Below are 272314 nucleotides of genomic sequence, written 5' to 3'. Positions count from 1 at the left end.
GGCGTAGGGGCGGGGCTATGAGGTGGGCGGATGGCACAGGGCACGGGTAGTGAGTGGCCGAGTCCTCGCTGAGAGCAAAGGGGAGGAGCGGGCCGGGGGTAGGCAGGGAAGGCGGGGTGGGCGCGAGAAGGAGGCGGCGGCCTGGAGGAGGAGCCGGGTAAGGATGAAGCTGGCGCTGCGGTAAAGCCGCTCTGCGTGTCCCTATCTGCTCCAGGAGCTCAGTGTTCCGGAAAAATAATGCCCTCTCCCACACACCGGTCTGTGTTTATAAACGGGAGCAACCAGAATGGGCAGAATTCTTGGTGAGGCCAGTTTACCCAGAACCCCGGAAAATTCTGAAATGGACGAGCTTGCAGAACATTTAGAGGCGTGGTCTTCCTGCGTCGTTAAGCTGGGGACGTTGCTACCTCTGAGTTTGGGGCCTAACCTAGGATTAACCGAGCCCAGAGAGCCCAGGGACGGGCCTCCGTAGGTCCATTAAACTCAGAAGGTCGTGTGTACTGGTAGTGAGTGCATTTTTGGGGGGAAGAGTGCCCCTGATTAAAATGTTTCCACAGAAAGTCTGGCTGTATTTGGAGAGGGTACAGGGAGGAGCAGCCCATTTTAGGTAAAATGCAAATTGCTTGTAACATCCGCCTTCCTTTTAGGGGGACCTGTATCTTTAAGTGTGGTCTCATTTTCAGCAGTTTAAATTACCAGTACACAGTGTGACACTAACCCCAGTTCAGAAGCCCGCCTTACCCACTCTTTCCACAGCCTTTCTTTTTACACCTTTTCTGTGCCATCCTCTTCCACTTCGCTACATTTCTTCCCCGTCCCTAAGCAAAAAGAATACGAAGTCCCTTTTTGTTTGTTTATAATAGCCACATTACTCTTTACTCATTTGGGGGGTTTTTTGTTTGTTTTTGCGACGGAGTCTCGCTCTGTCGCCCAGGCTTGAGTGCAGTGGCGCGATCTCGGCTCACCGCAACCTCCCCCCGGGTTCAAGCGATTCTCCTGCCTCAGTCTCCTGAGTAACTGGGAGTACAGGCATGCGCCACCACTCCCGGCTAATTTTTGTATTTTTAGTAGAGATAGGGTTTCTGCATGTTGGCCAGGCTGGTCTCCAACTCCCGACCTCCAATGATCTGCCCGCCTCGGCCTCCCAAAGTGCTAGAATTACAGACTCGGCCTCCCGAAGTGCTGGGATTGCAGGCGTGAGCCACCGCGCCCGGCCTGCTCACACTTTTTCATACTTACTAGGTCCCCCGCCGGGCGTGGTGGCGGGCGCCTATAATCCCAGCTACTCAGGAGACTGAAGCAGGAGAATCACTTGAACCCCGGAGGTGGAGGTTGCGGTGGGCTGAGATCGCGCCATTGCACTCCAGACTGGGTAACAAGAGCGAAACTCTGTCTCAAAAAAAAAAAAAAAAAAATAGGTCCCCAAGTGGGTTTCTCCTCCAAGGTCCCCACCTTCAGTAACTGGCACCACTCTACCCAGTTGCTTACACCAGACACTTAAAGCGTACCACTCTTTCCTTTATTCCAGTCCATGTTGTTTCCAACTCTAAATGGTATCCTTAATCTCTCCACCTCCTACCATCTTTACGCCTCTTTCCTAGTTTAACCTGCCACCAGCTGTCACCTTGACTCCCGCAATAACCCTTCAAGCAGTCTCTCCTTTAGGCTCTCCTTACACCCCATCCACTGCCCACACAGCAACTAGAGGAAACTTCTTAAAATCTGTCAGACCTGCGCGATTCAACGACTTTTCTTCATTTTCACGAGGAAGTTCGAAGTCCTTAGCGTGGCAACGAGGCCTTGCAGGATCTGGCTACAGCCTGATCTTGAACCACTTTTGCCAACTGGGCTTTAGCCGCTCATGGGCCTTCTCCCTGTTCCTTGATCACAGGGAGCTCTTCTGTGCTTCAGGTCTTCTGATTGTGCTGTTGCCTTGGCCTCAATGGCTCTTTTCCAATTTCTCCCCCACTTCACCTGCCTGAATATTTGGTCTTCTTCCGGGAGACCTCTTAACCTATGCTAGCTTAGCTAACCTATGCTTAAATTTTAGTCCCACAGCATGGCTATAAACTCCGGGAGGGCAAGGGCCATGCCACCAAGAACAATACCTGTATCCAGAAATATTACTGCAGGAACAAAATGAATGTGTAAATACTGTATCCAGGACTTCCCTTCTATCAGCCAGCCACTCCTACTCCCCTACACCCCCTAGAGCTCTCAGTCTTCTCTTCCTTACTCTTCTCTCACTGCATTTATGGTTCGATATTTTCTCCTTTCAACTCTGGAGAGGGCCTCCATGTGGTCCCAGAACATATATGAGTTATCTTTTTTTTCTTTTTTTGAGATGGGGTCTCCCTCTGTTGCCCAGGCTGGAGCGCAGTGGTGCAATCTTGGCTCACTTCAACTTCCACCTTCTGGATTCAAGTGATTATCCTGCCTCATCCTCCTGAGTAGCTGGGATTATAGGCACCCGCCACCATGCCCAGCTAATTTTTTTGTATTTTTAGTAGAGACGGGGTTTCACCATGTTGGCCAGGCTGGTCTTGAACTCCTGACCTCAAGTGATCTGTTGGCCTCAGCCTCCCAAAGTGCTGGGACTACAGCTGTGAGCCAGCATGCCGGCCTATTAAGTATCTTTAAATAGTTGCTTTCTGGAGCAAAAAATAAAAAACGCTATTTTTTTCTCTTTTTTTTTTTTTCAGATGGAGTCTCGTCGCCCAGGCTGGAGTGCAGTGACGTGATCTTGGCTCACTGCAGCCTCTGTGTTGGCTCACAACCCTCTTGTGTTCAAGCGATTCTCCTGCCTTAGCCTTCCTAGTAGCTGGGATTACAGGCGTGCACCCCCATGCCCAGCTAATTTTTGTATTTTTAGTAGAGACAGGGTTTCACCATGTTGGCCAGGCTGGTGTCAGACTCCTGACCTCAAGTGATCCACCCGGCCTCAGCCTCCCAAAGTGCTGGGATTACAGGCATGAGTCACTGCGCCCAATCAAAAAAACTGTTTTCTACAGCAAAGGATAACTATAAGAGTAAAATTTTCAGGCGAAGTATGAAATAACAGTGCAACCATAGCAGGCTGCAGGGAAGGAGAACTATTTTTTATTTATTTAGAGATGGGATCTCCTTCTGTTACCCAGACTGGAGCGCAGGGGCGTGGTCCTAGCTCACTGTACCCTAAACTCGCGGATTCAAGCAATTCTCCTGCCTCAGTCTCCGGAACAGCTAGGGCTACAGGCACGTGCCACCATCCCCAGCTAATTTTTTTTTTTTTTTTTTAAAGACAGAGTTTTGCTCTGTCAGCCAGGCTACAGTGCAGTGGCACGATCTTGGCTCACTGCAACCTCCGCATCCTAAGTTCAAGCGATCCTCCTGTCTCAGCCTCCTGAGTAGCTGGGATTACAGGCACCCACCACCATGCCTGGCTAATTTTTGTATTTTAGTAGAGACAGGGTTTCACTATGTTCACCAGGCTGGTCTCAAACTTTTGACCTCAGGTGATCCACCTGCCTCGGCCTCCCAAAGTGCTGGGATTACAGGCATGAGCCACCGCACCCGACTTTTTTTTTTTTTTAGAGATGGGGTTCGCCATGTTGCCCAGGCAGTCCTCTTAACTCCTGATCTCAATCAATCCTCCCGCCTCGGCCTCTCAAAGCACTGGGTATAGGCAGAAGAGCTATTTTAAAGCAGTTAGGGGTTTATGGCAACAACTTACATTTTACTGTATAAGAAAGTCTTCTGCTTATAAGTTGAGCAAATACAAGGTCAGAATGGGTAAATGAATAACTTCCAGTATTTAGAAAGTGAAAAAAATGATCTTTTGCTCTGGTCTCTCTGTTTGCCATCCTGTTTGCATTTGGTATAGCTCTAACTTCTCTGAGGACAGACAATTAAAAGGAGGCTAAGTGCACAGCAGACAAAGAGTGTCACAGTCATGTGTCACTCTCTTGTGTTGTGCGTTGGCAAATACTTGTCATCTAATTTTACTTTGGAGATGATAAGGAATTATTAAACACAATGATGAAAGCATTTTGTAGATCGGTGAATATACAGATTTTGTGTCATGAGTGGGGTATGTGCAGCTATGAACATCTGGCTCTCTGCCAGCGTGCCCCCCGAGTGTTAGTCTCTGTAGCATCTGATGAGTAGATCCTCCCCACATCACAGAACCTAGCTTTTATGTGTTTGGGAACAGTATAAAGAAATAATTATTCATTTCTTTGGCTGAGTGTTTTGATCAACCAACATGTCTTCTAAGTATATTTTGTCTGTGAAGCCTGAAACATTCTAATCACCTAGTAAAGACAAAGCAACATAAGACCTTAATTTGGATCCATATACTCAGCTGATTAGCCTTTAAGCATAGCAGTCTGTTTATCACCTTTTTTCCTGCTGGTTATTGTCTAATTAAGGACCCAAAAAAATGACCTTCCCTAAAAGCAAATAGCCTGTACCCTCTGGGAATAATTACATAGCTGCCTTCCCCCACTCTCCCCGGCATATAGGCATTTCATAGCTGTAGATGTTGCAATGTTAGCAGTGTATTCAGGTGAGACTGAAAAGACCACTCCTGACAAGCAATTCTTTCCTCACCTTATTGAATATAGATTGCCTAGTAGTTTGTTGTTGTAAACAAGCAGTATAGTCTGTTATTATTAAACATATATAACTTTGCTCCTGACCTTCACCATTGTAAGACAGTAGCAATTTTTTTTTTTTTTTTTTTTTGAGAAGGAGTCTCGCTCTGTCGACCAGGCTGGAGTGCAGAGGCACGATCTTGCCTCACTGTAACCTCAGCCTCCTGGGTTCAAGCAATTCTCCTGCTTCAGCCTTTTCAGTAGGTGGGACTACAGGCGTGCGTCACCACACCTGGCTAATTTTTTGTATTTTAGTAGAGATGGGGTTTCGCCATGTTGCCCAGGCTGGTCTCGAACTCTTGAGCTCAGGCAATCCACCCGCCTCAGCCTCCCAAAGTGCTGGGATTACAGGCGTGAGCCACAGTGCCTGGCCAACAGTAGCAATTTTTAAACTTACCCCAGTTCAAGATCAGCCTGGCCAACATGGCAAAACCCTGTCTCTACTAAAAATACAGAAATTAGCCAGGTGTGGTGGTACACGCCTATAATCCCAGTTAATTGGGAGGCTGAGGCAGGAGAATCACTCGAACCTGGGAGGCAGTGGTTGCATGAGCCAAGATCACGCCACTGCACTCCAGCCTGGGCAACAGACTGAGACTCCATCTCAAAAAAATAAAAATAAAAATAATAAAAATATTTTTGAGACTCCATCTCAAAAAAATAAAATTAAAATAATAAAAAAATAAACACACCGGCCGGGCACCGTGGCTCATGCCTGTAATCCTAGCACTTTGGGAGGCCAAGGCAGGTGGGTCACAAGATCGGGAGTTCGAGACCAGCCTGACCAACATGGTGAAACCCCGTCTCTACTAAAAATACAAAAATTAGCCAGGCATGGTGGCATGCATCTGTAGTCCCAGCTACTCGGGAGGCTGAGGCAGGAGAATCGCTTGAACCTGGGAAGCAGAGGTTGCGGTGAGTCGAGATTGCGCCATTGCACTCCAGCCTGGGCAACAAGAGCAAGACCCCCCTCTCTAAATAAATAAATAAACTGACCCTAGACTATAAACTTTCCTGTTTATATATCTCGTTCATATGTTCATCTAGTTTTTTTTTCTTTTTTTTCTGAAATCCTTTGCTATTTGTAACACTGAGGTCTAGCTTGCTGCAGTGTGACAGACACTTAGATTTTGCATCCGGTCCAGCAGAGACTGCTCTATCTAAATGAACTTTGTGGCTCACTTCCACCTCACTTTCTTCATTACTGTTCTTTTGGGAAATTACTTCCTGTCCGTCAGCAGTATCTGCCCCAGCTGGTGAATCAGAGGGGGCTCTTTTTTATAGATAATAAACACTAAAGATTGAGGGCAGCAGATCCATCCCCTGGTGTCAGCTCATGAAGAGCCTCACATGAAAGCTTATGCAGAGGGGACAGGCATAGCGTTAATATCCTGGACTCCAAGATGACACACTCTTCCCTCACATGCTGCCGAACAGATAGTAATGATTATTAATTATTTAAGCAAAGAACATGAGAGCCAACACAGATGGCAAAAAGAAAGAAAGAAAGAGAGAGGGAGGGAGGGAGGGAGGGAAGAAAATAAAGCTGCACCCTAGGATCTTCTGTTGAAATCATTTTAATTAGTACAAGCTATGGAGCCAAGGGAAATAGACCAAGATACTTAATAGCAAAAGAATTTTTTTTTTTTTTTTTGATACGGAGTCTCACTCTGTCGCCCAGGCTGGAGTGCAGTGGTGTGATCTCGACTCACTGCAAGCTCTGCCTCCCAGGTTCACGCCATTCTCCTGTCTCAGCCTCCTGAGAAGCTGGGACTACAGGCGCCCCCCCACCACGCCCAGCTAGTATTTTGTACTATTTGGTAGAGACAGGGTTTCACCATATTGGCCAGGCTGGTCTTGAACTCCTGATCTCAAATGATCTGCCCGCCTCAGCCTCCCAAAGTGCTGGGATTTACAGGTGTGAGCCACTATGCCTAGCCAACACACTATTTTAAAAGTTACAACCCCAAAAAGGCATAGGTTTTGTTTTGTTTTTTGAGACAGGGTCTCACTCTGTAACCCAAGCTGGAGTGCAGTGGCAAGATCAGGGCTCACTGCAGCCTCCACCTCCCGGCCTCAAGTGATCCTCCCACCTCAGCCTCCCAAAGTGCTGGGATTACAGGTATGAACAACCACACCCAGCCAAAAGGCATAGTTTTGATCTAACTTTCAAATTCTAGCACTATGGTCCATTGGTCATTCTATCACAGTCCAACTTTTCCACATTGTCAACCTCCCTGCAGCTAATGACAGTTCCTTTTATTACCATAGTTTTAATTTTGAATTCAATAACATTTGGACATCTGACTCTCATTATTACTATAACTCACCTGGCTCTGTGACTAACAAAAGACTGTTTCCTTTGTGAGTATCTTTCTGACCTTGTTCCAATTCATACTACCTTACACTAAGCTCTTAATATTCCTTTCAATTGCACTGATTCATACCTTGTCCTGCCTTTTTTTTTTTTTTTTTTGAGACGGAGTCTCGCTCTGTCGCCTAGGCTGGAGTGCAGTGGCCAGATCTCAGCTCACTGCAAGCTCCGCCTCCCGGGTTCACGCCATTCTCCTGCCTCAGCCTCCCGAGTAGCTGGGACTACAGGTGCCCGCCACCATGCCCGGCTAGTTTTTTGTATTTTTTTTCGTAGAGACGGGGTTTCACCATGTTAGCCAGGATGGTCTCGATCTCCTGACCTCGTGATCCGCCCATCTCGGCCTCCCAAAGTGCTGGGATTACAGGCTTGAGCCACCGCGCCCGGCCCTTCTCCTGACTTTTGATCAAACATAGCCAGTCTCTTCCATCAATCACTCATTCAAGGAATATTTATTGAGTTCTTTCCAGGTGCATGGCAGTGTACTAGGCAGGGGATAAAGCAGCAAACCAGACATACATTGTCCTTGACCTCATAGTGAGTAAGAGACATCAATGAATTACATGATTGAATAATTCATTGCAACTGTAATTAAATGCTAAAAGCTGACATACAAGGGGCTGTGGGACCATACAACTGAGAATCTAACCTTGTAGTAACAGTCAAGGAGAGCTTCCTTGGGAAAGTAATATTTAAGCTTACACTCCAGGTATAAGTTGGAGTTAACTAATCAAAGAGTGGGGAGAAGAGCAAAGCCAACAGTGGGATCAGCCCATACAAAAAAGGTCGTGAGGAGGCAAGAGAACATGATGAGATCAAATAACTGAGAGAAGGCTGGGGGCTGGAGTGCAGTGATGGAGAGAGAGGCCAGACCCAAATCATACAGGCCTTTATAGGTCATGCTAAGCATTTGGTTTTTATTCCAAGAGTAATGAGAATGATTGCAGGGTTTAAATAAGAATATGACGTCATCAGAATTGTATTTAAATAGCTGACTATGGCTATAGCATGGAAGATGGGCTAAAATTGAACAAGAGGAGTATATTAGCCAGCTATTGCTGCAATAATGCTGTATAACAAACCACCTCAAAATATAGTGGGTTTTTTTTGCTCAGGGGTCTACAAATTGCCTGGCTTCAGGCTGTGAGTTGCCTATGACTCTGCTGAGTCAGGACGGGATCAGCAAAGTTTAGCCACAGACTGGGATTAAATCTGCCTCACGTTTCCTCCTCGGATTAGAGGCTAGCCAGGGCATATTCCTCTTATGAAGAATGGTAGAAGAACAAGAGCAGCAAGCCCAATTGTGGAAGCACTTTGGAAGGTCATTGGCCATCTCATCTTACGGCCTAGCCCCAAACAGTAGAGCAAGGAAGTATGTTTTACTCCAACAGAGAGAGGTATGAATAAAAGTTTTCTGATTCATACTCCAATGTATCAAAGCAGCTATGAGTGAGGAGGCATTTTCCTTTTTTTTTTTTTTTTTTTTTTTTGAGACAGAGTTCCTCTGTTGCCCAGCCTAGAGTGCAGTGGCACAATCTTGACTCACTGCAACCTCCGCCTCTCAGGTTTAAGTGATTCTCCTGCCTCAGCCTCCTAAGTAGCTGGGATTATAGGCACCTACTACCATGTCCAGCTAATTTTTTTTTTTTTTTTGAGATGGAGTCTTGCTCTGTCACCCAGACTGGAGTGCAGTGGCACGATCTCAGCTCACTGCAACCTCCGTCCCTCCAGGTTTAAGCAATTCTCTGCCTCAGCCTCCAAAGTAGCTGGGATTATGGGCACGTGCCACCAAACCTGGCTAATTTTTTAATATTTTTAGTAGAGACGGGGTTTCACCATCTTGGCCAGGCTGGTCTTGAACTCCTGACCTCGTGTTCTACCCGCCTTGGCCTCCCAAAGTGCTGGGAATACAGGCATGAGCCACCATGCCCAGCCTTTTTTTGTTTTGTGTTTTTTGAGACAAGGACTTGCTATGTTGCCCAGGCTGGTCTGGAACTCCTGGACTCAAGCAATCCTTCTGCCTCAGCCTCTCAAGTAGCTGGGATTACAGGGCCAAACCACTGTATTGGGTGTGGCATTTTCCATTCTAATGGAAACCAAGTAAGTGGTAGAGTCTACTGCTTTATTCATCCTAAACCACTTTGCTTTAGCCCCTAAAAAACCTGCTTTAATTTATTTGAGGCCTTTAACATATGTGGTATAAAACTGGTATATTATCAGCTTTGAGCATTTAAGGAACAGTTTAGTATCCATGAGCCCAATTTTCTCATTGAGTCCCCAGAGGCAGTATGCATATGATTTCTCGGTGACCAGAAGCACTTGCTGTAATAATAAATGTCACAAGGAGTTTCAGAAACGAATTGTTCCCTTTCTTGCAGTCTCACTTCTGTGTAAACACAAGATAAGGTTATTTCTGTCAGGGTTGGCTCTACCTGCCCCAAAATACTCATTCTTCTCTCTTTTTTTTGAAACCAGGTCTCACTTTGTCACCCAGGCTGGAGCACTGTGGCGTGATCTCAGCGGTCTGCAACCTCCGCCTCCCAGGCTCAAGTGAGCCTCCCACCTCAGCTTTGTGAGTAGCTGAGACTATAGGCGTGTGCCACCACACCCAGCTAATTTCTGTATTTTTTTTGTAGAGATGGGGACTTGCCCTGTTGCCCAGGCTGGTCTCAAACTTCCGAGCTCAAGCGATCCAGCCCCCTAGGCTTACCAAAGTGTTAGGATTATAGGCATGAGCCACTGTGCCCGGCCAAGAATGCTCTCTCTTCAGCCAATTACTCTGAGGCTACCGATTGTACAGTGGGTTCCAAATGAAAGAAGAGATAGTCATAGCTGGTCTCAAGTTTATGATGGATGGGTCTGGCATAGTGCTTTGTACTCTCATTAATTATGGGTTTTTGTTTGTTTGTTTGTTTTTTAGACAGAGTCTTGCTCTGTTGCCCAGGCTGGAGTGCAATGGCATGATCTTGGCTCACTGCAACCTCCGCCTCCCTGGTTCAACCAATTCTCCTGCCTCAGCCTCCTGAGTAGCTAGGACTATAGGCGTGCACAACCGTGCCCAGCTAATTTTTGTATTTTTAGTAGAGATGGGGTTTCACCATGTTGGCCAGGATGGTCTTGATCTCCTGACCTCATGATCCACCCGCCTCGGCCTTTCAAAGTGCTGGGATTTTTTTTGATTTTTTTTTTTTTTTTTTTTTTTTTTGAGATGGAATCTTGCTCTGTCGCCCAGGCTGGAGTGCAGTGGCCGGATCTCAGCTCACTGCAAGCTCTGCCTGCTGGGTTCACGCCATTCTCCTGCCTCCGCCTCCTGAGTAGCTGGGACTACAGGCGCCCGCCACCTCGCCCGGCTAGTATTTTTTTATTTTTTAGTAGAGACGGGGTTTCACCGTGTTAGCCAGGATGGTCTCAATCTCCTGACCTCGTGATCCGCCCGTCTCGGCCTCCCAAAGTGCTGGGATTACAGGCTTGAGCCACCACGCCCAGCGATTCTTTTTGTTTTTAATTTGAGATGGAGTCTCACTCTGTTGTCCAGGCTGGAGTGCAGTGGTGCTATCTCAGCTCACTGCAACCTCTGCATCCCGGGTTCACATGATTCTCCTGCCTCAGCCTCCCAAGTAGCTGGGATTACAGGCGTGTGCCACCATGCCCAGCTAATGTTTGTATTTTTAGTTGAGACGGGGCCAGGCTGGTCTCAAACTCCTGACCTCAGGTGATCCACCTGCCCCAGTCTCCCAAAGTGCTGGGATTACAGGCATGAGCCACCGCACCCGGCCTATATTCTCATTAATTTTTAAATGTAATTTATTATTTGAAGAGAAAAGAAAATCTCTGCCTTTTCCAAAAGTCCTGATTTCTTACATAATGTTCTTGTGCTTGGCTTTAACTTGGGTTCATCCTTTGCTTCCATTTTTGCAGTTATGCATGTATTCACAGCAGGCCCTGGATCTTTAACAGGAAGCTAGTCTTGCTGGGGACATCAGTATTTTTGCTGGGGTGTGAGTCTAAGGGGGAGTTCACGTAACTTGGGGGCAGTCCTGGGGAGCGAAAGTGAACTATTTTTAGCTGACTTCAAGTGGAGGCAATTCACTTAAAGAATTCAAAGGCTTTAGCAATATCTTACATTGACTTTAATGAGTAGCCCGAAATAGCTACAGGCTCCAGGGGGTAGACTGAACCTATTGAGGGCCTCTCCTAGGAGATGAAAAGGCCCTTACATAGCTGGCCTCATGAAGTACTGTCAGCTTCTTCCCTGTCCCTAGCACAGTGCTCAGCATGGGAGCATTTCTGCTCATCTTATTAATTGGTGGCTAACTATAGACAGAACAGAAAGAAGCACTTATTTCACTAATATGCAGAGCGTTCTTAGGAAAGAGAGGAAGGCAGGCTCACAGAGGAGGATGCAGGCAGTCCTCAAAGAAGCATCCAGGTGACACTTAGGACTTTTTAAAACGGCTTTGAGTAGGCAATTTCCATCTAATTTCTTTTCAGAGTAGGAAATATATAGAAGCAGCATGCTAAAGGGGCTGCAGGGTCTGAAAAGGATAAAGGACCTAGTTTTAATTTGCCTTCCATTTCTGCTGCTAATGACACCCTACTGAGACAGACTATACTGTTGACACATACATTCCCACCATCTCAATCACATTCTTTCATTAGGATGTCTTGGGCTATTATAAGATCTTTTTAGCACAACTTTTTTTTTTTTTTTGAGACGGAGTCTTGCTCTGTTGCCCAGGCTGGAGTGCAGTGGCCAGATCTCAGCTCACTGCAAGCTCCGCCTCCCGGGTTCACGCCATTCTCCTGCCTCCACCTCCCAAGTAGCTGGGACTACAGGCGCCCGCCACCTCGCCCGGCTAGGTTTTTTTTGTATTTTTTAGTAGAGACGGGGTTTCACCGTGTTCGCCAGGATGGTCTCGATCTCCTGACCTCGTGATCCGCCCGTCTCGGCCTCCCAAAGTGCTGGGATTACAGGCTTGAGCCACCGCGCCCGGCCTTAGCACAACTTTTATGAGTAGAAGGAAATATAACAGAAAAAGTAATTTATCTCACCTCCAGGAAAGGAAAAGACAGGAGTAACAGATTTGCAGGCTTTTTCCCACAGTAGGGACTCCCAGTTAATTTTATGATATTCATTTCCCATTATTTCAAATAGCAAGACCATGAATACACAGGCTTGCCTTGGTCAACCAAAATACAATGCCTCCATGTTAATTATTTTATTGTTTTTGAGATGGAGTCTTGCCCTGTCGCTGAGGTGTGATGCTGGCTCACTGCAACCTCCATCTCGTGGGATCAAGTGATTCTCCCTGCCTCAGCTTCCTGAGTAGCTGGGATTACAGGCACCTGCCACCACGCCCAGCTAATTTTTGTATTTTTAGTAGAGACAGGGTTTTGCCATGTTGGCCAGGCTGATCTCGAACTCCTGACCTCAGGTGATCAGCCTACATCAGTCTTCCAAAGTCCTGGGATTACAGGAGTGAGCCACTGCACCTGGCCCAATGCTTCCATTTTATTTAGTATTCGTTGTTTTTTGTTTGTTTGTTTTCAGAGATGGGGTCTCACTATGATGCCCAGGCTGGACTAGAACTCTAGGGCTCAAGCAGTCCTTCTACCTCAGCCTCCCTAGTATAGTACAGTATTTTTAAAATGCATCTTTTTTTTGGGGGGGGGACAGAGTCTTGCTCTGTTGCCCAGGCTGGAGTGCAAGGGGGAGATCCTAGCTCACTGCAAGCTCCGCCTCCCGGGTTCATGCTATTCTCCTGCCTCAGCCTCCCGAGTAGCTGGGACTACAGACGCCCACCACGACGCCCGGCTAATTTTTTTGTATCTTTAGTAGAGATGGGGTTTCACCGTATTAGCACTAATGGTCTCGATCTCATGACCTCGTGATCCGTCCGCCTCAGCCTCCCAAAGTACTGGGATTACAGGCATGAGCCACTGCGCCTGGCCTTAAAAATGCTATTTTGGCCGGGCGGTGGCTCAAGCCTGTAATCCCAGCACTTTGGGAGGCTGAGACGGGCGGATCACGAGGTCAGGAGATCGAGACCATTCTTGCTAATATGGTGAAACCCCATCTCTACTAAAGATACAAAAAAATTAGCAGGGCGAGGTGGCGGGCGACTGTAGTCCCAGCTACTCGGGAGGCTGAGACAAGAGAATGGCATGAACCCAGGAGGCGGAGCTTGCAGTGAGCTGAGATCCGGCTACTGCACTCTAGCCTGGGCGACAGAGTGAGATTCCATCACAAAAAAAAAAAAAAAAAAAAAAAAAAAAGCATATTTTAAGATGTTATGCTGGCCGGGCTGGAGGAAGTCGTGCGATCTTGGCTCACTGCAACCTCCCCTTCCTGGGTTCAAGCAATTCTCCTGCCTCAGACTCCTGAGAGGCTGGGATTACAGGCGCATGCCACCATGCACGGGTAATTTTTTTTTTCTTTTTCTTTTTTTTGATATGGAGTCTCACTCAGTCACCGAGGCTGGGGTGCAATGGCGCGATCTTGGCTCATTGCAACCTCTGCCTCCCGGGTTCAAGCGATTCTCCAGCCTCAGCCTTCCCAATAGCCGGGATTACAGGCATGAGCCACCACGCCCGGCTTTTATTTATTTATTTATTTATTTATTTATTTATTTATTTGAGATAGAGTCTCGCTCTATCGCCCAGGCTGGAGTGCAGTGGCGTAATCTCGGCTGGCTACAAGCTCCGCCTCCCGGGTTCACGCCATTCTCCATTCTCCTGCCTCAGCCTCCCAAGTAGCTGGGACTACAGGCACCCGCCTCCTGCTCGTCTAATTTTTTTGTACTTTTAGTAGAGACGTGGTTTCACCGTGTTAGCTAGGATGGTCTCGGATCTCCTGACCTCATGATCCGCCTGCCTTGGCCTCCCAAAGTGCTGGGATTACAGGCATGAGCCACCACGCCCGGCCTAATTTTTGTATTTTTTTAGAGATGGGGTGTCACCATGTTGGCCAGGCTGGTCTCGAACTCGTGACCTCAGGTGATCCACCCGCCTCAGCCTCCCAAAGTGCTGGGATTACAGGCACCTGCCACCATGCCCAGCTAATTTTTGGTATTTTTAGTAGACACAGGGTTTCCCCATCTTGGCCAGACTGGTCTTGAACTCCTGACCTCGTGATCCACCTACCTCGGCCTCCCCAAGCGCTGGGATTACAGGTGTGAGCCACCGTGCCCGGCAGATAGTTGTTTTTCATTGTTAGGTCAATTTAGAACACAACTTTCTCACTGTAAAACCTCAACAGTGATGCCGCTATATATCTAAATCTGTATTAATGATAATTGTCTTATTTGGGGGGAAAAGAAAGCTCTATCCAATATCCATTTTAGAAAATTTAACAAAAAAGAAACAATGTATCTGGCACATATCAGCACTTAGTAAATTTCTGATGAAAAATTAATAACCTCACAATAAGAGCGGGTAGCAGATAGAAACCTCCCCTACTCCTTCAAGGTAATTACTATAAAATTTTTCAGAAACGTATTTTCTTCTCTTCAATTTCAATACCTAATACCCACCAGGGAGATGCCTATTTTGAGTTTTTCAAATCTAAATGGCCTTAGTGTACACGATTTGTCCAGCACTTTAACAAATTAACCTGGCACAATTTATCTCCCACTCTGGCACAAGTAGTGCCATAGGAGTCAGATGTGCCTGGCTGGGTTAGAGGTGCCCCGGTGCTGTCAGACTTCCTGAAGAGAGGCCTGTAGGGGGCAGGCACACACTTGCAAAGGATGGTCACGTTGTCTTTCTGAGAATGAAAAGTGGATTTAGGTATGTCCATGCGTACTCTTTTTTTTTTTTTTTTTTTTTTTTTTTTTTTTTTTGAGTCTCACTCTGTCGCCCAGGCTGGAGTGCAATGGTGCGATCTCGGCTCACTGCAAGCTCCGCCTCCCAGGTTCACGCCATTCTCCTGCTTCGGTCTCCCGAGTAGCTGGGACTACAGGCACCTGCCACCACACCCGGCTAATTTTTTTTTTTTTTTTTTTTTTTTGAGACGGAGTCTTGCTCTGTAGCCTGGGCTGGAGTGCAGTGGCCGGATCTCAGCTCACTGCAAGCTCCGCCTCCCGGGTTTAAGCCATTCTCCTGCCTCAGCCTCCGGAGTAGCTGGGACTACAGGCGCCCGCCACCTCGCCCGGCTAGTTTTTTGTATTTTTAGTAGAGACGGGGTGTCACCGTGTTAGCCAGGATGGTCTCGATCTCCTGACCTCGTGATCCACCCGTCTCGGCCTCCCAAAGTGCTGGGATTACAGGCTTGAGCCACCGCGCCCGGCTTTTTTTTTTTTTAAGTAGAAACGGGGTTTCACCTAGCCAGGATGGTCTCCATCTCCTGACCTCGTGATCTGTCTGCCTTGGCCGCGTAAAGTGCTGGGATTACAGGCATGAGCCACCGCACCCGGCCACTTTTTTTTTTTTCGATGGAGTCTCGTTCTGTTGCCCAGGCTGGAGTGCAGTGGCACGATCTCAGCTCACTGCAACCTCCACCTCCCAGGTTCAAGTGATTCTCCTGCCTCAGTCTCCCGAGTAGCTGGGACTACAGGCGCATGCCACCACACATGGCTAATTTTTGTATTTTTAGTAGAGATGGGGTTTCACCATGTTGGCCAGGCTAGTCTCGACCTCAAGTGATCCACCTGCCTCAGCCTCCCAAAGTGCTGGGATTACAGGCATGAGCCACCGCGCCCAGCCCATGTGTACAGTCCTTTATATGAAGTCCTGTTCATGGTATTTTATGGCAGAGGAACAAACCACTCAAACTTCTGGGAGATGGTACGAAAAGAAATGCTGCAAGGCTGAGGCTAAGGGACTGAGTTTGCCCTGTTTGCTCCAAAAGTAGAGAAATGCTCTTTTTCTGAGTTAATATGAAACAGAATATTTAAATAAATGACTATAAACTCTGAGCACTATAAAACAAATCTAAGGTATAATTTGCCAAGACCTAGAATAAACTCGATGTAAAATTTGAGATGCTAACAGAATTACCCCTCACCTTTTTTTTTTTTTTTTCCCCTGAGATAGCGTCTCGCTCTGTTGCCAAGGCTGGAGTGCAGTGGCACATTCAAGGCTTGCTGAAGCTTCAACCTCCTGGGTTCAGGCAATCCTCCCACCTCAGCCTCCCAAATAGCTGGGACCACAAACACACACCACCATGCCCAGCTAATTTTTACATTTTTTTGTAGAGATGAGGTCTAGCTATTAATGTGTCGTGCAGGCTGGTCTCAAACTCCTGGGGTCAAGCAATACTTCTACCTCAGCCTCCCTAAGTGTTGAGATTATAGATGTAAGCCACCGTGCCCAGCCTAAAATTACCTTCTTTTAAAACAAGATAAAAATGGTAAATTACATTTTCTAAGATCATGGCCAAACCACAGTTATTATGATTAGTTAGTCTAATCCAGGCCAAATATTTGCTTTTACCTAAATTATCTGTCTCTCTGATGATCACTGAGGGTAACTACCTCAGTTTTTGCTTTTTGTTTTTCTTTGAGACAGGGTCTTATTCTGTTGCCTAAGCTGGAGTGCAGTGGAGAGATCACAGCTCACTGCTGCCTCAATCTCCTGGGCTCAACTGATCCTTCTGCCTCAGCCTCCTGAGTCACTGGGACTACAGGCATGCACTACCACGCCCAGCTGATTTTTGTTTTTTTTTTGAGACGGAGTCTCGCTCTGTCGCCTAGGCTAGAGTGCAATGGCATGATCTCGGCTCACTGCAACCTCCACCTCCTGGGTTCAAGCTATTCTCTTGCCTCAGCCTCCCGAGTAGCTGGGACTACAGGCGCGTGCTACCACACCCGGCTAATTTTTTGTATTTTTACTAGAGATGGGCTTTCATCGTGTTAGCCAGAATGGTCTCCATCTCCTGACCTCATGATCCACCCGCCTCAGCCTCCCGAAGTGCTGGGATTATAGGCGTGAGCCACCGTGCCCAGCCTAATTTTTGTATTATTTTGTAGAGATGGCGTTCTGCCACATTGCCCAGGCTGGCTCAGTTTTCAATTTGGCCTGGTTAATGAGTACTGAAGGAATAATGCTGGGGAAAAAACAACAACAACAAAAAAACAAAATTAAGCTCCTTTAGTAGTAAAGAATAGCCTCATGTAATATGACAATTTAGTGGTGACAAAAAAATAGTACCTGACCTGCTAAGATGTTTTACAGGAAATAGACAAGGTAGCAGAAACTGTCAAACCATGTATTTAAGTCGTAACTGTAACAGCTCAGCAGAGGGTTTTGCAGGGGGCTTCAAAAGTTCACAGTTATAGTTGCCAGAGACTGAGGCAGAGGATCCCTAGCTGATGTATAATCTTAGAAATAACCCTTACCACCGGGCGCAGTGGCTCACATCTGTAATCCCAGCACTTTGGGAGGCCGAGGCGGGCAGATCACTTGAGGTCAGGAGTCTGAGACCAGCCTGGCCAACGTGGAGAAACCTCAACTCTACTAAAAATACAAAAAAAAAAAAAAAAAATTAGCTGGACGTGGTTGTGCATGCCTGTAATCTCAGCTACTCGGGAGACTGAGGCAGGAGAATCGCTTGAACCCGGGAGGTGGAGGTTGTGGTGAGCCGAGATCGTGCCATTGCACTCCAGCCTGGGCAACAAGAATGAAACTCCGTCTCAAAAAAACACACAAAAAAAACCAAAACAAAACAAAAACAAACAAAAACCCTTACCAGCATTATCTTCATTCTAAAAAACAGAAAAACTTGATGGCTCTCCTTCTTTTATAATAAATGATATTTTTGCTGATTTATTTTTAATTGTATTCAACTGCCTGAGGCTGTAAGCAGTAAGCAGTGTGATCTCCTGGTAGAAAAATAACCAAGCATTTAGGAAGCTTCCAGTTGACAGCCTCAGACCTCTCCACTTTGCTGAAGCTCTGCAACAGTATCGACTTTCCATTGTGAATTCTTTTTTTTTTTTTTGAGACAGAGTCTCCTCTGTTGCCCAGGCTGGAGTGCAGTGGCAAGATCTCGGCTCATTACAACCTCTGCCTCCCAGGTTCAAGCGATTCTCCTGCCTCAGCCTCCTGAGTGGCTGAGATTACAGGCACACGCCACCACACCTGGATAACTTTTGTATTTTTAGTAGAGACGGGGTTTCACCACATTGGCCAGGCTGGTCTTGAACTCCTGACCTTGTGATCTGTCCGCCTTGGCCTACCAAAGTGCTGGGATTACAGGCGTGAGCCACCGCGCTCAGCCGACATTTTTAATATACATACTAATGCTGGAAAACATTTTGGGAGGCAAAGAAGAACATTCAGTGGTTCACTGGTCTTAGCAATAAATATAATAAAAAAGAAAAACATGGACAGGAAGGTGGTTGAAAGGCTCTAGGCAAAATGGTCTGGGTTTATTTTTTTCTGTGATAATTTCAAATTATCCATCATTCACTGTAATAAGATACCATTTCAGTGGTGGAGTTGCATAGTCTTTTATTTTTCTAAAGATGACCATTCCATGTTTAATGTCTTCAGAGAAGATCTAAAAATCAAAGTTAACAACCCATTTGTCCCAACTCCAACTCTTCCTGGGAACAATTCCTCATTCTGTTACTCGATTTCTTCCTTTACCACCCACATAAAATATGTCTTACTGCTCACAGGATCAAAAGAAAACAAAACAAAACACTGAAACATCAGAGTTGTTTAAAACACTAGATTTCATTCAATGGTCCAATTGGACACTTGCGCATCAGAACTTATTTCTGCTTCAGCTCTAGTTCTTTGAGAAATACAATAATTATTTTCACCAAAATATTAGCCTGACACAAGAATGTTGAAAAGTTAGCTGCCTTAGCATTATTGCTCCCTATAATCTCCAAAGATCTGAACACCTAGAAGATTAAATGTAGCAAGAAGTGGAAGAGAAACACAGTTTGTTAAGTCATTTAATAACTATAATTGCATAGAATTTACTCACTTTTCAAATACTTATTCTGAATGAATACCAAGTTTGTGAAACAAAATATATCCTGTCGTGCTTAGAATGGTTGTTACATAGTGAGTTAGCTTTCCCAGTAAACTTTATATGCATTAACAGAGGGGAACGCACAATAATCCTATGACATAGGCCCTATTATCCCCATTGAATAGAAGAGAAAAGGAGGCTCAAAAAGATTAACCCACAAAAGGTCACACAGCTACGACTATCAGTGTCCTGTTGGGCACTGCCAACTAGGCCACTTTTAAAGTAAGATAATTTTATTTTATTTTTTTTGAGACGGAGTCTCGCTCTGTCGCCCAGGCTGGAGTGCAGTGGCCAGATCTCAGCTCCCTGCAAGATCCGCCTCCCGGGTTCACGCCATTCTCCTGCCTCAGCCTCCCAAGTAGCTGGGACTACAGGTGCCAGCCACCTCGCCCGGCTTTTTGTATTTTTTAGTAGAAACGGGGTTTCACCGTGTTAGCCAGGATGGTCTCTATCTCCTGACCTCGTGGTCCGCCCGTCTCAGCCTCCCAAAGTGCTGGGATTACAGGCTTGAGCCACTGCGCCTGGCCTAAAGTAAGATAATTTTAAATTGAGTGCTGTTACTTACAAAATGAACACAATGTGATAATTGACAAAATATTTCACTGACACCGGACTTACAGAAAGTTTAAGGAAAACCAAGATTAAGGATTCCAGATTCAGATGTCTCTTTATCTTTTTTTTAGACAGGGGTTTCACTTTGTCACCCAGGTTGGAGTACAGTGGCGTGATCTCAGTTCACTGCAACCTCTGCCTCCCAGGTTCAGGTGATCCTCCCACCTCAGCCTCCTGAGTAGCTGGAACATCACAGGCGCATGCCATCATGTCTGGCTAATTTTTATATTTTTTTTAGAGACAGGGTTTCACCATGTTGGCCAGGCTGGTCTCAAATCCTGAGTTCAGGCGATCTGCCCACCTCTGCCTCCCAGAATTCTGGGATTACACGCGTGAGCCACTGTGCCAGGCCTTAGGTCCCTTTCAAATACATGATATTCCTAATTTTCCTGATCTACTATTGCAGGGGAGGGGAAGAATCGTCTTCCTTTTTTTTTTTTTTGAGACCGCATCTTGGTCTGTCGCCCAGACTGAAGTGCAGTGGCGCGATCTCAGCTCACCGAAACCTCTGCCTCCCAGGTTCAAGTGATTCTCCTGCCTCAGCCTCCCAAGTAGCTGAGACTACAGGAACCCGCCACTACGCCTGGCTAATTTTTGTATTTTTGTAGAGATGGAGGTTTCACTATGTTGGCCAGGCTGGTCTTGAGCTTGTGATCCGCCCACTTCGGCCTCTCAAAGTGCTGGGATTACAGGCGTGAGCCACCGTCCCCGGCTGGTGGTGAGAATCTTCTATGGCTTAAAAAACAAACGTAGGCTGGGTATGGTGGCTCAGGCCAGGCACAGTGGCTCACGCCTGTAATCATCCCAGCACTTTGGGAGGCTGAGGCAGGTGGATCACCTAAGGTCAGGAGTTTAAGACCAGCCTGACCAACATGGAGAAACCCCATTTCTACTAATACAAAATTAGCTGGGCGTGGTGGCGCATGCCTGTAATCCCAGCTACTTGGGAGGCTGAGGCAGGAGAATCGCTTGAACCTGGGAGGCAGAAGTTGTGGTGAGCTGAGATCACACCATTGCACTCCAGCCTGGGCAACAGAGTGAAACTCCATCTCAAAAAACAACAACACAACAATAGACGCAGCAATTCCATTCCTACGTATACACCCAAAAGAATTGAAAACAGGTATTCAAACAAATACTTGTACACAAATGTTCATTGGAGCATTATTCACAATAGCCAAAAGAAGGAAACAACCCAAATCATCAACAGATACTGGATAAACAAAATATGATATCCATACAACGGAATATAATTTAGCCATAAAAAGGAATAAAGTACTGATACATGCTATAATGTTGATTAACCTTGAAAATATGATGTCTGGGCGTGGTCACTCACACCTGTAATCCCAGCACTTTGGGAGGCTGAGGCGGGTGGAACACCTGAGGTCAGTTCAAGACCAGCCTGGCCAACATGGTGAAACCCTGTCTCTACTAAAAGTACAAAAATTAGCCAGGCATGGTGGTACACACCAGTAATCCCAACTACTTGGGAGGCTGAGGAAGGAGAATCTCTTGAACCTGGGAGGCAGAGGTTGAGATTGCACCATTGCACTCCAGCCTGGACAATAAGAGTGAAACTCTGTCTCAAAAAAACAAACCAAAAAAAAAAAAAGAGAGAAGAAAATATTATGCTAAGTGAAAGAAGCCAGATACATAAAAAGGTCATGTATCATATGCTTCCATTTATATAAAATATCCAGAATAGGTAAATCCATAGAGACAGGGGGCAGATTAGTGGCTATTGTTAGCAGTCAGAGAAGGGAATGGGGAGTAACTGCCTAATAGGTATAGGGCCTCCTTTGGGGGTGATAAGAATGTTCTGAAACTAGAGAGCAGTGATGGTTGCACACCACTGTAAATGTTCTGCCAGTGAATGGTATACTTTAAAATGGTGAATTTTATGATATATGAATTTCACCTCTTTTAAGTTCCAAATAAGGCATCATTATAGCAGAGATCCTCTAATCTGTCTGGTTGGCAAAGCACCTAGTATTTTACAGTACAGAAGAAGCTTTAAAAATGCTTTTAATTTGTATAAAGTGCAAAGAAAAAGAATTCTGAGAAGCACATGAAAGAATATAAAATGGCCAGAGCCTAAGAAATAAACTAATATACATGCATATGGACACATCTACATATTTGAGCATATGCAGAGACATGTAAATACTCAGGAGAGAAATTTGCTTTTCCTCATAACTTATTTTGTGTTTCTCCAAAACCTGAAGAGTAGATAACAGCTGACAGTTACCCGCCTCTGAGTGTGACAAGAGGTCACACACAGGGAGGGCCTCTAGCTGCCATTTCCTATTGCTTCCCTGGTGAAACAACGCAGGCGGCTGAGTCACTTTAGGAGACGCTCAACAGGGATCCCATTGTTCCAACCTCAAAATTCTGAGATACAACGGTCCCCATTCATACAGATAGCTTACAGGCTGGGGATGGTCCCTTAGTGTGCAGTCAACTTTTTATTGGGACACTGAATTTTCAAAAACACTGACCTGCACAAATAGTGTTAATTATTATTTTTAAAATGGTATAGAAATAAAATTCAACAGATACTAAACTGGGAGTCAGGACACCTGAGTCTTACCCTTAGCTCTCTGATGCAACTTTAAGCAAGTTGCGTGCTCTTTCTGGACCTCAGTTTCCTTGTTTGTAAAAACAAATGATTTCCTAAGATCACTCAGAACTCTAAAATTCTCTGAACACTTATGAAGTCTATTGAGCTTGCTTCACTGTTCACTCCAATGAGTGGGGGTAAGTTATAAGCAGAAAAATATCATTACTTCACATCTTTTCATTCACTATCAACACTTAAAAACGAACAGTCTTAATAAAAACCAAGTCCACTTTCTGTTTTCTCTCTTAAACAGACAAATCATAACAGAGTCCAGTGAGTTCCTCTGTTGCAAGAAGTTCAGGATCACTCAAGCAAGTAACCCCACACAACGCACAATGATAAAGAGCATAAACACAAGCCATAAGTATATTTTTATGTCGCTTTTTCTTAGATTATTGATGCATTTCCAAAATCTCTTCATTTCTTTGCAATAACTGAAAACCCCCAGAAGAAAGACACCATTTACAGTAAGAATGTGATCAATGTTATAAGCTTCTGCACCATGTCATTTTTTTGTTTTTTCAACCTCAAAACTTGCCAGAGCAAGGATTTTGTCTCCAGAGCCTAAGAAAAAAGACACATAATAAACAAAAAGATTATTTCAACTGCAGATACAATTCCTGGTAAAGTGGGGGAAAAAAAATCTATCATATAGATATTAAAACAAAATATAATTAGACTCCATTATCAGTGTATTAACCCCTACATGTTCCTTCCCTCTGCACAAACAATCCAGCTACAAAAGGGGACTTATTAGTTATAAATCCATATTCTAGCTGTGAAATATGTAAAATTTAGTTTATTTTTTATTTTTTGAGATGGAGTTTCACTCTTGTCACCCAGGCTGGAGTGCAGTGGTATGATCTTGGCTCACTGCAACCTCCACCTCCTAGGTTCAAGCAGTTATCCTTGCTACAGCCTCCCGAGTAGCTAGGATTACAGGTGCACGCCACCATGCCCAGCCCATTTTTGTATTTTCACCCTGCTGGCCAGGCTGGTCTCGAACTCCTGACCTCAGGTGATCCGCCCACCTCGGCCTCCCAAAGTGCTGGGATTACAGGCTTGAGCCACTATGCCTAGCTATACAATTTTATTTTAAAAAATTTTTGTGAAAAAAAAAAAGGAAAAACATTTTTCAGGGGGAGACAGGTCTTGCTCTGTCACCCAGGCTAGAGTGCAATGGCATGATCTTGGCTCACTGCAGCCTCAAACGTTTGGGCTCAAGTGATCCTACTGCCTCAGCTTCTCAAGTAGCTAGAACTCTAGGAACCCAGCTATTTTTTTTTCTTTTTATTTATTTATTTATTTTTTGGAAATGGTGTCTTGCTCTGCTGCCCAGGCTGGAGTGCAGTGGCACGATCTCAGCTCACTGTAACCTCCACCTCTCGGGTTCAAGCAATTCTCCTGCCTCAGCCTCCCAAGTAGCTGAGATTACAGGCGTGCACCACCATGCCCCGCTAATTTTTGTATTTTTAGTAGAGATGGGGTTTCACCATGTTGGTCAGACTGATCTTGAACTCCTGACCTCGTGATCCACCCACCTCGGCCTCCCAAAGTGCTGGGATTATAGGCGTGAGCCACCACACCTGGCCTTTTTTTAATTTTGAAGACAAAGGGACCTACCATGTTGCCCAGGCTGGTCTAGAACTCCTGGCCTCAAGCATATAATTTTAGTTTACTGTTATAGTTACATCTACCTGACAAGTATTTTAAAAACATTAGGCTGCATTAATTTATTTTTTAATACTGGGGAATAAAACCAATACAATGGATTTATAAAGAAAACAATTCTGGTTTCACTCTTAAACTCAAGAAAAGGTTATTATGTTATTTCAACCGCACTCTCCAACTGTATATATGTGACAGTAGTATATGACCAGCTTTCAGAAATATGAGGGCACTCACCAAGGTCTGTAGAGACTTTCTCAAACTGGCTGAGTATAGCACCTGCATTTGCTGACAAGAAGGCCTCATCATCTGCAGTCAGCTAAACAAAATGAAACAAAATCCAGTTGAGTGGGTAAACGTTACAGGTGGTTCTAGAAACCAGGTAAGAATGTCTTAGGAGGCTGGGCACAGGGGCTCATGCCTGTAATCCCTGCACTTTGGGAGGCAGAGGTGGGTGGACCACCTGAGGTCAGGAGTTCGAGATTAGCCTGGCTAACATGATGAAAACCCGTTTCTATTAAAAATACAAAAAATTAGCCAGGCATGGTGGCGCGTGCCTGTAATCCCAGCTACTCAGGAGGCTGAGGCAGTAGAATCACTTGAACCTGCGAGGCAGAGGTTGCAGTGAGCAGAGATTGAGCCACTGCACTCCAGCCTGGGCAACAAGAGCAAAACTCCGTCTCAAAAAAAAAAAAAAGTTGAGTGGGGGCTGGGTGCAGTGGCTCACACCTGCAGTCCCAGAACTTTGGGAGGCCGATGTAATCCCAGCATTTTGGGAGGCCGAGGCAGGTGGATCACCTGAGGTCAGGAGTTCAAGACCAGCCTGGCCAACATGGTGAAACGCTGTCTCTACTAAAAATACAAAAATTAGCCGGGTTTGATGGCAGGCACCTGTAATACAAGCTACTCAGGAGGCTGAGGCAGGAGAATTGCTTGAACCCGGGAGGTGGAGGTTGCAGTGAGCTGAGATTGCGCCACTGCACTCCAGCCTGGGCAACAAGAGCGAAACTCTTGTCTCAGAGAGTAGGAAAAAAAAAAAAAGAATGTCTTAGGACCACAAACTAGACCACAGATCAAGATGTTCTGTACCAAATACTTCATACTTTTTCTTTATACCTAATATATTAAATACTGGTACCTTCTCTCCAAGTTTCCTGAGAGCTGTTAGTATCTCCACTTTCTGTTGAGTGTACAGGTCTCTTTCCAGCTTTCCTACCATCAGATCTCTATCCATCTAAAACATATGAATGCAAGGCATATGTTACTTAAGTGAAAAACATTCCGTATACAATATATAGCTTTTCAGGCTGGGCGCCGTGGCTTACGCCTATAATCCCAGCACTTTGGGAGGCTGAGGCAGGCGGATCACGAGGTCAGGAGACTGAGACCATCCTGGCTAACACAGTGAAACCCCGTCTCTACTAAAAATACAAAAAAAATTAGCTGGGCATGGTGGCGGGCACCTGTAGTCCCAGGTACTGGGGAGGCTAAGGCAGCAGGAGAATGGTGTGAACTTAGGAGGCGGAGCTTGCAGTTAGCTGAGATCCCACCACTGCACTCTAGCCTGGGTGACAGAGCAAGACTCCACCTCAAGAAAAAATAAATAAATAAAATATATGTGTGTGTATATATATAGAGAGAGAGAGAGAGCGCGCGCGCGCGAGAAAGCTTTTCAGACGTACTTCTTAAAAAAAAAAAAAATTCGGCCGGGTGTGGTGGCTCAAGCCTGTAATCCCAGCACTTTGGGAGGCCGAGACGGGCGGATCACGAGGTCAGGAGATCGAGACCATGCTGGCTAACACAGTGAAACCCCGTCTCTACTAAAAAATGCAAAAAACTAGCTGGGCGAGGTGGCGGGCGCCTGTAGTCCCAGCTACTCGGGAGGCTGAGGCAGGAAAATGGCGTAAACCCGGGAGGCGGAGTTTGCAGTGAGCTGAGATCGTGCCATTGCACTCCAGCCTGGGCGGCAGAGCGAGACTCCGTCTCAAAAAAAAAAAAAAAAAAAGAAAAATACAAAAATTAGTGGGGGTGGTGGTGTGTGCCTATGGTCCCAGCTACATGAGGGGCTGTGATGGGAGACACTTGAGCCCAGGAGACAGAGGCTGCAGTAAGCCAAGACTGCACTACTAAACTGAGCCTGGGTGACAAAGTAAGACCCTGCCTTAAAAAAAAAGAAAAAAAAAAAAAGGCCTTAAACACACACACACACACACACACACACACACACACAAAAGACTAGGCACAGTGGCTCACATCTATAATTCCAACACTTTGAGAGGCTGAGGCGGGCAGATCACTTGAGGTCAGGAGTTCAAGACCAGCCTGGACAACATGTGAAACCCCATTTCTACTAAAAATACAAAAATTAGCTGGGCATGGTGGCACACGCCTGTAATCCCAGCTACTTGGGAGGTTGAGGCAGGAGACTCACTTGAACCTAGAGGCAGCGGTTGTACTGAACCGAGATTGCGCCACTGCACTCCAGCCTGGGCAATAGAACAAGACCCCATCTCAAGAAAAAACAACAACAACAAAAAAAACCATAAAAAACTTGTCACATACCTCAATAGTGAAGCAGGGATTCAAATCCAGCCAGTCTGACCAAAATCCATGCTCTGAATCACTATGCTACTGAATTGCCCATAGTTACAAAAAACCTGGTAACTTTTTTTTTTTTTTGAGATGGAATCTCTCTGTCGCCCAGGCTGGAGTGCAGTGGCGCAATCTCAGCTCACTGCAAGCTCCGCCTCCTCCCGGGTTCATGCCATTCTCCTGCCTCAGCCTCCCGAGTAGCTGGGACTACAGGCACCCGCCACCACGCCCGGCTAATTTTTTGTATTTTTAGTAGAGACGGGGTTTCACCATGTTAGCCAGGATGGTCTCGATCTCCTGACCTCGTGATCCGCCCGTCTCGGCCTCCCAAAGTGCTGGGATTATAGGCGTGAGCCACCGTGCCCGGCCACTTGGTAACTCTTAATTACATCCAAGCCTATAAAGAGACTTCTGGAAGTATCAGATTTACAAATATACTTGAAATTCTTAGATGAGATAGGCCACACATGCATAAAAGCAATGCTGCTAATTAATTCTCAACGTGATTTTAAGTTAGAGCTCCAGAAGTAAATGGTAAAACATTAAAGGTGGAGTCAAGGTAGAAGTGGTCAGTGGCAATTTAAACTGCCATATATTGTTTAAAGCTCTACACTCATTATCAACTGTAATTGCTCAAAGTACTAATTTTGTCAGAAAATTGTTAGTTGTGGCTCTAAAATCACCTGGCCAATTTTTAAGCCATAGGGTATCATAATGAATTGGCTTAGGAAATGAAAAACACACAGCAACCAAATCAATTTAAAGAAATTTTACCTCTGCTAACCTTGTCCGAAGCTGACCTGGTTGTTTCTTTGCAAACAATCTGATGACCTCTGGGGTTTTAAAGGCCTGGCTGATAGCTGCCTGAATAGCCTAGAAACAGAAGAAGGCAAAAACTAACCAAAACAGTCCAACAAATCAGATATTGCAATAACTAATTGATGGATCTTTAATCTTTATCAAGGTTTACTGGTTCCTGTCATAGAAGCAATTACATAACTAAATGAAGATCTGGAAGGATATGCTGTTTATGCATAAGCAGACACTCATCTACAAGTTACACACCTTGGGAGGCCAAGGCAGGAGGATTGCTTGAGCCCATGAGTTTGAGACCAGCCTTGGAAATGCAGCAAGACCCCATCTCTAAAAAAAAATTAAAGGCTGGGTGCAGTGGCACACACTCGTAATCCCAGCACTTTGGGAGCCCAGGACAGACGGATCACCTGAGGTTGGGAGTTCAAGACCAGCCTGACCAACATGGAGAAACTCCATCTCCACTAAAAATACAAAATCAGCTAGGCGTGGTGGCACATGCCTATAATCCCAGCTACTCAGGAGGCTGAGGAAGGAGAATCACTTGAACCAGGGAGGTGGAGGTTGTGGTGAGCCGAGATTGCACCATTGCACTCCAGCCTGGGGAACAAGAGTGAGACTCCATCTCAAAAAAAAAAAAAAAAAGAAAAAAAAAAAAATAGCCAGGTGTGGTTGTGCATGCCTGTGGTCCCAGCTACCTGGGAGTCTGAGGGGTGAATAGCACTCCTGCACTCCAGCCTGGGTGACCCTGTCTCTAAAAAAAAAAAAAAAAAGAAGTTATACCTAGAACATGCAAAACATAAAACATGGTATATTTTCTATCAGAAATATATTTACTTTAATTATTACTATTATTTTTTATTTAGAGATAGGGGTCTCACTATGTTGCCCAGGCTGGTCCTGAACTCCTGGGCTCAAAGCAGTCCTTTTGCATCATGCCTCAGCCTCTGGAGTACCTGGGATTATAAGCAGGCACCACCACACCCAACCTGAAATATATTTATAAAAAAGCTGGGTATGGTAGTTCATGCCCATAATCTTTGGGAGGCTGAGGCAGGAGGATTACTTGAGCCCTGAAGGATAAGGCTGTAGTGAGCCATGATGGTGTCACTGCACTCCAGCCTGGGTGACACAGAGAGACCCTCTCTCAAAAAAAAAAAAGAACCAGTAGGGCATGGTGGCTCATGCCTGTAATCCTAGCACTTTGGGAGGCCGAGGTAGGAGGATCACTTGAGGTCAGGAGTTCAAAAATCAGCCTGGCCAACATGGTGAAACCCCGTTTCTACTAAAAATACAAAAATTAGCTGGGTGTGGAGGCGGGTGCCTATAATCCCAGCTACTCTGGAGGCTGAGTGAGGAGAATCGCTTGAACCTGGGAGGTGGACGCTGCAGTGAGCTGAGACTGCCCCACTGTACTCCAGCCTGGGCGACAGAGAAAGAATGCATTTCCAACAAAAACAAAAACCAGAAAACAAAGTCCGTCCTCTGTCACCTATACGTTATACTTACCAGCTGCATTCCACTTAGTTCATCTACCAAGGTCATATTTCCAGACATAATTTTCTTCAGTGAATCATTAAATTCACTTAGTTGCTCCAGAGTTTCCTTTTTGGTTTCTTCATATTCATCTGTATCCAGTTCCTCTCTGAAGTAGGTGAATATCATGATATGGAAAAATACAGAGTTCCAAGTGAAAAATGCAATCTTAGTACTTGTACATTAGAGAAAGGCTGAAGGGAAATATCAAAATGCTAATGGTGAACGTGTTCACATAGCAGTAGTATGGGCATTTTCCTGCAATACGGTGACTTTGATAAACATTTTTCTTTTACCAAAATGAAGCATACTTAAGAAGCCACATATAAGGCCAGGTGCTAGCTCACACGTGTAATCCTAGCACTTTGGAAGGCTGAGGTGGGTGGATCACCTGAGGTCAGGAGTTCGAGGCCAGCCTGGCCAACATGGTGAAACCCCACCTCTACTAAAAATACAAAAATTAGCTGGTGGGGGGTGGCGGCGCATTCCTTTAATGCCAGCTACTCGGGAGGCTGAGGCAGGATAATCGCTTGAACCAGGAGGTGGAAGTTGCAGTGATCTGAGATCTTGCCACTGCACTCCAGCCTGGGCAACACAGCAAGACTCTGTCTCAAAAAAAAAAAGGCCGCAATGAACTGTTGTGGTCCTTTGTGCAGGTAAGGCTGAAACTACATGCCAGAAATTCATGTAGTACATGAATTTGGCCTGACAGCAGGCAGGACTGATTTAAATATTAAAGACAAAGTAGGTGTTATTTCTACTTCAAGGAGGTTAAGTATTTTGCTCAAGTTCACGTGCACTGAGTAGTTAACTGAATGACTGTCATTTCCCAGCCTTTATGACTCCAAAGCCTGCAATGAGTTTACTTCTCTAACAGACACTGTGAAGAACACTAGAGGGGAAATGCAGAATCACACATGGGCCGGCATCCATGGAGCTAGCTGCAGGAAAAAAGCCAGTTTCCAGCGTAACAACATACAATTAAACTCTTACCTGCATTCCTCTAGATCTTGTAATTGCTGCATGAGTCTATCCAACTGTTCTTCTAAATTCTGCTTTAATTTGCTTGTCTCTGTCTTTCCTCTGGAAGCCATTTTAATCTCTATGTGAAACAACAAACCCACATACCATATGAAATTAACATACCAGTGCAAGCTTTTTAAGTTTTATTTTTTGTAGAGACAGAGTCTGGCTATTTTGTCTAGGCTAGTCTCAAACTCCTGGCCTGAAGTGACCCTCCTATAAGTATATGCCACCACACCCAGTCGCCAGTGCAATTAAAAATAGGCAGCTGCAGCTGGGTGCTGGTGGCTCAGGCCTGTAATCCCAGCACTTTGGGAGGCCGAGGTGGGTGGATCATGAGGTCAGGAGATCGAGACCATCCTGGCTAACACGGTGAAAACCCATCTCTACTAAAAAAACAAAAAAGGCTGGATGCGGTGGCTCACGCCTGTAATCCTAGCACTTTTGGAGGCCAAGGCAGGTGGATCACCTGAGATCAGGACTTCAAGACCAGCCTGACTAACATGGTGAAACCCCATCCCTAAAGAAAAAAAAAAATTAGCTGGGCATGGTGGCATATGCCTGTAGTCCCAGCTGCTCGGGAGGCTGAGGCAGGAGAATCGTTTGAACCTGGGAGGCAGAGATTGCAGTGAGCAGAGATCATGCCACTACACTCCAGCCTGGGCGACAGAATGAGACTACATCTCAGGAAAAAAAAAAAAAAAAAGGCAGCTGGGTATAGTGGCTCATGCATGTCTGTAACCTCAGCACTTTGGGAGCCTGAGGTAGGAGTAGGAGGACTGCTTGAGCTCAGGAGTTCGTGACCAGCCTGGCCAATATAGTGAGACTTCATCTCTACAAAGAATAGAAAATCTTAGCTAGGCATGGTGGCGGATGCCTTTAGTCCCAGCTCCTCAGGAGGCTTAGGTCTTAGGTGGGAGGATTGCTTGAGCCCAGGAATTTGAGGTTGCAGTAAGCCATGATCTTACCACTGTACTCTGGCCTGATTGACAGAGCGAGACCCTGACTCAAAAAAAAAGAAAAAGAAAAAAAAAAAGAAAGGTTATACTCTTTTTTAGCTACAGGTGTATGAAAGAGAGTTATACAAAGAAAATCCTACTTTAGATATAAAAGTTTAAACTCATATAGTAATAACACCCCACAAAAATGCCTGAAAATCTTCTTTATGTGATTTGACACATTAATTCGAAGTCTTCATTACTGGTCTATCTTACTCTAAACAAATTTGATAAATGGAAATACAGATATATAAAGAAGTAGATCAAATGTGGCTTTGCTTTATAAAATGAATCACCATAGCCCAAAACACTCCTGATATTATCTTATTGGTCTTATGTATATTTACCTAATTACTTGTGAGCATGAACATCCTTTTTTTATTTTTAGTTTTTTTAAGATAGGCTCTCACTCTGTCGCCCAGGCTGGAGCACAGTGGCACAATCACAGCTCACTATAGCCTCGACCTCTCGAGCTCAAGCCATCTTCCCACCTTTGCCTCCTGAGTAGCTGGAACCACAGGTACACACCACCACACCTGGCTAATTTATTTTTTTTGTGGAGATGGGGTCTCCCTATGTTGCCCAAGCTGGTCTTGAACTGGACTCAAGGGATGCGCCCACCTCAGCCTCCCGAATGCTGGGATTAGAGGTGTAGGTCCCCAAGCCCAGCTGATGAACATCTTTTAATATGAATTTCTTCTTTGGAAATGTGACCATCTTTCTGCTGGGTTATCTTTCTCTTACTGATTTATAACATGGATACGAAGCCCGTGGCTTTTTTGAGACAGGGTCTTGCTCTGTCACCCAGGCTGGAGTGCAGTGGCATGATCACGGCTCACTGCAGCTTTGACCTCCTAAGATCAAGCAATGAAACCTTTGTAATTGCAAATATTATTTCGTCTCCTGACTAAATTTTATTTATTTTTTTTGTCATGGCAAATTATTATTTTTTAATAGACAAATCTATCTTCTCCTTTAAACCTTCTTTGTTTTGTGTCCCATGAAGGCAGGCCCTAACCATCTCATGATTTCTACATCTTTTTTTTTTTTTTTTTTTTGAGACGGAGTCTTGCTCTGTATCCCGGGCTGGACTGCAGTGGCCGGATCTCAGCTCACTGCAAGCTCCGCCTCCCGGGTTTACGCCATTCTCCTGCCTCAGCCTCCCGAGTAGCTGGGACTACAGGCGCCCGCCACCTCGCCCGGCTAGTTTTTTGTATTTTTAGTAGAGACGGGGTTTCACCGTGTTAGCCAGGATGGTCTTGATCTCCTGACCTCGTGATCCGCCCGTCTCGGCCTCCCAAAGTGCTGGGATTACAGGCTTGAGCCACCGCGCCCGGCCTTTTTTTTTTTTTTTTTTTTGAGACGGAGTCTCGCTCTGTCGCCCAGGCTGGAGTGCAGTGGCCCGATCTCAGCTCACTGCAAGCTCCGCCTCCCGGGTTCACGCCATTCTCCTGCCTCAGCCTCCCGAGTAGCTGGGACTACAGGCGCCCGCCACCGCGCCCGGCTAGTTTTTTGTATTTTTTAGTAGACACGGGGTTTCACCATGTTAGCCAGGATGGTCTCGATCTCCTGACCTCGTGATCCGCCCGTCTCGGCCTCCCAAAGTGCTGGGATTACAGGCTTGAGCCACCGCGCCCGGCCGATTTCTACATCTTTATGTTCAAGACTTTTACAAATTTTTTTCTAGCTGCAGAAAAAAGCCACCTGCAATTTTTTGTTACGCTTTGAAGTAGGAGTCTAACTTTCCTTTCAAAACACCCTTTACTAATCAGCCTTTTATTTATTGATCCAGGGCAATTTGGTCTACAATAAAGGTGGCATATTGATTAATAAATAAAAGACTGACAAGTAAAGGGTGTTAGGGCAATTGGATAATCATTGATAATTTTCTGTTCCTAAGAAATCACTTCATTTTTTTAGACTGAGTCTCACTCTGTTGCCCAGGCTGGAGTGTGGTGACACAATTTAGGCTCACTGCAACCTCCACCTCCTGGATTTAAGCAATTCTCCTGCCTCAGCCTCTCGAGTAGCTGGGACTACAGGTGTGTGCCACCGCGTCCGGCTAATTTTTTGTATTTTTAGTAGAAATGTGGTTTTGCCATATTGGCCAGGTCGGTCTCGAACTCCCGACCTCAAGTGATCCAGTCGTCTCAGCCTCCCAAAGTGCTGGGATTACAGGCATGAGGCACTCCACCTGGCTTTTTTTTTTTTTTTTTTTGGATAGAGTATCACTCTCTTGCCTAGGCTGGAGTGCAGTGGTGCAATCTCAGCTCACTGTAACCTCTGCATCCTGGGCTCAAGTGATTCTCCTGCCTTAGCCTCCTCAGTAGCTAGCATTACAGGTGTGCCACCACACCACCCACACCTGCCTTTCTTTTTTTTTGGTAGTTTTAGTAGAGACAGGGTTTCACCATGTTGGCCTGGCTGGTCTCAAACTCCTGGCCTCACATAATCTGCCTGCCTTGACCTCTCAAAGTGCTGGGATTACAGACATGAGCCACTGTGTCCAGATCTAAGGCAACACTTCTGGCAACACTGTGTCCAGATCTAAGGCAACCTCTCAAAGTGCTGGGATTACAGACATGAGCCACTGTGTCCAGATCTAAGGCAAAATTATGGCTTTATCACTGGTGTATCTTGATAACTGATAATGACTTGCCTTTATTGTTTTCTCCTCCCCAAAATTCTTGGCTATTCTTGTACACTTTCTCTTCTAGATGAATTTAAGAATCAGTTTGTCAAGTTTCATTAAATATCCTATTGACTGGGGCCAGCCATGGTGTCTCACACCTGTAATTCCAGCACTTTGGGAGGCTGAGGCGGGCAGATCACTTGAGGCCAGGAGTTACTGATCAGCCTGGCCAATGCAGTGAAACCCCATCTCTACAATAAATTAAAAAATTAGCTAGGCATGCTGGTGTGTGCTTGTAGTCCCAGCTACTCGGCAGGCTGAGGTGGGAGAATCATCTGAGCCTGGGAAACAGAGGTTGCAGTGAGCTGAGACTGTGACACTGCACTCTAGCCTAGGTGACAGAGCAAGACTCCGTCTCAAAAAAACAGAAAACAAAAAACAAAAAAAAACCCCACAGAACTTTCCAGGCAACTTATTAAAGCATATGTTTTTTTTTTTTTTTGGGACGGAGTCTCGCTCTGTGTTGCCCAGGCTGGAGTCCAGTGGCGCTATCTGGGCTCACTGCAAGCTCCACCTCCTGGGTTCACACCATTCTCCTGCCTCAGCCTCCCGAGTAGCTGGGACTACAGGCACCTGCCACCACGCCTGGCTAATTTTTTGTATTTTTAGTAGAGACGGGGTTTCACCATGTTAGCCAGGATGGTCTCTATCTCCTGACCTCATGATCAGCCAGCCTCGGCCTCCCAAAGTGCTGGGATCACAGGCGGGAGCCACCGCGCCTGGCATTAAAGCATGTTTTGTTTTCCTACACATAATGAAATCATTACCAGATGATTTGACATGTGTACTTCAGTGGAGAGGGTTCTTATAGTATATTCAAAATAAAATATAACGACAAAAAAATTACTGCCTAATCCATTAAAATTGGCATAAGTCATCTATGATCATCAATGATATGCAAATATAAACAAACATTATACCCAGAAGTGTAATTTATTATAGCTACATTTCATGTATAATGGTTTAGTGCATTTTTCCTGGAAATTATTCATTTTAATTTTTCTCTTAAGTCTGTGGAATTTTCCACTAAAAGTTGAGGCAGACCCAAGATGTAACTGACAATGTCTTTTCAGAGTTAGTTTCCTATAGTCTAACCACACTGGATGACTTGCTGTTTCAAAAATGTCATGCACTCTTTTGAGCTTGCATTTTTTCTACCTATGAAGCCCAGTTCATTCATTCTTCAGTCTAGTTCAAGTGTCACCTTCTCTACAAGGCCTTCCTTGATTTCCTCCCAGTCACTAGGTTGTGAATTATTTGAGTAGGGATTTTACCTTTTCTTTTTTCTTTTTTTTTTTTGTTTTGAGATGGCATCTCACTCTGTCACCTAGGCTGGATTACAGTGGTGTGATCTTGGCTCACTGCAGCCTCTGCCTCCTGGGTTCAAGCGATTCTCCTGCCTCGGTCTCCCAAGTAGCTGAGAATGTAGGTGCCCACCACCACGCTCAGCTAATTTTTGTACTTTTAGTAGAGATAAGGTTTCACCATGTTGGCCAGGCTGGTCTCAAACTCCTAACCTCAGGAGATCCGCCCGCCTCAGCCTCCCAAAGTGCTGGGATTACGGGTAACAGCCACTGCGTCCGGCCTTTACCTTTTCTTTATACACCAGCATCCAGCACAATCTTGGGCAGACAAAAAGTGCTGAATAAATAACTGGTGGATGAATAATGAGAATTGATTGCTTCTTCTTTAGCTTTCAAATCTTTTTTTGGGGCCGAGTGCAGTGGCTCACGCCTGTAATCCTAGCACTTTGGGAGGCTGAGGCAGGCGGATCACAAGGTCGGGGATTGAGACCATTCTAGCTAACACAGTGAAACCCTGTCTCTACTAAAAATACAAAAAATTAGCTGGCTGTGGTGGCGGGCGCCTGTAGTCCCAGCTACTCGGGAGGCTGAGGCAGGAGAATGGTGTGAACCTGGGAGGCGGAGCTTGTAGTGAGCAGAAATGGTGCCACCGCACTCCACTGGGCGACAGAGCAAGACTGCGTCTCAAAAAAAAAAAAAATCTTTTTTTTTTTTAAAATTTTTTTTGAGGCATTTTTTTTGAGTCTCGCTCTGTCACCCAGGCTAGAGTGCAGTGGCGTGATCTTGGCTCACTGCAACCTCTGCCTCCCGGGTTCAAGCGATTCTCCTGCCTTGGCCTCCGGAGTAGCTGGAATTATAGGTGCCTGCCACCACGCTCAGCTAATTTTTGTACTGACTAAACTCCGGAGAACAGAATATGAGTCTGATTCCTCTCTTAGATTTCTCAGTACCTGATACAGAATAGAGCGTCGATAGTTTGGTCACGTATATAAAGGCTCAACATAGTCTAAGGAGCTAAAGCTATTCCGAATACATTTCAGTAAAAATGGGTGCATTTTAAAAGCCTTATCTGGGGCTACTTTGAGATTTATCCCCGAAAGATTAACTCGTTGGCGCCACCTAGTAGTCACTAAAAGTGGTGCACTTTTACGAAACTACAGAAACCGCTCTCAGACACTACAATCCGGAGTGGAGGGCACTCTTTCATGCTCACCTGTCTCTTAGTACTCTGATCTCTGCACAGTGCTGACCGGTCTCAAATTGCACAAACCTCCAGTTCTTGACGTTCCGAGTGTCATAAACTTGAGGAAAATGAAATTATTCATCAGGACTACAAAAGGCTCAAAGTTCAAACCACCTGGGGGTGGAGATGGCTGGAAAAAAGGAAACCATTAACAAGTAATTGTATTTGCTATATATAAACTTGCCCTAAGGCAGTCCAGATAACTTCCACTTGAGCAGCCTGAGACATCACGGGCGGGGGCAGTTTCTCCCTCGACTGGGTCTACCGCAGCCTTTCTGAGGTTTTTCCTAGCGATGCCGAGAGGATCTTTGAGGAAAAACCCGCATCCGGATACGCCTTGAGGGAAGGCGTCAAACCCACAGGCATGGAAAAGGTAAGGACCGGAGAGCACGCCTCTTCCTGGCTGAAAGTGAGGAGCGTTTGGCCCAGAACCAACCGGACTGGGTGAAGACTCAGCTCCGGCCACCGCAGCAGATCCCACCCCACGCGGGAACTTGAAGTCCGACACGTAGGTCCCGCGGCGGCCGGGCTCCACCAGGCCCCGGTTACCACCAGAGGTAGCCGTAAACCCACGGTCCCCAGAAATCTTTCCGGCTCTCCCTGACGAAAACTGGGACAACCTCCTTAGGCCCCCGGGATCCCCCCTGTGCCACCTGTCCGCCCGCCAGTCCCAGAGTTTAGGGCCAGGGGCCCCGCCTACCTGAGGGCCCTGGCCTGGAGGACCGCGCCGGAGGAGCACTTCCGCCGGACGCACGCACTTCCGGCCCCCTGGAACCAATGAGAGTGCGACCGAGATGTTCCACTTGCTGGCGTCCGGGCCGCGGGTGATCCACGGTAGCACTCGGGCCGGCGGACAGTGAGGGCGCGGTAAGCTCCCCGCAAGGAGCCCCTGAGAAGCTGGTCCCTTTTTGTCCTAGATATAGGGGCGTCCAAGATGGTGGAGTCTTTAGGGTCGAATATGATCCGAGGCAAGCTCATATTCAGGTTTGGGGCAAGAAGCATTAATTGACCCTTAATTTTTTCGGTGGAACGGAAAACTTCGGTAAAATAGCTTCTGACCTTCGGAACAGATGTATTCACCTTGGAGAGGAAAAATCTCTTTCTAGAAGAGTCTTGAGGTCTAGCACCTTTAGACTTAACGGGGGACGGCTGGGCGTCAGAGGAAGAAATTCCGAATGACTTCCCTTTCTTCCTAAGTCCTTCTTTCCAAATCTGTAAAAGACTACGTGTACTTTGCTGGAGGTGGTTTGACACTCATGCTCCTTGAGAAGGAGGTAATGAACTGTTGGGCAGCTCTTAAAAAGTTACCCTTGGCCGGGCGCGGTGTCTCACGCCTGTAATCCCAGCACTTTGGGAGGCCGAAGCAGGCGGATCACGAGGTCAGGACTTTGAGCCCAGTCTGGCCAACATAGTGAAATCCCATCTCTACTAAAAACACAAAAAATTAGCCGTACGCGGTAGCGGGAGCCTGTAATTCCAGCTACTGCGGAGGCTGAGGCAGGAGAATGGCTTGAACCCTGGAGGCGGAGGTTGCGGTTAACCGAGATCGCGCTGTTGCATTCCAGCAGGGGTGACAGTGCAAGACTCCATCTCAAAAAAACATAAATAAAAAAGGTTACCCTTGGCTGTCGCAGTGGCTCACACGTGTAAACCCAGCACTTTGAGAGGCCGAGGTGAGAGGATCATTTGAGCCCAGCCTGGGCAACATGGCGAGACCCCCATAACAAAAAATCAAAAATAAAGTTACCCAGAAACTAGTTGGAACCATTTAATGATGTTCTCAGTCCTGAAGTAGTCCACAGAACAAAGTCAGTGTTCATGGTAGAATTGTTTGATAGGGGCAGTCTTTTTTTTTTTTTTGAGATGGAGTTTGGCTCTGTCGCCCAGGCTGGAGTGCAGTGGCTGGATCTCGGCTCACTGCAAGCTCAGCCTCCCAGGTTTACACCATTCTCCTGCCTCAGCCTCCCGAGTAGCTGGGACTACAGGCGCCGCCACCTCGCCCGGCTAGTTTTTTGTGTTTTTTAGTAGAGACGGGGTTTCACCATGTTAGCCAGGATGGTCTCGATCTCCTGACCTCGTGATCCACCTGCCTCGGCCTCCCAAAGTACTGGGATTACAGGCTTGAGCCCCCGCGCCCGGCCTTTTTTTTTTTTTTTTTTTTTTTTTTTTTTTTTTTTTTTTTTAAGTAACAATGTCTTGTTAAAAAACAAGAGCTGTGTTGCCCAGGCTGGAGTGCAGGGGTGTGATCATAGCTCACTGCAGCCTTGAACTCCTGGGCTCAAGCGATCCTCTGGCCTTGGCCCCTCAAAGTGTTGTAGTGATTGGCACAAGCCACCGCCAGGCCTGGTCTTTGAAGTTAGTTATATTTCAGCTGCCCAGGATAAACTTCTAACTTTGATTGCCGCAGAGCTTTACCAGACCTAATTGTTTCTCTTAGTTCTGTCTGATTGTGGAATCTCTTTATTACCATCAATTGTTTTACAGAGTTATAATTTGAATATGAAACTATTTTTCTAGCCCACTGGAGTCTTTGAAGTTAGTTATATTTCAGCTACCCAGGACAAACGTAACTTTGATTACCACAGAACTCTACCAGAACTAATTGTTTCTCTCAGTTCTGTCTGATTGTGGAATCTCTTTATGACCATCAATTGTTCTTCAGAGTTATAATTTGAATATGAAACCATTTTTCTAGCCCACCTTAGAGAAGACTGTTGACACACTAGTTGGAATGGTTGCAGTAGCCTCTACCTTACAAGACACTTCAGATTCAAAGAATTTTCTTTGTAAAAGTTGGCCAGGCACGGTGGCTCATGCCTATAATCCCAGTACTTTGGGAGGCTGAGGCAGGCAGATCACTTAAGGTCAGGAATTCAAGACCAGTCCGGCCAACATGGTGAAACCCCATCTATCCTAAAAATACAAAAATTAACCAGGCATGGTGGTACATGCCTGTAATCCCAGCTACTCAGGAGGCTGAGGCATGAGAATAGCTTGAACTGAGGAGGTAAAGGTTGCAGTGAGCCAAGATCGCGACACTGCACTGCAGCCTGGGTGGCAGAGCAACTCTGTCTTAAAAAAACAAAACAAGGCCAGGCGCGGTGGCTCACGCCTGTAATCCCAGCACTTTGGGAGGCCAAGGCGGGCAGATCACGAGGTCAGGAGATCGAGACCATCCTGGCGAACACGATGAGACCCCGTCTCTACTGAAAATACAAAAAAATTGGCCGGGTGTGGTGGCAGGTGCCTGTAGTCCCAGCTTCTAGGGAGGCTGAGGCAGGAGGATGGCGTTAACCCAGGAGGCAGCGGAGCTTGCAGCGAGTGGAGATTGCACCAGTGCACTCCAGCCTGGGTGATAGAGTGAGACTCCATCTCAAAAAACAAACAAAAAAACCAAAATAAAAGAAAAAAATAAAAGTACCTGTTAATGCAATTATCTTTCAATTTTGATTCATAAATATGTGTGGAAGTGTCAATGTTTTTGGTAGAATGGAATTCACAGTGACAGACTCAGTGCTGTACAAAACAAAACCGGAAAATACACTTTAAAAAAATTATTTGAGCTGGGCGTGGTGGCTCACACCTGTAATCCCAAGACTTTGGGAAGCCGAGGTGGGCAGATCATGAGGTCAGGAGTTTGAGACCAGTCTGGCCAGCATGGTGAAACCCTGTCTCTACTAAAAATAGAAAAAATTAGCCGTGCATGGTGGCGTGTGCCTGTAGTCCCAGCTAGTCGGGAGGCTGAGGCAGGAGAATTGCTTGAACCCGGCAGGTGGAGGTTGCAGTGAGCTGAGATCATGCCATTGCACTTCAGCCTGGGCTACAGGGCGACACTACTTCTCAAAACAAACAAACAAACAAAATCATTTGAAAAATTTGCTGAATAAACACTTGTTCACAGTGTACTTTCCCTGGTTATTTTTGTTTCTGTTTTTGATACAGTCTTGCCCTGTCACCTAGATTGGAGTACAGTAACACGATCACGGCTCACTGCAGCCTTAATCTCTCAGGCTGAAGTGATCCTTGCACCTCAGCCTCCCTAGTAGCTGGGACTTCAGGTGCATGCCACCACATCCAGCTAGTTTTTGTATTTTTTGTAGAGATGAGGTTTTGTCATGTTACCCGGGCTGGTTTCAAACTCCTGGGCTCTAGTAATCCTCCTACCTTGGCCCCCCAAAGTGCTGGAATTACAGGCATGAGCCACCCCACCCAGCCTTCCCCTAATTTTGATAATGATAATCCAATGTTCTGTTCTGGCATTTGTGTAGTTTTAGCGTGTGCAGTCTTCGAAGCAATGGAGGTATTTGCCTGTTCTCTGTGGCTTAGTCATTCAGCAGTTCTATGCTATGGGTTTTTTTAATGTACCTTTAGGTTCTTGTTTAGAGTTAATGGATAATGAAACCATATTTCTAATGCATAAGAGAAATTCATTCTGAAACAAAAATAGAATATAAGCCTTCAGACAGAAGGCAGAGAAGAAACTGGAGAAAGAGAAATAATATGTTAGGCAGGAAACCATGGGAGACAGCACTGGGGAAAGTAACGTCCAGACTGGGAGTCACTGGGAAACCAGATAAGTGCTCCCTGGCAGCTGGAGGAGTTGAGGACACTTCAGCCTGGACTTGGGATGGGAGCCCAGAGCACGCAAGTTGCCCTGACTAGGTAGGAAAAATGCCGGGGTAGATGAAACTTGAGTGGCCAACAAGAAGTACCAGGAGCCAAAGACTCCCTGAACACTTGGGCCTCTTTTAAATGTCTGCCTTAAATAGCTCATACCATTGTAAGTCTTGCATAACGGGTAAGAACATGAACTTTTAGAATCAAAGATGTCACTCTAGGTGTGGTTGTATTTGGAGTAAGGAAGTAATTAAGGTTAAATGAGGTCATAAGTGTGGGGCCCTGATCCGATAGGACTAGTGTCCTTATCAGAAGAGTGAGTGGAGAGTTTGCCCCTTACCCTTACATACTGAAGAAAGATTATGTGAAGACATAGCAAGAAGGCAGCCATGTACAAGACAGGAACAGAGCTGCCACCACAGACCAAATTGGCCAAAACCTTGATCTTGGGCTTCTACCCTCCAGAACGGTGAGAAAGTCAATTTCTGTTGTTGAAGTCACCCAGTCTGTGTTAGTATGACAGCCTAAGCAGACAGATACACCATCTATATGCATATATACCCAAATCTCTAGGCTGTTGTGTGTCTGCACCTCTCCCCTGAACTTGGGTTTGTTCTCCATTTGCCTACTTCGTGTTACCACTTGGATATCTAATAGATGTCTCAAACTTCACTTCTCTGTAAACTGAACTCCTGATAGTCCCCTCAAGCCTACTCCATGGACATCTTTCTCTTCTCTTTTTTTGGAGACAGGGTCTTGCTGTGTCACCCAGGCCGGAGTGCAATGGCGTGATCAGGTGATCCTCCCACCTCAGCCTCCCAAGTAGGATGTGAGGGCAATCTGGCTGTGACGTCTCTCACCCCGTTGATCACCGGGGTTGATCCGGCTGATCTGGCTGGCTAGGCCGGTGTCTCCTTCCTCCCTCACTGCTCCATGTATGTTCCTCCAGAAGCTGCACACTCAGTGGAAGAGAACGACCATCCCCAATAGAGGAGGACTGGTCTTCGGTCAAGGGTATGTAAGTAGTTGTGTTCCCCTGCTAGAACCTCCAAACAAGCTCTCAAGGTCCCAAGTAGCTAGGATTGCAGGCACACGCCATCATGCTTCGCTGTGATTCTCTTCTCAGATAAAGGTAGTGCTGTTCTTTTAGCTGCTTAGGCCAAAAACTTCTAGAGTCATCCTTGACTCTTCTTCCTTTCACTGCCCACATCCCATCCATTGCAAATCACATTGGCTGTATGTTCCAGACACACCCAGAATCGAATGACGTCTTACCACTTTGCTGCCACTATCAGGGCCGGGTCAGCATCACCTGTCACCTGGATTATTGTAGGAGCCTCCCATCTTGTGTCTTCACTTGCACCCTTGCCTCTCCCTACATTCTGTTTTCAGCTTCAACTGCCAGCGAGATCCTTAAAAATATGTCAGATCATGTCACTCCTCTGCTCAAAGCCCTGCAGTGTCTTCCTCTTCCTCTCTGTATCTGCTGTTCCTCCTCCTTTAGTTATTCTGTTCCAGCCATGCTGGGCTTCATCTCTTCCTGCAGCATGACAGGCACGCATCTGCCTTGGGACTCTTGCACTATTACCTTTGCTTAGAACATTCTCGCTGGGTGCAGTGGCTCACGCCTGGATTCCCAGTACTTTGGGAGGCTGAGGTGGGCAGATCACTTGGGGTTTGGAGTTTGAGACCATCCTGGCCAACATGGTGAAACCCTGTCTGTACTAAAAATACAAAAATACAAAAATTAGCTGGATATGGTGGCGCGTGCCTGTGATTCCATCTACTCAGGAGGCTGAGAGGGGAGAATTGCTTGAACCCAGGAGGTGGAGGTTGCAGTGAGCTGAGATGGCGCCACTGCACTCCAGCCTGGGTGACAGAGTGAGACACTGTCTAAAAAATATGTCAGATCGGGGCCAGGTGCGGTGGCTCACACCTGTAATCCCAGCACTTTGGGAGACCGAGGTGGGCAGATCATGAGGTCAGGAGATCGAGACCATCCTGGCTAACACAGTGAAACCCCATCTCTACTAAAACTACAAAAAATTAGCTGGCCATGATGGTGGGCGCCTGTAGTCCCAGCTACTTTGGGAGGCTGAGGCAGGAGAATGGCGTGAACCCGAGAGGCAGAGTTTGCAGTGAGCCGAGATCGCGCCACTGCACTCCAGCCTGGGTGACAGAGTGAGACTCTGTCTCAAAAAAAAAAAAGAAAAAAAGTCAGATCATGTCCCTCCTCTGCTCAGAGCCCTGTAGTGGTTGATGAGGTCTAGGGAATATGTTGTTTCTAAATAATTTCTGTTAATCATGGTAATATAATTACTTCAAAGGAATTTCATTCTTATTGTGTGATTGCTCGCGTTTCTAATTCCTATCTTAGTACTGTGTCTGGGATGTGGAAGGTGCTCAGAAAATGTTGGTGGTTTCAAAGGATGGTGGGTATATATTAGGTAACCTCCTGTCCAGAAGAAAACAGATGAACAGTCATTTCCATTTGTTCAGGTGCTACGCCTGTCAGAGATGCTTTGGGAGATTTTATACTGAATATGTTCTTCTTGCCCATTGGTTCTGTTCTTTTTCTCAAGAAATGGAGTTGTCGGCCAGGCGAGCTGGCTCATGCCCGTAATCCCAACACTTTGGGAGGTCAAGGTGGGCGGATTGCTTGAGCCCAGGAGTTCAAGACCAGTGTGGTGAAACCTTTCAATATAGTGAAACCTTATCTCTACAAAAAAATACAAAAGAGTAGCCAGGTCTGGTGGAGCATACCTGTAGTCCTAGCTACTTGGGGTGGGGACTGAGGTGGGAGGATCGCTTGAGTCCGGGAGGTGGAAGTTGCAGTGATTATGCCATTGCGTTCCAGCCTGGGTGATAGAGCGAGACCCTGTCTCAAAATAAAGTTGTATCCAGTCCTTAATGACATTGAGACCATTTGGGAGTAACTAGTCTCTACCAAAAATACTTCAGATTTTTTTTTTTTTTTTTTTTTTTGAGACAGAGTTTTACTCTCGTTGCCCAGGCTGAAGTGCAATGCTCACTGCAACCTTCGCCTCCTGGGTTCATGTGATTCTCCTGCCTCAGCCTCCCAAGTAGCTGGGATTACAGGCACCCGTCACAAGCCTAGCTAATTTTTTTTAATTTTTAGTAGAGACGGGGTTTCACCATGTTGGCAACGCTGGTCTCGAACTCCTGAGCTCAGGTGATTCACCTGCCTGACCTCCCAAAAACCTGGGATTATAGGCGTCAACCACTGTGCCTGGCCCAGAATTGTTAAATATACACAGAAGTAAAAAGACAAAACACGGCTGGCCATGGTGGCTCAGGCCTGTAATCCCAGCACTTTGGGAGGCTGAGGCAGGTGGATCACCTGACATCAGGTGTTTGAGACCAGCCTGCAGTGAACTGAGATCACACCACTGCACTCCAGCCTGGGCAACAGACCAGGGCTCTGTCTCAAAAAAGAAAAAAAAAAAGACAAAACACAATGGAGGTCACTTTAGCTATTTTCTCTGGAAAACAGTTAGCTGTCATGATGCAGGTTGTTATAATCTATAAGGGGGAGGTTGTGATTGTTTTTACTCTAAAATCTTCCACTGCCTTTTTTTTTTTTTTTTTTTTTTTTTTGAGATGGACTCTCACTCTGTCACCCAGGCTGGAGTGCAGTGGCGTGATCTTTGCTCACTGCAACCTCCACCTCCTGGGTTCAGGCGATTCTCCTGTCTCAGCCTCCCGAGTAGCTGGGATTATAGGTACACACCAAGACGCCCAGCTAATTTCTTTTTTTGTGTATATATATATATATGTATGTGTGTGTGTATATATATGTGTGTGTGTGTATATATGTGTATATATGTATATATGTGTGTGTGTGTGTGTGTGTGTGTATTTTTTTTTAAGTGGAGACGGGGTTTCACCATGTTGGCAAGGCTAGTCTCAAACTCCTGACCTCGGCTGGGCGCGGTGGCTCAAGCCTGTAATCCCAGCACTTTGGGAGGCCAAGACAGGCGGATCACAAGGTCAGGAGATTGAGACCATCCTGGCTAACACGGTGAAACCCCTTCTCTACTAAAAAAATACAAAAAACTAGCTGGGCGTGGTGGCGGGCGCCTGTAGTCCCAGCTACTTAGGAGGCTGAGGCAGGAGAATGGCGTAAACCCGGGAGCCGGAGCTTGCAGTGAGCTGAGATCCGGCCACTGCACTCCAGCCTGGGCGACAGAGCGAGACTCCATCTCAAAAAAAAAAAACAAAAAAAACTCCTGACCTCAGGTGATTGCCCACCTTGGCCTCCCAAAGTACTGAGATTACAGGCATGAGCTACCACATCCCGCCCCACTGCATTCTTTTTTTTTTTTTTTTTTTTTTTGAGACGGAGTCTCGATTTGTCGCCCAGGCTGGAGTGCAGTGGCTGGATCTCAGCTCACTGCAAGCTCCGCCTCCCGGGATTATGCCATTCTCCTGCCTCAGCCTCCTGAGTAGCTGGGACTACAGGTGCCCGCCACCTCGCCCGGCTAGTTTTTTGTATTTTTTAGTAGAGACGGGGTTTCACCGTGTTAGCCAGCATGGTCTCGATCTCCTGACCTCGTGATCCACCCGTCTCGGCCTCCCAAAGTGCTGGGATTACAGGCTTGAGCCACCGCGCCCGGCCTCGGCCTGCATTTTTAAAGAAGCAGTAAATTGACCTTGTTCAAATACACAATCTGAATCACTAGGGTCTTTTGAAACTAAACTTTTGTTTGTTACTAAGACTTCTATTTTCCTTCCTCTTTTTCAGCACTTATTTCTATAGCAATCTCCCAGCTGATGCCACTTAACTTCATTGAACAAAACATGAGGTTTAGAAAGTCAAAATAATCATTGTGAAAGTATTTGATAGGAGATCTTTATTTGGAATGAATTGGGTTATGATGTCAGTCCTGTGATTTCAGTGGAACTGTTTCTTTTTATCCATTGTCAGTGAGTGCTCCTTAATACTTAAATGCAGCTTTCTTTTTTTTTCTTTTGAGACAGAGTCTCGCTCTGTCATCCAGTCTGGAGAGTGGTGACGCGATCTCGGCTCACTTCAACTGCCGCCTCCCGGGTTCAAGTGATTCTCCTGCCTCAGCCTCCCAAGTAGCTGGGATTACAGGTGCCTGCAACCACACCCGGCTAATTTTTGTATTTTTAGTAGAGACAGGGTTTCGACATATTGATCAGGCTGATCTCGAACTCTGGACCTCGAGTGATCCGCCCGCCTTGGCCTCCCAAAGTGCTGAGATTATAGGCATGAGCCACTGTGCCTGGCATAACGCAGTTTTCTACTAAATGCCTGATTTTGACATGTTTCCTATTATTGGCTCTGCTGTTCAGCTGAAATAGCAGGATAGGAAATGGTCGTGCGATTGCTGATAGGTGCCAGGGCTGCTGGGATAGGCCCAGCCTGCTAGAGACGTGTATCTCAGGAAACACAGGACCCAGATGGTTCAAACTGTTGGGTTAGCATCTGGCCTTCGACAGGTCACCCTGGCCCACCAGATCAGCCCCAGGCATAAGAAAAGCACTACAGGATGAAGAATAGATAGGATCTAATTAAATGCAGTGGGAGTAACATGAGAAGGATGGCTTTTCATATCCCATCCTAACCGTCCTCTCCCCTTGTTTGCTTTGCTTTACTTTTCATGCTTTTTAGCTTCTTGGATCTCTTGCTTTAAGAGGAACTAGGGCAGCTGGGCACAGTGGCTCACGCATATAATCCCAGCACTTTGGGAGGCCAAGACGGGTGGATCACTTGAGGTCAGGAGTTAGTTCAAGACTAGCCTGGCCAATATGGTGAAACCCCATCTCTACTGAAAATACCAAAATTATCCAGGCGTAGCGGCACACATCTTTAATTCCAGCTACTGGGGAGTCTAAGGCAAAAGAATCGCTTTAATCCAGGAGAAGGAGGTTGCAGTGAGCCAGAATCACGCCACTGCACTGCAGCCTAAGCAACAGAGTGAGACTTCGTTTCAAAAAAAAAAAAAAAGGAACTAAAGCTTAATATTCCCCTTGCAACATCACAGTCACAATGCCAGTTGAGTAGTTATTGCCTCAAAGGACTGGTAAGCCTTTGCCAAGGATAGGTTACTTGTGAAGTTTTCTTGCTTACCTGTAGAAGCTAAGCTGCTCACCGACAGCAGCACAGACAAGTAGTAAAGTTCAGGGGTGGTTTTTTCCTATATTTGAGAGAGAAAAGGTACTATGAGGAATACTTTGTCTTTTAATTGGAACATGTGTTAAAAATGTTTTGCCACAAGGATTTAAATGAAGGTGCCAATTTAGCAAGAAATAGGAGTCTTGCTATTTACTGCGCCAAACCCAATCCAACAGCTTCACCTTCACTGTTTCTTTGTTTGTTTGTTTTGAGACATGATGTTGTTTTGTCGCCCAGGCCGGAGTGTAGTGGTGTGAGCATGGCTCACTGCAGCCTTGACTTCCTGGGTTCACGTGATCCTCCTGCCTCAGCCTCCCAAGTAGCTGGGAATATTGGCACGTGCCACCAGGCCCAGATAATTTTTGTAATTTTTGTAGAGATGGGGTTTTGCCACATTGCCTATGCTGGTCTTCATCTCCTGGGCTCAAGCGATCCACCTGCCTCAGCCTTCCAAAGTACTGGGATTAGAGGCGTGAGCCACTGTGCCTGGCCTGTTTCACTGTTGATTAATATCTTAACTACTTTTCGAACAGTGAAATGTTTTAACTGTGACATGTGCCTAATGAGGAATTCCATCTTCACATATCTCTACTTTTGGTGTCAGTAGAAAATAAATATTGAAGACATATTATTTACAGCCAAACTTTCAGATTAAGATAAGCCTTTAGAAATTCATGGTTTAAAAACATACACAGTCTGTTGCCAAAACTGTTAACACCACAGTGCAGACTCCTTCACTGAAGGATCCCACACCAAACGCAGAAAACATCCACCTCAGCGTGCGTGGCACTGGCTCCATCTGAACAAACAGCACAGTAAAACCTAAAAGGACAGAGGAACAGCATCAGTTATCAGTTTTTAGGTTTAATAATCTCAGAAACATAATCTTTTTTTTTTTTTTAGACAGAGTCTTGTTCTGTCACTCAGGCTGGAGTGCAGTGGTGCAATCTCAGCACACTGTGACCTCTTCCTCCCAGGTTTAAGCGATTCTCCTGCCTCAGCCTCCCTAGTAGGTGGCATTATAGGTGTACACCACCATACCTGGGTAATTTTTTGTATTTTTAGTAAAGACAGGGTTTCACCATGTTGGCCAGGCTGGTCTCGAACTCCTGACCTCAGGTGATCTGCCCACCTTGGCCTCCCAAAGTGCTGGGATTATAGGTGTGAGTCACTGTGCCTGGCTAGAAATATATTCTTGAATGCAAACCTAAATGCAGTTTGTTTCCTTCCCTTCCTGCTGTGGAACAGAAATGCCAGTCTAAGCAAAGTAATTTTTCCTTTGATATAGATTGTATGCACGGGTTTTTTTTTTTTTTTTTGAGACGGAGTCCTGCTCTGTCGCCCAGGTTGGAGTGCAGTGACGCGATCTTGACTCACTGCAACCTCCACCTCCCAGGTTCAAGCAATTCTCCTGCCTCAGCCTCCTGAGTAGCTGGAACTATAGGCACCCACCACCACGCCCAGCTAATTTTTTTGTATTTTTAGTAGAGACGGGGTTTCACTGTGTTAACCAGGATGGTCTCGATCTCCTGTCCTTGTGATCCATCCACCTCGGCCTCCGAAAGTGCTGGGATTACAGGTGTGAGCCACTGTGTGCGGTCTTTTTTTTTTTTTTTTTTTAAGATGGAGTCTTGCTTTGTTGCCAGGCTGGAGTGCAGAGGCGTGATCTTGGCTGACTGCAACCTCTGCCTCCCGGGTTCAAGCAATTCTCCTGCCTCAGCTTCAGCTTCCCAAGTAGCTGGGACTATAGGTGTGTGCCACCACGCTCAACTGATTTTTGTATTTTTAGTAGAGATAGGGTTTTATATGTTGGCCAGGTTGGTCTTGAACTCCAGACCTCAGGTGATCCACCTGCCTTGACCTCCCAAAGTGCTGGGATTGCAGGCGTGAGCCACCATACCTGGCCCTATTTTTTCATTTTAAAAAATTCAGACATAGTTTTTGCTGAAATCATACATCACTTTTTTTTTTTTTTTTTTTTTCCCTTGAGACAGAATCTTGCACTGTTGCTCAGGCTGGAGTGCAGTGGCACAGTCTTAGCTCACTGCAACCTCCGTCTCCCAGGTTCAAGCTATTGTCCTGCCTCAGCCCCCCTCGTAGCTGGGACTACAGGCAAGCGCCACCATGCCCAGCTAATTTTTATATTTTTAGTAGAGAAGGGGTTTCGCCATGTTGCCCAGGATGGTCTCGAACTCCTGACCTCAGGTGATCCACCCGCCTCGGCCTCCCAAAGGGATGGGATTACAGGCGTGAGCCACAACGCCCGGCCCATACATCACACTTAAAAGCACATTCAAAGGAAAATATGATTAAGATAGATTAGCTAAAATATTCTTAAACTTCTCCACATTTCAGAATGTTGAGAACAGAGACCAACTCTGTGTCCTTTTTTTTGGAGATAGGGCCTCCCTCTGTCACCCAGACTGGAATGCAATGACATGACTCACTGTAACCTCCATCTCCTGGGCTTTAGTGACCCTCTGACTTCAGCCTCCCAAGTAGCTGGGACTATGACACCATGCCCAGCTAACTTTTTCTATTTTTTGTAGAGATGATGTCTCACCATGTTGCCCAGGCTGGTCTTGAACTCCTGACTTCACGTGATCCTCCCACTTCAGCCTCAAAGTGGTGGGGTTACAGGCAAGAGACACTGGACCCAGCCCTATATCACTTTTTGACTTCAAGTTGCCATTGTCCTTGTTTTTCTACCCAGAATCATCTCTTGATCAGTAACTATTTATTGAATAAAAAACCTGATACTTTAATATTATAACACTAAATAATTTTATAGCAGAAGGAATTTGGGCCGGGCATGGTAGCTCATGCCTGTAGTTCCAGCACTTTGGGAGGCCGAGGCGGGCGGATCATGAGGTCAGGAAATCAAGACCATCTTGGCTAACATGGTGACACCCCATATCTACTAAAAATACAAAAATTAGGTTGGTGTGGTGGCGTGTGCCTGTAATCCCAGCTACTCGGGAGGCTGAGGCAAGAGAATCGCTTGAACCCAGGAGGTAGAGGTTGCAGTGAGCCAAGATCATGCCACTGCACTCCGGCCTGGCAACAGAGTAAGATTCTGTCTCAAAAAAAATAAATAAAAGAAATTTGTATTTAATTTAATTTGGTTACGTACTCAAATTATAGGACAACTAAAAGAGAGGCCAGGCACAGTGGCTCACACCTGTAAACTCTACCTCAAAAAAAAAAAAAAAAAAAAAAGAACAACTAAAAGAGATACTTAGGAAGTTTTTGAAGATTCCCTTCACCTGAATTTTAGATGTGAGTTGTTTTTTAAATTTTAGTCCGTGAATTCCTGAAGAGCAGAGAGCTTTGTCCTACCAATTTTTGTTCTAGCAGTGTCTGGCTACTATTTGTAGTAGATACCTAATAAATGCTTGACAGATAACTGCACACTTACCAATTGTGAAGAAGGTAAAGATGATATTACCAACCAGGTTGTACAGGAGAGGTTGGCTGCAATATCGGGAGGATCTGGGCCTAAAAGTCAATACACGAGGTGATACATTAATTTATTACTTATTACAAGAAATCTGTGGTATAAGCATAACACCAGAAGGCATTAATCCTTGAACTCTAATTCTTATTCTGGCACTGGGTTCATCTGGGCTGTAGGCAACTCACTTCTCTTGAGAACCTTGGTTCCTTCACTGTTACTGTAAATGAATGCTACAAAATAGTCCATAAAAGTAAGAGTTATTAATGTCATCATTGGTAAATAAATAATGTTTACCATGTTTCTTTCTTTTCTTTTTTTTTTTTGGTTTTGTTTTGAGACAGAATTTTCCTCTGTCACCAAGGCTGGAGTGCAGTGCTGCGATCGCTGCTCACTTCTTGTGCCTCCGCCTTACCAGTAGCTGGGATTACAGGACATGCCACCACGCCTGACTAACTTTTGTATTTTTAATAGAGATGGGGTTTCATCATGTTGGCCATGCTGATCTCGAACCCCTGACCTCAAGTGATTGGTTTACCTTTTTTTTTTTTTTTTTTGAGACAGAGTCTTGTTCTGTCACTCAAACTGGAGTGCAGTTGCACGACCTCAGCTCACTTCAACCTCCACCTCCTGGGTTCAAGTGATTCTCATGCCTCAGCTTCCTGAGTAGCTGGGATTACAGGCGTGCGCCACCATACCTGGCTAATATTTTGTATTTTTAGTAAAGATGGGGTTTCACCATGCTGTCCAAGCTGGTGTCGAACTCCTGACCTCAGGTGATCTGCCCTCCTCAGCCTCCCAAAGTGCTCAGACTACAGGCATGAGCCACTGATCCTGGCCTTGTTTACCATTTTTTTTTTTTTTTTTTTTAAGACATAGTCTCACTCTGTCACTCGGGCTGGAATGTAATGTTGTGATCGTGGCTCACTGCAACCTCCACCTCCCAGGTTCAAGCGATTCTCCTGCCTCAGCCTCCTGAGTATCTAGGATTACAGGCACATACCACCACACCTGGATAATTTTTGTATTTTTAGTTGAGATGAGGTTTCACCATGTTAGTCAGGCTGGTCTCGAACTCCTGACCTTATGATCCACCCGCCTCGGCCTCCCAAAGTGCTAGGATTACAGGCATGAGCAACTGCGCCTGGCTTTCTTCTTTTTTTTCCTTTTCTTCGTTTTTTTTTTTTTTTTTTTTGAGACGGAGTCTTGCTCTGTCGCCCAGGCTGGAGTGCAGTGGCGTGAACTCGGCTCCCTGCAAGCTCCGCCTCCCATGTTCACGCCATTCTCCTGCCTCAGCCTCCCGAGTAGCTGGGACTCCAGGCGCCTGCCACCACACCCAGCTAATTTTTTTGTATTTTTTAGTAGAGACGGAGTTTCACTGTGTTAGTCAGGATGGTCTCGATCTCCTGACCTCCTGATACGCCCGCCTCGGCCTCCCAAAGTGGTGGGATTACAGGCGTGAGCCACTGCGCCCGGCCCTTTTTTTTTTTTTTTTTTGAGATGGAATTTCATTCTTGTTGCCCAGGCTGGAGTTCAATGGTGGGATCTCGGCTCACTGCAACCTCCACCTCCTGGGTTCAAGCAATTCCCCTGCCTCAGCCCCCTGAGTAGCTGGGATTCCAGGAATGCACCACCACGTCGGCCTAATTTTGTATTTTTAGTAGAGACGGTTTTCTCCATGTTGGTCAGGCTGGTCTCAAACTCCCACCCTCAGGTGATCAGCCCGCCTCAGCCTCCCAAAGTGCTGGGATTACAGGTGTGAGCCACTGCGCCCAGTCTTGTTTACCTTTTTTTTTTTTTTTTTGAGATGGAGTCTCACTCTGTTACCCAGGCTAGAGTGCAGTACAGTGATCTTGGCTCACTGTAACCTCCGCCTCCTGGGTTCAAGCAGTTCTCCTGCCTGAGCCTCCTGAGTAGCTGGGATTACAGGCATGCGCCACCATGCGAGACAGGGCTTCACCATGTTGGCCAGGCTGGTCTCAAACTACTGACCTCGTGATCCACCTGCCTCGGCCTCCCAAAGTGCTGGGATTACTGGTGTGAGCCACTGCACTCGGCCCTTGTTTACCATTTTTTAAATTCATGTTAATTTGCGATTTTGGTGAAAAACTATTTCATGGGAATTCTGACCTGTAGTAAGAAAAAATGACTTACTTTACACGGACTTCCTGTAATAGAAGCTGGTAAGTTTGAATTTGGCTAATTATAAGGAGTATTGCAGCTTCTTGTCCCTCCCCCTCACTTAAGTAGATTCTCAGTTTTCAGATTTTTTTAGAATTAAAGTTATTAATTGACTGTGTCTGCTAAGAATAATTTCCAAGACAGAATCTGAAAGAACATATTAAGTAATAATCAGGTTGGGCGTGCCTGTCACTCTTAGCCCTGCAGACATTAGCTAACGCTAGACTGTTGGGACTGGTCTCCAGGGAATCCGTAAGTTGAGACATTGGTCCCCTCGTTGTCTCCTATTTAATGGCTTTCTATACCAGAAGAAGTAAGTGTGGATTAAAAGTTAAACTCAGTTTACCCACAGCTATCTTCACTGTATTGAGATTTTTGGCTTTTCAAAGTGAAGTCGGTGATTGCCCTTGATAACAGGGGCAGAAAAAATGGGGCAGGCTGTGATTAAACACGTAGCAGAAATCCCAGAGAGCACCCAAGCTGTGTCCACAGGTGAGAAATGCGTGTTGAGCTGCCAAGTATAAGAACCTACCTTAGCAGAACATAGAACTGGAGAACCAGGGTGGTAATTCCAACCAAGAACGCTGTCACCCGGCTGCGTGGGACACAGTGAGTTACATTTTACATTACTTGTTGAGTGATGAAATAGCTTCCAGAAACCAAATTCAGGTTCTGTTTGGTGATAATGTTACATTTAACTACAGAGATAAAGTTTTAAACATAATGAAGATGAATTGAGATCCATTGCATTCTAATAAAATTCTAATAATACTTCAATAAGAATATTAATAATAGTTACTACTTATTGATCTCCTATTATGTAGCAGGCTTTGTTGATACTGATGTTTTGTTTTGTTTTGTTTTTTTGAGATGGAGTCTTGCTCTGTCACCCAGGCTGGAATACAATGGTGTGATCTCGCCTCAAGGCAACCTCTGCCTCCCGGGTTCAAGCAATTCTCCTGCCTCAGCCTCTGAGTATCTGGGACCACAGAAGCACACCACCACGCCCGACTAATTTTTGTATTTTTAGTAGAGATGGGGCCTCAGTCTCCCAAAGTACTGGGATTACAGGCGTGAGCCACTGCTCCCAGCCTGTTGATACTGATCTTTAGGGAATCTTTAGAACCTTGGTTCCTTTATCATGACTGTAAATTAATGTAAAACAACCTGCAAGTAATACTAAGTTATCAATATTCATAATTGGTAGACAAATGTGTCAAACATTTTACATGCATTACTTAATTTAATATGCACAAAATCCTATGACGTAGGACTATGGTTTTCCATTTTTTAAATAAGGAAACAGACTCTTAACTGACAGTTAATCTACCTACCACAATTTGTACAACCAGATGAAAATTGTTACTGTTCAAAACATTTTTGAAATTCTTTTGAGATTACATGTATGTAGTTTCCATGGCATATAAGGAAATTTTGGTCAGGCACAGTGGCTTAAGCCTGTAATCCCAGCACTTTGGGAGGCCAAGGCAGGTGGATCACCTGAGGTTGGGAGTTTGAGACCAGCCTGGCCAACATGGTAAAACCCCCATCTCTACTAAAAATACAAAAATTAGCTGGGCGTGGTGGCGGGTGTCTGTAATCCCAGCTACTCAGGAGGCTGAGGCAGAAGAATTGCTTGAACCCGGGAGGCGGAGGTTGCAGTGAGCTGAGATCATGCCATTGCACTCCGACCTGGGGACAAGAGCGAAACTCTATCTCAAGAAAAAAAAAAAAAAAAAAAAAAAAAGAGGCTGGGTGCAGTGACTCACGCCTGTAATCCCAGCACTTTGGGAGGCCAAAGTAGGCAGATCATGAGGTCAGGAGTTCGAGACCAGCCTGACCAACATGGTGAAACCCCGTCTCTACTAAAACTACAAAAATTAGCCAGGCATGGTGGGGTGGTGCGCACCTGTAATCCCAGCTACTCAGAAGGCTGAGGCAGGAGAATGGCTTGAACCTGGGAGGTGGAGGTTACAGTGAGCCCAGATCACATGTTGCCACACTACAGCTTGTGGGACAGTGAGACTCCGTACCCCAACCCCCCAAAAAAAGAAAGAAAATCTTCCCATTAACTAATCATTCTAACTCCCTTCTTCACTGTAAACTATTAAATTCACATTGATTATTTTATTAATTGGGTTTAGCACTGAATAACTTTAGGGCATTCAGAGAAATCAAATATACCCTCCAAAGACAGACTTATCCCCAGTGAAGGTACTCAAAAGAATATGCAATTTCAAAATATACCCCCAAGAATATTTAATGGCAGCACTGTTGGAACAAGAACATAGCTACATGCTTGAAGTGACTGTTTTTGAAAGGAATAGCATCCTTTTAGAGATGTAAATCCTGAGAGGTGGTGAGGTCAGCCACATTTAACTCTTAGCCAACACAGGTTTAATACTGAGCATCCTGAAATATGTTACAGGGAGAGCCAAACAGAATTACTATTGTTTTTGAAAAGTTGATTTTTTAAAAAACTGACTTTTTAGCCAGTAGTAATGGCATATACTTGTAGTACTAGCTACTTGGCAGGCTGAGGTGGGAGGATCTCTTGAGCCTGGGATTTCAAGGCTGCGGTGAGCAATGATTGTGCCACTGTACTGCAGCCTAGGCAACAGAGCGGTACCCTATCTCTTAAAAAAAAAACAAAAAAACCTGGCTTAATGTTATGTTAATATTTACACCTCAGTGTTTTTAAAATGTAAAGATCAGTGATTTTGGCCAGGTGTGGTGGCTCATGCCTCTAATCCCAGCACCGTGGGAGGCCAAGGTGGGAGGATCACTTGAGGCCAGGAGTTCAACACCCGCCTGGGCAACACAGCGAGACCCCATCTCTACCAAAAAAGAAAATAATAATAATAATAATAATAATGAAGATCAGTAACTACCCAGGCCAAAGCACAGTGGCTCAATCTCAGCCTCCCGAGTAGCTGGGACTACAGCCACATGCCACTGTACCCAGCCAAAGATTAGCAATTTTAAAATTAAAAGTAAATGTGAAGCCTCAAGACTGCCACAGAAAGAAATGAACTCCTTATTGTCACGGTGAGCTGGGGAGGGACACTTACAGCCTGAGCTGGTGAGTTCTCGGCAGCCAGCAGTGCAAGCGATAGGCTGTGTGGGCCAAACAGAAGTGAATCATGGTGACACTGGGCCCAGAGCACCTGGAGCAAGACAAGGAGGACCCAGGGCAGTCCTGTTAGAGTTTACAAACTATTGCACCCATTCATCAACCAGCCACAACCCCCCTATGCGCATGTGCCCTGCAAGGATATGAAGGAAGTACTCTTCAGGAAAGGGACAGATCCTAGTTCTTTAAAACCCACCTTTGGCAGCAATAGGCGCTCACTGTAACCTTGACTCTTCTGTGGCTCTGAAGGTTTAGAGTCTTGTCTGAGCTCAAGTTGGCTGTGTTAACAGTTAATGGAACTGAGCTGGATATTTGAGACAAGTTATAGATGTAACAAGGGAGAAAGACAGCTTCCTTTATGCTGAGAGATCAGCTTCCCCAGCCCCTCTGCATCCCTTGGGCATCACATGGAAACCTGAGCTCATCCCCAAGGATACGGTTAAAACTCTTTGTTCCTTCCTTCCCTGAAGTCTGTTTCAGAACTGCAGCAGCTCCCTTGAGGATCCATACCTCTTGAACTCAGCCTTACCCTTCTTCCATCTCTCTCTTGGGAATAGTATCTGAAACCTGAGATGGCCGGGGATGTCTGACGCCAGCTGTCTGATAGACGCCAGCTAAACCCAGCCCCTCCACCAGTCTTTGAGAGCGTGCTCAGTGGCTGGTGGATACTCTGATTTCTCTGTAGGCCTCAGGGTACTATGGGCGTGTCACATTCATCACCCCATCCCGTAATACCACAGGTAGTTTTTATGGAAATTGGGGGCCTGGGGTAGGGATAAAAGGTATGGGTCCAAACCCCAGGTGAATCCTGGTATCATACTTGGGATGATAACTGAAAGGTAAGACATTTAAATCATTCTTAGTGATGAACTCATTTTTTTCTAATGCTCTACTGACCACTACTGAACCTTCTTTATTCCCTAAGAACAGTTAGCAGTGTTCCTGTGATCCCACCACTCTGCCTTCTTTCGAGAAGGCCCCAGTATAATTCTTTTTCTTTTTTTTTTGAGACAGAATTTCGTTCTTGTTGCCCAGGCTGGAGTGCAATGGCGTGATCTTGGCTCACCGCAACCTCCACCTCCCAGGTTCAAGCGATTCTCCTGCCTCAGCCTCCCAAGTAGCTGGGATTACAGGCATGCGCCGCCATGCCTGGCTAATTTTTTATTTTTAATAGAGATAGGGTTTCTCCATGTTGGTCAGGCTGGCCTTGAACTCCCAACCTCAGGTGATCCACCCGCCTCGCCCTCCCAAAATGCTGGGATTACAGGCGTGACCTACCGCACCTGGACCCCAAGTATATTTCTTACTTCCATTTCCACTGACTATTTGTGGCTGCCTCTCCTATCTTGTTTCACCCCGTCCAATGAATTGTATATCATCACTATTATCAGTAACACCACTTTCCTCAAAAATAACAGCTACCATTCATTTTAACACTGTGCCAGGCAATATGCTAAGCCCCTTGCTATGTGTTATCCTCAGAATTAATCCTCAAAGTAACTGAGATTGGCCTTCTCGTTATCTCCATTTTATCCATGAAGAACCTAAAGACACAGTTAAGAGATCAAATCAAGATCACGCAACCAAATAAAGGTTATTTTTATTTATTTATTTATTTATTTATTTATTTATTTATTTATTTGAGACAGAGTCTCGCTCTGTCGCCCAGGCTAGAGTGCAGTGGCGCAATCTCGGCTCACTGCAAGCTTTGCCTCCTGGGTTCACGCCATTCTCCTGCCTCAGCCTCCCGAGTAACTGGGACTACAGGCGCCCGCCACCTCGCCCAGCTAATTTTTTTGTATTTTTAGTAGAGACGGGGTTTCACTGTGTTAGCCAGGATGGTCTCAATCTCCTGACCTCGTGATCTACCCGCCTCGGCCTCCAAAGTGCTGGGATTACAGGCATGAGCTACCGCGCCCGGCCCAAATAAGGGTTTTTAACACCCATGTCATATTATTTTGAGAACCCTGTTGTCACTCCTTTACTCAGAAACCTTCAAAGGTTCCCATTGTCCAAGGGGTTAAAGTTGATATTTTTAAACTCCTTAGCTATGATAGGGCTCGGTTCCAATCTATACTGTTCTGGTTTATCTCCCAGTTTTCTTCTTGGGGAGAGAGCTTAAGAGTCCGGAAACCTAAATTCTTGCCCTGATGTGCCATTCACTAGCTTTGTCCACTGAGAGCATCAAATCTGAACAAAAGCAAGCTGGTCAGCCTAACAGTTATGTCTTACTACTATTAGGCTACAAATGAACAGTCTTGACACAGGTGTTTTGAGTATTGCCAAGTCATAGACGTACACAGTGAGGCATTGCATAGCCTTAATTTCCAGATTCATTTTTAACCCACTATTTATTTTTTTCTTTTTTCTTTCTTTTTTTTTTTTTTTTTTTTTTTTTTTTTTTTTTTTTTTTTTAAGACGGAGTCTCGCTGTGTCGCCCAGGCTGGAGTGCAGTGGCGCGATCTCGGCTCACTGCAAGCTCCGCCTCCCGGGTTCACGCCATTCTCCCGCCTCAGCCTCCGAGTAGCTGGGACTACAGGCGCCCGCCACCACGCCCGGCTAGTTTTTTGTATTTTTAGTAGAGACGGGGTTTCACCATGTTAGCCAGGATGGTCTCGATCTCCTGACCTCGTGATCCACCCGCCTCGGCCTCCCAAAGTGCTGGGATTACAGGCTTGAGCCACCGCGCCCGGCCTATTTTTTTCTTTTTTCCAAGATGGAGTCTTGGTGTGTCCCCCAGGCTGGAGTGCAGTGGTGCGATCTAGGCTCACTGCAACCTCCACCTCCCAGGTTCAAACAATTCTCCTGCCTCAGCCTCCTGAGTACCTGGGATAACAGGCACCAGCCACCACACCTGCCTAATTTTTATACTTTTGGTAGGGACAGGATCTCACCATGTTGGCCAGGCTGGTCTCAAACTCCTGGCCTCAAGTGATCCACCTACCTAGGCCTCCCAAAGTGCAGGGATTACAGGTGTGAGCTACCACACCTGGCCAAAAGTTGTTTTTTTTTTGTTTTTTTTTTTTGAGACGGAGTCTTGCTCTGTCCCCCTGGCTGGAGTGCAGTGGTACTATCTCGGCTCACTGCAAGCTCTGCTTCCCGGGATCATGCCATTCTCCTGCCTCAGCCTCCTGAGTAGCTGGGACTACAGGCGCCCGCCACCGCGCCCGGCTAATTTTTTTGTATTTTTAGTAGAGACGGGGTTTCACCGTGTTAGCCAGGATGGTCTCGATCCCCTGACCTTGTGATCCGCCTGCCTCGGCCTCCCAAAGTGCTGGGATTACAAGCGTGAGCCACCGCGCCCGGCCCGAAAGTATTTTTATAAAGCCAGGCATGGTGGTTCACGCCTGTAATCCCAGCACTTTGAGAAGCAGAGGTGGGAGGATCACTTGAGCCCTGGGTCTTGAACTCCTGGGCTCAAGCAATCCTCCCACCTCTACTTCCCAAAGTGGGAAGCAAAGCCTGGGCAACAAAATGAGACTCCTTCTCTACCCAAAAATAGAAAGATTAGCTGGGTGTGGTGATGTGTGCCTGAAGTCCCAGCTACACGATAAGCTGAGAAAGGAGGATCCTTGAGCCCAGGAGATCGTGGTTGCAGTTAGCCATGTTCAAGCTAAACCTCCCAGCTTTCCCAGCCTGGGTGACAGAACAAGACCCTGTCTCAAAAAGAAAAAATAAAAGTATTCTATGCTTTTATTTTTATAAACTAAAAAGTAGCATATAACTGCTGATGTGTTTGTTGTCATTTGCTTTATTTCTATGTTAATTTTAAAAATGCTTCAAGCAGCCATGTGCAGTGGCTCATGCCTATAATTCCAGCACTTTGGGAGGCCGAGGCAGGTGGATCATGAGATCAAGAGAGCAAGACCATCCTGGGCTAACACGGTGAAACCCCATTTCTACTAAAAATAGAAAAAATTGGCCAGGCGTGGTGACACGCACCTGTAGTCCCAGCTACTCGGGAGGCTGAGGCAGAAGAATCACTTGAGCTGGGGAGGCAGAGGTTGCAGTGAGCTGAGATTGTTCCACTGTACTCCAGCCTGGGTGACAAAGTGAGACTGTCTAAAAAAAAAACAACAAAAGTTTCAAGCTCTACAAAAAATTCCCCAAAAGTTTTGAAAATACTTTGAGCAAGATTATGTCCCTGGAATTATATTTATAAGATCTCAGAGCCGGGCACAGTGGCTCATGCCTGTAATTCCAGCACTTTGGGAGGCCGAGGCAGGCGGATCACGAGGTCAAGAGATCAAGACCATCCTGGCAAACATGGTGAAACCCTGTCTCTGCTAAAACTGCAAACATTAGCTGGGCGTGGTGGCATGCACCTGTAGTCCCAGCTATTCAGGAGGCTGAGGCAGGAGAATCGCTTGAACCCAGGAGGCAGAGGTTGCAGTGAGCTGAAATTGTACCGCTGCACTCCAGCTTGGCGACAAAGTGAGACTCTGTCTCAAAAAAAAAAAAAAAAAAAAAAGATCTCAGAATGATTATTTTTAAGACATACTTTGGATATATAAGAATATTTATTACTTTTTTATATTTATATTATTGTTATTCTGAGACAGAGTCTCACTCTGTCACCCAGGCTGGAGTGCAGTGGTACAGTCTCGGCTCACTGCAACCCTTGCCTGCCAGATTCAAGTGATTCTCCTGCCTCAGCCTCCCGAGTACCTGGGATTGCATGTGTGCGCCACCACACTCGCTAAATTTTCTATTTTTGGTAGAGATGGGGCTTCACCATGTTGGCCAAGCTGGTCTTGAACTCCTGGCCTCAAGTGATCTCCCTGCCTTGACGTCTCAAAGTGCTGGGATTACAGGTGTGAGCAACCACGCCTGGCCAAGAATATTTATTTTGAAGGCCAAGCACAGTGGCTCATGCCTGTAATCCCAGCCCTTTGGGAGGCCAAGGCAAAGCCAGGAATCTGAGACCCACGTTGACAACAGTGAGACCCACCACTTTCAGACATGAGCCACGGTGGCATGTGCCTGTGGTCCCAGCTATTTTGAGGCTGAGGTGGGAAGATCACTTGAGCTCAGGAGGCAGAGGCTGCAGTGACCTATGATCATGCCACTGGGCTCCAGCCTGGGCAACACACTGAGATCCTTTCTCAAAAAAAAATTTATTTATAAGTATTTGGCTGGGCACGGTGGCTCATGCCTGTAATCCCAGCACTTTGGGAGGCTGAAGCAGTCAGATCACTGAGGTTAGGAGTTCAAGACCAGCCTGGCCAACATGGCGAAACCCCGTCTCTACCAAAAATATGAAAATTGGCCCGGCATAGTGGGCCATGCCTGTAGTCCCAGCTACTTTGGAGGCTGAGGCAGGAGAATTGCTTTAACCCGGGAGGCAGAGGCTACAGTGAGCTGAGATTGTGCCACCGCACTCCACACTGGGTGACAGAGGGAGACTCCATCTGAAAACAAAAAGAAATTATTTATAAATACTTATTATTGGCTGAGCGTTGTGGCTCACGCCTATAATCCCAACACTTTGGGAGGCTGAGGGAGGCGGATCACCTGAGGTCAGGAGTTCAAGACCAGCCTAGCCGACATGGTGAAACCGCATCTCTACTAAAAATACAAAAATTAGCTGGGCATGGTGGCAGGCGCATGTGATCTTAGCTACTCAGGAGGCTAAGGCAGGAGAATCGCTTGAACCCAGGAAATGGAAATTGTAGTGAGCCAAGATTTCGCCACTGCACTCCAGCCTGGGCAATAGAGTGAGACTTAGTCTCAAAAAAAAAAGAGAAAATTATTTAAAAATTTTTATTTTGAAAACCTTTACAATAGCAAAGTTTTTGTTTTTGTTTTTTTAACTTATTGAAAACTAGTAGGAAGCATTTATCAAGGAAATAATTTAGAACCAAATGAATTGAGTCTGAGATTCAAAGTTTCTCTACAATGAATGAAAAAGATACTCATCACTGGGCATTGCAGCGTACTAGGGATAAGATAATATACTACACATCTTCTAGAAAAAGCAGGTTACATATAAAGGAACAAGGATTAGAATGACATCGGACTTTCAACAGCCATGTTGAATGCCAGCAAATAATGTAGAAGTGCCTGTATAATTTTAAAAGAAAATAATTTCAAAAAATTTTTGGACTGGGCACAGTGCCTCAAGCCTGTAATCCCAACATTTTAAAAGGCCGAGGCAGGCAGATCAGCTGAGGTCTGAGGTTCAAGACCAGCCTGGCCAACATGGTGAAACCCTGTGTCTACTAAAAATACAAAAATTAGCCAGGCATGATGGCGGATATCTATAATCCCAGCTACTCAGGAGGCTGAGGCAGGAGAATTGCTTAAACCTGAGAGGCGGAGGTTGCGGTGAGCCAAGATCTTTCCACTGTACTCCAGCCTGGGCGATAGAGTGAAACTAAGTCCCCCCCTCCAAAAAAAATTTGAAGTTATTGAGTTGAAAAGAATTCTCTCAAGCCATTAATCATTGAAGGAAGAATAACGACATCATCAAACTTACTTGATCTCCCACGCATCCTACTGGAGCATATTCTCAAGTAGTTTCATGATAAAGGGTGTGTGGGAGGTCAACCTTTTATCTGAAACTGCTTGAGGATATGCTCCAGAAAAATTAGAAAGCAAAGAGAAATATATAGGGGATCTAACCCAGGAGAGAGACGAAGAAGTTTTCAGAATAATAGCTTCACAAATAGAGATTTTTCATCTAGATAGGAGGAGAGTTCCAGGAAGAAAATCCTCTGGGAAAAAACCAGATTGAATAGAATAGCAATTGTAGGTTAAACCATTTGAAATTGATGTTTTCTTGATTTAAAAAAAAAAAAAAATTGCTTGCTGAGCACAGTGGCTCATACCTGTGATCCCAGCACTTTGGAAGGCCACCGTGGGCAGGTTCGCTTCGAGATTCTGAGCCCAGGAGTTTGAGACCAGCCTGGGCAATATACGAAACCCCATCTCTACAAAAAATACAAAAAAAAAATAGCCAGTGCATGCCTGTAGTCCCAGCTACTTGGGAGGCTGAGGTCGAAGGATCACTTGATCCTGGGAGATGGAGGTTGCAGTCACCTGAGATTGCACCACTGTACTCCAGCTTGGGCAACAGTGAGATACTGTCTCAAAAATCAAAAAACAAAAGACAATTCTAGTAGCATAATATGCAACATTCATAATAGCTATATTCATAGCATATTTGCTATTTGCCAAATGTAGTGGGTTTTTTTTTTGTTTTTTTTTTTTTTTTGAGATGGAGTCTCGCTCTGTTGCCCAGGATGGAGTGCAGTGGTGCGATCTCGGCTCACTGCAAGCTCCACCTCCCGGATTCACACCATTCTCCTGCCTTAGCCTTCCGAGTAGCTGGGACTACAGGTGCCCGCCACCACGCCCAGCTAATTTTTTTGTATTTTTAGTAGAGACGGGGTTTCACCATGTTAGCCATGATGTTCTCGGTCTCCTGACCGGGTGATCCGCCCGTCTCAGCCTCCCAAAGTGCTGAGATTACAGGTGTGAGCCACTGTGCCTGGCCTGCCAAATGTAGTTGTATGTCCTGGATCTGTATTGTTTCATTTAATCCGCACAACAATCAGGAGGTGGGTAGTAGTATTTTCTCCTTTTTAAGATTGATAAAAACTGGGACAAGGTGGGCATGATGGCTCACGCCTGTAATCCCAGCACTCTGGGAGGCCAAGGCAGATGGATCACTTAAGGTCAGGAGTTTGAGACCAGCCTGGCCAATGAGGTGAAACCCTGACTCCACTAAAAGTACAAAAATTAGGCCAGGCACAGTGACTCACACCTGTAATCCCAGCACTTTGAGAGGCTGAGGCGGGTGGATCACGAGGTCAGGAGATTGAGACCATCCTGGCTAACACAGTGAAACCCTGTCTCTACTAAAAATACAAAAAATTAGCTGCGCGTGGTGGCGGGCACCTATAGTCCCAGCTACTTGGGAGGCTGAGGCAGGGGAATGGCATGAACCCAGGAGGCGGAGCTTGCAGTGAGCCGAGATCGCACCACTCACTGCACTCCAGCCTGGGTGACAGAGCAAGACTCCAATCTCAAAAAAAAAATAAATAAATAAATTAGCCAGGTGTAGTGGCACTCGCCTGTAATCCCAGCTTCCCAGCTACTTGGGAGGCTGAGGCAGGGAGGATTACTTGAACCCGGAAGGCAGAGGGTGCAGTGAGCTGAGATCGCACCACTGCACTCCAGCCTGGGTGACAGAGCAAGACTCTGTTTCAAAAAAAAGAAAAAAAACCTGGGACAAAAGGAAGGTTAAGTTAGTTAGGTTGCCCAAGGTCATGCAGTTGGAGCTGCAATCTGAAGCCAGGCAGCTAACTTCAGAGCATAGGCTCTTAACTATTCTGTTATATAGGCAGGAAATTGTAGGATACATTCTTGTGGAGTCTGACTAATTCAAGTAGAAAGACCTGCAGTACTGACAGGTTATGGAACAGTGATGGCCACAAACCCTACCTACCCACTCAACCTGTCCTATCAGCTCTTTTTGAAGAAACTTTAAAATATATCATGAATATTGGTAGAGAAATAGAGATGATAATCTGTTGGGGAAACGAGTAGAATACCGTAAACAGGAATATTCAGAGGATAGGGCTCTTGGAAATTAAGAGTGTAACGGCACAAATGAAAACTAGGCAGATTGGAGAATGAAGTTGAGGCTATCTGGAAATTAGAGCATGAAGGCAGGAGGTGGAAAATACAGAAAAAATGATTAGATGCTTCAGATCTAAATAATAGACATTTTCAGGCCAGGCACGGTGGCTCATGGGAGGCTGAGGCAGGTGGATCACTTGAGGCCAGGAGTTTGAGACCAGCTTGGCGAACGTGGTGAAACCCCATCTCTACTAAAAATTCAAAAATTATCTGGGTGTGGTGGTGCATGCCTATAGTCCCAGCTACTTGGGAGGCTGAGGCGGGAGAATTGCTTGAACTTGGGAGGTGGAGGTTGCAGTGAGCCAAGATCGTGCCACTGCACTCCAGCCTGGGTAAGAGAGGGAGACTGTGTCTCAAAAATAATAATAATAAAAAAAATAGACATTTCCAAAGAACAGAGAAAATGGAAGGCAGAAAATCATCAATAAAAGAATTCAAGGACATTTGCTAGAACTGAATGTTACGAGTTTCAAGACAGAAAGGCCCTGCCCCATGCTCAGCATCACAGATGGAAACAAAGCTGCACTAGAGGACAGCGTTGTGAAATTTCAGAACACTGCGAACAAAGAGAAGACCTTACAGGCTTCGAGGCACGAAAAAAAATGACATTCAAAACCTCCGGAATTAGAAGTGGCTTTGGATTTCATGCCATTAACGTTGGAATCTAGAAGCAATGCCTTCGAAGTTGTGGGAGAAAATGATTTTCAACATAGTCTGGAGATAAACTGTATTGGGCAGTTTGGGAGAAGGTAGTGAAAGGGTATGAGAGCTAATCTTTATAGATCATAAAAGAAAGTCAATGGGCACTGTTTAAGTGGGATAAATTCAGAGATGGCATTATAAGCACATAATATAGAGTTATGGTAGAAACTACCAGAAGAAATAGCTGAAAAAGTTAAAAGTGGTTGCCTTAGGGACCTGGATGGAAGGGATGGTGAGTGGGATATATGATTGATGGCTGTTGGTTTTCATTATTGGCTTTTTTTACCTTGTGATGTTCTAGATCTATATATATGAATTAGTTGAATAAGAAATTTTAGGCCGGGCACGGTGGCTCATGCCTGTAATCCCAGCACTTTCGGAAGCCGAGGCAGGCGGATCACAAGGTCAGGAGATCGAGACCATCCTGGCTAACATGGTGAAACCCTGTCTCTACTAAGAATACAAAAAATTAGCCAGACATGGTGGCGGGCACCTGTAGTACCAGCTACTTTGGAGGCTGAGGCTGGAGAATGGTGTGAACCCGGGAGGCAGAGCTTACAGTGAGCTGAGATCACTCCACTGCACTCCAGCCTGGGGAACAGAGCGAGACTCCGTCTCAAAAAAAAAAAAAAGAAGTTTTAATAAAAATTTAAAATTGGATGCCTTATGTTACTTCATTAGGGTTATGGAAGGATCAGTGGAATAACTGATATGAAAAAGAGGTTTGTAAATTCTATTCAGTGGAAAATTATGATGTTACTATCATGTTGATTAAAAATGCTATATTTGGTAGATGATAATATTGTTGTGTTAATTAACTGTGGCCACAATAGTGCGATCACAAAACTTGAGCAACATATGATAATGAACACTAATTTTTGTTTTTGAGACTAGGTCAGCTTGTTGGTTTGACGATCTGAGCCAGGTTTGGTTGACCTCACTTGGGTCTGCTCATGTGTCTGAGCAGAGGGACTGTAGTTGTTGGCTGGTCGGGGATGGCCGTGTTCCCCACATGGGGGCGGGGATTGAATGTCTATCAGTGGGAGCATTGCTGCGCTCCGACGTGTTCTGGCATCCTCCACACTATCACTTGTGCCACAGTCTTTTGGCCAAAGCAAGTCAAAAAATGTAGAGAAGTCACTTCCATCTCTTCATGGTGGAGCTGCAAATTTCACATTGAAAAGGAGGGATGGAGATGTGGAAGCATTTTTACAGTTAGCATAACGATTGAAGCCAAATTTTTTTTTTCTTTTTCTTTTTGAGATGGAGTCTCGCTCTTGTCACCAGGCTGGGGTGCAATGGCGTGATCTTGGCCACTGCAACCTGCGCCTCCTGGGTTCAAGTGGTTCTCCTGCCTCAGCCTCCCAAGTAGCTGGGATTACAGGCGTGTGCCACTACACCCAGCTAATTTTTGTATTTTTAGTAAAGATGGGGTTTCACTATGTTGGCCAGGATGGTCTCAATCTCTTGACCTCATGATCCACCTGCCCCAGTCTCCTAAAGTGCTGGAATTACAGGTGTGAGCCACTGCGCCCAGCCGAAGCCAAATCCTTTTTTTTTTTTTTTTTTTTTTTGAGACGGAGTCTCGCTCTGTCACCCAGGCTGGAGTGCAGTGGGGTGCCATCTCAGCTCACTGCAAGCTCTGCCTCCCTGGTTCATGCCATTCTGCTTCAGCCCCCCAAGTAGCTGGGATTACAGGCGACTGCCACGACGCCTGGCTAATTTATTTGTATTTTCAGTAGACGGGGTTTCACTGTGTTAGCCAGGATGGTCTCGATCTCCTGACCTCGTGATCCGCCCACCTCAGCCTCTCAAAGTGCTGGGATTACAGGCATGAGCCACCAAGCCTGGCCTAAGCCAAATACTTTTAATCCATCTATTGTGAATGAGAACATGGAAGGACATCAAAAGACCTATACCTGGGCTGGGCAGGTGACTCATGCTTGTAATCCCAGCACTTTGAGAGGCTGAGGTGGAAGGATTGCTTGAGACTAGTAGTTTGATACCAGCCTGGGCAACATAGCAAGACCCCCATCTCTACAAAAATTAGTTTTTAAAATAATTAGCCAATCTCTTTGGTATATGCCTGTGTTCCCAGCTACTTTAGAGGCTGAGGTGGGAGCATCACTTGAGCCCAGGAGTCTGAGGGTGCCGTCAGCTGTGGTTGCACCACTATGTTCTAGCCAGAGTGGCAGAGCAAGACCTCATCTTAGGAAAAAAAAATGTGTAACCGAATTTATTTTCTTTTTCCTTTGTAGACAACAAGGGAGGTGTCACAGTTTTCCATTTAGATCAACAACTTCAAGTTCTTACCATGGAAAATTCCGAGAAGACTGAAGTGGTTCTCCTTGCTTGTGGTTCCTTCAATCCCATCACCAACATGCACCTCAGGTTGTTTGAGCTGGCCAAGGACTACATGAATGGAACAGGTAGGAGCAGTAGCCAAAAGCAACTTAAGACTAGAGAACCAGCCAGGCATGGTGGCTCACACCTGTAATCCCAGCATTTTGGGAGGCTGAGACGAGCGGATCACGAGGTCAAGAGATTGAGACCATCCTAGCCAACATGGTAAAACCCCATGTCTACTAAAAAATACAATAATTAGCTGTGCTTGTAGTCCCAGCTACTCAGGAGGCTGAGGCAGTAGAATTGCTTGAACCTGGGAGGTGGAGGTTGCAGTGAGCCGAGATCGCGCCACTGCTCTCCAGCCTGGAGACAGAGTGAGACGTCGTCTCCAAAAAAAAGAAAGACTAGAGAACCAGCATGGCTAGGTCTGTTTCAGAATACACATTTCATCCACTGGGCACAAACATGCTGTCCTGCTCCCTTGTACAGTGAATTCTTAGCCAAGAAAGAGGGTGAAGTATGAGGGAAGAATTGAGCATCTGGCTATGACCTGCAGAATAGAAAATACGCCAGGTACAGTGGCTCATACCTGTAATCGCAGTGCTTCAGGAGGCTGAGATGGGAGGATCACTTGAGGCCAGGAGTTTGAGACCAACCTGGGAAACAGAGAGAGACCTCATCTTTACAAAAAAATTATAAAAATTAGCCAGGTATGGTGGCATGTGCCTGTGGTCCCAGCTACTCAGGAGACTGAAGTAGGAGGACTGCTTGAGCCCGGGAGGTCTAGGCTACCGTGAGCCACGATTGCACCTTTGCCCACCAGCCTGGACATCAGAGCAAGACCCTGACCACCCCTCCCAGAAAAAAGGAATTAGATTCTGTCATCCCTGTGCTTAATCTACTTCAGGAGTTTCCCATTACTTAAGGCAAAAAGCGAAAGCTTGTACTTTAGCATACATAAAACCTCCAGGATCAGACACGGCTTTTTAAGTTTTCTTTTTCTTTCTTTTTCTTTTTTTTGTGATGAATTTTCACTCTTGTTGCCCAGTCTGGAGTGCAGTGGCACAATCTCGGCTCACTGCAACCTCCAACTCCTGGGTTCAAGCAATTTTCCTGCCTCACCCTCCTGAATAACTGGGATTGCAGGCATGTGCCACCACGCCCAGCTAATTTTTTGTATTTTTAGTAGCAATGGGGTTTCTCCATGTTCGTCAGGCTGGTCTCAAACTCCTAACCTCAGGCCTCCCAAAGTGCTGAGATCACAGGCATGAGCCACCACACCCAGCTAAAAGTTTTCATAAACAATGAGGCTGGGTGTGGTGGCTCACGCCTGTAATCCCAGCACTTTGGGAGGTTGAGGCAGACAGATCACAAGGTCAGGAGATTGAGACCATCCTGGCTAACACCGTGAAACCCCATCTCTACTAAAAATACAAAAAAATTAGCCGGATGTGGTGGCGGGCGCCTGTAGTCCCAGCTACTCGGGAGGCTGAGGCAGGAGAATGGCGTGAACCCGGGAGGTGGAACTTGCAGTGAGCCAAGATGGCACCACTGCACTCCAGCCTGGGTGACAGAGGAGACTCCATCTCAAAAAAAAAAAAAAAAAACAATGCATGAATAGGCTGGGCATGGTGGCTCACACCTGTAATCCCAGCACTTCGAGAGGCAGAGGGGGCAGATTACCTGAGGTTAGGAGTTTGAGATCAGCCTGACCAATGTGGCAATACCTCGACTCTATAGAGCCTCGCTTTGTCGCCCAGGCTGGAGTACAGTGGCCCGGTCTTGGCTAATTGCAACCTCCACTTCCTGGATTCAAGTGATTCTCTTGCCTCAGCCTCCCCAGTAACTGGGATTACAGGCGTACACCACCATGCCCAGCCTATTTTTGTATTTTTAGTAGAAATGGGGATTCACCATGTTGACCAGGCTGCTCTTGAACTCCTGTTCTCAAATGATCCTCCCACTTCGGCCTCCCAAAGTGCTGGAATTACAGGCATGAGCCACTGTAACATAACATAACCATAACAGTTTAATGTATATCCTTCCACTCTTCTTTGTATGAATTTATATGCAAACATTTGTGTGTATAACACAGAATTTTTTTTTTTTTTTTTTTTTTTTTTTTTTTTGGAAATGGTTCTCACTCTGTCACCCTGGCTGGGCAGGCTGGAGTACAGTGGCAAGATCTCAGCTCACTACAGCCTTTACCTCCCGGGCTTAAGTGAGCCGCCTGCCTCAGGCTTCTAAGTAGCTATGACTACAGGCATGCCACTACATCTGGCTAATTTTTAAATTTTTTGTAGAAACTGGGTCCCACTATTTTGCCCGTGTTGGTGTTGAGCTCCTGGGCTCAAGTGATTCTCCTGCCTCGGTCTCCCAAAGCACTGGGATTACAGATGTGAGCCACCACACCTGGCCTCAATTTTTTTGTTACATAAATGATCATATAATATGCTGATAGGTAGATGGATGGATGGCTGCTAAAGCTCACTATTTGCCTATGACATTGAGAAATAGGCTTTTGCATACATCTAGGTGGACAATACAAATTAAGGCTTTTGGGCTGGGCACGGTGGCTCAAGCCTGTAATCCCAGCACTTTGGGAGGCCGAGACAGGTGGATCACGAGGTCAGGAGATCGAGACCATCCTGGCTAACACGGTGAAACCCCGTCTCTACTAAAAATACAAAAAACTAGCCGGGCGTGGTGGCGGGTGCCTGTAGTCCCAGCTACTCGGGAAGCTGAGGCGGGAGAATGGCGTGAACCCGGGAGGTGGAGCTTGTAGTGAGCCGAGATCGGGCCACTGCACTCCAGCCTGGGCCACACAGCGAGACTCCGTCTCAAAAAAAAAAAAAAACAAAAAAAAAAACAAATTAAGGCTTTTTACAAAGCAACTTTGCAATATCAAAAGAAATTTAACGTATAGGGGAATGAGGTGAGGTACAGAGTTCCAGCTGGGGAAGATGAGAAAATTCTGGAGATGGATAGGAGCAATGGTTGCACAACAGCGTGTTTGTACTTAATATCGTAGAACTGTACACTTGGGTATATTTTACCATGATTTCAGTCAGTTAATTGATCAATCAGCTAATAAGCTGGAATCCCTAAAGAAAGAGAATCTGGGCCGGGCGCGGTGGCTCAAGCCTGTAATCCCAGCACTTTGGGAGGCCGAGGCGGGCAGATCACGAGGTCAGGAGATCGAGACCATCCTGGCTAACACGGTGAAACCCCGTCTCTACTAAAAAATACAAAAAACTAGCCGGGCGAGGTGGCGGGCGCCTGTAGTCCCAGCTACTCGGGAGGCTGAGGCAGGAGAATGACAGGAACCCAGGAGGCGGAGCTTGCAGTGAGCTGAGATCCGGCCACTGCACTCCAGCCTGGGCGACAGAGCGAGACTCCGTCTCAAAAAAAAAAAAAAAAAGAAAGAGAATCTGTGATTATAAAACAATATTGGCCAGGCATGGTGACCCATGCCTGTAGTCCCAGCACTTTGGGAGGCTGAGGCAGGCAGATCACTTGAGGTCAGGAGTTGGAGACCTCTTGGCTAACATGATAAAAACCCCATCTCTACTAAAAATACAAAAATTAGCCAGCATGGTGGTATGCGCCTATAATCCCAGCTGCTCGGGAGGCTGAGTCAGAATCGCTTCAACCTAGGAGGCGGAGGTTGCAGTGAGCCAAGGTCACGCCAGTGCAGCCTGGGGAACAGAGCAAGACTCTGTCTCAACAAACAAAACAAAACAAATAATATTGATCGTGCATAAAATTGAATTTGTTATACCTAGTGTGAAACCTAACTCTTTATCCAGGAAGATACACAGTTGTCAAAGGCATCATCTCTCCTGTTGGTGATGCCTACAAGAAGAAAGGACTCATTCCTGCGTATCACCGGGTCATCATGGCAGAACTTGCCACCAAGAATTCCAAATGGGTGGAAGTTGATACATGGGAAAGTCTTCAGAAGGAGTGGAAAGAGACTCTTAAGGTGCTAAGGTATTTATGGTGTAATCAACTTTGTCAGTTCTGTGTAAATGGCCAAGCGGCTTATGTTTTTACCATGTTTCAATGTTGCTTACATCTGTGACCATACAGATTTGCAAAACTGTCATGTGTGTTGTAAGCCATTCCTGTGGAAGGTTACTACAAGACTGTAGAGCACAGCACCAAAGGATGGATCTTCCTTAGCCCTTCTGTGTCTTTCATTATGTTTTAAGTTGTTTGCGGCCAGGCGCGGTGGCTCATGCCCGTAATCCCAGCACTTTGGGAGGCTGAGGCAGGTGGATCACCTGAGGTCAGGAGTTTGAGACCAGCCTGGACAACATGGTGAAAACCCGTCTCTACTAAAAATACAAAAATTAGCCGGGCATGGTGGCGCACGCCTGTAATCCCAGCTACTTGGGAGGCTGAGGCAGGAGATTCGCTTGAACCCCAGGGTTGGAGGTTGCAGTGAGCCGAGATTGTGCCTATGCACTCCAGCCTGGGTGACAGAGCAAGACTCCATCTCAAAAAAGAAAAGATGTTTGCATGCTTGCTACTATGTGATATCACTGTTAGAAAATAGAGGAAGCCTGCCTGGCCTGTCTGTGTCCCAAATGAGAAAGGCAAAATTGCCAGAAGATGTTATTATCATCAGTCTAAGTGTAAGAGACAGGCGGCTGGCATGGTGGTTCACGCCTGTAATCCCAGCACTTTGGGAGGCCGAGGCGGGTGGATCACGAGGTCAGGAGATTGAGACTATCCTGGTTAACACGGTGAAACACCATCTCTACTAAAAACAGAAAAAATTAGCCGGGCGTGGTGGCAGGCGCCTGTAGTCCCAGCTACTCAGGAGGCTGAGGCAGGAGAATGGCATGAACCTGGGAGGCGGAGCTTGCAGTGAGTGGAGATCACGCCACTGCACTCCAGCCTGGGTGACAGAGCAAGACTCCATCTCAAAAAAAAAAAAAAAAAAAAAAAGAGACAGGCAGTTAATTTGAGGAAGAGAAGCATCAAGTGCTGCATGATCATGGACAGGCCAGATTTATGTGCTGCTTCCATGACAGCATCTGGAGGGAGTCATAGATCTCTGTGCCCATACCTTTGAAGCGATTCTAGTTAAGGGTTAAAAAACCAGAGTAAGTGACATCTAATTATTTCTTTTTTTTTTTTTGAGACGGAGTCTTGCTCTGTCACCCAGGCTGGAGTGTAGTGGCGCATTCTCGGCTCACTGCAACCTCTGCCTCCCAGGTTCAAGCAATTCTCCTGCCTCAGCCTCCCAATTAGCTGGGACTACAGGTGCCTGCCACCAAGCCCTGCTAATTTTTGTATTTTTAGTAGGAATGGGGTTCTACCTTGTTGGCCAGGCTGGTCTTGAACTCCTGACCTCAGGTGATCTACCTGCCTCAGCCTCCCAACACCTAATTATTTCTTTTTCTTTCTTTCTTTCTTTTTTTCTTTTTTTGAGGTAGAGTTTTACTCTTGTTGCCCAAGCTGGAGTGCAACAGCATGATCTCAGCTCACTGCAACCTTCGCCTCCCAGGTTCAAGCCATTCCCCTGCCTCAGCCTCCCAAGTAGCTGGGATTACAGGTGCCTGCCACCACGCCCAGCCTATTTTGGTATTTTTAGTAGAGCTGGGGTTTCACCCTGTTGGCCAGACTGGCCTTGAACTCCTGACCTCAGGTGATCTGCCCATCTCAGCCTCCCAAAGCGCGGGGATTACAGAGGCGAGCCACCGTGCCTGGCTGACACCTAGTTATTTCTTAATGTTATTTTGATTTTTTTAAACTTTCTTTTCTTTCTTTTGCTGGAGATGGGGCCTCGCTATGTTGCCTAGGCTGATCTCAAACTCCTGGCCTCAAGCAATCCTCCCACCTAGGCCTCCCAAAGTGCTGGGATTACAAATGTGAGCTACCATGCCTGGCCTATTGTTATCTTGAGTTTGAAATGAAAGGGCTTTCTGAAAAGACTTTCTGTTTAGTATCTGTTCTTAGAGTTCCGAACCTTCCAGTTACTAACCATATCATTTAGGGTTCAGACTAGGAAATAGAAACCACTCTGGGTATTTTAAGTGGAAAAAGATTTAAGTACTTGGGCAAAAAGTACTTTAAAGAGCTGAGGCCAGGCGTGGTAGCTCATGACTATAATCCCAGCACCTTGGGAGGCTGAGGCGGGCAGATCACCGGAGTCCAGGAGTTCAAGACCAGCCTGGCCAACATGGTGAAATCCTGTCTCTACTAAAAATACAAAATTAGCTGGGCCCATGCCTATAATCCCAGCTACTAGGTTGGCTGAGGCAGGAGAATTGTCTGAACCTGGGAGGCGGAGGTTGCAGTGAACTGAAATTGTGCCACTGCACTCCAGCCTGGGCAACAAAGTGAGACTGTCTCAAAAGAAAAAAAGTAAAAGAGCTGGAGAAGTGGAAGTCAAGGTCACTCCTCTGATGTTGCCATCAGAGTTCAACAAACCAATTCTGCTTCTGCTGCTATTGAACTGTCTCAGTCTCCTGAAGTTGGTGACAGGACAGTGGACTGCAGGATCTAGCCACCACACCCATACTAGAAAGGATTACTGGCTATAAATAGTGCAACAATAGGATCAGGCTGGGCATCCTAGCTCATGCCTGTAATCCTAGCACTTTGGGAGGCCAAGGTGGGTGGATCACCTGAGGTCAGGAGTTCGAGACCACCCTGGCCAACATGGCAAAACCTCGTCTCTACTAAAAATACAAAAATTAGCTGGGCGTGGTGGCACATGCCTGTAGTCCAAGCTACTTGGGAGGCTGAGGCAGGAGAATCGCTTGAACCCGGGAGGTGGAGGTTGCAGTGAGCTGAGATTGTGCCACTGCACTCCAGCCTGGGCAACAGAGCGAGACTCAGTCTCAAAAAAAAAAAAGGGATTACTTATCAAGCTCCACAGTCCCAGGACAATGGCCTCTGTCCTCCTTCTGCCTTCCAAATCTCTCAGGAGAGAATCTCATTAGCAGAATCGCAGTCAAGTCCAGAACCTGCTGCAAGGACCTCTGGGAAGTGTGTTGGGCAGGATTGGGCACTGAGCCAGTAGGAGATATCTCACACAGTGATCTCTCAAGAGGACTTCCTTTTCAGACTTGGCAGGGAGAAGAGTCTCCACTGCTTGATGGCAAAAATTTATCCCATGAGGGACCAAGTTCCTGGGCCACAGCCCTACCCAACCCTCTGGCTTTATAGTAACCTTATCGCCCATTAAATAGTCATCAGGGTTGGGATGTAGGGGAATAAAGGCCCACAGTTGGATCCCACAAGTGTAGTTGATGTTATTTGGGTAACATTGCACAGTTTGGAAACAGTGGGCACCCTGCTGCCAGCCCAGAATAGAGCTATACACAAATCCTGCTTAGGGCGCCTTCCTTTAAGGCCTCAGGCCCTTGCTGCTCTAGGACCTTCTCCTTGATGTTCTGGTTCTTTGTTACAAGATTAAGCCACACTCTTCAGTGATCAAGAGTGTGGGCTCTGGACCAGACTGCTGGGGTTCAAGTCCTAGCTCTGCTGTTAATACTTGTAAGTGAAATGACCTTAGGCAAATTAGTCAGTGTCCTCTCTCAATGGGATAATAAACAATTCTGATACAACAGATGAGCAGCACATTAAAATCAGAAGTATTTTCAGTGAAACTAGCTGCAAGGTGGCAATAATATAGTCGCTTTGTAATAACCAAAACGTTCAGGCTGGTCATGGTGGCTCACATCTGTAATCCCAGCACTTTGGGAGTCTGAGGCAGGAGGATTGCTTGAGGCCAGGAGTTCAAGACCAGTGTAGGCAACATAGTGAGGCCTCATCTCTCAAAAAAACAAAAGTTAGCTGAACATGGTGGCACGTGCCTGTAGTCCCAGCTATTTGAGAGTTTGAGGCAGTAGGATCACTTGAGCCCAGGAGTTCTTGGTTGCGGCGAGCTACGATTGTGCCACTGCGCTCCATCCTGGTCAACAGAGTGAGCCTGTGTCTCTAAAAAACAAACCAAAAAAACCCCAAAACATTCACTCAATCAAATTGTTATTGAATGCCTCCTGTGTTTCATAGACTGTGCTAGGAGCTGGAGTTGCAATTGTAAGCCTCCTTTTTCCCCTCCCTTATGGAGATAATAATATTTATGACACAGGATGTTGAGAAGATTTTTTTTTTTCTTTTGAGACGGAATTTTGCTCTTCTGCCCAGGCTGGAGTGCAATGGCGCGATCATGGCTCACTGCAACCTCTACCTCCTGGGTTCAAGCGATTCTCCTGCCTCAGCCTCCCGAGTAGCTGGGATTACAGGCATGCACCACAACACCCAGCTAATTTTGTATTTTTAGCAGAGACCAGGTTTCTCCATGTTGGTCAGGCTGTGTCTCAAACTCCTGACCTCAGGTGATCCACCCACTTTGGCCTCCCAAAGTGCTGGGATTACAGGCGTGAGCCACCACGCCCAGCAGAGAAGATTTTTAATTTTTTTAGTCTTCCACAACAGTCATCTTATGTTGAGAAGACTTAATCAGATAATCCATGTAAAGGATTCAGTGCAATGTGTGGCATATCATAAATATTGTTGGCCAGGGGCCTTTAATCCTGGCACTTTGGGAGGCTGAGGTGGGCAGGTCGCTTGAGGTCAGAAGTTCAAGACCCGCCTGGCCAGCATGGTGAAACCCCATCGCTACTAAAAATACCAAAAAACTTAGCCGCGCATGGTGGTGCGCACCTGTAATCCCAGCTGCTCAAGAGGCTGAGGCAAGAGAATTGTTTGAACCCAGGAGCCAGAGGTTACAGTGAGCCAAGATTGTACACTGCACTCCAGCCTGGGCAACAGAGCAAGGCACCATCTCAAAATAATAAATCAATAAGTAATGTTAATGATATTCTTTTTTTTTTTTTCTTTTTTTGAGACAGAGTCTCACTCTGTCGCCCAGGCTGGAGTGCAATGGTGCAATCTTGGCTCACTGCAACCTCTGCCTCCCAGGTTCAAGGGATTCTCCTGCCTCAGCCTCCCGAGTAGCTGGGATTACAGGCGCCCGCCACCGCGCCCAGCTAGTTTTTTGTATGTTTAGTAGAGACGGGGTTTCACCGTGTTAGCCAGGATGATCTTGATCTCCTGACCTCGTGATCCACCCGCCTCAGCCTCCCAAAGTTCTGGGATTACAGGCGTGAGCTGCCACGCCCGCTATAAATAATGTTCATGTTATATTCTAATGGAGCATGTGAGAAGGAGAAATATTCTATTGTTTTGTTGTTTTATAGACACCATCAAGAGAAATTGGAGGCTAGTAACTGTGATCAGCCGCAGAACTCACCTGCGCTAGAAAGGCTTGGAAGGAAGAGGAAGTGGACTGAAAAACAAGATTCTAGTCAAAAGAAATCCCTAGAGCCAAAAACAAAAGGTTTGTATGTTTTAGCAGGACCCACGGACTAGAGTTGATAAGATTCTATAGCTGAGCAAACCCCTGTGTATTTTTTTTTTTTTTTTTTTTTTGAGGCAGTCTTGCTCTGTCGCCCAGGCTAGAGTGCAGTGGCACGATCTCGGCTCATTGCAAGCTCCGCCTCCCAGGTTCACGCCATTCTCCTGCCTCAGCTTCGCAAGCAGCTGGGACTACAGGTGCCCGCCACCACGCCCATCTAATTTTTTTTGTATTTTTAGTAGAGATGGGGTTTCACCGTGTTAGCCAGGATGGTCTCGATCTCCTGACCTTGTAATCTGCCCTCCTCGGCCTCCCAAAGTGCTGGGATTACAGGCATGAGCCATGGCACCTGGGCCTTATTTTTTTGTTTTTTTTTTTTTTTTTTTTTTTTTGAGACAGAGTCTTGCTCTGTGCCCCAGGCTGGAGTGCAGTGGCGCAATCTCGGCTTACTGCAAGCTCCGCCTCCCGGGTTCACGCCATTCTCCTGCCTCAGCCTCCCGAGTAGCTGGGACTACAGGCGCCCGCCGCGTCTGGCTAATTTTTTGTATTTTTAATAGAGACGGGGTTTTACCGTGGTCTCGATCTCCTGACCTTGTGATCCGCCCGCCTCGGCCTCCCAAAGTGCTGGGATTACAGGCGTCAGCCACTGCGCCCGGCCATTTTTTTGTTTTTTAGAGATGGAGTCTCGCTATGTTGGCCAGGTTGGTCTTGAACTCCTGGCCCCAAGCAGTCCTCCTGCCTTGGCCTCCCAAAGTGCTAGGATTACAGGTGTCAGCCACTATGCCTGGCCTTTATTTTCGTTTTATATCACACACTTGTGGGTGTCTGGAAAATGCCCCTTATTAGTTTCATGAAGCGAAGGAGAGTAAAATGCACTGGGAGCTTATTTCTCCTGCAGTGGTCTCCAATCTTTGAGGTGTGCTGGGTCTCTTTTGGGAATCTGATTCTCATAAAAACTGTGAACTGTCATTCTTTTTTTTTTTTTGAGACGGAGTTTTGCTCTTGTTGCCCAGGCTGTAGCGCGATGGCATGATTGGCTCACTGCAACCTCTACCTCCCGAGTTCAAGCGATTCTCCTGCCTCAGCCTCCCGAGTATCTGGGGTTACAAGCATGCGCCACCACCCCTGGCTAATTTTGTATTTTTAGTAGAGACGGTATTTCACCATGTTGGTCAGGCTGGTGTCAAACTCCTGACCTCAAGTGATCCACCTGCCTCGGCCTCCCAGAGTGCTGGGATTACAGGCGTGAGCCACCACACTCGGCCTGAACCCTCATTCTTGAAAAGCACGTACATACCTTCATTTTGATACAGTGGGTTATTAGAAAAGTAAACCCCTTTCCACTTGGAGGAGGTAGAGGGGAAGAAAAATCATACCCCAAAGCTCTGTTTTATTCTTCCCAGCGGTGCCAAAGGTCAAGCTGCTGTGTGGGGCAGATTTATTGGAGTCCTTTGCTGTTCCCAATTTGTGGAAGAGTGAAGACATCACCCAAATCGTGGCCAACTATGGGCTCATATGTGTTACTCGGGCTGGAAATGATGCTCAGAAATTTATCTATGAATCGGATGTGCTGTGGAAACACCGGAGCAACATTCACGTGGTGAATGAATGGATCACTAATGACATCTCATCCACAAAAATCCGGAGAGCCCTCAGAAGGGGCCAGAGCATTCGCTACTTGGTACCAGATCTTGTCCAAGAATACATTGAAAAGCATAATTTGTACAGCTCTGAGAGTGAAGACAGGAACGCTGGGGTCATCCTGGCCCCTTTGCAGAGAAACACTGCAGAAGCGAAGACATAGGAATTCTACAGCGTGATGTTTTGGACTTCCCATTCGGGGATCTGAAACAATCTGGGTGTTACTAACTGGGGAAAGAAGTTGTGGTCTGTTGCCTAAACTAAAGCTTAAAAGTTTAGTAAAAATCATCTGGGCGCAGTGGCTCACGCCTGTAATCCCAGCAGTTTGGGAGGCTGAGGCGGGTGGATCACAGGGTCAAGAGAGAGAGACCATCCTGGCCACAATATGGTGAAACCCCATCTCTACTAAAAATACAAAAATTAGCTGTGTGTGGTGGCGTGTGCCTGTAGTCCCAGCTACTTGGGAGGCTGAGGCAGGAGAATCGCTTGACCCCAGTTGGTGGAGTTTGCAGTGAGCTGAGATCGCACCACTGTACTCCAGCCTGGTGACAGAGCAAGACTCCGTCTCAAAAAAAAAAAAGTAGTAAAAATCAATGGTAAGTTAAAATATGTTTTTGTTTGTTTGTTTGTTTTTGAGATGGAGTCTCTACTAAAAATACAAAAAATTAGCTGGGCATGGTGCTGCATGACTGTAATCCCAGCTAGGGAGGCTGAGGCAGGAGAATCACTTGAACCCGGGAGGCAAAGGTTCCAGTGAGCCAAGGTCATGCCACTGCACTTTAGCCTGGGCAAAAGAGCAAAACTCCATCTCAAAAAAAAAAAAAAAAAAAAAAAAAAAGCCAAGTATGGTGGCTCACACCTGTAATCCCAGCACTTGGGGAGGCCCAAGCAGGTGGATCACGTGAGGTCAAGAGTTCAAGATCAGCCTGGCCAATATGGTGAAACCGCATCTCTACTTAGAATACAAAAAATTAGCTGAGCATCATAGTGGGCCCCTATAATCCCAGCTACTTGGGAGGCTGAGGCTGGAGAATTGCTTGAACCTGGGAGGCAGAATGTTGCAGTGAGCGAAGATGGTGCCATTGCACTCCAGCCTGGGTGACAGAGTGAGACTCCATCTCAAAAAAAAAAAAAAAAAAAAAAAAAAAAAAAAAAAAGGCCTGACAGCAAGCAGATTTCAGGATCCATCTGCCAAGTCAGTGAAAGGCTGGAGCCTCAAATCCTGCAGATGAGGATCATTTTCTCCTTAGCTTCTTGGAGTTTAAGAGTTGAAGGAGCCCTGAAAAGTCATGATAGAGCAAGATGAAGCTATCAGAACTGAATTTGGACTTCTGGGAAACTATGCCTCGTTCATCTGGAGTGTCATGTAAACTGCAGAAAGGTTCCAATGCTGGAAACTTCTCTCATACTGTCGTGCCTTCCTACTTAGAAGTGCCTGTGCCCTGCTCAGCTATGACTGTACTGACCTCAGGACCTCACTGGACAAGGCTTGTGGGGACCCTTGCAGGAGCCCTGGTAAGGGTGCAATGATCCTATTGTTTTTTGTTTCTGAGATGGAATCTCACTCTGTGAGACTGGAGTGCAGTGGCACCATCTTGGCTCACTGCAACCTCCACCTCCCGGGTTCAAGCAATTCTCCTGCCTCAGCCTCCCAAGTAGACGGGATTACAGGCGCCCACTACCATGTCCGGCTAATTTTGTATTTTTAGTAGAGATGGGGCTTTGCCATGTTAGACAGGCTAATCTTGAACTCCTGACCTCAGGTGATCTGCCCACCTTGGCCTCCCAAAGTGCTGGGATTACAGGCGTGAGCCCCTGCACCCAGCCTGATCCTATTGTTGCAGTATTTATGGAGCAACAACTTTGTACAAAGAACAAGCTTTGTATAGAGAGCAAGCTTGGCTTTTTCTCCCAACGCCAAGGATACCATTGATGCTGCCATATAATAGCATAATTTTAGGTGTCCTCAAGGACAGAACTTCCACGTTGAATAATGGAAGTTAGAACAATGAATTTCACAGGGGAATAAATATTAATGACTGATGTGAAGAAAATATGCCATTGTTTATTCCCTCTTGCATCATTTCCATAATTTGCTTTTGTACTGTGAATTTAGAGGAAATGTGTGATGCTGGTGTTTTGTTTGGCTTGTTTGATGCTGGGGGTTTTATGTATTGTACCCTTTACCCCTTACATTGTGTAATTTGAATGCAGCAAACAAAGCTGCGGTAAAAGTCCTTGATTGGTGTCTTCATTCGGATGATGGAGAGCCTTTGTGGTAGTGTTTGCCTATGTGAACAGCAGATCTTTCAAATAAGAGAAGTGGCTTTTCCTTGGTGATGAAGGGGTAGAGATTGAGCCATGGGGATGGTTTAGGTTAAAGAATGCTTTTTTTTTTTTGGCGATCGTGAGGATCTAACAACAGAGTAGAAGGAAGGATGCCCTAGGTCAGCATGCAGGGTGGTGGGAAGGCTTTCATCTTCCTTACCAAACCTCTCTTTTCACTTTTCTAGAAGTCTGGAAGTTGTTGTATGATGAAATAGCCTCCTTTAACGTTTATGTCTGGGTGCCACAGGAGGTCCATTCCTCTAACATCCTCATAATTCTTCTCAAAGGCCTGTGATCTAAACATTTCACCACGGCATCCACTCAGCTGTGAGGCTGCATACACAGTCTCCACCTCTGAAATCCGAACTTAGTTTACCAGTGGTGCTGTTTGAACTTCATCACACCAGCACTTACTGAACACCTACTGTGTGCTTGGTTTGTGCTCCTGAGTGCCTTATATCATAAGGAAACGGCAAAATCAGGGGACTGGTATAAATAGTGAAGCTGGGCTTGAATCTAAGCTTTGTCTTCAGAACCAGTACCCCAACCTCTCTTTCTGTAAAATATTACTTTTCGAATAATGAAGTTGTAGCCAAATCTTGAAATTTTTCATTTACCCTAAGTGAAGACAAATAAAGCTTTCAACTACAGTTTGTGGTAGTCTCATGGAGATGAGTCCGACGTCTTCCGTCCTCACAGAAGGACTAGGCTGAACTTGCCCATTGTTAGCAATTCCTTGGAACTAGAAGAGTGGAATCCGAGGGAGAAGGTGATACGGGCCATAATTAACATGTGTGCGTGTGTGCGCGCCTCTGAGACAGTTTTGCTGTGTCACCCAGGCTGGAATGCAGTGGCGTGATCTCGGCTCACTACAACCTCTGCCTCCTGGGTTGAAGCAATTCTTCTGCCTCAGCCTCCCAGGGAGCTGGGATTACAGGCATGTGCCACCACGCCTGGCTAATCTTTGTATTTTCGGTAGAGACAGGGTTTCACCGTGATGGCCAAGCTGGTCTCAAACTCCTGGCCTCAAATGATCCACCCACCTCGGCCTCCTAAAGTGCTGGAGTTACACGTGTGAGCCACCACGCTCTGCCCAGATGGGGTTTTTGACCTGTCATAGTGGTGCCTGGTCCCATTATTCTCTGTTTTGACTCTGCAGGGATGATCGCTGTCCTTTAATGAAACTGTCACCTCAGTTTCAGAACTGGAATTCAGATCCGTTTCTCCCTCACGTGTGTTACCAAGTCTAAATGACTTGCCGTGGGCAGTGTTTCCCAAATACAGTGAAGCTGCCCAATACATTTTTCCAAAACAATGGATAACCTGACAATTACATTGTAAAACATTAGGGAAAATAGCAAACACACGAAATTAGTGATAACAGTATGATGAGCCCCTACGTACCCATCATGAACTTCAAGCATACCATTTTGCCAATCTTCATCTACACTTGTTCTGTTTTGCTGGAGTCTTTTAAAGCAAATCCCAGATGTGTAATTTTACCCATAAATACTTCAGTGTGAGGAATGCTAGAGTCCAATTTGTACATTAAAACAAGTATATTGGGCCGGGCGCGGTGGCTCAAGCCTGTAATCCCTGCACTTTGGGAGGCCGAGATGGGCGGATCACGAGGTCAGGAGATCGAGACCATCCTGGCTAACATGGTGACACCCCGTCTCTACTAAAAAATACAAAAAACTAGCCGGGCGCGGTGGCGTGCGCCTGTAGTCCCGGCTACTCGGGAGGCTGAGGCAGAAGAATCGCTTGAACCCGGGAGGCGGAGCTTGCAGTGAGCTGAGATCTGGCCACTGCCCTCCGGCCTGGGTGACAGAGCGAGACTCCATCTAAAAAAAAAAAAAACAAGGCCGGGCGCGGTGGCTCAAGCCTGTAATCCTAGCACTTTGGGAGGCCGAGACGGGCGGATCACGAGGTCAGGAGATCGAGACCATCCTGGCTAACATGGTGAAACCCCGTCTCTACTAAAAAATACAAAAAACTAGCCGGGCGCGGTGGCGGGCGCCTGTAGTCCCAGCTACTCGGGAGGCTGAGGCAGGAGAATGGCATAAACCCGGGAGGCGGAGCTTGCAGTGAGCTGAGATCAGCCACTGCACTCCAGCCTGGGCGACAGAGCGAGACTCCGTCTCAAAAAAAAAAAACAAAAACAAAAAACAAGTATATTGGCTAGCGCTGGGCGTGGTGACTTAGCCAGGCTTGGTGGCTCACATCTGTAGTCCCAGCACTTTGGAAGGCCAAGGTGGAAGGATTGCTTGAGCCCAGGAGTTCAAGAACAGCCTGGGTAACACAGCAAGACTCTATCTTTAGAAAAAAAAAAGAACAACGTACTGACTGGGCACAGTGGCTCACGCGTATAATCTCAGAAATTTGGGAATCACAGGCAGCAGATTGTTTGAGCCCAGGAATTCGAGACTAGCCTGGGCAACATGGCAAAACCCTGTCTCTACCAAAAATACAAAAATTAGCTGGGTGTGGTATTATGTGCCTATAGTCCCAGCTACTCAGGAGGCTGAGGTGAGAGGATGGTTTGAGCACAGGAGGCAGAGGTTACAGTGAGCTGAGATTGCACTGTTGCACTCCAGCCTGGGTGACAGAGCCAGACCCTGTCTCAAAAAACAAAACAAGGCTGGGCATGGTGGCTCAGGCCAGGCGCGGTGGCTCACACCTGTAATACTAGCATTTTGGGAGGCTGAGGTGGGTGGATCACCTGAGGTCAGGAGTTCAAGACCAGCCTGGCCAACATGGTGAAACCCCGTCTCTACTAAAAATACAAAAAATTATACAGGCATGGTGGCAGACACCTGTAATTCCAGCTACTTGGGAGTCTTAAGGCAGGAGAATTGCTTGAACCCAGGAGGCAGAGGTTGCAGTGAGCCACAATCATGACACTGCATTCAGCCTGGGCAACAAGAGCAAAAACTCCCTCTCAACAAACAAACAAAAACAAAACAAGTGTACTATGTCTGGTGCAGTGGCTCATGCCTGTAATCCCAGCACTTTGGGAGGCCGAGGCAGACGGATCACGAGGTCAGGAGATGGAGACCATCCTGCCTAACACGGTGAAACCCTGTCTCTACTAAAATTACAAAAAATTAGCTGGGCGTGGTGGTGGGCGCCTGTAGTCCCAGCTACTTGGGAAGTTGAGGCAGGAGAATGACGTGAACCTAGAAGGTGGAGCTTGCAGTGAGCCGAGATTGTGCCACTGCACTCCAGCCAGCCTGGGCGACAGAGCAAGACTCCGTCTCAAAAAAAAAAAGTAAAGTACAGTACAGTAAAGTAAAGTAAAAAGTAAAGTAAAGTAAATAAAAAGACCAGGCATGGTAGCTTGTGCATGTGGTCCCAGCTGCTTGGGAGGTGGAGGGGAGAAGATTTTGCTTGAGCCTGTGATATGGAGGCTGTAGTGAGCTGTGATTGCCCCACTGCACTCCAGCCTGTGCAACTGAGACCCTGTTTCAAAAAAATGAAATAGTACAGCTAAAAGTATCAGTGTCGGCCGGGCGCGGTGGCTCAAGCCTGTAATCCCAGCACTTTGGGAGGCCGAGACGGGCGGATCACGAGGTCAGGAGATCGAGACCATCCTGGCGAACACGGTGAAACCCCGTCTCTACTAAAAATACAAAAAACTAGCCGGGCGAGGTGGCGGGCGCCTGTAGTCCCAGCTACTCCGGAGGCTGAGGCAGGAGAATGGCGTAAACCCAGGAGGCGGAGCTTGCAGTGAGCTGAGATCCGGCCACTGCACTCCAGCCTGGGCGACAGAGCCAGACTCCGTCTCAAAAAAAAAAAAAAAAAAAAAAAAAAAAAAAGTATCAGTGTCACCAAAGCAGAAGGCCCAAGTCTCCAGTCTCCAGCCACACTCTTGTTGAGACAATAGTATTCATAAAGTGATTTTCAAAATTTTTATTTACTTATTTCCCACTGCATAAGCTGGTCTAGCATGAAGTATGGGTTTTTTGTTTTTTGTTTTTTTTTGGGTTTTTTTTGTGTTTTTTTTTTTTTTTTTTTTTTGAGACGGAGTCTCGCTCTGTCACCCAGGCTGGAGTGCAGTGGCCGGATCTCAGCTCACTGCAAGCTCCGCCTCCCGGGTTTACGCCATTCTCCTGCCTCAGCCTCCCGAGTAGCTGGGACTACAGGCGCCCGCCATCTCGCCCGGCTAGTTTTTTGTATTTTTTTAGTAGAGACGGGGTTTCACCGGGTTAGCCAGGATGGTCTCGATCTCCTGACCTCGTGATCCACCCGTCTCGGCCTCCCAAAGTGCTGGGATTACAGGCTTGAGCCACCGCGCCCGGCCTGTTTTTTGTTTTTTGTTTTTTTTTGATTTTTGTTTTTTTTTGAGACAGTGTCTCGCTGTGTCACCCAGGCTGGAGTGCAGTGGCGCAATCTCAGCTCACTGCAACCTCTGCCTCTCGGGTTCAAGAAATTCTCCTGCCTGAGCTTCCCGAGTAGCTGGGATTACAGGCACACGCCACCTTGCCCGGCTAACTTTAGTATTTTTAGTAGAGCCAGGGTTTCTCCATGTTGGCCCGGCTGATCTCAAACTCCTGACCTCAAATGATCCACCTGCCTTGGCCTCCCACAGTGCAGGGATTACAGGCATGAGCTATTACACCCAACCAAAGTAGTATTTTATTTAACATTTGTATCTTCAGCAACTTAAGCATGTTCAAAACTGAACCATAATTTTGCTCTCAAATAGATAAGTAATCATAAGAAAGTTGCTTAAGAAGAAAGGGTACCTTGGCCGGGTGTGGTGGCTCATGCCTGTAATCCCAGCACTGTGGGAGGCCAAGGCATGTGGATCACCTAAGGTCAGGAGTTCAACACCAGCCTGGACAACATGGTGAAACCCTGTCTCTAATAAAAGTACAAAAAAATTAGCCAGGCGTGGTGGCAGGCACTTGTGGTCCCAGCTACTCAGGAATCTGAGGCAGGAGAATTGCTTGAACCTGGGGAGGCAGAGGTTACAGTGAGCCAAGATCGTGCTACTGCACTCCAGCCTGGGTAACAGAGTGAGACTCCATCTCAAAAAAAAAAAAAAAAAAAAAAAAAAACAGTACCTTGATTTTTTTTTTTTTTTTTTTGAGACAGTCTCGGGTTCAAGTGATCTTGTGCCTCAGCCTCCTGAGTAGCTGGGATCACAGGCATGCACCACCGCACCCAGCTAATTTTTGTATTTTTAGTAGAGATGGGGTTCTGTCATGTTGGTCATGCTGGTCTCAAACTCCTGGCCTCGAGTGATCCCCTCATCTCTGTCTCCTCAAAGTGCTGGTATTACAGGCATGAGCCACTGTGCCCAGCCAAAAGTACCTTGATTTTATTTATGATATTGATAGGGAAAGGAGGCAGAGAAATTCTGAGCAGAAGAGGGTGGGTCCCCAGTGAGGGCTCCCCACCTGGAGCCGAAAAGCCTGATACTATGGCCCAAAGTGAGCATTTACATCCCTGTTTGCCCTCTTGAAAGTTGCCTTTTCCATAACTACCCATGGCCCACTCTCCATCCTGTGCCCATGAAAACCCCAGGCTCAGCTGGGCACAGTAGCCTGTAACCCTAGCACTTTTGGAGGCCAAGGCGGCAGATCACTTGAGGTCAGGAGTTCAAGACCAGCCTGGCTAACGTGGTGAAACCCCACCTATACTAAAAATACGAAAATTAGCTGGACATGGTGGCGGGTGCCTGTAATCCCAGCCACTCAGGAGGCTGAGGCATGAGAATCACTTGAACCCAAGAGGCAGAGGTTGCACTGAGCCAAGATCACACGACTGCACGCCAGCCTAGGTGATAGAGCAAGACTCAGTCTCAAAAAACAAAACAAAACAAAACAAAACAAACCCAAGCTCAGTCAGCAGAGAGAGGAGAAGCAGCTGGATGTTGGAGACTATGGTTGGAGGGCAGAAAGAAGTGGCTTGACTTCAGAGGGGCAGCTTCATGGTGTAGCTTTGAAGAGGAGTCCAGCCAGGGATGGCTGGACTTCAGGGGAATATTACCTTCCTGCTCCATCCTCTTTTCAGCTCCTCTTCCCACTGAGAGCCACTTTCATTGGCAATACATTTCCATGCATTTACCATCTTCAATTCATTCGTGCTACCTCATTCCTCCTGGACGCTGGACAAGAACTCGGGTACCACAAGTGCGGGTGCACAAGGCTGTCACACTGACCCTCCACTGAGCTGTTAACACTTAAGCTGTCTGCGGACAGCAAAGCTAAAAGGGCATTGTAACACTCCTTCTGGGGCTTCAGAGGTTGCAGGCACCCTCACCAGATGCTGCTGCGGGGCCCACACACAGTTTTGCTCCTGCAGGTGCCCAAAAGCACTCGCCCCGGCTCCTGCACCCACTGACCTGTGTGCTCCCCCTCCCATAAGAAATGGAGCACAGCAGGTCCAAGTGAGTGGAATGGCCCCTGCCAGCACCAAAGCGGCTGGTTGGTTCCAGCACCCCTGCCTTCCAGTTCCCGCCAATGAAGGAGTCAGGGACCTATCCTTCTTCAAAATGTTATCAGAATTTTTTTCATTGCAAGTAGCAGGAAGCTCAACTCAAAGTGGTTTAAACACAGACATTTATACTCAGAAGTACAGACACAGGGCAGAATTGAAGGTTTGTAGATGCAGTAAATCAACACTGTCCTCGGGGACCCGGGTTCTTTTCATCCCTCTACTCTTCTAGTCACAGTGTCTTAAATCTAGTGCGCTTGAGTTATAGGAGAGTCACCAGTAGCCAGGCTTCCTTGTTCATGTTAGGAGTGACTCCCCATGGCTCCCCATGGCTCTGTTCCCTTCCAAACTCCTCATCGCATCTCACTGGCTGCTTCAGTCATTTAAACCTGATTCTCCCTAAAGCCGATCACTGGCAAAGCTAATAGGGTTTCCGGGATTGGTTTAGCCTGATACTAATCCAGGTCTACCTTCAGGAGCTGGACCAAACTCCCTAATGGCACTGCTTTCTTGTGGTAGGGAGGGGAGGTATGGATGATGTGGAGTCCACCATAAGGTCCATGCCAGTCTTTGCTGAACCAGCATCAGACTCCATCAAGCAACAGAAGAGAGGTTCCAGGATAAAGTGCCCCTCAGCAATCCCCATCCATTGCTGTCTAGGAGCAACAGTGATTGTACACGGGTTCAGGACCTCAGTCTTGGCTTTAATCTTCTGGTTTACTTTGCCAGCACCAAATAGAAGGAAAGAGAGGGCTCAAATTTGGCCAAGTAAATTCTTCCTCTCCTTCCAGAGGTAACCTTGAGTCCTGTCTGGAAAGAGATTAGAATTGTAAAGGATAAAAATTAGTCCTTATCCTATGGCAAGTGGAGTCTATGTCTACTTCAACTGAAACTCAATTCTGTCCGTAATAGATGACCCTTGCTCAAGCTGGCCAGAAGCCACAACAACCAGCACGAAGGTTAAAACTTATTATTAGTTTTTCTGTGATTTTCATTTTCAGGCCAAGTTTTAGAACAATAAGATTTTAAGAATAGGAAGTAAGATTTCTGTATATCCTGTTCTCTTAGTCATCTGGAATTTTTTTTTTTTTTTTTTTTTTTAAGATGGAGTCTTGCTTCTTTACCCAGGCTGGAGTGCAATGGCGTGATCTCGGCTCACTGCAACCTCTGCCTCCCGGGTTTAAGCAATTCTCCTGCCTCAGCCTCCCCAGTAGCTGGGATTACACGCCTGGCTAATTTTTGTGGTTTTAGTAGAGACGGGATTTCGCCCTGTTGACCAGACTGATCTCAAACTCTTGACCTCAAGTGACCTTCAGCCTCCCAAAGTGCTGGGATTACAGGCATGAGCCACCACACCAAGCCTGGAATCAATGCCTTATTGTTACAAGAATCAACAGCTAGCTTGTTATGGGCAGGGTGATGTCACTCTGGCTTCTCAATGAAAATGGCATTTCTCCTTTGGAAAAGGTCATAGCCAGTCAGTCAGTCAGTCAACAAACATTTATTGAGTACTTGCCAGGCACTGTACTAGACCCTGGAGATACTGGAGTGGTGAATGAAATGAACATGGGCTCTGCCCTGGAAAGTTTCATGGAAAAGGCAGTCAATAAAAAAGAAAAAGGCCGGGTGCGGTGGCTCAAGCCTATAATCCCAGCACTTTGGGAGGCCGAGACGGGCAGATCACGAGGTCAGGAGATCGAGACCATCCTGGCTAACACGGTGAAACCCCGTCTCTACTAAAAAAACACAAAAAAACTAGCCGGGCGAGGTGGCGGCGCCTGTAGTCCCAGCTACTCGGGAGGCTGAGGCAGGAGAATGGCATGAACCCGGGAGGTGGAGCTTGCAGTGAGCCGAGATCCCGCCACTGCACTCCAGCCTGGGCGACAGAGCAAGACTCCGTCTCAAAAAAAATAAATAAAATGAAATGAAAAAACAACAAAAAAAGAAAAATACATAATTGTGGATTATAATAATGATAAAGGATGTAAGCAGAGATGTGATGTGGAGTAAGTGTGTATAAGGGGCATATGGGAAGGCTGTTCTGAGAAGGTGACTCTCAGGTTCTTGAAGATATCCAAGTACTCTTCTGTCCAAACTCTAAACCAACTGAAAAATAATACCAAAAAAAAAAAAAAAAAAGCAACAAAAGGGTTGAGCACAGTGCCTCATGCCTGTAATCCCAGCTACTCTAGAGGCGGAGGCAGGAGAATTTCTTGAACCCGGGAGGCAGAGGTTGAGCCATGGCACTCCAGACTGGGTGACAAAGGGAGACTCTGTCTCTAAATAATAAATAAGTAAATAAATACTTTAGGTTTAGATTTTTTTTTTTTTTCGAGACAGGGTCTCACTCTGTCATTCAGGCTGGAATGCAATGAATGGTTCCATCATGGCTCACTGCAGCCTCAACCTTCCAGGGTCAAGCAATCGTCCCACCTCTGTCTCCTGAGTAGCTGAGACTACAGGTGCATACCACCACACCCAGCTAGTTTTTTATTTTTTGTAGAGATGGGACGTTGCCATCTCACCCAGACTGATCTCAAAATCCTGGGCTCAAATGATCCTCCTGCCTCGGCCTCCCAAAATGCTGGGATTACAGGCATGTGCCACCGCGCCCAGCCTAGGATTATAATTTTGTATAGATTACTTAGTTGACAAAAATGGTTCAGTGCCTGTTGCCCTGAGAGCAAGCTTTCATTCCAGTTTACCAGGGACTTTTCCAACTTTAGCAGTGAGAGTTCCATGTCCCAGGCACTCCTTCAATCCTAGTTGTTCCAATTCTAAGAGGATGAGCAAAGGCCAGGGGTGTTTAGGGAAAATTCCTCTCCATGGAGACCATGTCTAGAAAAGACTGTAGCCCTATGGCCGGGCGCGGTGGCTCACCCCTGTAATCCCAGCACTTTGAGAGGCCGAGACAGGTGGATCACGAGGTCAGGAGATCGAGACCATCCTGGCAACACGGTGAAACCCTGTCTCTACTAAAAAATACAAAAAATTAGCCAGGCGTGGTGGTGGGCGCCTGTAGTCCCAGCTACTTGGGAGACTGAGGCAGGAGAATGGCGTGAACCCAGGAGGCAGAGCTTGCAGGGAGTTGAGATGACGCCACTGCACTCCAGCCTGGGCAACAAAGTGAGACTCAGTCTCAAAAAAAGAAAAGGAGGAGAAGAGAAGAGAAAGAAAAGACAAGACTGTACCCCAGTAGTGACTTCTGAGCTGGAAGCCAAAGGAGCTAACCAGGCAAAAACCAGGAGAAAAAACATCCCAGAAAGGGAACAGCAAATACCAAGACTCTGAAGGAAAGGGCGTGATATGATTAGAGGAACTGAGTTGGGGGAGACAGGATGTACCGCTGGTGGAGGAGTAGCCAGGAGCCAAACCAGGAAGGACTTTGTGAACCTAACCATGAGAGAGAGTGCAAATTTCCTTTTAAGAAAAATAGGACAGGCCAGGAGCGGTGGCTCACACCTGTAATCCCAGCACTTTAGGAGGCCGAGGGGGGTGGATCACCTGAGGTCAGGAGTTCAAAACCAGCCTGACCGATATTGTGAAACCCCGTATCTACTAAAAATACAAAAATTGGCCGGGCATAGTGGCATGCGCCTGTAGTCCCAGCTACTCAGGAGGCTGAGACAGAATTGCCTGAACTCAGGAGGTGGAGGTTGCAGTGAGCCGAGACTATGTCACTGCACTCCAGCCTGGGCAACAGAACGACACCCCATCTCAAAAAAATAAATAAATAAATAAATAAATAAATAAAAGAAAGAAAAAAGAAAAAAGTATAATGGGACAATACTAAAGGGCTGTAAGCAAGGAGTGAGAAGATCTGAATTATATTCCTTAAAATCTTGCCGTGGCCGTGTATGGAGAATTGTTTTGAGGGGCTCAGAGGGGAAGCGGCAGGTCCAGATGAAAGATTTTTATAAGTGGTCCTGGCAAGAGATGATGCGGACTTGGCTTAAGATGGTAGAACCAAGAGGACTTGCTGAGGGACTGGATTTCGGCCAGCAGAGAAGATGGAAATTCACACATCTACTGGATTCTTAGCTTGAGCAACCAGCGGCCTAATGGTGGAATATATGGAGATAAGGACAACTGGAAAAAATTTTGTTCTTACACTTTCTAGCTTAGATGTGTCAAGTTTCAGATGCCTTAAGTTTCAGATGCCTTTAAGTTAGCCAAGTGGAGATGTCAAGTAGGAGGTGAGAGGTGGCACTGAACGTGCAGGCAGGTTACCTGGGTTTGAATCCGGACTCTGCCAACTATATGACCTTGGGCAAGTTAGTTAACCTCTCTATGCCTCAGTTTTTAGCTCTGTCAAAGGGAGATAATAAAATAACTATTGGAGAAGTAGGATTTTGCAACAAATAATAATATACATAGCACTCAACAAATGTTAGCTTTTTTTTTTTTGAGACAGAGTCACTCTGTCCCCCAGTCTGGAGTGCAATGGCACAATCTCTGCTCACTGCAATCTCTGCCTCCCGGGTTCAAGCGATTCTCCTGCCTCAGCCTCTCCAGGAGCTGAGACTACAGACATGTGCCACCACACCTGACTAATTTTTGTATTTTTTTTAGTAGAGACGGGGTTTCACCATGTTAGCCAGGCTTGTCTCAAATTCCTGACCTCAGGCGATCCACCCACCTCAGCCTCCCAAAGTGCTGAGATTACAGGTGTGAGCCACTGTGCCCAGCTGAATGTTAGCTTTTATTTATTTATTTTTATTTTTATGTTTTTTTGAGGCGGAGTTTCGCTCTTGTTGCCCAGACTGGAGTGCAATGGTGCAATATCGGCTTATCACAACCTCCACCCCCTGGGTTCAAGCGATTCTCCTGCCTCAGCCTCCCAAGTAGCTGGGATTACAGTCATGCACCACCACGCCTGGCTAATTTTGTATATATGTATTTTTTTCCAGTAGAGTTGGGATTTCTCCATGTCGGTCAGGCTAGTCCTGAACTCCCCACCTCAGGTGATCTGCCCGCCTTGGCCTCCCAATACAGACATGAGCCACCATGCCCGGCCAGATTTTATTTTTTATTTTTTGAGACGGAGTTTGGCTTTTGTTGCCCAGGCTGGAGTGCAATGGCACGGTCTTGGCTCACTGCAACCTCTACCTCCTGGGTTCAAGCGATTCTCCTGCCTCAGCCTCCCAAGTAGCTGGGATTACAGGTGCCCACCATCATGCCTGGCTAATTTTTTGTATTTTTAGTTGAGATGGGGTTTCACTATGTTGACCAGGCTGGTCTCAAACTCTTGACCTCAGGTGATCCACCCACCTCGGCCTCCCAAAGTGCTGGGATTATAGGTGTGAGCCACTGTGCCCAGCCAGTTAGCTTTTATATTTGAGTCTGGAACTCATAGAAGAGGTCAGAAATTGACGTATAAATCTTGAGCTGGACACAGTGGCTTACACCTGTAATCCCAGTACTTTGGGAGGCCAAGGTTGGAGGATAGCTTGAGCCTAGGAGTTTGAGACCAATCCCGGGCAACACAGGGATACTCCATCTCTACAAAAAATTTTAAAAATTAGCGAGGCATGGTCACATATGCTTGTAGTTGTAGCTACTCAGAAGGCTGAGGCAGGAAGATTACTTGAGCTCAGGAGATTGAGGCTACAGTGAACCAAGATCACACCACTGCACTCCTGCCTGGGCAACAGAGCAAGACTCTGTCTCAAAAAGTAATCAGGCTGAGCGTGGTGGCTCATGCCTGTAATTCCAGCACTTTGGGAAGCTTACGTGGGTGGATCTTTTAAGGTTGGGAGTTCGAGACCAGCCTGGCCAACATGGTGAAACTCCACCTCTACTAGAAAATATGAAAATTAGCCAGGCATGGTGGCAGGTATCTGTAATCCCAGCTACTCAGGAGGCTGAGGCAAGAGAGTTGCTTGAACCCAAGAGGCAGAGGTTGCAATGAGCCAAGATCACACCATTGTACTCCAACCTGGGCGACAGAGTAAGACTCTGTCTCAAAAAATAAAATAAAAGAAAAAGAAAAATAAATAGGGCGGGTGCAGTGGCTCACACCTGTAATCCCAGCACTTTGGGAGGCCGAGGCGGGTGAATCACGAGGTCAGGAGCTCGAGACCAGCCTAGCCAACATGGTGAAACCCCCATCTCTACTAAAAATACAAAAAATTAGTTGGGCGTGATGGCAGGTATCTGTGATCCCAGCTACTCAGGAGGCTAAGGCAGGAGAGTTGCTTGAACCCAAGAGGCAGAGGTTGCAGTGAGCCAAGATCACACCATTGTACTCCAACCTGGGCAACAGAGTAAGACTCTGTCTCAAAAAATAAAATAGCCGGGCGCGGTGGCTCAAGCCTGTAATCCCAGCACTTTGGGAGGCCGAGATGGGCGAATCACGAGGTCAGGAGATCAAGACCATCCTGGCTAACACGTTGAAACCCCGTCTCTACTAAAAAAAATACAAAAAACTAGCCAGGCGACGTGGCAGGCGCCTGTAGTCCCAGCTACTCTGGAGGCTGAGGCAGGAGAATGGCATAAGCCCGGGAGGCGGAGCTTGCAGTGAGCTGAGATCCGGCCACTGCACTCCAGCCTGGGCGACAGAGTCAGACTCCATCTCAAAAAAAATAATAATAAATCAATAAAATAAAATAAAAAGAAAAATAAATAAGGCTGGTGCAGTGGCTCACACCTGTAATCCCAGCACTTTGGGAGGCCGAGGCGGGTGAATCATGAAGTCAGGAGCTCGAGACCAGCCTGGCCAACATGGTGAAACCCCCATCTCTACTAAAAATACAAAAAATTAGTTGGGCGTGATGGCAGGCATCTGTGATCCCAGCTACTCAGGAGACTAAGGCAGGAGAATCGCTTGAACCCAGGAGGCGGAGGTTGCAGTGGGACAAGATTGAACCACTGTACTCTAGCCTGGGAGACAGAGTGATACTCTTTCTCAAAATAAAATAAAATAAAATCAGTCAATCTTGGAGCCAGCATTTCTAGGCGGTGTTTGTGGCTAAGGTTGTAGGTTCGCCCATATTCCCACCCCTTCTCCTTTGCTTTTCTCTGCTCTGACGCTAAATGCTGGAGACTAGATTCCCCAGGCCCCCTTGCAGTTAGAAGTGGCATTGATACAGTTTTGGCTAATGAAATGTATACAGAAACCTGCTGGGTAATTTTTTCTTTTTTTCCAACTATCCAGACTTCAAGGAGATGGGGAGGTTTGTGCTGCAGGGATACTGACCAGTGGTTTTTTCCCTTTTCCCCACCTTGAATGTGGATGTCCTGGCTGGGAACCCAGTTGCCAGCTCATGACCAGGAGGTAACAAGCAGGAATGAAAGGCCACCACGCAGGTGCGGTGTTACCTAGGTGCGAATCACTGCGTGTGATTCCGACGTGCGAATCATCACCAGCAATCACTTCTCTCAGGACGGCTTGTTAAGAAAAATAAACTCCTACTTATTGAGACCATGAGAGTTACGTTGAGGGGTATATTGTTATTTGAAGCTGACAATATTCAATGCCATGAGATTGAAGGTCATCCCTGGGTCATTAACATATAAGCAGGGAAGGAAGTGTGGCCCGAAACAGTCTGGGGCATGAGAAAGCAGTAGGAGAGGAAGCCCCAAGAAAAGGGGGGAGCTGCCGCGCGGTGGGTAGAGCCAGGAGCAGCGGGCGGAGGCGGCCGGGAGCGCAGCGGCTTCTAGCGGCGAGAGGGACCCACTCGGCCCCACCTGCGCCTCCCGAGCGCGGCCCCCACTCCTGCCCCGCCCCGCCTGGTATATAGGGCCCGGCCCGAGCCTCTGGTCGCCCGCTGGGGTTTGTCCTGCGACCTCCGACCATGCCCGCCGACCTCAGCGGTACCTGGACCCTGCTCAGCAGCGACAACTTCGAGGGCTACATGCTGGCCCTAGGTAGGGTGGAGGGGAGGCGTCGGGGGCGTGGGGTTCGCCGTCTGTCTTGGGGTCAGGCGAAGGCGGCCGGGCCGGGCCTGTAGGTACGTCCGCTGTCTGTGCCTTCGCCCTGCTGCGCCCACCGTCGCCCAGTCGCCCCGAGTCCGCAGGTCTTTGGCGCCTCCGTCCATCGGGCCCCGGACCCCAGTCCTTCCGTCCCCCAGTGCATCCTTCCCCGCGCCCACCCGCCCCGGGTCCCCACGACCGCCTCTCCACGCCCCCTGACTCCCCGGGCGCCGGTCCCCCGCCCATCCGTCCCCGCGTCCAGCCCCACGTCCGTCTCTACCCGCACGCGGCAGACCCGCGGAGACTGCAGACTGGGGGTCCGGCCGGGGAGGAGACGCCCAGGACCGAAGCCTCTGCCGGGCGGCCCTCCCCTCAGCTGCCTTCCGCGCGGGCCCGGGACCCGCGACGCGCCATGGCTCCCCCAGCGAGGTCCCGCGGTGCACCCGGAGCCGGTCGGGGACGCAGAATCCCGGAACCCGCGGACGATCCTTCAGGTCCGGGCACACGCGGGAGTGCGGAGCCTGGTTCGGTCCCAGGCGTGCCCCGACCGCCGCCTCCCGCGAGGGCTGGCGGCCCGCGGCGTCCTGGCTCCTGCGGGCCCGCGCTGTGCTTCCCGCCCTCATCGCGGTGCCAACGGTGCGCGGACTCTCAACCCACTGCAACCTCCACCTCCCCGGTTCAAGCGATTCTCCTGCCACAGCCTCCCAAGTAGCTGGGATTACAGGCGTGCGCCACCACGTCCGGCTAATTTTGTACTTTTAGTAGAGACGGGGTTTCACCATGTTGGTCAGGCTGGTGTTGAGCTCCTGACTTCTGGTGATCCACCCGCCTCGGCCTCCCAAAGTGCTGGGATTACAGATGTGAGCCACAGCGCCTGCCACGAGTGTAGTTTTTCTTGTAGCTTTAGGACTCTGGGAAGTTGCCATGCCGGCCGATCCCTGAACCCTTGACCCGTAGGCAATTTTTGTTTTCTTAACCTTAGGGTCCATCTTAGTTGATAAAGGGGCATTTATTTTGGTCTTTCATATGCCGGGAGATAAGAGTGTTCCTCTGGGTATGGGAAAGGCACCTCTCACTTGAGAGTCTTATGGTCTTCAGAGGAAGAGCAGAGAATTCTTTTATGGCCTGCTTCAGGGAAGAGGGGCAGAAGAAGGTCTGAGGGGGACCTTCCTGCTTCTGTTATTTCCTCAAATGCCAAGTGATATAGTTTGGCTGTGTCCCCACCCAAATCTCATACGGGAGTTGTAGCTCCCATAATTCTCATGTGTTGTGGGAGGGACCTGATGAGAGAGAATTGAATCATGGGGGTGGTTTTCCCCATACTGTTCTTGCGGTAGTGAGTGTGTGAATGTCTCATGAGATCTGATGGTTTTATGAGGGGTTTCCCCTTTCATTTGGCTCTCATTCTCTTGCCTGCCACCATGTAAATTGTGTCTTTGCCTTCTGCCATGATTTCTGGGCTTCCCCAGCCACGTGGAACTGTGAGTTGGTTAAACCTCTTTTTCTCTATAAGTTACCTCTTTTTCTCTGTAAGTTACTCTCTATAAGTTCTCTATAAGTTACTCTTTTTCTCTGTAAGTTACTAAAGACATACTCTCGGGTATGTCTTTATCAGCAACGTGAAAACAGACTAATACATTAAGGTGCCATGTTTTGAGGTACCCTATCCTGAAACCCATAAATCCGAAACAATTTTCTGAAAACCAGCAACTGTGTTTCAATTTCAGATCTAATTTGTTAAAGTACTAAGTGCTTACATCAATTTGTTAAAGTGCTAAGTACTTAGGTCACACTTACAGCACTAGAGCGGTTGTTTACATAATACTGTAATACTTTTTTTTTTTTTTTTGAGATGGAGTCTCACTCTGTCACCCAGGCTGGAGTACAGTGGCACCATCTCGGCTCACTGCAAGTTCCGCCTCCCAGGTTCACGCCATTCTCCTGCCTCAGCCTCCCGAGTAGCTGGGACTACAGGCGCCTGTCACCACGCCTGGCTAATTTTTTGTATTTTTAGTAGAGACAGGTTTTCATCGTGTTAGCCAGGATGGTCTCGATCTCCTGATCTGGTGATCTGCCCGCCTCGGCCTCCCAGAGTGCTGGGATTACAGGTGCGAGCCACCGCGCTCGGCCATAATACTGTAATACATTTTATCTTAATAATTGAGTGGGGCTGGGGTGCGGTGGCTCACACCTGTAATCCCAGCTCTTTGGGATGCCACGGTGGGCGGATCAGGAGGTCAGGAGTTTGAGACCAGCCTGGCCAACATGATGAAGCCCTGCCTCTACTAAAAGTACAAAAAATTAGTCAGGCATGGTGGCATGCACCTGTAATCCCAGCTACTTGTGAGGCTGAGGCAGGAGAATTGCTTGAACCCAGGAGGTTGCAGTGAGCCGACATTGCGCCATTGCACTCTAGCCGGGGAGACAAAGCAAGACTCCATCTTGGAAAAAAAAAAATTAAGCTAGCAGACTGGGCACGGTGGCTCACACCTGTAATCCCAGCACTTTGGGAGGCCAAGCCGAGTGGATCACCTGAGGTCAGGAGTTCGAGACCTGCCTGGCCAGCATGGTGAAACCCCATCTCTACTAAAAATACAAAAATTAGCTAGGCATAGTGGCTCATGCCTGTAGTCCCAGCTAATTGGGAGGCCAAAGCATGAGAATCGCTTGAACCTGAGAGGCGGAGGTTGCAGTAAGCCCAGATCATGACACTGCACTCTAGCCTGGGCAACAGAGTGAGACTTGGTCTCAAAAAAAAAATAAGTCGATAAGATTAAAAAAAAAAAAATTCAGCTAGCAATCCTGAATTTTACTGATTTACGGGAATATATAATTTAATTTAAATGTATATGCTTGTTCATATACATGTAAGGAAAATACATTCCATAAAAAATCACAAATATATACTTAGATCTTTAAACTGTAGGGTCTAGGAAAATAATAAATGATTGCCTCTTTTTCATTGTTGTTGTTGAGATGGAATCTTGCCTGTTAGAGTGCAGTGGTGTGATCTTGGCTCACTGTAACCTGTGCCTCCCGAGTTCGAGCAATTCTCTTGCTTCAGCCTCCTGAGTAGCTGGGATTACAGGTACCCGCCATCTCACCTGGCTAATTTTTGTATTTTTAGTAGAGACGGCGTTTTACCATCTTGGCCAGGCTGGTCTCGAACTCCTGACCTCATGATCCACCCGCCTTGGCCTCCCAAAGTGCTAGGATTACAGGCATGAGCCACTGTGCCCAGCCAATTACCTCTTTTTTATTAGTAGAAGTGAGGTGAATGCCTGTTGGCAGTGATGCTAAGGGTCAAGTAAGTCATCATCAAATACACAGCACACATCTCATGATGTGCTCCAGTTGGCATCTCATTTGAGGGTGGAAAATCACTCCCTTTTGTCTAAAAACTAGCGTTCAGGAACTGATCCTGCAGCTCCCACCCGGGCTCTGGTATCACTCTCTCCCAGCATCTGCAAAACTACAGTGAGAAGAAAGGCAACTTGTCCTTGCACAAAGAAGAAAGTTTACTTGGGGTTTTTTGAGATAGCGTCTTGCTCCGTCGCTCAGGCTGGAGTGCAGTGGTGCGATCATGGCTCACTGCAGCCTTGAATTTCTGTGCTCAGGCGATCCTCCCACCTCAGCCTTCCAAGTGTCTGGGACAACAGGAGCATACCGCTACACTTGGCTAATTTTTCAATTTTTTTGCAGAGATGGTGTCTTGCTATGTTGCCCAGGCTGGTCTCAAACTCCTGGCCACATGCAATCCTCCTGCCTCAGCCTTGCTTGGGTTTTAATATTTGGAGCTAACCTGGGATTTGGGAGTTCCTGGTGTACCCCCACAGTAGCCAAGAACACCGAGGGTGCAGTGCCTCAGGAATGGAGAAGCCCTATGTTAATGCCCATAGATATTGACCAACTTGTGCAGGTCCTCGCCTTTAGTCCTGTTATGAACCTGAGAAGGTGGTGGTGTTACCAACTTGCCCCAGGTTACTGTATACACTGGGATATATTTAATTAATTAATTAATTTTTGAGACAGAGTCTCGCTTTGTTGCCCAGTCTGGAGTGCAGTGGCATGGATCTTAGCTCACTGCAACTCCGTCACCCAGGTTCAAGCAATTCTCCTGCCTCAGCCTCCCAAGTAGCTGAGATTACAGGTGCACGGCCCCACACCCACTTAATTTTACATTTTTAGTAGAGACAGGGTTTCACCATGTTGCCCAGGCTGGTCTCAAACTCCTAAGCTCAGGTGACCTGCCTGCCTCAGCCTCCCCATGTGCTGGGATTACAGGCATAAGCCACCGCACCTGGCCCTACACTGAGATTTAAAGGGATCCCCTCTTGCCTTCAACCCACATTGCTTTAAGATTAGAAGTGGCTTTGAGATTAAAGGTTAATATAACCATCTGAAGCTTAGATAAGTGTACATTTGTGTGGACTCCTTTGAAATCCTACCCTCAAGTGTATATGCTCACACATTTGTAATAGCATGTCATCAGACTGTTCCCTCCTACTTGAATGTCTTCTTTTCTTTTTTTTTTTTTTTTTGAGATGGAGTCTCGCTCTGCCACCCAGGTTGGAGGTGCAGTGGCGCGATCTCGTCTCACTGCAGCTCCGCCTCCTGAGTTCACGCCATTCTCCTGCCTCAACCTCCCAAGTAGCTGGGACTACAGGCGCCCGCCACCACGCCCAGCTAATTTTTTGTATTTTTTTAGTAGAGACGGGGTTTCACCATGTGAGCCAGGTTGGTCTCAATCTCCTGACCTCGTGATCCGCCCACCTCGGCCTCCCAAAGTGCTGGGATTACAGGCGTGAGCCACCGCGCACGGCCTCGAATGTCTTATTTTCTATATAACACAATCTAGCGGATGAAAAAGCATGGCTTGACCTGGTTAACAGCCTTATGAGGAATATAGCCTTTTGGACTGTTGAGGTCCTAGTAAGTGTGAACCTGGTAGAAAGTGACCAGAACTTATGCCAATTTATTCATTTTATTTTATTTTTATTTTTATTTTTGTTTTTTGAGATAGGATCTCACTTTGTTGCCCAGGCTGGAGTGTAGTGGCACCATCTTGGCTCGCTGCAACCTCCTCCTTCCAGGCTTAAGCAATCCTCCCACCTCAGCCTCCCCAGCAGCCAGGACTACAGGTACAGACCACCAAGCCCAGCTAATTTTTATTTTATTTTTGATAGAGATGCGGTTTCACCATGTTGGCCAGGCTGATCTTGAACTCCTGGCCTCAAGTGATCTGCCTGCCTTGGCTTCCCAAAGTGCTGGAATTACAGACCTGAGCCACTGTACCTGGCCCAGAATTTATGCTAATCCAAAGTAAATTTTGGTCTTTAAAGAGGCCAGCCTTGTAGCTGCAAATCTGTGAAGTAACAATGTTGCAACATGGTAGTGAGGTAGGAAGCAGGGTCCAACTCCAGAAGCCGGGCTTGGGACAGCTGACCAAACTGAGGACTAACTAAAACAGGGATAGGATGGAAGCAGCTTTCCATAAAACACATACAACAGGGTGCCATGTCAGTTTACTGTTGCCATGGCAACACCTGGAGTTAGCACCCCTTTCAATGACCAGAGGACCCAAAAGTTACTACCCCTTCCCTAGAAATGTCTGCATAAACCACTCCTTAGCCAGGCGTGGTGTCTCAGGCATGTAACCCCAGCACTTTGGGAGGCTGAGGTGGTTGGATCGCCTGAGGTCAGGAGTTCGAGACCAGCCTGGCCAACATGGTGAAACCCATCTCTACCAAAAATACAAAAATTAGCTGGGCATGGTGGTGGGCACCTGTAGTTAGTCTCAGCTACTCAGGAGACTGAGGCAGGAGAATCACTTGAATCCGGGAGGCACTCAGTGAGCCAAGATGATGCTGCCATTGCACTCTAGCCTGGGTGACAAGAGCAAAACTCTTATCTCAAAAAACAAAACACAAACAAAAAACCACCCCTTACTCTGCATATAACTAGAAGTAGGTATAAATATGACTACAAAACTGCCCTGAGCTGCTACTCTCTGCCTATGGGGTAGCCCTTTTCTACAGGAGCAGTCACAGGGTTGTGACACTGCTTCTTCAATAAAGCTGTTTTCTTCTGCCTCTAGCTTGCCCTTGAATTCTTTCCTGGGCAAAGCCAAGAGCCTTCGCAGGCTAATCCCCACTCTGGGACTCACCTGCCCCACATGAGTAGTGCAAATTGTAAATTTACTAACAACAAATTGCCTCACATGTTTTATTTTATTTATTTATTTTTTGAGATGGATTCTTGCTCTGTCGCCTAAGCTGGAGTGCAGTAGCGAGATTTCAGCTCGCTGCAACCTCCACCTCCTGGGTTCAAGAGATTCTTCTGCCTAAGCCTCCAGAGTAGCTGGGATTACAGGCATCCCCCCACCACGCCTTACTAATTCTTGTATTTTTAGTAGAGATGGGGTTTTGCCAAGTTGGCCAGGCTGGTCTCGAACTCCTGACCTCAGTTGATCTGCCCGCCTCAGCCTCCCAAAGTGTTAGAATTACAGGCATGAACTACGACGCCCAGCCTGCCTCACAGATTTTCTGTTTGTTTTTTTAGACGGAGCTTTGGAGTTTTGCTCTTGTTGCCCAGGCTGGAGTGCAATGGTGCAATCTCGGCTCACCACAACCTCCATCTCCCGGGTTCAAGCAATTCTCCTGCCTCTGAGTAGCTAGGATTACAGGTATGCGCCACCACGCCCAGCTACTTTTGTATTTTTAGTAGAGACGGGGTTTCTCCATGTTGGTCAGGCTGGTCTCGAACTCCTGACCTCAGGTGATCTGCCCATCTCGGCCTCCCAAAGTGCCGGGATTACAAGCGTAAACCACCACGCCCAACCAGATTTATGTATGTATGTATGTATGTATTTATTTGAGATGGAGTTTTGCTCTTGTTGCCCAGCCTGGAGTGCAATGGTGCAATCTTAGCTCACCTCAACCTCTGCCTCCCAGGTTCAAGTGATTCTCCTGCCTCAGCCTCTGGAGTAGCTGCGATTACAGGCATGCACCACCACACCCAGCTAATTTTGTATTTTTAGTAGAGACAGGGTTTCTCCATGTTGGTCATGCTGGTCGTGTTGGTCTACCTGCCTCAGCCTCCCAAAGTGCTCGGATTACAGGCATGAGCCACTGTGCCCGGTGCCTCACAGATATTGAAAGCATAAATGCTTAAAATCATAACTCTAAAGTCATTGTTAGTCTAAAGTTATTGGGTTTTGTTTTGCTTACATAATAGGGTTTAGGGAAAGTCAGCAGTAAGTTTGGCTTGGTCATATTAATAATAGGAAATGAGCCTGGGTAACATGGTGAAACCTCATCTCTATGAAAGAAACATTAAAAAATTCGCCGGGTATGGTGGCACATGCCTGTAGCCCCAGCTACTTGGGAGATGAGCTGGGAAGATCTCCTGAGCCTGGGAAGCAAAGGCTGCAGTGAGCCGAGGTCACACCACTGCACTTTAGCCTGGGCAACAGAATGAGACCCTCTCTCAAAAAAATAACAGTAATAGGAAGTGATTTTAAGATTTTGGTGTCGGCCGGGCGCGGTGGCTCAAGCCTGTAATCCCAGCACTTTGGGAGGCCGAGACGGGCGGATCACGAGGTCAGGAGATTGAGACCATCCTGGCTAACACGGTGAAACCCCGTCTCTACTAAAAAAATACAAAAAACTAGCCGGGCGAGGTGGTGGGCGCCTGTAGTCCCAGCTACTCGGGAGGCTGAGGCAGGAGAATGGCGTGAACCCGGGAGGCGGAGCTTGCAGTGAGCAGAGATCCGGCCACTGCACTCCAGCCTGGGCGACAGAGCGAGACTCCGTCTCAAAAAAAAAAAAAAAAAAAGATTTTGGTGTCAATACTTAAATATCGTTGAAAACCAGTAAAGCCTGGATCATATTGCATCTCAAACTAAAACCTGGAGTTCTAGATTTAAACACATACACGCAGGCTTTTTTATTTGCAGCTGAGACCACAGGCATGCATCACTATGCCCAGATGGTTTTTGAGATGTTGGTTTGTTTGTTTGTTTGTTTGTTTGTTTTTGAGATGGAATTTCACTCTGTTGCCCAGGCTGGAGTGCAGTGGCTCGATCTCAGTTCATGGCAACCTCCGCCTCCTGAGTTCAACTGATTCTCCTGCCTCAGCTCAGCCCGTGTGAGCCAGCATGCCCAGCCTCAGGTGTTTTTTTTTTTTTTTAATAGAAATGGGGTCTTGCTATGTTGTCCAGCCTGGTCTTGAACTCCTGGGTTCAAGTGATCCTCCCACCTTGGCCTCCAGAAGTGTTGGGATTATGGGTATGAGCCACTGCGCCTGGCTACAAAATTTTTTCTTATGATGAGGACATTTATATTATTGTTTTATTTTTGGTTGTTGTTGTTTGGGGTTTTTTTGAAATGGAGTCTTGCTCTGTCACCCAGGCTGGAGTGCAGTGGCACGATCTCAGCTCACTGCAGCCTCCACCTCCTGAGTTCAAGTGATTCTCCTGCCTCAGCCTCCCGAGTAGCTGGGATTACAGGGGCGCACTACCATGCTCAGCTAATTTTTGTTTTCTAGAGATGGGGTTTTGCCATGTTGCCCAGGCTGGTTTTGAACTTGTTACCTCAGGTGGTCCACCTGCCTCTGCCTCCCAAAGTGCTGGGATTACAGGCATGAGCCACCGCGGCCGGCAGAATCACATCTCATCTCTAACTCCTCTCCCTCCTCCTCCCTCTCCCTAATTCTGCTGCAGCTACCCTAGGCTCCTCAGAGTTCCCAAAACACACTGACATATACCCTTCCTCAGAGTCCCAGGGCTCCCTGGATTCCCACCTTAAACTATTTTCCCAGAAATCTGTGTGGCTTGATTCTTCTTTCAGCTCCCTGCTGAGATGTCACCTGGCCATTATTTAAAATAGTGGTGTTTATTTCTAGCTACATAATATGCTCAAAGGCACTAAGTGGAACTGGGATTCCAAACCCTGATCTTCATCTTCTTAGCATTCCATGTTTCCCTGTGGAACTCTTTTTTAAAGCTTATTCAAGATTTCTAGCTGAGCAGGGTGGCTCATGTCTGTAATTCCAGCACTTTAGGAGGCTGAGGTGGGAGGATTGCTTGAGCCCAAGAGTTCGAGACCAACCTGGGCAACATAGTGAGACCTGATCTCTACAAAAAAATATTTAAAACATTTCCAGGCATGGTGGCATGTGCCTGTAGTCCCAGATATTCGAGAGGCTGAGATGGGAGAATCACTTGAACCTGAAAGGTCGAGGCTGCAGTGAGCCATGATTGCACCACTGCACTCCAGCCTGGGTGACAGAATGAGATCCTGTCTTGAAAAAAAAAAAAAAGAGAGAGAGAGATTTATAAATACATTGTAGTACGTAGCTGGGTGTGGTGATGCAAGCCTGTAATTCCAGTTACTCAGGAGGCTGAGGCAAGAGAATTGCTTGAACCCAGGAGTGGAGGTTGCAGTGAGCTGAAATCGTGCCACTGTTTTCCTCAACCTGGGCGACAGAGTGAGACTGTGTCTCGGAAAAAAAAGAAAAGAAAAAAAAAAGTGTGTGTGTGTGTGTGTGTGTGTGTGTGTGTGTGTGTGTGTAGAGAGAGAGAGAAAGAGAGAGGTATATACATGAATCCGGTGGTTTTTGAGTTTTGTTTTCATTGTTGTTGAGAAACTGTTCAAATGCTCTCTGAATTCAAAGTGTAAATACATAAGGCAGTAAAAGGCAGAGCTGTGACCGAGGCTGGGTTGGGGGGCCTAAACCCTGTCACTTTGGTTTTCTTTTTCTTTCTTCCTTTTTTTTGAGATGGAGTCTCTCTCTGTTGCTCAGGCTGGAGTGCAGTGGTGTGATCTCAGTTCACCGCAACCTCCGCCTCCTGGGTTCAATCAATTCTCCTGCTTCAGCCTCCCGATTAGCTGGGGTTACAGGCATGTGCCACCATGCTCGGCTAATTTTGTAGTTTTTAGTAGAGATGGGGTTTCTCCATGTTGGTCAGGCTGGTCTCAAACTCCTGACCTCAGGTGATCTGCCCTCCTTGGCCTCCCAAAGTGCTGGGATTACAGGTGTGAGCCACCGTGCCTGGCTGACAGTTTATATTTTTTTATAGAGACAGGGTCTTGCTATGTTGCCCAGGCTGGTCTCAAACTCCTGAGCTCAAACAAGCCTCCTGTCTCTCTGTCCCAAAGTGCTGGGATTACTGCACCTGGCATGTGCAAACTTTTTAGTCAGGCTGTGGTTGGCAGTTTGCCAAGACGGTTCCCTGTAGATCTGATTTCAGCAGCAAAAAATATTGAAGTCGTACAGGAAATGCTAACAATTACATGCAGTGATTTTGAGAACAGCTGCCAGATTCTTCACTTTTGCATCTCAAGCGAATGTTCAAATATTTTTAAAAATTATTTTTAAGGTATTGACTTTGCCACTCGTAAAATAGCCAAGTTGCTGAAGCCACAGAAAGTGATCGAGCAGAATGAGGATTCTTTTACCATCCACACGAACAGCAGCCTAAGGAACTACTTTGTGAAATTTAAAATTGGAGAAGAATTTGAGGAAGATAACAAAGGCCTGGACAACAGAAAATGCAAGGTAAAATTTAAAGCAATGCCAGGCGTGGTGGATCACGCCTGTAATCCCAACACTTTGGGAGGTCAAGGCAGGCAGATCACCTGAGGTCGGGAATTCGAGACCAGCCTGGGCAACATGGCAAAACCCTGTCTCTACAAAAAATTTAAAAATTGGGCAGGCACGGTGGCTCATGCCTGTAATCCCAGCACTTTGGGAGGTCAAGGTGGGCAGATCACGAGGTCAGGAGATTGAGACCATCCTGGCTAACACGGTGAAACCCTGTCTCTACTAAAAATACAAAAAAAAAAAAAAATAGCCGGGCATGGTGGGGGGCGCCTGTAGTCCCACCTACTCAGCAGGCTGAGGCAGGAGAATGGCGTGAACCTGGGAGGCAGAGCTTGCAGTGAGCCGAGATCGTACCACTGCACTCCAGCCTGGGCGACAGAATGAGACTCCGTATCAAAAAAAAAAAAAAAAAATTCAAAAATTAGGCGGGGGCCGGGCACAGTGTTTCAAGCCTGTAATCTCAGCACTTTGGGAGGCCGAGACGGGTGGATCACGAGGTCAGGAGATTGAGACCATCCTGGCTAACACAGCGAAACCCCGTCTCTATTAAAAAATACAAAAAAAACTAGTTGGGCGAGGTGGCGGCGCCTGTAGTCCCAGTTACTCGGGAGGCTGAGGCAGGAGAATGGCGTGAACCCAGGAGGCGGAGTTTGCAGTGAGCCGAGATCCGGCTACTGCACTCCAGCCTGGGCTACAGAGCGAGACTTCATCTCAAAAAAAAAAAAGAAAGAAAAAATTAGGTGGGCGTGGTGGCAGGAGGCTGTAAACCCAGCTACTTGGGAGGCTGGGGCAGAAGAATCACTTGAACTGGGGAGGTGAAGGTTCGTTGCAGTGAGCCGAGATTGTGCCACTGCACTCCAGTTGACAGAGTGGGACTCCCTCTCAAAAAAAAAAAAAAAAAGCGATAAGTAGGCTGTTAATTTTGCAAGGCTAGCTTGGCATTCTACTTGGTAACACTTGAGGATCCTGCCAGGGCACTCTAACATTTTCTCCTCTCCTCATGCAGAGCTTAGTTATCTGGGACAATGACAGGCTCACCTGTGTCCAGAAGGGAGAAAAGAAGAACAGAGGCTGGACCCATTGGATCGAAGGCGACACACTCCACCTGGTATCCACCACATTTTGTTCTCAGTGAGATGATACAGTATTAAAGGAAACATCAGGCCAAGCGCAGTGGCTCATGCCTGTAATCCCAGCATTTTAGGAGGCTGAGGTGGATTGATCACTTGAGGTCAGGAGACCAGCCTGGCCTACATGGTGAAATCCCATTTCTACTATTTTTTTTTTTCGAGACGGAGTGTCGCTCTGTTGCCAGGCTGGCGTGCAGTGGCACGATCTTGGCTCACTGCAACCTATGCTTCCTGGGTCCACGCGATTCTCCTGCCTCAGCCTCCTGAGTAGCTGGGACTATGGGCACGTACCACCACACCCAGCTAATTTTTGTATTTTTAGTAGAGGCGGGGTTTCACTGTGTTAGCCAGGATGGTCTCAATCTCTTGACCTCACGATCTGCCTGCCTCGGCCTCCCAAAGTGCTGGGATTACAGGCATGAGCCACCACCACACCTGTGCCATCTCTACTGAAAATACAAAAAGTAGCTGGGCATAGTGGTGCATGCCTATAGTCTCATCTGATATTAAATGAAACTGCCAAATATTCCAACAGAAGCAGTAAGATAACATGCAAATACTCATGGAACAATTCTTACCTATTATATGTAATAGCTACTTTATGTATACACAGATATACATAGATAAATATAGTAGCTCACATCTTTGGAGTGATGATTTGGGGCCCAATTACTGTGCTCAATCCTTTGAGTGTATTATCTCATTTAATCTTCATCACAATCCTGTGAAAAGGACACTATTCTTCCCATTCACAATTAAATTGGAATTTTGAAATTCCCCAAGGCTACTGTCAAAAGCATCAGAATCCAGTTTAAAAGTGTTTATTCAGACCCGGCGCGGTGGCTCACGCCTGTAATCCCAGCACTTTGGGAGGTCGAGGTGGGCGGATCACGAGGTCAGGAGATCAAGATCATCCTGGCCAACATGGTGAAACCCCGTCTCTACTAAAAATACAAAAATTAGCTGCGTGTAGTGGCACGTGTCTGTAATCCCAGCTACTCAGGAGGCTGAGGCAGGAGAATCGCTAGAACCAGTGAGTCGGAGGTTGCAGTGAGCTGAGATCGCACCACTGCACTACAGCCTGGCGACAGAGGCCGTTTCAAAAAAAATGAATAAATAAGGGTTTATTCAGGCACGAAGCTGAAGACAGCCATCCAGGAAATACAGACTCCAAAGGAATGTGGTCGGTACACCCAAGCTGAAAAGTTAATATCTTACTTTTTTTTTTTTTTGAGACGGAGTCTCTCCCTCTGTCACCCAGTGTCACCCAGGCTGGAGTACAGTGGTGCAATCTCAGCTCACTGCAACCTCTGCCTCCCGGGTTCAAGCGATTCTCCTGCCTCAGCCTCCTGAGTAGCTGGGATTACAGGCATGCACCACCACACTCAGCTAATTTTTCTATTTTTAGCAGAAATGGGGTTTAACATATTGGCCAGGCTGGTCTCGAACTCCTGGCCTCAAGTGATGAGCCCACCTGGGCCTCCCAAAGTGTTGGGATTACAGGCATGGCCGCTTGTAATAAAAATTTAATTTCTTGGAATATGACTCTTGGAGTTTTTATTTTTCTTCTTTTACTTTTTTTTTTTTTTTTTGAGACCGAGTCTTGCTCTGTCGCCCAGGCTGGAGTGCAGTGGCGCAATCTCAGCTCACTGCAACCTCCGCCTCCTGGGTTCACGCCATTCTCCTGCCTCAGCCTCCTGAGTAGCTGGGACTGTAGGTGCTTGCCACTACGCCTGGCTAATTTTTTATATTCTTTAGTAGAGACGGGGTTTCACTGTGTTAGCCAGGATGGTCTTGATCTCCTGACCTCGTAATCCGCCCGCCTCGGCCTCCTAAAGTGCTGGGATTACAGGCGTGAACCACCGCGCCCGGCCTTCTTTTACTTTTAAGCTGTTGGACTTGAGGTGTTTTTCTTTAATGGCTTTATCGAGTATACTTTATGTACCAAAAAATGCACCTGTTTTAAGTGTACAGTTTGATAATTTCTAGTAAACATATACAGGTGTACAACCATTCCCATTATCCAGTTTCAGACAAGTCAATCACTCCAGAACATTCCCTAGAGACAATGTGCTGACAACTATTGTTTTATAGCCTTTTCTTTTTTGTTTTTTGTTTGGTTTTGTTTTGTTTTTGAGACAGAGTCTTGCTCTGTCGCCCAGGCTGGAGTGCAGTGGCATGATCTCAGCTCACTGCAAACTCTGCCTCCTGGGTTCAAGCAATTCTCCTGTCTCAGCCTCCCAAGTAGCTGAGACTACAGGCGCATGCCACAACACCCAGCTAATTTTTCTGTATTTTTAGTAGAGACAGGGTTTTACCATATTGGTCGGGCTGGTCTCCAACTCCTGACCTCAGGTGATCCACCCGCCTCCGCCTCCCAAAGTTCTGGGATTACAAGCGTGAGCCACCGCGCCTGGCCTATTTTCATTTGTGTTTTTGAGAGAGTCTCTCTCTGTCACCTAGGCTTGAGTGCAGTGGTGCGATCTTGGCCCTCTGCAACCTCTACCTCCTGGGTTCAAGGGATTCTACTTCCTCAGTCTCCCAAGTAGCTGGGATTACTGGCGCCTGCCACCATGCCCAGCTAAGTTTTTTTTTTTTTTGAGACGGAGTTTTGCTCTTGTTGCCTAGGCTAGAGTACAATGGCGTGATCTTGGCTCACCGCAACCTCCACCTCCCGGGTTCAACAATTCTCCTGCCTCAGCCTTCCCGAGTAGCTGGAATTACAGGCATGCACCACCATGCCGGGCTAATTTTGTGTTTTTAGTAGAGACGGGGTTTCTCCATGTTGGTCAGGCTGGTCTCGAACTCCCGACCTCAGGTGATCCGCCCACCTTGGCCTCCCAAAGTGCTGGGATTACAGGCGTAAGCCACCAGGCCCGGCCATGCCCAGCTAATTTTTGCATTTTTAGTAGAGACAGGGTTTTGCCATGTTGGCCAGGCTGGTCTCAAATTCCTGACCTCAGGTGATCCGCCCGCCTCGACCTCCCAAAGTGCTGGGATTACAGGCGTGAGCCACCCCGCCCAGAAAGGTCTTACTTATACAGACAGAAAACAAAGAAATTTCGCAGGATTACATTTTCTATACAAAGCTGTTTTATGAGTTACAGGAATTCGATTAGTTACCACTCAGTTTTTTCTTTTTTCTTTCCAGTTTAAAGAATATATTTATTTTTCTTCCCCCTCATTCTTGCTGTCATCTTAAGAGTATATTTAACATTCCATCTTAGACCACGTGATAGTCATAGGTGTTTGTATAAGAGAAGGAAAGGGTTCACCTGCTTTGGGAAAAAAAAGAGAGAAGAAACAGGGAAGTGAGTCTATAATTAAGACCAACAGTAGAGGGAAGTCTTCTCTGGTGCCGTTTAGTCTTTTATAAAACAGTGTAGGTAAAGAAAAAGGCTAATCTGTAACCAGAGAAGTTAAGGTTATAGCTGTCTAGGTTACAGCTGCCTTTAACATGACTGAGGTCCTGGCCAGGCGCGGTGGCTCACACCTGTAATCCCAGCACTTTGGGAGGCCGAGGCGGGAAGATCACGAGGTCAGGCGATCGAGACCACAGTGAAACCCCGTCTCTACTAAAATTACAAAAAATTAGCCAGGCGCAATGGCGGGCGCCTACAGTCCCAGCTACTCGAGAGGCTGAGGCAGGAGAATGGCGTGAAACTGGGAGGCTGAGCTTGCCGTGAGCCGAGATCGCACCACTGCACTCTAGCCTGGGCGACAGAGCGAGACTCAGTCTCAAAACAAACAAACAAACAAAAAAACATGACTCAGGTCCCGTAATCACATTCCTTTAAGACTCAAAATAATTTTTAAAGTTTCATCAGCTTTGATTGTGAATTACGTATTTTCACACTGTAGAGTGAAGATTCAAATACAGGTCGGAGAAGAATGTGTGCTCTCAGCTCTGTGCTTTATTGTTTCACTGTGTGTATGAAATCTAGGTGAGACCCTTGAAAACAAAATTAGAGTAGTTTCCTTAAAGTTGCGTCTGGGTAGTCTTTGCTTAGAAAGGCTCTGAAGATATTTTGATTCTGGATGGACAAATCTCACACTCTTCTGAAATAAAAAAGCACGCTGGGAGGCTGAGGTGGGCGGATCACCTGAGGTCAGGAGTTCGAGACCAGCCTGGCCAACATGATGAAACCCTGTCTCTACTAAAAATACAAAAATTAGCCGGGCAGTGGCAGGCGCCTGTAATCCCAGCTACTCAGGAGGCTGAGGCATGAGAATCGCTTGAACCCAGGAGGCGGAGGTTGCAGTGAGCCAAGATCATGCCACTGCACTCCAACCTGGGGGATAGAGCAAGACTCTGTCTCAAAAAAAAAAAAAAAAAAACCAAGTAAGAAACTTGCCTTCACAAATATGTAATATGGAATTTGAAAGAAAATACACATACGTTTGAGGATTTAGATTAGTTGGTTGTAAGAGGTGGTGTTCAAATCATGCACAACAGCTGGGTGTGGTGGCATTTGCCTATAGTCCCAGCTACCGGGTAGGCCGAAGCAGGAAGATTGCTTGAGCCCAGGAGTTTGAGTAAAGGCTGGGGAACATAGGAAGAGCCTGTCTCTTAAAAAAAAAAAAAAAAAAAAAAAAAAAAAAAAAAAAAGAAAAGGAAGGCTGGGCACCATGGCTCACGCCTGTAATCCGAGCACTTTGGGAGGTCAAAGCAGATGGATCACCTGAGGTCAGGAGTTCAAGACCAGCCTGGCCAGCATGGCGAAACCCTGTCTACTAAAAATACAAAAATTAGCCTAGTGTGATGGCAGGCACTTGTAATCACAGCTACTTGGGAGGCTGAGGCAGGAGAATCGCTTGAACCTGGGAGGAGGAGGTTGCAGTGAGCTGAGATCGTGCCACTGCACTCCAGCCTGGGTGATAAGAGTGAAACTCTGTCTCAAAAAAAAAAAAAAAAAAAACAAAAGACAGATACCAAATCATCCTTCTCTAGCATATCCAGGAAATCTGCCCAAGCAGGGCACAGAAGTACTTTGGTCTAAGGATACTCATGGAATGATTCTTACTTCCCATGATTTTTTTTTTTTTTTTTTTTTTTTTTTTTTTTTTTTTTTTGAGACAGAGTCTTACTCTGTCGCCCAGGCTGGAGTGCAATAGCTTGATCTCAGCTCAATGCAACCTCTGCTTCCTGGGTTGGAGCGATTCTCCTGCCTCAGCCACCTGAATAGCTGGGATTACAGGAGCCCAAAACCACACCCAGCTAATTTTTGTATTTTTAGCAGAGACGGGGTTTTACCATGTTGGTCAGGTTGGTCTCAAATTCCTGACCTCAGGTGATCCACCTCCCTCAGCCTCCCAAAGTGCTGGGATTACAGGCATGAGCCACCGCGCCCAGCCACAATATATTAAAAATTATTTGGTTTCTGGGTGTGGTGGTTCACTCCCGTAATCCCAGCACTTTCCGGGGACACAGCAAGAGGTTCACTGGAGTCCAGGAGTTTAACACCAGCCTGGGCAACATAGTGTGACTCTATCTCTACAAAAAATTGTCTGGGGGCAGTGGCTCATACCTGTAATCCCAGAACTTTGGGAGGTCAGGGCAGGTGGATCATCTCAGGTCAGGAGTTGGAAACTAGCCTGGCTAACATGGTGAAACGCTGTCTCTACTAAAAAATACAAAAATTAGCTGGGTGTGGTGGTGGGCGCCTGTAGTCTGAGCTACTCAGGAGGCCGAGGCAGGAGAATCGTTTGAACCCAAGAGGTGGAGGTTGCAGTGAGCCGAGATCCACCATTGCACTCCAGCCTAGGCGACAAAAGCAAGACTCCATCACAAAAAATAAAAATAAATATTAGCAGGGCGTGGTGACCGGTGCCCATAGTCCCAACTACTTGGGTAGCTGAGGTGGGAAGATTACTTAAGCCCAGGAAGTTGAGGCTAAGGTTAGCCATGACTGCACCACTGCATTCTAGCCTGGGCGAAGGAGTAAGACCCTGTCTCAAAGTTAAAAAAAAGGTCTTTTGTGTGCTAATGACACGACTGGCTACTGAGGGTCCTTAGATAGCTTCAGGATGGGGGCTGGTCACCAGAAAATCTAAGGCATGATTAGAGGGTTGGAACTTTCAACCTCATCCCTGAGGGAAGAGGGGCTGGAGATTGAACTAATCACCAATAGTCAATGACTGAATCAATCATGGCTATGTGCTGAAACATCCACTAAAAACGAAACCACAGGGTTTGGAGGGCTTCCACATTGAATGGTGAACATTCATGTGTGTGGTGAATACATTGAGGTGCTGGGAGGGTTGCATGCTCCCCCTTCCTACTTTGCCCTGTGCGTCTCTTCCATCAGGCTCTTTCTTTTTTCTTTTCTGTTTTTTTTTTTTTGAGATGGAATCTTGCTCTGCTGCCCAGGCTGGAATGCAGTGGCGTGATCCTGGCTTACTGCAACCTCTGCCTCCTGGGTTCAAGTGATTCTCCTGCCTAAAGTCTCCTGAGTAGCTGGGATTACAGGCATGCACCACCACACCCAGTTAATTTTTGTATTTTTAGTAGAGATAGGGTTTCGCCATGTTGGTCAGGCTGCTCTTGAACTCCTGACCTCAGGTGATCCACATGCCTCGGCCTCTCAAAATGCTGGGATTACAGGCGTGTGCGCCCAGCCCCATCAGGCTCTTTCTGAGTTGTTTATTTTATAATAACCTGGTAATAGTAAGTGAAGGGACTTTCTGAGTTTTGTGAGCCCTTCTAGCAAATTATCAAGCCCAAGGAGGGGTTGGTTGTGGGAAAACCTGATTTGTAGCTGGTCAGTCAGAAATATGGGAGGTCCGAAAATTCGACGGGTGTCTGAAGTTGGAGGCAGTCTCGTGAGACTGCATCCTTAACCTATGTGGTCTGTGCTAACTCTGGGTTGTTAGTGCCCAAATGAAGTTGGTTTACTGGACGCTCAGTTGGTGTCAGAGAGTTGGAGAAGTGGGACTAGAAAAGACACCACACAACTGGTGTCAGGAGTTTAAAAACCCACACGTTTGGTGTCAGAAGTATTGAGAGTAGGCCAGGTATGGTGGCTCATAACTGTAATCCTAGCACTTTGGGAGGGCAAGGCAGGAAAATCATTTGAGGCTAGGAGTTCAAGATCAGCCTAGGGGCCAGGCAGGGTGGCTCATGCCTGTAATCCCAGCACTTTGGGAGGCCGAGGTGGGCAGATCACGAGGTCAGGAGTTCAAGAACAGCCTGGCCAACATGGTGAAACCCCGTCTCTACTAAAAATACAAAAATTAGCAGAGCATAGTGGCACACGCCTGTAATCCCAGCTACTCGGGAGGCCGAGGCAGAAGAATTGCTCGAACCGGGACCCAGGAGGCAGAGGTTGCAGTGAGTTGAGACTGTGTCACTGCACTCCAGCCTGGGTTACAGAGTAAGACTCCATCTCAAAAAAAAAAAAAAAAAAAAAAAGACTAGCCTAGGCAGTGGCGAAACTCTGTCTTTACAAGAAACACAAAAATTAGCCGGGCATGGTGGCACATGCCTGTAGTGTCCCAGCTACTTGGGGGACTGAGGTGGGAGGACAGCTTGAGCCTGGGAGGCAGAGGTTACAGTAAGCTGAGATCTCACCACTGTACTTAGCCACGACGACAGAGTAAGACCCCATCTCAAAAAAGAAAAGTGTTCCAGAAAAGGGTTAAAATAAAATAAAAAATAAGTATTGAGAGTAAAAATAGACCACATGCAACCTCATCTTTCTTTTTCCCTTCTTCCTTACGCCCTAGGAAATGTTCTGTGAAGGTCAAGTGTGCAAACAGACATTCCAGAGAGCCTGATCCATATCCAGCAGCAGAGCCCACTCGTGGCTGCAGCTTTATGCCAAATTATATTGCAGACTGAACAGATGTTTATCCATCCCATTCGGTGATGAGGACTCGTGGCTGGAGAGAGCCACACAGCCTGTAACCTGAAGTCATCTAGATCATGGGGAAACTGCTCAGCTTCAATAAACCTGTCCAAATGACTCTGAAGTTTTTCCTTTTCAATTTAGGAAATCCCAGCATTTTAAAAAACATTTGAAAGCCTTCTAGGTGCACAAGAGACACACCAATGAATAAGCTATCATTCCTGCCTTCAAGGCTGGTGAGGAAGCTGGCCAAAACAAGCAACCTGAACAGCTACCAGAGCTCTGGGGGTCGGAGGCAGATGACTTTGAGGGATGGGCAGGTGGTGACATTGACAGGGGTCTGGGATGGTGATTTTTGTTTCTTTCTTTCTTTCTTTTTCTTTTGAGACAGAGTCCTGCTCTGTCACCCAGGCTAGAGTGCAGTGGCTCCATCTTGACTCACTGAAACCTCTGGCTCCTGGCTTCAAGCAATTCTCCTGCCTCATCCTCCCAAGTAGCTGGGATTATAGGCATGTGCCACCACACTTGGCTAATTTTTGTATTTTTAATAGAGACAGGGGTTTCACCATGTTGGCCAGACTTGTCTTGAACTCCTGACCTCAGGTGATCCACCCACCTCGGCCTCCAAAGTGTTGGGATTACAGGCGTGAGCCACTGCACCTGGCCAGCAGTTCCTCTTTTTTTTTTTTTTTCCAAACAAGATTTAGAATCTCCCCAAGGGTAGTTTAGAGAAAGGAAAATCCAAGACAGGAAATCAGAAGCTGTTCATGAGGGGGAAAATAACCTTAATAATGGCAAAGTTACACAAATAACAAACCATAAAGGAATCATTTCAGAAGCCAAGAATTCAACCCGAATCACCCTTGTCAAAAGACAAAGCCTTAGCTACTGCGCTACACAGCATTGGGCAGTTTCTTTCTTTCTTTTCTTTTTTTTTTTTGACGGAGTCTCACTTTATTGCCAGACTGGAGTGCAGTAGCACAAACTCAAATCACTGCAACCTCTGCCTCCCGGGTTCAAGCAATTCTCCTGCCTCAGCCTCCCGAGTAGCTGGGACTACAGGTGCGTGACACCACACCCGGCTAATTTTTGTATTTTTAGTAGAGGTGAGTTTCACCAGGTTGGCCAGGATGGTCTCGATCTCCTGACCTCGTGATCCGCCCGCCTCAGCCTCCCAAAGTGCTGGGATTACAGGCATGAGCCACCACGCCCGGCCTGCTCAAGATAATTTTTAGGGCTATGACATGGACCCCCAAATTCCTATCCTCTGTATGGCAGAAACCAAGAGAAAGTATACCCACATAGCCATAAGGTTAAGCTCTTAAGGACACAAAACAAGGCAGAGAAATTTCATTTGGCATTGGTTTCAGAGACCCATAGCAACATTTGTAACTGACCAACCTGATGGGCTGGCTTGAAAACTTGGCTTATAGGCATCCTAAACCCACGTTCTATCCTGTGATCGATACTCCCTTCTTCATTACAGAACAACACGGAAAGACAAATTCTTAGCACAAAGTACATCGGATTTGCTACAGCCTAAGACTTGTCTGACAAATCCTTTTTTTCTACTAATCAAACCCTTGCAGAGAAAACAAATAGTGGCATTTACCATTTACACACACATACAGAGAGACAGAGAGAGACCAGAAACTTGGCTGGTAAGAATTTCTTAGTCTGCCTGGGCATGGTGGCTCACACCTATAATCTTAGCCCTTTGGGAGGCTGAGGCGGGTAGATCACGAGGTCAAGAGATCCAGACCATCCTGGCCAACATGGTGAAACCCCATCTCTACTAAAAATACAAAAATTAGCTGGGCATGATGGTGCGCACCTGTAGTCCCAGCTACTCAGGAGGCTGAGGCAGGAGAATTGCTGGAACCCAGGAGGTAGAGGTTGCAGTGAGCTGAAATCATGCCACTGCACTCCAGCCTGGCAACAGAGCGAGACTCCATCTCAAAAAAAAAAAAAAAAGAATACAACTCAGGCACAGCCAAACGGAGGAGATGCATGGGACAAGGTTTGGGGGGGCTGTGGAGCTTCCTTGCCCTCTGCAGGTGCACCACCCTTCTAGTGCATGGATATGTTTTAGGCAGGAGAACAGAGTCTGGAGGCAGGGAACCTAAGGCTGTTTCGGGCTGACTTCCTAGAACTAAATTGAAAGGAAAATCCTAACTTTCCAAGCCTAAGTAACAAAAGGATCAGAGGCTACCCCTTTGCAAACCCCTACCTTTTCTGCGGCAGATGGGAAATTCTAAGTACCTCTAATTAGTTGCCTTTTTTTTTTTTTTTTTTGAGACAGAGTCTCTCTCTGTTGCCCAGGTCGGAGTGCCCAGGCTGGAGTGCAGTGGCACCATCTCGGCTTGCTGCAACCTCCACCTCCTGTGTTCAGATGATCCTGACTTCAGGTGATCCCCCCACACTTACTGGGCTGCATTCCCAGAAGGTTAAGGCATTCTTAGTCACAGGATGAGATAGGAGGACAGCATAAGACACAGGTCACAAAGACCTTGCTAAGAAAACAGGTTGTGGTAAAGAAACCAGGAAAACCCACTGAAACCAAGATGGTGATGAGAGTGACCTCTGGTCTTCCTCACTTCTCATTATACACTAATTATAATGCATTAGCATTAGCACCCACCACACCCAGCTAATTTTTGTATTTTTAGTAGAGACAAGGTTTCACCACGTTGGCCAGGATGGACACCATCTCTTGACCCTGTCATCTGCCCGCCTTGGCTTTCCGCAACCAATCAGACTCATTACAGGCCACTGTTTCATTTCATTTACAGGGGTGAATACCCAGTGGCCAACGGGAAACTTCTAGGGGGTATTTGGACTGGAGAAAATTCTGTATCCAGGGCCCTTGAGTGGCTACTGGGGCCTCTTCCACCTGGTGAAGTGTACTTTCATTTTCAATAAGTCTCTGCTTTTGTTGCTTCATTTGTTTTCTTGGTTGTATGTTTTGTTAAACTCTTTATTTATTCATTTATTTATTTATTTATTTTGAGACAGAGTCTTGCTCTGTCACCTGGCTGGAGTACAGTGGTGCAATCTTGGCTCACTGCAAGCTCCGCCTTCCAGGTTCACGCCATTCTCCTGCTTCAGCCTCAAGGTTGCAACGGGGAGCCATGATCACACCATTCCATTTCATCCTAGGCAACAGAGCAAAACCCTATCTCTACAAAAAAAAACCTAAAAGGAAGAGGCTATCTTCTCTGAGGTTTACTGTAGTTAACTTTTTTTTTTTTTTTTTTTTGAGACGGAGTCTCGCTGTGTCACCCAGGCTGGAGTGCAGTGGCCAGATCTCAGCTCACTGCAAGCTCCGCCTCCCAGGTTTACGCCATTCTCCGGCCTCAGCCTCCGAGTAGCTGGGACTACAGGTGCCCGCCACCTCGCCCGGCTAGTTTTTTGTATTTTTTAGTAGAGACGGGGTTTCACCATGTTAGCCAGGATGGTCTCGATCTCCTGACCTCGTGATCCACCCGCCTCGGCCTCCCAAAGTGCTGGGATTACAGGCTTGAGCCACCGCGCCCGGCCTGTAGTTAACTTTTACAAGTATTTAATCATAATTGCTTAGATTGAATTCAATTTAGCATATATTCCTAGAGGTTCACTATTATTATTACTAGGTCCTGAAAATGTGAAACAGCCATAAAAATGAGTGATGAATTCAATATATATTATTCTGCCACTGAGAAGTATTGTAACAAAAAACAAGTTTCTAGGTCATACCAACAGCAGTAATTCATTATAAGTATAAATTTTGAATCGCTGCAATGAATAAGTTCTTGAATTATTTGATAATCCAAGTAATGAGAGAGTGAAGCAAAAGATTTAAATTTGTGGTTAATTTACATAAAATACTGACACTGATGGAGTTAATGTAAATCATAATGTACCACATTGTCAGCAAAGCCAAACTGGTTAATGGATGCCATCGATTCAGAGTATTACTATTTTTTGTTTTTTGAGATGGAGTCTCACTCTGTTGCCCAGGCTGGAGTGCAATGGTGGTGTGATCTCGGCTCACTGCAACCTCCGCCTCCTGAGTTCAAGTGATTCTCCTGCCTCCCGAGTAGCTGCGATTACAGGCGCACACCACCATGCCCAGCTAATTTTTGTATTTTTAGTAGAGATAGAATTTCACCATGTTGGCCAGGCTGCTCTCTAACTCCTGACCTCGTGATCCACCTGCCTTGGCCTCCCAAAGTGCTGGAATTACAGGCATGAGCCACTGCTCCCGGCTTTATTACTACTAATTATAGAATAAGAAAACTTGAAATGCCCTGGAATTTTCTTTTTTTTTTTTTTTTTTTTTTTTTTTTTTTTTTTTTTTTTTGAGACGGAGTCTCGCTCTGTCGCCCAGGCTGGAGTGCAGTGGCTGGATCTCAGCTCACTGCAAGCTCCGCCTCCCGGGTTTACGCCATTCTCCTGCCTCAGCCTCCCGAGTAGTTGGGACTACAGGCGCCCACCACCTCGCCCGGCTAGTTTTTTGTATTTTTTAGTAGAGACGGGGTTTCACCATGTTAGCCAGGATGGTCTCGATCTCCTGACCTCGTGATCCGCCCGCCTCGGCCTCCCAAAGTGCTGGGATTACAGGCTTGAGCCACCGCGCCCGGCCATAATGCCCTGGAATTTTCATAGAAATACTCACACATTTTAAAACATTCCTAAAAACTTACATGTATTAACTTTTTTTTTTTTCCCCTGAGACAATCTTACTCTGTTGCCCAGGCTGGGGTACAATGGCATAATCTTGGCTCACTGCAACCTCCGCCTCCCAGGTTCAAGTGATTCGCCTGCCTCAGCCTCCTGAGTAGCTGGGATTACAGGTGCCTGCTACCACATCTGGCTAACTTTTGTATTTTTAGTAGACATGGGATTTCACCATGTTGGTCAGGCTGGTCTCGAACTCCTGATCTCGTGATCTGCCCACCCCGGCTTCCAAAAGTGCTGGGATTACAGGCATGAGCCACTGTGCCCAGCCACGTATTAACTATTGAAGAAAAAAGTATTCAATGACATTTGCTAAAGCATGGTAAGGAAGACTTTTTAAAAAAATTACTTTATTTTTGAAACTGGGTCTCACTCTGTTGCCAGGCTGGAGTGCAGCAGCACAATCTTGGCTCACTGCAACCTTTCCATCCCAGGCTCAAGCAATCTTTTTACCCCAGCCTCCTGAGTAGCTGGGACTGCAGTTGTGCAACACCACACCCAGCTAATTTTAATATTTGTAGAGACAGGGTTTTGCCATGTTGCCCAGGCTGGTCTTAAAATCCTGGGGTCAAGTGATCCATCTGCCTTGGCCTCACAGAGTGCTGGGATTACAGGCAAGAGCCTTGGTGCCCTGCCTTTTTTTTTTCTTTTGAGACGGAGTCTCGCTCTGTCACCCAGGCTGGAGTGCAGTGGCCGGATCTCAGCTCACTGCAAGTTCCGCCTCCTGGGTTCACGCCATTCTCCTGCCTCAGCCTCCCAAGTAGCTGGGACTACAGGCGCCTGCCGCCACGTCCGGGTTGTTTTGTTGTATTTTTTAGTAGAGACGGGGTTTCACCATGTTAGCCAGGATGGTCTTGATCTCCTGACCTCGTGATCTGCCTGCCTCGGCCTCCCAAAGTGCTGGGATTACAGGCATAAGCTACTGCGCCCAGCCTGTTTTTTTTTTTTTTTTTTTTTTTTTTAAACAGAGACAAAGTCGTTCTCTGGCTTAAGATGGAGTACAGTGGTGTGATCATAGCTCACTACAGATTTGAACTCCTGAGCACAAAGGATCCTCCTGCCTCAGCCCCCCAGGTGGCTGGGACTACAGGCATGCACCACCACACCTGGCTAATTTTTAAATTTTTTTTTTTTTGTATAGTCAGGGTCTCACTATGTTGCCCAGGCTGGTCTCCAACTCCTGGCCTCAAGAGATACTTACGCCTGTAATCCCAGCACTTTGGGAGGCTGACGTAGGAGGATCACTTGAGGCCAGGAGTTTGAGACCAGCCTGGGCAACATAGGGAGACCCTATCTCTACAAAAAATACAAAAGTTAGTTGGGTGTGATGGTGCATGCTTGTAGTCTCAGCTAGTCAGGAGGCTGAGGTGGGAGGATTGCTTGGGCCCAGGAGGTCGGGGCTGCAGTGAGCCAGTGACCATGCCAGTACACTCCAGCCCGGATTCCAGAACAAACCCCTATCTCAAACAAACAAACAAACAAACACATAAATGAAAGACAGTTGGTGTTCCTACCACAGGTGTGTCCAGTGAGAAGAGAGGGTGTGATGTTGCAGATGAGAGGGGATAAATGCTGGACCAAAATCCTGGAGAAGGTGAGAGAGGAAGGAGAGGAAGGAATCCAGAGTCCAGATGAAGGAGGTGATCTCTGATGGCAGCCGAGATAACAGCATATCCTGACAGTTGTAGGTGGCTTTGTAGCTCTAAGATCAGCAAGATTGCTGGCTGTAGTTTTGTAGATCATCAGGAAGATTATCAGAAAAAAATATCTTGACCTGGTGAGCTCTCTATGCTCTGGCACTTGAATAAAAGCTATCCTAAAATATTACAAATTCTAGAATTTACCCTCACAAAAACCTTTTCATTAACTAGGCGGCCTTTTTTTTTTTTTTTTTTTTTGGATATGGGGTCTTGCTCTGTGCTCCAGGCTGGAGTGCAGTGGCACTACCTAGGCTAACTGCAACCTCTGCCTCCTGAGTTCATGTGATTCTCCTGCCTCAGCCTCCTGAGTAGCTAGGATTACAGGTGTGTGCCACCACGCCCAGCTAATTTTTGTATTTTTAGTGGAGACGGGGTTTCACCATATTGGCCAGGCTGGTCTTGAATTCCTGACCTCAGGTGATCCACCCGCTAAGGCATAACTTTTTTTTTTTTTTTTTTTTTTGAGACGGAGTCTCGCTCCGTCGCCCAGGCTGGAGTGCAGTGGCCGGATCTCAGCTCACTGCAAGCTCCACCTCCCAGGTTTATGCCATTCTCCTGCCTCAGCCTCCCGAGTAGCTGGGACTACAGGCGCCCGCCACCTCGCCCGGCTAGTTTTTTGTATTTTTTTTTTTTTAGTAGGGATGGGGTTTCACTGCGTTAGCCAGGATGGTCTCAATCTCCTGACCTCCTGATCCGCCCGTCTCGGCCTCCCAAAGTGCTGGGATTACAGGCTTGAGCCACCGCGCCTGGCCTGAGGCATAACTTTTATTTCAGTCTCATGTTTCAGTTTGTTCTGTGGTCTCCTCTTTTATTTGTTACCTGGTAAAACACACACACACACATATATACTTTTTTTTTTTTTTTTTTTTTGCTGGTTTCCAGGTAATTCTAAGAACTAACTAAGGTCCTGATGCTTGGTAGTTACCAAGGGAGGCAGACAGAGTATTTTGCACAGTCCAAAGGAGGTAATGTAATGCTTAAATGAAAGAAACTGAACCAAACAATGAAAATATGGGCTACATATTACAAACAACTCTGAGACACTGTTATTTATGATATGATAGGAAAGCTTCTCCTAAGGAAAGTGGTGGAAACTCCATCACTTAGACAAGTTAGAACACAACTGTAAAGGTATTAAAAAGTGTATTAGAGAGATTCATCCTGTAAAAGACCCTGGGGACTGAGTGTGGTGGCTCATGCCTGTAATCCTCACACACTGGGAGGCTGAAGCAGAAGGATCACTTGAGCCCAGGAGTTTCAGACCAGCCTGGGCAACATAGTGAGACCCTATCTCTACAAAAATTAAAAATTAGCCTGGCATGGTGGCATGCGCCTATGATCCCAGCTACTTGGGAGGCTGAGGTGGAGAATTGCTTGAGCTCCGGAGGTCAAGGCTACAGTCAGCCGTGTTTGCACCACTGCACTCAAGGCTGGGCAACAGGGCAAGACTCTGTCTCAAAAAACAAACAAACAAAAAATTGCCCTGAGAAGTACATTTTATGGCTAGAGACTTCGTTTCTTTTTTCTTTTTTTCTTTTTTGACGGAGTCTCGCTCTGTTGCCCAGGCTGGGGTGCAGTGGCAGGATCTCGGCTCACTGCAACTTCTGCCTCCTGGGTTCAAGCAATTCTCTCCCTCAGCCTCCCAAGTAGCTGGGATTACAGGCACCTGTCACCACGTCCTTCTAATTTTTGTATTTTGTATTTCACCATCTTGGCCAGGCTGGTCTTAAACTCCTGACCTCTTGATCCACCCGCCTTGGCCTCCCAACATGTTGGGATTACAGGTGTGAGCCACCGCACCCGGCCGGGGAGTGACTGTTAATGGCTTGGAGGGTTTCTTTTTCCGATGATTAAAATGTTCTGAAATCGGACAGTGAGGATGACTGAGCTGTGAACATAATAAAACCATTGTACACCTTAATTGGGTGAATTGTATGGTATGTAAATTAGATAGCAATAATAAAAAAAGTAAACTTTTAACATCAATGTCACCAGGGGTTCAAGTTCTGGCTTACACAGAATTCCTTTCCTGGAGAGCAGATAATACGCAAAGCCAGCAATGGTTTATTTTTACTCACAAATTCCTTACGTATCTGGTAGTCAGGTTCCTATTTTAAATATGTAGCAAAGACATTGTACCTCTTAATTCTGGAATATAGTCTTTACGGTTTAGTGAGCTATCCAATCCACTTCTAGTCTTTAGTCCGTGGCAAAATCTGGAATTTCATGGTACTGTTACTTTGATCGCTTAACTTAGATTTATATAACTTTTTTTATTTTTTGAGATACAGTCTTGCTCTGTCGGCCAGGCTGGAGTGCAGTGGCACGATCTCGGCTCACTGCAAGCTCTGCCTCCCGGGTTCACGCCATTCTCCTGCCTCAGCCTCCCCAGTAGCTGGGACTACAGGCGCCTGCCACCATGCCCGGCTAATTTTTTGTAGTTTTAGTAGAGACGGGGTTTCACCGTGTTAGCCAGGATGGTCTCGATCTCCTGACCTTGTGATCCGCCCGCCTCGGCCTCCCAAAGTGCTGGGATTACAGGCGTGAGCCATCTCACCCGTACAAATATTTGTATTCTTGTGCACCTGAAGATGGTTTTCACCCACTGACTCCAAACGTCTTCCTTGCATTTGCTGTGTACAATTCAGTGATTTGGGTCTCTCATCCATTTATACTTTCAACTTTTATCAATACTTTTTGAACACACTTAAAAAAAAACCCAGGAAGTATCTCTCTAAAAGGCCAAGGTAAAGTAAAATGAATGGGAGTTCTTGTGTCCGAGTTCTCTTCCAACTGGCCTTTCCTGGAGGAGATGGAAGAGTGTGTAGCAGATGTTTTAGAAAATGAGCGCTCAATACGGTAGATTGAGCTCCCGCCGACAAGGAGACGTTTTTCATTTTCTTATCCCTCGCTTAGGCGGCGGGCGCGCAGAGTCCAGTGGGAGCGATGAGGTGTTTCTGGGCTCCCAGGTCACAGAAAAGCAGGCGAGTGGGAACGACGGAGGTGCCGCGGGCCAGCGCCACCTTCTGGCGGATGTTCCCCCGCGTGCGTCCGGGAGCCGTCTCTCCCCCTGCCAGCCTACCTGGCCCAGGCCCGCCGCGCCCGCCGCCCCTGCGCGGTCGCCGTGGCAACGCCCCGCCCTGCCGCCCGCCTCCCTTTGCCCCTCCCCCCGTCAGGCGCGGCTGCGCGGGAGGGGGTGGGACGGGGGCGGGGAGAGGACGCAGGCGAGAAGAACTCCGCGGCGCGGCGCCCGCGACCTATTGGCTGCCACGTCCTAGCGCCAGAAGCCCCGCCTCCCTGACGGGGGTCACGTGATCCCTTTCAAAGATGGCCGCCCTGTTGTTTTGATGAATAATACTTGGTGGGGCGAGGGGGAAAGAGTAGGGGTGGAGGGGTAGGAGGATTTACTCTTCCAGCGAGAGCTACGCGCGTCCCATCCTCCCCCTCCCCCCTACCCAGGCTCCGGCGTGGAGGCGGGGCGTGGCCGGCCTGCTTTGGGAGGGGAGGGGCTTCCCTTACAGTGCTGGGCTCTGCCAGGACGGCTGTGGGGTCGCCTTACCTCGGGGTATCCACTCTGCAGTGGACCAGTTCCCGCCAGGGGCAAAGGGTAGGAAGGAGAGCAGGATCTGCTGTAGGAACTCAGCTACCGCGCCACTATCACGAAGACACAGCAGGCTCGGGGCACGAGACGAGCTGGAGACCGCGCTGCCTAGTCTGGGTAACCTGGGAAGCAGAGGGTAGTAAGTGGCGCCTTAAGATAACCCTGTAGCAGCAGCAGTGGCGGCCAGAGGAGGCTGCTCAGGGAACAAGCGGCCGTAGTAGTCTCTGGGGCGATTGGAGTGACCGAAGCCAAGGCAGTTCAGTGCCTCTTGTGTTCTTATTTTTTAACCTCTGACTATGCAATTCTGAAACCTCCCCCATTCGGGGGACCAGACAGCCTGATAGACACCTTCCACTCTCCTTCCTCCCGCCGTGGTCTCGAGAACAGAAGGATCTCTCCCTAACGCCTTTCACCATTAAGAGGAAAGCGATGGAGGAGCTGAGCGCTGATGAGGTGAGGAGGTTGGGGGACACCTTGAGGGATTAGTTGGCAACTCGTTAGCGCTTTGGACAGGGATGATATTGCGCCAGTGCTGTCTGGCCTTTGGGCTTGGAGAAGGAACGGAGATGATATTTTCCAAGAATAACATGACTCCCCATAGGGTCTCTGGTTTTATTCTCCTTTATTCTTTTGCCTTATTTCTTCATTCTGAACTCCATTTGCTTCTTTCCGAGTGTTCTTTTAGGGTCTGAAAAAGAGGAGAGAGCATCTTGAGGTGTTTATTCTTTTCTTCAGGGTATGCAAAGAAGAACGGCTAGATTTACATCAAGTTAAAGTGTGTGTGTGTCGTCAGGAATTTAAAGCACGATTTTGGATGGAATGAGAATGTATGGTGGGTGAATATTTTTAAAGAAAGCATTTGAAATTCCAAATATGTGTGGTTATTTAACTGTATAAGCTGATTAAACATATCTTTTTGCTTGAGGGATGGTTTACAGACAGATTCTTTGATATTTAACAAAATATGTATCTTCTCAACAGTTTAGAGAATTCCAGTTGTATTCTAGTGACTTAATATAAGACCACTAATGACTTCTGGCATTCTTCTCTTACATTTTATCTTTTTCTACTTCTTGAATCTTTCAAACTTGTGTTTTGCTGTAGCAGAGACTGAACAGGAAGCAAGTGGTCGCAAATGAATTTGTAAACTCTCTCCTGTTCTCATTTCTTGAAGGAGTTATACGATCTATTTCTTGATGTTTTAAAGATTGTTTAATAAGTTAGATTGTTGTAAAAAAAAAAAAAAAAGCAGTGGCAATCAGGGTACAAGGAATTTCCTATGCTTCTACTGCCTTTTTCCTTCCTTTTTACAAATTGGGAGCTTCCCTTTCAGGACCCCTGCTGGCCATACCCTCTTCAGCCTACCTCCACATTTCTTCCTCTGGTTCATCATATAAACTTCCCTACAGTATTAGGAAAGCAGTCATCCATCAGATTGATTGTACTACAAGACTTCTATGCTCCAGTTTTGGCTACAGAGTATATAGTGTGTTTACTTAGGGACTGAAATTCTCCAGGTATAGGACATGGCAGTGGTGTGTTAAGGGTCAGATAGGAAAGGAAGCAGATTATTTTGTTGATTGTGATACTTGGATGCTTGGTTTGGAAAATCAGGAGTGCCCATTCTCCGTTACTGACTTTGTGTTTTTATAAATACATCAGAAATGTAATCTTAAGAGAATATTACACAGTTTCTTTCATTTGGTAGGAAATATCAAGAGATCTCCTAAGAATCACTTTGTTTTATGTGGTTTAAGTTTCTTCACCCTTCCCCGTTTTTCATTAATGTTAATTCTAGTGAGTAATTTCTCTTAAAACAGAGATGCTGTTTTTTGTTTTTTGTTTGTTTGAGACTCAGTCTCGCTGTCGCCCAGGCTGGAGTGCAATGGCGCCATCTCGGCTCACTGCAAGCTCCGCCTCCCAGGTTTACGCCGTTCTCCTGCCTCAGCCTCCCAAAGTAGCTGGGACTACAGGCGCCCGCCACCACGCCAGGCTAATTTTTTTGTATTTTTTTGTATTTTTAGTAGAGATGGGGTTTCACTGTGTTAGCCAGGATGGTCTCGATCTCCTGACCTCGTGATCCGTCTGCCTCGGCCTCCCAAAGTGCTGGGATTACAGGTGTCAGCCACCGCGATGGGCCAGAGATACTGTTTTTTAGTAGTACTTTACTCCCAGAAATTACTTTTTTTTTTGGATGATCTGTTTAGAGGCTTTGCACACTTGAGTTTTCACCAGGAAATTCTTTTCAAACCAGTGAGGCATTACAGACCAGTGAATATACTGTATAATCTAAAATGTGTCTCTTCACTTTGCTCAGTCCTTGAGGAAGGTGTAACTTTTTTTGTGACCATATAAGGAACACATGAAACCTTTGTGGAAGAAATAGAAGAAACTTTTTTCAAGGTCAGCAGAATATTCAAATAAATGAGAAAAATTAAATTCACTAATACCGGATCAATGTAAAATTATCTTCAACAAATTAGTTGTCCTGAACACAAAGAGCTGATTCAATAACTGCTAATTTTACTCTCAGCAGAACCTGGAACAAATAATAATTCTTTGTTTTTAATTTAAAAAATTTTTATTGTTTTTTGTAGAGACAGGGGTCTTGCGGTGTTGCCCAAGATGGTCTCAACTCCTGACCTCAAGCGATCCTCCCACTTCAGCCTCCCAAAGTGGGAGCCAGACGAATAGTTTTTTGGAAAAAATATCTTTGAAGTTATTTTTTAAAAATTCAATTAAAAATTTCGGAGGTTAGGTAAGCAGTTCTCTTGAGACATGTCCAAAGCTTTTGCCTTTGTGTTGTTACTCTGTAGTTGGAAACTTGTGTCAAATATGGTAGGTGACATTGATTTGATTACAAAATAATACACTTATATTAATGAAACTTCAAGTTTATATTTCAGGGTTAAAACAGGCAAGGCAGTGATCTTTTAATCTAATTTAGGAAATTAGGTAAGGCAGAGTTCATATTTTGACAACATAAAAATGTATGATTACACAGTCCGTGAAAAACAAAGGCTGGTATAACCAGACTGGTAGCTTTAGGAACTTTTACATTATGTGCACTTTTTGGTCCCTCTCAGATCACCTAGAATTCTTTGTGTGTGTGTGTGTGTGTGACAGAGTTTCGCTCTTATTGCTCAGGCTGGAGTGCAATGGCGCGATCTTGGCTCACTGCAACCTCTGCCTCCTGGGTTCAAGCGATTTTCCTGCCTCAGTCTCTCTAGTAGCTGGAATTGCAGGCATGCGCCACCATGCCTGGCTAATTTTGTATTTTTAGTAGAGATGGGGTTTCTCATGTTGGTCGGGCTGGTCTTGAACTCCCGACCTCAGGTGATCGGCCCGCCTCGGCCTCCCAAAGTGCTGGGATTACAGACATGAGCCACTGCGCCCGGCAGTCTTGTGCTTTTCAGTAGAGTGCTTTAACTTCACTGTTGTTTGTTGTTTATATAGTGTATTACAGTGAGTTCATTGCCCTGTAGTTCACTGCCTATAGGTTCATTGCAGAGCCGTGACTAAGTTCATTCTCTTCAGGAACCTACATTCCGAGGCATCATTATTTACATTATATTAATTCTATAACCTACTCATGTGTTGTTTCTCGTATCTCAAGGTGGTGCTGTGCGTAGGTGGTGTGTTTGTTTTTGAGACCGGGGTCTGGCTCTGTCGCCCAGTCTGGAATGCAGTGGCACGATCTTGGCTCACTGCAATCTCTCTTAGGTTCAAGTGATCCTCCCACCTCAGCCTCCCAAGCTGGGACTACAGACTCATGCCACCACACGCGGCTACTTTTTGAATTTTTTTCAAGAGATGAGGTTTCACCATGTTGCTCAGGCTGGTCTCAAACTCCTGGGCTCAAGTGATCCGCCCGCCTTGGCCTCCCAAAGTGCTGAGATTACAGGCATAAGCCACCGTGCCCAGCCAAGTACGGTTTTTAAACTGTTTTTCAACAGTGGTAATGAGATTGCATTGAAGTGATTTTTCCCTCCTAAGTCTTCTTTGTGACTTAGTTCATCTGCAAGATGGTTGTTGGCTGGGATTCAGCGTGTGATCTAGATTTTAGGAAGTGTTGACCCGGTGCAGTGACTCACGCCTGTAATCCCAGCACTTTGGGAGGCTGAGGCGGGTGGATCACCTGAGGTCGGGAGTTCGAGAACAGCCTGTCCAACATGGAGAAACCCAGTCTCTGCTAAAAATACAAAATTAGCTGGGCGTGGTGGCACGTGACTGTAATCCCAGTCACTCAGGAGGCTGAGGCAGGAGAATTGCTTGAATCGGGGAGGTGGAGGTTGTAGTGGGCTGAGATCGCGCCATTGCTCTCCAGTCTGGGCAACGAGAGCGAAACTCTGTCTCAAAAAAAAAAATAATAAAGATTTTAGAAAGTATTCCTTCCCAAATGCAGAATATGTGACCTTTGACTTTTTAGCAGTGTTCCATAGGTAGAAGAAAATTGACATTGAACGACAGCCTTAGGAGCCGGTTCTGTGCCAGGCACTTGATAGCTCTGTCTCATTAGAGAAAACATTATAAACAAGCAGGTACTATTTTCCTAATTTTACAAGTTAGCAAACTGGGATTTAGGTTAAGTAACTTCTCCATAGTGACCTGGCTTAGAAGTGATGGGGTTGGAATTCAAACCCAGTGCTCTTGACTCGAAAGATAAATTCACCACAGCTTCTGTATCAGTATCCTGCATAACACTGACCCAGTCTGCTTTGATATACATAGTTTTTCTGTAGAAGTGCTGTTCTGCATGAATACCTTCATGATGTGATCAGGGCATTTGGTACTGGTCCTCCCACTCCCAATTTTTTTTTTTTTTTTTTTAAATGCCTGTTGGATTAAAAATTTGGGAGTTGGGGCCAGGCGTGGTGGCTCACGCCTGTAATCCCAACACTTTGGGAGGCTGAGGGGGCGGATCACGAGGTCAGGAGATCAAGACCATCCTGGCCAACACGGTGAAACCCCGTCTCTCCTAAAAATACAAAAATTTGTGTTTTTTTGTATTTTTTTGCTAAAATACAGCTGGGTGTGGTGGTGCGCACCTGTAATCCCAGCTACTCGGGAGGCTGTGGTAGGAGAATTGCTTAAACTCAGGAGGCGGAGGTTGCAGTGAGTTGAGATTGTGCCAGTGCACTCCAGCCTGGGAGGCAGAGCAAGACTCCATCTAAACACACACACACACACACACACACACACACACAGAAAAACGAATAAAAAAGAAATTATAATTAAATTGGAGTGGAGGAGATAGATAGGAATCCAACAGTTATAAAATAGTGCCAGGTGTTATTGTGGAGATATGCACAACTCACTTAAGAAACATGAGAAGGGACCTCTGGAGGGGCACGGTCTTAGTGAAGACTTTCAAGAAAAAGTGATACTTATGTTGAGAAGCAGTTGCCCTGGGAACTGGCTCTGAAATGGGGGAGCTCAAGAAACAGCACCAAGTGTGACTGGAGAGGTGGGTTTTACCTCGGGTGTGAGGCAGGTACCTGATCTCGGAGGGCTGTCAGAAACGTTTAGGACTTTGAACTTCCCTTTTTGTTGTTGTTCTTTGGGACGGTATCTCGCTCTGTTGCCCAGGCTGGAGTGAAGTGGCATGATCTTGGCTCACTGCAGCCTCTGCTTCCCGAGTTCAAGTGATTCTCCTGCCTCAGCCTCCCAGGCTGGGATTACAGGTGCATGCCACCATGCCCTGCTTTTTTTTTTTTTTTTTTTTTTTTTGTATTTTTAGTAAAGATGGGGTTTCACCATGTTGACTAGGCTGGTTTCAAACTCCTGACCTCAAGTGATCTGCCTGCCTCTGTCTGCCAAAGTGTTGGGGTTACAGGCGTGAGCCACTGCACTCAGCCGAGTTTGAACTTTCTCTGTAAAATGCCTTTTAGGGATTTTAAGAGGTGAGAAAGATGGGTGGCAAGGGAGTAAAGGGTAGTTTGGAAGAAGGTGGCTGCAGACTGCAAGATATATTAGGAGGCTGTTGTTGCTGTATAGGAGTGAGGCAGTGGAGTCCAGGGGATCTAAGGCATTGCCTGTGGGAATGGAGGGGAGCAGACAGACACCAAAGATACCAAGGACTGTGGTTAACCCAGTTTTGATGATCAGTTAACTGTGAAAAGGGGAGGGGAGGAGAGATGGAGAAATGACACCTTGGTTTCTAGCTATGGAGAAGGATAGATAGGGGTTGAATAAGGAATTCTGGAGAAGCAGCAGATTTTGGAGAAAGCAGATGTTTCTTTTTCTTTTTTTTTTTTTTCTTCTTTTGAGACAGGTTCTCCCTCTGTCACAGGCTGGAGTGCAGTGGTGCGACCTCAGCTCACTGCAATCTCTGACTCCCAGCTTCGAGTGATTCTCCTGCCTCAGCCTTCCGAGTATCTGGGACTACAGGTGCATGGCAGCCATGCCCAGCTAATTTTTGTATTTTTAGTAGAGATGGTGTTTCACCATATTGGCCAGGCTGATCTTGAACTCCTGACCTCAGTGATCCGCCTGCCATGGCCTCCCGAAGTGCTGGGGTTACAGGTGTGAGCTACCACGCCCAACCTCCGGCTAATTTTTGTATATTTTGTAGAGGCAGGGTCTTGCCATGTTGCCCAGGCTGGTCTCAAACTCCTGGGCTCAAGTGATCTGCCAATCTCAGCCTCCCAGAGTACTGGGATTACAAGTTTAGTTTTAGATCACCAAAAAGATGAGTCCACATGTAGACCCCCACTCTGGCCTTGCTGCTCTAACATTCCCACTTTTTTTTTTTTTTTTTGAGACAGAGTCTTGCTTTGTCCCCCAGGCTGGAATGCAGTGGCGCGATCTCCGCTCACTGCAAGCTCTGCCTCCCGGGTTCACGCCATTCTCCTGCCTCAGCCTCCCGAGTAGCTGGGACTACAGGCGCCTGCCACCACGCCCGGCTAATTTTTTTGTGTTTTTAGTAGAGACGGGGTTTCACTGTGTTAGCCAGGATGATCTCAATCTCCTGACCTCATGATCTGCCTGCCTCAGCCTCCCAAAGTGCTGGGATTACAGGCTTGAGCCACCGCGCCCGGCCCTTTTTTTTTTTTTTTTGAGATGGAATTTCGCTCTTGTTGCCCAGGCTGGAGTGCAATGGTGTGATCTCAGCTCACCACAACCTCCACCTCCCAGGTTCAAGCGATTCTCCTGCCTCAGCTTCTGGAGTAGCTGGGATTACAGGCATGCACTACCATGCCTGGCTAATTTTTTTGTATTTTTAGTAGAAACAGGGTTTCTCCATGTTGGCTTGGGCGGTCTCAAACTCTCAACCTTAGGTGATCCGCCCGCCTCAGCCACCCTAAGTGCTGGGATTACAGGCGTGAGCCACCGTGCCCGGCCTAACATCCCCACTTCTTTGACCATTTCTTTACTTGTAACAGGCCTGAGGACCTGAGGTCCCTTTTTCCTCAGTAGGTAGTTGCTACCGTTCACTTTATAACCAGGGCTCTTTCTCAAGCCTGGGAGGACAGTAGTGGGATATAGCCTGCTAGGCCCCTTCTCCTCTCTTTTTGTTCACTGTAGACAAGAGACAGAGAATGATAATAAGGATATTAGCTCTTAATATGTGCTACACACTTAACTTGCTTCTCAAGGTTGACATTCTTATCCCGTTTTACAGATAAGAAAATGAGGCTAATAGAAATTAATTTATTGAAGGGCACACAACTAGTAAGTGGTAGAACTTGGATTCTAATCCAGAGTCTGACTCCAGAGTTTTCTATCTATTTACTACCTCTAAAACAAAACTAACCTCAGCCAACTGTAACATTTTTGGCATTCTTTCTTTTTTTTTTTTTGAGACGGAGTTTCACTCTTGTCACTCAGGCTTGAGTGAAATGGTGTGATCTCGGCTCACTGCAGCCTCCACCTCCTGGGTTCAAGCGATTCTCCTGCCTCAGCCTCCCAAGTAGCTGAGATTACAGGCTCCCACCAGCGTGCCCAACTAATTTTTGTATTTTTAGTAGAGATGGGGTTTCACCATGTTGGCCAGGCTGGTCTCGAACTTCTGACTTCAGGTGATCCCCCCACCTCGGCCTCCCAATGTGCTGGGATTACAGGAGTGAGCCACTGTGCCCAGCCACATTTATAGCATTCTTACTGTCCCTTCTGAGATGGGAAGTGGAAGCCCCAGTGGACTTTCTTTTTTTTCCTTTCTTTTTTTTTTTTTTTTTTGAGACAGAGTCTCACTGCGTCCCCATGCTGGAGTGTAGTGGCGTGATCTCTCACTGCAACCTCCGCCTCCTGGGTTCAAGTGATTCTCCTGCCTCAGCCTCCCAAGTAGCTGGGGTTACAGGTGCATGCCACTACTCCCTGGCTAATTTTTGTATTTTTAGGAGAGGGGTTTCACCATGTTGGTCAGGCTGGTCTCGAACTCCTGACCTCAAATGATCCACCCACCTCAGCCTCCCAAAGTTGTAGGATTACAGGCATGATGCTGGAGTGCAGTGGCATCATCTCGGCTCATTACAACCTCTAACCCCTGGGTTCAAGCGATTCTCCTTCGTCAGCCCCCCGAGGATCTGGGATTCCAGGCGCCTGCTGCCAGGCCCAGCCCTCCAGTGGACTTTCGTTCCCCATTTGTTATTGCTGAGAGTGGAGCTCGTCAAACAGCCCCCAGCTCTTGTAGGGAAAGAAGGCAGAAAGACTTCTTTGTGCAAAGTGCATTTTCTTACAAGGCACTTGTAGTATCTAGTGGAAATGTCTTCCTGTAAACGGTTCATTCAACAGCACTTACAGTTTACTAGCTGCATCCCTGATAACAGACAAATGCTGCTGAACAGACAAACGCTGCTGTGTGGAGCTTCATTCTAGTGGGAGGAGAGGGATAAAAAACAAACATGGCGGGGCGCGGTGGCTCACACCTGTGATCCCAGCACTTGGGGAGGCTGAGGCGGGTGGATCACGAGGTCAGGAGTTCGAGACCAGCCTGAGCAGCGTGGTGAAACCCTGTCTATACTAAAAATACAAAAATTAGCCAGGCATGGTGGCGCACACCTGTAACCCTAGGAACTCAGGAAACTGAGGCAGGAGAATAGCTTGAACCCGGGAGGCAGGGGTTATAGTGAGTCGAGGTCACACCACTGCACTCCAGCCTGGGCGACAGAGCAAGACTGTGTCTCAAAAACAAACAAACAAACAAACATGTTCACATAAGGTGTCATTTGATGAGAAGTGCTGTGAAGAGAAATACTTAGGGACGGAGTATTGTTACAGAGTATTTCTCTGGCCTAAAGGGACAGACAACAATCATTTATGTATAATGTGTGGACTTTTAGGAGGTGGCCTTGGAAAGAATTTCAGGGATGGCTGGGAGCTTGCTCAGGGAAGAATGTTCCCAGGTACAGGGAGCAGCAGCTACAGAAGGCCTTGAGGTAAACGCATTCTTGAGCTGTTCCAGGAATAGCAAGGAGGCCAGGCATGGTTAGAGCCTGCTGTGCAAGGGGCACAATGGCAGGAGGTAAAGTCATTCCTTCTTTTTTTTTTTTAAATTTTTTTGAGATAGAGTCTTACTCTGCCACTCAGGCTGGACTGCAGTGGTTCAATGTCAGCTCACTGCAACCTCTGCCTCCCGGGTTCAAGCAATTCTCCTATCTCAGCCTCCCAAGTAGCTGGGATTACAGGCATGCACCACCATGCCCGGCTAATTTTTTATTCTTAGTAGAGTTGGAGTTTTACTATGTTGACCAGGCTGGTCTCGAACTCCTGACCTCAGGTGATCTGCTGGCCTCGGCCTCCCAAAGTGCTGGGATTACAGGTGTGAGCCACTGTGCCCGGCCAACTTTCAGTAAAAACTTACTGAGTTCTCATAACTGTTTTGCAATCATTTCTGACATGTACTCTCTTCCCCCTTGTTTTCATCACATTTTAATATCTTTAATATTGAAATGCTTCTTTTTTTTTTTTCTTTTTTTTTTGGTGAGACGGAGTCTCGCTCTGTCGCCCAGGCTGGAGTGCAGGGGTGTGATCTCGGCTCACTGCAAGCTCCGCCTCCCAGGTTCATGCCATTTTCCTGCCTCAGCCTCCCGAGTAGCTGGGACTACAGGCGCCCACCACCATGCCCGGCTAATTTTTATTGTATTTTCAGTAGAGACGGGATTTCACCGTGTTAGCCAGGATGGTCTCGATCTCCTGACCTCGTGATCCGCCCACCTCAGCCTCCCAAAGTGTTGGGATTACAGGTGTGATCCAACGCACCCGGCTGAGATGCTTCTTATAAATAGATGGTGCAATCACTGTTGGCCAGGTGGCAGTTGTGACATAGCTGTCATTTCCTGTTTAGGTGTGAATCTGGTTATACCTGTTCATGTAATCACCCCTTCAGTTGAGTGCTACAGTGTTAAATTTAGTTGCCATTTTAAATGCTTTCCAAAAAATTACACTTAGATTTAGCAATGAAAGCAAATGTTACTTTGTATGCAAAGAGAAATGGAAACAGGAGGTGGGGTGTCTATATGATGTTTCTAAAGAAAATGTTTGTTGTTGGGATAGTGACCACAATTCCATGTTTCTTTCTTTCTTTTTTTTTTTTTTTTTGAGACAGAGCTTTGCTCTGTTACTCAGGCTGGAGTACAGGGGCAGGATCTTGGCTCACTGCAACTTCCACCTCCTGGGTTCAAGTGATTCTCGTGTCTCAGCCTCCCGAGTAGCTGGGAGTATAGGCGCGTGCCACCATGCCCAGCTAATTTTTGTGTTTTTAGCAGAGACGGGGTTTTACTCTTGTTGGCCAAGCTGATCTTGAACTCCTTAACTCAAGTGATCGGCCTGCCTGCCTCAGCCTTCCAAAGTGCTAGGATTACAGGCGTGAACCACCATGCCTGACCCAATTCCATATTTAATTGCCAAACACCACCAAGTGAATTAGGGCAGCAGTCTGCAACCTTTTTGGCACCAGGGACTGGTTTTGTGGAAGACAGTTTTTCCATGGGCAGTGGTATGGGGAGGGGAAGGGATGGTTTTGAGATGATTCAAGCACATTATATTTGTTGTGCTCCTTCCTTCTTTCCTTCTTTCCTTCCTTCCCTCCTTCCTTCCTTCCTTCCTTCCTTCCTTCCTTCCTTCCTTCCTTCCTTCCTTCCTTCCATCCATCCATCCACCTACTGCCCCCCCGTCTCGCTCTGTCACCCAGGCTAGAGTACAGTAGTGTGGTCTCAGCTCACTGCAGCTCCGCCTCCTGGGCTCAAGTGATGCTCCCACCTCAGCCTCCTGAGTAGTTGGGACCATAGGCGCACGCCATCATGCCCGGCTAATTTTTTGTATTTTTGGTAGAAACAGAGTTTTACTATGTTGGCCAGGCTGGTGTTGAACTCCTGAGCTCAAGCAGTCCACCCACCTCAGCCTCCCAAAGTGCTGGAATTACAGGCATGAGCCACCGTGCCCAGCCTGTGCACTTTATTTCTATTATTATTATATTGTAATAGAGAATGAAATAATTATACAACCCACCATAATGTAGAATCAGTGGGAGCCCTCACCTTGCTTTCCTGCAACTAGACCGTCCATCTAGGGGTGATGGGAGAAAGTGGCAGATCCTCAGGCATTAGATTCTCATAAGGAGTGCGCAGTGTCGATCCCTCGCGTACAGAGCTCAGTGTAGGGTTCACGCTTCCATCAGAATCTGATGCCACTGCTGATCTTGCAGGAGGTGGTGGAGCTCCGGTAGTAATGCGAATGATGGGGAGTGGCTGTAAATACGGATGAAGCTTCTCTCCCTCACTCGCTTGCTCGCTTGGTACTGGTCTGTGGCCCAGGGGTGGGGGACCCCCGCATTAGGGAACTTCAGAGAGGCAGAATTCCATAAGTGTGTGAAGCCATGTCACATTGTATACCTGAACATAGGAGGATTGCATTTCACACTCAGACGATGCAGCCTTAGGTCAGAGACACTCCACATTCCTCAGAAAGAAATTTCAAAGCTTTGAGAGCCTGGTGTAACTGGTGACAACTCTGTCCTTGTCTGTTGTTCAGGCATTTTGTTGTAGTTTAATGTGCCATATATTTTTTTTTTCTTGGTGGTGAAAAATAATGGTGCAGTTTACAGTCTGACATATTTGATGAAATATGGTCTGTGTCCAGCGTTGTTCTAGACCATGAGGATACATCAGTGGACAAAACAGACAGAAATCTGTGCCCTCCTGGGCATTCTGGCTGCTGTGAAGAGAATAGATAAGGAGGAAAGAGCAAAAGCGGAGAGAAAGGCGGCCATGGAAAGAGTCCCAGTGAGAGATGATGTGAGGGCCACCCGCTGGGGTTAGTGGCCGAGAAGGGGAGAACGGGCCAAACACTAGATGGTCAGATACATTTTGTGGGTAGAGCCAATAGGATTGGGTAATGGGTTGCGCGTGGGGTGTGAAAGAGTGGAGTGGAAGGTGCCGGGATGAGTGAGGTTATCATCGAGTTGATTGTTGAAACAGAGAGACGTGAAGTGGCAGCTGCTTAAGCCAGATAGATATTTATTTCTCTCTAAATAGAAGTCTGGGTAGGAGGCCGGGCTGGTATGGCAGCTCTGTGCTCATTAGGAGCCCAAGTGCCTTCTGTCTTGTACCAACTTTCCTACCATATGGCTTCCATCTTTTGGCCCTTGTATGTCTGCATTCTGGCCAGAGAAGGGAGGGGAGGTCATGTGCCTCTTCATGGCACAGCTTGAAAGTTGCACAGATCACTCCTGTTTACCTCTCACTGGCTGGAACCCAAGTCACATGGCCACAGCTACTTGCCGGGAAGGCTGAGAAACATAGTTTTTCTTGGGCAGCCATGTGTTCAGCTATACATTCTCTCACATCAGAAAGGGAGAACAGTCTATGCCTTTCTTTCCAAACCCTTCTCCTAAGGGAGACAACCCCAGATCAACTTCAGAGTCCGGAATTCCTGGGTCATGTACGTTCCAGGAATCTTTAGTTTAAAACAACGTTATCAGGGGCTCTGCTGTGCCCCGTACCATGGTGGATAGGTTAGGATAATGGAAGTAGAAACTCCTATTTGGAAAAGGGAAGAATGGGGAGTAATACCCTGTGCTGGTCCATAGCCATTGTCAGCTCCTGCCAGGCTGAGCTGTGAGCGCTTCCTGCCCTGGGAGTACTGTGAGGTTCTGACCTCGCCTTCCTGGCAACCTTGATTCTGGTGTCTTGGAGGAGCTCCCTTGTGCCTGGCCCTCTGTAGGCTCTGACTTTCCTCTCCGGAGAGTTTTTCTGTGTTTCTTTTCCTCTGGGGTCAGGTCTGAAGTGGACGTTGGAGGCTCTCCTCTTTGTAGGGTTAAACGGTTTCTCCAGCTTGCTTCCTGTTGGATATTGAAGGAGTGGGCTTTTTCAACCCTACTTAGCCCCAAATTACCAGACTCTGTAAACTTTGATTGTAGGCCGCGGACGTTCCTTAGGCAGATCTATATTCCCTTTTATCTTTGTATGCGAATTGGCAAGCTTTGGCTTGAGTCTGTTTCATGCTTGCGGGACTTCTTGCTTGAAGTGGCATGAAGCCAGTAAGCACCGAATTTTGTATTGTTCAACCAGTTCCCCTAGAATTACAGGCCGTGTTGGCATGCAGGCTGTTTTCTAAGATGCCGCGGGTTTTGCCAAATGTTTTATTGTGACCTACAAGGACCGCCATCCTTCCATCCTACAATACCTGTGCCCATGCTGACCCCTAAGCCGATGCTACATATTCGTATTCTGTTAAGGCTGATTACTTCCAGCTTCTAAATTCTGTGTATTAGTTAGGATATTGATTTGACTGCTATGGCAGAGATTGAAAATAATAATGGCTTAAACAAGATAGAAGTTGATTTTTTTCTCTTTCAAGTGAAAATCTGGGTAGGTAGTTGAGAGCTGGCTTAGTAACTCCATGACTGCTAGGGAGCCAGACTCATGCTGTTTTGAGCACTGTCATCCTCTAGCTTATAGGCCTGGAGGGCTGCTCCAGCTTCCCTGAGGAAATCTGCATCCCAGTCCTCAGGTAGGGCCTCAAGTAGGAGGAGAGGGCATGTTCTTTCCCATAAGAACGAGGCCAGAAAGCTTCATATATCATTACTTACATCTCCTTGGCTAGAGCTTAGTCTGCTGGCCACACTCAAATGCAAACATGGCTGAATGCATTTTATTTTATTTATTTTACTTTTTCAGAGACAAGGTCTTTTCTGTCACCCAGGCTAGCATGCAGTGCAGCCTCTAACTCCTGGGCTCAAGTGATCCTCCTGCCTCAGTCTCCTGAGTAACTGGGAGGTGTGTGCCACTGTGCCCAGCTAATTTTTAAATTTTTATTAGAGACGAGGGTCTCACTATCTTGCCCAGGCTGGTCTTGAACTCCCGACTTCAAACAGTCCTCCTTCCTCGGCTTCCCAAGACCCTGGGATTACAGGCATGAGCCACCGCATCCAGCCTGAATGTGTTTTGGGAGGCAACTAGCTTTCCTACCACAGGGACACCAGGAATTTTGGCTTAAGCAGCTCAAAAAATGGAGTTGTCATATACTGAGATGGGGAAAATTGAAAGAGAAGATTGGGAGGGAGACGTTGTCATCTGGTTTGAACATATCATGAATACATTGCCTGTTCTTTATCCATGTGGAGATGCGAAGTAGGTTGTATAGGAGTTTGCAGTTCTGGGGGGGATGGTTGGGGTTAGGGATACTAATCTGGAAGTTGTCATTGTATTTAAAATCATGAGAGTGGACAGATTTTACCTAGAGAGTGAGCATAAATGCAGAAGAGAAGAGGACTGAGCCTCTATCCATTCCAGCAATTAAAGGTTGGGAGATCAGGAGGATTCAGAAAAGGAGACTGATAAGAAATAACCACTGAGTTTGGAGGACAGTCTAGAGAGCATGGAATCTGGTATCCAGGGAAAGAAAGTATTTCATGATGGGAAATGTTCAACTGGGTCTAATGTTGATAAAATTAGAGGAGGACCAAGACTTGACTATGAGATTTGGCGACCTGGAGGCCCTTGGTTATTTCATTGCTGACTAGAGCAGGTTCAAGACAGAATGGGAGGAGAGGGGAGGGAGCTCAGGAGTGAGGCGTAGGCTCCAGGGGTGCACTGGGAAGCCATCTGTAGTTGGTGGAAGCCATGGGTTTTAGAAGTGACAAGAAAACGTGGTGAGCATATCTTTTTCTGTTTTAACTTTTCCCATTCTCTGCTATAATCACTACTTTCTTTATTCATTTAACTCTCTGTTTCTCTCTTTCCCCGAGGGAGGAAGTAAAGACGTAGAGATATATTTGTATGTCATTCCTGGCATGAGGTTTTGGGCCTGAAGAGTTCCAAATAATAAATTTTGAGACATAATATGGGGAACGTTGGATCATGTTGTTTTTAGAGCTTAAAAAAATAGCTGAGTGGCAAATATTTAAAGGGTAGGGGACTTGAATATTATTTGTTTGCTTAATTTCAACAAATATTTGTGGGCTCTATATGGAGATTCTGCTTGAATATGACGAAGTCCTGGTCTTTACCTTCAGTGACCTCCAGCTCCAGCTGGGGACACAGGAACACAGCCAGCTAGACTTCAAGTGCTAAATAGACATTTCAGTAAAGGGGGTACAGTTGATGGAGCAGTTAATTCTGATGGGGAATGTAGGGAGGGGACTGGGAAGATTTGAATTAGTCTTTAAAGATGATTAGGATTTTGCCATTTGGAACACTGTAGCCAGGTGCACTGGCTACAGTGCACACCTGCAGTCCCTGCTGCTTGGGAGGCCAAGGCAGGAGGATCACTTGAGCCCAGGAGTTTGAGACCAGCCTGGGCAATATCATAAGACCTTTTCTCTTAAAAAAAAAAAAAAAAAAAATTAAATTAAAAAACAATGTTGACTGGGCGTAGTGGCTCATGCCAATAACCCCAGCAATTTGGGAGGCTAAGGTGGGCAGATCACTTGAGTCCGGGAGTTTGAGACCAACTTGGCCAACACAGGGAGACCCCATATTTCCAAAATAAAATAAAATAAAATAAAAACTTAGCCGGGTGTGGTGGCACGCACCTGTGGTCCCAGCTACTTGGGAGGCTGAGGTGGGAGAATCGCTTGAGCCTGGCAGGTTCAGGGTGCAGTAAACTGTGATCCGTGTCATTGCACTCCAGACTGGGCAAGAGGGCAAGACCCTGTCTCAAAAAAAAAAAAAAAAAAAAGTTAGAAAAACAAGTCTGTGGTGAAGAGAAGTGTTTCATTTACTTCTTACTCTGGGGAAACTCTGTTACATTCATTCTTTTGAAATTGATGTTAGAAATATGAGAACATTGGAGAAAAACTGAAGATGGTGACAAATATGGGATATTGGTAGCTGCTTGCTGATCTGAAAGGCTGTTTTTTGTTTTGTTTTTTTTTTTGAGACAGTCTTGCTTTGTCACCCAGGCTGGAGTGCAGTGGCGCTCTCAGCTCACTGCAACCTCCACTTCTGGGGTTCAAGCAATTCTCCTGCCTCGGCCTCCCGGTTGGCTGGGATTACAGGCATGCACCACCCCACCTGGCTAATTTTCATATGTTTAGTAGAGATGAGGTTTTGCCATGTCGGTCAGGCTGGTCTCGAACTCCTACCTCAGGTGATCTGCCTGCCTTGGCCTCACAAAGTGTTGGAATTGCAGGCGTGAGCCACTGTGCCTGGCCTAATCTGAAAGGTTTTGAGATATATCAGGCACAGCCAAATGTGTGACCCCAAGCTCTCCAAAACCACTAAGGGCCTGCAGCAGCTGAAGGAGTAGGTGATAGGGAGAAGTTGGAGGAACAGGAAAGGGATTTCATTAAAATCACTTCTCTCCTAGGGCCGGGCGCGGTGGCTCAAGCCTGTAATCCCAGCACTTTGGGAGGCCGAGACGGGCGGATCACGAGGTCAGGAGATCAAGACCATCCTGGCTAACCCGGTGAAACCCCGTCTCTACTAAAAAATACAAAAATCTAGCCGGGCGAGGTGGCGGGCGCCTGTAGTCCCAGCTACTCGGGAGGCTGAGGTAGGAGAATGGCGTGAACCCGGGAGGCGGAGCTTGCCGTGAGCTGAGATCCGGCCACTGCACTCCAGCCTGGGCGACAGAGCGAAACTCCGCCTCAAAAAAAAAAAAAAAAAAAAAAAAATCACTTCTCTCCTAATATTAACCACACTGCACTGAATTATTTATTTACTTAGTGTAGCTGCTACTGGACATAAACTCCTGGCTATTCTTGTTTACTGCTTTTTATCCAAATCCTAGCACAGGGCTTGGCACAGAGTGGCTCAGAACAAATACTTGTTGAATGCATGAATGAATACAGCGATACAACATGTCTTTTCAGTACTCCCTATTCTTTTTTTTTTTTTTTTTTTTAAATAGAGATGGAGTTCCACTATGTTGCCGAGGCTGGTTTCCAACTCCTGGCTTCAAGCCATCTTCCCTCCTCGGCCTCCCAAAGTGTTGAGATTATAGGCGTGCGCCATCACAACCGGCCTGCCTCCCAATTCTTGTATTGCGATAGTGTATTTGTTTGCTGCATTAAGTTGTGTTACTTAGGTTAAGATAGGCACTTGATGAAAAAAGCCTCATTATCAGAGTTCTAATTCAGAGTCAGACATATCTGCAGGGTTTTTTGGTTGTTTGCTTTTTGTTTTGAGACAGGACTTGTTCTGTGGCCCAGGCTGGAGTGCAGTGGCATTATCATAGCTCACTGCAGCCTCAAACTCCTGGGCTCAAATGATCTTCCCGCCTCAGCCTCCTGAGTAGCTGGGACTACAGACATGCTACTGTTCCTGGCTCTTACCTGGATTTTATTTGGACCAACAAATTAGATGATTCTGGGTAAAGTACTTAATCTTTCTGAGCCTCAGTTTCCTCACTTGTAAAATGGGGGTATGGAGTACCATCTCATAGCACCGTTCTTCAGAGTAATTGGAGTGATACGAGGTGTGCATGGTGTAGTGACCTGGCCGAGTGGATTCTTGGGACAAGTTAGTTCTCTTTTTCCAAGTAAGATTGAATTGTATATAATTGGAGTTTTGGTTGGTGTCCGTATAACATCTAACAAATCTTTTGCATATAATAATGCCAACAGCATAAATAGTGGTATCTTACTAGTTAAGGCAGCAAATAGACCATGGCTTATGTGAAAGGTTGGGTTGGAATCCTCTCCCCCGACCCATTACTTCCAAAAGTCTCTTCTCACCCAGGGGCTGTCTTTTGTATTGAGCCATAGTGCTACCACTTTTTCTAAAACGTGGAGTGATTGGTGCCCTGAATGTACTAAGAGGGTGAAGGAGGAGTGAGGAGCTTTGAAAGGGAGAGAAGAGTGTGCAGAAAGGGGACCCGAGGAGTCCCAGGAGAAGCGTTCTGCAAATCAGACTAAAGAATACAGCCTGAGGTGACACACTTTACTCCCATCAAATGACGTATTTTTGTCTTCTGAAAGAATTGTACCCCTCCCAGCAAGGGGGCACATCTCTGAATTGGATGTCATTGTATTAACTACTCACCAGCTGCCAAATCTTTGGCATCTTGTCCAGTTCTTTGGAGGCAATATCAAGGTTGGGAAAAAAGGTCTCTTTTGGGTTCTGGTATTGAGAAGTGCTCCACCTTGACTTTACCTTTCTCATTAAATTAAACATGACACGTTCAATGCACATTGCTTCTTTGTTCCCTGTCAGTGCTTGGTATAAATTCCAGATGTCTAATAGTGTCATGGGTTTTCTTTTTTTTTTTTTTGAGACAGGGTCTTGCTTTGTCACCCAGGCTGGAGTGTAGTGGTGTCATCTTGGCTCACTGCAACCTTTGCCTCCTGGGTTCAAGCGATCCTCCCACCTCAGCCTCCCGACTAGCTGGGACTATAGGTGCATGCCACCATACCTGGCTGATTTTTTGATTTTTTTTTTTTTTTGTAGAGACAAGGTCTCACGGTGTTGCCGAGGCTGGTCTTGAACTCCTGGGCTCAAATGATCCTCCTGCCTTGGCCTCCCAAACTGGGATTATAGGCATGAGCCAATGCGCCTGGCCAGTGGTGATTTAATTAGTTAGATTTTCTGACTAGATGAGGTAGCACATGGCTTTAATGGACCTTTATGGGAATTAAACTTCTAAGCTGTCTGAGTAGATCATTTTGAGCACCTGTGGTGCCAGGCACTCTTTAGGAATCATGTCTGTGATCATGGTCTTTGGTTAGACCTGTGTCTATACTTGTCACCAGGGCCAGCTTCACAGGCATGTGACTGCAGACAGAGGTGCTCCACACTTGGTTTAATGCTCTGCTGTTGCTGTCTTGAAATGTTTAATGCATTTGAATGAGGTAACCTGCATTTTCATTTGTCATGCGGCCCTGAACATTCGGTAGCTGGTCTTGGTTGTCATGGACTTTTTCTGTGTAGGTGGATGTCTGCCTGGGTAGATGTCATAGTTCATTTGGACTCTTTTATAACAAAATGCCATGAAGTGGGTGGCTTGTACACAGCAGCAATTTATTATTCACCGTTCTGGAGGCTGAGAAGTCCCAAGATCAAGGTGCTAAGAGATTCAGTGTCTCTTGAGAGCCAACTTCTTAATTCATAGATACCTGTTTTCTCACTGTGTTCTCACTTGGAGGAAGGAGCAAAGGAGCCCCAGGGCCTTCTTTTATAAGGTTCCACCCTCAGGACCTCCTCACATCCCAAAGGCCCTGTCTCCTAATTTTATCAGCGACCCTCCCACCTCAGCCTCCCGAGTAACTGGGACCACAGGTGTTTACAACCACGCATGACTATTATTTATTTGTTTATTTAATTTTTTTGAGATGGAGTTTTGCTCTTGTCACCCAGACTGGAGTGCAATGGCACGATCATGTTCTGGGGTACACGTGCTGGATGTGTAGGTTTGTTACATAGGTAAGCGTGTGCCATGGTGGTTTGCTGCACCTATCAACCCATCACTTAGTGACTGAGTCCAGTGTGCATTAGCTGTTTTTCTTAATGCTCTCCCCACCCACTTCATGGCCGATTTTGAAAACTTTTTTTTTTGAGACAAGGTCTTGCTATGTCACCCAGGCTAGAGTGCAAGAGTGCAGTGACGAGATCACGGCTCACCTTTGCAGCCTCGACCTTTCGGGCTCAAGTGATCCTCCCACCTCAACCTTCTAAGTATCTGTGACCACAGGTGGTGCCACCATGCCTTGCTAATTCTTTTATTGTTTGTAGACGAGGTCTTGCTATGTTGCCCAGGCTGGTCTTGAATTCCTGGGTTCAAGTGATCCTCCTGCCTTGGCCTCCCAAAGTTCTGGGATTACAGGCGTGAAACCCATGTCCGGCTGATACTGAATCTTTGGATAACTAATTTTCTTTCATCAAATCTTTTTTTATTGTTGGGGTAGTAATTAGAAATATTAGATTTTTTTTTTTTAAAGACAAGATTTTTGACACGTAAGCATTTATTTCCATAATCTTTTTTTATTTTTATTTTTGTAAGCTATTTTATTTCTTCCGTGATGATTTAGAGGGACTATCTTCAAACCAGTGCAAGTATTTTGTAAATAATATCTGGCCATTTTCTAACCAGTTGAGTAATTTGTTGCACAGTAAGCTACCTCACATCTTTCAGCAAGAAATACGTTAAATTTGAATAGTAAAGACATTGCATAATGAATTAGGACACAATTAAAATTTGCTTCAAATAGTTCTTCGGAGGAGGGGACATGACACTTCTACTCAATGAAGAGAAACATTTTGACAGTTCAGAGGTCTTTTATTTTTTTAACACCTCTTATGCCATGAATTCATAGGTAATGGGTTCCAGCAGCTCAGGCTTCTTCCCATTGGTTCTCACACAGTGTGCTTCTCTGGTACCTTTCTCTTTGGCTTTCTTCTTTTTCTGATCATTTTCCTTCATGAGTTTTAGGAAGTGATGCTGGCTCTTAGAGCTTTAATGTGCTCAGTATGCATATTAATTCTTTTGGCAAGACTGTTGCCCTTGTTCATTTACTACAATGCCGGCAGCACGCTGGGTAACATTGTAGACTCTTCCACTAGCCATGGTAACACTTGTGGGGCATTTTTTTTGGAACAGTATCCATTCCCTTGGTGTCTATAATATCACCTTTCTCTCTCTCTTTTTTTTTTCTCGCGAGATGGGGTTTTGCTCTTGTTGCCTAGGCTGGAGTGCAGTGGTGTAATCTCGGCTCACTGCAACCTCCACCTCCTGGGTTCAAGCGATTCTCCTGCCTTGGCCTCCCTAGTAGCTGGGATTACAGGCGTGTGCCACCATGCCCAGATAATTTTTGTATTTTTAGTAGAGATGGGGTTTCTCCATGTTGGTCAGGCTGGTCTCGAACTCCAAACCTCAGGTGATCCACCTGCCTCGGCCTCCCAAAGTGCTGAGATTACAGGCGTGAGCCACCACATCCAGTGTGGTTTTACTTTGAACAAATGTCCTTGTGCCAAAAAGTTTGATAATTTCTAGTTTAGGGAAACATGAATAGAGCATCTTTTGGCTTGAAATGTTACGATTAGAATGGGTTGTGAGTGGGAGAATTTTAATGAATGCCAATTGGAAAAAATGCCTGGGAAAGTGTCTCATAGGCCACCTTTTCATCATTTTTTCTTCTCTTTTCTCTTTTTTCCTCCTTCTTATTTTCTTTTCTTTTTTTTTTTTTTTTGAGACGGAGTCTGGCTTTGTCTCCCAGGTTGGAGTGCAGTGGCGCAATCTCAGTTTACTGCAAGCTCCGCCTTCCGCGTTCACACCATTCTCCCAGCCTCCCGAGTAGCTGGGACTACGGGTGCCTGCCACCATGCCCGGCTAATTTTTTGTATTTTTCGTAGAGATGGGGTTTCACCGTGTTAGCCAGGGTGGTCTTGATCTCCTGACCTTGTGATCGGCCTGCCTCGGCCTCCCTGTTTTTTTTCTTTATTTTGAGACAGGATCTCACTCTGTTGCCCAGGCTGGAGTGCACTGGCAGTATCATGGCTCACTGTAGCCTTGAACTCCTGGGCTTAGGTGATCCTTCTGTCTTAGCCTCCTGAGTAACTAGGACTACAGGTGTGTGCCACTACACCCAGCTAATTTAAAAAAAATTTTGTAGCGATGGGGTCTTGTTATGTTGCCCAAGCTAGTCTCCAACTCCTGGCCTCAAGCCTTCCTCCACCACACTCAGCCAACATGGGGCATAAGTTACCAGAATTAGTTTGATGGAATAGTGTTAGAAGTAGTGGATGGGGGCCAGGCGCAGTGGCTCATGCCTGTAATCCCAGCAATTTGGGAGGCCAAGGTGGGCGGATCACTTGAAGTCAGGAGTTTGAGACCAGCCTGGCCAACATGGTGAAACCCTGTCTTTACTAAAAATACAAAAATTATCTGGGCGTGGTGGCACATGCCTGTAGTCCCAGCAACTTGGGAGGCTGAGGCAGGAGAATCACTTGAAGCTGGGGATGGAGGTTGCAGTGAGCTGAGATTACACCACTGCACTCCAGCCTGGACGACGCAGTAAGACTCTGTCTCAAAAAAACAAAACAAAACCAGAAGTAGAAGTAGTGGATGCTTAGTCGTCTAAGTTTATCTTGTCTGTTGAACCAAGTAGGATCAAAGATGAGAATGGAGACCATACCATCCACTTCTATCCCCTGGGATGTTTTTGGTTATAAAGGGCATAAAGTTTCTGCAGCAAGAAACCTTTTTTAAATAACAGAGTGCAGTTAAAATTATTCTATGCTCAGCATGTTTCTCTGCCAGATATTGTTTGGCAGTTTTAGGCGCTTGATCTTTTTGGTTTCTCTTGCTCCTAAGTTCACAATTAGATGACACGTGAGATGCTTTTTGGTGCTTTTGTACACATTCATATTATTTAGATAAAGCAGAACCCTGTACAAAGGTGAAACAGTGTCCGAGCCTAAGAGGAAGATTAAAAGAGCAAAGGCATGGACAAAACCAGTAGGCTGAAATTACTTTTTTAAAAAGACTATTTACTGTGTGTCAAGTAAACACTTTTCATTTGTTCAGCAAATATTTACCGAGTGCTCTCTGGGAGTTTGGTGCTGTTACAGTTGCTGGGAATAGAGCAGTGAATGAAATAGACCAAATCCCTGCTCTCTTGGAGCGTGTATTGTACTGAATGGGGATAGACTCTAAGCTGATGAATACATACTAATTCAAGTTGTTTGTTATATCACCTTTATTTCTGATGACCATTTTATAAGGTAAGAAATATTTTGTCACCTTCTTATAAATGAGGAAATCGAGGCTCAGAGAGATAACCCAGCTGGAAACAGGTACAGCTGGGATCCTGGCCAGCGCTAACTACGCGATTGCTCATTGTGTAGAGGGCTTGGGAAGAAGGGGCCTGGGGTAGCGCTTCACTCACCCATTGTACATGGTCTGGTCTCTGTTTCACTTTCAGGTAGACTGCTTCATTTATTCATGAGACAAGGCCTCACTCTGCCACCCAGGCTGGAGTGCAGTGGCATATTCATGGCTCACTGCAGCCTCAGCCTCCCCAGCCCACCTCAGCCTCCTGAGTAGCTGGGACTACAGGCATGTGCCACCACACCTGGCGCATTTTTGTATTTTTAAAATAGAGATGAGGTTTTGCCACACTGGTCTTGAATTCCTGGGCTCAGGTGATTGGCCCGCCTCAGCCTTCCAAAATGCTGGGATTATAGGTTTGAGCCACCATGCCTGGCCCCTTATTATTCTAGTTTGAAGTAATAATATTAATATTTTAAGTGTCATGGGTAACTCAAGAAAGCACTTTAATTAGGCAGTTTTATGCCTTTGGTCCTTAGTTCTCACCAGCTGGCAGAATGGGGTTAGGCATATTTAACGTTCTTCATGTTATCAATTAGATGCAAAAAACACAATTAACAATTTTTGTTACAGTTTATAAAATTCCTTGTTTTTTAAAAAAGATATAATTACTGTCTGGCTTTGGAGAATTACAGGGTCGCAACCTTTTTTTTTCTCCCTGAAAAATACCATTTACAGTCTTTTCTTTTTTTTTTGAGACAGAGTCTCTATTGCCCAGACTGGAGTGCAGTGGCATGATCATGGCTCACTGCAGCCCCAAACTACTGCTCTCAAGCAGTTCTCCTGCCTTAGCCTCCTGAGTAGGCACACACCACCATGCCAGGCTAATTTTTTGATTTTTTTTTTTTTTTTTGAGGCAGAGTCTCGCTCTGTTCCCCAGGCTGGAGTGCAGTGGCGTGATCTCAGCTCACTGCAAGCTCTGCCTCCCGGGTTCACGCCATTCTCCTGCCTCAGCCTCCTGAGTAGCTGGGACTACAGGCGCCCGCCACTGCGCCCAGCTAATTTTTTTTTTATTTTTATTTTTAGTAGAGACGGGGTTTCACCGTGGTCTCGATCTCCTGACCTTGTGATCCGCCCGCCTCGTCCTCCCAAAGTGCTGGGATTACAGGTGTGAGCCACCGCGCCCGGCCAATTTTTTGATTTTTTGTAGAGATGGAATCTTGTTGTGTTCCCCAGGCTGGTTTCTAACTGCTGAGCTCAAGCAGTCCTCCCCGGGGGAGGTTGAGGCTACAGTGAGTTGAAATCGTGCCACTGTACTCCAGCCTGGGCGACAGAACAAGACCCTGTCTCACAGAAAAAAAAAAAAAAAAAAGAAAAATGTGTATTTTGCTAGTAATTGCTATAAGCTGGCATTTGTAAGTATTTTGTGCTTTGTTTTTGAGATATTTACTCACCTGGGAAAGTTCTCATGGAGGAGGAAGGTAACTTGCCTTGCCTGCATTCTGGTGGCAGGGAAGCAAGCATGGGAGGCAGTGGAGGGTATGTAGGTGAAGAGAAGTTAGAGGAGAAGGAACACCTGGACTGTCAGATGTGGGGTGACCCTCTCAGGTCGTGTCCACATAACACCTCTTATGAGAGTGAAAGGGACTCTGTTACAGTTCAAGTGGGAGTGCCAGAAGTACCCTGGGCTGAGGCCAGGAGCCGACATGGATGATCCCCTTCTAGAGGTCACATGTTTGAGCTGTAGTGGAGTGCTTGGATAAAAGTGCTAGATGCTTTAGGGTTTTGATTTGGGAGTAAGTCCTGGACATAGTCATGGTAATCTTTGGAGAAGAAGTGTGGTTGATCAATCAAGCTTTTTGTAACTGTTGAGTAAACATTTTTTGAGTTGAGTAAGTAACCTGGAAAGTGAAGCAGAAGATGATTGGAAAAATGAGATAGCAGGGTGACTGTGCCGTTCTACCCCTATCTCTTTCCACTCTGTCATATTCATCCTGTAACATTTCTCAACTGCTTGAAAGCCTTGGTACTTTACTTGTCAGTGCGGACTTAGGGAAGGTGGGCTCATTGAGCTGTTAGGTTTATATGTGTTAAAACTCGTGCTGGAGAAAGTGCACAGGAGCCAGGCAGTGGGGCATGGGGTGCTGGGTGGTGGGCCAGGGTCACTAGAAACTGGCTAGGAGGCATGGGGTACAGAGCTGGGGGAGTGGTGTGCACTGGGAACCAGGCAGCGGGGGGACTCTGGAATCACCATGACCAGTCAGTGCTGCATCCTGAGCCCACCAGCTGCCGCCTGCAGGTGGTGCAAGGGTGCCTGGCACCTGGAGAAGCACTTCAGCAGCTGGTGTGACACTGACCTGAGCCTTCTGGGAGGCACTGAGAAATGCTGGCTGTGAATTTGACATCTGTGTCACCTCAGGGGAGAAGACAGCAGTGCCGACCCCCTGGACAGTATTGGGTGCCACTGACCAGATGTGGCTCCCAGTAGTGATGACTTGGTGCACCTCATGGAGTGGCACTGTAAGGGTCTGACCAGCCTCAATAAAGCAGAAGCTGTTGCCAAGAACCATGAGGGCCAGATAAAGATCTGGATGCCGGCCGGGCGTGGTGGCTCACGCCTGTAGTCCAGCACTTTGGGAGGTCGAGGCGGGCGGATCACAGATCACCTGGCCAACATGGTGAAACCCCCTCTCTACTAAAATACAAAAAATTAGCTGGGCGTGGTGACGGGTGCCTGTAGTCCCGGCTATTCGGGAGGCTGAGGCAGGAGAATGGCGTGAGCCTGGGAGGCGGAGCTTGTAGTGAGCTGAGATTGTGCCACTGCATTCCAGCCTGGGGACAGAGCGAGAGAGACTCCGTCTCAAAGCAGACGAACGAAAGATCTGGATGCCTCTGATGGAGCTGAACATCTATTACACAGCAGCAGCAGCAAGGGGTGCTGGTGCGCAGACTTCACCGTAGGGCACCTGCTCTTCTGTAAGAGTCTGAAGGACACTATTGTCAGAGCTCTGCCCTTTTGGAATGAAGAAATAATTCCCCAGATCCAGGAGGGGAAACAGGTGTTGGTTGAGGCCCCTGGCAGCAGTTTTTCTGGCACAGTCGAGCGTTGGGAGGCTCTCCCGGAAGGGCCGTGATGGAGCTGAGCCTGCCCACTGGTATTCCCATTGTCTATGAATTGAACAGGAGCTTGAAGCCCATTGAGCTCATGCAGTTCCCGGGAGGCGAAGAAGCTGCGCATAAAGCCATGGAAGCGGAGGGCAAGGCCGAGGCGTGAAGGGCGGCAGCTGATCCCTATACTGAGAACACCCTCCCCGTCTGCCCCATTCCTCTATGCCTCTCACCTCCACGTGTCACAGTGACCACAGCTGTGGGCATCCGAAGTTGTTGAGCGGATCTGGAGGCTTCCATTTTCATTTTAGGCATTTTTGTCGCCACTCCTTTCACACAATCAGAATGGCACCTCTGGGGCATAGGTCTTCAGCCCAAGCCAAAGGAAAGCTCCTTTTACCCAAGAGAGCTGAGGGGCGGCAACTCTGGGGTCTTTGCTAATGCTTTGTTTACTTGTTTACTAAGGACCTGCTTGCGTAGGGGATGTGGAGGAACCATGCTAAGGCATGAGCAATGAGGAGAAGCAAGAGAGCCTGTTTGTATTTCTGGGAGCCAGTCCTGTTCTATTCAGTAGTCAGGCCCCTGTGTGTGTGTGGAGGGGGTCGGAAAAGGTTGGGGGTAGATGAATGTAACCTGCATGGTGATTTAAAACAAGCAACTACAGTCATACGTCACTTAATGACAGGGATACATTCTGATAAATGCATCATTATGTGAACACCATAGGGTGTCATTACACAGACTTAGATGGCATAGCCTGTTCTACACGTAGGCTCTATAGTATAACTCCTTGGATACTTATGGTGTAGCCTGGGTATTGCTCGTGGGCTACAAACCTGTACAGCATGTGACTATACTGAATCCTGTAGGCAATTGTACCGTAACAGTGAGTTTTTGTGTATCTAAACGTAGAAAAGGCACAGTAAAAATATGGTATTATAATCTTACTGGACCACCATGGTATATGTGGTCTGTCATTGACTGAAATGTTATGTAGCCCGTGACTGTATTTCCTCTCTGACCTCCCCAGGGGAGCTGGTTCCAGAAGTTTCGGATGAGTCCTGAATGTTTATGTATGGCATTTTCCTTTACCAAAACAGAACAAAACAAAATAAAAACATTTCTGGGGTTTTAGTAGCCATTGAAATACTCCTGCATGTGGTCATCAGAAAATAAGCCATTCCTCAAGTACCTTGACTTCTAAGGGATAGAGGTTCACTTTGCTGTGTATTTTAGAATCCCTAGTGAGCTAGTGAGATTCTGGATAGGTTTTTTTTTTTTTTGGAGCCAGTCTCGCTCTGTTGCCCAGGCTAGAGTGCAGTGGTGCAATTGTAGCTCACTAGGCTCAAGTGATCCTTCTGCCTCAGCCTTCTGAGTAGCTACGGCTACAGGCACGTGCCACCATGCCCAGCTAAGTTTTAACATTTTTTTTTTTTTGTAGAGATGGCATCTTACTATGCTGCTCAGGCTGGTCTTGAGCTTCTGGCCTCAAGTGATCCTCCCACCTAGGCTTCCCAAAATGCTAGGATTATAGGTGTAAGCCACTGCACCTGGCCCTGGACAAGAGTTTGTTTACATCTTCTGTTTTCTGTTTTTATTTTTACCTCAAAAGACAATAAGATATAAATGAGATGCATAAATGAAGCGTACTGCAAACCTACGGTATACTTACTTATAGAATTTACAGTACTGGAATCCACTCTTTAATAACAAGGCATAAAAGGGAAGTATCAGAAGAGAGGAGCAGACAACTGGCCACATTTCTGTGATTGTGCAAAATGTGTTTGTTTGTTTGTGAGACAGAGTCTCTGTCACCCAGGCTGGAGTGCAAGTGGCACGATTTTCGCCCACTACAACCTCTGCTTCCTGGGTTTAAGCAATTCTCCTGCCTCAGCCTCCCAAGTAGCTGGGATTACAGGCGTTCCCCACCATGCCCAGCTAATCTTTTATATTTTTATTGGAGACGGGGTTTCACCATCTTGGCCAGACGAGTCTGGAACTCTTGGCTTCAGGTAATCCGCCTGCTTCCCAAAGTGCTGGGATTACATGCGTGAGCCACCACGCTTGGCCCGGAGCAAGTTTTTATGGAGGATTAAGTGACGGGCATTCCCTGGGAGAGTCATCTTTTAAGATTTTTTGGGGTAAGGGATCTCCTTGAAAATCTTGAGGGAATTGAAGGTCCTCCTGGCCTTCATGGGTCCCAGGATTTGGACGCCTGCCCCAGGTACTCTCAACTCTACCCTGAAATCAAGCTGCACCAGCAAAGCTGATGCTTGGATCTCTTCCTTTGGGCTACTCTCAAACGTTTTCCGTTGAATCTTGTTTTGCCATTAAGCATCTGCTGATGTTGAGGAGCGTTGTCAGTTGCTTACTGTGTTGCTCTACGTGTGTAGTGTGTGCTGATCTCACTCCTGGCTTTATCTTCTTTTTTCTTTTTCTTTTTTTTGAGACGAGGTCTCGCTCTGTTGCCAGGCTGCAGTGCAGTGGTGCAATCTCGGCTCACTGCAACCTCTTCCTCCTGGGTTAAAGCGATTCTTCTGCCTCAGCTTCCTGAGTATCTGGGATTACAGGCGCCCACCACCACACCCAGCTAATTTTTGTATTTTTAGTAGAGACGGTGTTTCACCATGTTGGCCAGGATGCTCTCGATCTCTTGACCTTGTGACCCACCCACCTCGGCCTCCCAAAATGTTGGGATTATAGGCCTGAGCCACTGTGCCCGGACCTATTTTTTCTACCATCATTTTGCTTCTGTCCTAATTTCCTTATCTCTTTGAATTAAACTTGTTAATTTAATTAAGTTAAATTGAAAATACATTTGATGTGTGTTTTTTTGTTTGTTTCTTTTGAAATGGAGTCTCGCTCTGTCACCCAGGCTGGAGTGCCATGGCATGATCCCGGCTCACTGCAACCTCCATGTCCTGGGTTTAAGTGATTTCCTTCCTCAGCCTCCCAAGTAGTTGGGATTATAGGCATGAGCCACCATACCCAGCTAATTTTTATATTTTTAGTAGAGATGAGGTTTCACCATTTTGGCCAGGCTGGTCTCGAACTCCTGACCTCAGGTAATCTGCCCACCTCGGGCTCCTAAAGTGTTGGGACTGCAGGCATAAGCCACCACGCCCGGCCTTCTTAATGTATTTTTTGTTAATCACTTTAAATCTTTCCTAGAACAAGAAAATAATGATAGTGAAGCCAGGTGCAGTGGCTCACACCTGTAATCCCAGCATTTTTGAAGGCCGAGGCGAGTGGATCACCTGAGGTCAGGAGTTCAAGACCAGCATGACCAACATGGCGAAACCCCATCTTTACTAAAAATACAAAATGAGCCGGGTGTAGTGGCACATGCCTGTGTAATCCCAGCTACTTGGGAGACTGAGGCAGGAGAATGGCTTGTACCTGGGAGGTGAAGGTTGCAGTGACCCGAGATTGCGCCATTGCACTCCAGCCTGGGCAACAAGAGTGAAACTCCGTCTCAGGAAAAAAAAAAAAAAAAAAAAAAAAAAACACAAGAAAGAAAGAAAATAGTGATGGTGAATAAAATGGATGTTGGGGCTGGTTATACTTTGGGAGGCCAAGGCAGAGGGATCACCTGAGGTCAGGAGTTCGAGACCAGCCTGGCCAACATGGCAAAACCCTGTCTCTAATAAAAATACAAAAATTAGTCGGGTGTGGTGGCTCATGCCTGTGGTCCCAGCCACTGGGGAGGCTGAGACAGAAGAATCGCTTGAACCCAGGAGGCAGAGGTTGCAGTGAGCTGAAATTGTACCGCTGCACTCCAGCTTGGCGACAAAGTGAGACTCTGTCTCAAAAATAAAACAAAAAAAACAGAGGTCGGCCCTGAGGACATTTTTGGTTGGGTATTCTTCCAGATACCTCATACTCAGTAATCTAATCGTAATCCATCTTCTTGAAATCTCCTTCTGTATTCTAAATTTTAGGGTATTTTACCATTCATTTAGGTATCCGGGCCTGTTGTCTGGATTCTTCATCTTCCTCACTTTTCACTTCCAAATAACAGCCAAGTTCTGTTGGGGACACACATGAAGTATCTCTGGAACTGTCCCTTCCCATGCCCATTGCCCAGGCTTGCTTGTGCCCTGCCTCCATTCATTCTCCACACAGTAGCTAGAGTGATTTCTTTTAAAAGATATATCTGGGCTGGGCAAGGTGGCTCACACCTGTAATCCCAGCACTTTGGGAGGCCAAGTCAGGCGGATCACTTGAGGTTGTAAGGAGTTTGAGACCAGCCTGACCAACATGGTGAAACCCCGTCTCTACTAAAAATACAAAAATTAGCCGGGTGTGGTGGTGGGTGCCTGTAATCCCAGCTATTTGGGAGGCTGAAGCAGGAGAATCGCTTGAACCAGGGAGGCAGAGGTTGCAATGAGCCGAGACCACGCCATTGCACTTGACCTGGGCAACAAAAATGAAACTCTGTCTCAATTAAAAAATAAATAAATAAATAAATAAATAAATAAATAAATAAATAAATGAAAAGAAAAGAGAAGTACATCTGACCTGGTTATTCCCCTGCTTAAATCCTTCAAAGAATTTCTTCCTGCCTTCATGAACAAGTTCAGTGTATTAGGATGGTATTCACAGCTCGTCACGAGCTTGTTGCGGCTTGTCTTTCTTGTCTGTGCCTCACCATGTCCCTACACACTCACTCTTACCAACTGCTTAGCGTTCCTTAAACAGTGTGTGTGTTCACAAGGCCTCCCGACCTCTGCCGGCGCTCCTTTGTTCCTCGTCTGCACTCTTACCAACTGCTTAGCGTTCCTTAAACAGTGTGTGTGTTCACAAGGCCTCCCGACCTCTGCCGGCGCTCCTTTGTTCCTCGTCTGCCTAACCCCTACCTGTCCTGAAAAAGAAACTCAAGTCATGTAATAAGCACATAGCATTTGTGTGTTGCTCGATTTTCAAAATTGCTCTCTGGGATGATTCAGTTATTATATGAATATACAATTAGCGTAAATGAATTTGATTCCTGAAAACCTAATACAAGGTAGTGAAAAAAGGTAAGGTGATACTCTATGCACAAGCAAACTGCTGATCGCATCTCTGGGGAACTGAAGTATTTCTATGCATACATGCAGTAAGTAATAGAACATCTTATTGAGCTTAAGCCAAAAATGGGATTTATTGTAAGGATACAGGAGTCTTCTTTCTGAACCTAGGGATAGAAAGATAGCTGGGTCACAGGAAGAGACTGGAATCAAGAATCCAGATGTTGCCAGGGCTTCCCGTGTCTGCCTCATTATCATCACCCTTCCATTCCACTCTCTATCACCTCGTCTCTTTCTCACTTCCTTTTCCTCTCTCTACAACCCTGGCTAGTGCATCTCTGTGCCTACTGTATGCCACCTTACATGGCTAAAGAAAAAAACACAAGCCATGCTGGTGGGTCTAACTTTTCCCTCAACTTTCTATTCTGGATTTTTTTTTTTTTTTTGGAAAGAGTCTCACTATGTTGCCCAGGTTGGAGTGCAGTGGCGTGATCTCTGCTCACTGCAACCTCCGCCTCCCAGGTTCAAGCGATTCTCCTGCCTCAGCCTCCTAAGTAGCTGGGATTACAGGTGCCCGCTACCATGCCCAGCTAATTTTTGTATTTTTAATAGAGGTGGGGTTTCACCATGTTGACCAGGCTGGTCTTGAACTCCTGACCTCAAGTTATCCACCCGCTCGGCCTCCCAAAGTGCTGGGATTAAAGGCATGAGCCACCGCGCCTGGCCCTGAAAAGTTTTAAATCTGCAGAAAATTTGAATGACTCACCTAGATTCATCAGTTTATTTTTTGTCACATTCCCTTTCTCTGTCTGTATATAAATGTGTGTGTATACATCTATACACCCACACATACTTGTTGGTTTGGGCTGAACTATTTGAAAATATGGAGAACCACTAAAGCAGATGGGAACTAGGAGGAAGGAAGGGAAGGCTTCATTGAGAAGGTAACATTTGAGCAAAGATCCAGGTCAGGGAGTAGGATATGGAGCAGTTATGGGGCAAGGGGAGGGGAGGAGCATGCAGGGGAGGAAGGGGCAAGTGCCCAGTAAGCAACTACCAGCGCCCAGCTGTGTGTTGAAGGAAGAGGAGACTTCACTGTATTATTGTCCACATATTCACCACCCCTGTCTGGGGAAGGTTCTATTTCCCCACCCTGCTGGGGTAATTTTAGCCCTGTGACTGTTTTGACCAATTAAATGTGAACAGAATTGAATGTGTTACGGCTGCACCAGTGTGGAGTTTGCCCTGCCTCTTGCCCTTTGCCTGGGCGATTGCTAGTGTTCCCATGAGAGGCTGCTCTTCCACCCTGGGTCTTGGAGTGAAGATGTTATGGAGCAGGGCTGCACTCTCATCTGAAGGTTTTCCCATTGTAGATGCGGTGGGAAATAATAATGGTTTTCATTCTTTTCATCAGAAATTCTGTGAAAGAAAGATGAGGAAAAATAGAAATTTATTGTGTCATTGCCATTTGCATTTGTGTATAATTTGCACTAATAATAATGTCCATTATAATGTAAATCTACATCCTTTTAAAAAATAAATGGAATCACTACATGTACTCTTTTACAACTGACTTTTTCAATTCAATTTTTTAAAAAAATGTACAATACACATAACATAAAAAAGTGGTAGACATCAAAGTGAATATAACATATATCATTGTCCCCCTCCCTCCCTCCCTCCCTCCCTTCCTCCCTTCCTCCCTTCCTCCCTTCCTTTCTTCCCTTGCTCACTTCCTCACTTCCTCCCTTCCCTCCTTCCCTCCTTCCCTCCTTCCCTCCTTCCCTCTCTATTTAGAGGCAGGGTCTTACTCTGACACCCAGGCTGGAGTGCAGTGGTACAATCATAGCTCGCTTCGGCCTTGACCTCCTGCTTCAGTCCCCCTAGTAGCTGGCACTACACATCATGTGTGCCACCATACCCAGCTAATTTTTTTTTTTTTGTGGGATTAGGAGGGTCTTGCCATGTTCCCCAGGCTGATTTTGAGCTTGTGGGCTCAAGGAATCCCCCTTCCTTGGCCTCCCAGAGTGCTGAGATTACAGGTGTGAACCACCGCATCTGACCATGAAATTTTTTTTTAAAGGAAACTGAAGAATTTTGGATCACAGAGCTGTGATGTTCGGATGTAAATGCATTTTTTTGAGAAACATTGTTGGGGTTAGATTAGGCATACTGTGAAATTTTCATAGCGTTTAATAAGTTTTAAACATGGCCAGCTGTGAAAAAAGAAAATAAAACCAGTAATAAAAGTAGGAGTTATTCGCCAGGTGCGGTGGCTCATGCCTGTAATCCCAGCACTTTGGGAGGCCAAGGCAGGTAGATCACTTGAGGTCAGGAGTTCGAGACCAGTCTGACCAGCAAGGTGAAACCTTGTCTCCACTAAAAATACAGAAATTAGCCAGGCGTGGTGGTACATGCCTGTAATCCCAGCTACCCGGGAGGCTGAGACAGGAGAATGATATGAACCCGGGAGGCGGAGGTTGCAGTGAGCCAAGATCGTGCCACCGCACTCCAACCTGGGCGACAGAGCGAGACTCCATCTCAAAAAAAAAAAAAACAAAAAACAAAAACAGAACTAGGAGTTATCTTCATCTTTACAAGGAGACTACCCCAAAGAAAGTATTTGCAATTATTTTTCTTTATATTGGAATTCACTTTGTTTTTTAATTTAGAAAAGTAAGACGCTTTTGTAGAATGACTGTTTGTTAAACTTGTAACAGTGTTTTATGGGTGTTTTTCCCCACAAACTGCTAAAAATAAGAGGAACAGTTTGGCCCATCCTGTCTTAGCTTCTGCCTGAAATCACAATGGCCTTCACTGTTTTGAATCTATTTTTAGTTCATCAGGAACGTGAGGGTAGGAAGTGCTGCATCATGATATAACAGATTAGGAGAAAGCCCTATTTTAATGTCATTTGTGAAATAAGAACTGAAACAGACAAGAAAAACTCTAGGAATAAGATTTCATAATTATGTGTGGCTTTTGAGTTGTGGTTTAGGACACAAATTGAGGAATTGGAAGTTTTTTTTTATACTTTTGTTTTTTTCTCTGTGAGATAATGGGAAAACAAAATTCTCTTAAAAAGGACTTTTGTTTAACTTAAAGGAGGTTATGCCAGTCCTCTGGGCTTAATGTTAAAAAAGTCAAGTAAACAATGAGAAAAATGTTTAATCATATTTTAGTGTGTTGTGACTATTTTTGGTGTGTATCTTACATGTTCTGTTTGTGATAAAAAGTGAGGTTGCATCTCTTAGGAGTCAAATTAATTAGATACACTTTTTTTTTTTTTTTTTTTTGGAGACCCAGCTCTCACCAGGTCACACAGACTGGAGTTTATGGCTCTCTGCAGCCTTGACCTCCCCAGGCTCCACCTCGGTTTTGTTGTTGTTGTTGTTGAGACGGAGTCTGGCTCTGTGGCCCAGGCTTGGTGTGATCTCAGCTCACTGCAAGCTCCGCCTCTTGGGTTCATGCCATTCTCCTGCCTCAGTCTCCAAGTAGCTCGGACTACAGGCGCTCGCCACCACACCCGGCTAATTTTTTTGTATTTTTAGTAGAGACAGGGTTTCACCGTGTTAGCCAGTGAACTCGTGATCCGACTGCCTTAGCCTCCCAAAGTGCTGGGATTACAGGCATGAGCCACCGTGCCTGGCCGGTTTTTTTTTTTTTTTTTTTTTTTTTTTTTAAGATGGAGTCTTGCTCTGTTGTCCAGGTTGGAGTGCAATGGCGCAGTCTTGGCTCACTGCAACCTCCGCCTCCTGGGCTGGTCTCTAACTCCTGACCTGAAGTGATCCCACCTACCTTGGCCTCCCAAAATGCTGGGATTACAAGCATGAGCCACTGCACCTGGCACAGTTTTTTTTTTTTTTTCTTTCTTCTTTTTTTGCGAGGGAGTCTCGCTCTGTTGTCCAGGCTGGAGTGCAGTGGTGCGATCTTGGCTCACCTCTGCCTCCTAGGTTCAAGTGTTTCTCCTGCCTCAACCTCCTGAGTAGCTGGGATTACAGGGGCATGCCACCATACCCGGCTAATTTTTGGTATTTTTAGTAGAGATAGAGTTTCACCCTGTTAGTCAGGCTGGTCTCGAATTCCTGACCTCAGGCCATCTGCCTGCCTTGGCCTCCCAAAGTGCTGGAATTACAGGCGTGAGCCACTGCACCTGGCCAGTTTTTATGTTTTTTTTTTTTTTTGAGACGGAGTCTCGCTCTGTCGCCCAGGCTGGAGTGCAGTGGCCGGATCTCTGCTCACTGCAAGCTCCGCCTCCCGGGTTCACGCCATTCTCCTGCCTCAGCCTCCCGAGTAGCTGGGACTACAGGCGCCCGCCACCTCGCCCGGCTAGTTTTTTGTATTTTTTTAGTAGAGACGGGGTTTCACCGGGTTAGCCAGGATGGTCTCGATCTCCTGACCTCGTGATCCGCCCGTCTCGGCCTCCCAAAGTGCTGGGATTACAGGCTTGAGCCACCGCGCCCGGCCTGGCCAGTTTTTATGTTTTTAGTAGAGCCGGTGTTTCTCCATGTTGCCCAGGCTGGAGGTAAACCTTTATACCTGTGATTGCACAAAGCCATTCTCTTGTGAGTCCCCTATCCAGATATTCCCAGGTTGCTAACCCAGTTCAAAGCTGCCACCAGTGTAGAAGGGAGTCAGACCACCAAAGGGCGTCATCCTCTACTGAGAGCCCTGCTGTGGGCACCCCAGAACGCTGCCCCCTGTATGGCACTTCCTAAATTTTCCAGCAGATGTTTAAGATGGGGCAGGATGTATTCTCCCAATCTTCTCCTACCCCTTATGTCATGTATGGACCTGCCTCTGTCTCTTAACTCTTTCTTCTTGCCTAATAGTCTGCAACATGCTTCACAAAGTCTCGATTCTTCAACCTTTTTTGAAACCTTAGAATCCTTTCTTTCTTCAACCCTGTATTACAGTGAGTCAGAACATTTATTCTCTGTTTATATCACTGAGTAGAACATCCGAATTTAACATCTTGGGCTGAACTTGGCACTGAGGTTTAAGGTGACTTCATATTTTTTCCAACAATAGTAGGTATGCTCTTCCAATGATAATGATAATGATAATGTCAACTAATAAATTAGTCAATTTTATGTTCAGTGCATTTTTCTGCTATTTTTCATTTATTCAGCAAATATTTAGAGAGCACCTACCATGTGTCATGTGCCTACCACTGTTCTAGGCACTGGTGCAACAGAAGTCCTTGCCTTTAAGAAACTTCAAGTAGGGGGATAGAAACTAAGCAATACACAAATATATCACACATGTCGTAGGGCAGATCAGAGCCACGGAGAAAAAATAAGTAGGGAAAGGGACAGGGTGGTGGTTTTCTCACAACCGTATGAGGAAGACCCTGGTTTTTTTTTTTTTTTTTGAGACGGAGTCTGGCTCTGTCGCCCAGGCTGGAGTGTAGTGGCCGGATCTCAGCTCACTGCAAGCTCCGCCTCCCGGGTTCACGCCATTCTCCTGCCTCAGCCTCCCGAGTAGCTGGGACTACAGGCGCCCGCCACCTCGCCCAGCTAGTTTTTTGTATTTTTTAAGTAGAGATGGGGTTTCACCGTGTTAGCCAGGATGGTCTCGATCTCCTGACCTCGTGATCCGCCCGTCTCGGCCTCCCAAAGTGCTGGGATTACAGGCTTGAGCCACCGCGCCCGGCCGGAAGACCCTGGTTTTTTCCTAATTTTTTTAAGACGGAGTCTCACTTTCATCGCCCAGGCTGGAGTGCAGTGGTGCGATATCGGCTCACTGCAACCACCACCTCCCAGGTTCAAGCAATTCTCCTGCCTCAGCCTCCCAAGTAACTGGGATTACAGGCGTGTGCCACCATGCCCGACTGATCTTTGTATTTTTAGTAAAGACAGGGTTTTGCTGTGTTGGCCAGTCTGGTCTTGAACTCCTGACCTCAAATGATCCACCACCTCGGACTCCCCTCAGCCAGTGATTTCATCCCCGTTGTGCAAATGTGCAGTGTACAGTCGTCCATTGGGCAGAAACTGAAGCACAGAGCCATTAAGTGACTTATCCAGATAGGCTCCAGATAAGTAAAGTAGTCAATAATAAAGGTTGAATTTGAATTAGAAATCAAGCATGAACTCCTAAATTTAACTGTCTGTAAGATAATGAAACTTGGTCCGGCACGATGGCTCACATTTGTAATCACAGCGCTTTGGTGGGGCTGAGGTGGGAGGATTGTTTGAGCCCAGGAATTTGAGACCAGCCTGGGCAACATGGTGAGATGACATGTCTACAAAAAAATTAAAAATTAGGTGGGTGTGATGGTGCATGCCTGTAGTCCCAGCTACTTGGGAGGCTGAGACAGGAGAATCACGTGAACCTGGGAGGGAGAGGTTGCAGTGAGCCGAGATGGTGCCATTGTACTCCAGCCTGGGCAACGAGAGGGAAACTCCGTCTCAAAAAAAAAAAAAAAAAAAAAAAAAATTACATTCTATACAGAAGACTCTATTTAACATGTATATTATGAAGAAGAATAAGATGAATACCCATGAACTGATTACTCATAGTTGTAAGTATACAACCCAGTGAGTTTTCATAAAGTGAAGATACCTGTGATGCTAGTTAAAAACAACAACAACAACAACAACAACAACAAAACACCATTACCAGATCCCCAGAAGTTCACTCCTGCCTCTCCCAAGCTTCTTCCTGCCCCTTTCCCACCAAGGATAACCATTATCCAAACTAATGGTATAGTTTAGTTTTTCTTATTTTCAAATTTTATAGAAATGGGGTTATACAGTCTATGTTTTTTTTACATCTGGCTGCTTTTGCTCAGGGGACATGGGTAAATCTATTAGGAAGCTTTTGGAGATGCCCTGCTGTTAGTAAGAGTTCAACAAATACATTTTGAATGAATGGATTATTACTCTCTTTCAATAAGGTGTTACTTTTTAATTATATGTTAAAAGGAAGAAGTGGCAGATTATATTTTTATTGAATCAAATAAAAAAAGAAAACCTGATCATTTGCTCCTACAAGTGATGGTTAAATTTGTTTCTTACTGTAACTTTTGTTTCTCATTGTTTTAGTGAATTAAATTGGCTATTTATTTATTTATTTATTTTGGAGATAGATGGAGTCTCCCTCTGTTGCCCAGGCTGGAGTGCAGTGATGCCATCTCAGCTCACTGCAACTGCACTCCACCTCCTGGGTTCAAGCGATTCTCCTGCCTCAGCCTCCTGAGTAGCTGGGATACAGGCGTGCACCACCACAACTGGCTAATTTTTGTATTTTTAGTAGAGATGGGATTTCACCGTGTTGGTCAGGCTGTTCTCGAACTCCTGACCTCGTGATCCTCCCGCCTCAGCCTCCCACAGTGCTGGGATTACAGGTGTGAGCCACCACACCCAGCCAATTGGCTATTTATTTTTAAATCTTACCTATTTGAAATGACCAAGTTAGGTCATTTTATTAAAATAACACCAAGCTTTAGTGTGTTACAAGCATAGGCTGGACATGGTGCTTCACGCTCATAATCCTAGTACTCTGGGAGGTCAAGATGGGAGGATCACTTGGGGCCAGGAGGTTGAGACCAGCCTGGGCAACATAGTGAGACCTCATCTCTGCCAAAAATTAAAGAAATTAATTAGCTGGGCATGGTAGTGTGCACCTGTGATCTTAGATACTTAGGAGGCCAAGGTGGGAAGATTACTTGAGCCCAGGAGTTCAAGGCTGCAGTGAGCTATGATTGAAATACTGCACTCCAGCTTGGGTGACAGAGAGAGACTCTCTCTAAAATAAAGTGTAATATGCTTACTGTAAAGTCACCATAGCAGACTCTCTCTAAAATAAAGTGTAATATGCTTACTGTAAATTCACCATATCGGCCAAGGAAGTGTGATAAACAGATGGTAAGGGAACTAACATAAAGTATATATGTATTTACGTTTGTATGTATGTACATATTCATGTGTGTATGAATTAGAGGTGGGGTGTCGCTGCCTTGCTCAGGCTGGTCTTGAACTCCCAGGCTCAAACGATTCCCCTCACCTCAGCCTCCCAAGCAGCTGAGACTATAGGCAGGTACCACTGCACCTGGCCAAGACCAGTTGTTAAAAACTCAAGTGGTAGAGCTTGTAAGAATAGTGGTAGAGCGAGTTATTCTCTCAGAACAGTACTTTTGCTCAAGGCATATTTAGTTGTTAAGCTCTGGTGTGGTTATGGATAATGTCATTCTCTGGCAGAATTGTGTTTCTGCTGTTTAGTTACAGAATGCTCTTTTCCCCTTACGTTGTAGATTCGACGGAGGCGCCTTGCACGACTTGCTGGTGGACAGACCTCTCAGCCAACCACCCCACTCACCTCTCCCCAGAGGGAGAACCCTCCAGGGCCTCCCATAGCGGCATCAGCCCCAGGACCCTCTCAGAGTCTTGGTCTCAATGTCCACAACATGACCCCAGCTACCTCCCCAATAGGTGCATCAGGTAAGCCCGAGCTTCATACCTGGGACTCTTTTGTAATTCTTCTTAGCTTTTTGTTAAGCTGATGGTTGCCATGTTTCCAGAACAGATTAAAATGAAGCGGACATCAGCTCTTTAAAATCCTCCAAGCAGTAATTTAAATATCGTTGCAATGTGTTGTGTTACCCCCCTTTTTTTTTTTATTGCAATCTGTTAAACCAATTGCTTTTCTTTCCATAACTTGCATCTTTTTTTTTTTTTTTTCCCAAACAGGTTTAGGTATTATCTCTGATGACAAGATGATTAAGACTGAATGTGGTTCTGCTGATTTTATGAATTTGGTTGATGGTTTTAAGATAAAATAATCTGAAAATGCAAGACTAAAATAATGGTCAAAATGAACACCTCTAATTGCAGATTTCCTCGTCTTCATTCTACATTGGCACATAATGTTTTCTCTAACTTTTCAGAGGATAAAACTACCTGATAGGATGTTTTAGAACTATCTCATTAAAAGTAAAAGTTTATTTCTTTATAATAAATGAGCTGATGCTTGATATCCAGGACTGTCTTTGTTGGGAAATGATGATACTTCTTCATACTGTGTATTTGCAAATCTCTCTCTTTTGTCTGTGAACTTTCCTATCAAGCATAGTATTATTGTCATATAATAATTATTTTATAATTACTTAGGATTCTAGTTGGGTAAAGGGGATGCTAAGAGGCCTGCATTGATCATAATATTATCTAATAATTTGATAGTCAACCTACATCATCTGTCTTCTTGATCTAGAATCATGTGTCAATTAAAAGTATTTGCAGAGGTTTTGTTCCTGTACTTCTTGATAGGTATCAATGTAGACTATAGATACATATATATATAAATGTTTAGACCTAATGTGGTTCAGCCAAAACACCTATTAGTAATAAAGAATGCCCTTGCCTATAATGTTTCCTCTGTATGTCTCTGAGAAGCTCTGATGGTCTTCTGGTAGGATTGACGGGTTCAGGATTCCAAATGTGATTTTCCTCGGACACAGTACTGACAACAGTACTCTTTGCCTCACCCTGATCAGGCCATACCTGGAATGCTGGAATCTGTCCTGGAGAGAACCTCTGTCACTTTGTCTTATTTGCTTATTTAAACCAGGATCTTGGTTAAATCCCATTCCCCACCTAATCTCTCTCATGCACGGGAATAAGGCTATAGAAAAACTCAGAACCGTTTGAAACCACTGAACTAATTGAAAACTTTTGAAATGTCTGTCTCATTTCAAATTCATGATTACATGGCTGGGCGTGGTGGCTCATACCTGTAAATCCCAGCACTTTGGGAAGCCAAGGTGGGTAGATTGCTTGAGGTCAGGAGTTCGAGACCAGCCTAGCCAACATGGTGAAACCCATCTCACAAAAAAAATACAAAAAGCCGGGTATGTTGCTGCCTGCCTGTAATTCCAATACAAGAGAGGCTGAGGCATGAGAATTGCTTAAACCCAGAACGTGGAGGTTGCAGTGAGCCAAGATCACGTCACTGCACTCCAGCCTGGTGATGGAGTGAGACTCTGTCTCAAAAACAACAACAACAAAAAAAATGAAATTCATGATCACAAACTCAAGTAGACCCTTGATACTGGCAGGCCGTTACACCATGCTTCCCAGTTCACTCACTCTGCTGATCTGTTTCATACCTTCTCCAGTGTGCAGGACCTCATTCTCCATGCTCACTCTCTCAGCTGATGGCCTGGCTTCCCTTCTTTTCTTTTCTTTTTTTTTCTTTTCTTTTCTTTTCTTTTCTTTTCTTTTCTTTTCTTTTCTTTTCTTTTCTTTTCTTTTCTTTTCTCTTTTCTTTTCTTTTCTTTTCTTTTCTTTTCTTTTCTTTTCTTTTCTTTTCCTTTCCTTTCCTTTCCTTTCCTTTCCTTTCCTTTCTTTTTCTTTTCTTTTCTTTTCTTTTCTTTTCTTTTTCCTTCCTTCCTTCCTTCCTTCCTTCCTTCCTTCCTTCCTTCCTTCCTTCCTTCCTTCCTTCCTTCCTTCCCTTTCTTTCCTTTCTTTCCTTCCCTTCCTTCCCTTTCTTTCCTTTCTTTCCTTCCCTTCCTTCCCTTTCTTTCTTTCCTTCCTTTCCTTTCCTTCCTTTCATTTCCATCCTTTCCTTTCCTTCCTTTCTTCCTTTCCTTTCCTTTCTTTTCTTTCTTTCTTTTTTTTTTTTTTTTGGGCTGTGAGGTCTCACTATGTTGCCCAGGCTGGAGTGTGGTGACTGTTCATAGGTGTAATCATAGTGCATTACAGCTTAAAACTCCTAAGGTCAAATGATCCATCTGCCTCAGTCTCCCATGTAGCTGGGACTATAGGCATTTGCCACCACAGGGTTCATAACTCTGGGTTCATATTTCATTGAGAAAACAGATGCAGGCAGAGCCCTAGGCAGGGAACCTCTGTCAGCCCCAGTCATCACATCCATCTGCCTACCTGTATGTGTGCCCAGTTCTTGTCTCCTATTGAAGCCTGGACCCTAGAACGCATCTCCCCTCAGTTACTCAGCCTTCACTCCAGCAGTTGCTTTCTCTTCCTTCATCAGATTTTCCATCTCATATAGCCCTTTTTTTTTTTTTTTTTAAACAGCCTATATAATGCTATTACTTTTCCCATCATGGGAATGAACAAAAGGAACTCTCTTGATCTAATTCCCCCTGCCAGCATCTCCCCCACATCTCTGCACCAAAACCTTTGCAGCAGAACTTCTGGAATGAATTGCCTGTCCTCTCCGTCCCCTTCTGCCCTTGCACTCTTTGCTGAATCAACTCCGGTCAGGCGAGGCCTCCCGTGGTTGCTCTGTGGTTGCTCTGAGTCACTGTCTGGTCTGACCCGTCAGCCTCATTAGACATGGCTTTCACCCTCTTCTCCTGGAAACACGTTTTTCTTTTAGCTTCCAGAACAGCACATTCTCTTGGTTTTCCTGCAGTCTCTCTATCTGTTCCTTCTCCACTCTTTGCCTGGTTCCTTTTCATTTCCCTGACTTCTAAATGTTAGGATTCAAGGGCTCAATATTTAACCTCTTATCCTTTCTATCCAGGTTTATTCTCTTACTGATGTCATCCAATGTCCTGGCTTTAATTACCCTCATTTGATGATTCCTAAGCTTTTATCTCCAACTTGGACCTGCTCCTTGAACCTCAGGCTGATATATCCAGCGCTTTACCTGACATCTCTGCTTGGATGTCTAACAGGCATGTCACAGCTAGCATGCCCCAAATCAAGCTTTGCTATTTCCTCACATTTTATCTTCTCCCAGGTTTCCATCTCAATAAATGACAATTGATATTTTCTAGACCTGGATTGGCAAACTCTTTCTGTTCTGTTGAGAGCCAGATAGTAAATATTTTTGGCTTTGGAGGCTGTGAGGTTAGAACTGTTTATCTTTGCTTCTGTAGCACAAAAGCAGCCGTAGAACATATGTAACTGTGTTCCAGTAAAACTTCACTTACAGAAACAGGCAGTAGCCCAGATTTGGCCTGTGGACTAGAGCTTGCTTGGCCCTGCTCTAGAGGTGTCAGAAAACTAGAAGCAGACCAGAGTCTCACCACCTCGTTTTTTCTCATCACCTCTGCCTCTATTACCCAGTTCCAATGCACCAGCATCTCTTGCCTGGATTTCTGGAACAGCCTCCTAACTGGTCTTCTCATGCCCACCCTTGCTTTACTTGAGTCTGTTCTCAGTGTAGAGCTAGAGGGGCCCCACTAAAGCGTAAGTGCGACATTGTGTAACAGCCCATATGCTGTTACACAAACTAACAGAAAGGCTTGGGCATTCCCTAAACGGTTAAATCTTGCCCGTGCAGCTCTATGCTAACTAGTCCTGATTATTTTTCTCACACAGTCATCATTATTCATAGTCACAAACAATTGGATCTTATTAGCCATGCTTTGATGGGTTAGATAAACAGATTTTCATGATTTCCTAAATAAACAAGTGAAAAAACAAACAGAAAATCTCTTAAGACAGGTTACATCTATTCTCTGTTCAGGCCAGGTACAGTGGCTCACGCCTGTAATCATAACACTTTGGGAAGCCAAAGTGGGAGGATCCCTTGAGCCCAGGAGTTCGAGACCAGCCTGGGCGACGTAGTAAAACCCCGTCTCTACAAAAAATTAAAAAAATTAGCCGGGCGTGATGGTGCACACATGTAGTCCCAGTTACTCGGGAGGCTGAGGTGTGACGATCGCTTGAGCCCAGGAGGTGGAGGTTGCCGTGAGCTGTGATCACACCACTGCGTTCTAGCCTGGACAACAGAGCAAGACCCTGTCTCAAAAAAGAGAAAAAGAAATTTCAAGAAAATACGATAGCTGTCCATTAGAGAGTGTGAGAAGTTGGCATGAGGAAGGTGATGGCTTGTATTTGTTCTCTGTGGTCCTGGAAGTTAGACCTAGGGCTAGTGGGCAGATTTATTATCCACTGAACGTGGTTGAGAGATTTTTGTTCTAGACTCAAAAAGTGCTTTCTGTTTTTCTTTTTCTTTTCTTTTCTTCTTTTTTTTTTTTTTGAGATACAGTCACGCTCTGTTGCCTAAGCTGGAGTGCAATGACACGATCTTGACTCACTGCAACATTTGCCTCCTGGGTTCAATCAACTCTCCTGCCTCAGCCTCCTAAGTAGCTGGATTACAGGTGCCCACCACCATGCCTCGCTAATTTTTGTATTTTTAGTAGAGATGGGCTTTCGCCATGTTGGCCAGACTGGTCTCGAACTCCTGACCTCAGGTGATCTGCCTGCCTTGGCCTCCCAAAGTGCTGAGATTACACACGTGAGCCACCACACCTGGCCCAGAAGTGCTAACGGAGACAAAAACTGGGTGGGGTGCCACCTGTGGTAAGAAGTCCTTCATCCAGGAGTGCTTGGCAGCAGTTGTTTGGTGGCCCTCTTAGTTGGGCTGTTTTCAGTTGCAAGTAACTAAAGCAAGGATTGAGAAGCTATAGGGGGTCCTTCAGTTGCTTCTCCCATCTGTAGTCCCCGCCTTTTTTTTTTTTTGGAGATGGAGTTTCACTCTTGTCACCCAGGCTGGAGTGCAATGGCACGATCTCAGCTCTCTGCAACCTCTACCTTCCAGTTTTAAGCTATTCTCCTGCCTCAGCCTCCCGGATTACAGGCGCCTGCCGCTGTGCCTGGCTAATTTTTGTATTTTTAGTATAGACTGGGTTTCACCATGTTGGCCAGTCTGGTCTCAAACTCCTGACCTCAAATGATCACCCCCCTCAGCCTCCCAAAGTGCTGGGATTACAGGCGTGAACCACTGTGCCCGGCCTAGTCCCAGCTTCTTGCAGTGCCATCTGCTTCTGTAGTTTCCCCGGGCTGCTGTAACAACCTGTCACAAACTTTTAAAGACTTACAGCAGCAGTGTTATTTTCTCACAGTTCTAGAGGCTAGAGGTCCAAATCCGAGGTGTTGGCAGGGCCATGCCCCCCGCTCAAGGGGAGAATCCTTTCTTCTGTCTTCCGATGGTTGCTGGCGGTCCTTGGCATTTCTTGGCTTGTGAACGTAACTCCAGTCTTCACCTCCGTCTTCACATGGCCATCTTTGTTCTGTGTGTGTCTGTGTCCAAATTTCCCTCTTATGACAGCTATTGGATTAGGGACCACCCTAATTGAGTATGAGCTTATTTTAACTTGCTTACATCTGCTAAGACCCTCCTTACAAATAGGAATATTATTTCTTCGTTTTTGATCTGTGTCTCCTCTTCCCTTTGAATGTAAGGTTAGGCAGGAGCCTTGTCAGTGTTGCTCATCCCCTTACCCCTAGCATCACGCTTAGCACATGGCAAGCATGCTGGAAATGCCAGGCATTCTGTGGCTAAATGAATGAAAGAAATATTTCTGGTTGGAAATGTTAGAAGCGAAGTAAGATTTGAGTTCTTTTGAAAAACAGCTGGCTGACATTGTTCCCCTCACCACAACCAGCTGGATTGTCTCTGGTTTTCCTGGTGTGCTGAGCGCTGAGCAGAATTTTAAAAATCCTCAGTCTATTCATTTTCTTCTAAAATTAGAAAAAAGTTATCATATAAAATATTTCAAATGTACATGATAACATAACTAGTGCCTGTGGAACTAAGTCCACAGGTCACTGCTGTTCCAGACTTGCCATTCCAGACATTTCTTCATGTTTTACTGCATTGTTATGTGGCACTGCTCTTGCCTCTCTCAGAACTTTGTATATGTGCGTGATGCTTTTCCTACAGGTGAATGCCACTTTTTTATATTTAACACTGATTATGCTACCTTTTTTTTTTTTTTTTTTTTTTTTTTGGAGACAGAATCTCTCTCTGTCACCCAGGCTGGAATGCAGTGGCATGATCTCGGCTTACCGCAACCTCCATCACCTGGGCTCAAGTGATTCTCCCACCTCAGCCTCCGAGTAGCTGGGGTTACAGGCGTGTGCCACCACACGTGGCTAAGTTTTGTATTTTTAGTAGAGATGAGGTTTCACCGTGTTGGCCAGGCTGGTCTCGAACTCCTGACCTCAGGTGATCCACCTGTCTCAGCCTCCCAAAGTGCTGGGATTACAGATGTGAGCCACCGTGCCTGGCTGATTCTGCTACTTCTACATTTAAAATGTAGGGCTTACTGCAGGTCACACACAGTACTTGCTCATGGCAGTGCAAAGATGAGTGAGACTCAGTTTCTTTCCTTAAAGAGCTTTTAGCCTAGTTGGGGAGGAGATGTTCTTTCATTTCCTTTTTAATATCTGTGTTTATTAAATTCTTTGGAGGACAGTCTAGTTTTCTTAGTTCCTTCCCTTATCTTTAGATGATTTGTGATTGCTTCATCTTCAGAACTTCTTAACTGTCTTGGTTGATTTTATTTTACAGCCTTGTTTTGGAATTATGCTTGTCTTCTCTTTGATGTTTGCTTATCAAACATCTTGAGTATATCCAACGAAGGCCTTAACCTTCCTCGCTGTTGTGACCTCTGAAGAAGAGGTCATGATTGCTCTGGAGTCCCCCAACAGGTCCTTTATCAACCATTTTCATCTTGACAGGATTATTAGGTCTAGTGGAATAGGTCTTCCAGTTGCCTGTATACTCTCTAGAGCTGGCAGGTTTCATTTTTGTTTTTCTAAGACAACGTCAGGCTGGAGTACAGTGGTGAGACCATGGCTCATTGCGGCCATAAACTCCTGAGCTTAAGTGGTCCTACTGCCTCAGCCTCAGAAGTAGCTGGGACTACAGGTGTGAGCCATCATGCCTGGCTAATTTTTTAATTTCTTTGTAGAGATGAAGTCTTACTATGTTGCCTAGGCTGGTTTTGAACTCCTGGCCTCAAGCGATCTTCCTGCCTCAGTCTCTCAAAGTGTTGGGATTACAGGCGTGGAGTTCTCAATTGTTTTCATTCCATGGTTCCCTTTGGCAAACTGGGGAAGGCTTTGATTAACTTCTCAAAATATACTTTTATTTTTTTTTTTTTTGAGATGGAGTCCCACTTTGTCACCGAGGCTGGAGGGCAGTGGCGTAGTCTGCCTCCTAGGTTCAAGTGAATCTCCTGCCTCAACCTCCTGAGTAGCTGGGATTACAGGCAGGCGCCACCACGCGTGGCTAATTTTTTTGTATTTTTAGTAGAGACGGGGTTTCACCATGTTGGCCTGGCTGGTCTTGAACTTCTGACCTCAGGTGATCCTCCTCCATCGGCCTCCTAAAGTGCTGGGATTACAGGTGTGAGCCACCGCACCTGACCTCAAAATTTACCCTTTTTTTTTTTTTTTTTTTTTTTTTGAGATGGAGTCTCGCTCAGTCGCCCAGGCTGGAGTGCAGCGGCCAGATCTCAGCTCACTGCAAGCTCTGCCTCCTGGGTTTATGCCATTCTCCTGCCTCAGCCTCCCAAGTAGCTGGGACTATAGGCACCCGCCACCTCGCCCGGCTAGTTTTTTTTTTTTTTTGTATTTTTTAGTAGAGACGGTGTTTCACCGTGTTAGCCAGGATGGTCTCGATCTCCCGACCTCGTGATTCACCCGTCTCGGCCTCCCAAAGTGCTGGGATTACAGGCTTGAGCCACTGTGCGTGGCCCAAAATTTACTTTTAAGTGTGTATAACAAAATAGGATTACACAATTATATAGGAATATAGTTATCAACATATTTTTAAAGATTTTAATATAGTTATTTATATGCTTCTTTATTAATGATTTAAATGAAAGACTTAGCAACTAGTCAGACTGCTATAATTTCAGCCCCTTAACATCTCTTTCCATCTGTGGACCCCAGGTAAAGATCCTCTGCTTTGGGAGCAGAAATGAACAGGGGCCTCTTTGGAACTAGTGAGAAGCCAGATTATATATTTGGCCTCTGGGCTAGTTCTGGGGTCTGGATCAGAAACAGAATTTGTTTCTTTCCTTTGGCTGCTAGTTTTTAACCTACTTAATGATTATTTAACTTAAAATTATTCTTTAACATATTGACTCAAATGGTCTTCATCCTGCTTCCATTCATGCCCTTGAATAGTTAACAAATGGCTTCTGTCTGTTGGGCACTGTATTGAGAGCTAGGGATGCAGGATGGGGAAGTCTCAGTTAGGGGCCTCCAGGGGCTCACTGTTTAGCATGAGGGCATGAACTTATGAAGAGGTGCAGATGCTGGTGTCCTGTACTTAACAGTACAGCCACAAATAGTCACTTTCTCAGGCTCCTAGCTATGCGTTGTTGATTTTTTTGGAGCATTTTCACACAGGCTGATTGAAAATTCTACCGGCTGGGTGTGGTGGCTCACACCTGTAATCCCAGCACTTTCGGAGGCCAAGATGGGGGGATCATGAGGTCAGGAGATTGAGACCAGCCTGGCCAACATGGTAAAACCCCGTCTGTACTAAAAATACAAAAATTAGCTGGGCATGGTGGCGGGTGCCTGTAATCCTAGCTACTCTGGAAGCTGAGGCAGGAGAATCGCTTGAACCCAGGAGGCAGAGGTTGCAGTGAGCCAAGATCATGCCACTGCACTCCATTGTGGTGAGAGTGAGACTTCATCTCAAAAAAAAAAAAAAGAAAGAAAGAAAGAAAAAAATTGTACCTTGGTGAGAGTGTAAATTTATATAGCCATTTTACAAAACAATATGGAGGTCCCTCAGAAAACTAAAAATAGAGCTACCATATGATCTGGCAGTCCCACTCTGAGTATATATCCAAAGGAATTAGATTTATATGCTGAAGAGATACCTGTACTCATGTTCATTGCAGCATTATTCCAAATAGCCAAGGTATGGAGGCAACCTAAAGAATCCATCTTCAGATAAATAGGAGAAGAAACTGTGATATGTATCCACAATGGAATATTATTCAGCCTTCAAAAAGAAAGAAATTCTGTCATTTGTGGCAACATGGATGAACTTGGAAGACACCATGCTAAGTGAAATAAGCCAGGCACAGAAAGGCAAATATTGCATGTTTTCACTCTTATGTGGGAGCTTAAAAAGTTGTACTCATGCAAATAGAGAGTAGATGGTGGTTACCAGAGGCTGGGGAATGGGGGTGGATGAGGAAGGAGATGTTGATCAAAGGGTACAAAATTTCAGCTAGATCAGAGGAAAAAGCTTTAGTGATCTATTGTACAGAATGTTGACTGTCATAAATAATAACGTTTTATATATTTTTAAAAATTCTACTTTTTATAAACAACAGTATTATTATTATTGAGACGAAGTTTCACTCTTGTTGTCCAGGCTGGCATACAATGGCATGATCTCAGCTCACCGCAACCTCTACCCACCAAGTTTTTTGAGACAGGGTCCCACTTTGTCACCCAGGCTGGAGTGCAGCAGTGGAATCTCAACTCACTGCTGCCTCAACCTCCCAGGCTCAAGTGATCCTTCCACCTCACCCTTCCAACATGCATCACTACGCCTGGCTAGAGTTTTTTTTTTTTTTTTTTTTTTTTTTTGAGATGGAGTTTCGCTCTTGTTGCCTAGGCTGGAGTGTAATGGCGCGATCTCGGCTCGCTGCAACCTCTGCCTCCCGGGTTCAAGCAATTCTCCTGCCTCAGCCTCCCGAGTAGCTGGGACTATAGGCACGGCCACCACGCCCTGCTAATTTTTGTATTTTTAGTAGAGACAAGATTTCACCATGTTGACCAGGCTGGTCTCAAACTCCTGACCTCAGGTGATCTGCCCACCATGGCCTCCCAAAGTGCTGGAATTGCCACCACGCCCATCCTAATTTTTTAATTATTTGTGCAGACGAGTTCTCACTGTGTTACCCAGGTTGGTTCAAAACCTGGGCTCAAGTGATACTCCCACCTTGGCCTCCCAATGTATTGGGACTACAGGCATGAGCCACTATTCCTGGCCTATTCTTATCCCTCCAAATTTGTTTGGTGTGTTTTATCTGTTTGTTTATGTTGGTTGTTACATTGATTTATTGAATGCTCTAAATTCACATAGGCTTCACTTAATACATCATATTTATTTAAATTCCCCTATGCAGTAGGTTCTGTTCTAGGCTATGTGGCTTATATTTTAGTGAGAGAAAACAATTTAAATACCCAGCTGGGCGTGGCGGCTCATGCCTGTAATCCTAGCGCTTTGGGAGGTCTAGGTGGGAGGATCGCTTGAACCCAGGGTTTAAGACCAGCCTGGACAACATAGTGAGACCTTACCTCTACAAAAAAATACACAAATTAGCCAGCTGTGGTAGTGTGCACCTGTAGGCCCAGCTACTGGGGAGGCTGAGGCATGAGAATCACTTGAATCTGGGAAGTAGAGGTAGCAGTGAGCCGAGATTGTGCCATGCACTCCAGCCTGGACAACAGAGTGAGACTCTGTCTCAAAAAACAGAAACAAACAAAACCATAAAATCTTTCAGATGACGGTAATTATAGAGGAAAAGAGACCAGTATGTTGGCATAAGTACCGCTGGGGGTGTGTACATAATTGCCGTAGGTCCTATTAAGAAGGTGACTTTTGTTTTTTTTTTTTAACTTTAAGTTCCGGGATACACATGCAGAACGTGCAGGTTTGTTACATAGGTACACATGTGCCATGATGGTTTGCTGCACCTATCAACCCGTCATCTAGGTTTTAAGCCTCCCATGCATTAGGTATTTGTCCTAATGCTCTCCCTCACCTTGTGCCCACCCTCCCCGCAATAGGCCCCAGTGTGTTGCTGCCCTCCCTGTGTCCCTGTGTTCTCATTGTTCAACTCCCACTTATGAGTGAGAACATGCAGTGTTTGGTTTTCTGTTTCTGTGTCAGTTTACTGAGGATGGTGGCTTCCACCTTCATCCATGTCCCTGTAAAGGACATGATCTCATTCTTTTTTATGGCTGTGTAGTATTGCATGGTGTATATGTACCATGTTTTTTTTTTTTAGTCTATCATCGATGGGCATTTGGGTTGGTTCCAAGTCTTTGCTATTGTAAATAGTACTGCAATAAACATACGTGTACATGTGTCTCTATAGTAGAATGATTTATAATCCTTTGGGTATATACCCAGTAATGGGATTGCTGGGTCAAGTGGTATTTCTGGTTCTAGAAGAATGTGACATTTTTAGCAGAGGCCTGAATGAAGTGAGTGAGCAAACCAAGTGGATATCTCTGGGGCAATCTTTGCAGACAGAAGAAAAACAGATGCAAAGGTCCTGGGGCAAGAATGGACTTGCCAATGATTGATGCAAGACAGGGCTGGAATAGTCATGTTCAATTTCCCCTCATTTTCCTTCTCCAATTTTGAGTCTTTAATGAACATTATGATTGCTTATTAATACATCTGTAGGAATGTCAGCAAAATCGAAGCCATTCTTTTATGGTAAGTTGTCTTTGGCTAAGAATGCTATCCACAATGACAACGAAATTATAACTTTGGTCCTATCATTGATAGCTGTATTAAAATCTTTTTTTTTTTTCTTTTTTCTCTTCTATTTGGTCTAGCTTGGGAGAAAGAGAGAATTCCAGGGTGGTTAAGTAGCTGGCTAGAGGTAGAGGCTCAGACAGAAGCCTCAAGGCCTGAGGGCTGCAGCAGGACCCCTAAAAGGCTACTGAGTTCAGGAGGCTCCTAGCCGTGGTTGAAATCCTTTGCTTTTTGCTTGTACATTTTAATTCTGAGTTAGAACAGGTATGTCCTATGCTGGCATGGGTACTTCCTCAAATTAGAGTGGCCTTTAGGCCAGCAAAGGGGTATGTTTTATTAGTTCTGGGCTTCATCTTATAGCATTATTCTAGGGTCATACTAATTACTTTGTAAATCTGGTAAAAGTGCTGATGGTGTCTTGTTCATGAGAAGCGTGTAGTGCTGGGAATCAATACACTTCCTGTTTCGACTTGGGGTTGATTCTTGTACTTTTCCCTATCTGCAGCCCCCACCCCCTGCCCCATTTTTGCTAACCTGATCCTGCAGCCTCTGCTGTGCCTGTAGTTTTACCAGCTGTCTGCTTCTGACTCCAGACTGCCCACTAGCACTCTCCCCACACCAGTGGGATGTGAACTGCGCCACCATGCTGCTTTCATGGCCTTTTGTCATGTGTCCGAGCCTAGCAAAGGCCCAGGGGCAAATATTGTGAGAGTGGTTTCTATACCATGTGTTCCTGTCCCTTAAAGATCTTGTGGCTTGGTGGGAAAGATAATACACGTCACTCACCTGCTTGAAAGCCTTCCTCATCTCCTTATTTCCAATTATAATCTAATCCGAGGGCTTGCAGGGTGCTCTGTAATCATGTTCCACCCTCTTCATGTAATTCACTATCTTGATTTTCAGAGCATGTTGTCTGTTGCTGTCCCAGTCAACATATAGATTCACCCCAAAAGGCCTGTAACCAGTAGAGATTGTGCCACACAAACCACTCTTAGTTTTGGGTACATTTATCTTGTCTTCCAAACTACATTGAAAGCTCTGAAAAAGAAACTTTCTTGTATTTCTCTTTTATCTGTTGAGCTCATAATAGGTATCCAGGAAGTAGTAGGGTTGACTGCATTGATTTGGGACTACACTGGGAGGTTTCTTCACCATCTCTCTTTAGTTTTCTTTTTTTTCTTTCTTTTTGTTTTGAGACATCGTCTTGCTCAGTCGCCCAGGCGGGAGTGCAGTGGCGTAATCTTGGCTCACTGTAGCCTCCACCTCCCAGGTTCAAGCAATTCTACTGCTTCAGCCTCCTGAGTAGCTGGAATTATAGGCGCCTGCCACCATGCCTGGCTAATTTTTTTTGTATTTTTAGTAGAGATGAGGTTTCACCATGTTGGTGATGCTGGTTGCAGACTCCTGGGGTCAAGCGATCCCCCTACCTTGGCCTCCCAAAGCGTTAGGATTACAGGCATGAGCCACTGTACCCGGCCTCTCTCCAGTTTCCCAATTGGAATCCAAGGGAATTAAGTTTAAGAAAAAGTTAAGATTTTGAAATCTTCGGATTCAGAAGAATTTGTCACCTTTAACACCTAGAGTTGAATGTTCCTACCTGGAGAGCCTTAACATCAAGCCCTAGCCAGCCTCCAACAAGTGGACGTTGGTCAGGTTTGGCAGGATTCGTCCCCTGAAGTAGACTGAGAGCCACACCCTGGCCTGTCACCATACCCATCCCCTATCCTTAGGGAAGCAAAACTCCTTTGTTCCTTTCTTCTAGTGACAGGAAATATTGTGATCCTAAAGAATGAAAATAACTTGTTACCTTGTGGCCTCAGGCCTCTTGACCTCAGGCGGTTCTGTTTAATCAGGTGGTGCGTCTTCCCGGGGCTCCCTGAATGTGGTAGATGAAAGAGACTAGTTCAGCCCTGATCTGAGAGAAAGCCTTTGTGAAGGGTCAGAAAATGTTCACCAGCCAAGGTCGTGTGGTTCAGTTTCTCTTTTGTTTCTAAAATTTGTCACTGTTTTGACAGGGGGTGCATAATGGAGTATTTAGATTTGTTATTGTAAACTATGCAGCATGGTTTTCAAAAAATAACAACACGTAATTTATAACTTTAATGGAACTGTAAAGTGTTAGAGATTTTTTTTAAAACATCAGTTCTATCATTTTATAGAGAAACTAAGGTACTAAGAACAAGTACAGAGTTCACCAATAGCATCCATTTGATGTGGCTGCCATAAATTTAGAAAATATCCTCAAAGCTCTCTTGTATTCAGTGACTTTTTGTTTTTCTTTTAGAAAGAGTTTTGCCCTGTTCCCCAGGTTAGAGTACAGTGGTGCCATCTCGCCTCACTGCAACCTCCGCCTCCCAGATTCAAGCAGTTCTCCTGCCTCCCAAGTAGCTGGGATTACAAGCGCCCACCGCCACGCCCAGCTAATTTTTTGTATTTTTTAGTAGAGACAGGGTTTCGCCATGTTGGCCACGCTGTTCTTGACCTCCTGACCTCAGGTGATCCGCCCGCCTTGGCCTCCCAAAGTGTTCAGTGACTATTAAATACTCACTGTGAAATGTATTCTTAGTTATCAGGGAGGGGTGCAGGGGGGAGGAAGTGACCTTAGATGTAGAGATAAATGAGGTATGACGACTGGGGGGACTCAAAATCCAGTTACATGCATATATCCTTTTTAGCTACAGTAGTTAGGTAGATTATAAGTTATATTTGTTTGTTCATTGTGAGTTATTTTTAACAAGTAATGCCACTATAGAAGCATCAGTGGATCCACAGGAATTACACTTGTGTGATTATTTGAAATGATAGGTTGAGAGGGAAAAGTCATTGAACAGTGGTAGGATAAGGTTCCCCCTCTCTTTTCTCTTTTTTTGAGATGTAGTCTCACTCTGTTGCCCAGGATGGAGTGCAGTGGCATGATCTCACTGCAGCCTCAGCCTCTGCCTCCCGGGTTCGAGCAATTCTCGTGCCTCAGCCTCCCGAGTAGCTGGGACTATAGGCATGTGCCACCACACCTGGCTAATGTTTGTATTTTTAGTAGACACAGATTTTTCACCATGTTGGCCAGGCTGGTGTCAAACTCCTGACCTCAAGTGATCTACCCCCTCAGCCTCCCAAAGTGCTGGGATTACAGACTTGAGCTACCATGCCTGGCCTCCCCCTCTCTTTTTTAGTACTTAAATATGCTAAAAGTAGACAAGACCAGAGCAGATGTTGTGGTAACAAGGCAAATCTGATTTCTCATTCTGTTCTTGTCTGACGCATACAGGTGTATCTACAGAACTTGTAAACACATTCACATTGTTTTTTTTCATTGGCTCCTCAAAGTAGAACTATGAAGTAGGCTGCACAGATGACAGTATTGTAGAGCATAGGTAAAAATATTAAGAAGATTTGGTTAAGATTACAAAACTAGAAATGATGGAACCGGTGTCCAGTCCTGGTTTTTTTGTAAAATAAATGTTTATTTTAGACTAACTTTCAATGTATAGAAAAGTTATGAAGATAGTATACAGGATTCCTGTGTACTCTTCATCCAGTTTCCCCTAATGTTAATATCTGTTTCATTTGTCAAAACTGAGGAATTAGCCTGAATATGATTTTAACTAAACATGAGTCTCCTTAGTCTCCATTGGTCTATGACAGTATCTCAGTCCTGTTTTCATGATCTTGACAATTTTGAAGAATACTAGTCAGTACTTTGTAGCATGTCCCTTAATTTGGCTTTGTCTGGTGTTTTCCTCATGATGAGACTGGGGTTGTGGGTTTTGGGGAAGATTTTGTCACACAGGTGAAGTGCCGTTCCCATCACATCGTATCAGGGGTATGTAATATCCACATGATGTCCCTGGTGCTGTTAAAACATCATCACATGCTTAAGTTAGTGCTGGCCATGTTTTTCCACTTAAAGTTACTATTTTCCCTTTCCATATTCAGTTCTTTGGTATCAAGTTCCTTCTTATTTCCTTCGTAAGTCGTGCAGAAGTTTTAATAAATTAGTACATGTGAAGAACTGCTTTCAGGAATGAATAAATGTTTTGTAATATTCTTCATTGAAGAGAAACATTAAAAGGTAGCAAGTTTGCTTTCATAGAATGCTGGAAGGGTTAAAATTGTATTTATTCAGTAATTGTTTTCACTACAACGGGTAACTCAAATTTTCTTTTTTCATCTTTTTTTTTTTTTTTTTTTTGAGATGGAGTCTTGCTTTGTCACCCAAGCTGCAGTGCAGTGGGGTGATCTTGGCTCACTGCAACCTCCACCTCCCAAGTTAATGCGATTCTCCTGCCTGAGTTTCCCGAGTAGGTGGGATTATAGGCGTGTGCCACCATGCCCAGCTAAATTTTGTATTTTAAGTAGAAACAGGATTTCACCACATTGGCCACGCTGGTCTCGAACTCCTGACCTCAAATGAGCCACCTTCCTCGGCCCCCCAAGGTGCTGAGATTACAGATGTGAGCCATTGTGCCTAGCCAATAGTTTTTTTAAACATGTGTCATTTTCCTTTTCAGCACTATAGATATATATATTTTAAAGTATTTGCAAATGCCTGGGTAAGCATTCTTCTTTTTTCATAGGAAGATATTCATAGAGTTAAAGTAATTTTTAAAATTTCAATGTAAAACATGATTTTAGAGACATCGATGAGGAAATTGCTGTGAGAAATCATCTGTCCCTATGCTAATGGCTACAGTTTCACTATACTGTCAGCTCTGTGAGGGCAACAAAGTGTCAGGTTTTTAATTTCCACTAAGGTGTCCAACCAATAAATGGATCAATCTATATCAAAGGACATTGTTGAGTCCTCTTGTATTTTTTTCAACATTTTATTATAAAAATTTTAAACATACAGGAAAGTTGAGAGAAATTTGCAGGGAACACCCGTATACTCACCATCCAGATTCTGTCATTCACTTTTTAAAAATTTAACATTAACAGTCTCACTCTGTTGCCCAGGCTGGAGTGCAGTAGCGCAATCTTGGCTCACTGCAACCTCCGCCTCCTGGGTTCAAGCGATTCTCCTGCCTCAGCCTCCCGAGTAGCTGGGACTACAAGTGTCCACCACCACGCCCAGCTAATTTTTTTGTATTTTTAGTAGAGACGGGGTTTTACCATGTTAGCCAGGGTGGTCTCAATCTCCTGACCTTGTAATTCACCTGCCTCGACCTCCCAAAGTTCTGGGATTATAGGCATGAGCCACCATGCCTGGTCTCATTAACATTTTATTATACTCGCTTTATCACACATTTTTCTGTAGGTTTATTAATATATCCTTTTGTTGTTTTTGAGATGGAGTCTTGCTCTGTCGCCTGGGCTGGAGTGCGTGGTGTGATCTTGGCTCACTGCAACCTCTTCCTCCCAGATTCAAGGGATTCTCCTGCCTCAGCTTCCTGAGTAGCTGGGATTACAGGTGCCCAGCTAATTTTTGTGTTTTTAGTAGAGATGAGGTTTCACCATGTTGGCCAAGCTGGTCTCGAACTCCCAACCTCAGGTTGTCCATCTGCCTTGGCCTCCCAAAGTGCTGGGATTCCAGGCATGAGCCACTGCAATGGCCTGGTTTATTAATATCTCTTCTTTTGGGTGTATTCCAAGGATTTTTGTGGACTATCATGGAAGTTAATTTATGTTTCTGATTTGTATTTGTGGACCATAGTTTGAATTGGTGCAAGAGAGGTGATGAGGGGTGAGTTTTAGGCATTAGGGGTAGCTCTGTTACCAACCTCATATGAAGTATATTGATAACTTATGATTTCTTAGTGATGTTCCTATGATTTTATTATTGTTTCCAGCTTTTTATATAATCTTCCGATAGAAATTCCTCGGTTGCTGCAATGGCATGACAGTGTGACTGCAGACTGTGCGTGTTTACTGTTGCTATTACAAATAACTTGAACATTATTTCCCATGGGGCTTCATCCTTCCTGTGTTTTCTGTTTAGGAGTAGCCCATCGAAGCCAGAGCAGTGAAGGAGTCAGTTCTCTCAGCAGCTCGCCCTCTAATAGCCTTGAAACGCAATCTCAGTCTCTCTCACGTTCCCAGAGCATGGATATCGATGGTGTCTCATGTGAGAAAAGGTAAAATGAAGCCAGTTTTCTAATACGCTCTTTTATTTAGGGAAAGAGAAAGATCCATTCACTTTAGTCTCTAGTCCATAGTCAGAAATGCCAGCTGGAGACCCATGCCAGTCCTTAGCAAATTAGGGTCAAACGTATTACAAGATTTTGTATTATTCAGAGATGTTCTTCATAGTTTTGTTGTTGAGACACAGTCTCACTCTTGTCACCCAGGCTGGAGTGCAGTGGTATGATCATGGCTCACTGCAAACTCTGCCTCCCAAGTTCAAGTGATTCTCCTGCCTCAGTACCTGAGTAGCTGGGATTACAGGCATGTGCCACCATGCCTGACTAATTTTTATATTTTAGGTAGAGACAGTGTTTCACCTGTTGGCCAGGCTGGTCTCAAACTTCTGGTCTCAAGAGATCTGCCTGCCTCAGCCTCCCAAAGAACTGGGATTACAGGCATGAGCCACCGTGCCTGGCCCACTATACTTGCGTGTTAAATGTCTTTTTTTTTTTTTTTTTTGAGACGGAGTCTCGCTCTGTTGCCCAGGCTGGAGTGCAGTGGCCGGATCTCAGCTCACTGCAAGCTCTGACTCCCGGGTTTACGCCATTCTCCTGCCTCAGCCTCCCGAGTAGCTGGGACTACAGGCGCCTGCCACCTCGCCCGGCTAGTTTTTTTGTATTTTTTAGTAGAGTTGGGGTTTCACCATATTAGCCAGGATGGTCTCGATCTCCTGACCTCGTGATCCACCCGTCTCGGCCTCCCAAAGTGCTGGGATTACAGGCTTGAGCCACTGCGCCCGGCCTAAATGTCTTTTATGAAATAATGGTATAGTCAGTTAAAAAAAGAAATCTGTTGTTCTCACTTTGTAAATATAAAGTTGGCAAGCATATACCTCTCCCTAAAACTTTTACTGATGAGTGAAATTTGAAAGTTTGGAATAGTTTAGACAGGGAAGCCAAATACCCTGTTTGTTTCGTAAGGATCAGGGTGTCTTGAAACCGCCCTCCTGTGTTGCCTATGTGCCAAAAATGGGTGATAAGAGTGGCTGAGGTATTGATTCCTTTCACGGTTGAGCAAGTCAGACTCCTTGGACCTGGCTCCTCTCGCCTCAAGCAGTGCCCTCGGTTCGTGTCAGTGGGCTAAACAGATGAAAAGGGGAATTAAGTCCGGGCTTGATGGCTCATGCCTGTAATCCTAGCACTTTGGGAGGCCGAGGCAGGCAGATCACTTGAGGTCAGAAGTTCAAGACCAACCTGGAAACCCTATCTGTACTCAAAATACAAGAAATTAACTGGGCCTGGTGACGGGCACCTGTAATCCCAGCTACTGGGGAGGCCAAGGCAGGAGAATCACTTGAACCCAGGAGGTGGAGGTTGCAGTGAATCGAGATTGTGCCACTGCACTCCAGCCTGGCCAATAGAGTGAGACTCCATCTCAAAAAAAAAAAAAAAAAAAGGAGAATTAAAAATATGAATAAGGGGCCAGGCGTGGTGGCTCACACCTGTAATCCCAGCACTGTGGGAAACTGGGAGACATGGATCACTTGAGACCAGGAGTTCAAGACCAACCTGGCCAACATCAACAACATAGTAAAAACCCTGTCTCTGGCTGGGCGCGGTGGCTCAAGCCTGTAATCCTAACATTTTGGGAGGCCAAGACCGGCAGATCACTGGGTCAGGAGATCGAGACTATCATGGCTAACACGGTGAAACCCCGTCTCTACTAAAAAATACAAAAAACTAGCTGGGCGAGTGGCGGGCGCCTATAGCCCCAGCTACTCGGGAGGCTGAGGCAGGAGAATGGCGTGAACCCGGGAGGCAGAGCTTGCAGTGAGCTGAGATCCAGCCACTACACTCCAGCCTGGGGGACAGAGCGAGACTCAGTCTCAAAAAAAAAAAAACAAAAGAAACCCCGTCTCTACTAAAAATACAAAAATTAGCTGGGTGTAGTGGTGCATGCCTCTAGTCCTAGCTACTTGGAAGGCGAGACAGGAGAATCGCTTGAACCTGGGAGGCATAGGCCACAGTGAGCTGAGATCACATCACTGCCCTCCAGCCTGGGTGACAGAGTGAGACTCTGCATCAATAATAATAATAATAATAACCAAATAGAATATCTAGAAATGAAAAGGTAATTCACATTGACGACTTGCTGTAAGAGTTAAATAGGGGTTAGACATAGCTGAAGGAAGAATTGACAAACTGAAAGCGCTGAAGAAATTACCCAGAACATACCATAAAGAACAAAGGAGATGAAAAATATAAAAGATATTTAGAGATATAGAGGACAGAGTCCTTGGTTTCTCATGAAATGTATGTAGGATTGAAATTTCTGGGTAGAACATTAAAATTGTGAATGCAGATGTTCAGCTTTAAAAAAGAAGAAAAAGACAACAGGGGTCCAGCATATATCTAAATATCAAAAAGGGAGAATAGAGAGTTGGGGAGATTTCCTTCCGCTCACTCTTATTCCATGTGTTTTTCTCTACTGGTTTGAAAGATATTATTTAAAAAAAAATCAGGCCAGGAGCAGTGGCTTACGCCTGTAATCCCAGCACTTTGGGAGGCCGACGTAGGCGTTCACTTGAGGTCAGGAGTTCGAGACCAGCCTGGCCAACATGTTGAAACCCCATATCTACTAAAAATACAAAAATGAGTGGGTCGTGGTGGCATGCCCCTGTAATCCTAGCTGCTCGGGAGGCTGAGGCAGGAGAATTGCTTGAACCCAGGAAGCGGAGATTGCGGTGAGCTGAGATCACACTGCTGCACTCTAGCCTAAGCAACAGGGTGAGAGTCTGTCTCCAAAAAAAAAAAAAATTTACAATAAATGATTGAATTTTTGTTGAGAGTTGGTAAATGATATGAATCTTCAGATTTAGGAAGCCTAGTGAATCCCAAGCAGAAGAAACAAAGAGAAAGTCATACCTAACCATTTTATGGTGAAATTGTAGAACACCGGTGACAAAAACCTATTTCTTTCTTTCTTCATTTAAATATAAATGCCCCCACTCCTTGCAGAGACAAAGATCATTAAAGCAGCCAGAGTGAAGAGAGATTATCTAGAAAAGAAATGACAGCCAAATATCTCAATGGTGGAGACCACAGGATGGCAGAATAATAGTTGAAAGAAAGTAACTGTCAACTGGGAAATGTGAACTCCTGTGGAACTGCCCTTTTTCTTTCTTTTTTATGTTTTCTTTTCTCTCTCTTTTTTTTTTTTTGAAACAGGGTCTCACTCTGTCACCCAAGGTGGAGTGCAGTGGCATAGTCTCTGCTCGACTGCAGCCTCTGCTTCCAGGGTTTAAGCAGTTCTCGTGCCTCAGCCTCCCTAGTAGCTGGGACTACAGGCGTGCGCCACCACACCTAGCTAAGTTTTGTATTTATTTTTGTTAGACCCGGGGTTTCATCCTGTTGGTCAGGCTGGTCTCGAACTCCTGACTTTTTTTCAAGACGGGGTCTCACTCTTTTATTCAGGCAGGAGTGCAGTGCTGCTGTCACGACTCACTGCAGCCTTGCGACCTCCCAGGCTCATGCAGTCCTCCCACCTCAACCTCCAAAGTAGCTTGGACTATAGGCATATGCTACCATACTTGGCTAATTTTTAAATTTTTGGTAGAGACAGGGTCTCCTTATGTTGCCCAGCCTGTTCTCAAACTCTGGGCCTCAAGTGATCCTCCTGCCCTTCCAAAGTGCTAGGATCACAGTTACGAGCCACTGTGCCTGGCCTGAAACTGTTTAAAGCAATGGGAAATAAAGACATTTACAGATTTAAACAAAGAAACAAGCTGGGCCTGTTTTTATTTTCAATTTTTAATTTTAGTGGATACATAGTAGATGTATATATTTAAGGGGTAGTTGAGATATTTTGGAACAGGCATGCAACCTGTAATAAACACATCATGGGGGTGGGGTGCGGTGGCTCATGCCTGTAATCCCAGCACTTTGGGAGGCCGAGGTGGGCGGATTACCTGAGGTCGGTAGTTCTAGACAGCCTGACCAACATGGAGAAACCCTACCTCTACTAAAAATACAAAATTAGCTGGGCGTAGTGGCACATGCCTGTAATCCCAGCTACTTGGGAGGCTAAGGCAAGAGAATAGCTTGAATCCTGGAGGCAGAGTTTGCCATAAACCGAGATTGTGCCATTGCACTCCAGCCTGTTCAACAAGAGGGAAACTCCGTCTCAAAAAAATAAATAAATAAAAATAAAATAAACACATCATGAGGGCCGGGCGCAGTGGCTCATGCCTGTAATCCCAGCACTTTGGGAGGCCGAGACGGGCAGATCACCTGAGGTTGGGACTTCTAGACCAGCCTGACCAACATGGAGAAACCCCACCTCTACTAAAAATACAAAATTAACCGGGCATGATGGCACATGCCTGTAATCCCAGCTACTCGGGAGGCTGAGGCAGGAGAATAGCTTGAATCCCGGAGGTGGAGGTTGCAGTGAACCGAGATTGTGCCATTACATTCCAGCCTGGGCAACAAGAGGGAAACTCTTTCTCAAAAAAAAAAAATAAATAAATAAAATAAACACATCATGGGGGCTGGGCATGGTGGCTCACGCCTGTAATCCCAGCACTTTGGGAGGCCGAGGTGGGTGCATCACGAGGTCAGGAGTTCAAGACCAGCCTGGCCAACATAGTGAAACCCCATGTCTGCTAAAAATATGCATGGTGGCGTGTACCTGTAGTCCCGGCTACTTGGGAGGCTGAGGCAGAAGAGTTGCTTGAACCTGGGAGATGGAGGTTGCAGTGAGCTGAGATCTCACCGCAGCACTCTAGCTTGGGCAACAGAGCGAGACTTTGTCTCAAAAAATAATAATAAAAAAATAAACACATGGAAAATTGGGTGTCCATTCCCTCAAGCATTTATCTTTATTTTTTTTTTGGAGACAGAGTCTCACTCTGTCTCCTATACTGGAGTGCTGTGGCATGATCTCGGCTCACTGCAACCTCTGCCTCCCGGGTTCAAGCAGTTCTTCTGCCTCAGCCTCCCGAATAGCTGGGATTATAGACATGGGCCACCACACCTGGCTAATTTTTGAATTTTTAGTTGAGATAGGCTTTCACCATGTTGGACAGGCTGGCCTCGGACTCCTGACCTCAAGTGATCCACCCATCTCGGCCTCCCAAAGTGCTGCGATTATAGGCATCTTCTATTTCAATTAAGTTTGCTTTAAAATAATACAATATAATATAAATATAGTATATCATGATCAATTTAGGCTGACTTTAGGAATGTAAGGATACATTGACATTAGAAAATCTATACATATCTTCTACCATATTGTATGTTAAAAAGAAAATCCTTACGATGTTGGTAGCTGCAAGAGTTTGATAAAATTCCACATTAATTCATGATAATAAGAAAATGAGGAACAGAAAGGAGTATCCTTACACTCACAGTGTGGCACAAAGTTCAGCAAATATTCCTCATGCTCCCCAGCATATTCCCCATTCTCTTTTACAGTTAAATTGGGGCCAGTGACTAGTTCTGTCTGGTAGACTATGAACTAGAGTGACGTGTGTCACTTTTAGATGAAGGCAGTTGAGCCGATGTTCCTCCTCCATCCCCCTCTTCTCTTGCTCCAGTGACCTTGGAGGCTGTGTATTGCAGATGGCATAGATTAAAGATGGAGTAAGGATGCTTCACTCTCATCAGACTTTGTGTAAGCAAGAACTAAATCCTTACAGTGTTAAGCCTCTAAGATTTCAGAGTGTATGTATTACTACAGTATAGCCTGTCTTACTCTAACTTATATAAAGGGCATCTGCCAATAAACTACAGCAACTCTCCTATTCAATAGTGAGAAGTTAACATCATTTTCTGTAAAATAGCAATAAGAACAAGGATGACTGCTATTTCTTCTTTTTTTTTGAGACAGAGTCTCGCTCTGTCGCCCAGGATGGAGTGCAGTGGTGCGATCTCTGCTCACTGCAAGCTCCACCTCCCGGGTTCAAGCCATTCTCCTGCTTCAGCCTCCTGAGTAGCTGGGACTATAGGCGTCCACCACCACACCCGGCTAATTTTTTTTGTATTTTTAGTAGAGACGGGGTTTCACCGTGTTAACCAGGATGGTCTTGATCTCCTGACCTTGTGATCCACCCACCTCGGCCTCCCAAAGTGCTGGGATTACAGGCGTGAGCCTCCGCACCCAGCTGCTATTTCTTCTTGTATTCAACAGTGCAGTGAAACAAGTAAGGATTGGAATGGAAGAAACAACAGTGATAATTTGTAGATAGATTATTTACATGTTGGCTGGGCACAGTGGCTCATGCCTGTAATCCCAGCACTTTGGGAGGCCAAGGCAGGCAGATCACTTGGGATCAGGAGTTCGAGACCAGCCTAGCCAACATGGTAAAACCCCGTCTCCACTAAATATACAAAAAAAATTAGCCGGGCGTGGTGGCGCGTGCCTGTAATCCCAGTTATTCTGGAGGCTGAGACAGGAGAGTGGCTTAAGCCTGGGAGGCAGAGGTTGCAGTGAGCCGAGATTGCACCACTATACTACAGCCTGGGTGACAGAGCAAGACTCTGTCCAAAAAAAAAAAAAAAAAAAAAAAAAAATTTGCATGTAACCTTTCTATGTATAAATAAACAAGTTGCTTATAAGAAGTGTATATTTAAAATCAGTTACAGTCCTGTCTGCCAACAACAAAAAGTTAGAAAACTTAATTTTTAAAAAGGTGCCATTCACAATTTCATTAAAAAGTATTAACATATGGTACCTAGGAATAAATTTAGCAAAAGAAGTACAAAATTTTTATAGAGAAAATTATTAAAGTTTGTTGATAGACCTTAAAGAAGATCTTAATACTTGTAAAGTAATAAAAACTCAGTAACATAATTATATTACTTCTCCCCAATTTGATCTCTACGAGTGAAAAAAATTTTGGTCAAAATCCCAGGAGGGTTTTTAAGGAATTCCTCAGGCTGATTCCTAAGTATGTGTAGAAGAGGAAAGAGCCAGGGATCGCTAAGGCGTCTTAAAGTAGAAGAATAAGGTGGAGACATTGACCTAGCAGATATCAAGACTAGTGAAGTTTTAGTGATTAAGATAAAGTGGTATTGACCAGGGACAGACAGATTGCCTAATAGAACAGTAATGAATCTCCAGAAATAGACCCACTCATTAATGAAAATTGGACATGTGACATAGGAGATTTCATATTAATGTAAAAAGGGTGATCTTTGCAATAAATGGTACTAGGGCAATTGTTTAATCAGAGGGAAATAATATATACTTAACCAGTTTTTGTAATAAGACTTCAGTTGAGTTTTTTATTTTCTTAATTAAATTTTTAAAAATTTTAAATTCTTTTTAGAGGCAGAGTCTTGCTATGCTGCCCACGCTGGGATATAATAGTTATTCACAGACACAATAATAGTGCATACAGCCTCAAACTTCTGGGCTAAAGTGATCATCCAGCTTCAGCCTCCTAGGTAGCTCGGACCATAGGTGCATGCTGATACACCTGACCTGGTTGAATTTCATGTCATTTTAAAATACTATATATAGATAACCCACTGTAATGATATACTTTTATTTATTTGTTTGTTTATTTATTTGAGATGGAGTTTCGCTCTTGTTACCCAGGCTGGAGTGCAATGGTGCGATCTCGGCTCACCGCAACCTATGCGTCCCGGATTCAAGTGACTCTCTTGCCTCAGCCTCCCGAGGAGCTGGGATTACAGGCATGTGCCACCACGGCCAGCTAATTTTGTATTTTTAGTTTCTCCATGTTGGTCAGGCTGATCTTGAACTCCCGACCTCAGGTGATCCACCTGCCTTGGCCTCCCAAAGTGCTGGGATTACAGGCGTGAGCCACTGCACTCGGCCAATGAACTACTTTTAAAAAGTGAACTCAAGAAAATGACAACTTAGGAAAAATATTTCCAACATTTATGAGAGACAAATTGTTTAGATCCTAATTTATGAAGAACTCTTAAAAATTAAGAAGAAGATGAACCATTATCATTTTGCTTTCCTGATTGATTTACCTGATACTTTAAAACTGTTTCTCACCCAGCAGCTACAGTGACATTGTACAGGTTTATAAAAGGTAAAAGGCTTGTTTGTCTTTTGTACTTTAAGCATGTCCCAGGTGGATGTGGATTCAGGAATTGAAAACATGGAGGTTGATGAAAATGATCGAAGAGAAAAACGGAGCCTCAGTGATAAGGTTGGTAAGCGATGAAGCCCTTGGTACAGGTAATATAAACAAACACATTTCATGTCTTGCATCTGTAGAGTCTGTTAGAGTGGGGCCACCCCAAATCAGGAAGTCCTAGGCAGGTGATTATTTTTATTCTTTCGAGGAAAAACGAATAACCTAGATTACCCTTATTCATGGAAGTGTAACTCAGTCCTTTGATCTGATAATATCCATTTGTTTTTGGTTCAGGGCCATGATTTTATCAGTACATTTAGGTTGTAATGGTAACTAATTTAGAGCAAATTAGAATTCTTTATGTTATCCCAGCACTTTGGGAGGCCGAGGTAGGCGGATCACGAGGTCAGGAGATCAAGACCATCCTGGCTAACACGGTGAAACCCCATCGCTACTAAAAAAAAATACAAAAAATTAGCCGGGCGTGGTGGTGGGCGCCTGTAGTCCCAGCCACTTGGAAGGCTGAGGCGGGAGAATGGGGTGAACCTGGGAAGTGGAGTTTGCAGTGAGCCAAGATTGCACCCCTGCACTCTAGCCTGGGCAACAGAGCAAAACTCCGTCTCAGAAAAAAAAAAAAAAAGAATTCTTTATGTTGGTCTTTTGCTTGTGTTTTTTTGTTTGAGACAGAGTCTCGCTCTGTCGCCCAGGCTGGAGTGCAATGGTGCGATCTTGGCTCACTGCAAGCTCTGCCTCCCGGGTTCACATCATTCTCCTGCCTCAGCCTCCTGAGTAACTGGGACTACAGGCACCCGCCACCACGCCCAGCTAATTTTTTGTGTTTTTAGTAGAGACAGGGTTTCACCTTGTTAGCCAGGATGGTCTTGATCTCCTGATCTCATGATCCGCCCGCCTCGGCCTCCCAAAGTGTGGGATTACGGGTGTGAGCCACCGCGCCTGGCCTGGTCTTTTGCTTTTGAGCAAGTAGATTGTCACATCTTTAGCAGTATTCTGAGGAAAATGACTGGGAATTGAAGCAAGAATGTGTAGAATCCAGTAGCAAGTGGAAGGTTTTGGAAAACATGAAGCCTTTATGTATGAAATCACCTGAGCTTAGTGCTCTGCACTTAGAATGTGTGTGTGTGTGTGTATGTGTGTGTATTAATATAGATAATTACATCACTTTCTGTTCAGTTAAATTAGAAATCCTTTAGCAACACGTGTTAATGATTATTGGAAGTTGCACTGCAAACAAAAATAAAAAAGACAAACAAAAAATGGAAAAAATAAGAAGTTGCACTGTAGCCTTCTAGTGGTGCAGTGCTTTATTTTGTATAGTTCTTTAATGTTTACAAAATTCTTTTATATAGGATATTTTATTTGTGGTGATATGTAATGAGAAATGTTATATTTTTGAAAAATTCCTGGAGGAAAATTGGTCATGCACCTAGAATGTTAACCTGGTCCTGTGGAATTCAGAAAAGTAAATAAATAGGATATGTACATCACATATTTTTCCTTGATGACTTTTGATAACGCCTTTGCTCTTTTTTTTTTTTTTTTTTGAGATAGGGCCTCACTCTGTCAGGCTGACTAGAGTGCAGTGGCGTGATCTCGGCTCACCACCATCTCTGCCTCCTGGGTTCAAGTGATTCTCCTGCCATAGCCTCTCGAGTAGCTGGGATTATAGGCGCCCGCCACCGTGCCTGGCTAATTTTTGTATTTTTAGTAGAGGCAGGGCTTAACCATGTTGGCCAGGCTGGTCTTGAACTCCTGACCTCAGGTGATCCACTGGCTGCGGCCTTCCAGAGTGCTGGGATTACAGGTGTGAGCTACCACGCCCGGCCATCTTTGCTCTTTTATGCTCCCCATAGATTGTATTATAAGCTCATGAGACTTAGATGTTGTAACTTTGATGTTACAGTAACAGGCTTACTTTTCCCCTAATCAGTGGGTGCATGGTTTTATGCATTTTTAAAATATCATCACTAATAATGAATTAAATCAGAATAATGTATTCCTATTGAAGTACCTAACTCATATGTCTTATTTGAAATTAACCCGCAAATCTTCTTCACCAGGAGCCTTCCTCGGGTCCTGAAGTGTCTGAAGAGCAGGCCTTACAGCTGGTCTGTAAGATCTTCCGTGTCTCTTGGAAGGACCGGGACAGAGATGTCATCTTTCTTTCTTCTCTTTCTGCACAGTTTAAGCAGAACCCAAAAGAAGGTAGGAATGTAGCTCAGCAGTCTTACTGCAGGGTACTCAACAAGAAAATAAGACGTGAGATCTTTGCCGTCTGTTATCCACATTCACTCCTTCTTGCTCTTGAGTTGTATTTTTGATGACAGGGGTGCTTCTTGATGAGGACACAACTGTTTAGCCACTTTCTTCCCTTTCCACTGATCTTATCGATAACTTATTTTTCATTTTCATGATTTCTACAATACTATGTAAATAAGTTAATGGTCTCCATTTTCTCAGGGTTGGAGTTTTTCCCTTTGTAGTAAGAAGGTGCTTAGAGCATTACCTCGTCTTTGTTTATTTATTTATTTGAGATGGAGTCTCGCTCTGTCACCAGGCTGGAGTGCAGTGGCACGATCTCGGCTGACTACAACCTCTGCCTCCTGAGTTCAAGTGATTCTTCCGCCTCAGCCACCCGAGTAGCTGGGACTACAGGCATGCACCACCACGCCCAGCTAATTTTTGTAGTTTTAGTAGAGATGGGATTTCACCATGTTGGCCAGGATGGTCTCGATCTCTTCACCTCGTGATCCGCCCGCCTTGGCCTCCCAAAGTGCTGGGATTACAGGCTGGAGCCACCGAGCCTGGCCTTACCTCCTCTTATGAAGTATAGATATAGTGAGTGGTCTCCAGGGATCCTTAGAGAAGTGTTCTGTATGAACTATACCTGCTTTAAGTGCCTGTGAAGCCATGTATAGACAGTGGAATTGGTCTATTTGGCTAAATTGCTTAGCAAGACAGAACATAATGACAGTTTGCTGTGTTTCTGATATTCTACTTTAAGAGGCCACGCTCGTAACAAAATATTAAAACTCTTAGCAAGATATCAGCATCCTTATTCTTTACAGCAGTCATTTGGAATGCAGAAGAGGTATGGGAGGTGTGCTGGAGTGGTTTTTTTTGCCTATCACTGGAATATAACCTCCCTCATGGTAGGGATTTTTGTCTCTTTTACTCATTGATGTATCCTCAATGCCTAGAAGGATATCTTGTACAAAATAGTCCCCTCAATAGATACATTTTAAATGGATGCGTGAATATCAAGGAGATCGCCTTTTTCTTTTCTGTACTGCCTATCTTCTGAGGAGGGAAAAAAAGAAGTCCTTTGTGTTTGCGGAGGATAGATAAGACTATTTCTGATTTTACTTACTAACTCTGCTAATGGAGAAGACCATGCATTTGAAACTCTGCTACTTGTTATTCTTATTATAAATCTTAAGATTCTCAAATCTGTCTTACACATGTAAGTGGTAATTTTAAATAACCAAATCAGATAACATTTCCATGAGTTAAAACTTTTTTTAGTGGTATTTAAAATGTATCTAAAGACCAACAGTAAATCAACTGGGAGCTGCAAAGAATAAAAAGGAAGCTAGAATGTAGCATTTGCTCCTGCCAGCCACATGGTGACTAGATATTGGACCCTTCATAAAATCTTTTGAACCTTGGACTTAATAGTTTTATTACTATCTATAAAACATATCTAGACTAAGAAATATTAACCCAGTTACATTTGTAGTATAATAAAGTAACCTCTATAGTTGGGAGTAGCTTCTTTTTACAATTAGTATACATCAGCGGTAACTCTCAATGACTGTACCCCAACTTTCTTTTTAATAAACTTTTAGTTTTGGAATAGTTTCAGTTAGTGCAGGGAGTTCCTGTATATACTTTACCCAGTTTCCCCTGATGTTAGTATCTTATATAACCATGGTACATTTGTCAAAACTAAGAAATTACTACTAACTAAATACAAGGCTTTATTTAGGTTGTACCAGGTTTTCCACTAATACCCATTTACCATTCCAGAATCCAATCCAGGATACTGCATTGAACCACTCGGGGTCAGTTGGCTTATTCAAGGGCTGTGTAACCTGAGTTCGAACTATGTATAACCTGTTCTTCATTCTGCCTTTCCAACAGTGTTCTCCGATTTTAAGGACTTGATTGGCCAGATTTTAATGGAAGTGCTAATGATGTCCACTCAGACTAGAGATGAAAACCCATTTGCCAGTCTGACAGCCACATCACAGCCAATTGCTGCAGCAGCACGGTCACCAGACAGAAATCTCTTGCTAAACACTGGCTCCAATCCAGGAACAAGCCCCATGTTCTGCAGCGTGGGTTCCTTTGGTGCCAGCTCTTTGTCTAGGTTAGTGTGGTTTTCTCTGCACATCTAACTGGTAGTAAAATAACTGAAGTATATAGGAGAAGGGAATGTTTGTTTACAGTGTTAATCTGTGTCATACAGGGTATGGCATATGTCATATTTGGGGAGGTGAATTTAGTCATTGGAAGTGGAATTCTCTTTTCTAGATGATTACTTTTTGGCTTTCTATGGTTAAGATATTGGTAGATGAAGTTTTAGAAGCAGTTGACTGTGTGTACTACATCATTCTTCGAATGGGGACTTTATTTTCTTGTAAGTATAGCCTCTAGATCAATAGAGCAATTAGATTATAATTATTTAGATGTTTATCTGCTAGATATACTTGAACTGAAATGATTCTCCTTTAAAAACTTGATATTTTCTGTTTTAGTTATCTCAAGTTTTTCTTTGATTTTTCTCTTCTTTCCTCCCTTTCTCAACTAATTTAGCCTCTATGAAAGTAGTCCAGCTCCCACTCCCAGTTTCTGGAGCTCTGTTCCCGTGATGGGCCCGTCTCTTGCCTCACCTTCCCGTGCAGCCAGCCAGTTGGCTGTGCCTTCCACTCCCCTCAGTCCTCACAGTGCAGCTTCTGGAACTGCTGCGGGAAGCCAGCCTTCATCCCCGCGGTATCGCCCCTACACTGTCACTCACCCATGGGCGTCCTCAGGCGTCTCCATTCTGTCGAGCTCCCCAAGTCCCCCTGCCCTTGCCAGCAGCCCCCAAGCAGTGCCCGCCAGCAGTTCCAGACAGAGGCCCAGCAGCACGGGTCCACCCCTACCACCCGCCTCACCCAGTGCCGCGAGCAGACGCCCCTCCTCCCTGAGGATCTCTCCTAGGTATTTATCCTGCAGGAGACTTGTGTGTGTGTTTGCGGTGCAGGGAAAGGAGATTAACACGGTTTGGAAGAAGTGCTGTGTGACACTGACTCCGTTAAATTGTTGTTTTGGGTTATTAACCTGTGTGGCTAACTAGTTTGGTAGGCATGTACTCTGAGTCCATGCTTCTGCCAGGCTCTGATCATGCCGGAAAGTTTGGGTTGCTCTATTCTATTGTGAGTCCCTTTCTTCCCTTTGAGAGTTGGGGCACACAGGAACCCTTTTTGGCCTTTTGTCCTGTTGCCAGTGGTAGCTGAGATGCAATCAGACCAAGCAGGTGTGGGAGCCAATCTGGACCTGGGGTTTTTTACTTCTGGTGAGTGGGGTGGGTAGGTTCATGCCCTGACGTGTTGAGTTTAGTTATATGTAAGTTCAGTCTCTTAGAAGGAAGGAGTGTCAGAATTCCACTAATCCAGTGGCCCCTTCTCTCAAATGTACCTGTGTGTGTTTCTATTATTTAGATGAATTATGTTTCTGCATGTCCGTGGCCAAAAGTTTTAGTGTAAGGTTTATTTAAAAGGACAGCAGTTGCAAAAGCTTCTCCCCCTCTTGTTTTTTCTTTGTTCTCTGATGGCCTTTTTTGCTTTTGTTGTGGTAGTATGTACGACAATCCTTTCTCCTTCCTCTTCCTCGCACTTTCTGGGGACAGTAGTGATGAAGAAGAAGAAGAAGAAGATGATGATGATGGTGATGGTGATGATGAAGGTGGTGGTGGTGGTGATGATTTTTCTTGTGTCCAGTTTGGGTCCAGGTATCAGAGGAATGGAGTCTTACCCCTGCATGTGCATAGATGCTTAGGAACTAACTTCTATAAGCTCTAACAAGGGGTGTGCTTTGAATCCAGACAGGATACGGTCAAATGAGGTGGGCTCCAGAGTATATTGATATGTTCAGACCTTATGGGATAAAGTAGCATATAGGAGTATTTTCTTTTTTTCTTTCTTTTTTTTTTGAGACAGAGTTCTGCTCTTGTTGCCCAGGCTGCAGTGCAATGGCGCGATCTTGGCTCACTGCAACCTCCGCCTCCTGGGTTCAAGCGATTCTCCTGCCTTGGCCTTCCAAGTGGCTGGGATTACAGGCACCCGCCACCATGCTTGGCTAATTTTTGTATTTTTAGTAGAGACGGGGTTTCGCCAGGTTGGCCAGACTGGTCTCGAACTCCTTACTTCAAGTGATCTGCCCGCCTTGGCCTCCCAAAGTGTTGGGATTACAGGAGTGAGCCACTGCGCCTGGCCTGAGAATTTTCAGAGTTGTCGCCTGGCAAGTTTGGAGGACAACTTTGTGTATAATCATTTTGCAAAAGCATGAAAACAGATTAAAGATCAGTCATCAAGGTTATCCGCCTTTAGATCTAAAATGAAGGACCCTTCATTTGTTGCGAGAATGTTATTGTGAACTACCAGATATGACAACTTGTACTCTCTGAGGCATGTTTGCTTAAGTACAGTTGCATGGATTGTTGCTATTTAGTAATGGGAGAGGGGCTGGGATTTGAGGGAGGACTGTGTGTGTGTGTGTGTGTGTGTGTGTGTGTGTGTGTGTGTGTGTGTGTTCCCTTCCCACCCCCTCCCGGCTTCCCCCACCTCCCCGTTCACCCTCATTGAGCTCAGTCTGGGCAATCCATCGAAGAACATATGAGGTCATACTGTCTGGTATAATAACTGTGACTCTGCTTTCATGTCTAGCCTTAAATTTCTCTTAGCACCTCCTGGACCTCAGTGAAGCCAGACCCCATTTGTTTACAGAGCCTTTGAAATGACCGCAGAGGCTGAAACGTAGTTCCGGATATTGCTAAATGTTTACCCCTGGAAACCGAGTGGAAAACACTACTTGGGTTGTGTAGGTGACTTTGAGCAAGAGAATATAATAGCACCTTCTTTCTAATCCTCTGACTCATTGTCTTACAATTTTGCTCTTAAATCGAAGTTTCCTCTGGACTGAGTTGGTGTTTGTGCCTAGCACTGTTCAAAAATAACTCCAGGCTATAAATAGAGACTGCAGTAGGAGTTAGGTACACTTCATTCAATTCGATGGTGTTCAGAAGAATCATTAGGGAATATATAAAGGGACAGGAATGTTGATACAAGGTTGAATATTGATTCAGGAAGGTTGATATTTGTATTACGTTGAACATTTTATCGCCATTTTTCAAGTAAATTTCCCAAAGGTGAAAGTGTCTTTTTCATGTAGATAAAATCCTATTGCATGATTGTAGTAAAAAAGCAGACATCCTTCCTAGGAATCAGTTTCCACATGGTGAAAGTGCTGTGTTATCTGTTTTACTGTACATTTTCTGTGGGAAAAATTCTGTCTCCCTGGCCTATTTAGTTGTGACTTTCTCTAACAACCATATCAGATTGTGTGCTGCTTTTACTAATACCGCTCTTTCTGGACTTCTAACACCCCAACCTTGCCTCAGATCTAAATTCTCTCCCTACTAGGAGGAATAACCAAGTGTATAAAAATAGCTGCAAATAGCTTATGGAGCATTGTGCGCCAGATATGGTGTCAGCACTGGCCATGCATCAGCCCCTTTACTCCTCGCTATAGCCTGCTGTGAGGAAGTGGCGGCGGGAGGGAATGGGCGGGGGAGAGTGGGTGGTGTTGGGGGGGGACGGACAAGAGGGTCAGAGTCACAGAAATACATTCAGATTCGAGCATCCTGAATCCAGACTCACGTTCTTCACCACCATACCGTGCTGACACCCACTTTTCCATTTTCACCCAAACAGATTTTGTTTGTTCTTGTTCCTTACTACTGTTTTTGCTTCCGAGAGTCTGTGCATCTACTCGGTTCCTTTGGCAAGGAAGTGCCGGCATTTCGCTCCTTAATTACAAAATGCCATCCCAGTCAGTTGGTATGTCCCTTGTTGGCTGTTACAATGAACTGTGATCATCCAGATTTTGGCAACTTACTGGTTCTTAGTTGATATAAAAAAGAATGCCAAAGCATGGGTAAAAATACGTAACAACTATGTAAACAAATAGAAGAACTTAGGGTTCTTCTAAGTAGGATCAGAGCCAAGGACAGCTAGTAAAAAACCTTGTTACTTTTTTTTTTTTTTTTTTTTTTGAGACAGAATCTCACTTTGTCACCCAAGCTGGAGTGCAGTGGAGCGATCTCGGCTTACTGCAGCCTCCACCTCCTAGGTTTAAGCAATTCTCGTGCCTCAGCCTCCCAAGTAGCTGGGATTACAGGCACATGCCACCACACCTGGCTAATTTTTGTATTTTTAGTAGAGACGGAGTTTCACCATGTTGGCCAGGGTGGTCTCAAACTCCACACCTCAGGTTAAACTGCCCTCCTTGGCCTCCCAGAGTCTCAAACTCCTGACTTCAGGTGATCTGCCTGCCTCGGCCTCCCAAAGTGCTGGGATTACAGGCGTGAGCCACTGCGTACAACTAAAACCATGTTACTTTGAGCAGTCAGCAAAGAAATAGTATTTTCCTTCCCCCTTTCTAATTGATCTTCCCAGAATTTTGTTTACTCTGAAGTAAGCAATTTTAACAACCCCTTCTTGCCTGGTAAGACTAATGTCACAGAAGAAGGAATCATCAGGGGTTGGATCACTCTCTCCATCTGCTGGCCCAGTGGATTCGATGTCTTACAAATCTTTTTGGAAGTAGTTGGGATATACATTTATATGTTAAGTATTTATAAGGGTGATGATAAGGATTAATTTTAAAAAGGTAAAACATTCCTTCTGTAATGTTTTGCAGACTTCTGAGAAAAGAACTGTTTGAGTTATAAGGAACTGCTTTTTGCGGGAGTGGCATAAGGGAGTGAAGTGAGAATTACCGTCTGTGAAGAGATAACTGTTGGGTGCTGGGCTTAATGCATGGGTGATGAAATAATCTGTACAGCAAGCCTCCTTGACAGGAATTTACCTGTGTAACAAACCTTCATATGTACCCCCAAACCTAAAATGAAAGTTAATAAAAATCAATAAACAAAAGCTGGAAGTTGATCTGAAAAAAAAAAAAAAAAAAGAATTACCCTGTGATAAAGATACCATAGAAGTTATCCTAAGGAAAATGTTTCTAATTGTTTCTTAGGAAGTTGATGACTAGAAAGAAATTTGGTGGTTTTGTGTTTGTTTTTTAACTGTAGATATTTCAGTGAAGGAGGTCAAATCTTGAATGTCATGAGCCTTATATGAGTAGAGAAAGGGAAAATTAGTGAATAGTGAAAAACGTTGACATTCACCCTCCTGTTTTTGCTGATGGTCACTGCTTGGGGTTGAAACATAGAAACAGTGGAAAAGAAATCTTTCTGGCTGGGCACAGTGGCAAGCACAGGTAATTCTGTCACTTTGGAGGCTGAGGTGGGAGGCTTGCCTGAGCCCAGGAGTTAGAGGCTGCAGTGAGTAATGATCATGCCACTGCACACCAGCCTGGGTGATAAGAGTGAAACCCTGTCTCTCTCTCTCTTTCTCTCTCTCTCTCTCACACACACGCGTGCACACACACACGATCTTTCCACCATGTCTATCCCTAAGATCCCCCAGTGATTTCCCTTCTCACACAGAGTAAAATCCAAAGCCTCTGACCATGGTCTACAAGGCCCTGCATCTCATATACACTCCACATACTACACACACACACACCACACACTACACACACACCCCCACGTCAAGTACACATGCACGTACATGCCCCATTCTAACTTAATCTCCCTCTACTCGCCTACTTCCCCTAGCTCGTATACTGGACTCCCGTTCTTTGCACATAATACTCCCTCCTGCCTTAGGCTTTTGTACTTGTTTCTCCCCTTCGGACCACTCTCCTGCTAGATAGCTGTATGGCCAGCTCCCTCACTCTCCTCAGGTCTATAGAGGGTGACCACTGACTTCATTGTCTCAAACATTATATAGAACACGCACGCACCCACGCACGCACGCCATCGCTCTTCATCTGCTTGGTTCCATGCACTATTCCAGGACCTACAGCAGTGCCTAGAACACAGGACGTCCATTAGCAACATTTGTTAAATGAATTTATGGTGCTTAAACCTGCCCAACTCTGACTTTGCCTTGCTACTAGAAAATGCAAGGCCAGGCATGGTGGCTCACACCTGTAATCCCAGCACTTTGCGGGGCCGAGGTGGGTGGATCACTTGAGGTCAGGAGGCTAGAGAGGCTGAGGCAGGAGAATTCACTTGAACCCGGGAGGCAGAGGTTACAGTGAGCCAAGATCACACCACTGCACTCCAGCCTGGGTGACAGAGCAAGACTCTCTCAAAAAAAAAAAAAAAGAAAAGAAAAGAAAAAAAGAAAATGCAAATTCCAAAGCCTGCATTTGAGAAGTCAGTAAATGGGAGGGTAATTATAGAAGACACTGAAACAGAGTCCCTTTAAGAGCAAATTTTATTGGTGCATTTAAAATGGGATTCAGTCTGCACAGATCTGATGCACGTGTAATCCCTAGGCACATTTTCATTGTGTTTTCAGAAGGATGCAGCTCTGTTTCTATTATGTGAAGTAATTATTTGGTTACATTGGACTGCTAATGTAGTTATCAGAAAATGGTTTGCATATTCTCCCAGAGGGAGGTATAATTTTCTAGATGCTCTTAGGACTTAAATATGACATATTTCCAAGATTTTAGGATGTCACAGTTGTAAAAGCATCATGAATTTTGTAACAGCTGAGGGAAAATATGAAATACTACTTTAAACATTTAGAAATATTTATTTTTTGTTTTGTTTTGTTTTAGACGGAGTCTCACTCTGTCTCCCAGGCTGGAGTGCAGTGGCGTGATCTCAGCTCATTGCAGCCTCCATCTCCTGGGTTCAAGTGATTCACCTGCCTCAGCCTCCCAAGTAGCTGGGATTATAGGCACCTGTCACCACGCCCAGCTAATTTTTGCATTTTTAGTAGAGATGGGGTTTCACCACATTGGCCAGGCTGGTCTCAAACTCCTGAACTCAGGTGATCTGCCCACCTGAGCCTCCCAAAGTATAGAAATATTTCTTCATAGCATAAATTCATGCATGTACGATATATTGCTTTCTCCTTCAATGTCACACTCAAAATATGAATCTACCTCTTTCAGTTTGAATCTAAAAATTCTTGTAAATCAGTTTTTGACCATTGACACTTATGCTTGTGTTAGTGAAACTGGCCACTTTTTCTTACTTGTGATCATGATTTACTCTGGCACCTTTAGGATTAATATTATAATTGTGACACATATTGACAAATACTGAGGTTGATGCTACATTTCCTGTTTGGTTGAAGCTTTGTTTCACTCCCCTCTCCTCTCCCTGCCCCCGCCACACCGCTCCTCTTAAAAGTCAGCTTGTTTGGTGCCTGGCTGATGATCACTGTGTTAGTCCATTTGCATTGCCATACAGAAAGGGTAGTTTATAACGAAAAGAGGTTTAATTGGCTCACGGTACCTCAGGCTGTTCAAGAAGCATGACACCAGCATCGGCTTCTTGTGAGGGCCTCAGAAAGCTTCCACTCATGGCAGGAGGTGAAAGGGGAGGAGGCAGGTCACATGGTGAAAGCAGGAGCAACAGAGAGGAGGAGGAGGATGTCCCAGACTCTTTTAAACAACCAGATCTCATGTGAACTCACTGAGTGAGAACTCACTCATCACCAAGGGGATGGTGCTAAGCCATTCGTGAGGGATCTGCCCCCATGATCCAGTCACCTCCCCCTAGGCCCTGCTCCAACACGGGGGACTGCATTTCAACATGAGATTTGGAGGGGACAGACATCGCAACCATATCAATCACCAAAGCCAGTCACCTCTGGCTAGGCCCTGCCCTAACACTGGGGACTACATTTCAACATGAGATTTGGAGGGGACAGACATCGCAACCATATCAATCACCAAAACCAGTCACCTCCCACTAGGCCCTGCCCCAATACTGGAGACTGCATTTCAACATGAGATTTGGAGGGGACAGACATCGCAACCATATCAATCACCAAAACACACTGACCTCTTTTGAAAATTCTCTGATATATCCTGAGTGCCTTTCCTTGCATTGCCTGGCACAAGAAAAGCAATCGTCTGCATAGTCTTCTACATACATTGTCACTTTTCATGTGTTAGTGAACGGTTTGTGAAAATATTTCAAGTGGCAGTGAGGGTTTCACATTTAAGTTAAAATGAAGTACGATGTATTGCCAGGAATGGGAATAATTTCAGTGGCAGTTACATGAGCCAGCACCATCTAAGCATGCTGAGTTCACGTGCACGCTCACATGCTGGCTGTGGGTGCTGCATCAGACTGAGGCCTGGCAGCTGGTAAGGACCTATTGACATCAAACATAAGATGCTTTGCAGCCGGACACGGTGGCTCATGCCTGTAATCCTAGCACTTTGGGAGGCCGAAGTGGGTGGATCATGAGGTAGGAGATTGAGACCATCCTGGCCAACATGGTGAAACCCTGTCTCTACTAAAAATACAAAAATTAGCCAGGCATGGTGGCGGGCGCCTGCAGTCCCAGCTACTTGGGAGGCTGAGGCAGGAGAATGGCGGGAACCTGGGAGGCGGAGCTTGCAGTGAGCCAAGATGGCGCCACTACACTCCAGCCTGGGCAACGGAGCGAGACTCCAACTCAAAAAAAAGTGCTGGGATTACAGGCATGAGCCACCATGCCCAGCCAATATCATAGTTGCTCTCTTGCCCAGGCTGGAGTGCAGTGGTGCGATCTCAGCTTACTACAGCCTCCACCTCCCGGGTTCAAGAGATTCTCCTGCCTCAGCCTCCCAAGTAGCTGGAATTACAGACACGCGCCACCACGCTCGGCTAAGTTTGCTGTATTTTTAGTAGAGATAGGGTTTCACCGTGTTGGTCAGGCTGGTCTTGAACTCCTGTACCTCAAGTGATCCACCTGCCTCAGCCTCCCAAAGTGCTGGGATTACAGGCATCAGCCACCGCACTTGGCCAATAGCATACCTTTATTCCAAGGTCAATTATGTATATCTTTCCAAAAGTCTAAGGACAATGATGTCCGTATAGACATGTGTCCCTTAATGACAGGGATACATTCTGAGAAATGCATCATTAGGCGGATTGGTCATTGTGTGAACAGCATAGAATATACTTACACAAACCTAGATCATACAGCCTACTACACACCTAGGCATTATATATAGCCTGTTGTATATAGCCTGTTTCTCTTAGGCTGTAAACCTGTACAGCATGTTAGTGTACTGAACACTGTAGGCAATTCGATGATTATGCCAATTATGGTGAGTATTTGTGTATCTAAGCATATCCAAACATATAAAAGATACAGTCAAAATATGGCATTATAACCTTGTGGGACCACTGTGGTGTATTTGGTCCATCATAGAGTGAAATGTTGTTATGTGGAGCATGTGTTCCAAATGTGTTCCAAAATTAGTTATGCATATCTATCTGTCTGTAAAACATGTCAATTCCTCTTGGTCCTGTTAGTTTCTAGACATTAATTGTGTGTCCTGGGTTTAAGTAGGGATGTGTCTCTCACATTCCTGATGTTCCCATACTTTTTTTCTTTTTTTTTAGGACAGCGTCTCTCTCTGTCACCCAGGCAGGAGTGCAGTGGCATGATCTTGGATCACTGCAACAGCCTCCTTCCACGTTCAAGTGATTCTTGTGCCTCAGCCTCCTAAGTGGCTGGGATTACAGACGTATGCCACCACGCCCAACAAATTTTTGTATTTTTAGTAGAAACAGCGTTTCGCCCTGTTGGTCAGGCTGGTCTTGAACTCCTGGCCTCAAGTGATCCACCTGCCTTGGCCTTTGAAAGTGCTGGGATTACAGGCATGAGTCACCATGCCCGGCCATATTCTCATCCTTTATCATCATCTATGTGTAGTTTTTTTTGCTAAGTTTATGTTTCCTCATTTTCTTCATTTCAGTACTCCTTACTTCTTCCTTTGTCGTAATTAATCCCTATGTGTCTTTTATGTATATCAAATCAGTTTGTGAATTAAACACCAGATTCGTTATGTGTCCTGTCAATGGTTGATTTTAACTTTGTTTAATTTCCTCAAATTTAACTCTTGTGATTATGTTTGGTTTTTGTCTCAGAGGATAGTTATTACTAACATAACAGTGCTTCACAGTGTATACTGCTGATATTTTACAGAGTACCTCCACTTTATTTCATTAAAACCCCACTGCAAAAGAGATAGAGGTTCTAGGTTCAGGTAACAAATAAGCAGTGGGGTTGAGACTGGAACCTACGTATGGTTACTCCTAGTACAATATTTTTGTTTTGTCTTTTATTCTACTACTTTACCTTTTTCACTGATAGTTTTGGAGTTTTTATGTTGATAGCAAATATGTTCATGTCTCCTAACTGGAGAGTTTTTTAACCTCTGGTTCTATTACCAAATGTTAGATGAGGGCTTTTGAGATCCACGGTGGAAGTCACAAAGATGAGGGCTATTTTGTTAGTCCCTTATAACTTCTCCCCTAAAGAATTCGATTACACCAGTAGCATAGTCTGGCTTTAACCTACAGGTCTCTGAGTGATGCCATTCTTTTTGGTTAAAGGACCTGTGATGTCCCTTCCAATGTTTAACACTTGGTACCAGTTCTTAGTGCTTCTGGTTTTATAAGTTGCCACCTGCAGTAAGAAGCAACCCTTCTTAGGTCCCTAAAATGTTACTAAAAGTTACTGTTGTTGGCTTTGGAGCAGGTAAAATGAGCAGTCAGGGTGGATCTTGGCAGCATGGGTGTTTGTGCTTTGTTATGTGTGCAGGGATCCTAACAGGCTTTCTGCTGCAGAAATGCAAACTCTGCCAAAAATATTCAAGAGATAAGAATCATAATTTCTTTTTATCTTCTCTAAAGTTTGGGAGCCTCTGGTGGAGCAAGTAATTGGGATTCCTACAGTGACCATTTCACCATTGAAACCTGCAAAGAGACAGATATGCTGAACTACCTCATCGAGTGTTTCGACCGAGTTGGAATAGAGGAAAAAAAAGCACCAAAGGTAATATGAAATGCATTAACTTAAAAAAAAAAAAAAAAGCCTAGTTATTTGTTTGATTATCCCCACGCCTGGAGCATTCATTCATTTATTCAATCAGTAAAGTAATTATCAAGCGTTTGCCATGTGCCAGGCACAGTACTAGGAACTTAGGATGTGTTGATGAACAAAACAGAGCTTCCTCCCCTCGTGGAACTCACATTCTAGTGGAGACAGGGCCAAGGTGTGAACCTAGATGACTTGGCTTCAGAGTCCTCTCTTGACCACACTGTAGCTGGGTACGGCCAGTGACTCATATGGCCCTGATAATTCTGCTGGTTGGTTATAATAACCAACATTATGGAGCCTCTGTAGATTGCCAAGGACTGTGCTAGGTCAACATTAGCTTGTATGCTCACAGTTGCTCTGTTAGTGCAGTGGAACCTGGTATGACATAGGCATTCTTTTTCCAAGGTATGACTAAGCAAATAACTCTCGGAAAGATTAAATACTTGTCCAGAATCACATAAATAATAAGTTGCAAAGCTGGGCTTAAACTCAGTAAGCTACCCATTTCCCATCATTTCTCTTGACCGGCTTCATTGTTTTATCCTTTATTCCTATTTCACTTTCTGATTTTAGTTTTACATTAGAAACGAACCTGTTGCCCACTGGTTAGTTTCTTATTTGTAAAGGGCCGCCTTTGGGCTTTGCTGTACTTAACCTTAGCGGAAGCAAAATGAGTGAGCATGTCTTCAAGGTTTTTTGTTTTTTTGTTTTTTGAGACAGAGTCTTGCTCTGTCACCTAGGCTGGAGTTCAGTGGCGCTATCTCAGCTCACTCATCCTCTACCTCCTGGGTTCAAGCAGTTCTCCTGCCTCCCCTCCCGAGTAGCTGGGATTACAGGCACCTGCCACCACCCCCAGCTAATTTTTTTTTTTTTTTTTTTTTTTGAGACAGAGTTTTACTCTTGGTGCCCAGCCTGGAGTACAATGGCACGATCTTGGCTCACTGCAACCTCCACCTCTCAGGTTCAAGTGATTCTCCTGCCTCAGCCTCCCGAGTAGCTGGGGATTACAGGCATGAGCCACCATGCCCGGCTAATTTTGTATTTTTAGTAGAGATGGGGTTTCTCCATGTTAGTGAGGCTGGTCTCGAACTCCTGACCTCAAGTGATGTTCCCACCTTGGCCTCTCAAAGTGCTGTGATTACAAGCGTGAACCACCCCGCCCGGCACACCCAGCTAATTTTTATATTTTTTTAGTAGAGATGGGGTTTCACCATGTTAGCCAGGTTGTGTTTTTTTTGTTTTTGTTTTTGTTTTTGTTTTTTGAGATGGAGCCTTGCTCTGTCGCCAGGCTGGAGTGCAGTGTCATAATCTCGGCTCACTGCAATCTGCCTCCTGGGTTCAAGTGATTCCCCTGCCTCAGCCTCTCGAGTAGCTGGGACTATAGACGTGCACCACCATGTCTGGCTAATTTTTTGTCTTTTAGTAGAGACGGGGTTTCACCATGTTGGCCAGGATGACATCGATCTCCTGACCTTGTGATCTGCCTGTCTCAGCCTCTCAAAGTGCCGAGATTACAGGCGTGAGCCACCGCGCCTGGCCCAGGCTAGTCTTAAACTTCTGACATCAAGTGATCTACTCGCCTTGGCCTCCCAAAGTGCTGGAATTACAGGTGTGAGACACCGCGCCCGGCCTCCAAGCTTCTTAAGTATAAATTTGATCACCTCAAACTTATACTTCATTCTTCTCTGACATCAATTTCTGCAGAGGCAGTACACTTGGAAGGCACAGTTACTGTAGTTTGTTCACTAAGAATAAAGGAAGAGGAAAGCATGCTGTTTACTGATGGTCCCTCCCTTTTAACTCTTGTTTTTAACAGCATGAAATTGTATTGTTTGTTTCTTGTTGTCCTCACTTCCACCTTTCCTTTTCAGATGTGCAGCCAGCCAGCAGTCAGCCAGCTTCTGAGCAACATCCGCTCACAGTGCATATCCCATACTGCTTTAGTACTACAAGGCTCCCTAACACAGCCCAGGTATGAAGACCCGTGACGTGCTTGACATTAGCTGGCAGAAGGCCCTAGCCATCAGTGGACATCAGGCTCTCCGGCCATTCTTGCACCACCTTGGATAACTCCCTTCCTCACCTGTAAAATGAAGATCCCTTTCCTTCTCTAAAATACCATGAAAATAAACGCTCCTTTTTTCCTCATCTTCTAAAGTAGTACAAAGCATATTTTAAAAAGAAATGAGTTATGTTTTAAGAATTCTGCCTGCTTTTTGAAATAGACCATTGTTGAAATATGTGGACAAGCAAGGCAGAAAATTAGTAACTGACTGTACAGCAACTGCCTGAAGTTGGTGGAAGTATTTGATAAATGTGTGGATCATCACCTTCCGTGTATAACTGGTCAGTTTCTCTTATTGAGTGATAAAAGGATAGTAATGGATTGGATAGTTTAGGAATCAACCGAAGTGCTACATTGTTTCTGAGGATTCTATAAAGGTTGCAAATTTTTTGTTTTTATTTAAAATTTTTTTTCTTTGTCTCTCAGTCTTCTAAAGGTAGCAAGTTTTTAAAAAGGATGTATATTTCATTTCTTTTATATAAAAAAAATCTAAAGGAAAAAGTTTACATTTAAAAGTTTTGGCCAGGTGTGGTGACTCACGCCTGTAATGCCAGCACTTTGGGAGGTTGAGGCCGGCGGATCACCTGAGATCAGGAGTTTGAGACTGGCCTGGCCAACATGGTGAAATTCAGTCTCTACTAAAAATACAAAAACCTTAGCTGGGCGTTGTGGTGCATGCCTGTAATCCCAGCTACCTGGGAGGCTGAGGCCAGAGAATCGTTTGAACCCAGAAGGTGGAGGTTGCAGTAAGCCGAGATCGTGCCACTGTACTGCAGCCTGAGTGATAGAGCAGAACTCTGTCTCAAAAAATAAAAATTAAAAAAAAAAAAAAGAAATTAAAAGTTTACAGTCCAGGCTCACGCCTATAATCCTAGCACTTTGGGAGGCTGAGGCAGACAGATTGCCTGAGCTCAGGACTTCAGGACTGGCCTAGGCAACATTATGAAACCCTGTCTCTACTAAAAATACAAAAAATTATCTGGGCATGGTGGCACGCACCTGTAATCCCAACTATTGGGGAGGCTGAGGCATGAGAATCACTTGAACCTGGGAGGTGGAGGTTGCAGTGAGCCGAGATTATGCCACTTAACTCCAGCCTGGGTGACAGAGCAAGACTGTCTCAAAAAATAATAATAATAATAAATAAAATAAAAGTTCACAAACATAACGTTACATTTTATTTATACTAGGTGTTCTTAATGTTATTTTGTATACCACAACCATATATTTTTGAAACTTTTCAAAAAGAGGGAAAATTATATACATGTACTAAAACTTTAAAAAATGTTCCTTGATTAAAATTAATAAGTCCTCAGCCACTACTAATCTTTTTTCCCCCAATTTAGATGAGGCATAAAGAAGTAAAAGAAACATATAATGCGGCCAGGTGTGGGGGCTCATACCTGTAATCCCAGCACTTTGGGAGGCCGAGGCAGGTGGATCACCTGAGGTCAGGAGTTTGGGACGAACACAGTGAAACCCCTTCTCTACTAAAAATACAAAAATTAGCTGGGTGTGGTGGCGGGCACCTGTAGCAGCTACTCAGGAGGCTGAGGCAGGAGAATTGCTTGAACCTGGGAGGTGGAGGTTGCAGTGAGCTGAGATCACGCCACTGCACTGCAGCCTGGGCAGCAGAGCGAGACTCTGTCTCTTAATAAAAACAAACAACAACAACAAAAAAAAACATATAATACTTATTTTTTATTTATTTTTATTATTATTATTATTTTTTTAAGAGACAGGATCTCACTCTGTTGCCTAGACTGGAGTGCTCACTATAACCTCAAACTCCTGGGCTCAAGCAGTCCTCCTGCCTCAGCCTTCCAAGTAGCCAGGACTCCAGGCACACACCATCTTGTTCAGTTGATATTTTCATTTTTTATAGAGACAGAGTCTTCCTATGTTGCCCAGACTGGTCTTCAACTCTGGGCTTCAAATGATCCTCCCACCTCGGCCTCCCAAAGTGCTGGGATTGCAGGCATGAGCCACTGTGCCTGGCCATGCTTCCTTTTTTCAGTGCTTCATTTTTAAAGGGCTCTGTGTAGGAAAAGATGAATTCTTTGAAACTTCCCATAGTTTCTCATGAAAAAGACCAAAAAGTGATTACTATTGGTAAGAAGGGTTAGCTTTTGCCTGAAACTATTTTGCAGAATATGTGGGAGATGTTAAGTTTGACTTTTGACTGGGCAGTTGTTGCTGACATGACATTTCACGTGCCTCTGTAGTGAGTTGACTTCATCACCGTCCCTAATGTTCATGGGTCCACAGGTCCTTGCAGCAGCCGTCCTTCCTAGTGCCGTATATGCTGTGTAGGAATCTCCCATATGGCTTCATTCAGGAACTGGTGAGAACCACTCACCAGGATGAAGAAGTGTTCAAGCAGGTACGGTCGTATGAGTTTGCTCTTGCAAATTTTAGCCTGAGAGCCTCTATGCTGAGGCTAATTTCTGAATACACCATACATTGAAAATTCTTGCCTGAATTCGCACATCCATGTGTTACTTGCTTAGAGAGAAGGCCTACCCAATATTCTTTTGAGGAAATCGGATTGACAGCTGCATTTTTCAAATCATGTGCCCATTTCAACAAATCAGTCAAACATCTATCTTTTAAACAAGGTCTACGCTAGGTGCTTCGGGCAATATGAAAAAAATATATAAGGCCCCGTTCCTGATTTCAAGGAGCTTTTGAAACAAGAATACCCAGAGACAGCATAAGGCATGATGTGCATCTGCCAGATAAGTAGTGTCAAAAATTCATTCTCTGAGTTTGTAACTTAGTGACCATATTAGCTCATTGGCAGCCTGCATGCCATATAGAATCTTTTTGTTTTCTTCCCACTAGGAAAGATGTCTCATATCTTCCTGATTGTTTCATTTGGTGTTTATACATTGTTTTGGTATCTCATTGTGTAAAGCCAAGTGAAAATGCGGATATGTAGTGCTTAAAAATAAAGCTGTGTGCGTAGTCTTGAAGGTTTCTTCCGAGGTGAAACTTTGTTGTTAACATTACTGTTGGAAGGACCTGTTTGGGAAAGTAAGCCCTTTGCCTTAGCAGCTTTCACACAAGATTTTTCCCTGATGAAAGGGTTTCTATCAAATTTTCTTACAGTTTGCTGTATCATCACTTCCTTTTTTGTGACTACAGAGAATAACAGAGGCAATAGCTATAATTGGTATGATTCCTTTCACTCTGTTTTATACCTTAGATTGTTTATAACGGTTAATTTTAAAACTTTTGAATTCTTGAGAATTGTGTTTTCAGCAGGCTTCAAAATATTTGTAAAAGAAGCAGCCAGGATCCAAGAATAAAAATTCCAGTTAGTGTTGTGTACTCTGTCTGGAATTCACTGACTGTTTATCTTAAATGATAATCTTACTGACTAATGGAAATATGAATGGCAGCATAGTGAGCTTTTCTTCTCTAGAAGGATAAGTGAACTCTAAGGAAAATAAATCACTATCAACTGGGCACGATGGCTCATGCCTGTAATCCCAGCACTTTGGGAGGCTGAGGCAGGTGGATCGCCTGAGGTCAGGAGTTCGAGACCAGCCTGACCAATGTGGTGAAACCCTGTCCCTGCTAAAAATGCGAAAATTAGCTGGGCATGGTGACAGGCTCCTATAATCCCAGCTACTTGGGAGGCTGAGGTGGGAGAATTGCTTGAACCCAGGAGACGAGCTTACAGTGAGCTGAGATTACGCCACTGCTTTCCAGCCTGGGCGACAGGGCAAGACTCTGTCTCAAAAAAAAAAAAAAAAAAATTACTGTCTTGGAAGATTTAAGTGATGCACTACATTAGAGAGGTAATGGGTAGTAATTAGAATACTTTTCCTATTCAAGAAGATATCATTTGAGGAATCGAGTAGTTCTCTCTATATAAAATCAGCCCAGTGACAAGCTGACAGGGGTATATTGAGCCTACTTTATTCCAAATAGACTTACACAAGAGGAAATGACCTCTGTGTGTGTTTCGTTTGGTTGTTTCCTCATCACCAGCTTTGGGCAGAGAAGTCCCACATTTTTGAAATTTAGGTGAAATTCATATAACATCAAACCACCTTTTTTTTTTTGAGACGGAGTTTTGCTCTTGTGGCCCAGGTTGGAGTGCAATGGCGTGATCTCGGCTCACCGCAACCTCCGCCTCCCGGGTTCAAGCGATTCTCCTGCCTCAGCCTCCTGAGTAGCTGGGATTACAGGCCCCTGCCACCACATCTGGCTAGTTTTTTGTATTTTTAGTAGAGAGGGGGTTTCACCATGTTGGCCAGACTGGTCTCGAATTCCTGATGTCAGGTGATCTGTCCGCCTCAGCCTCCCAAAGCGCTGGGATTACAGGTGTGAGCCAGCACACCCGGTCTCAAACCACCATTTTGAAGTGTACAATTCAGTGACTGTGTTCACAGTATTATATGACCACCACAGACTTGTTTATTTAATTAATTATTTAATTTTGAGGCAGAGTCTTTCTCTGTTACCCAGGCTGGAGTACAGCAGCACAGTTTCAGCTCACTGCAACCTCCGCCTCCTGGGTTCGAGTGATTCTCCTGCCTCAGCCTCCCAAATAGCTGGGATTACAGGTGTATACCACCATGCCTGGCTAATTTTTGTATTTTTAGTAGAGACGGGATTTTGTCATGTTGGCCACGCTGGTCTTGAACTCTTGGCCTCAAGTGATCCACCCATCTTGGCCTCCCAAAGTGCTGGGATTACAAGTGTGAGCCACAGCGCCTGGCCCAGACCTGTTTATTTTTAATCCCAGATTTCTGCTGACTTTTCAGCCACTCAGTGTTGAATACTCTTTGTCTTTTCTTATGTGCTACCATGTGTGTTATCTAGAAAGGAAATAACTGGGATCGAGCTGTTGAACTGAAAAACAGCAACTTACCTTTTTTTCTTAAAAGAGTGGCAAATGTGAATTATTGAATCTTTGACTGAAATATCTACCTCCTTTTAATATTTGAGAAATATTCACAGATAAACAGCTGCTCGAATTTAGGACTGGAGGTGGACACTTAACAGTATTTTTAAATCAGTGCTGGGAAGTATTCATTTGAAATTTAAAGAATTACTTATAATATCTGGGTCAGGCCAGGCATGGTGGCTCACGCCTGTAATCCTAGCACTTTGGGAGGCCGAGGCAGGTGGATCGCCTGAACTCAGGAGTTCGAGACCAGGCTGATGCAACATGGCAAAACCCCATCTCTACTCAAAATACAAAAAATTAGCCGGGCACAGTAGTGCGTGCCTGTAGTCCCGGATACTTGAGAGTCTGAGGCGGGAGAATCTCTTGAACCCGGGTGGTGGAGGCTACATTTAGCCGAGATCATGCCACTGCACTCCAGCCTGTACAACAGAGTGAAACTGTCTGGAAAAAAAAAAAAAAAGATTATGCATAGTAATATTTTGCCTATTGTATTTGTTTTTGTTTTTGTTATTTTTTGAGACGGAGTCTCGCTCTGTTGCCTAGGCGGGAGTGCAGTGGCGCAATCTCGGCTCACTGCAAGCTCTGCCTCCCAGGTTCACGCCATTCTCCTGCCTCAGATTCCCGAGTAGCTGGGACTACAGGCGCCCACCACCACACTTGACTAATTTTTTTTTTTTTTTGTATTTTTAGTAGAAACGGGGTTTCACAGTGTTAGCCAGGATGGTCTCGATCTCCTGACCTCGTGATCCGCCTGCCTCGGCCTCCCAAAGCGCTGGGATTACAGGCGTGAGCCACCATGCCCGGCTATTTTGCCTATTGTAAATGAAGCCCTAATTGTACAAAAAGATAACTATACAAGAAAGTATAATTATATTTTACTTGTAGCCTTCTTGAAAAAATTTTGGAGATTTTTCAGAATGACCAATTATGAAGCTAATTTTTGGTGATTCTGGAACTTCTGTTTGTCTTTTCTTCTTGATTACAATGTTGGCATTCCCCAATGACACACCTGAGTGTTACTTCTCCATTTTTATCTGGCTTATGAGAGCGAGTTACTTCTACCCTGATTGTTGGAATTACAAAAACCATAGTATGATCTCTTCCAGAGCTGTGTTGATATCTCACAACACTCCACAGACACTTTGTCATCCAGGGCACCTGTTTTTTGTACTGTACTCTTTAAACTATTAAGGTGCTCAGTATCATGGAATGAAATTAGTACGAAAGGGAATTTTTCAAGTTTTCTGGTGGCTACATAATATACTCCTATTACAACTTGTTGGCATTCAGATTGTCAGCTGCTGTTTACAACATTTTCTATTTAATGTTATTAGCCATGAATCCCAACCAGCTTACTAAATGTGTTGATCACTGAGTGCATTGTGAAATTTGAAGATGAGCTAGACTGAGTAAATCTTGCATGGTGTTACCCGGTATTAATCCTAAATGTATAAAAGTAGATTTGAGTTCCTTTAAGTGCCAATAGCAGGTTAATGTATTAATTACACTATATGTGGAGGTAAGGCTTTCTAACTAAAGCTTTCTTTGTCAGTTTCAACCTTCACCAACTAGCTCTTTGCTCTAACTTAATTAAGTTTAATGTAATAATAATATTCGTTGTTGGCCTGTTTATCTTGTTTTCCTCAAAATAAATGGGGAAAGGCTTTTAAAAATTACTGATAGAGGGCCGGGTGTGGTAGCTCCCGCCTGTAATCCCAGCACTTTGGGAGGCTGAGGTGGGTGGATCACGAGGTCAGGAGTTCAAAACCAGCGTGGCCAACAAAGTGAAACCCTGTCTCTACTAAAAATGCAAAAATTAGGCGGGTGTGGTGGCAGGCACCTGTAATCCCAGCTGCTCGGGAGGCTGAGGCGGGAGAATCACTTGAACCCCAGAGGCAGAGGTTGCAGTGAGCCGAGACTGCACCATTGCACTCCAGTCTGGGCAACAGAGCGAGACTCTGTCTCAAAAAAATAAAAGATAGATAGATAGATAGATATAAGAACATATTAGTTGCCGAGATATGCAGAATTTAATTGAGTAGAGCAACGACCCCTGGAGAGTCCTTCAACAGGCTCCGAATGTATGGGTTTTGTTGAATTACGGGGGTCCTATCAGAGTATCAGAGTTCACCAAAATCCTCTTACTTCTGGAGAATTCAGCTGTATTACTTTATGGTTAGCCTTGTCAAAGAACAGGTCAACACTCTGGCTGAATTCTAGACTTTTATATGCAAAAAAGCTTTTCCCTGGGGAAGGAATGAAATTGCCTGGACACTCAGTTCTAGCACCTTATTTGACATACTTCCCATTCTTAGATTCTCTTAAACTTATATTTCTGATTTTGTTTTTTTTCTTATAGATATTTATCCCCATTTTACAAGGCCTGGCTCTTGCTGCCAAAGAGTGCTCCCTCGATAGTGACTACTTTAAATACCCCCTCATGGTAAAAATTTGTTCTTTTTCTTTAACTCATTCAATAGATGTTTTTCTTTCAGATTATTTTGACATATACTTTTCTTTCAGGTCCATGAGATCAACCTTGTTTTCAAATTTAAAACATGAAATCACTGTGTTGGCCATGCAGAGTGTTTGGTGTGCAGTGAGATGCATCAGTGAAGACAGTTAGCAGCCTGGTACATCTTCCACCTATCCAAGTCCTAGACAGGAGTTAGTGATGCACTTATTACAATGTACTTTGTATAGCTTATGAAAAAGATAACTGTCTCCTAGCAATGAGCATACCATAGTTGGGATGAAATTTTGTTACTTAAAAACAAAAACTATTTAAAATGCAAATAAAAAAGGCAAAGCTGTACATACTAAGAAAATGAATACAATTTTATCTTTATGTGTTTACTTTGTGCAGAAACTCTTAGGGTAGCTCTCTTGTTCAAACCCCCCCTCCCCCCCCGCCGTTTCCTAAGGTCATACACTTCATCTGCAGGCTTTACTTGGGAAGCAGAAATCTGCTTAGCTCTTTAAGGCACTTACAGCAGGCGTACGTAGTGGACAGAAGCTTCAGCTAGATTCCCATGGGGAGTCTTGAATGTTGTAAGAATGCTGAAACTAGAATGAGAATTAGAAGCTCTTTTCTGTTCTGAATTCGCTTATTTGAAATTTTGAGAGAAAAATATTTTGAAGCATTACTGAATATTTTCATTGCAGAAGTATAAAGGAAAAAAATATCAAAATGAAATTCACTTATTCCGTATATAAATTAAGTCTTATGTAAATTGAGACCATGGTTGTTTTCTTACTGTATTTATTTCTTTTACTCATTCCACTGATTGGATTCCATTATACCATGAATTCATTACTGACGATCTGTTCTGTGCTAGACACTGGGGCTACAGCAGCTAGGAAGACAAGGTCCCTCTCCTCAAGACACTTATAATCTGCGAAAATAAGAGCTACAGCACAACAGTTGAACAGATACTGTGATACATGTTAAAACAGAGCTGTACACAAAGGGTGCATTTATCTATTTAAAAAATTCAAAACTATCATGACACGAAAAGGCTACAAGAATGCTGGGAAATTAGAAGGTGAAACCAGAATTCCTACTTTAAAAAATAATTTTAAGTGGATTTATGCCAGAGCTCTTTCCATTGTACGTGTTGTTAGGGCTCCTGATAAAATTCTTTGAATCTTTATGTGTTGTTCTGCCTTAGGCAGGTAAAAGGAAGTTAAATAATCTGATTGTTTGAGTTCAGTGATGAAATGTTTTAGTGAACACTAATTATCACTGTATGATGTAGATGTTCCTTCATGGGATTGTTGGCTTTTGGGTTGTGGTGTGAATTAGCTTGATGTTTCAGTGAGGAGCTTTTAGCATCTGATATCAACAAAATGTCCTTTTGGTCAAAAGACAGAGGCCTCCATTGTGGTAGACAATGATTTCATTTTGTGCCATTATTGATGCTTGTATAATAATGAGGGTGCAGTGAGTGAGAGGGTACAATAATGAGAGGCAGGAAGAGGAAGACTGTTGAAGCTAAAATCAGAAATAATTGTGATCATTCTCTAGGTCAGTGGATGCTGCTGTGCCATACCTTGGAATCAGCTGGGGATCTTTAAAGGTGTTTCTGCCTGGCTCCCCGCCTCAGACCTCGTGATTTAATTCAGCAGCGGTGTGGCATGGCATTGGGGTTTCCAAAGGCTTCCCATGTGATCCTAATATGCAGCCAGGTTTGTGAACTCCTGCCCTAGGCAGTGAGAATGCTTCCTTCTGAGTCGGCTGCCTGAACCTCAGAGGCATCTCAACATTGTGTCAGTGCCTAAATGGACTCTTCAGCTCATGTAGCAACTTCTAGAGCTGTGTCCCAATCACAGAGGAAATTAACTGTTTAAAATAACGTTTGATTGAGTTACTGTGGGTCTGTTAAATTATGTTTATGTCCCTAAAAAGTGTTTTTCATAGTTCTCTAATGTTAGGATGGTTGGAGCTCTGAAGGAAAGTGTTGGAATTCTTAAAAGTACTAGACATCTTGAAACCAAGTTATGCTTTTAAATATGTTTTGAATTTGATAGCTTACTAAGTTGTAATTATTTATAGTCATGTTTAACACTGGCAAGAGGAGCCATCTAAAGTTTATGAAATAAATATTTTTGACATGGAAAGATATGAAGTGGAAAAACTTTTTTTTGTATAAACATATATAGATAGATACAGTACACAAAAATATATCTGGAAAACTGTTGCTCAAAATATCAATAGAGGTTATCTTTGAGGGTAAAGCTTGAGTAATTTTGAGTTTCATTTTATATTTCTGTTTTATTTCCAGTTTTTCACATTGCATGTGTATTAGTTTATTAATCAGAAAAAGTAGTAAAGCTGCTGCCATTTTAGAGGGAATGCATTTATAGCAGCAGTTAAAGCTGTTTCTTGATGCTACAAATGACAGTCAGTTTAAGATGAAATGCATTCAAATGACTCTGATCTTATTTCTAGGCGCTAGGTGAGCTCTGTGAAACCAAGTTTGGAAAGACACACCCTGTGTGCAATTTGGTAAGCACTCACCTGATGGGCTTGCACGTTTTCAGTGAATATATCGTAACCCAGAAGGCATTCCTCCAGTGAGATGACCTGGAAAACTTCTCTTGAAGGACATTTAGGTGTAGGCGGAGGTAACGTGTCTGGGAGGCTCTCACCTGTTACATTGTTGTTAGACACGTTATTTCCTGCATTACAGTGTTCGTTTCTATAATTTTTTTCCCTTTTTTTCCCCCAAGAATCTTGCTGTGTCACCCAGGCTGGATGGAGTGCAATGGTGCGATCTTGGCCCACTGCAGCCTCCGCCTCCTGGATTCAAGTGAGTCTCGTGCCTCAGCCTCCCAAGTAGTTGGGAACACAGGCACGCATCACCATGCCAGGCTAATTTTTTTGTATTTTTAGTAGAGATGGGGTTTTACCATGTTGGCCAGGCTGGTCTCGAACTACTGACCTCAGGTGATCCCCCCTGCCTCGGCCTCCCAAATTATTGGGTTACAGGCGTGAGCCACTGCACCGGGCCTGTTTTTTCTCCTTGACAAGTATTGTACAACTAAACTAATAAGTGCTATGGAAAAGTTATCGAGTCCTTTGGTGGTATAAGTAAGAAGAGTTCATTGGAACTTCATCAAATAGTATCCTGCAACTTTAAAATTCTTTTTTTTTTTTTTTGAGACAGAGTCTCACTCTGTCACCCAGGCTGGAGTAGTGCGGTGGCGTAATCTTAGCTCACTGCAACCTCTGCCTCCTGAGTTCAAGCAATTCTCTTGCCTTAGCCTCCCTAGTAGCTGGGATTACAGGCGCACACCACCATGCCCCGCTAATTTTTGTATTTTTAGTAGAGACGAGGTTTCTCCATATTGGCCAGGGTTGTCTCGGACTCCTGACCTCAGGTGACCCACTCCCACTCTCATTGGCCTCCCAAAGTGCTGGGATTACAGGCGTGAGCCACCGTGCCTGGCTGAAGCATAAAAGTTTTAATAATATCTTGTGAAAATATAGAGGAGCTGGAGGGTTTTCATTACATTTTTACTTCACCGGCCTGTTGAGTGGCTAACTGGCCTCTTCCATCTTCCGCCTAGGTTGCTTCTTTGCCGTTGTGGTTGCCGAAATCCTTAAGTCCTGGCTGTGGGCGGGAGCTGCAGAGACTCTCTTACTTGGGGTCTTTCTTTAGCTTCTCAGTCTTTGCAGAAGATGATGTAAGTATAGTGGCTACTTGCACTTTGCCGCCCTTCTATTCAGATTCTTTCCCAAATGTACATTATATGTTGATTGCATTTTTCCTTCTCTTTCCAGGTTAAAGTGGTTGAAAAATACTTCTCAGGGCCTGCCATTACCCTGGAAAACACTCGTGTGGTTAGCCAATCATTGCAGCATTACTTAGAGCTCGGAAGGGTAAGCATTCAGAAAACAAACCCAGAGGAAGTAGCAAAGATGAACTCCAGATAGGGAGCTTTTATTTTGTAGACTGGACGATGCCCAGTAGACAAACGGCTGACAAAAGCCAATTCAATCTTACATAAAAAAGATAAACTGTAAGTAAGTAACCTATGTCTTGAATAACAGGTTGTAACAACAGCAGTATGCTGCCTTTGTATGTAGCGTCACTGGGAGCTAGTCCTAAGCTTAGTAGCCCGGCTCCTTCTCCAGCTGGCCCTTAGGCATTTACACTGTGAGGGTGAGCAAGAGTTGTTAGTTTGCACACACCTTCACTGACTTGCTTATCCCAAATCCTGATAAATATGTCTTCAGTTCTCAAACTTAAAGGCAGAGAAGGGCCGGGTATGATGGCTCACACCTGTAATCCCAACACTTTGGGAGGCTGAGGTGGGTGGATCACCTGAGGTCAGGAGTTTGAGACCAGCCTGGCCAACATGACGAAACCCGTCTCTACTAACAATACAAAAATTATCCAGGTGCGGCAGCACGTGCCTGTAATCCCAGCTACCCAGCTACTCGGGAGGCTGAGGCACAATGATTGCTTGAACCCAGGAGGTGGGGGTTGCAGTGAGCCGAGATCACGCCACTGCATATCAGCCTGGGTGACAGAGCAAGACTCCATCTCAAAAAAAGAAAAAAGGCAAAGAAGTTACAGGCTTGGGTATCTAAGGTAATTTTGATCATGGGAAGGAAGTAACAAAGGCTATTTTATTAAAACTCTAACTGCTGGCTGGGTTCGTGGACTCACGCCTATAATCCCAACACTTTGGGAGGCCGAGGTGGGCGGATCTCGAGGTCAGGAGGTAGAGACCATCATGGCCAACATGGTGAAACTTCGTCACTACTAAAAATACAAAAATTGACCGAGGTAGGTGGATCACGAGGTCAGCAGTTCAAGACCAGCCTTACCAACATGGTGAAACCCCATCTCTACTAAAATACAAAAAAAAAAATTAGCTGGGCATGGTGACAGGCGCCTGTAATCCCAGCAACTTGGGAGGCTGAGGCAGGAGAATCACTTGAAACCGGAAGGTGGAGGTTGCAGTGAGCCAAGATATGCCACTGCACTATAGCCTGGGCAATAAGAGCAAAACTCTGTCTCAAAAAAAAAAAAAAAAAAATTAGCTGGGCGTGGCGGCATGTGCCTGTAATCCCAGCTACTCAGGAGGCTGAGGCAGGAGAATCGCTTGAACCTGGGAGGCGCAGGTTGCAGTGAGCCGAGATTGCACCACTGCACTCCAGCCTGGCAACAGAGCTAGACTCTGTCTCAAAAAAAAAAAACAAAACTGTAACTACCTACCTCCCCCACTCCATATTCTGCTTTCGTGCTGATTACCTTGACGTAGTTGAATATGGATGTTTCTTATATTCTTCTTTCACTCAGGATTGTCTGAAATGAGTAGAAGTGGGAGAGGAGAGAACGTGGGAAGTAGGCTAGCTGTTCATGAAGTCAAAAAGGAATCGTGTGCAAAATAGTTTTAATTTGTTTCTTCTTTTCAAAAATAAATTTCAGCAAGAGCTTTTTAAGATTCTGCATAGTATTTTGTTAAATGGCGAAACCCGTGAGGCTGCTCTCAGTTACATGGCGGCTGTCGTCAATGCCAATATGAAGAAAGCACAGATGCAGGTAGGATTCCTACACACTGCTTTTCACTGTTTGTCAAATTCATTCATCTGACCCAGATTTAGTCAGCACCTACCAGGCACTGTTCTAGGAATGGGGGTACAGTATTGAACAAGGTAGACAAGCTTCCTGCTTTTGTGGAGCCCGTGTTCCACAGGGTAAACAAGTACACATATAAATACATGATTTTAGACAGTTATATAATCAATGAAGAAAACAGAGCAAAGTAAATGACATGAGAAGAACTTAATTACCAGAAGGAAGGTCTGAAGGTGATTTGTGATTGGGTGGCAGGAAAGGCCTCCCTGAGGAGGTGAGGTTTGTTTCATAGGAAGGAGCCAGCCATTGCAGTGGCTGAGAAAAGAGCTGTCCAAGGTGGAAACGAAGCAGCTTTGGTACAAGCCCAGCATGCAGGCTTTTGTGGCTGGAGAAGAGTAAACAAGAGCAATGGCAGGTCCTGGAGTTAGTGGGTAGGCAAGGCTCCATCGGGTTGGGTTTACATGATCAGAACTGTCATGGGAGGGTTCTTAGCAGGGAAATCACAAAAGCTGCATGTAGATGGACCAAAGCGGAAGGGGGCAGCCAGGAACAGACCCAAGGAGGCAGCTGCAAGGGCGTGAGTGCTTCGGTCCAGGTGAGACAGGCCAGTGGCTGTGGCTGCTTTGCCAGAGGAGAAAAGGGCATCCTTCCTTGATTAGTAATAAATAACGAATGAATGACGTGGCGTGTATACTCAGAAGCAAAAAACGTAGAGAGAAGAGCATAGATCTGGTGGTTTCTGATCGTGGTTCCACCGTGTACTAACTGCAGGACCTTAGACAGTTACTTCTCTGTGCCTCCGTTTCCTCATCTGCTAAGTGGGGATACTACTAGTACTAGGTTTATTATATATAAAGCTGTTAGGATGGTGCCCGGTACACAGTGATCACTCAACCAGTATTAACTATCATTCTTGTCATTGTTGTATTATTATTTTTTTCTTAACAGAAGTAATCAAGTTACATTGTTATATTGTTAATGCAGGAGTGTGCTGATGCTGTCACCTAGAGAAACAATGTCACATGATAACAAGTGGAACTACTTGTTTTGATGCTCTTGAGGGAAATAAAGAGGAGAAAGAGGCCGGGCATGGTGGCTCAGGCCTGTAATCTCAGCACTTTGGGAGGCCGAGGTGGGAGGATCGCTTGAGCCCAGTCATTTGAGACCAGCCCTGGCAACATAATGAGACCCCATCTCTACAAAAAATACAGAAATTATCTGGGCATGGTGGCTGGCGCATACCCACAGTTTCAGCTACTTGGGAGGCTGAGGCGAGAGGATCACTTGAGCCAAGGAGGTCGAGATCAGCCTGGGCAACATAGGGAGACCCTGTCTCTACAAAAAAATTAAAAATTTAGCTCAGTGTAGTGGCATACACCTGTAGACCCAGTTATTCAGGAGGCTAAAGTGGGAAGATTGCTTAAGCCCAGGAGGTTGAGGCTGTAGTGAGCTATGTTTGCACCACTGTACTACAGCCTGGGCAACAGAGTAAAACCCTGTCTCAAAAAAAAAAAAAAAAGAAATATTTATTGTGTTTCTGCTTACTAATTTTGAGGCTCAGGCAAATCACTTCAAGGTCTCTGAGTCTTTATTTCCTCCTGTATAAAATGTTAACAGCAGTGTTACTGACCTGTAAGAATTATTGTGATGGTTCAGTAAAAGAATGTAGAAAATGGCTAGGCGTGGTGGCTCATGCCTGTAATCGAGCACTTTGGGAGGCCGAGGCAGGCGGATCACCTGAGGTCAGGAGTTCGAGACCAGCCTGGCTGACATGGTGAAACCCCGTCTCTACTAAAAATACAAAAAATCAGCCAGGCATGGTGGCGGGTACCTGTAATCCTAGCTACTGGGGAGGCTGAGGTAGGAGAATCGCTTGAACCTGGAAGCGGGGATCGCGCCTCTGCATTCTAGCCTGGGCAACAAGAGCGGAACTCCGTCTCAAAAAAATAAAAAATAAAAAGAAATGTATAAAATGCCTCTTGCATAAATAATAATTATATAATAGGTGGTATTCAACAAGTAGCATCTGCTAATACAGAATTAATGGAATGACAGTGGTGGTGATATGTATGTCTTCTCATTGACTTTAGGATACAGTTATGCTTGAAAGTTCAGTCCGCTTTCTTATAAAGGCCAAAATTTCTATTCATGTTGTTATTTTAAATACTTTTTCTTGGCTGGACACAGTGGCTCACCCCTGTAATCCCAGCACTTTGGGAGGCCGAGGTAGGCGGATCACTTTAGGTCCCAGCTACTTGGGAGGCTGAAGTGGGAGGATTGCTTGAGTCTGGGAGGCAGAGGTTGCAGCCAAAATCACTCCAGCCTGGGCAACAGAGTGAGACCCCATCTCAAAAATATTTTTTTTTAATGTTTAAAAGTACTTTTTCTTTTCATCTTTCACAGACAGATGATAGATTGGTATCTACAGATGGATTTATGCTGAATTTCCTTTGGGTACTGCAGCAGCTAAGTACAAAAATCAAGTTAGAAACAGTTGATCCCACGTATATTTTTCACCCAAGATGTCGGATTACTCTTCCAAATGATGAGACACGTGTGAATGCCACGATGGAAGATGTGAATGACTGGCTGACTGAACTCTGTGAGTACTGTTTTCACGACTCGGTCATTAAAACACTGCTAGTGTTTTATCTTACCTACGTGGTAGTAATTCCTCACAGATTGTTACCACCTCACCATAAAATGAACTTATGAGATAGAGAAACATAATAAAAATTAATACAGTAGGCCGGGCGTGGTGGCTCATACCTATAATCCCAGCACTTTGGGAGGCCGAGGCAGGCAGATCACAAGGTCAGGAGTTCAAGACCAGCCTGACCAACATGGTGAAACCCCGTCTTTACTAAAAATACCAAAGTTAGCTGGGCATCGTGGTGCGCGCCTGTAATCTGAGCACTTTGGGAGGCTGAAGCGGGCAGATCACGAGGTCCGGAGTTCACGACCAGCGTGACCACCATGGTGAAACCATGTCTCTACTAAAGATACAAAAATTAGGAGGTACGCTCCTGTAATCCCAGCTACTCAGGAGGCTGAGGCAGGAGAATCGTTTGAACCTAGGAGGCGGAGGTTGCAGTGAGCCGCCACAATCATGCCACTGCACTCCAGCCTGGGCAACAGAGTGAGACTCTGTCTCAAAAAAAAAAAAAACAGGCGAGGCACGGTGGCTCATGCCTGTAATCCCAGCACTTTGGGGAGGCCGAGGTGGGCGGATCATGAGGTCAGGAGATCGAGACCATCCTGGCTAACACGGTGAAACCCCGTCTCTACTAAAAATATTTTTTTAAAAATTAGCCAGGCATGGTGGCGGGTGCCTGTAGTCCCAGCTACTCAGGAGGCTGAGGCAGGAAAATGGTGTGAACCTGGGAGGCGGAGCTTGCAGTGAGCAGAGATTGAGCTACTGCACTCCAGCCTGGGCGACAGAACGAGACTCCATCTCAAAAACAAAACAAAACAAAACAAAACAAAAAAAGATACAAATTGATAAAACATTTGAGTTATCATATGAGTTATCATAATATATCTATAAACCGAAACCAAAGTAATGAAATAGAATGTAAGTTTTCAAAGAAGTAGATGACATTTCACCAATTTATTTAACCTATCTAAAGTGAATTCTGGTGATTCATAGAAAAAATTATAATACTGTTGTTCTTAATAATTCTCCTTTTCAGGATATATTCCCAAAGTTGGAGGAAAAAGGAATAATTTTGTTTATATAAATCCTCCCAGTAGTACTATTACTTATAATAGAAAAAAATTAGAAAAAGGAAATATGCAGGGAAATGGCTCTGGAATCAGTAGTTTATTAACAGAATTTAATACCATTTCAAGATTTAAATATTTCTGTATTGTATTGAAAAATGGAGATTTTATACAATACATCAGTAAAGAACATCACCAAAGATTGTTGATGGGCTGGGAATGGTGGCTCACATCCATAATCCCAGAACTTTTGGAGGCTGAGATGGGAGGATAGCTTGAGCCCAGGAGTTCAAGACCAGCCTGGGCAAAATAGGGAAACCCCATCTCTACAAAGAAAAAAATTAGCCCAGCATGGTGGCACACGCCTGTGTTCCCAGCCACCCAGGAGACTGAGGCAGGAGGATCACCGGAGCCCAGGAAATCAAGGCTGCGGTGAGCTGTGATCTTACCACTGCACTGTAGCCTAGGTGACAGGGTGAGACCCTCTCTCAAAAAAAAAAAAGATTGTGATGGACATCTATATACACATTTAACAAGGTAGGACAGAATACCTGGTCCTTGAATGGAGCTAACAGGAATTCTCTTCTTCTTGTAGCATTGTTTAAGTTTATAATTGCAAAAGTATCCTTAAACATCTGGCCAGGCATGGTGGCTCACGCCTCTAATCCCAGCACTTTGGGAGGCCAAGGAGGGTGGATTACCTGAGGTCAGGAGTTCGAGACCAGGCTGGCCAACATGGTGAAACCTTGTCTCTCCTAAAAATGCAAAAGTAGCCAGGTGTGGTGGCGCATGCCTGTAATCCCAGCTGCTAGGGAGGCTGAGGCAGGAGAATCACTTGAACCTGGGAGGCAGAATTTGCAGTAAGCCAAGATTGCGCCATTGCACTTCTGCCTGGGTGACGAGCAAAACTCCAGCTCAAATAAATAAATAAATAAATAAATAAATAAATAAATAAATGTATCTTTAAACTTCATAAAAATTCAAATGTAATTTCTCTTCTGAATTGAGCTTTTTCTCTGATTGAGACATGTAATAGATTTTATTTAGGGAATGATGTTATTTTTCCTAGATGGCGATCAGCCTCCATTTTCTGAGCCGAAATTCCCTACGGAGTGCTTCTTTCTCACCCTGCATGCTCACCACCTGTCTATTCTGCCTAGTTGCCGTCGCTATATCCGCAGACTCCGGGCTATCCGGGAGCTCAATAGGTATGTGCCATGATGCCGTGTCCTGGGATTGCCTGAGTTACCATTTTTTTTGTCAGGGGCAAGCAATTCCATTGTGAACAGTAGTTTTGAATGTTGGGGGAGGTATGTACGTTATATAGTGTTCTGTCTGCCTCCACCACCACATCCACGTTCCTCAGTTGTCCAGAGTTCTTTAACTGGTGAAGTGATCCAAACCTTGATTTCTGAGAGTCCTGAACCCTGGGTATTTCACTCTGTTTATGGTTACTACAGACTTCCATTAACTTTTCCAGCTGGGCATACATTACCAGCAGGCACTTTAAACTTTAAAACTTTAAAAGATCCCCTGGGTTTCAGACATATCCCTTTTTCCCTGGACTGTGAAAAAGTAACCATGGTTTCCCTTGATAACCAAGATCAGTTACTCCTGCCCACGTGTAATTCTCTTTTTGGCTTGTTCTGTGGCATGAGGAGTCCAAAATGGCCAAATAGCAGCCTCAGATTTCCAATTCATTAACACCATTGTTATGGTTCTTACTCTAAGCATTTTTTGCTGTGTACTAACACCAACAAACAGAAGTCACAGGAACACAGAAGCAAATATTCTTGAGCAGGTCATCTGAAATAATAATGAAACCACTTCTGCTTTTTGGTCTAGAACCTGTGTAGTCTGGCTATGAGAGAAACTGAATCATATTTATATCTCTGTATCTACCTTGCTTAAATCACTTACTAATTCTTTTTTTTTTTTTTTTTTTGAGATGGAGTCTCGCTCTGTTGCCCAGGCTGGAGTGCAGTGGTATGATCCCAGCTCTTTGCAACCTCTGCCTCCCAGGTTCAAGCAATTCTCCTGCTTCAGCCTTCCGAGTAGCTGGGATTACAGATGCCTGCCACCATGCCCAAATTTTTTTTTTTTTTTCTTTACGGAGTCTTGCTCCGTCCAGGCTGGAGTCCAATGGCATGATCTCGGCTCACTGCAACCTCCGCTCCCTGGGTTCAAGCAATTCTCCTGTCTCAGCCTCATGAGTAGCTGGGACTACAGCTGCACACCGCCATGCCTGGCTAATTTTTCTGCATTTTTTGTAGAGACAGGGTTTCACCATAGTGGTCAGGCTGGTCTCAAACTGCTGACCTCAGGTGATCCACCCACCTTGGCCTCCCAAAGTGCTAGGATTACAGGTGTGAGCCACTGTGCCTGGCCAACTTTTTGTATTTTTTGTAGAGACAGAGTTTCGCCATGTCGGTCAGGCTGGTCTCAAATTCCTGACCTCAGGTGATCCGACCACCTCTGCCTCCCAAAGTGCTGAAATTACAGGTGTAATTTCACGCCTGGCCTAAAATCACTTATTAATAATTCTAATGTTACCCTGCAGATTCTTTATGATTTACTTTCTACACATGATCATGTCTATAAATGATGACAATTTTATTTCTTATGCTTTTTTTTTCATGCCTTAGTGCCTGGGCTATAATTTTTAGTACAATGTTGAATAGAAATAACCTTGTAATTTCCATCTTATTTCAATTAGTGGAGGAAAGCTTTCTATATATCCTCAGTTACCAGATTAAGAAAATTTCCTTTTATTTCAGTAGTTAATTTCCTTAGCACTAGTTGAATTTTATTAAATGCTTTTGCCATATCCATTGAGAAGACCAGACTTTTTTTCTCCTCTATTCTGTTAATATGGTTGAATTATATCAGTTGGTTTTCTGTTATTAAACCAGTCTTTTGCTCTTCGAGTAAACTTAACTTTATAGTAATGTTTTTATATCTAATAGGATATACAATTTGCTAATATTCTGTTTAGGATTTTTGCATGTGTCCAAAAGAAAGCCTGACCTATAATTTTCATTTCTTGTTAAGTGCATCTCACATTTTGGTATCAAGGTTATGCTGCCTCATAGAAGAAACTGGGGGCTGGGCGCAGTGGCTTACACCTGTAATCCCAAGCACTTTGGGAGGCCAAGGTGGACGAATCACCTGAGGTCAGGAGTTGGAGGCTCCTGACTGGCCAACATAGTGAAAACCTGTCTCTACTAAAAATACAAAACTTAGTCGGGCATGGTTGGTGCAAGCCTGTAATCCCAGCTACTCGGGAGGCTGTAGCAGGAAAATTGCTTGAACCTGGGAGGCGGAGGTTGTAGTGAGCCAAGACCGAGCCACTGCACTCCAGCCTGAGCAAGAGAGTGAGACTCCATGTCAACAAAAGAAAAAAGAAAAAGAGGGACTGGAGAATATTCTCCTGTTTTTTATGTTCCCTGGAAGTTTATTGTATAAGAATTATGTTGTTTCTTCCGTAAATGTCAGAAAATATTCAGTGATGAAGCTGTCAGGGCTTAAGAGTTTTCTCTGTGGGGATGTTTTTAATTATGGATTTAAGTCCATTAACATATATAAGACTATTTAGATTTTCATTACATCTTATGTCAGTTTTTCTAAAGTTTGAAAATGTTTTGGCATGAAGTTGTTCATAATATCCTTTTATCATTTTAATGTCTGTGGGATCCTTATTATTTCTGCTTTTATTTATTTATTTTATTTTTTGAGAGGAGTTTCGCTCTTGTTGTCTAGGCTGGTTGCCCAGGCTCGAGTGCAGTGGTGCAATCTCAGCTCACCGCAACCTCCACCTCCTGGGTTCAAGCGATTCTCCTGCCTCAGCCTCCTGAGTAGCTGGGATTACAGGCATGTGCCACCATGCCCAGCTAGTTTTGTATTTTTAGTAGAGACAGGGTTTCTCCATGTTGGTCAGGCTGGTCTTGAACTCCTGACCTCAGGTGATCGCCTGCCTAGGCCTTGCTGGGATTACAGACCTGAGCCATCGCACCCAGCCCATTTTAATTTGCTTTCTGCTGCCTCTTAAGATGGCTATTTAGATCATCCCTTTCAACTCTTTCGCTTATGTGTGTATTTAAGACTATTTTGGGCCGGGCGCGGTGGCTCAAGCTTGTAATCCCAGCACTTTGGGAAGCCGAGGCGGGTGGATCACGAGGTCAGGAGATCGAGACCATCCTGGCTAACATGATGAAACCCTGTCTCTACTAAAAATACAAGAAACTAGCCGGGCGTGGTGGCGGGCGCCTGTAGTCCCAGCTACTCGGAGGCTGAGGCGGGAGAATGGCGTGGGCCCAGGAGGCGGAGCTTGCAGTGAGCCGAGATCGTGCCACTGCACTCCAGCCTGGGTGACAGAGTGAGACTCTGTCTCAAAAAAAAAAAAAAAAAAAAAAATACTATTTTGTTTCCCTCTTAGTGTGACCTTAGCTTCATCCCTCATTTTTGGTTTATCATATCTTATTACTCAGTTCAAAACGTTTTCTAATTTTTGATTTTTCTTATATAACCTGTGGGTTATTTCAAAATATATTATTTAAATTCTAGGTTCTTAGGGTATTTGTCTATGTATCTTTTGTTGATTGATTTCTAACTAAATTCCATTATGTTAAGAAAATATAATATATTATATATATAAAATATAAAATATAATATATGTGATTTGTGTGTTTTGAAGTTTATTGAGACTTACTGTGTAGCCTTTTACATTAGTAGACCTGGAAAGACTGCTATCTGTGTTGTTTTTACAGTGTTCCATGTATATTATTTAGGTCAAGTTTGTTAATTTTCTGTTCATGTTTTCCTTATATCTAATGATTTTATCAGCTTATAATATAAATTACTGGGAGAAGCTTATAAAAATTTCAAACTGTGGCCGGGCGCGGTGGCTCAAGCCTGTAATCCCAGCACTTTGGGAGGCCGAGACGGGCAGATCACCAGGTCAGGAGATCGAGACCATCCTGGCTAACATGGTGAAACCCCGTCTCTACTAAAAAATACAAAAAACTAGCCGGGCGAGGTGGTGGGCACCTGTAGTCCAGCTACTTGGGAGGCTGAGGCAGGAGAATGGCGTAAACCCGGGAGGCGGAGCTTGCAGTGAGCTGAGATCCGGCCACTGCACTCCAGCCTGGGCGACAGAGAGAGACTCCGTCTCAAAAAAAAAAAAAAAAAAAAAAAAAAATTTCAAACTGTGATTGTGGATTTATCTATTTCTTTATCCTCTGATGGATTACCTCCTGGGATACCATCACTCCCACTGGCTTTAGAGGGTCCATTTCAATGGAACCATCTAGAACCTTTGCTCCTGGCTTGCAACAGATAGCCTTTATTGTGCTTTCCAGAGACATTTATGTTCACCTCATGTGTGTATTTTTCAATGCTGTGATATAAGAAGTATCTTCTAGGACATAGTTGGGGTGTGTGTATGTGTATTGGAAAGAGGATTATCTGGGCAAATCACATATGGTAAATCCAATAATTAATTTTCTAAGCTCTTTAAGTTTTGAATCTTTTCCTCTGAATTAGATCAAGGAATATTTGGCAACACAGCTTCATTCAGTATAGGTCACTGTCAATTCAAAGTTTCGGTCAACTAGTTGGTTGCACAATATGAACCTCTCCCAACTCAGAATAATACTGAATCCAGGGTCTCTGGTAGGTATAATCATGTCAGTGATTTTAGCCCTACATAGAAGTATATCAGCATTTTCTTCTCTTGCTGATCAAGCATCCTCAGAATCCATTCCCATACATAACCCTACTTAACCGTCATGTTTCTGCAGTACATATGTGGTAGGTAGAATAACGGTGTCTCAAAGGTACCCACATCCTGGTCTCACAACCTGTGAATATGTTATCTAAGTTGATTAAAGGAATTTTGCAGTTGTGGTATCAGGTTCATGATCTTGAACTGGGGAGATTATCCTGGATTATCTGGGTAGGTCCAGTGTCATTGCAAAGGTCTTCATAAGAGGGAATCAGGAGGGTCAGAGGGAGAGATGGAATGTGATGGGGAAGCAGAGGTTGGAGTGGTTTGGAGTCATGAGCCAATCAGTAACTTCTGTAAGCTGGAAAAGGCGAGGAAACTTGTTTTCCCCTAGAGCCTTCAGAAGGAATCATCCCTGCTGACCCCTTTTAGACTTCCAGAACTCTAAGACTATAATTGTGTGGTTTGGAGCCACTGAGGTTATGGTAACTTCTTACAGCAGCAGTAGAAAACTAGCATAACTCATTAACAAATCTTGCCATTTTTTTTCTCCAAATGTGTGCTTCAGCTGCATCCAATTTTGTAATAAGGCCATAAGGACAGTCCTTGATCTGATTCTAGTTGTGGTTCTGGAAGCAATGAAGGATGATGGGATAGAACCTAGGGGAAAATAGCATTCCTGCAAGATGACTACCTCCAATGAGGTCATTATAGAAACTGCTTCTGCTAGCAAGCAAGACTCAGGGAATTTAAAGATTTAGGTTGGAGTCAGCTAGTTCTCCCAGACTCCTCCATTTGAACTCTTTGGGTCCCAGTCTTTGCCTTAACTTTGAGATAAGAGGTCCAGTAAAGTTATTAATTTCTTCTGTACTGTAATTTGTAGAACTGGAGCTGCTCCTTTACAGTGGTCTTAGAAACTTCCTGGTTCATTCACATTTCCTTGAGATGAGAATTTAAAATCTGAAGTCTGTCATTTTTTTTTTTTCTATAAACTCTGCAACATAATTAGAGGTAGCCACTCCACCTCCTCATTCCAGATCACCAGTGATCATTTATATAGCTGTTTCTCTACTCAGAACCTTGGGCTACCAGTGTTCCATCCTCAAATAATAATTGTATCTTCACCATCCAGCCCAATTAAACAACTGATCCCAGAGACCTATTTTTCTCGTGAAGGCCTGTTACCTATAAACTCTTGTGATACCAGTAACCATATAGGTCAATATCTTAGTTTCCTATGACTGCAGCAACAAATTACCACAACTTTAGTCACTTAAAACAACGCATACTACTATCTTACAGTTCTGAAGGTCAGGAGTCCTAAAATCGGCCAGGCAGAGTGGCTCATGCCTGTAATCCCAACACTTTGGGGGGCCAAGGTGGGCAAATCACATGAGGTCAAGAGTTCGTGGCCGGGCGCGGTGGCTCACGCCTGTAATCCCAGCACTTTGGGAGGCTGAGACGGGCGGATCACGAGGTCAGGAGATCGAGACCATCCTGGCTAATTCGGTGAAACCCCGTCTCTACTAAAAATACAAAAAACTAGCCCAGCGTGGTGGCTGGCGCCTGTAGTCCCAGCTACTCGGGAGGCTGAGGCAGGAGAATGGCGGGAACCCGGGAGGCGGAGCTTGCAGTGAGCGGAGGAGATCGCGCCACTTGCACTCCAGCCTGGGCAAGAGCGAGACTCCGTCTCAAAAAAAAAAAAAAAAAAAAAAAGAGTTCGAGACTAGCCTGGCCAACGTGGTGAAACCTCCTCTGCACTAAAAATACAAAAATTAGCAGGGCATGGTAATACATGCCTGTAGTCCCAGCTACTCAAGAGACTGAGGCAAGAATCTCTTGAACCTGAGAGACGGAGGTTGCAGTGAACCGACATTGCGCCACTGCACTCCAGCCTGGGATACAGAGTGAGACTCCGTCTCCAAAACAGAAGTCTTAAGATCAAGGTTGCATTCCCTCCGGAGGCTCTAGGGGAGAATCTCCTTTGCCTTTTCCATCTTCTAAAAGCTGCCTATGTTCCTCTGCTCATCACCACCACCTCCCACCCCACCCCCACACTGCCTTACTGTATTTTCCAAGCTAGCAACATAGTATCTTTAGATCTCCTTCTCTTGCCTGGTATATACTAGCACTTTGGGAGGCTGAGGTGGGTGGATCACTCGAAGTCAGGAGTTTGAGACCAGCCTGGCCAACATGGTGAAACCCTTTTCTACCAAAAAATACAAAAATTAGCCAGGCATGGTAACACACCCTTGTAGTCCCTGCTGCTGGGAGGCTGAGGTGCGAGAATTGCTTGAACCCAGGAAGCAGAGGTTGCAATGAGCTGAGATCGTGCCACTGCACTCCAGGGCGACAGAGTGAGAGACCTTGTCTCAAAAAAGCAAAAAACAAGGCCAGGCATGGTGGCTCATGCCTGTAATCCCAGCACTTTGGGAGGCCGAGGCAGGCGGATCATGAGGTCAGGAGATCAAGACCATCCTGGCTAACACGGTGAAACCTCATCTCTACTAAAAATACAAAAAATTAACCGGGCTTGGTGGCAGGCGCCTGTAGTCCCAGCTACTCTGGAGGCTGAGGCAGGAGAATGGCGTGAACCCGGGAGGCGGAGCTTGTAGTGAGCCGAGATTGCGCCACTGCACTCCAGCCTGGGTGACAGAGCAAGACTCCATCTCAAAAAAAAAAAAAAAAAAAAGACAGCAACAAGATCTCCATCTCTCTCTGACCTTTGCTTTTGCTTCCATTGTCCCGTCGTCACATCTCCTTCTCTGTCTCTGAGTCCTTTTTTCTCTTAGAAGGACCTTTGTGATTATATTGGGCCATCTCAAATCATCCAAGATAATCTTCCCATGTCAAAGCCCTTAATCACATCTACAACGTCCCTTTCGCCAAATGAGATCACATGTTCATAGGTTCCCTCGAAGGATTCAGATGTGACAACTTTGGAGGAGCCATTCTTTTGTCTACCATATTCATGTTTCAGTTGTAGACAAAAGAATCCAATTCTTCTGGGATAAGCAGAAAGGGGAACTAGTTGGTTTATTGAATCATTGGAATGGCTATAATAGAAGTTTCCCAGAGCTATACTTTGAACAAGGAAGCTGCTTCGGACGGAGGTCAGCTTGACAGCACAGCCTCTGCTACTGCTTCAGCTGAAACCCCGCTACCACTGTACTTGCAGAAGGATCATGCAATCACACAGTCACTTCACAGTACTCACCCTGCCTTCAGTGAGGGTTCATCTCGGTGAAAACTCGGTCTTACAGAAATGCTGGCAGGAGGGGAGTCTAGGAAATGTAACTTTTGGAGATTTAGCAAACTCTAGTATTACACACAACGTCATGATAGAAAGGGGTTGAAATAATGTTAAGTGAGTCAGTCAAAATATGCAGCATATTAGGTGATGGGGAAGCCTTTACTGCAGAGACAGGTGGTGTTTGAGCAGATACCTGAAGGGAGTGAAGGAGCAAAGCCAGAGATAACCTCAGAGAAGAGCATTCCGAGCAGAGGGAACAGTTGTAAAGGATGATGCCGTTAGTAAAATAGCTGTTTGTTTTGGGTAATTGAATAGGCAAAGTAACCTGAATTTTCATAACAGACTTTTTTTTCCCTCCCAGAAAAATAAGGGAACAATGTACTTTCTTGCAACAAAAAAGATTATATTTCACCAAATCTATAGTGCCATCCATTTGAAGACACATCATTGTTTTAGGAACCAATAAAAAAGAAAAATATGGCCAGACGCGGCAGCTCACGCCTGTAATCCCAGCACTTTGGGAGGCCCGGGGCGGGCAGACCACAGGTCAGGAGTTTGAGACCAGCCTGGCCAACATAGTGAAACCCCGTCTCTACTAAAAATACAAAAAATTAGCTGGGCGTGGTGATGGGAACCAGTAATCCCAGCTACTTGTGAGGTTGAGGCAGGAGCTTGAACCCAGGAGGCGGAGGTTGCAGTGTGCGGAGATCGCGCCACCGCACTCCAGCCTGGTGACAGAGCAAGACTCTGGAAGAGAGGGAGGGAAAGAAAGAGAGAGAGAGAGAGAGAGAGGAAGGGAGGGAGGGAGAAAGAGAAAGAAAGAAAAAGAAAGAAAGATGCTGCCAATTAAATTATAACTTGCCACTGGTTGTAAGATATACTCTGATTTTTAAGATGTTACAATGTGAAAACAATTGCCTATGAGAGTCAGTGAAATGGGCGAGATGAATGGATAAGATGGATCCAGCTGTTTTCTTTCATTTGACTGTTAGTCTTTGATTTCAGAACTGTAGAAGATTTGAAAAATAATGAAAGCCAATGGAAAGATTCCCCACTGGCAACTAGACACCGCGAAATGCTGAAGCGCTGTAAAACTCAGCTTAAGGTTTGTATAGTTACGTGGAATAATTACAGACCAGCCTCATAATGATCATTTTCCCAACAGAATATATGCCTTGAGTGAGCAGTTTAGTGTCCTTACTTTTTCTTCGTTATTCTTTTCCCTTCCGATAAAATAGTACGTTTTAAAACTTGTTGATATCTTACTTATATCTGTATATAATGATTTCAATCTTAGGACAGAATATGGATAGATATGCTTCTGCTGTGACTATGAATTCTTAATGGGTTTTATGATTCTTAGTTTAACATCACCTCCCCTTCCCTGCCTTATGCAAGGCCCTCCTCACCTGCTGTCTCCCACCCCCCGCCCCAACACTCACGCACACTCCAGTATATCCAGCCATGCATTTTCAGGGTATTTGACAAAGCGCATCTGTGGTAGTGGAAAGATCTCTTTGCTTTGCCCCTCATTCTTCCTTTTTAATTGAAAATGATTCATCACACAAAACCTAACTATAGAAGGGAATATTCTTGCTGGTGAGACATAGCTAAAAACATATGCCAGTTGACGTTGTACAAATAAAGCATAGATAGCAAATTTATCCATTTTTCTTCTATTCATGTTCCACTTATAAACCTGAATGTTAGCTGGTCATGCATTCTGTTGAATAGTAGGATAATATGTGGAAAGTTTACCTGACATAGCTTTCTAGTACAAGTTAAGATTTCAGTTTTATTTACTAATAGACTAGACTTCTTCAAGATACGCAGTTAACCAGGGGCCCTTATCTGGGGTCTGTGGGTCCCCCTAAGCAGTCCACAGATGTGTTTCAAGCGGGTCTATAAACTGCTTAAATTGCCAGGCATGGTGGCTCACACCTGTAATCCCTGCACTTTGGGAGGCCGAGGCGGTCAGATCGCCTGAGGTCAGGAGTTCGAGACCAGCCTGGCCGACATGGTGAAACCCCATCCCTACTAAAAATACAATAAATTAGCCAGGCATGATGGTGGGCACCGGTAATCCCAGCTACTTGGGAGGCTGAGGCAGGAGAATTGCTTGAACCTGGCAGGCGGAGGTTGCAGTCAGCCAAGATCGCGCCACTGAACTTCAGCCTGGGCAACGGAGTGAGACTCTGTCTCAAAAACAAAAACAACTGCTTAAATGTATACATCAGTGTGTGTATGCATGTGTGAGTACTTCTGTCAACAGGCCTCTAGGTAAGAATTCCATCCTTAGTGGACAGCATTTTGCCCAAGGGCAACTCGTAAGAGGTGGCGCTGGAATTCAAACACAGATTGTTTGGCTTTTTCCCACTAACCACCCTGACAAAAGGGCCTCCCCTGTCACCACCCTCTCCTGATCAAGTTTTTTGCTTGTGACCCTTGTAACTCACCATTTTGAGCTTTAACTGTGTGCTAGACCTGGTGGTACTCAGTGGTTTGCTTGCCATGCCTTTGTTTTTCTCAGGAAAAAGATCTTGAGACACAACCAGCATCTTATAGCTAGTTAGAGATGAAGCTCTAGAAGCTCTGGAACCCAAATTTCCCATCTCCGGGCCCCAGTCCCTGCCCAGTCCCCCTGTAGGGACTTAGCTACTGACTGATCTTTGGGTGGGGGCATCCCTGCTTCCACAGAAACTGGTACGGTGCAAGGCCTGTGCTGATGCTGGCCTACTTGACGAGAGCTTCCTGAGAAGATGTCTGAATTTTTATGGCCTTCTCATTCAGCTGCTGCTCCGCATCCTGGACCCCGCATATCCCGAGTGAGTGTGCTTCTTCCTGTTTCCCTCGTCCCTCCTTGGCTGGGCTATGTTGTCTTTATTGTCCTTCAAAGTTGATAACTAAAACCAAAACCCTTTCTTTATCAAGAATTCACTTCTCGGCAAGGCGTGGTGGCTCACGCCTATAATCCCAGCACTTTGGGAGGCTGAGGCGGATGGATAACTTGAGGTCAGAAGTTCAAGACCAGCCTGGCCAACATGGCGAAACCCTGTCTCTACTAAAAATACAAAAATTAACCGGGCTTGGTGGCAGATGCCTGTAGTCACACTACTCAGGAGGCTGAGACATGAGAATTGTTTGAACCCGGGAGGCGGAGGTTGCAGTGAGCCAAGATCGTGCTACTGCACTCCACCCTGGGCAACAGAGCAAGACTCTGTCCCCAACCAAAAAAAAAAGAGAATTCACTTCTCAATTTCCAGATTGCATTTATATGGATTATGTAGTTATATTGATAGGTGTTTTCCCTGTGATTAGTTACAATAGTAGGTGAATATCAACAGCTGTTATTTTAATTTTGACAAATTTTCTTTAAAATTTGCTATAAAGTCTTTGATTGATAGGAAGAGAAATCTATAAATTGGAAGCCAAAAGCTGGAGATAATCTTAGGCCCTCCTAAGCACTGGGTCCAGGAATACCCAGCTAATTCAGAGTGAGCTAAGAACATTGTTGATCACTTTGTCATCAACTGGTCATCTCCTGCAGTCAACCATTTTTGTTTTATTTATTATTATTATTATTTTACTGTTATGAAGTCTCTGGTTCACTGATGTTGGTGAGATTGGTCCAAGATCTGTGAAGAAATGGAAAATATTATTTAAAATATGTGTGTAGGCCGGGCGCAGTGGCTCACGCCTGTAATCCCAGCACTTTGGGAGGCCGAGGCGGGAGAATCACGTGGTCAGGAGATCGAGACCATCCTGGCTAACACCGTGAAACCCCGTCTCTACTAAAAATACAAAAAATTAGCCGGGCGCAGTGGCAGGTGCCTGCAATCCCAGCTACTCGGGAGGCCGAGGCAGAAGAGTGGCGTGAACCTGGGAGGCAGAGCTTGCAGTGAGCTGAGATCACGCCACTGCACTCCAGCCTGGGTGACAGAGCAAGACTCTGTCTCAAAAAAAAAAAGAAAAAGGAAAACATGTAGCTCATTGTCTCAGACAGTTTGGGTTGCATAAAACAACCAAATATGACCATTTTATTTCCTTCCCATTTTACTTATTGCATTAACCTTAACAAGAAATCAAGAAGGCCAGGCGCCGTAGCTCACGTCTGTAATCCCAGTACTTTGGGAGGCCAGGGCAGGTGGATCACTTGAGGTCACGAGTTTGAGACCAGCCTGGCCAACATGGCGAAACCCCATCTCTACTAAAAATACAAAAATTAGCCAGGTGTGGTGGCAGGCACCTGTAATCCCAGCTACTCAGGAGGCTGAGGTGCAAGAATTGCTTAAACCCAGGAGGCAGAGGTTGCAGTGAGCCAAGATTGCACCACTGCACTCCAGCCTGGACGACAGAGCAAGACTCCGTCTCAAAGAAAAAAAAAAAAAAAGTGTGTAGCTCTGTTGTCTCAGATAGTTTGAGTTGCACAAAATGACCAAATATGACTTTTTTATTTCCTTCCCATTTTATTTATTGCATTAACCTTAACGAGAAATCAAGAAGGCCGGGCGTGGTGGCTCACATCTGTAATCCCAGTACTTTGGGAGGCCAAGGCAGGCGGATCACTTGAGGTCAGGAGTTTGAGACCAGCCTGACCAACATGGTGAAACCCCGTCTCTACTAAAAATACAAAAATTAGCCAGGTGTGGTGGCAGGTGCCTGTAATCCCAGCTACTCGGGAGCCTGAGGCACAAAAATTGCTTGAACCCAGGAGGCAGAGGTTGCAGTGAGCTGAGATCGCGTCACTGCATTCCAACCTGGGTGACAGGGTGAGACTCTGTCTAAAAAAAAAAAGAAATCAAGAGGAGGGCTGGGTGTGGTGGCTCACACCTGTAATCCCAGCACTTTGGGAAGCCGAGGCAGGTGGATCAGTTGAGGTCAGGAGTTCGAGACAAGCCTGGCCAACATGGTGAAACCCTGTTTCTATTGAAAATACAAAAATTAGGCCGGGCGCGGTGGCTCAAGCCTGTAGTCCCAGCACTTTGGGAGGCCGAGACGGGTGGATCACGAGGTCAGGAGATCAAGACCATCCTGGCTAACCCGGTGAAACCCCGTCTCTACTAAAAAATACAAAGATCTAGCCAGGCGAGGTGGCGGGCGCCTGTGGTCCCAGCTACTCGGGAGTCTTGAGGCAGGAGAATGGCGTGAACCCGGGAGGCGGAGCTTGCAGTGAGCTGAGATCCGGCCACTGCACTCCAGCCTGGGCGACAGAGCGAGACTCCGTCTCAAAAAAAAAAAAAAAAAAAAAAAAAAAGAAAATACAAAAATTAGCCAGGTATGGTGGCGCGTGCCTGTAATCTCTGTAATCTCAGCTATTCAGGAGGCTGAGACATGAGAATCTATTGAATCTGGGAGGTGGAGGTTGCAGTGAGCTGAGATTGTGCCACTGCACTCCAGCCTGGGTGCCAGAGTGAGACTCCGTCTCAGGGGAGAAAAAAAAGAAATCAAGAAAAGGAAAACATTTCACATATACCCTTGCATATGTACTGTCTTCATTATTCCCTGTTCATTTCTGGTTGTAGTTTCTTTGCCTGTGTATTTATTACATGGTTATATTACAGAATGAATTTTTTCTCCAAATGAAATACTTATTTGATGGTAATGTAATACTCTTTGTAGTTTGATGTACCATAATTTCATTTTGTAAATTGTGCTTTTTTTCTCTTTGACAGTATAACACTGCCTTTAAATTCAGATGTCCCCAAGGTATTTGCAGCATTGCCTGAGTTTTATGTAGAAGATGTTGCAGAATTTTTATTTTTTATTGTACAGTAAGTGCCTTTAATATTTTACATAGTTCTAATATGTTTTTATGCATAATACTATAGTATTCTGAGCTGTGTTGCAAACCTCCATTTCATGCAAATTTTCCTGAAATTTGATGTAACTGTTGTAACTGAATGCTGCCTAGAGACTGGAAAAAATAAATCCAACTGTGGCACCAGTCCAATTCGAATAATTTCTCAAAGACAGAGGCAGGATTAACAGTGCAGATAATGTATTCTGTGAAAATTGAGTTGAATTTCTAATAGTTGAATATGTGTTTCTGAGCAACAGAAGGAGCAGTTTATAAATGTCTGAATGAACATCCCAAACCCAGAAATATCCACATCTATATTTTGCACTAAAATTCGTCTCAATTGTAAAATTGGAGAATGCTTACCAAAAATTGGTTTGAATTTACAACTGATATTGTAGGGTTTTAATTTTTTTTTTTCAAATCCTTATTTGGTTTATCAAATTAACATTTTCTTTCTAAAACATTACAGGTTAGAAGAATTACAATTTCAATTCCTTGGCACCATGATAGCACCTATGGCTAGCTGAGGGAGTGGTATGTGAAGTCTGCTGTGAAAAGTCACAGTCACGCTGGGCACTGTGGCTCATGCTTGTAGTCCCAGACGTGCAGGAGGATTGCTTGAGCCTAGTTCAAGACCAGTCTGGGCAATGTAGCAAGTCTGCATCTCTTTAAAAAAAAAAAAATAAATAGCATAGGTCCCCAGTTACAGAATACAAATTGTGAAAGTTTTGTAACAAACAATGGAAAAAAACAAAATTAGTATAAATGATTTTAAACTAAGGGCCAAAACTAAATAGAGCAAGTTATATTGCTGTCATAAAAACTACCTTTAAAAAAATGCCCAAATAGAGGCAGAAGTTGCAATGAGTGGAGATCATGCCACTACACTCCAGCCAGGGCAACACACAAAAAAAACCCAGATCATTGGTGACACGTGATTTTAATTGGTACAAAATTTTAAAAGTGACTCAAAAGCATGGTTTATTTGTTTAAAAAAACCAACCTTGGAATTTAAGCAACTCAAGTCATATTTTAAAATTTGTTCTATGCACAGTGATACAAAAGACACCTATTTGAAAAATTTCATTTATTCTCATTTTCAACAGAGAGTAAACAAATAACTATCAAAATTTTTATGATGTTTTGGTAGTGATGATCTTTTGTGAAGTTTATCTGATTTAATCGTAAGTTTCATTTGTCGTTAATATAACATGCTACAGCCAGTAACCACGTTTGGTTTTAAATCTGTCTTATTACAGTATAAATAGTCACTATAGGCTGGGTGCAATGGCTCACGTCTGTAATCCCAGCACTTTGGGAGGCCAAGGCGGGTGAATCACGAGGTCAAAAGATCAAGACCATCCTTGCCAACGTGGTGAAACCCCGTCTGTACTAAAAATACAAAAATTAGCTGGGCATGGTGGTGGGCACCTGTAGTCCCAGCTACTCAGGAGGCTGAGGCAGGAGAATCGCTTGAACTTGGGAGGGGGAACTTGCAGTGAGCCAAGATCGTGCCACTGCACTCTAGCCTGGGTGACAGAGCGAGGCTCCGTCTCAAAAAAAAAAAAAAAAAAAAGGAAGTCACTGTAAACTGAACGAGTTCAAGGGCACTCCTAAACCTATTTATGCTGCCTTCCCCTCCTCACTCAACTGACACCAGCCCTCACCCAAGGTGAGTTTCTCAGTGGTCTCTTTCTTGCTCTTCTTGCCTCTATTCAGATACTCTCCCCAGGCGCTTTATGAGCCCTGTACTCAGGATATTGTGATGTTCCTTGTTGTGATGTTGTGCAACCAGAACTACATCCGAAACCCATATTTGGTGGCCAAACTGGTAGAAGTCATGTTTATGACCAACCCTGCTGTTCAGCCACGAACCCAGAAGTTTTTTGAAATGATTGAGAACCATCCTCTCTCCACCAAGTTGCTGGTACCCTCCCTGATGAAGTTTTATACAGGTAGGTTGCTGGAACACACATGGCCTGCCACGTGCTACACTTAGGCAAGGTCATCGAAAGCTAGTGGACGATGTTGCTCTAAGTCTGTTACCTAATATCCTGCTACCTCTGTGTATAACCTACTCACCTGTGACCTGCAGAAGATGTACTTTTGGTTCGTCTTGCCCTGAGTACTTGGGAATAGGACAACCATTTCACCTACTGGTCTCTGATGATTCAGCAGGAACCATTGAAAGTCAGATGATTAACACCAAGACCCAGTTGGTATCAACAGTACAAGTTGGTAGTGTTATCTGAATGGAATTATCTGGTTCATTTTACCTTTGAACTTAAAGCATTTGTTTTTTAACACTATCCCATAACCCAGTTTTCAAAGTGTGGGTATAACAGGGAGCTTGTTAAAAATGCATATTCTTGGGCCAGGTACGGTGGCTGACTCCTGTAATCCCAGCACTTTGGGAGGCCGAGGCGGGCGGATCACAAGGTCAGGAGTTCAAGACCAGCCTGGCCATTATGGTGAAACCCTGTCTCTACTAAAAATACAAAAAAAAAATTAGCCAGGTGTGGTGGCGGGCACCTGTAGTCCCAGGGAGGTTGAGTGAGGAGAATCGCTTGAACCCAGGAGGCGGAGATTGCAGTGAGCCGAATTCCTGCCACTGTACTCCAGCCTGAGCGAGCGAATGAGACTCCGTATCAAAAAAAAAAAAAAAACCAAAACCACTTTTCACCTGTCAAATTTATTTCTTAAGTTGAAAGTTCCTGGTGCAAACATGGTTGTAGGGAAGTAAGCTAACCTGCAAAAAACCTGCTTAATCTACCCTATACCAGTGTGCAGATTTCGTGCTATGAAGCTCCCATGAGAATGTAAATTTAAAGCCTTTCTAAAAGGCAGTTTAGCAGCCCACACCAAGAGCCTTAAAAATGCTTTTACGGCCAGGCGCGGTGGCTCATGCCTGTAATCCCAGCACTTTGGCAGGTGGATGACCTGAGGTTGGGAATTTGAGACCAGTCTGGCCAACATGGAGAAACCCCATATCTATTAAAAATACAAAAATTAGCTGGGCGTGGTGGCAGCGCCTGTCTTCCCAGCTACTCAGGAGGCTGAGGCACGAGAATCGCTTGAACCTAGGAGGCAGAGGTTGCAGTGAGCCGAGATCATGCCAGTGCGCTCCAGCCTAGGAGACAGGGCGAGACTCCGTCTCAGAAAAAAAAAAAAAAATATATATATATATATATAGGAAGACTGAAGCAGCAAAAAAAAAAAGAGCACTGGGGTAACAGATAAAAGGTGCAAGAAGTAGCCATCCTCTACATCTCCTATCCCTCAGTATGGGGACCCAAGGGAAGAGCCTGGGGCTCTCAGAACCCAGCTGCCCTGATGAGGGCTTGGACAGAGCTAGGACCCAGTCCTCTGTGGAAGGCCCTTGGCCAGTTGGTGCTGGTGTCTTGGGGGGTGTGCACGGTTGCTAGCTCCGGGGGTACGAGACAAAGCTGAAAATTGGAACCAACTGCTACTACTGACAGTAAGTACAAGGTCCTAAGTCCCTTGTTTCTCCTTCAGTTTTCCAGTTCTCCTGCAGCACCTCCTATTGGCAACCCTAGAGAGGGCAGGCTGCCAATGGAAAGATTCTGCAGTGCCAGCCCCAGAATCACAAAGCCAACTGCAAAGAGTGCATGTGGGCCACGCATGGTGGCTCCAGCGGGTAATCCCAGCACTTTAGGAGGCCAAGGTGGGAGGATCGCTTGAGCCCAGGAGTTGTAGACCAGCCTGGGCAACATGACGAGACCCCATCTCTATGAAAAATTTAAAAATTAGATGCCTGTTGTCCCAGCTACTAAAGAGGCTGAGGTGGGAGGAAGGCTTGAGCCCAGGAGTTAAAGGCTACAGTGAGCTGTGATCTTGCCACTGCATTCCAGCCTGGGAAACAGAGCAAGACCCTGCCTCTAAAAAAATAAATAAATAAAATAAAAAGACTGGGTTTTGGCCGGGCACAGTAGCTCACACTTATAATCCCAGCACTTTGGGAGGCCAAGGCCGGAGGATCGCCTGAGGTCAGGAGTTCGAGACCAGTCTAGCCAACATGGTGAATCCTAGTATCTGTTAAAAATAAAAAGTTAGGCCAGGCGCGGTGGGTTCATGCCTGTAATCCCAGCATTTTGGGCGACTGAGGTGGGCGGATCGCAAGGTCAAGAGATTGAGACAATCCTCGCCAACATGGTGAAACCCCATCTCTACTAAAAATACAAAAATTAGGCCTGGCGTGGTGGCTCACGCTGTAATCCCAGCACTTTCGGAGGCCGAGGCGGGCGAATCACTTGAGTTCGGGATTTCGAAACCAGCCTGACCAACGTGGTGAAACCCTGTCTCTACTAAAAATACAAAATTAGCCTGGCATGGTGGCACATGCCTATAATCCCAGCTACTCGGGAGGCTGAGGCAGGAGAATCACTTGAACCCACGAGGCAGAGGTTGTGGTGAGCTAAGACTGAGCCATTGTAATCCAGCCTGGGCAACAAGAGCGAAACTCCATCCTAAAAGCAAAAATTAGCTGGACGTGGTGGCGCACACCTGTAGTCCCAGCTACTCGGGAGGCTGAGGCAGGAGAATCTCTTGAACCCAGGAGGCGGAGGTTGCAGTGAGCCGAGATCGCGCCACTGCACTTCAGCCTGGCGACAGAGCAAGACTTCATCTCAAAAAAAAAAAAAAATTAGCTGGGTGTGGTGGTGCATACGTGTAATCCCAGCAACTTGGGAAGCTGAGGCAGGAGAATCGCTTGAACCTGGGAGGTGGAGGTTGCAGTTAGCCGAGATCTAAAAAAATAAAAGAGTGGGTTTGGAGCTATGGGACAACAGCTGACTAGCTATACTGTGACATAAGAATTTAATTTCTAGAAATTTATTCTGTGGAAATAATTATGAGTATTTATAAGTGATGTTCTCCACAACATTATTTATAATGCAGTGTAGTGAAAACAATAAAAACAACTGGCCGGGCTTGGTGGCTCAATCCTGTAATCCCAGCACTTTGGGAGGCCAAGGTGGGTAGATGACTTGAGGTCAGGAGTTCAAGACTAGCCTGGTCAACATGATAAAAGCCCATTTCTACTAAAAATACAAAAATTAGTTGGGTATGGTGGCGCATACCTGTAATCCCAGCGGAGGTTGCAGTGAGCTGAGATGGCACCACTACACTCCAGCCTGGGCAACAGAGTGAGACTCCGTCTCGGAAAAAAAAAAAAAATCATGACGGAAATTTCTGCCAGTTGTAGATACAAAGTTGTACGTTATCCATAAAGTGGACCTATATGAGTCATAAAAAATAATGTGTTATTTATGTTAAGTGGTTTAGCAACAAAAAAAAGTAAAAAAGAAAAGAAAAAAAGTCCAGGCTTGGTGGCTCTCATCTGTAATCCCAGCACTTTTGGAGGCTGAGGCAGAAGGATCACCTGAGGTCAGGAGTTGGAGGCTTAGCCTGGCCAAAATGGTAAAACTCTGTCTCTACTAAAAGTACAAAAAAATTTAGCCAGTCATAGTGGTGCACACCTGTAGTCCCAACTTCTCTGGAGTCTAAGGCAGAAGAATCGCTTGAATCAGGGAGGAAGAGGTTGCAGTGAGCCACGATCGTGCCATTGCACTCCAGCCTGGGTGACAAGAGCAAATCTCCGTCTCAAAAAAAAAAAAAAAAGAATGTAGGGAAGGACATATACCAAAATATTAACAGTGCATTGGTTATTTTTGAATGATAGCATTATAAATAGTTTTTATTTTTATTTTATTATCTGAACTTCTTAATTTTTCTACAGTAAACGTGTGTTGTTAGTAGTAAAGATAAAATAATTTTAGTTAAATTTATTTTGTAGTCAGTGTTCTGGGCCTGTCAGTGTGGCTTCAGGATAAAGAGAGAATGAGAGAGAGAGAGAGAGAGTGTGTGTGTGTGTGTGTGTACACACAACAGAACTGGGCCTGTTGCCTATGAGACCAGTGCTGGGCCTAGTGGAGGCCTGCTGGGAATGTTCCAGAAGGTGATGGGTGGGGGTTGTTCTCTCTTTCGTCTCTGCCATGTGTGCCCTCTGGCCTGGACCACCTCTGTAGTCATGGATGGATGACATCTGCACTAATAATAGCCACCACTCATTGAATGCTTACTAATCCTTTCACTTAATCCCCACAGCAGCCCTAAAGATAGTACTATAAATACCTCCACTTTACAAATGAGGAAACTGAAGCTTAAAAGGGTCAAGAAGCTTGCTGAAGGTCAGTGGCTAGCAAGTGGCAGCAACCTCACAGATGCCCTTTAGCACAGGTGCCCCTGACTACTACAGCTACAAAGGGACTGGTGTGAGGGTACCCCCGAGGGAGGAACCACAGACATAGTCCCCAGTGCTCATCGCCTCCATGTGAAGACCTGGCTGATTAGGTCCTGGTCCCGGAGCAGATGGGACTCTCAGATATAAATTAGAGTTGCCACACATAAAATCAGTATGTGGAACAAGCTCCTCTTACACCACACAGATAGTATTTTAGCTTAGAAAATGCTCAAGTTAGGCTGGGCGCGGTGGCTCACACCTGTAATCCTAGCACTTTGGGAGTCTGAGATGAGTGAATCACTTGACGCCAGGAGTTAGAGACCAGCCTGGCCAACATGGTGAAACCCCGTCTCTACTAAAAATACAGAAGATTATCTGGGTGTGGTGGCAGGGACCTGTAATGCCAGCTACTTGGGAGGCTGAGGCAGGGGAATTGCTTGAACCAGGACCTGGGAGGTGGAGGTTGCAGTGAGCCAAGATCTTGCCACTGTACTCCAGCCTGGGCTACAGAGACTCCATCTCAAAAAAAAAAAAGAAAGAAGGCAGCAAGAATACCTGGGGGGAGGAGAGAGAGGTACAACATAAGTCTAGTCCACTTATGGCCTTCTGGAACAAGGACCTGGAAATTAGAACTTGGGCTGGTATGATTTTGATGGAACAGTACAAGTAAATAAGAAGAAAAAAAATGTTGGGAGAAATGTATATTGTTTCATTTTCTTTTCTTTTCTTTTTTTTTTTTTTTTTTTTTTTTTTGAGGTAGGGTCTTGCTTTGTCATCCATGCTAGAGTGCAGTGGCACAATTACAACTCCATGCACTCTTGACGTCCCGGGCTCAAGTGATCCTCCTATCTCAGCCTCCCAAGCAGCTGGGACTACAGGCATGTGCCACCACACCTGGCTAATTTTTGTGGTTTTTGTAGAGACGGGGTTTCACCATGTTCACCAGGCTGGTCCCAAACTCCTGAGCTCAAGTGATCTGCCCACCTGGGCCTCCCAGAGTGCTGGAAATACAGATGTGGGGTCCTGCTCAGATACATATTGTTACATAATAAATTAACAAAGTTTATTGAGTCTCTACTATATTCAGAATTTGGTGCAGATATTAGGGGCATTTTAGATGATATGAGGCATTGGGTTGGTCCTCCAGTATCTTCCTCTTGTAGGCTGTCCTTATGTCAGCATGCCACACTGTAGCTCACACTTTTATACAATTAATAAATGACATTTAGTTTATTTTAAGGAGAGGTTGACTTAATGAGTATACATAAGTACTTTCAGATCTTAATATGATAGGTGTTAATTATCTTATTCTTTTATTTATTTATTTATTTATTTATTTTTTTCTTTGGAGACGGAGTCTGGCTCTGTCGCCCAGGCTGGAGTGCAGTGGCCGGATCTCAGCTCACTGCAAGCTCCGCCTCCCGGGTTTTACGCCATTCTCCTGCCTCAGCCTCCCGAGTAGCTGGGACTACAGACGCCGCCACCACGCCTGGCTAGTTTTTTGTATTTTTTAGTAGAGACGGGGTTTCACCGTGTTAGCCAGGATGGTCTCGATCTCCTGACCTCGTGATCCGCCCGTCTCGGCCTCCCAAAGTGCTGGGATTACAGGCTTGAGCCACCGCGCCCGGCCGGAATTCTTTTATTTTTAAATATCTGTTTTCTTTTTTGGTCACACACACAAAAATATGTTCTTTGGAAAATATAGAAAATATCAAAGACAAGGTATAGTGGCTCACACCTGTAATCTCAGTACTTTGGAAGGACGAGGTGGGAGGATCACTTGAGGCCAGGAATTTGGAACCAACCTGGGCAACATAGACCCCATCTGTAAAAAAATAAAAATGAAAAAAAATGTTTTTGAGACGGAGTCTTGCTCTGTCGCCCAGGCTGGAGTGCAGTGGCATGACCTTGGCTCACTGCATCCTCTGTATCTGGATCTCTGTATCTGGATTCAAGCAATTCTCCTGCCTCACCCTCCCGAGTAGCTGGAATTATAGGCACACACCACCATGCCCAGCTAGTTTTTGTATTTTTATCAATAGTAGAGGCATAGTTTTGCTATGTTGGCCAGGCTGGTTTTGAACTCCTGGCCTCAAGTGATCTGCCTGCCTCAGCCTCCCAAAGTGCTGGGATTATAGGCGTGAGCCACCACACCTGGCCGTAAAAAATAAGCCGGGCGTGGTGGATGCACCTCCAGTCCCACCTACTTGGGAAGCTGAGGTGGAAGATCACTTGAACCTGAGAGGTTGAGGCGGTAGTGAGCCATTATCACACCACTGCACTTCACCCTGGGCGACAAAGCAAGACCCTGTCTCCTAAAAAATAATAATAAAATAATCGGGCATGGTGGCTCACGCCTGTAATCCCAGCACTTTGGGAGGCCAAGGTGGGAGGATCATGAGGCCAAGAGATGAGACCATCCTGGCCAATATGGTGAAACCCCATCTCTATTAAAAATACAAAAATTAGTTGGGCATGGTGGCTTACGCCTATAGTCCCAGCTACTCAGGAGGCTGAGATGGGAGAATTGCTTGAACCTGGAGGCAGAGGTTGCAGTAAGCTGAGATTGCGCCACTGCACTCCAGCCTGGCGACAGCGAGACTCTGTCTCAAAAAATAATAATAATAAATTAAAATTTGTCATGAATTCTGAAATTTCTCATCCCTAAGCTTTTGCCATTTGGACAAACAAGTTTGATTTTCATCCCTCTTTAGTAGGTATAGGGATGGTAGACACATTGGTTTTTTTTTCAACACCAAAAATGGTCAATAGATAGACACATTTAAGAAGTACGTGGCCCTCAGTAAAATTAAACCTAACTTTTTATCTGCTGAAGGATGTCCATTTGAGGTGCCATAGATTTTCTGTAAATTAATGACTTAAAATTAGGTGGGGGAGTATGATAATTCAGCTTTTGGTCGTTGGTAAGTTGACGCTGTCCTAATGATGGGAGTTTTCCTAGCCCCGTTCATTTCGGTGGTGTGTCATTGTCAAATCTTCATTGTGAAACTTTTGTCTCTAAAAGCAGCTTATCATTTCTGTCCTGCCTTACATGCAGAGGTGCAAAATTTCACCAGCTCTCTGATGTTGCAGATTTACAGTCACTCACTATCATTGTTGGGGCAATAACTGGATTTGGAAAGTAAGAAAGTACATATCCCTCAGTCCCTTTGTCTTTCTTCTTTAGATGTTGAGCATACCGGAGCCACCAGCGAGTTTTATGACAAGTTCACAATTCGCTATCACATTAGCACCATTTTTAAAAGCCTCTGGCAAAACATAGCTCACCACGGCACCTTCATGGAGGAGTTCAAGTGAGTATGGGGCCCCTCGTGTCACAACTTGCTTTCTTGCAAATCGCAGGTAGGATTGCAGCTTAAAAGCTGGGCACAGCTGGGTTCTGGTGGACTGTTTGCTTGGAGGTCTCAGACTCCTTTTGAGTTTACCACAAGGTGCCACTAATTGTGGGCAGGATTTTTAAAATGGCTTTGCTTGCAAGATATTGCTGAATTTTAGATTTGTCAAGATACCTTGGGGGTGGTACACAAGCAAAGATCCTATAGGGCAGAGAGTGGTGGCTCACGCCTGTAATCCCAGCACTTTGGGATGGGCAGAGGAGGGCAGATCACTTGAGGTCAGGAGTTCAAGACTAGCCTGGCCAACATGGTGAAACCTCATCTCTATTAAAAATACAAAATATTAGCTGAGTGTGGTGGCACACGCCTGTTATCCCAGCTACTTGGGAAGCTGAGGCAGGAGAATTGCTTGAACCCGGGAGGCAGAGGTTGCAGTGAGCTAAGATTGTGCCAGTGCTCTCCAGCCTGGGCCACAGAGCGAGACTCCGTCTCAGAAGGAAAAAAAAAAAAAAAAAAAAAGGCCGGGCGCGGTGGCTCAAGCCTGTAATCCCAGCACTTTGGGAGGCTGAGACGGGCGGATCACGAGGTCAGGAGATTGAGACCATCCTGGCTAACCCGGTGAAACCCTGTCTCTACTAAAAATACAAAAAACTAGCCGGGCGAGGTGGCAGGCGCCTGTAGTCCCAGCTACTCAGGAGGCTGAGGCAGGAGAATGGCGTAAACCCGGGAGGCGGAGCTTGCAGTGAGCTGAGATCCGGCCACTGCACTCCAGCCTGGGCGACAGAGCGAGACTCCGTCTCAAAAAAAAAAAAAAAAAAGAAAGAAAGAAAGAAAAGAGCTGGCCGGGCGCGGTGGCTCAAGCCTGTAATCCCAGCACTTTGGGAGGCCGAGACGGGCGGATCACGAGGTCAGGAGATCGAGACCATCCTGGCTAACACGGTGAAACCCCGTCTCTACTAAAAAAATACAAAAAACTAGCCGGGCGAGGCGGCGGGCGCCTGTAGTCCCAGCTACTCGGGAGGCTGAGGCAGGAGAATGGCGTGAACCCGGGAGGCGGAGCTTGCAGTGAGCAGAGATCCGGCCACTGTACTCCAGCCTGGGTGACAGAGCGAGACTCCGTCTCAAAAAAAAAAAAAAAAAGAAAGAAAAGAAAAGATCCTATAAATATGCTGAGATGTTGGGTTAAGTGTTTTTTTGGTGTTTCTATGATGACAGTGTTAAATGAAGTTGTCAAAATGAGTGAAATGAAATCTTAGTTCTTGAACGTTGGAAGGACTTTAGATTTTGCAACAATTAGGTCAGAGCTGTCATTTAAAGTATCATTCTTTGTGGTAAGGCCCTAAACCTTAATTAAAGACTTTTCATATACCTACCTGAAATCTGAGTGACTGCTTAAACCTGGACATTAGTAATCCCATCTAAATTATCTGTCAGTGTCTAAAAACAAAAGGGAGATGAAAATGCTGAACTCTTGGATTATTCTTCAAAAATTTTATCCTGTCTAAGGGCCGGGCGCGGTGGCTCATGCCTGTAATCCCAGCACCCAGGCTGAGGTGGGCGGATCACAAGGTCAGGAGATTGAGACCATCCTGGCTAACACAGTGAAACCCCGTCTCTACTAAAAATACAAAAAATTAGCCGGGTGTGGTGGCGGGCGCTGGTAGTCCCAGCTACTTGGGAGGCTGAGGCAGGAGAATGGCGTGAACCCAGGAGGTAGAGCTTACAGTGAGCCAAGATCACGCCACTACACTCCAGCCTGGGTGACAGAGCAAGACTCTTTCTGAAAAAAATAAATAAGTAAATAAATAAATAATAATTTTATCCCATTTCTTGGATCTTTTGCAACCCATGTTAGATCTTTGATCAAATCTAGCTATACTTGTTAACCAAATTACTAGTCAATAATATACATATTACCAGTGGAATAACTATTGCTAGATAGATTTCTGTGGAGCAAACTCTTTAACTTTTTGTTTCCATAAACTGCTCTTATGGTCAGAATTGTGTTCCAACTAAAGCCTGGCACAAGCTTAGGACATGAGGCAGGCCCATGGCTTGGTCTGAATGGTGCTGGTTGGAGCACTTGTCCTGAACTTACCATGTTCCTAAGATTGAAGCCTCCTGTCCCTGTTCACAGGAACTTCTCTTCCCCAGGCATGGGCTTACCACCCCTCAAGTGCACAGTTGTAGACCCTAAAGTGTAGCTTCCTTTTTCTCTACGAATCTGGCAGCTCCAGAGTCTAACAGAGGTAGGCCAAGCTATTTCAGTTCACCGACAAGTTCTCGTTATAACACGATTTGCAGAACAGTTCCTTAGATTGGAAGCTTCTGGTTCTAAAGTAAGTTAATATCCCACTTTATCAATATTACAGGTTCCAATTTTTCTTCAGTGCGTCTTTGTGATAAGGAATAACTATATCAGTAGTTATCTGTTATATGTGGTTAATTATTTGCTTTTTCTTGGTATATTGGTGAGTATATGCGTATTTCCTGTTCTAGTCTGGAGAACGTGTTTTCTCTCCTTAAAAATACTGAGGGAGTGAACTGGGTAAGCTAGGTAAGCTAGGTAAGCCTGCTCTGGGAAGCGGGGTGGGGGAGTCAGCATTTGCTGGTTTTCCATGGTGTGACTATTTCCTCCATTGCCCAATTTAAGGTGCCAGGGGAATCTGGTTATAAAATTCTGGAATAGGCCAGGCGCGGTGGCTCACGCCTGTAATCCCAGCACTTTGGAAGGCCGAGGCGGGCGGATCAAAAGGTCAGGAGATCGAGACCATGGTGAAACCCCGTCTCTACTAAAAATAGAAAAAATTAGCCGGGCGCAGTGGCGGGCGCCTGTAGTCCCAACTACTCGGGAGGCTGAGGCAGGAGAATGGCGTGAACCCGGGAGGCGGAGCTTGCAGTGAGCCGAGATCACACCACTGCACTCCAGCCTGGGCGACAGAGCGAGACTCCATCTCAAAAAAAAAAAAAAAATTCTGGAATATTTAGCACTTGACTGTCATCAATCATGCAAGGTGGCTCCAAACACCACTGGAATGAGCTTATCATAAACAATTTAAAAGAATAACAAAAATCCAGGCCAAGTGCAGTGGCTCATCTCTGTAATCCCAACACTTTGGGAGGCTCAGGTGGGAAGAACGCTTGAGCCCAGGAGTTTGAGACCAGCCCTGGCACTATAACAAGTCCCTGTCTCTACAAAAAAATACAAAAATTAGCTGGGCATGGTGGCGTGTGTCTGTAGTTCCAGCTACTTAGGAGGCTGAGGCAGGAAGATTGCTTGAGCCCTGGAGGTCGAGGATACAGTGAGCTGTGATCATGCCACTGCATTCCAGGCTGGGCGACAGAGCAAGACCCTGTCTCAAAAAGAAACAAGATTAACAAAATCTAAAGAGAAGCTTGGTAGTCCTTGAATTCCACAGTGCCTGACTTGTGCCAGGGTAGGCAGGCTTTCAGGGTGAGATAGTTGCAGTGTGGGTGGAGGCGCCTGTTCCCTGGGATTTGCAGTGGCGTTTTGCTTCAGGGAGATGTATGACCATGCACAATATAATTGCCTTTCCAGCTCCGGGAAGCAGTTTGTTCGCTATATAAACATGTTGATAAACGACACGACGTTTTTGCTTGATGAAAGTCTGGAGTCTCTGAAGCGAATCCATGAAGTGCAGGAAGAGATGAAGAACAAAGAACAGTGGGACCAGTTGCCCCGGGTGAGGACGTGGTCCAGAGGCTTGGACAGCTTTGCAGGCCATCTGCCTCTGGACACGGGCAGAGCTGCTTTGGGGCTGCATTTGTGGGTCTGATGATATGTGATCTGACTTGCTGGGATTTTCCTTCCATGAAATCATATTGCAGGGTTGGAATAGGAAAAATCTGAAACACCTTATCTGAAGCTAAGAAATGGGTTGAGAAGTCTTTGAAAATGTGCACTGAAAACTTTCTCTGCCTTTTTAATTTTAAAGGACTTTTTTGGAGAAGAGCTTTTATTGTCTGAATATATTAAGATTCATGAACATAATTAGGAAAGAAATCTCTAGAATTATGTCTGCTGGACAAGAATTTGATTTGTTCCTATGGGCTTCTCTAGGCAACTGTGTGAATCACTCAGGATCCTGGTGGGGTGTTTTTTTTCCTTTCAGTTGATCTTGGGTTTTATATTCAGTTATTAATAGAACAGAGGCCTGGCTTGCCAGGTTCCATGGAAAACACGTGCTGTGCCAGTGCCAGTGCTCTTTCCTGACGTACGTAGCAGCAGCTGAGATACATCCTTGGTTGCTTATGAGGCCCTTGACAGTTGCTGGTGACTTCTTAGATTGGCTTAGGTTTATTGATTCTGTTCTTGGAATTGTCAGGCTCAGAATCAGAACTGATTTCCATAAGGGATTCTCATGTCAAAGTGGGGAGGACTGCTTTTTCTTCACTTTTTCTTTTCTTTTCTTTTTTTTTTTTTTTCCCTGAGACAGAATTTCACTCTTGTTGCCCAGGCAGGAGTGCAGTGGTGCGATCTCGGCTCACTGCAGTCCCAGCTTCTCCAGTTCAAGCGATTCTCCTGCCTCAGCCTCCCGAATAGCTGGGATTACAGGCGCCTGCCACCAAGCCCAGCTAATTTTTGTATTTTGTTTGTTTGTTTATTTGGTTTTGAGATGGAGTCTAGCTCTCTCACCCATGCTGGAGTGCAGTGGCGCCATCTCGGCTCACTGCAACCTCTGCTTCCCGGGTACAAGCGATTCTCCTGCCTCAGCTTTCCGAGTAGCTGGGACTACAGGTGCCCGCCACCACACCTGGCTAAATTTTTGTATTTTTAGTTTCACCATGTTAGCCAGGATGGTCTCGATCTCCTGACCTCATGATCCGCCCTCCTCGGCCTCCCAAAGTGCTGGGATTACAGGCGTGAGCCATTGCGCCCGGCCAGCTTTTGTATTTTTAGTAGAGACGGGGTTTCATCATGTTGGCCAGGCCAGTCTTGAACTCTTAACCTCAGGTGATCCGTCCGCCTCAGCCTCCCAAAGTGCTAGGACTACAGGCGTGAGTCACCGTGCCCAGCCATTTTTTTTCTTTTTTAATTTCAACTTTTATTTTAGATTCAGGGAATGGGGTACATGTGCAGATTTGTTATGTGGGTGTATCATGTGATGCTGAGGTTTTATGATTCAACCTGTCGCCCAGGGAGTGAGCATAATACCTAATAGATAGTTTTTCAACCCTTGCTCCTCCCTCACTCCCCTGTCCCCAGTGTCTATTGTTCCCATCTCTGTCCATGTGTTTAGCTCCCATTTATACCTGCTTTTCTTATGTATTAAAGTTCTACCCATTCTCTGAGTAAGGTCCTATCCAAATACTCACTCAGGTTTGTCTTCGCCAATCAGCATAGCTGAAAATTCTCACGTTTCTCCTTACTTCTGTAACACCCACTTTATACCATTCACAGTGCTTGGTATGCCCAGCTTATATTTTATTTACTTACTTGTTTTTTATTATTATTAATAAATAGAGACAGAGTCTTGATCTGTTGCCTTGGCTGGAGTGCAGTGGCAGGATCATAGCACACCACAGCCTCAACCTCCTGGGCTCAAGTGGTCCTCCTGCCTCAGCCTCCCAAATAGCTGGATCTAAAAGCATGCACCCCCATGCTTGGCTAATTAAAAAAATCTTTTTTACAGAGACAAGGTCTCACATGCTTGCTTCAGCAGCACGTATACTAACATTGGAAAAATACAGAGAAGATTACCATGGCCCCTGCTTGAGGATGACATGCAAATTCATAAAGTGTTCCATCCTTTAAAAATAAAGATTAGGCCGGGCGCGGTGGCTCATGCCTATAATCCCAGCACTTTGGGAGGCCAAGGCAGGTGGATCACAAGGTCAAGAGATCAAGACCATTCTGGCCAACATGGTGAAAGCCCGTCTCTACTAAAAATACAAAAATTAGCTGGACGTGGTGGCACACACCTGTAGTCCCAGCTATTCAGGAGGCTGAGGCAGGAGAATTGCTTGAACCCAGGAGGTGGAGGTTGCAGTAAGCCAAGATCGTGCCACTGCACTCCAGCCTGGGTGACAGAGCGAGACTCCATCTCAAATAAATAAATATTAAAATATAATATTTTAATATTTTAAATATTTAATTGGTAGTTTTCCCAAGCTGGTCATATATTTTATTTACTTATTATTTTGATTATTAAATTGTTATTTTTTATTTTGTTTTGTTTTGTTTTATTTTTTGAGAGAGTCTTACTGTCACCCAGGCTGGAGTATAGTGCCGCAATCTTGGCTCAATTTCTGCCTGCTGGGATTACAGGCATGCACCACCACGCCTGGCTAATTTTTGTATTTTTAGTAGAGATGGGGTTTTGCCATGTTGACCAGGCTGGTCTTGAACTCCTGGCCTCAAGCGATCCACCCACCTCAGCCTCCCAAAGTGTGGGGATTACAGACATGAGCCACCGTGCCCGGCCTTATTATTATTTTTTTTAAATAGAAACAGAGTCTTGACTGGGCACGGTGGCTCATACCTGTAATCTCAGCACTTTGGGAGGCCGAGGCCGGCAGATCACCTGAGGTCAGGAGTTTGAGACCAACCTGGCCAACATGGCAAAACCCAGTGTCTACTAAAAATACAAAAATTAGCCAAGCATGGTGGCGGGCGCCTGTAATCCCAGCTACTTGGGAGGCTGAGGTGGGAGAATCACTTGAACCCAGGAAGTGGAGGTTAGAGTGAGCTGATACCTGCCACTACATTTCACATTTCAGCCTGGGCAACAGTGCGAGACTCTGTCTCAAAAAAAAAAAAAAAAAAAAAGAAGGGAAGAAGGAGAGTCTTGCTCTGTCACCCAGGCTGGAGTGCAATGGCAGATCTTAGCTCACTACAGCCTACAACCTCCTGGCCTCAGGCAGTCCTCCCACCTCAACCTCTCAAAATGCTGGGATTATAGTTGTGAGCCACCATGGCCGGCCAGTGTCTATTTTAGATGTTGGTATGCAGGTCTATAGCATAGTCGTAGTCAATACTTAATAGCATTTGTTTATGAGCCAACTGAACAAATAATACTGATTTTTCCTATGTGAATGGATGAAAAAGACACAAATAGTTCCAGCAATTGCTATTTCAGAAATAATTTTTATTTGGCTTTGAAGTCGCTTTCTCCCTCCCACTGCCCTGGCTGTTCCTGCTCATCTCCTGACGTCTGTGCTTGGTGAGCTCCGGCACTCGGCCCTCAGGCTTCAATTTCTTTCCCACTAGTGCTCTCTAGGTTAGTGTTTCTCAGCGAGGGCACTAGTTGGAATTTTGAGCCTAGTGGAATTTGGTATAATAATAACTCATGATGAGAAACCATCCCATATATTGCAGGACATACAGAATCTCTATTTCGTGCCATTTAATGCCAGGGATGTACCCTCCTACCCCCAGCCATCAGGCAACAAGAAACACTCCCACGCATAACCCGATGTCCCCTGGTGAAAATCACTGCTTGGTGAGCTCAGGTATTCCAAGGCGTTAAATACCTGGATTCTAAAGACTCCAGAATGGATCTCCCCAGCTCGGATTTCACCTGACTACAGACTTGTAGACCAAGTATTTATCTACAGGTGTCTACAGGTGTCTCAAACTCAGCACATCCAAAACAGAACCTTGATGTTGTCCACATCTCCTGCCTGAGTCTGCTCAATCTCAGTAAATTGCGCCTTCGTTCTACCAGCTGCTCAGGCTCAATGCTTTGGAGTTGTTCTTGATTTCTCTGTGTCTCTCAGCAAATGCCTCTAGGCTCTGTCTTAAAGTATGTCCAGTATCTAACCTCTTCTCACCACCTCCAGACCATTGGCATCTCTTACCTGGATTATTGCAGTAGCCCACTGCTTGGTCTTCAACCTCCACTCTTGAGCACGTCCATATCAGGGATGGTGTTAAAAATCTCAGTCTGGGCCGGGCGCAGTGGCTCAAGCCTCTAATCCCAGCACTTCGGGAGGCCGAGACGGGCGGATCACGAGGTCAGGAGATCGAGACCATCCTGGCTAACACGGTGAAACCCCGTCTCTACTAAAAAATACAAAAAAACTAGTCAGGTGAGGTGGCGGGCGCCTGTAGTCCCAGCTACTCGGGAGGCTGAGGCAGGAGAATGGCATAAACCCGGGAGGCAGAGCTTACAGTGAGCCGAGATCGCGCCACTGCACTCCAGCCTGGGCGATAGAGCAAGACTCTATCTGGAAAAAAAAAAAAAAAAATCTTAGTCTGATCAATATCGCCACTCAGCTCAGCCATTTTGGGCATTCCTTCTCACTCAGAGCCAAATCTTATGATGAGAGCAGCCTACAGCACTCAGCAGGACCTGGCCCCACAATGCGTTTCTGCTCTCAGCTTCGGACAGTCTCTCCTCCACTCACTCTACCCCAGCCAGACTCACCTCCTGGCCCTTCCACTGACACGTGAGGGCCTTTGCACTTGCTCTTCCCCCTACCTGGAATGCTCTTCCCCCAGATTTTCCTGACTCCTTCAGATATGCACTCCCTCAGGGAGACCTTCCCTTCCCTGACTACCCTTTCCAGAGTAGCATTCCCTGACCCCTGACCCTGCTTCATTTTTCCTCATCACTGTCAGACTTACTGTGTCTGTTTGGGTATTTGTTTCTATGAAGCGATCCTCCCTAATGGAGGGAATGGGTTGGGAGCCTTATTATTCTATCTCCAGTACCCAAAGGCTGTGGAAAGGCCTGTTGAGACACCCAGGTACACATTTAGGTAGTTCACGCCTGGCTGTTCTTGTGTCTTTCCTGGCGCTGCCTTTCTTTCAGCGGATTCATTCTTGACCAGGGAATGGCAGGCCCCCCAATATCCCTGCAGAATGTCCATCAAGCACAGACTGGAGCACTTACCCAGAGGGCACTCACCAGCCAGCTTCAGCTACTCCAGCTGTGTTCCTTTCCCAACAAGAAAAGGCCTCTGAACAGATGTAAGAATTGAGGCTTTTCCTGGTGGGTCTGTGTTTGATCCGTTTCAGAGCCTGCAGTGCAGTGCCTGATTGTATCCATTTCAGAGGCTGCAGTGCAGTACCTGATTGTATCCATGAGTCAAACAGCTCTTATCATCTCCTCCCCCGTCCATGGCAAAGTTGAAGGAGGAGACTGCACCAGAGGCAGGCATGCTGACAGTTCTGTGGTGTGACAGCCTCACAGTGTGGAAAGACAAAATTTAAAAAGCTTAGTAGTACACAGACACTTACAGAGGCAGAGAGGCAGACCCCATAGGCCTCTATACTGTAGTACACTGCATCTCATAGTTTTAAAATAATGAAGACTGGCTGAGCATGGTGGCTCACACCTGTAATCCCAGCACTCTGGGAAGCCTAGGTGGGCAGATCACTTGAGGTCAGGAGTTTGAGACCAGCCTGACCAACATAGTGAAACCCCATCTCTACTAAAAGTACAAAAATGAGACCAGTCGCAGTGGCTCACGCCTGTAATCCCAGCTACTTGGGAGGCCGAGGCATAAGAATCACTTGAACCCGGGAGGCAGAGGTTACAGTGAGCCAAGACTGTGCCACTGCGCTCCAGCCTGGGTGACAGAGCAAGACTCTATCTCCAAAATAATAATAATAATAATAGAAGGCCGAGTACCGTGGCTTACGCCTGTAATCCCAACACTTCAGGAGGGAGATCACCTGACATGCGAGAGTTCGAGACCAACCTGACCAACATGGAGAAACCCCATCTCTACTAAGAATATAAAATTAGCTGGGCACGGTGACATGTTCCTGTAGTCCCAGCTACTTGGGAAGCTGAGGCAGGAGAATTGCTTGAACCTGGGAGGCGAAGGTTGTGGTGAGCCGAGATCGCACCATTGCACCCCAGCTTGGGCAACAAGAGCGAAACTCCATCTCAACAAATAATGATGATGACTAAGTAAAAGTTATTATTAAGGGAAATAAACTGCCCTTTCTTAGTACCATGATGTGTGTCAGATACTATATTCGATTCTCTTATTTCATCCTGCATGGTGACTTTCTTTTTTTGAGACGGAGTCTGGCTCTGTCACCAGGCTGGAATGCAGTGGCGTGATCTCAGCTCACTGCAGCCTCTGCCTCCCGGGTTCAAGCAATTCTCCTGCCTCAGCCTCCTGAGTAGCTGGGACTACAGCTGTGAGCCACCATCCCCAGCTAATTTTTGTATTTTTAGTAGAGATGGGGTTTCACCATGTTGGCCAGGATGGTCTTGATCTCTTGACCTCGTGATCCGCCCACCTTGGCTTCGCAAAGTGCTGAGATTACATGCATGAGCCACCGTACCCAGTAGATGGTGACTTCTTTTGTCATTGAGAAAGCGGAGGCTCATGGGAGTTAAATAAGGCACCAACGTCACCTGACTGGAAGTCTCAAAGAGCTCCGAGGCTGAAAGGATGAAACTTCAGTTATCTGGGATGAAACTTCAGTTATCTGGGAAATTTGCTGTGGTGGGCGGTTCCATCATTCCCTAAGCATGTTGGATTTATCGCGCACTTTCCAGTTACGCGCTTGGCGCTTTGCTGAGCTGATGACCAGGACCGAGCCTTACTTGGCGATTGTTCGATGTGTCCTAGGATCAGCAGCAGGCCCGTCAGTCTCAGCTTGCTCAGGATGAGCGCGTGTCCCGCTCTTACCTCGCCCTGGCCACCGAAACTGTGGACATGTTCCACATCCTCACAAAGCAGGTCCAGAAGCCCTTCCTCAGACCGGTAAGTAGAAACCAGGGGCTCTCTTTGGTGGTTTGGACTCCACATTCAGACTCTGTCACTTACAACTTTAGCAGTTGTTAAAGTCCTGGAAATTTTAGTATCACAATCACCAATAAGTGAAATTCTGTTACTGATTTTGTTCCCACTTATGCTAGTTGAGACCAGACTCTGTTGATGGACTGAAGAGTAGATGTCTGATGTCACCACATAGTCTACAGCCACTTCCAAATGCTTTAGTGCACTTTCTGCTTACACAGTACATTGGATTATTCATGTTGATGTCATGACATATTTTTACCATTATTGATTCCTATATTTTATTTATAGAAAAAGCATAAGGTAACAGCCATTGACAATGGAAGGATATCAAGTAGAATCATTGAGACCGTGTAAGATCTTTGGCTCTCTCAGTTGTACCTTTGTTACACTCAGGAAGCCAAAGGTTAATGAGAGCCGGCCATCACTAAGGTTTATGGTGGATTGCAAATAGTCAAAATGTTTGTCCTCAACTAACGAGACCTGGTTCCTGTTACTAAAATTGAAACTGAGCAGCATCACTGAAGATCTCTGCCCTGCTTCAACCACACCCACCACAAAGTTGAGAAGTTTTGTGGTGTGGCCAAGACAAGTTGCCTGTGTGGAGACATGTTTACTTTGCAATGGAATACGATATACTGTGCATTTCCCCTGATTTTCTGTATTTGCTCTTACCTCCATTATGTGTCTCCAGCAGAGGCACTATTGCCACTCCCTGGCCTGGGGGCAACTCTTTTCCACTCTTTCCACCTCATGTCTCTTCATAAACAGATTTTAGTTCGAGACCCATGGAACACAAAACAAAACAGCTCACTGCCCAGACACTGGCCTCCCTTCAAGGTTTGCAGAATTCTGTGAAAGCCAGATAGTAAATAGTTGATTAATTCCTCTTTAACAAGGTCAACACCCACCTGTTTTGTAGACTTGTTGGGAAGATTAAGTGAAAACACACATAGAAGTACCTGACCTAAGGCCGGCATGGTGGCTCATGCCTGTAATCCTAGCACCTTGGGAGGCCAAGAAGGGTGGATCACCTGAGGTCAGGAGTTCGAGACCAGCCTGGCCAACATGGCAAAACCCCATCTTTACTAAAAATACAAAAATTAGCCAAGGCATGGTAGGGCATGCCTATAATCCCAGCTGCTTGGGAGGCTGAGGCAGGATAATCACTTGAACCCAGGAGACCCAGGTTGCAGTGAGCCAAGATCACGCCACTCCAACCTGGGTAACAGAGCAAGACTCTTCTCAAAAATAAATAAATAGGCCGGGCACGGTGGCTCAAGCCTGTAATCCCAACACTTTGGGAGGCCGAGATGGGCAGATCATGAGGTCAGGAGATTGAGACCATCCTGGCTAACACGGTGAAACCCCGTCTCTACTAAAAAATATAAAAAAACTAGCCGGGCGAGGTGGCGGGCACCTGTAGTCCCAGCTACTCGGGAGGCTGAGGCAGGAGAATGGCGTAAACCCGGGAGGCAGAGCTTGCAGTGAGCTGAGATCCGGCCACATAAATTTTTTTAAAATTTTTTATTTATTTATTTTAAACCTGCTCATAGACCTGAGCCATCTGTACACCATAGCCCTGTTCTTTTGGCTCCAGCCTTATGCCTGTGCCTGCTGTGATATTTTCATTTCTTCTGCTGCACTGTTTACTATCTGGCCTTCGCAGATAAGGTATAAAGGCATTTCACTTTGCAAACCTTTAAGGTCTGCATTTTCACCTTCTTCACTGACTAGCTCAGATCTCTCCTACCTCAAACAAAATGACCAACTCTGTCCTGTTATGACTCGTTTATTTTACAACTTCTCAACAGTGAAATACAGGAGTACCCTGTGCAAAAGCAAATTCTTGAAAAACTAAGTATATGTCGAATTTGAATAAATCCAGTTATTACATTTCATGAAAACCTTGTGACTGAAAGGAACACTTTCATGACTCCCTTTTATGGCCAGTGTTTAATGCTCCCTAAGCCACATCTTCCTGTTTCAGGTTTGCTTAAAACCATTCATACCCAACCGTAGTGAGTACTGAGTCACCTTGTGAGATTCCTGCATAGATTATTATTATTTTCCAGGTGTTACATTTAAGTTTACTCTGTCTCATTGACTGGATTTAAAACTATTCAAGACATAACTTCTATCTTCTTTCCTTGCTTTACTTTGTTATCTGTATCTGATAAGTACATAAGAATGGCACAGACTGAACTGCCAGGGGCTTTTAACATTTAAGGGGAAAAAAGTTGATGAAATATTGGCTGGAAGAACTGACTCAAAACTTTTTTGGCTCAGATAATGGTAAGATTTGTATAATTTTCTCTCTTTTACTTGTTTCTCAATGAATTTGGAGTGATACTTTTTTAAATTAAAAGCATAAATTTAAAGAACAGTTTGGCTTCTGTTGGTATTTATAAATAAATATTTCATCAGCCTGCAACATTCCATTAAGTATTAGAAGTATCAGATCGGAAATGGGGAGTAAAGTTGGAATATCATGTTGTCTTTCTTCAGCTTATGACACACAGCACCTGTACGGATTCTTTGAAGACTAATGCAACCAGTTCTGTTCCTCCACTGAAATGGGAGGTTTTGGTCCTTTTCACTTGTCTCAACAGCATGAATTGTCCTATTATCCTGTGATTTCCTAGGAACTTGGACCCCGATTGGCTGCAATGCTGAACTTTAATCTTCAGCAACTCTGTGGCCCCAAGTGCCGTGACCTGAAAGTTGAAAACCCTGAGAAATACGGCTTTGAACCAAAGAAGCTGTTGGACCAACTGACGGATATTTACTTACAGCTGGACTGTGCCCGGTTCGCGAAAGCCATTGCTGACGACCAGGTCAGTGAGTTGAGTTGGTCTCTCTGTGAGTTTACTGGCAGGTCTGGAGATAATAACCACAGTGGCCAGGGAACTTGTCTGGTGTCAGTGAAGATGAATGGGTTGTTTCCCTCTGAGTGTGAAGAGTAGATTTGGGCTGGGCGCGGTGGCTCAGGCCTATAATCCCAACACTCTGGGAGGCCAAGGCAGGAGGATTGCTTGAGGCCAGACTGCAGTGAGCCATGATTGTACCACCACATTCCAGAATGGGCAAGAGAGTGAGATCCTATCTCAAAAACGCAGTGGCTTATACCTGTAGTCCCAACACTTTGGGAGGTCAAGGCGGGCAGATCACGAGGTCAGGAGTTCAAGACCAGCCTGGCCAACATGGTGAAACCCCATCTCTACTAAAGATACAAAAAATTACCTGGGTGTGGTGGTGCATGCCTGTAATCTCAGCTACTCAGGAGGCTGAGGCAGGAGAATTGCTTGAACCCAGGAGGCAGAGGTTTCAGTGAGCCGAGATTGTGCCACTGCACTCCAGCCTGGGCAACAGGGCGAGACTCTGTCTCAAAATAAATAAGTAAGTAAAACACAAAAGTAAAGAGCAGATTTGGTGCTCTGATCCCTTTCCAGTTGAGTTCTTACCCCATCTTTGTAAGGGCCTTCTTGACAAATCTGTTACATTTCTGAAAAGAGCCCGATTTCTCAAGGGATCAGAATCTTCCTCCCTAGTCTCCTGCTAGAGTGCTGTTATTTTTGGGGTTGTCCAGATTGAAAACCTCGTGTCGTTATCTTTACATTCTTCCCTCTCCTTTATTCCATGGCTCTCCTGTGAGCAGATCTGTTTGTGTGTGCTTCATTTCCACAGCCACCAATTTAGGCTAAGCTGTCCCTGTGTGATCTTCTAGTCATCTCATAAAGGGCTGGCCCCGTCCATGGTCCGTTCTGCCTCATTTTCAACGTCCTCACAGCTAACGTTTATTAACTGTACACTGCATTTCACCCCCGTTTCACATCTCTACCCATTTAGTCCTCACAAAATTCTTTGATGTAGGTTCTATTAAAGTCTTTGTTTTAAAGTGAGGAAAGAGGCACAGAGAGGTTAAATAGCTTGCTCAAGGTCAGAGAGTTAGTGTGGGACAGAGGCATGATTGATGTCCAGGCGGCCTGGCCTTGAACCCATATCCTCAGTCTCTCTGCTGTCCACTTAAAAAGCCCACAAAGAACCACGCTTGTTTCTTTGTCTCTGTCTTTGTTCACACTACTTACCCAAATACTATTCATGGCTCAGGTTAATCATCAGTAGGCGTTCTAGAAGGTTCTTTACCCATATCTCATCCAAGGGAATAATGTTACAATAGAAGCATTGTAGGTACTTTTTTTTAGTGACAGCTTTATGGAGCTATAACTCACATATGTAGGTGCTTTCTGATGTAGCAGGGGAAGTGGTCTTAACAAAGGATTTGCAGTGAAAAAAAAAATACATAGTCATGTGCTGTTTCTGTCAATGATGGACCACAGAGACCGTGTGGCACCATCATATTATAATACCGTATTTTCACTGTACCTTTTCTATGTTTAGAATACTCACCATTGTGTTACAACTGCCGACAGGACTCAGTACAGTCCCACACTGTACAGGTTTGTAGCCCAGGAGCAATAGGCTGTACCATAGAGCCTCGACGTGGTGTAGGCCACGCCATCTAGGTTTGTGTAAGTAAATTCTATGATGTTTACACAACAACGAAATCGCCTAACAAGACATTTCTCAGAGCAACACAGGACTGTATGTCTAAAGCAGTTTTTTCATACAAAGTAGTGATCTGTAAGAGGGTTAGGAAATTGTAGCTACTTGTAGGAGATGTTAAAATATATACTGCTTTACTAGCCCCCGACTATATAATACTGCACTGATTTAGAAACAGAAGGCAAGTCATAGCCTGCAGTGAGGGAAAGAAAAGGGAAGCACTTAGCCATTGAGGTGGGGTCCACACCTGACTGTAGCTGGAGTCTCCAGCCGAGCCAGAGGTCAGTGGGGCTCTTCCATCGTTACTGTAGCGAGGCTTGGAAGAGCTGTTTAGTGTGTGCCCTCTCTAGGGTGGTTGTGCTGTGACTGCCACATCACAGGCACTTAACGTAACACACAGACGGTTTCCATGTGGATGGGCACAGCACACCCAGTGAGGTGATGCAAAGCAAGTGGGTGACAAAGGAGTGCTTTGAGCGGCCTGTCCTTGGTGACCAACAACACATTTCATTGCCTGGTCATGCCTTGGCCTGTGGTGCTGGCCTCTGGTGGCACCTGGTTTGAGTCGTAGACAGCAGTTTCTGGCCCAGTGGCACACAGGGATCCTTGAATGTCTAGATAGTCCTGTTCTTCCAGAGCGGTGAAACACACACACACTTCCCAGTGACGCATGGAGAGAAAAGCATATTTTAAGAAGTGTTGGGGCTGGGCGCAGCGGCTCACACCTGTAATCCCAGCACTTTGGGAGACCAAGGTGGGTGGATCACAAGGTCAGGAGTTCAAGACCAGCCTGGCCAAGATGATGAAACCCTATCCCTACTAAAAATACAAAAATTAGCTGGGCACAGTGGAAGGCAGCTGTAATTCCAGCTACTCGGAGGCTGAGGCAAGAGAATAGCTTGAACCCGGGAGGCAGAAGTTGCAGTGAGCTGAGATCATGCCGCTGCACTCTAGCCTGGGCGACACAACAAGACTCCATCTCAAAAAAAAAAAAAAGTGTTGGGCTGGGTGCGGTGGCTCACACCTGTAATCCCAGCACTTTGGGTAGCCGAGGTGGGCAGATCACCTGAGGTCAGGAGTTTGAGACCAGCCTGGCTAACGTGGTGAAACCCTGTTTCTACTAAAAATACAAAAAATTAGCCAGGCATGGTGGTGCACGCCTGTAATCCCAGCTACTCGGGAGGCTGAGGTAGGAGAATCGCTCGAACCCGGGAGGTAGAGGTTGCAGTGAACCGAGACTGCGCCCCTGCACTCCAGCTTGGGCAACAAGAGCGAAACTCCGTCTCGGAAAAAAAAAAAGAAGTGTTTTTGCTTCCTTTCACAGTGTGGTGTTTATGCTGATTATTGGGTATTTTCTGTTTATATTGGCCATAAGCTGATTAGGGGCCTGCTTACTTGATGGTTGTAGAAGAGAGCTTTGGTGGAGCAGGGGGCGGTAAGTGCAAAAGGATGGACGACAGCTGGCAAGCACTGGGGAAGAGATTAGAGAATTGCATTTTCTCCTTTGGAAGCAGCAGTATCTTAGCTGGCTTTGGTTTGGTTTGGTATGTCTTGTTTTCCTGGGAAGACAAAGGAAGAAGAAAATGACAGCTTTGCAGGTAAAGAAACTGAGAGGCTTCTCTCCGTCTATACTAAGAGTAGGCTGAAGACTCATGTCCAGAAGGCTGACAAAAACGTGCCTGGATGGGCCGGGTGCCGTGGCTCACGCTGTAATCCGAGCACTTTGGGAGGCCAAGGCAGGCAGATCACGAGGTCAGGAGAGCAAGACCATGCTGGCTAATGCGGTGAAACCCCATCTCTACTAAAAATACAAAAAAATTAGCCGGGCGTGGTGGCGGGCGCCTGTGGTCCCAGCTATTCGGGAGGCTGAGGCAGGAGAATGGCGTGAACCTGGGAGGCAGAGCTTGCAGTGAGCCAAGATCGTGCCACTGCACTCCAGCCTGGGCAACAGAGCGAGATTCCATCTCAAAAAAAAAAAAAGGTACCTGGATGAAGAGCCACTGAGCTTGATGCTCAGGAATCTGAGGTCAGAGCTCCATGCCAGAGAAGTGGCATATCACATTGGTCCCAGGAGCCAAGAGGACCAGGATAGGGAGATGTTAAAGTGGCCTAGACTGTGCCTTTATGGGCAGATGCCAGTTCCGTGGACAGAGTGCATATCTGTTGTCCATGAAGCATTGTCTGTTAACACCATTTTCCATTAAAAAAGAAAAAAGATTCAGCATCTACTTAGAAAATAAAAAAAACAAAAATCCCATCAAAGTCACGCTTCCCCCCATGCAGTCAGTCTTTCCTAGGTTAATTGCTCCCTCCACTAACCTACCACAATACGAGTCTACATCTTACAAATTTAATGCTTCATTTTCTGTTAATTTTTTCTTCTTTACTGAGGTAAAATTCATATGTAACATAAAAGTAACCATTTGAAAGTGTACCATTTGGTGGCATGTAGTGCAGTCACAGCATTGCACAGCCACCACCTCTACCTAGTTCCACAACATGTATCACCCTGAAAGGAAAAGCTTAAAGCAGTCACTGTCTAGACCTCTTGCCCCAGCCCCTGGCAATCACAAATCTGCTTTCTGTCTCTCTTTTCCTATTTTTGGATTTACTTATTCACCTATCCTGGATATTTCATATAAATGGACTTATACAGTGTGTAACCTTTGATGTCTGGCTTATTTTACTTAGCATCATGTCTCAAGGTTCATTTGTGTTGTAGAATGTATCAGTATTTCATTCCTTTTCATGGCTGAATAATATTTCGTTGTATGGATATACCACCATCTGTTTATCTTCATCCATTGATAGACATTTGGGTTTTCGCCAGCCTTTGGCTGTTGTAAACAGTGCTGCTGTGAACATTCGTGTACAAGTATTTAAACACCTGTTTTCAGTTATTTTGGGAATACACTTGGGAGTGGGATTATTGGGTCATGTGGTAATTCCATGTTTAACTTTTTGAGGGATGCCAGAGTATCTTCTACAGCTGCTGCCCATTTGACATTCCCACTGGCAATGTATAAGGTTTAAGTTTCCATTCTTTCTCATTTTTTTTCTTTTGTTTGCTTTATATTCTTTCCATCATGAAGTTTAAATTAAACAGGTTAATTTGTTTTTGTTTCTTAAATACTCATGCTAGTAGAAGTGACATGGTATTTCATTGTGGTTTTGATTTGTATTTCCCTAATTACAAATACCATTGGACACCTTTTCATGTGCTTGCTGGCCATTTTTATGTTTTCTTGGGAGCAATGTCTATTCATGTTCTTTGACTATTTTTTAATTGGGTTGTTTGTATTTTTGTTGTTGAGTTGGAAGAGTTCTTTTTTTTTTTTCTTTTTTTTTTTTCTTTTTTTTTTTTTTGAGATGGAGTCTCCCTCTGTTGTCCAGTCTGGAGTGCATTGGTGTGATCTCGGCTCACTGCAACCTCTACCTCCCAGATTCAAGCAATTCTCTTGCCTCAGCCTCCCAAGTAGCTGGGACTACAGGTGTGCACACACATGCCTGGCTAATTTTTTTTGTATTTTTAGTAGAGATGGGGTTTCACCATGTTAACCAGGATGGTCTCGATCTCCTGACCTCATGATCCGCCTGCCTCGGCCTCCCAAAGTGCTGGGATTACAGGCGTGAGCCACCGCGCCCAACCAGAAGAGTTCTTTGTGTATTCTGGATGCTAGGTGATATCATATCATTGGATATATGATTTGCAGATATTCTTGGATATATGATTGCATCACTATACAGAAATACCCAAGGCTGGGTACTTTATAAAGAAAAGAGGCTTAGGCCGGGCACAGTGGCTCACACCTGTAATCCCAGCACTTTGGGAGGCCAAGGTGGGCAGATCACCTGAGGCCAGGAGTTCCAGACCAGCCTGGCCAACATGGCAAAACCCTGTCTCTACTAAAAATACAAAAAAAATTAGCCAGCCATGGTGGCGCACACCTGTAGTCCCAGCTACTCAGGAGGCTGAGGCAGGAAAATCGCTTGAACCCAGGCGGCAGAGGCTTCAGCGAGCTGAGATTGTGCCACTGCACTCCAGCCTGGGTGATAAAGTGAGACTCCGTCTCAAAAATTAAAATTAAAATGAACTGGGCACAGTGGCTTGCACCTGTAGTCGCAGCTACTTGGGTGACTAAGGTAAGAGGATTGCTTGAGCCCAGGAGTTTGAGGCTGCAGTGAGCCATGATTGTACCCCTGCACTCCAGCCTGAGTGACAGAATGAAGCTCTGTCTCAAAATACATATATATATTTATAGTAAAACATATGTGGCCAAAACACTGGCCACTTGTTTCGCGATGGTGATACCAATACAAATATATATCATCACTAAGCTAGTGGCCAGTGTTTCTGCTATATATGTTTTACTATGAATACAAACTACAACATACTTTGCTATTTGGCATGGCAGTCATTTTTGTGAATTAGACACTTGTGAGGCAGATGTTACTCTGCCCATTTTACACTCAAAGAGCCTGGGCTCACGAGGGTTCACATTTGCCTGTGACTGCACAGCTGGTAGGTGGTAGGACCAGAATTCAAGTTCAGATTTGTCTGGGTCCATGGTGGGCGCCCATCCTCCACTCCACATCTTCCCTTCCTGGGGACATAAATTGTGTCTGTTCCCAGTCCTGTTCATCAGTTCACCGGGGTGGTCTCACGTCCATGGAGCCCCTGACATGTGCTGTGCTGAACAAAATGAGCTTGAAGGAGGCTTAAAAGTGAACAAGAGAAAGCTCATCTAGAGTATGAACAATAGTGGATTGTTTTTACCATGCTTACCTTTGTGGAAGAGAGCTGAAATTTGCACCTCTTCTTACAGGCTAGCAGGGCACAGTGTCCCCCCAAGGACTGAAATAGACTAGCTTTCCTTCTCTTTTTAATGTTGAAGCTTTAAAAGAAATGCATGCCAGCTGTAAAAATTAAAAACAAAAAACAAAAAAAAAAACCCATCTGCCTCAGGCCTGCAGCCCTCTCCAGAGGGAGTGACCTCGTACAGTTTGGCACATATTATTCCAGTCCTTATCCATTTGTAAGCATAAAAAGTGCATACTTTTATGTGGCTGTAAATGCATAAAGACTGGGATATATAAAATATATAAGTATATATAATTTTAGGGCTTCTTAAGGGGGGAAAAATCCACAAATGGATTATACTTTGGATATTTTCTGCAGCTCGCTTTTTTCCACCTCACATACCTTTACGTCTCACGTTGCCATTCCTCCTTTGCAGAGATCCTACAGTAAGGAGTTGTTTGAAGAAGTAATTTCAAAGATGCGGAAGGCAGGAATCAAATCCACAATAGCAATAGAAAAATTTAAGCTGCTCGCCGAGAAAGTGGAGGAGATAGTGGCCAAGAACGCACGCGCAGAAATTGACTACAGCGACGCTCCTGATGAGTTCAGAGGTAAGTGGACTCGTCGTTTTTATGCTGATTTCTTTTGAGTTAACTGGAAATCGATAACATTACGAGAGGACGTCCTGTGCTATTAATTTTTTAATGGTGCGCTAGAGCTGCTTTTTGAGGCAATCTGTCTTAAATTACATTTGCCTATTTTTAGCTCATATTGTAAATTGAGAGGAAGAAACATCGTTAGCCTGACTTAAAGCCAGAGAACAGCCCTGAAGATTCTAAGGGCAGGGCTGCCTTTGCGAGTGGGGATTCACATTTTCAAAGAAGAATTCCCAGAAGTCCTAAGGCAAAGGATTCCAGCCTGCCGTCCTCCCCACGGAGCCTGTGGGGCCTGCTGCTGGGTCTGTCCCAGGCTCTTTCTTCTCTGTTCCCTCCCCCAGCAGTAGCTGACAAAGGATTGCCTTCCCCTCTACAAAAGGCAATGTATATGCCTTTATTGAAGGCTGATTTCCTTCTAAACCTGGGGGCCTCTCAGGGGCCCTTTGATTGCTGTTCCTTTGGATAGATTTTTTGCCAGTAGAAGCTTTGTTTTCTTTTTCAGTCTTGGGCTCTCTTATTAGAGTTTGCTTTGCTTTGTCCCTGCAGACCCTCTGATGGACACCCTCATGACTGACCCCGTGCGGCTGCCCTCCGGCACCATCATGGATCGCTCCATTATCCTGCGGCACCTGCTCAACTCCCCCACGGACCCCTTCAACCGGCAGACGCTGACAGAGAGCATGCTGGAACCAGGTAGAGGAAGGCGCAGTTTGAGGCGCAGCGCTGGCATCAGTGCCAAGAGACAATGCCCAAGTCACATATCGGAGATGAAACAGAAGGGAAATTTATCAAATGCAGAAACTACCTCGTTTATGACACTCTGTAGCAAAGACCCAAAACACTCTTGGCCCTTTTTCCCTGTAGACGTCCAGTCCCTCCCTCTCGTCCCAGTCCTTCTGCAGTCTTCGGCTCAGTGAGGGAATGAATGGCCTTTTCTTCCCTTCTATACAGACTGACAGGCATCCTCTCTCAGGAGGAGCCCTCCCATCTGGGGCATTAATCCTCCTTTTTTTCTTTTCTCAGTGCCAGAACTGAAAGAGCAGATTCAGGCATGGATGAGAGAGAAACAGAACAGCGATCACTAAACCGTTCCGCCGCCCACCCTCTGCTAGACACAGCCAAGGCCAACGAGGCAAGCAGAAGCAGCGGCCGCAGCAAAGCTGCCGTTCACGTGTTGGAGGCCAATTGTGGCAGACCACCCAGGCCCACCCAGAGCGAGCAAATGCTGAGACCTGGAAGGACATGGATGAGAAGAGGAGCCCGGTTCCTGTACATATATTTAAGTGACAAACACGCTCAAAAGCTTAAAGGACAGGTTTTATGGTTGCTTGTGTAATAAAGCACGTCCTTCGTATGTCACAGTTTGGGGCAACGGAAGTCTTTTAGTGATGGCTGATGGGTCTGGGCAGCATCCCTTCATGAATTTTTTTTTAATCCAATATCCGTTGATTTGATTGTGATTAGAGAACCTTGGACATTTTGCTGCTAAAGAATCTTTTCTCCCCTGTCCCCCTTCCTGACCCTACTTGCACTGCTGTGGATTTTTTTAAGAGAAGCAAAAACAGAAGTAAGCCCCTCTCCCCGGCCCACCAAACATATATTCTGTGAGATAACTGTGCCTGCTACCAAGTGTTCATCCTGGGATCGTATTTTTATATCATATTCACATATTTGTTTTTTAATTGGTGTTAGATGACATGATTAATAAAAAAGGCAAGATATTTTCAGAATTTGAATTTCAGGTTTTTTTCTTTTGAAATGTCCCTTTAAGATTTTTTTATTCTAAACAAAATAAAGAAAATCTTGCTGCTCTGGTCCTTGTAATAAGCCTTTATTAGGCACCTGAGGAGCAACTGCAGCAACATCTAGGGGTGTCAGTGTATCAGGGCTTATGTGACTTACCGTATTTTGGGAAGATGAGGGTTGGGTTTTTTGTTTTTGTTTTTGTTTTTGTTTTTAATGCTATGTGACAATTCGAAACCTTCACAGTTATCCTCTGGGGGTAAATCAATTCCTCAACCCTTGGGTGTGTGAGTTTGAGGCAGGGTCATTTGTATGATGTGTTTGGCCTTACCAAAGCAAAAGAGGGTGCAAGAATGTGGGAGTATGTCTGCCGGTTTCAACACACACAGACAAACACAGCCACACGCGCACACAAGTATCAGACTTTTTGTATTACCGCTCCCTACTTAACATACTTGAATTCTTGAATTTCCTTTGGGGTAAAAAAGGATTTGAAACCATAAAGTGTTCTGAAGAAATTAAGTCTATAAAAAACATACTTTCTTTTTTCTTTTCCTTTTTTCCCCTCCACAGACAATGTCCTCTGTTCAATTCCTAACGCAAACTACAATAAATGGTGATACACATTCAGAAGAAATCTTCTTTGAGTCTCTTCTTTTTTTGTGGGAAAAAAAAAAAAGGGCAGGGTGGGTGGGTAAACAAGAGCCAAATGGCTGCGTGTGGTGAATGACCTTTCCTGGATCCAATTAGGAGCTGCTATTTTTAAGAGAACTTTCTTATTCATGTCAGTCTCGATGCGACATTTGGTTCTCATTTCACTGTTTGCTGATTTCAGGGGGTAAGCTTTGTCATATTCAGTCTTCCTCCTTTCTCGAGTTTCTTCTGCCTTATCTCAAGTATCTTCCTAGATTCTTCCTCAGGCCGCGCACGGTGGCTCACATCTGTAATCCCAGCACTTTGGGAGGCTGAGACGAGTGGATCACCTGAGGTCAGGAGTTTGAGACCAGCCTGGCCAGCATGGTGAAACCCCATCTCTACTAAAAATACAAAAAA

The 272314-nt window shown here is 45.4% G+C and overlaps 4 protein-coding genes and 1 non-coding gene across 11 annotated transcripts; 4 read left to right on the top strand and 1 right to left on the bottom strand.

The window, feature by feature from the left end:
• Positions 1–18897: 18897 nt before the first annotated feature.
• Positions 18898–36775, bottom strand: LZIC (leucine zipper and CTNNBIP1 domain containing). Of its 2 annotated transcripts, XM_037985066.2 has the most exons (7): positions 36066–36775; positions 29829–29937; positions 28809–28944; positions 27261–27359; positions 25033–25128; positions 24132–24213; positions 18898–22790 (listed from the first exon to the last, which is right to left on the bottom strand). In XM_037985066.2, exons 2-7 carry the CDS (start codon positions 29927–29929, stop codon positions 22732–22734), a joined length of 573 nt encoding a protein of 190 aa, XP_037840994.1. In that variant the 5' UTR covers positions 29930–29937; positions 36066–36775; the 3' UTR covers positions 18898–22731. The 2 variants fall into 2 exon arrangements, with proteins under 2 accessions (XP_037840994.1, XP_037840995.1); XM_037985067.2 differs by lacking the exon at positions 24132–24213 and having other exon boundaries at positions 36066–36770.
• A 77-nt stretch (positions 36776–36852) lies between these two features.
• On the top strand, positions 36853–81338 carry NMNAT1 (nicotinamide nucleotide adenylyltransferase 1). 5 transcript variants are annotated; one of them, XM_037985060.2, is made up of 7 exons: positions 36972–37369; positions 41465–41508; positions 41662–41726; positions 67250–67420; positions 71147–71330; positions 76562–76701; positions 78123–81338. In XM_037985060.2, exons 1-7 carry the CDS (start codon positions 37352–37354, stop codon positions 78521–78523), a joined length of 1023 nt encoding a protein of 340 aa, XP_037840988.2. In that variant the 5' UTR covers positions 36972–37351; the 3' UTR covers positions 78524–81338. The 5 variants fall into 5 exon arrangements, with proteins under 5 accessions (XP_037840992.2, XP_037840989.2, XP_037840990.2 ...); XM_037985061.2 differs by lacking the exon at positions 36972–37369 and adding an exon at positions 36873–36962 and having other exon boundaries at positions 41465–41726; XM_037985062.2 differs by lacking the exons at positions 36972–37369; positions 41465–41508 and adding an exon at positions 36881–36962.
• A 13404-nt stretch (positions 81339–94742) lies between these two features.
• RBP7 (retinol binding protein 7) lies at positions 94743–114745 on the top strand. The gene is made up of 4 exons (XM_007980617.3): positions 94743–95001; positions 105428–105606; positions 106658–106759; positions 114507–114745. The coding sequence occupies exons 1-4, from the start codon at positions 94929–94931 to the stop codon at positions 114555–114557; spliced, it is 405 nt and encodes a 134-aa protein (XP_007978808.1). The 5' UTR covers positions 94743–94928; the 3' UTR covers positions 114558–114745.
• Positions 114746–124363: 9618 nt separating this feature from the next.
• Positions 124364–271898, top strand: UBE4B (ubiquitination factor E4B). Of its 2 annotated transcripts, XM_037985059.2 has the most exons (29): positions 124400–125101; positions 164165–164351; positions 182075–182210; positions 190300–190387; positions 192394–192538; positions 194477–194705; positions 195152–195538; positions 196176–196328; positions 205383–205524; positions 207441–207541; positions 209903–210017; positions 214918–215001; positions 217510–217566; positions 218631–218747; positions 218845–218943; positions 220502–220615; positions 223055–223253; positions 225444–225582; positions 234355–234454; positions 236047–236174; positions 239022–239120; positions 240869–241104; positions 248599–248725; positions 252327–252471; positions 259325–259459; positions 262141–262332; positions 269299–269473; positions 270065–270211; positions 270542–271898. In XM_037985059.2, the coding sequence occupies exons 1-29, from the start codon at positions 125078–125080 to the stop codon at positions 270601–270603; spliced, it is 4062 nt and encodes a 1353-aa protein (XP_037840987.1). In that variant the 5' UTR covers positions 124400–125077; the 3' UTR covers positions 270604–271898. The 2 variants fall into 2 exon arrangements, with proteins under 2 accessions (XP_037840985.1, XP_037840987.1); XM_037985057.2 differs by lacking the exons at positions 195152–195538; positions 196176–196328 and having other exon boundaries at positions 124364–125101.
• On the top strand, positions 254440–254542 carry LOC119619537 (U6 spliceosomal RNA). Its single transcript, XR_005236001.1, has one exon. It is a non-coding gene; the product is annotated as a U6 spliceosomal RNA (small nuclear RNA).
• Positions 271899–272314: the final 416 nt, after the last annotated feature.

This window comes from Chlorocebus sabaeus, chromosome 20 (assembly GCF_047675955.1).
Source record: "Chlorocebus sabaeus isolate Y175 chromosome 20, mChlSab1.0.hap1, whole genome shotgun sequence".
Classification (NCBI taxonomy): domain Eukaryota; kingdom Metazoa; phylum Chordata; class Mammalia; order Primates; family Cercopithecidae; genus Chlorocebus; species Chlorocebus sabaeus.
Note: the sequence above shows the minus strand (reverse complement) of the source record. Positions and strands in the feature narration are given on the sequence as shown.

Excerpts from the sequence above, each read along its gene's own strand:
- NMNAT1 (XM_037985060.2), top strand. Across the intron at positions 71,331-76,561 it reads GAGACTCTTAAGGTGCTAAG|ACACCATCAAGAGAAATTGG; the intron begins GTATTTATGGTG and ends GTTGTTTTATAG. Across the intron at positions 76,702-78,122 it reads CCTAGAGCCAAAAACAAAAG|CGGTGCCAAAGGTCAAGCTG; the intron begins GTTTGTATGTTT and ends TATTCTTCCCAG.
- UBE4B (XM_037985059.2), top strand. The coding sequence starts at position 125,078 with ATGGAGGAGCTGAGCGCTGATGAG. Across the intron at positions 218,748-218,844 it reads CAGTCTTTGCAGAAGATGAT|GTTAAAGTGGTTGAAAAATA; the intron begins GTAAGTATAGTG and ends TTCTCTTTCCAG. Across the intron at positions 218,944-220,501 it reads ATTACTTAGAGCTCGGAAGG|CAAGAGCTTTTTAAGATTCT; the intron begins GTAAGCATTCAG and ends AATAAATTTCAG.
- RBP7 (XM_007980617.3), top strand. The coding sequence starts at position 94,929 with ATGCCCGCCGACCTCAGCGGTACCTGGACCCTGCTCAGCAGCGACAAC. Across the intron at positions 105,607-106,657 it reads TGGACAACAGAAAATGCAAG|AGCTTAGTTATCTGGGACAA; the intron begins GTAAAATTTAAA and ends CTCCTCATGCAG. Across the intron at positions 106,760-114,506 it reads AAGGCGACACACTCCACCTG|GAAATGTTCTGTGAAGGTCA; the intron begins GTATCCACCACA and ends CTTACGCCCTAG.
- LZIC (XM_037985066.2), bottom strand. The coding sequence starts at position 29,929 with ATGGCTTCCAGAGGAAAGACAGAGACAAGCAAATTAAAGCAGAATTTA. Across the intron at positions 27,360-28,808 it reads AACTAAGTGGAATGCAGCTG|GCTATTCAGGCAGCTATCAG; the intron begins GTAAGTATAACG and ends TTCTGTTTCTAG. Across the intron at positions 25,129-27,260 it reads TTCGGACAAGGTTAGCAGAG|ATGGATAGAGATCTGATGGT; the intron begins GTAAAATTTCTT and ends CATATGTTTTAG.